This window comes from Maylandia zebra, linkage group LG8, assembly GCF_041146795.1.
Source record: "Maylandia zebra isolate NMK-2024a linkage group LG8, Mzebra_GT3a, whole genome shotgun sequence".
In the NCBI taxonomy this organism is placed as follows: domain Eukaryota; kingdom Metazoa; phylum Chordata; class Actinopteri; order Cichliformes; family Cichlidae; genus Maylandia; species Maylandia zebra.
The window spans coordinates 29,536,965-29,825,322 of NC_135174.1; the positions used below are offsets into that span (position 1 = coordinate 29,536,965).

General features: G+C 44.3%; 7 protein-coding genes and 2 long non-coding RNA genes across 30 annotated transcripts in view; 1 reads left to right on the forward strand and 8 right to left on the reverse strand.

The window, feature by feature from the left end:
- Positions 1 to 108,422: 108,422 nt before the first annotated feature.
- On the reverse strand, positions 108,423 to 108,936 carry LOC143419916 (uncharacterized). The gene is made up of 2 exons (XR_013099941.1): positions 108,665 to 108,936; positions 108,423 to 108,584 (listed from the first exon to the last, which is right to left on the reverse strand). It is a non-coding gene; the product is annotated as an uncharacterized LOC143419916 (long non-coding RNA).
- A 7,851-nt stretch (positions 108,937 to 116,787) lies between these two features.
- On the reverse strand, positions 116,788 to 162,695 carry LOC101469693 (serine-rich coiled-coil domain-containing protein 2). 6 transcript variants are annotated; one of them, XM_024798872.2, is made up of 16 exons: positions 161,929 to 162,386; positions 146,521 to 147,743; positions 146,265 to 146,432; positions 146,002 to 146,178; positions 145,849 to 145,922; positions 144,739 to 144,912; positions 139,938 to 140,028; positions 136,874 to 136,958; positions 135,346 to 135,450; positions 134,940 to 135,054; positions 134,765 to 134,848; positions 134,561 to 134,647; positions 133,826 to 133,948; positions 132,347 to 132,452; positions 131,006 to 131,045; positions 121,378 to 121,572 (listed from the first exon to the last, which is right to left on the reverse strand). In XM_024798872.2, the coding sequence occupies exons 2-16, from the start codon at positions 147,698 to 147,700 to the stop codon at positions 121,527 to 121,529; spliced, it is 2,655 nt and encodes an 884-aa protein (XP_024654640.2). In that variant the 5' UTR covers positions 147,701 to 147,743; positions 161,929 to 162,386; the 3' UTR covers positions 121,378 to 121,526. The 6 variants fall into 6 exon arrangements, with proteins under 6 accessions (XP_076743883.1, XP_024654628.2, XP_024654632.2 ...); XM_024798871.2 differs by lacking the exon at positions 131,006 to 131,045 and having other exon boundaries at positions 121,331 to 121,572; XM_076887769.1 differs by lacking the exon at positions 132,347 to 132,452 and having other exon boundaries at positions 121,451 to 121,572; positions 161,929 to 162,385.
- On the forward strand, positions 116,833 to 140,013 carry LOC105941241 (uncharacterized). Its single transcript, XR_001167865.2, has 3 exons — positions 116,833 to 116,971; positions 126,778 to 126,886; positions 139,905 to 140,013. It is a non-coding gene; the product is annotated as an uncharacterized LOC105941241 (long non-coding RNA).
- Positions 162,696 to 166,777: 4,082 nt separating the features above from the next.
- On the reverse strand, positions 166,778 to 168,157 carry LOC106674884 (uncharacterized). 3 transcript variants are annotated; one of them, XM_076887771.1, is made up of 5 exons: positions 168,012 to 168,157; positions 167,865 to 167,926; positions 167,270 to 167,607; positions 166,922 to 167,173; positions 166,778 to 166,844 (listed from the first exon to the last, which is right to left on the reverse strand). In XM_076887771.1, the coding sequence occupies exons 1-5, from the start codon at positions 168,032 to 168,034 to the stop codon at positions 166,827 to 166,829; spliced, it is 693 nt and encodes a 230-aa protein (XP_076743886.1). In that variant the 5' UTR covers positions 168,035 to 168,157; the 3' UTR covers positions 166,778 to 166,826. The 3 variants fall into 3 exon arrangements, with proteins under 3 accessions (XP_076743886.1, XP_076743885.1, XP_024655707.2); XM_076887770.1 differs by having other exon boundaries at positions 166,922 to 167,607; XM_024799939.2 differs by having other exon boundaries at positions 166,915 to 167,607; positions 168,012 to 168,156.
- Positions 168,158 to 170,336: 2,179 nt separating this feature from the next.
- Positions 170,337 to 171,700, reverse strand: LOC105941239 (uncharacterized). The gene is made up of 4 exons (XM_076887845.1): positions 171,544 to 171,700; positions 171,413 to 171,474; positions 170,493 to 171,323; positions 170,337 to 170,420 (listed from the first exon to the last, which is right to left on the reverse strand). The coding sequence occupies exons 1-3, from the start codon at positions 171,564 to 171,566 to the stop codon at positions 170,497 to 170,499; spliced, it is 912 nt and encodes a 303-aa protein (XP_076743960.1). The 5' UTR covers positions 171,567 to 171,700; the 3' UTR covers positions 170,337 to 170,420; positions 170,493 to 170,496.
- Positions 171,701 to 172,477: 777 nt separating this feature from the next.
- On the reverse strand, positions 172,478 to 193,502 carry si:ch1073-416j23.1 (rac GTPase-activating protein 1). Of its 3 annotated transcripts, none has more exons than XM_004565211.3 (17): positions 193,376 to 193,502; positions 185,361 to 185,473; positions 184,959 to 185,161; positions 182,926 to 183,065; positions 180,979 to 181,051; positions 180,848 to 180,901; positions 180,624 to 180,722; positions 179,901 to 180,039; positions 179,144 to 179,274; positions 177,409 to 177,582; positions 175,753 to 175,848; positions 175,353 to 175,551; positions 175,188 to 175,293; positions 174,750 to 174,882; positions 173,835 to 173,943; positions 173,555 to 173,651; positions 172,478 to 173,330 (listed from the first exon to the last, which is right to left on the reverse strand). In XM_004565211.3, exons 2-17 carry the CDS (start codon positions 185,449 to 185,451, stop codon positions 173,285 to 173,287), a joined length of 1,890 nt encoding a protein of 629 aa, XP_004565268.3. In that variant the 5' UTR covers positions 185,452 to 185,473; positions 193,376 to 193,502; the 3' UTR covers positions 172,478 to 173,284. The 3 variants fall into 3 exon arrangements, with proteins under 3 accessions (XP_004565268.3, XP_076743888.1, XP_076743887.1); XM_076887773.1 differs by lacking the exon at positions 193,376 to 193,502 and adding an exon at positions 193,023 to 193,144 and having other exon boundaries at positions 182,926 to 183,062; XM_076887772.1 differs by lacking the exon at positions 193,376 to 193,502 and adding an exon at positions 193,023 to 193,141.
- Positions 193,503 to 195,077: 1,575 nt separating this feature from the next.
- Positions 195,078 to 212,985, reverse strand: dpysl4 (dihydropyrimidinase like 4). Of its 2 annotated transcripts, none has more exons than XM_004565212.5 (15): positions 212,703 to 212,985; positions 208,447 to 208,535; positions 206,385 to 206,569; positions 206,145 to 206,309; positions 205,966 to 206,027; positions 205,806 to 205,886; positions 202,771 to 202,839; positions 202,558 to 202,678; positions 199,905 to 200,061; positions 199,391 to 199,532; positions 199,176 to 199,260; positions 198,502 to 198,587; positions 198,240 to 198,419; positions 197,955 to 198,120; positions 195,078 to 197,854 (listed from the first exon to the last, which is right to left on the reverse strand). In XM_004565212.5, the coding sequence occupies exons 1-15, from the start codon at positions 212,967 to 212,969 to the stop codon at positions 197,763 to 197,765; spliced, it is 1,947 nt and encodes a 648-aa protein (XP_004565269.1). In that variant the 5' UTR covers positions 212,970 to 212,985; the 3' UTR covers positions 195,078 to 197,762. The 2 variants fall into 2 exon arrangements, with proteins under 2 accessions (XP_004565269.1, XP_004565270.1); XM_004565213.5 differs by lacking the exon at positions 212,703 to 212,985 and adding an exon at positions 210,679 to 210,815.
- Positions 212,986 to 215,628: 2,643 nt separating this feature from the next.
- jakmip3 (Janus kinase and microtubule interacting protein 3) lies at positions 215,629 to 255,488 on the reverse strand. 8 transcript variants are annotated; one of them, XM_076887779.1, is made up of 24 exons: positions 254,823 to 254,891; positions 254,177 to 254,376; positions 252,775 to 253,017; positions 251,650 to 251,889; positions 249,401 to 249,595; positions 245,546 to 245,659; positions 236,621 to 236,776; positions 233,392 to 233,529; positions 232,587 to 232,622; positions 232,359 to 232,430; positions 229,742 to 229,846; positions 228,842 to 228,970; positions 228,671 to 228,754; positions 224,084 to 224,146; positions 223,842 to 223,940; positions 223,667 to 223,765; positions 220,730 to 220,783; positions 220,405 to 220,470; positions 218,498 to 218,566; positions 218,088 to 218,165; positions 217,484 to 217,714; positions 217,338 to 217,403; positions 217,191 to 217,250; positions 216,982 to 217,115 (listed from the first exon to the last, which is right to left on the reverse strand). In XM_076887779.1, exons 1-23 carry the CDS (start codon positions 254,842 to 254,844, stop codon positions 217,200 to 217,202), a joined length of 2,610 nt encoding a protein of 869 aa, XP_076743894.1. In that variant the 5' UTR covers positions 254,845 to 254,891; the 3' UTR covers positions 216,982 to 217,115; positions 217,191 to 217,199. The 8 variants fall into 8 exon arrangements, with proteins under 8 accessions (XP_076743892.1, XP_076743891.1, XP_076743890.1 ...); XM_076887778.1 differs by having other exon boundaries at positions 220,724 to 220,783; XM_076887777.1 differs by lacking the exons at positions 217,191 to 217,250; positions 254,823 to 254,891 and adding an exon at positions 255,186 to 255,488 and having other exon boundaries at positions 215,629 to 217,115; positions 220,724 to 220,783.
- Positions 255,489 to 268,049: 12,561 nt separating this feature from the next.
- The window catches only part of tcerg1l (transcription elongation regulator 1 like), an 89,614-nt gene continuing 69,305 nt past the window's right edge, over positions 268,050 to 288,358 (reverse strand). For all 5 annotated transcript variants that reach the window (XM_076887783.1, XM_076887784.1, XM_076887786.1 and 2 more), the window contains exons 10-16: positions 288,308 to 288,358; positions 282,995 to 283,146; positions 282,821 to 282,908; positions 282,299 to 282,401; positions 274,817 to 274,906; positions 274,607 to 274,725; positions 268,050 to 271,166 (exon numbers count right to left, since the gene is read on the reverse strand). The exon at positions 288,308 to 288,358 is cut by the window's right edge and continues 68 nt beyond it. In XM_076887783.1, coding sequence (XP_076743898.1) covers positions 271,010 to 271,166; positions 274,607 to 274,725; positions 274,817 to 274,906; positions 282,299 to 282,401; positions 282,821 to 282,908; positions 282,995 to 283,146; positions 288,308 to 288,358 — 760 coding nt within the window. In that variant the 3' untranslated portion in view covers positions 268,050 to 271,009. The remainder of the gene's footprint in view (positions 271,167 to 274,606; positions 274,726 to 274,816; positions 274,907 to 282,298; positions 282,402 to 282,820; positions 282,909 to 282,994; positions 283,147 to 288,307) is intronic.

The window sequence follows — 288,358 nt, forward strand, 5'->3', positions numbered from 1 at the left end:
AAATGTGTTTACTTACATTTTTCCTGTTTGTTAATAATAATAATTTATTAAAAAAATTGTTAAATTAGACAGAAGACAGAAGCGGCTACTTTCTTACTTAACCCACATATGTTCACACATGTGCTTTGTGCAGAGGTGTTTTTTTCTGTTCTCAAACTGATCTCCCTGTTGGAGCTCAGTCTGGGGGGAGTTGTTTTTTTTCTCCTTATCTTTCCTCGTGTTGTGCATTTTCCATTGTTATACCTCTCTGACCTGTCTTCCCCATGTGATGTTTGTGTAATGTATGTATGGTCAGAAGGGTAAGTCGGCGCTGGCAAAGGTCAGCAGCCTTAACCTCAACCTTCAGGATCAATAGTTTTATTGAATTGAATTGCTCCTCAAAATTAACAGAGCAGGGCCAAGTTTAAAAAATTAAAACACATTATTATAGCAGCTACCGTACAGCTCAATTCAGTACTTGTTCTCTTATTTGACAGTTTAGAACACATTCTCATGTAAAAGAATTATATGGTTTTGACAGTTTGGTTGGTTTGGTGACCATTATAAATTCTGATGTATAGACTTGCAGTTTAACTGCCACTGCACTTTACTTTGTAAAGTTTTTCTTTTAATTAAAAAACAACTACTTTGAGATTTATCCCATCGTCTTTTTTGCACTACTCAGAAGAGGCTGTCCTCCTGCTGACAAAAAAGTAACTATGTAACTTTTACTCTGAGTACATTTTAAATGAGCTACTTTTTACTTTTACTTGAGTAATTTTTTAGACAGGTAATTTTACTTGTACTTGAGTAAAATTTCAACAAAGTAATAGTACTTTTACTTGAGTAAAATATTTTAGTACTCTTTCCACCTCTGCATATTCATGACTCCCAGTATCACACTAACAGTTTTACCATCATAAAAACATAAACAGATAAACATAAATACTGTTAAACAAAATCTCTTAGACATCAACACATCAGTACTGACCTTGCATCAGCCGCCACATTAGGACGTAGCCGCTAGCTTGCTTAGCCGCTAGCTTGCTTAGCCGCTAGCTTGCTTAGCCGCTAGCTTGCTTAGCCGCTAGCTTGCTTAGCCGCTAGCTTGCTAACAATCAGCTGTCCAGCCTAATAACCTCATTCACACATTATATAACATTTAGCTTCTTTTTGTAACAAACACCATCGCAGCAGCTGAGCTGACACCTCGCTGCAGCGTAACAAGACGCAGAACATTCAATATGAACATGTGCTGCGAGCCAACTCACCAGGAGATCATTCGTAGTGCTACATGACCTCTCTCTCTAACAACACATTAAACATCAGCTTCAACTGCAAATGTTTCGTAAACTTATCGACAGCGACTCGTGTTAAATGTATCCAAGTTTCCAGCTCGCAGAGGGCACGAGAACAGCACGTGCCTCCTCAGATCCACGGAAATCCTGGAGCTGGACTAGCCGCACTGTGGTGCGTTCAATGACTGCCAAATGATCAGAAATCTCAAACTTTGGAAAATAACCTGGTTACATGTACACACGAGAACAGACGTGTTGGCACATTTACAGAAAACTACTCAGTTCCCAGCCGTCCTGCTGTCTTCTGTAGTATAAACCATAAATCGTGTAATTCCACCATAAAAGCTGTAACTTCTCTCAGACTTGGCAGTGCAGCCACACAGTCATGTTAAAAGTTCACAGAAATTGGCCCTCTGCAGCAGTGATGGTCATTATGGAGATAAAAAGCCGTCTATTGTCCTTGACCACACTGAGACTTATTATGGTCTCTATTCTTGGAGGAGAAAGTGCCACTTGCAGAGTGTGAGTGCCCGGATTCAATGGTGTCAGTCATTTGCAAGTGAAAAGGTGATATATCAAGGAGGATAATGGCCGGGCTTAAAGGAGAGGAGGGAGCAGCGAGACTGAGCATGATGAACCGTATAATTAGCCTCTCGCCCGTATGTGTGTGTGTCTGTGTGGGTCTGTGCAATTCCTTTACTTTTGCACTGTGTGAACAAGACCAACGTGGAATGAATGACACACACATTCTGCTGCCAACACAACGCTGAGAAATAACTGCAAACACAAAGTATCCAAAGAGCCTGTACACAGGAAACATGCAGCTCAGTATCACACACACAGACTTTGTGCATACAATAGGAAACAACGTGCTCCGCTCAGGAGAGAGGACACCGCCAGACTGAATGGTCTGTTGTGGTGAAGACAGCGCCACCATCAGCAGTCTGAACAATACATGCAAGCAGGGACTGAGCACCACGTGTTGACTCTACTGTCTGAACGTCACAGCAGAAATCATGTTTCCATCCTGTTGTTCAGTTTCAGTGAGCCTGTGTGAATTTTAGCTCTTAGCTGACAGGAGAGGCGCCCGGTGCAGTCTTCAGCTGCTGGAGCCCTTCTGTTCAAAACCTCATGCATCCCTCGTTTGTAAGAAGTTACTGTTGGCAGTCTGGCTATTCTCCTCTGACCTTTGGCATCACCGACAAGGCATTTTCTCCCCGCTGGATATTTTCTCTTTTCCGACCATTCTCAATAAATCTACACGGCAACAAACCAACAAACACGGGACATTCAGAGCTGCTTAAATGTCAGCAGATCTCAACCATGTCTGCCTAAAGGGACGAGGTCCACCTGTCCACAGAAAAGTCTGATCAAAACCAAGTGAAGCTGGCTGACTTATAATGTTGAAGCGTACGTAACAGCAGTGTGTGCAGGTCAGAGAGCCGTACCTGATCTGGGAAGTTCTTCGTTTGCACATTTCCAGGTTGTCTGCAAACTAAAACAGACACAAGAAGTGAATCATGTTGACATAAACTGAAGATTAAAATACATTTTGGGGGCGATTCCAATCATCAGCTCAAGTTCAGAGGCAGTAAAGTAAATCAGTTGCAGAACTAGTTCAAGACGTGACTCTGATCCTGGGACTGGTTCTGTATCAGTTAACGTCTCGTCTAAATCCACGCTGAATTTTATTTAAAGTGTCGTGTTTATAATTTAATGCAGCAAAAAACTAAGTATAACAAATTACAGTTTACATACACGGTAAATACGAGTTCTTTTATCAGTTAGCAAAAGAATAATAAAAGTCCCACACTCATCCATCACGAGTTGTTGCCCCCTGCTGGCCACTGAAAAGAATGCAGTTTAAAGCGCTTCTTCAGAGCCAGTTATATCTATTTTTGTGGCATCTACACTCCAGACACAGACTTTCAAAGTGACCACACTTCTGATTGGGTCCTTGAGCTCCAACATGGGAGTGAACAGAAGATACCATCATTTCACTGGAGCTTGTTTTGCTTGCACAGATGCGAGCGATTCTAAATCTGCCCTGGCTTCAATCCCTCCCTTTCACTTCGTATTTATCCTAATTATGGTTCTGATTTTGCACGAGAGGCTTTAACATCAAGCCGCTTGATGGTTTTTGATGACCCAACAATTAATCAAGGAGATAATGTGCAATCAGTCAGAATTAAAATAATCAGCAAGTTCCAGGCCTTTGTTTAGACACTAAAACACAAATATTCCCACCTCCAGATCATCCTCATTGCTATATATTTTATGTGCTTATGTATTTATGCCCTGCGTGTCCTCTGTTGTATTTTTAATGGGTGCCTGAGGTAGATACCGAACAATAAAGCGCAGTGAAATCCAGCGGGACACCTGGGTGTTTGTGGCCGTGTTTAACAGCTCTATAAAATGTCGATGAAAACACGAGCGACGCCTCGGAGCTCGTTTAATAGACGTGTGCGGGCCGGAGACATTTTCCTGGTGTGAGACAACACGCGAGTCACGCCAGACTTAAGTACAGACCCAGGATCTGCCCCTCGATAGATGCCCTCCCACCACCTGTGGCGCTACCCTTTCCTTTTGACACTTGACATTTGTATCGACGGCGAAGACTTTGGCATTCACCCCGGGAGCCGTCAGCCTGCGACGCCAGCCGACAGCCGCGGGCTTATCGTGACGCTGTGCCACTCACCACTGAGCCACTGACGACCTTGAGAAGTAATTTAGTGGATCAATATTTACCTGGAGGAGAAGAATGAGGCCCGGGGACGTGAGAGGGAGGAGACGGCCTGAGGAGAGGGTGCAGGAATGTGGCTCGACACACATTTACAGGGACGAGAGTGAAAAAGAGAGAGAGAGTGTGTGTGTGTGTGTGTGTGTGTGTGTGTGTGTGTGTGTGTGTGTGTGTGTGTGTGTGTGCGTGTGCGCGCAGGTGGACGGATAGCACAGGACATGGAGGTGGAGGAGGCTCAGAGTGCGGCGACAGGAGGGAAGAAAACTAAAGACTGAGATTAAGAGTCTCTTCGTCATGATGTTCCATTCTTGGTTAATTTAAGGTGAATAAAAATCAAAGTCAAGATTAATTTTATCAACTGAAATCAGATATTTTGTGACATCAATGCTTCTGTTTTTACACAAACCGAGCTTTCGTGACTTTTCCTCATAATTGAAAAACCTGCAAATCAGCTTTTTCGTATTTTCCCATCAAGCGTGCACATTACAGAAATCCCCGTCCTTTCACAACGTTTTACCAAAACAAGGCCAGATTAGCGCCGACCTCTTAATTAAAGTGGTCGTTTAATTAACGAGCTTGGCGTATCCTGCAGGGCAGCACGCAGAGACGGGGCTTTTTGGCGGCGACCCGGGGTCGACCGACTTACAAGAGATCCTTTGAATTAATCAGCGTGTTTTCCCCCAGCTGACTGGGTCCACGTCAGGAGGCCGCCCACAGGGACGCAGCATGAGGAGGGAGTGCTGCTGCTTCATGTTTCACCTCTTTTCTCTTAATAATAACATCCCAGTCCTTACAGTTTCTTCTTCTTCCATCTCCAGTATTTTCTCCATCCATTACCAATGATGCCATTACCTTCACTGGACCCATTAGAGAGCTCCTCCTCTTCCTCCTGTCAGGACTTTATGAAGGATGTTCTGCATCCTTTAACGGCGCTAACCTGATGAGATCTTCTTCCAGGGCGGTCAACTGTTTCTCTCAGTGTTGCATTTTCATAAGAGGGTTTCATCGGCGTCTGTTTGACCAGTTTAACAAAAGCGTGCACCGTCTGCAAAACTGCTGAGGTCAGGAGTGCACGACACAGTAAGATCTGCAGAAACCCAGCAGAACGTGGGCATCGTGCCGCCACCACTTCAGGGTAAACGGTCTCTGTCGTCCGTGTGGTGTAACGAGAGCGCGCTGTAACACGCCACCTGCGTTCACTGCTCCATGGTCCAGTGCTAATGCTAATCTGCCCTCTGTAGAGTTGCTATTAGATTTAATGCATCCATCTTTCCTGCTTCCATCATAACAGCTGTAATAACACACACACACACACTAACACGTCCCACTCACCGATGAGCGTTTGAAACGTCACCTGTCAGCAGTTTTTAAAGGTGACTTATTGGGGAAGCTTACAGGTGGATAATGGACTCCTGTGACTACATGTGGTTTCCAGGCTGGGCTGTGCGGACTGTGTTAAGATTACAGTCGCACACTGCAGGGCTGAAGCCTGATATGCTCACTGGAACTAGCAGAGCTGTTTAAAGTGCCGGCAGGACTGTGGACGTGGTGTGCTCGCCACTTTTCTTAATCCCCACCCATTCGAGAGAACACAGCGTGCACCTGGAAATGCACACGAACCAGAATGCAGCCGTCTAAGAAACTATAATTACATGAATATGTTTGCATATATATCTGATGGAGTTGCACTCATGGGTCATGTTGCTGACTCACAGATTTGGGTTTGCATTTCTGCTTTGAGCATAAAAACCTCAGCAGCTCAGACAGACATGTCAGAGAGGCCGACCGGCTGAAAGAAATGATTCAGCGTTGGGAATGTGTGCCATGTAATTTCTGTTTATGTCTAAAGCCTTAAGACTCGCCAGCGTGCTGCTCGTTCTGGATCTGCACCTGAAGCAAAGCACGTTCAACCTGAACGCCCAGAAAGGACGAGGAGACATGATCCAAACTGAGGAGACAGGAACCGTTTAGTCAGACTCCTCAGGAGGTGATCTGTATATCAGAGGAGGACGAGAGGAAGAGGTTCTATCTGATTAATCTGCTGCTCGGGGGCAACTGGATGAGAGCAGCAGCTGGATGAGTGAGGAGAGGAGGAAGCAAACCAGAGGAGGATATATAAAGTTACCTGAGTGAAAGCATCTCACATTCTCAGAGGGCACATTTTCTCCTCTTTGATGTGATTTACTGGATTGACTTCGAGTATGGAAGCGTTTGAAAGAGACAGACAGAGCAAATGAGAGCAGACACGTCGTGCTTTCTGTGGTTTCCTCTCATTTACACACAGTAATGATGTCAGGAGCCAGTGTTACGCATCCTGCACCTGTACAAATGTTGTGTTGCTCACAGGTTTGATGTGCTGGTCTCCCGTCAGCTCCCTCCAGAGATCAATTATTGGGCCACTTTTCCACAACCAAATGTTGTAGCTTTAAATATGTGTTGAATCAGGACAACTGTAGCGACTCCAACCAGAGGCCACAGTCATCTGAAATCCAGGGATCAATAAAACCATCTGAGCCACACCAACATGTAACCTGATGCCTGTTTTTTCCTTGTTTGGTGCTTTGATTTAGTTATTTGAGATTTTATTCTATTTATGTTTCCATGTAACCTGCGAAGAGACTCAAAGAAATAATAAGGACTTCTTCAGTTTCCTTTCAGAGTTTCTGATCAGATACGACTGATAAAGAAGCTTCGAACAGCAAATGTTTTCCTTTCAGTTGCAGGACAAACCCAGGCAGCAGTCAGAGGCTTCACTTTGATATCCTGGACGGTGTTTTCACCGCAGCTTCATCTGCCAGCTTTCAGTGTCGCGTCTTCCATTTTCCTCCTGACGCCGCTTCTCCTCCTCTTTCTGTCACATCGGCTCACCTCACAGCCAACCTGATAACTTCTCCCCTCCCTCAAAATCTCACTTCCTTTTCCTCTTTTTACTTTGAGCAGCACATCGACCCGACAGCGTTGCCTCCTCCTCCTCTCTCCTGCTCGTCGCGCCTCGTCCAGCTCCATCCATCATCCTCTTCCTCCTCTCGCTCGTCTGAGAGCGATGACCTTCTTGCAGTGAGTCATCTCCACCCTGACAGCTCCTCCATGTACCTCCTGCTTTCTGCTGCCTCTCTGTTGCCCCTGTTTACCTCAATTCCCTGTCACTCCTCATCCCACCTCAGCAGGCTAACCTAATACTGTCACCTCCTCGTCCTGCTCCATTTGTCTCTCATCGTTTCACTTTTTCTCTCCTCCTGCACACTCCTGCTACCTTCACTGTTTTTACTGCCACTATTTAGATGTTGGGACATTTCACCATTTCCTCTTTGCTCTCAAAATGCCCCATGAGGTGCATAATGCCTCATGGGAACACAATATAAACCTAACATGTGTCTGTGGGTGATGTTTCCCTTTGGTGTAAATTTTGTGACATATTTGTACAAATTAATATTTTTCAAACTGAATCATCCTTCTTTAAAAGACCTTTAATCCTGGTGTTTATTAGTACAACTAATTCAGAGACACAGCTTTACTGTAAATGCACGAGTTTGTGGCGTTGCTGTATTCACTCCAGGATTTATTTGCAAACACGAGGTCTAAACTCGACCCACAGCTGTGCCCGAACTGCTGCAGAGCCAGTTTGTGTTTCAGCACGTTCACCACCCAATCCTCATGCAGGGTTAACGCAGGAGTCCGAACAGAATCATGGTGGGAAGAATCTGAGGGCCAACCCGGTCTTTAAGGGCGATCGTGGCTCAAGAGTTGGGAGTTCGCCTTGTAATCGGAAGGTTGCCGGTTCGAGCCCCGGCTTGGACAGTCTCAGTTGTTGTGTCCTTGGGCAAGACACTTCACCCGTTGCCTACTGGTGGTGGTCAGAGGGCCCGGTGGCGCCAGTGTCCGGCAGCCTCGCCTCTGTCAGTGCGCCCCAGGGTGGCTGTGGCTACAATGTAGCTGCCATCACCAGTGTGTGAATGTGTGCGTGAATGGGTGGATGACTGGATATGTAAAGCGCTTTGGGGTCCTTAGGGACTAGTAAAGCGCTATATAAAAATACAGGCCATTTACCATTTAAGTGATGACCTATGAACCCTGCATCCGGGTCCAAACGACTGTTTGCTGTTGTGTTTTTAACATGTTTTAATGTTTCTTATTCTATTTAATCTGAACGAGCCCCTAAAAACAGTCCGTGATCCCTGTCGACCTGTTTTTGTTACCACTGTTCATTTTAAAGCTCAGTGTTTAAACCCTTACGATGTAACTGCAGCCCAGCAGCAGTATATGAATGACTAACCTCGTATTGTGGATGGATTATCTCAGTTGTTCTCCTGGCTGAAGTCTGGTCCGTTTACAGCATCCTGCTATGCGATTGCATTTGTCTCTAACCATCAGGAACCCTCACGTTAACTTTTATCGAGTGGAAAAAGTTAGCGTTCATCCTCCAGCGTCACTGTGCTAATGTTATGCTAACGTAGCTGGTTCGCTAGCGATCACGGAGCACATCATTATAAACCAGCTAGCCCAACTTCAGTAACCCTACAAACGTCACTGCTGTTTAGTTTCTGTCTTCATTTATGTTGGAAGTGATAGCAGAGCTGTACGCTTGAATTGTTTCAGGAATCTCTCAGTCACAACATGCTACATCATGTTTAAGTGGAAACTAGCGAGCTAACAGTTAACTTCAAACCCTGTTAAACTTTTCAGTTCTGTTGATGCCTGGATGTTAAACTTCATTCTTACACCTGGTGTGGCTGCTCTATCAGCAGGCTAATGGCATCAGACTTAAAGAGGTTGCCAAATTGATAGCTCTTGGTGATACTGGCCCATTAACTCTGCTAGCTTTCAGGCCTCAGCTCTTTGTTAGTGGGGAAACTACGGAACAGGCTCCAGATCAGGCATCGACAAACACACCACCAACAAAACACAACTTTCCTGGGTTTGAGAGTCTTTGACATGCGATTTTCACTCTGGCTCCTGAATGGTTAAGAACCAACCTGCACAGTCAGATCACCAAAACTGAGGAGGAAATGCTATGCTATGTGTGTGCAGCAGGGATCGTGTAGAAGATTATTTAAACTTAAGAAAAGCTCCAAAAGTCAGAGACGGGTTTAGAAGCCAATTCAGGACCTGGAGAACCAGACATGAGCCAAACAGTGGACGTCACAGCCCTCTATAACCCTTCAAACACTTGGTAACACGCCGTCATCAAAGTCTTAGAGTCTCAAACCAACAGGGTGCAGTTAAGCCAGGATGAAAAAGCAGAGAAACACTGCAGCTTGTGTGACAATCAGAGAAGCACAACCTCCTTCCTACCGAGCACTGACTTTCACCTTCTTGCTGCAGGCTAACGGGATAGTGGCACCTCCTCCCCCATCCTCACCCCTGCTCCCTCACAGTCACCCCTCTACTCTGACCTCCATGCTGCAAGCTAATTAGAGTTCATCCTGTTCCCATCTTCCATCTTCTTTCTGTTCCACTTTCTGCCCCTTCACCGCCGCCTCCTTTCTCCTCCAAGTGGCCCGACAAGAACTCCTCGCCACAGGCTAAAGTGGGTGCTGTCACCTGGTGTCCTTTTCCTTTGTGGCAGGCTGAGGAGTCACGGGGGCGCAACGTTTTAAAGGAAAAACACAGGAGTTTTATTTTCTCCATGGAAGTCAAACAGATATGACTTCTGCTGGACTAAGAAGTTTTTAAAGGTCCTCTATCTCAGCCGACACCACGAGATGACCCAGGGTTAGCTTGTCAATGCCAAAGCCGAGCGTACTCCTGTGGTAAAGGCTGAACACAGCTGGCAGCTTGTGCTGCTTGTTGTTCCTAAAGTCCAAGGAACTACGTGCAGACCTGATGAATCAACACCATGAAACTCGACTAAGGTTTGTAGCCGACCACGCAGACAGAGAAAAATCCTTAAAAGTCAGGCCTCTGCAAAGAAGATGACCATCTAATAAATTCTGGATAGAAGAAGGTTCAAAGATCCAGCGATGACAGAAGGCGTCTGATTAAAGTCCGCGTTGCTGAGGGTCAGTCAGAGAATATTACATCTGCAGTATGTATAACTTTGACCCTGTATGAATGCTTTTTACTCTGATGGATGGACGTTGTCCACAGTTCATGTCCATAACAAGTGTAACATCCACATAATATACTCAAATATTTTAAACTTTGAAAGTTTCTCTGCTGAAAAACTTTTAGAGCATGGAGCTCTTTGTTGAACCTGCTCACCTTTCAGCTGTGTTTGCCCCAAGAGGTGAAAACAAGCAGAGCTGCTGCAGAGAGGAAAAGAGGAGCTGAACCTCCCGTGTCTCCCGTTCACCTCTGTAATCTTTCCTTTCTCCTGAAACGACCTGCTGTGACCTCTCCCAGCTGTTCGCATCTCTCTGTGACCTCTCCTCGTGCCTCCACTCCTGAATCGACCGCTGCGATCAAAATAAACCTTCGACGCCCTCAGAACAAAGCGTGAAGCGCTATTTTGTGCCTCATGAACTCCTGAAATATGAGCTAAACACCAATCGCCTGCTCCTCTTTGCTACTTTTTTCTTCTGAGTTGTCTCTAACGACAACGCCACTTAAAGAAAATCTGCCTCCCTGCTTCTGTACAGTCAACATTAAAGTATGTGCATCATAATTACCCAAAATATCCAAAGACTACTAAATGTTTGAGGTGTGAAATAAACCGCAATGGAGCAAAAATAGGGGCGTGTGCGGTTGGAGGATGTGTGCGTGCGCGCGTGGGGGGGGAGCAACATTTTTCTTGTAAAACAAAGGGGGGCCCAGCAAAAAAAGTTTGGGAACCACTGGACTAAACAAAGAAACAGACTTAGTGAGGGAGGCCTGAGGGCCCGATGTCATCTATGCTCACTGCCCGGGACCGTGGAGCCTGACTGGCATTCGCCATAGAATACCAAAGTTAGCAGGTCCACGGCTGCTGCGCTGTTCAGCCTGATTGGTTTGGCGTTGGGTCAGTGATGGCGAGGCACAGAGCCGACAGCACCTGACTGCCATTAGGTGTTGGGTTGAAATCCTTGGACCTATTTCCAGGCCCTGAGGCAAAGGTATGCAGGTTCCCGGAGGATGAAGGATTTGATAACAGTGACCGGCCCCCACACTCGCCTGACCTCTGAAACATTTTGTTTCAGTCCATCCGACGCCACCCGGTTGGCTCTTAGACTGTCCAGGAGCTCAGCGACGGCCTGGTGCAGATCTGGAAGGAGATCCTGCAGGACGCCATCGGTCGTCTCATTAGGAGCGTGCCCCTAATGAGATCTCCAGGCATGGATACAAGCACGTGGGCCCCACATATACTACTGAGTACCCTTTTGAGTTGGCAAAATGGACTAACCTGAATCTGTGATCAGTTGTTGACTCATTTAAGCCAATCAGGAGCTCAGATTCTGAAGTGTTTTATTCAGCTGAGCCATGTTGTGGTTTGTTTTTGAAATCCTGGTACACTGCCGACTACAAACAATCTATTATTTTACCATCACAGCTGCATTTATTGCCCGTCGACCCTTCGTCATTTCCCTCACGCTCCCGTCTCCTCGACCTCGTCAGCAGCGACTCACCGCTCTGAGCCTCCAATGGTGCTAACCAGATAAATGCCGATGTCAGCAGTGATGAATGGGGAGCCTCGCCGCCTACCCAGCATGCAGTGCTGCAGCACTGGAACGCAGCTCCATTAATTATCATTCACAGCAGAGGCCTAAAGGCAGAGATCCGTCTCCACCCGTCGCGCTCCGATGCAGTTTTGGGAGAAGACGTCTCTCTCGCTCTTTCTCTTTGTGTGGATAATTTCTACATCTCTGGAAATGTGAACGAGCTGCTGAAGAGCCGAGTGGTAAACGGAGGACATTCATGAACGCCTTTTCAAGTCCTCTCAATGGCCACATTCAGCCGTCCACATACACAGCCGCACAGCACTTTATCTGTCACACACAAACACACAGATGGATAAATTAGTGGCAGTTTTTGGTTCAGTCTTTTGCCCAAGGACATGTGGACTCAACCGTCCATGCCCTCTGCCACAGAGGCCCTCAGCGAAGTCCACGAAGACACGAATGAGCAGAGAAATAATCATAAGCAAAGCAGGACAGAAAAGACAACCTTGAAGAACAACAAAATGACCCAAAGCAAGCACAAAACAGACAAAAGCACCACAAATATAAAATTAAACACACTAAAGGATCACAAGATAACTCCAAATGTGCAAAGGACGACGAAGTATTAAAGCGCCACACAACCCTCTATTTATGTAATAATACTCAGAATGATGATCCAGAGATGTGAAATCATCAAAATCACCATGAAAACACCACAAATGAAAATAAGAAAACATATTAAAGAAGCACAAAATTATCACAGAATCGTTTCAAATGTCCAAAAACATCCATAAAGACACAGAGCTCAACATTAACTATGCAAAAAGTACCACAACAACCCACAAAGTGATCTTTGGGAGATGGAAAATAATCACAAAGAGATATTAAATGAGGAAGGACACGGTGAATAAAAACAACCTCCGAGAACAAACAGTGATCAAGGAGACATAAAAAAAGCACAAAATCACAAAAACCTGGTGTAAGACGACAAAACGAAACAAAATCAGACACAAACGATCATCAGGACACGATGCTCAGCATCACGTCGCTCCTTCGTTCTCCTTCCACTGATGAGGAGGCTCGAAATGTCACACCAGCGGTGAAGATGGCGTCTAACACACATCCATCACGACGAGCTCCAAACGAGCTCGCAGGCACAGATGTTGTTTGGTCGACTCTGATACAAACTGCAATGAATGATCATTAGGCCACTCGTGTCGCCGTGTGCTCAGAGACGCCGAATCTCAGCGGGGAAGCCTCTCAGTGTCAAAACGCCCGGGAGGAGAATCTCCCTGCACATTTGCCCGCACCATTACCCGCACAATCACCTCCAAATTAAACACAGCACGGGCGGCGCCCTTTTCCCCTTCCTGCTATCCAGACTTCTCGTGACCTCCCCGCCGCTCTGACGCTGATTAAACTCCCATTCGCTCTCGTTAATTAGTTCACACCCTCTTTGAATCCAAACTCTGCAGCGTCGGGGTCGATCAGCGGGACTCCTCTAAGATCCACGGAAGCCAATAAACACCACGGGACGCTGGAGAGGAAGGACCGCGGTGGAGGAGCTGCCATAAATCAGAGCTACGGTCTCAAGTATGTGCAGGTATCCACGCACAACGGCAGCTGCTCCCACAAATCAGCAAACCAATCAGAGCGGGTTAGCAGCAGGCCCAAAGCAAACACGCCTCACAAAATGTTTGGCTTCATTAAGGACGCGCTATCAGAGCTCATCCTTTCCCCCGATCACGCTACTGTAATCACATTACATTTTTCAGTAATGCAGTCATGTAACGAGTCACCGGACCAAATTCACATCGCTGTCAAAATGACGTCCTCACTTCTGCTACAGAAGGTTTCCATGTCAAATGGACAGAAAGCTGCACTCAGCTGATTTCCCTTCATGCACCGCACAGCACAGAGCAAACTGCATCCAGCACAAACAGCTGCAGCACAACTGCTAACACAACTGCTGCTCTTTACAAGCATCAGCACAGACAGCGAGCTAACACAATGCTAACAAGGTCACAAAAGCAGCGATGGCAGCGTTCATGCTTCACACTAAAAGATGATCACATCGTTAGGATAAGAATCTGTGCTGGTGTGTGGGACTGTAGCTTCAGGATTATATTGTACTAACTGGTAACATGTCATGTTACAGATTAATGCAAAGTAATGTAATGTTTTCAGGCAGTAACATCCCCTATTACTTTTAAGAAAAGTAATGCAAGTGTAATATATTACTTTTTTAGTAACAATCCCAGCACAAACGGACCTGAGACTGTGGTCAAATATAATTAGAATATCAAAACACATGACTGTAAAGAGACGACCATCAAAAATGATGTAAAATGACCAAAGTACCAAAATCAACAACCTCAAGATAGAGACAAGAGAAGTCCACCTTAAAAAGTGATCCCAGACTGACTGCAGTAACCTCACAGTGGTGGGAGACCACAGCATGAGTAACATCATCGCCACCGTTACGTTAAAAATAGAGACTGGGCCACCGCTCGCCTTCAGTTAGCGTTCTCAAAGTGGCTCTGGTGCTTCAGGGCTGCCACAAACAATTATTTTTGCGATTAGTCGACTAATCAGATCATCATCCATTGGACGTAAAACGTACAGCTTATTGCTCCAGCAGCATCTGCTCTTATATAACTATAGCTGAAGTGTTTCAGGTATGTGCTAATTAAAAATAAAGACAAGATGATAGTTTATGAAATTTTAATGAAATTTGCAGATTGTTTCGGTGGAGTTGCTACCCTCCTTGCTATCTAAAATATAACAGGACACTGGAGTATATTCTCGACCATCTCACATTTGTTTAATCAGCTGTCTGCTTGACGTTTATTCAGCTGTGTAAAAACTATAACTTTGATCTCAGCCAAACCGATTTACTCAGGAACAAATAAAATACTGAAAAAAGCCAAACAATAACATTTGTAAGTTATCTAAGTGACTCATATATATTTAACCTGAGTAGTGAAAGACGGCGGTGGGTTTGAAAACGATCTGCCGGGAGTCCGGTGTTCTCACGGCGCTAGTGACCTTGCCCCCGGCTAGCTATCGAGCTAGTGGGTAACAGACGTCTCCGAAAACGTCGGAGCGCTTTTGAAAATATGCGGTGTGTTCACACCCTGGAGGACGGGGCTGTGGCCCCCCCACACTCCCTAGCAGATCGTTACATGGAGAAACCTTTGGAATACAAGCGCGCTAATCCACACAGGTATGCACACAGGTGTTCACTGCTCGTAGACCCAAATTACACCTTTCTTGGCTGCTACTTTGAAGCACATCTGTCCTGCGTGCTGCACAACAACATTGAATATTTAGTATTTACTGCTGTTTACACTTAGCTAGATTAATGCGATGGTGTTGTGTTTAGTATGTTGCTTTGTTTTGTTTTGTTTTTGTCTTTTTTTGCTTGTTTTTTATTCTTCTCTCAACAGGTGATCCAGGAGATTTTTATTTTTTTCTCCCCCCCTTTCTCACTGTCCCTCTCCCCTTCTGTTTTTCCTTTCCTTCCTCTTTCTTTCTCCCTTTCCTATCTCTCACTCATGTCTGTCCCGTCTGTAACATCTGAAAATAAAATATAATAAATAATAAAAACAAAGATCGACCAAATGGACCAATACGGCAATGCCACGATGATCCATTTGGCAAAGTAAATCCATTGGGTATCCTTGTTGGTCTTCAGACAACAATTCTGATGGCTAAAGAACCAAATGGGACAGGCAAACAAAAAAAAAAAAAAAAAGAAAAAAAAGAAAATATGCGGTGTGTTGATAAACTGAGCAGATATTTGAAGTTTACACAGCTACATAATAATAAGAGTAATATTAAAACTAACTAGCTGCCGCCATTGTTGGAAACTGAGCTGGGCTGCGCTATGAATTCTGGGACACAGCTTCTTCTTCTTCGGGGTTTTACTTGTACATGCAGTGCTGCCATCTTCTGTTTCAGTCCGTTATTACACTCTCAAATCCTGCTACTTATTCCTGCGTCTTTTGGGATCTTACAGAGCTTCTAATTACGCGTCGACTATTAAATTAGTCGTCGACGATTTTGATAGTCGACTAATCGTGGCAGCCCTATACAACAGCAATTACATGCAGCCTGTTGGAGACAATAGCTGATTAACTGTGATAACAGGTGAACAGGTGAGCACACTTGTTAGGCATAAGATAAAAAGCATGTGTTTGTATGAATGGGTGAATGAGGCAAGTTGTATGAAGCACCTTGAGTGCTCAGGGAGAGCAGAAAAACAAATAAGAACTGGCCCATTAATGGTTTTTTGCCCGTCTGATTGCAGTCGAGACAGCACCTGTTTGGAGACTGGTTGCCTCCCATCAGGCAAACCGTGCAATCAACCTGCATTCGAAAGTGGTCGCCCAAAGATGGAGGGTGTTGACCGACTGGAAGACTAGTTGGCTAGAAGCATCAAATGACCACAAGATTTAAAAGATTACTTTGAAAAACTGCCATAAAGCTCCATAAACAGACGCAAGGAGACAAAACAAGCCTGAAGAGGCAAAAACAACACAAAGAGACACAAAATAACTCAAAAAGAACCCGAGAGTCACAAAACACCAAAAACACAGGCTACAGAAGACAAAGGCAGCAGTGCTGTAGAAACACGGTGAGCGGTGCTCAGTGCATCATGGGAAATCCTCCAGCGCACAGCAGCATAGCTCAGGGATGTTCAGGGTCACCTGATCCAGCCTGAACTGTGAGACCAATCATATTTGTGTGCACGCCACTGATGCATGCAATCACATCTTTACTCTAAAATGATGAAAAGAGTCCTCCACAGTCACTGCAGGCTTTATGTATTTCCTGTCAGCTGTGGACTCGAGACTTTCTGCGTTTCTATTGATTTCTCCATTTTCCAGCAGCAGCGATGTGGCTGAAATGAAAACCTGCTGACACACAGGTCTCACAAGTCAGACGCTGTTGGAGAAAACCATAAATATTAGGACCCCTCGATGGTTCCTTCAAGTTTAGGAGTGCCTCTGTCACGCCCGATGCTCTCCGCCACCTCGTGAACTTAATGGCATTTTCTTAATGAAGTGGTGCTGTGATGCTGAGGGAGGTTTCTGTGTACCCACGAGTGCCCCTCTGCCAGCAGCGTCTTTATCGCTAATCTGCTGGAAACTGTGAGAGGTGGGTGAAAGCCGAGGAGGGCAATGAACAGATTTATGGCAACAGTTAAACACTTTGGCTCCAGTCGAGTTTGTCATTAGGTCACACATTAGCACACGCACTTTACAACGTGAACATCCATGCTGGGAAGATGGCTGGCATGAATCATCGCCACACAATTAATTACTGATGAATTCATTCCTTATTGCCAGTTTCAGGGTTGGTTATTGCAGAGACATTTGAGGAGTTGGTAGAAAACTGATGCTGGATGCTAAATCCAAATCCATGGATCGAAGTGCAGGAACCTTTGTGTTGACACATGGCTGCGTAACACAACACATGGCTGCGTAACACAACAGTTAACTGCTGCTATACATTTATGATTGTACAATTTAACAAACTTGCCAGGGTTTAGTTAATCACACCCACACCTTCCACAGACAAATCTCGATTCCCCACATTCCTGCATGACGTCTAGTTTCCTAAACCGAACTCGAACAAAGCTGAAGTCTTTGTTATTGATCCTGATCGTATTATATTCATGTCACTTCAGCTCAGCTTGGACAACTTAAACCTGACCCAAAGCAATCTGCTACAAACACAAACTCAATCCACAACTCAATATTAGCGCCTCAAAGACCGAGTCCAGTTGGGTCAATTGTCCCGTCAATGTTTTGCACAGATTGGAAATACTGCAAAGGTTAGGCCAACACTGAATAATTTACAGCAGCGTGTCTTGAGCCAGCACTCAAAGAAGTCTGGAGACGTATTCCTGAAGAAATTAAGGAACGCTGCATCAGTGAGCTCATGCTGCGTGGTAGAATTGGACCTTTGTGCCTTATATCATGTATTTGTATCTATGTTTCACATATTGCAATAAATGACTGCATTGGTTTCTTGTTTGGTGATCCAAGACTTTTGCACATTGCTGTAACTGAGCAGCTTACCTGTGCCCTCATTTCCTCTTGATTAGATTATTGGGATTCACTTCATACTGAATGATGGAGAGGTGTGTCGTCTGCAGCTGTAGCAGCTGAAATGATCCCTAAAAAGTTGCTTTTGAACTAAAGGGATGTGACATCATAAACGTGATGTATCCCACGGTTACGGTGTGATGCACACTAACGCTGAGGCGTACTTCGACCTGCTCAAATTCCTGATTTTAAGTCCAATGAATCAGAAGAAAGACAAAGACAGGACAACTCCTCCCTCCGGGTTTCCTCAGATCAGACAGCATTTCCGATCTCACCGGAGACTTTTTACGGATGAACCTGGACATAAAGGCGACCCCCCAGCGGGCAACGCTTTCCTCTGATCTCCAGATTAGGATGCAGGGCGTTGGCCCGTCTGTGCTCGTGTGTGATGAAAGGTCTTGTTCCAACACTCGGGCTGTCGCAGGAGAGCAGAGAAGGGCGAGCAACAAACAAGGAAACGGTGATCAATAACCTACAGGGAGAGGAAGCTCGGACAACACGCTCAGACGGAAAACATTAAACTTTCATGTTTGAGTCTCTCGGGCTTCAGTCTGGAGGTGAAATATCAACATCCGCACAAACGCCTCAGCGTCCCAAACTCCTCCAGACGTCTTCGCTTCTCAGACTCATTTTTTAAACTCGCGCCGCCGACACACGTGAGGCCTGTTCACTGCACAGGTGTGTCTGAGACAAAGCTGTAACGATGTGAGGACACTTGAAGATGCGAGCATGGAAAACTTCACTGCTAATTTTCACAGATCACTTCATTAATCAGGGATAAAAATAACGGCGAGCCGCAGCTCGCCGGAGCCTCGTCTACAAATAAAATATGAATTTCCTTTCTACAGTATAGAAGCACTTTACAGCCCGAACGTTCAGCTCACCACCGCTTAAATTATCAACCGCCTCCCTCGACAGTCGGGGACAGCGGCCTGATATTTTTAGCTGGTCAGGCCCGGTGAACAAACCAACAGGTTTTCATTCTTAATGACGAACCAGGACTCGCACAGTTTTAATGACACAATCTCTCAACGTGGATTTGAAAATGAAAATACAAATGAAAAGTAGGAAAAAACCTAAAAGCATTTGGACATGATGATTTTTGTAGCTCTGCGTCTGTCACACCACCACAGCGGATTTTAAATCAAACTATCAGGATGTCAGTGAAGTGCTGACTTCAGCAACTGTTGAGGATTTAAAGCCATTTTTAGAAGAGCCTGATTTTCAGACACCTAAACATAATCAGACAAACATGATTATAAATATTAAACTGCTTGGATGAAAATGCTTTGACAGCTCAAGGCTTGGACCCACTGTCACAGGACCGGCTGCTCAGCGCTGTCTGTCTTAAATTAAAGAAAGAACGTAAAGTGAGCACGCTGTGTGCAGGCAGTATGATCAGTGGTGTGAGTGCATGAGTGAAGAAATGGTGCATGTTGTGTTGTTTAGTGCAAGAAACCAAACTGAAGGTGTGTCTCACACAGCAGCTACTCTAATAGCTTTTGCAGAGCAGCAGCACGCTGGGCTCAGGCGTTCCCAGTGTTGCTGACTGGAAATGTGTCCATTCCCAACGTCTGCAGAAAGAACTACCACAGCAATGGGCTCCAGTGTGGGTGGAGTGGGTTGTCACACCGTGGACATCACCAAATGAGGTGTTTCTTCTGAGATGCACTGCTGGGTGTGTAGACACCTTCAGCTGCTTGTTGTGGGTCTCTCTCTGTTTACGTTTCATCTTCAATAACTGAAAATCTGCTTCGCTGGGTCGAGATCAGGTGACTGACCACTGAATTCAATTCAATTTGATTTATATAGCCCCAAATCACAACAACAGTCAATGTGTTTTTATTATAAGTTAAAACCCCAAAATAATACAAGGAAAAGCACAATAATACATATGACCCCCTATGAGCAGCACTTTGGTGACAGTGGGAAGGAAAAACTCCCTTTTAACAGGAAGAAACGACTGTTGGAGGTGAGGAAGAGAGGACAAAGACACGCTGTGGAAGAGCCAGAGATTAATAACAACTAATAATAACTAATAATTAAATGCCATGTGTACAAAAACATTGAAGAATATCCCATTTCTCTGGCTCTGAGCAGTTTTGCAGTACTGGTCTGAATGTGAGCAGACTGCAGTTCTGAACACAGTTTGTCCTGATGCGTGTATCAGCAGTCACATCATCAATAATCATCACTGAGAACTTACTGGGCATGTATGGCAGATACCATACCGCTGCCTCCACTTCAACCTGCTCAGATTCCTGATTTTAAATCCAATGAATTAGTGCAGAAAGACGGGACGGCTCCTCCCGCCGGGTGTCCTCAGGTCAGACAGCGTTTCTGGAAATTTTTTATGGATGAACCTGGACATAAAGGACATAAAGGAGATCAGAGGAGATGTGATGAGAGGAAAGATACATGGGCAAGTATAGCAGCCATACATGCCCACACCATAACACTGCGTCCACCATGTCAGACAGATGATGGGACATGTGTCTGTCCACATTTTGTGTCCACAACAGTAAAGCTTCTTTAGTTGTGTTAATACTTTTATACTTTTATTTAAACTTGTTGGACTAAAGCTGGAAGGCTGCACTGTAAAAGTTCACAAAATAAAAGCAGAGATTTCTGGTAATTACATTTTGTTGTTGTTGTTTTAACTTTATTTAAGCAGGAAGTGAAAACACTGAGATTAAGAATCTCGTTTAAAAGACTGCACTGGGCTGAGAGAGGCAGCATTAACCTAGCATGTTTTTTTAAACCCAGAGCAGCCAATCTGCCTTAATTAACTGATTAGGAGGGAAAATCAGTGGTGTTATTCAAAAAGTAAGAAAACTCTCAGTAAACAGTCCAATTTGAGCTCAGTTAAATGAACGTGTCACAATGATGAAGCATGCACGCTTTCTTAAGACCGTTATTCAGATTCTTGCAAATATCTTTTTTGTTATTTTTGACAGATAAATAGCAGAGACGTAATCAGGAGCACACCAACCAGCTCAGGCTAAACTTCCTCCAGAGCAGAACAGGGAGCACCTGAACAGGTGCAGTCATCGAGGAACACCACAGCCTCCACCTGGACAGATTTACCCGGGGGGGGGGGGGGGGACAGGAAAGGAAGGCCCAAGGCTCGATGCTTCTTTCAAAATAAATCTGAGTGCTGTATGAAATAAATACTACTCAATAAACAAAGATGAGAATTTGTCAGGAGGACCGCAGAGACCAGTTTAAACAGGGATCGGTCTCTGATGTGATCCCCGCTCTGATGATAAAACCTTCAGATTAAACTGAACTTTATCCTTAAAAACAGCTGTTTTCTTTGTGTCTGCAGAGAGTCCCACTCTCACTGAATCTGCACACTGTGGATGTTTTGTGCCGCTTCCCTCTTACATGCTTGTCGACAGGCACAGTTACACAGATCCAACGCGATCTTTGCTCTTCCTCCACGGCATTTGTTTTCTGTCGTCTTTCTGCTGTTTTGCTGGAAACAAAAGCATCGCTGGCTGTTTCTCCGCCTCCGTCTTATTTTTCTGACAGCGCTGTCCACAGTGGGAAGGCTTAACGGCCTCTGCAGCTCTCACAGTCTTCAGGACAAATGCCATCAAATACTTCTGGAGCGCCTGGTGGACGGCCGAGCAGCCGCTCACATAAATGTCCCGCGAGTGTGAAATGTTTTGACGCTTACAAACTTTTTTTGTACTCTTTTCGTATACAAAACCAACAAGGGCAGGAAAACAGCTGCTGCTCGGTGAGGAGACAGCAAACACAACCTGAGATCCTGCAGGCAGAAACCGACAACATACTGTATATTTAAGCATAACTGGAATCATTTTACACATTATGGACGGTTCAATGTTTATTACACTTAATGAACACATGTAATGCATTAGAATCTCATTCCCATCTGTCTCTTTATGGTTTTATAGCTTTCTAAAGTGAATGTTTTCAGCTTGGAACAATTACTCAGACAAAACAAAGCATGACTGTGGACTGCAGACATATCAGGGAGAGGTTAGAGTCCCGTCTCTTTGTTCGAGGACTCAGAGACACAAGAAACTGGGACTCACTGTTCAGTTGCTCGTGCACGTTCTCCTGAGCTTGGTGCAGTTTAGGAATAAATAAGCCAGACGTTGGCTTCAACACGATGTTTGCTGCTGAGGAGGGACTTTGCCGGCGTTGCCAGGTTTGGGTTTTCCCCTCCTCCTTGGACAGAGGACTCTCTCCAAAAGACATCAACACCTCATTCTGCACTAAGGACCTTGGAAAGAAAAGCGACTGGACTTTAAGTTTCTTGAGGACGTTTCAACCGAGATGCTTCTTCAGTTCTGACAGTTGTCTAACAGCTGTAACTGTATACACTGCACTTCCTTTAATTCTACTGCTGCTGATATTTTATTCTTTATTTTCTATTTTTAATTATTTGTACCTGCTTAGTGTTTTTTTCTTCCATTATTTGTATTTAAGCTGCACTGGTGTTGTGCTGCTGGAGTCATAATTTGAGGGGTTAATAAACTCTATTCTATTCTACTCCGTAAAGATCACTGTGCGTGAAACAGTGAGGATGAGCCGCAGTGTCAGGGTCGGACTGTCACTGTCCAATCAGAATCATGTCGTGTCTGCCTTTCTTATGCACAGCAGCAGTTTCTCATCATGTCTGTGTTCATTCACGTCTTCAGGACACAGCGGCTCATTCACAGTGGGATTATTCCTGAACATCACTTTGCTGACGCTTGCTGACCATAGTTTGAAGCTGTCTGAAGAATGGGGATGTGATGTTATGTTAGAGTGATGGACATCCTCACAAACAGCACGGTGAGGGGAACGGCTGCGGCACCAACAAGTTTTAGGTATTGGAAGATCCATCGTCTGGTTTCACACATATCAAATGGACTGACTGGCATGTTCATGAGTTTAATGCTGTGGGGAGCCGAGACGTCAGAAAGAGAGAGGATTCGTTAATGCTGGTGAGGATCTGGATCAAAGACGGCACGCTGGAGTCAGCGGATGGCTGCTCTCTCCATGTTCCCTTCTTGGTACGACAGAAACATTCGCTCAGGTTGTAATTTGTGCAGTTTTCCTGCTTCTCTTACTCGAGCAGTTAGAAAATCCAGGATGTTTGGATGATAAAGAGGCACTGCAGGTGTGATGTTTGCTTTGAGAGTGTTGATGGAGATGTTTAGAGAAGGTCAGAGGACAGAGAGTGTGGCAGGAGTCTCTGTGGACTATGATGTTTGCAGATGGACTGATCTGTAGTGAGAGCAGGGAGCGGGTGGAGGAGAGGTGGAGGTGTGTTCTGGAGAGAAGAGGGGTGATAGTCAGCGGAAGCAAAACAGAATCCAAGTGTGTGAATGAGAGGGAGGAAGGCATCACTGCAAGGAGCAGAGGTAGTGAAGGTGGATGAGTTTAAAGAATGCACAGGACGGGTGGTGTCGGGTGGTTTGTGACAGAAGGAGAGCACCAACTGAGACCTGGAACGGTTAGAAACTAGTAGCTCTGACGAGAAGAGGCCGAGCTGGAAATGTTTGCAGATATGAACGGGACAGAGATGATGGAGCTGCCAGGCCAACACGCTCTCACTCCCGAGGCGTCACAGGCGACATTCCCGGGCACCCAACATGTTCCTAAATGACGAGATCGGAACGTCTTTCACCGCGGGGCCGTAATTCTACTGTATTTCACCCGTAACCCGGCGTGTACCTTAAGAACGCCGAAGGTCGGCTTTCGCGTTCCTCAGGAACGTGAGGAATCGTCAGGATGTTACGCCTCGGGAGTGAGAACGGTCTGGCCAGGCAGGATGAAAAGAGGAAGTCGTCAGAGGACGCCGTGAAGGAGGACATGCAGAGGGTGGGTGTGACAGAGGAGGATGCTGGGAGGAGGTGGAGGCAGATAATCCTCTGTGGAGACCCCTAAAAGAAGAAGATGATGATGAAATGTCTTCACCCCTTCAACTTTGAGGATTGTTGAACTCTTCCTCTCAGTTTGTTTCTTTCATGCGAGTGAGGAACTCGTCCCATCTTTCTCTTTTTGTTACTTAAGCAAAGGATGTGAATTATTCTTCTGCTGGATTTCAGCAGCGTGACCTCACCGCGCCTCAAGCAAGCTCGATAAATCCTTCCACACCTGACCTGCTCCAGAGACAAAGAAGAGCGGCTGTAAAACAAACTCACCTCGCTGTGAACCGCCACTGAAAAATTAAAAATGAGATATCTCCAATTCCAATTTAATCTGGAGCCTGGGGGGAATAAATATTAATCACTTCACCTCCTCCAACATCACATTCACATCGCAGTCACTTCACAGACAGGATGGAGGACCGCGTTCAAAACACAAGCTAAAATTTGTATTGTCCCTTAATCAAAGCCTGGAGGCAGGAATCCTGCTGGCCGTCGAGGTATTGACTAAAAAACAACTTCTCCACCTTTGTGACAGAGAGGGAAGTCCTGGAAAAACTGACCCACAAATGAGAGCCTGAGGAGATTTAAAACAACACAGCCGGTATGCAATTATGCAAGAAGCAGCTCTTTTACCTTTGTTGCCAATTAACAGTTCCTATAAACCTCCTGGGTGGGGGGTGGGGGGGCTGTACAGCTACCGGCCATGTTTAAATTCATATTAGCCACATTAGCTAATGTGCATCCATTTTTCATGGGCGGGACCTCGGGCCGTTTCCCCTCGCTGAGGCTTCGACTGCTTTCCTTAAAGTGCAGAATAATGTTCCCTGTGTGCGCGTCGTCAATATTTCAGTTTGGGGGAGGCACAGAGCAGCACGCGGGTCATGTTGGTGACAGAGCTCATGACTGTGTTCAGACATTTCACCGGAGCTCTTCTGCAGAGCGCCGCGTAATCGCAGCAAGAGCCGAGCGAAGCCCTCGAACACACGTGGAACAAAAAAGTATGAAAAATGAATGAAAAGCTTTCGTCGGACAAACGCAGTCACGTGACGGTCATGTGACGTTCGCTGCGTGAAGTCTGACAGACCTCAGAGTCCAGCAGCATGAAAGTTAAAAACATTTATTTTATAGCATGGTCTTCAGATAAGGAGACCAGGCTCTGCTCATGGGAATACTGTGCACCCATTCAAAGCCTGAAAACTCCCACAAACTGCCAGGAATCAGGTAAGTCGAGGGCAGCAGATGAGCACCGTGACCTGGTGAGGGTCCTGGGTTCTAATCCATCACCATCTTTCTGTGTGGAGCACAGCTATGGCAGCTGGGATAGGCCCCAGCCCCCGCGACCCTGATGGTGGAAGAGGATGGATGGATGTACGGACGGACACATTTATAGAAGGTTAAACCTGTGATTGTTCACAGAGCCACTGAAAATGAGCATGTGACGAGAAAACCATCATGAGCTGTCCCTGAATGTTTGTGAGGACCAACAGCTTTTAGTCAGTGTTCAGCCCACACCATCACCAGGCGCCCGTGCTATTCAATTCAACTTTATTTACACAGCACCAAATCACAACAACAGTCAGTAGACCCTACAACAATACATACAGAGAAAAAAACCCTCCCTTTTAACAGGAAGAAACCTCCAGCAGAACCAGGCTCAGGGAGGGGCGGGGCCATCTGCTGTGATTGGTTGGGGTGAGAGAAGGAAGACAGGATAAAGACATGCTGTGGAAGACTAAACTCAACCTGCCATCACAGATGTTTAGCAGGTACATGATGGTTAATAACTTGACAAGTCGACCAGATTCATGTGAAAGGAGTCGAGTTTGCATCACGGAAAAGATTCAGTGAAAAACACAAAGAAATGTGTGTTTCTGCAGAGACGTCCGAGGGGTCTCGCAGGAGCAGCGATGCTATTTGGTTAACAGTGAATTCAGTGACCGTCAGAGCCAATGAGCGGCTCAGCTCCACTGTGGACGCCTGCCATGAAACTTTTGGATCTACATCCAGAAGATCTACATTTTTCTCAAACAGAAAAATAAAATCAGTGAAAGTGCTGAATAAGAATCAACTGTGGGTTCTGGGGGAGTCTGCACTTAGATTTGATTTTCTTCAAAACCTCCCCAGGCACTGCTACTGATTTTTCCTCCGTTTCTCTTCTGATTATGTTTAGAGAGTCAGATTGTGCAGAACTCACTGCACCATAAAAACATGCAGCACACAAGGTTCAGGGTAGAAAGCACACGCTCCGTCGATAAGCAGGGTTTTTAAGTCCTGTTTAAAATCGACACCATGAATAATCCATATCTGCAGCTGAGCTCTGACATTGCTGGTGGTTACTAACCTTGGCAGTTAAAGAAAAGATGCCCGAGCTGCAAGCATGTGGATGGAAGCTGCCTTCATGACAGAAGCTGCGTGGCAGCGATGCCTCCAGGAGCTGCGAGGAGAAGAAAAGTCCCGTCAACCTCACTTGACTTTCTATCAGGACTCAGAGTTTGTGATTAGGAGGTGACACGTGAGAAGACTTGAAACATTTTTGACCTTTGTGACAGCTTCTAACGCAGGACTCCTGGAGCTGAAATCAAAATACTTTCATGGCTTTTAAAAAGCTTTTCAAAATATTTAAGGACCTCGGCGCCACGCTGGGCTGTAGCACTCACGTCGTCAACAAACCTTTGACTCTACATTGATTTTGAGAAACTAAGCAGCCTCAGTTTAAGATGACTTTCACAGCTCACTGCATCAACACAGCAGAATTGATCTTAATGGAAAACGCTCCAAAGGACAGACTGACTCTGGTTAATCCATCAGTGAGTACGAAGGATTCATCCTGGTCAGACGCTGACTTCATCAGTGTAACTTTAGCAAATGTTTGGCCAACAAATACTCCAAACTCACTCAGTCAGTCTGATTTCATACAAACCCTGGAAACATGTGAACACCAGGAATAATTACACCTTCTTACCAGAACAGAGCAAAGCTCAGTCAACAGGATGCTGCAGGGTCTTCAAACTGAGCATCAGAAAGAAGAAGGTGACAGAAGTGAGAAACGGGAGTGTTTCTGAAACTGTTGATCTGCTGGGATTTTCCCGCACGGCCATCTGTCGGGTTTATGCAGCAGCTGGTCTACAGCAGCAGAGACCACGCTGGGGGCCACTCCTGTCAGCTGAGAACAGGAACCTGATGCTGCAGTTCACACAGGTTCACAACACTGGACAACAGAAGATGCAAAAATGTTTCCTGGTCCCATGTTTCTCAAGTTCTGCTGCAACGTTCAGACACTGGGGTCTAAGGAGCTCGGAAAGAAAGCGACAGGACGTCTTTAAGCTTCATTCGAGAAGCTTCTTCAGTCCTAAGACTAAACGGTGGAGAGTCGCACATTTGATTTGGTGCAAACAGCATAAAGTCATGGATCCATGCTGCCTGTGTCAGTGGTTCAGGTGCTGGTGTGTGGTATTATGGACTTAGATCATCGAGGCAGTACTGAAGTGTTTGACCTATTAAATCAATGCTGATTTCTACTCTGTGAGATGAGCAGAGAGGAGATTTACTGACTGTCCTGCAGGCCAAGCAGACAGAATTCATTGATTGCATTGATTGTCCTCACGCTCTGGGACACGAGCGTCGCCGGGATCCTGATCATTGATTACAGATGCTGATACGTAGCTGTGAGGTTTAAACAGCTGCTGGTGCTGATGATGGTTCCTGAAACACAGACGAACGCTCCTGCAGACAGCTTCTCTGTGGTGTTTGATTTCTAAGCCTCCGTATATCAGAAAGACAAAGAAAAACTGAAACTCACAACACTGGACAAACATGTCGGGTGGAGGTGCGCTCATCTTCTCTGCAACAGTTTGATGTCAAACTGATGGTGCACTTCCTGTCTGCTGCAAACGCGACCTGCTGCACAGAATGATGTCAGCCTTTAACCGGGAAGATGTTTCACACGACCTGCTGAACTTCATTCAAACCTCGAACTGAACAACTTTTCTTCTATCAGAGTAAAATAAATCGTACAACTCCGGACGAGAGATCAGACTTCACGCTAACATCGCTTTCATCACAGCATCTCCAAATTAACTGGTTCCTCCAACTTACATATCGTTAGCGTCATAGCATAAGTGCCTAAGTCAATGACTTAGGCACTTATGCTATGACGCTAACGATATGAAGACCTCTGTGTGTGTGTGTGTGTGGGGGGGGGGGGGGGGGGGGGGGGGGACTGGGACTGGAGCTCCTTCCTCTATCCAGGAAGTGGAATTCATCATGGTGAGGAGTGCTGACTGGGCATTAGGGCAGCCTGCGGGGGGTTTCCCCTCCTGCACCGACGAGCTGATGGAGCCCATTTGTCATGCAGGAGAGCCGCTCGCTCCGCCAAACGCTGAGCGGATGCTGGAAAGCTCTGACGAGGAAACTCAGGGGACTCTCCGTGGCATCAGCGGGAATTCAGAGTGGGATGAGGTGCGTTTTGGAGGGAGGAGTGGGAGTTTTTATTCTTCTAACCAACATCACCACATTTAAGTCACAAAAACTGCAAAAACGACTCCGCTGGCTCGGCGCGTGCCATTAAACACTTTGTATGAAGCTAGCATGATCAGTCAACACGTGGAAGCTTCTGGGTTTGATTTTGTAGTCTGTGGATGTCTGGGTCAGTCTGAGGACTGTTGGTTCTCAAACAACGAGAAACAGGAAAGAAATCAAATGAAAACAGAATTCTCAGGATCGTTTTCAAACTGCAGGAGCCACACGTAAGCCCACAGTCTGACAGCCAGCAGCACTAATGAGATGAGGTTATACTGTGAGCTCTTTAAGTCTAATTTAACAGGGTGTCAGTGAAGTGACGCTAATGTGGGCCATGTATCAGCTGAACAGGTAAAACTGCATAAACAGTTTTACCTGTTCAGCTCCTTTTAAAGAAACATTTAACAGGAGCAGTTGGATACTGAGCAAAGTGAGCAGCTGTCACTGAAATGAGATATTCAGTGTGCTGTTCATGGACGTCGTGTTAAAGCGGTTTATCTGGTGTTCATTTCTTACGCTGGAAAAACAAATGTAGTTACATCCACTGAGCCGAACGCTCCTTTTCTTTGAATCAGCAGCCACTCAGGCTCTGCAGAGCAGCCAGCATGTCTTCACTCTGTCAGCTATCACACATATTCTAATGTAGTGTTCCTCTCATGTTCAGTCTCCACAATTTAAAATACTTTTGCATGAACCGGGTCCATCCTCTGGGAGCTGTATCAGTGGAAACATCAGCTCGCCATTAATCAGCCTCTAATTAGACAGCCGGACCGACAGCCGAGAGGGGTCGGAGGTCGTGAGGTCCAGAGATGGGAAACACTATCTTTGATAATATTTAATCACTGGGAGCTGTCGCTGACGCCGATGTGTTCAGGCCCTTAATATCGTGGGAAATGACATGATTAAAATTCAGCTCAGCTTCTTGAATCTCCCACTTCATCTGGTTCAGACCTGGACGGCTGCTCCGTCTCGTGTCCGGGGATGTGGTGTAATAATTACACGGCCACTCCGGTTTACTCTGTGTAATTGCTTCCCACTGTTTTCCTCACATAAAGAGGCGGCGTGAACACAGCAGCATCATCTCGGGATGATGTCCAACCACGATGATGGCTTCTGTAACCACACAGGTCGCTTTGACTTTACGATTCTGGGAAGTTTGGATCTCTCCAAACGAGCATGTTCTGATTCAGACACGAAAAGGTCGTTTCAACCCTCAGCACTCGATCGAGGCATTTTCCACTAAAAACGAGCCGACTCTGTTTGCTGCTCGTTCTAGTTTCATATTTTCTGGGACTTCATCGAAGGAGCTCTGCCTGATTCACCTTTAAATAACAAAAATACTCATCTTATACTTTTTTCCCCACCAACTGGTTTCAACACAGGTTCCAGCCCTTCAAACATCACCATCTTGTGGTGGAGTATTATTGGTGGAACTGGGTCTCTCACATTAAGCGTATGTCCCTGTACTGGTTTGATTTTGCCAAAGTGAAATGTGCAGATTAACCTGAAAACTGCAATCGCCTGCCTGCAGGACAGAGGTGGAAACCTGCTAATAAAGACAGACAAAGATGAGCAGACAGCAGAGGTTTAAAGAGTTAACATGGCTCCAATCACAAATCTGCTGGTTTACACGATTACTGTATCGTGGACGGGCATCTTGATCACCTGCGCTCTTTCTTTCACTGTTCGGATGAGATGGAACCTGAGCGATCCCCGTAGGGAAATTAGGCTGTTGCAGTAGCAGGAGTAATGGGATTCAGCAGGGCACAACAACAAATAGAATACACGCTCACAAACAGGGCATTAAAAAAGCAATAAGAGGAAGAGACAGTGCATTTAAAAACAATTTGGCCTCTGGAAAAACTGGAAATGCAGCTGAAAAAAGCAGCTGCTGCCGGTGGCGTCTCAGAGATACTGGGCAGCTCAGAGGGGCGCTCTGCTGCGGCGGGAGTGACGCGGCGTGGTGAGGTCGCAGCGTTGGCTCAGCCACAAAATCGGTTTCTTTAGCATCGAGAAACTTTCAGTCACCCGCCCTGTACTTCACACAGAAACATAGAAACTAAAAGCTCAGCTCAGATTTATGAAAGGAAACACCTGAGGCGTCTATTCATATCCAATCACACGCCTGGTACTGTGACAGACTGTATATCAAAGATGGACACAGTGCCTGCCGATTTGGTGTGAAGGCCAGTTTGACAGACTGGGTCACTGCGTCACTAAAGCACAGCGTTGCTTTTTTCTGAGCTGTGGATGCACAAAGTACCTCAGCAGCTCCACCTACAGCTCCGTCTCACAGTGATGCTCCTTCCACCTGGACCAGAGGCTTAATAACTTAACTTACCTACATATCTAACCCTTTAAGACCGACCATAGAACCAAGTCCGCCAGAGCTTATATTATATGTTTACATGCTGTGGAGCCGTTTTTGGGAGCATTTCAAGTTGCTATACATCAATACAACCATTATAGCCTAAATTTTAATAATATGTCTGCATTAAGTGCATAGTAATTACATAAATTGCAAAAAAGAGCAATAAACTACAAAATAATTGAAAATTGTTTTTGTTTTTTTAACATATATTTCTAATTAGAGAAATTTAAGAGGCTTATCCCTCAAAACTGTAAATACAAAAAAGTTGCACAAAATAGTTTCCCACCACAGGAAATTTATTTTAAGCGTCTTCATAGTTTTATTTTTGAAATACACCAATTTTTATATACTGCAGGAAAAATGAAAATAAATATTATAGTGCAAATTTGCAAAAAAGCAGCATATGCATCAAAATAAACTATTTCCAGCAGTGCAATATGAGTCCTCAGCATCCCAGAAACGACACAAAGTCATAAAGTCAAAGATAACTTTTAAAAACACCAGTATAGGCTCATGAGGCCCTGATGGTAAAAAACTATATTTCCGCAAAATGACGTCACTTCCGGTTTCGGACAGGTCATGGCGGATATGCGATAGTTCACGCTGATGGACGTAGGAAGTGTTACGAACAGCTGATCGGATCGGCAAAGTGTGTTTCTGGAATATTATGTTTTTGTTGCTGCTTTTTATGCAGTTTTTGCAAAGCTATATGTGGAAGGAAACCGTGACCGAGGACAAGCTGATGGCATAAGATGTAAATACAACTCCTCCGGTTTCATATGCAAAAAAAATTATTGCGCTAGCTTACGTGGTTGCAGAGCTACCGGGATTTAAAAATAGTTACGCAAAACGGAGCGTGCCCACTCTGACCGGCTTTAAAGGGTTAATAAGATAACCAGACATCGCCTCATCCTAGATGAATAACTTGATTGGCTTGTGTCTCTCGGTTCAGCCGTTTGATTGGCTCTTTGGGCGCATGGGTGGGGCCAACCATCGTCTTAGCTGATCAGAATTCTGTCATTGATTTGATTTTGCTTTTTAGCATCCCAAAGCATGCTGGGATGGGAGTAAGAGCCACATCCAGGACATGACATACGAGAAACACGTCACGTTGCACGTACTATTTAATCAGTTTTTTGCATATTGGACTGATTGATAAATGAAGTCATCCTTTTAGTTTGGATAAATGTGCATAGTAATACCTCGAGGACAGGATCTTTGGCAATCAGTTTGATTCCAGTTCTTGGTGCTTTGATGTGCAACAGTGCAGATCCATCAAACCGTTGGATATGTTTGGTCATGCAGCCACAAATACAGAGGTTTTATCGTTCGCTCTTCAGGCGGCGAGGCTTAAACACCAGCGTGACACCATCCAAACAAACAAGACAAGCTTTAATGTTCAGCACCAGATCTCAAACCTCTGCCCCCTGCAGGCAGTTTGAAGGACCATCAAATAGGAAAAAAACAAAGCAGTAAAATCTTTTATAAGATTTAAGATCTAATGAATGCTCATCACAGAACAAGCCTTCCTCCCCGAGGATGCTCGTTCCGAAGCAAACAAACACATAAATCCAGAGTTTTACGAGCCGGAACAGAAAAGGTCATTTAACAAACAGTCCAAGAAACGATGACTGCTCCCAGCCAGCGCAGCTGTAGGTAAGACAGCACCATCATCTCTGACACTTCACCAACAGTCCTGAACTCATAATTGGACCGGAGCTAAACTGCTGTCTGGTGTTTGCATCGTGTGGGGCTCGTTCATCATCCGCTGCTCTGTTTGATGAAGTCGAGTAATGAGATATGAACAGAGGGAAGGAGAGGAGCGGCCGCAGAGGCCAGAATTACTTTCCCATTAATAAACATCATTTCCTAGTAGAGGATAAACAACGGATTAGCTTTGTTTGCTCTGTAGAGACGTTGATTATACCGCTGCTGATTAAAGTAAGCGGCCGGCTGCTGTATGTTAACAAAGAGCCGCGCGGAGGTGAAAGAAAGCCCAGAGGGATGTGGAACATGTTAAAGAGATAATTAAAGTGGAAGCACTTCCTTTTTCTTCCAACTTTATTTCCTGCTTTTATGCCTTCTGCATTCTTTCCACCCAGCGCAGCAGGCGTGTCCAGCAGAAGCTCTGAAGTGCAGGCTGGGTGGAGTAAATGCGACTAAAAAGGTTCCTGCATGGATGCTTCTACTCATTTAAACAGTAGAATCAAAGAAATAAAGAAGACTAACTTTGGAGGATAAAATTAGGAAAGGAGTCCAAACTGAGCTCAATGTAAAGGCGAGTTGGTGTGATCGTCGTGGTCACCTCACAGCAAAAACAGCACAAGAGACTCGAAGAAATCCTTCTCTGTCATATGAGGCAGCCCGTCACATTGTTCATCACCAGAGAGTTAAGATAAATCAGCATCTGCAACAGCTGCACCTTCAGTACACGTTTCCGTCATAGCCGACACCGTGGTAGCGACATTAGCACATTAGCAGAAGCAGCATGTCAAATAAACCATCTTTAAAATCAGTATTAAAGCAGCCTTTCGTGAAGTAATGATTCATATATCATATATTGGAGTAGCATGAATGGCCACATGGCCAAAGTAAAGATATGTTTTAGCTAGCAGTGTGTCGCTAACATCTGCAGCTCTGGTAACAGCAGCCATCTTTATTTTCAGGCTCACGTGTAGTTGCCCTTTGCTCCAACCATGTGGTTATTTAGCAGAACCAGTTAGAGGTGGGTGGCTGCGTTACTCTTTGAACTAACTGGTGCTGTATATGAACGTTTATGTATTTCTGCCAAACAGTATTTGAGCAGCAGCGTTGAAATGCCTTGCTGATTAGTCTGGCACATCCTAATTGCTGTCGCAGCCGAGAGGAAAAGCTGGAGGAGCGGGATTCACTAATGACTGAAGTTAATGTAAAAGAAAGCCTGTGCTGTGCCGTCTGCCTCCAGCCTTTGGTGGGATTAATATCATCAGTCAATTCAACAGTCAGATCATTGACAGCCTTAAATATACAACAAACATGGAGACGGGAGTCGAAGCTCTTCTCAGACTCAAGTAACACAGTGTAGCCTGGCCCGGAGCTGTTTACAGCTGCTGTCTTTAAGTTAGAGTGTTACAGTTATTTTAGATTTTATTAAAAATATGAATAAAAATGAAACAAACAAAAACTGTTGAGCAGTTTTTCCCCAAAAAGGTGCAAAAACACCACCGACTGTGGCCATTTATGATATTCAAAGTAAACAACAATAAGCTCATGAGTCAAACATGCAGTCTGTGCTTGTGTTTACAAATGGTGTTTCCATTCAACTCAATGGAGTTATATTTATAAAGCACCAAATCACAGCAGCAGTCACCTCTTTGCATCTACAATCATGCAGAGGAAACACTTTTCATTACTCATGAACTGCCGTCACCTTGAGGCCATGATGTCTGAGGAGTACCTGAAAGAGCAAAGCTGTGGCTCAGACCAGCTTCTCTATGGTGTCCGGGCTCCGCCTTAGAGATGAGGAGGACAATGCTGGACAGACTTTATATGTCATCTGGCCTGAAGCTGTCTCAGGATAAACCCAAAGAGAGGTTGTCTGGAGAGTAAGAATAGAGTAAGAATGGGTCCATCTTCAGCACCAACATTTTTCTTGTTTCAGAGAATAAATAGGACACGTGTGGATAAAGACCAACGACAGTGACTTGGTGTGACATTTCTGTCCTAAATTAAAGACACCTGGGTGAAAGTGGGGTTGAAATGAAGCCTGAGGTTGGGATGCATCCTTGTGTATAACCTCCAGCTGTGCTGTGTTAACGTGACTGAAATTGATTTAGCATGTCTGCGTAATCTTCACGCTGCTCCTCATTGATTGGTCAGATGTCTCCATCTCCTCTGTACCTTTAAGTCTCTGCAAAGTAACCGAGAGGGAAAATGCACAGCTTCATGATTTCAGTAACAATGTTTCACCAGAGGATTCTTCAGCAAACAAATCCCACCTGGGGGCACGTTCAGATATCATTAAGGTGTTATCACAAAGGAAGGCCTTCAGTCTAATAATCTCTCTGTTAACTCACGGCCTTATTTGACCAAAGGCTCAGCTTCCAGCCAGCAAACTCCCTGTCCTGATGTTTGAGGATGTGATTGTTGGCTGTCTGTGTCTTTGTGTTAGCCCTGCGACAGACTGCCTGTGTGTCAGTGAGACCTGTCTCTCAGCGTATGGCAGCTGGGATCTACAGCAACCCTGAACTGGATAACCTGAAGAAAATGAATGGATGATGGATGTTCAGAGGCTCCTCCTCACACCCATTTTGTTAGCTCCCCTTTTCTTTTCACATTTTTTAACATCTACAGGCTTCAAACGTTTTCTTCAATCTTCGTGCTTCTGCTCCGAGTTATTCCTGCAAGTTTTTGTCATCATTCAGCGAACGACTCAGTGAGGTCTGGCTCATCGCTGCTGTTCCAGTTGATGCCAAAGCTGCGGGGATGAGGCAGACCTCACTGGATCAAGATCTTCAACACCAACGTAAAACCAAACGTCATGCACTGATTGCCTCTCCACCTGCCTCACTGCATAGTTTGCTTAACTGTAAATGCTATTGTACTTTTTCTTTCTTACCTACTTTCCGTGCAGCTCAGTGCAAACACACCACATCAGTTAGAAAGTTCCCCAATCAGAGTTCCTGAAGTCTTTGGACAGGAGACCCTCCTGAGACAGAGCGGACAGATAAAGTTGGGTGAAAAGACCAGATCAGCATCCATCAGGGGCTAGAAGGCAATAAAATCTTTGAATATTAAAGATCCCGTTTCACACAAAAAAGTGTTTCCCTTTAGGATTTGCCTTTCATTATCCAGGCTAGTGTATGTCCTCAGACTGACGAGGAGAGACTCCACATTTCTCTGAATTACTGCATTTAGAGAGAAGTTGACTCAGATTATGATCAGCTGTTATCTTCACTGAAAAAGGATAAACGTGTTTCAGAAATGATTAAAAAGCACATGTTGTGTTTCCCAGAGCCTGGAGGTGCAAATTTACACATTCTGCCTGAACAACAGTCCAGAAACCAAATAGATGAAATTAAATTGGCTTGTCATATAAATAATGTGACCAATCAATTTGCAAACCAATTGTGAAGCAGTTCATTTTATATAGAGTCGCTGCACGAGGTGATCTATCATTTTTCACAGGTGAAAGCAAAGGAAGCGTCCCGTTTTTCCACCTGCATGTGCCCACAGTCGAAGGTCGCCACCCTCACAGTGACCAGACCTCTGTGGATTACACAAACACAGGCAGCTTTGGCTTCAGCTGCAAACACGTGCTGCCAAACGCTTCAGGAGTCGGCACATCGCTCTGTTTGCTAATGGTCCAGAAAGTTCCTGGACCTGCATGCGAGGAGCGACGTGCGCCAGGCAGGGTCCTAATCTGCTGAGGAACTCACCGCGATGCATTTTTATCTTCTTTTCCCTCCTCCTCAATCCCTCCATCCTTCATCTGAGCCCCAGCACAACGATGGCTCGCACCGTGCCAGCGCCTCATCATTAACTTCCACCAACACCGCGAGAGCAAAATGGATAGCCTCGCATCCTGCGTCGTCACTCTGGGAATGGGCGTTAATGGGCCGGCACAGGAGGAGACGGACTGTGTGTGTGTGTGTGTGTGTGTGTGTGTGTGTGTGTGTGTGTGTGTGAGGCACAGTAAGAGCATGTGTGTGTTTATGTATGTCTAATAATCTACTAACAAAATTACACGTTACATGTTTGTGGGAGACCTATGAGTAGCAGCTCAGGGATCGCTAAATGTAAGAGTTCAGGACGAGCGCAGGATGCCTGATTATAAAAACCTGAATCTGTGTGGAACAGCTGATGTCTCATGATGTAAACAAGAAGAACTCACATATTTTACATCAGATCCAGACCCATCTCATATTTCCACACTTTGGCGACAGTGGGAAGGAAAAACTCCCTTTTAACAGGAAGAAACCTGCAGAACCAGGCTCAGGGAGGGGCGGGGGTGAGTAAAGAAGAAACACCCAGTGCATCATGGGAATCCCCGGCAGCCTATTGCAGCATAACTAAGGGAGGATTCAGGGTCACCTGGTCCAGCCCTAACTATATGCTTTAGCAAAAAGGAAAGTTTGAAGCCTAATCTTAAAGTAGAGATAGTGTCTGTCTCCTGAATCCAAACTGGAAGCTGGTTCCACAGAAGAGGGGCCTGAAAACTGAAGGCTCTGCCTCCCATTCTACTTTTAAATACTCTAGGAACAACAAGTAGGCCTGCAGAGCGAGAGCGAAGTGCTCTAATAGGGTGATATGGTACTACAAGGTCATTAAGAGAAGATGGGGCCTGATTATTTAAGACCTTGTATGTGAGGAGCAGGATTTTGAATCCTGGATTAAACAGGAAGCCAATGAAGGGAAGCAGACTCCCCAAACAGCTGCACTAAGACTGATGTCAGCATTGGTAACATGGGAATCTGGAGCAGTTCATTAACAGTTATTATGAAGTCATATAATGGTGTAGTGATAAAATAATGTTTTAAAGAGGTCAAACAGTGACAGTGCCTGTGTTTGGAGATGAAACAGAAACAGCCCCCCCCCCCCACAACACGACAGCATCCTGCCTTATAAAGCTGAGCGTTATGGCCGAAAGGTCAAGGTACCAACCAGAGGTCACCTTGTGCATAGCAGGGGGACGCAGGTGTTATTTTACTGCCCAGGATGAGACAGTACTTCTGGTCCCCACAAAGTGATGAATGCTCATATCTGTGTGTGAGCTCACTGTCACCCATCTTTATCTGAGGGTGCATCCTTCATTACTCGCTCTCATCAGGCAGGTAAGGAGCCACGGCAAGAGTGTGTGTGTGCATAAGATTGATGAGAGCTCATCAGGCCTGGCAATCACTAAACTTTCTTTTCATTTCTCGCTGTCTTAGACTCCCTCCATCGATCATCACGCTGTCGTCCTTCCCGTTCTATTTTTACACCTGCAGATAATCAGACAGGTGAGGCGCTTCACATCCACGCTGTGAACTCCTGATTAACAAAGCAAAGAGATTCCTGCAGCACAAGCTCAAATCCAGACTTTAAAGAACCGTTTCAAACTATAAATACACAAAAAGACAACATAATCTTTCCATGTGAAACTCCAACATATTCAAAGAGACCAAACCTGTGACCAATCGAACCTGTGACCTCACATCCACAGGTTGGCGTTTCAGCGCAGCGTTACACGAGCTCTCAGGGTGCTTTTGTTGGTTCTCCATCAGCAGACAGGATGATGAAGCAGTTCGAGGCATCGCTTCGAGAGCGGCGCAGAGGGACGGAGCGCAGGGCGGTGGCCGAGTCGATTTATTCCACCTGTAGGACGCAAAGAAGCCATGGGCCATGTTTTATCAGAGTGAGGAGGAGGAGGAGGAGACTCTTGGGCGCAGAGAGGAAGAGCGGGGCTCACCGTTAAATTAGAGACTGGAGGGGAGACAGAGTGAGGACGGCTGGGCAGGTAATGAAGTGAGGAGGAGGAGGGGAGTGGAGAGGAGGGGATGTTTGCCCACTTGTTTCTTGTTAACCTCCAACAGCCCATAATTCAGGCCTCGGGGGGAGCCGGGGCTCTCTCATCGACAGGGACGACGCCGGCTCACATTAACTGGTTGGCTGCGGCAGCTGATTAGCTCGCCGCCTGCAGGCCGGCTGGAGGACGGGCGGCGAGTCAGGTTGTTGGGTATACTTGCTAATTAGCTGGCTTGGCGAGCGGCTGATACAGCTGGCAGCTGGGAGGGCTGAGCGATTAGACGGTTTGCTCTGTGGGCCTCGGGCTGAGTGACTGATGAGCCGAGTGACACGCTGGCAGTCGGACACTCGGCCTGGATGGATGTGATGTGGAGGGCGAGTGGCTGAGAGAAACCTTTTATATTTGATATTTTCAGCCTAAACTCTGCGTTCTGTGCGGCGACTCGAACCGATCGTTTCCTACACGACTCTCCAAGGATGGAAAAAAAGAAAATCTTTCAGCCTCAGCGGCGTTTCTCACCGAGACGCCGCCGAGCTCTGCGGCCAGCAGTCCTCAGACTCCCTCGGGACTCGGCAGCGCACCGTGTGAAGCTCGGCCCGGCCCTGGAATAGAAAGCACCGGGGAGCCACACTTTAACAGCATCCGCTGACCTGCTGCCACCTCCTCGCAGCCTGGATTATGGTGCTTATACACACACACATGCTTCAGAGTTACAGTGGAGTCGCAGAATACCTGTCATCAGCATGGTGTCAGATAAAAGGGTTAGACGCAGCTTTATTTGGCCTTCCCGGGGTTTTTATTACAGCTCAGTGAGGAAAGGATGTCTTAAAAATGACACAAATGGGAATGTTATACAACACCGTTCCCAACAAGCCTCCGATGTGAAACGCAGACACAGTCTGAATGATCTGCAAATCATTGAAACCCCAAATCTGATTGAAATTTCTATAAAAACATGAAATACTGAAGCCGAGAAATGAAAAAGAACAAAAACGAAACGGCTCATTTTGCATTGATGTGATGCCAGAAACGCATCTCGAGCTTGGACGGGTCAACAAAAGACTTCTGTCTGCAGGTAATAAAAAATACATCTGAAACAAGCTCAGCAGTGACGGTGCCGGGCACAAAAACAGCATCCCGGAAAGGCTCTCAGTCGCACCCACAGGGGGCTTTTCTTCCCAGTGTCGGATGCTTGATGTGTGAGCCGTCTGCTCTTGAATATCAAACCAGGAATAAACAACACAGCGGCTCGCTTTTCTCATATGTCACAAAACAGCTGACAGAAATATGAAACGTGTCTCTGGAAGCATTTGTGAAGAATCAGCCGCTTGTATTTACAGCGACGCGTTTCCACGTTTCCCCACAGACTGTTTATGCATAGGAGGAGTTTATGTAAGGATTAGGTTAATGGTCGAGTCGACATCACATTGAGGAATCTGTCGCACATCCTGTGAACTCGAACCCCAGACTCAGCACTCTGTGACAGAACATTCAAAAATTAAAGGTTGTTCGGTTCAAATTTCAACATCGGAGGTTATTGTCAGTCTTAGAAATATGGTATCTAACCAGATTCTTACTCTGGATGGCATTACCTTGGCCTCCAGTAACGCTGTGAGGAACCTTGGAGTCATGTTTGACCAGGACATGTCCTTCAACGCACATATTAAACAAATATGTAAGACTGCTTTCTTCCATTTGTGCAACATCTCTAAAGTTAGAAATATCCTGTCTCAGAGTGACGCTGAAAAACTAGTTCATGCATTTATTACTTCCAGGCTGGACGACTGTAATTCATTATTATCAGGATGTCCAAAAAACTCCCTGAAAAGCCTTCAGCTGATCCAAAATGCTGCAGCAAGAGTCCTAACAGGGACTAGAAAGAGGCGTGGCTTCCTTTCATTGGCTCCCTGTTAAGTCCAGAATTTAAAATCCTGCTCCTCACATCTGATTGTTGGTGTTTTCTTCCAATATAAATCACCTGGAGGTGACTGTTTCACCTCTGTCGTTGGCACTATAAAAATAGGATCTATTTTCCATTAAAACAGCTGCAAAGAGCTTTTCGGTCCAGCACTGTCAACATCTTTGCAGCCAATTTCACCTAGCAACAGCAAGCAACCTCCAGCAACCACTTGCCAACCAGTCAGGTGACAGACTCTGGTTGCTAACCGGTCTTGTGTGACTGCAGCAGCTGGGACTGTAAATCAAGCTGGGAAACACTTTACTGAGCTCAAATCCAAAATGAGCACACAGAAGCGATATGGCAGCCTCGCTTCTGTCAGTCTGCCCCAGGGCAGCTGTGGCTACAACTGTAGCTGCCTCCACCAGTGTGTGAATGTGAGAGTGACTGAATAGTGGCATTGTAAAGCGCTTTGGGTGCCTTGAAAAGCGCTATATAAATCCAATCCATTATTATTATTATTATTATTAAACTTCAGCCTGAGTCGCTTTGACATGTTAACAAACAGAATACTGATGCTGATAAGATGATGCAATAAGGATGAAGAGAAAAATACTCATCAGTGCTTTCACATTTTTTAAGATCAGGGACCCAAAAGGTGTTTGAGACGTGGAGAAGAGCACACTGCCTCTGTTTCCATTTGATGTACCAGGAGTGGAAATGTTAAAACAAGTGAAGTAAAAGCAGGAAACATGAAAGGAAAACTGAGGAAGAAGTCAGCCTGGTATAAATGAAAGGTTTTTTATGTTCAGCAGTCTGAGGGCTGGTGGCTCCAAATAGCCCAAAGTGTGAGTCGACAAACAACAGAGCCGCAGAGCTGTTTGTCAGGTGTCAGAGCAAAATAACCTGCAAACACAGGGGATTATGGGTAGAGGTGTTTATGTCTCACAGCCAGCAGCAGCTCCTCACGCTTGAAAAGCTGAGCAGGACAAAATATCACACACAACAATCCTCACAAAACTCTGGGAGTAAACAGCACCACACTGGGTCACGTGATCACTGACGGCGTGATGCTCACCGCCTCGGCCTCCTCTCGCTCAGCTCTGGTTCCGAGCTGTACTGTAAGCAGTTCGGTCTTTGAACTCTGTCTCGGTTTCCTCTTGAGAATCGCGAACATTTTTTACTCCAGCAGAGTGAAGAAATGCCCAGAGGTTCAAACACAGTGGAGTGTGTGCAGCTGTGCTACACACTGTTACTGTCAGACGAACATACTGCTGTTAGCTCACCTGTAAGAGCATCGCTCTTTTCCTCAAAGGGCTCCTGAAACTCTCGAGTTGTGTTTCAGTCTCAGACGGAGTAATCTAATCACAGCAAACGAGCGCGCTTTAAAGCACCAGAGAATCTGAAGATGCATTCAGGCACAGTCGGTGATGTCGGTGTCACTATTCAGCATCCGAAATGTGTCCGAACGAGCCGTGAACACACCTCACAGCTCATCCCAAACCCAACACGGTGCTGCTGAACCTGATGCAGCATCTTGAAAGCTGTCTGTGTTAGGCGCAGAGTTGATTTCACTGATCCATCGTATTCGTCGATGCACGAGGACAAAAACTATGATTAAAAGTACGGAGACTTTTATCGACGACGAAGAAAGATGAGATGAGATCCAATCAGATCCAGTGACGTGCAGCTGGGAAGCGATCTCCTTCTGCAGTAAGGCTAGACGCACACGTTTAACCTGCCCCCGGGAAACGGTACAGCCAGCTCGCCGTTTCTCGTGAAAACGCGAGGAAACAGAGCAGAGATATGGACACATTTCACACCTGCACCGTGTGGACGATGCAGGAGCGTGATTGGTTGAGAGGGAAATTGTAAGAAAACAAACATCATGGCAGACAAACGACTGCAATCAGTGGGTGGAGATTCTGAAAGAAACAAATCCTTGGACACCAAAATCACCACTTCCTGTTAAAACTTCCAGAATAAGATGACAGTAACAGGAAGTAGACCTGCATGTATGGGTCTGTCTGACAGTCGTTATTCAGCACTGATGACGGAGGCCTACCAGAGGCCGGCATTTCGGGCTGTTGCTAACATTACAAAATAAAATAGCAGCTCGTATGTTTGACTTACTGAAACCTGCATGTCCTCTCACGGCTCTGCGCTGGTCGATGGCGCCTGGGGGTGAAGCGATGTCACGGCACCGTGCACGTTTACATCATCGTGGCAAACACGACCCAGCGCTGTGCGATGAAAGCAGCTCAGCCACGGCTCATTGATGCTCACTGGTGATTTTTGAAATTGATGACATCACTGTATCTACTAAAAGACAAAAAAATGAGTGATGATGACGATTGACCTCAACCTCAAGGTCAGAGGTCAAGTTTTCTGAAAGTCTTTCGAGTGTGAGCTGTGACCATGTAAGAGACATGTGCTTCGTCCAAATAACGTCTGGGCTCTCGCATAGAGACAGCATGAGGAGCTCGATCCTGTGGGAGGGGCTTAGAGTAGAGCCACTGCCCCTCCACATTGAAAGGAGGCAGCTTCAACCTTTGATGCCTCCTGGAGTCCAACACGTCTTACTGGGAGGAGACTGGGACAGACTGGGAGCATGCTGGAGAAAGAGCGTCCCGTATCGAGGGTATCTCTACATAGAGATGCAATCCAGACCTGCAGAAGCAGCTGATGACGGATGGATAATGAACATAAACTGAAAAGAAAAAACTGAAATCAAAGTTCATCGATTGGAGCCTGAATACGGCTGAAAATCTCAGCACGAACCTGCCAGTGCAGCAAGTTTCCTCATCACCAAATCCTAGATGAAATCTGAAGCTTTAAATAAATTAATAAAAAAATTAGTTATTGTCAGATCAGCTGTTTACTGCATACAAACAAAGCCTGCTGAAACGTCTCAAGATTACGGGAAGAGCACTAATGATGCTTTGCTAATGCTCGCCATTCACCCCATCGGACGGTGCTGCGTGACACAACAGAGAAAGAGGAAGATGTGATGAGTGTGAGGAGAGCGCTAACGACACGGCAGACCACGACAGTGGATGAAGCTCTCGTTTCAGTCCCAAACATGTCAGTACGATGGGCTTCTTTGGGCTGTCATTTATTTTCCTCACAAAAGTCAAATCCCTCAGTGAGCTAGAAAAATGTAGCAGAAGGAAAAAATACCTTAGAATACAAGATTCACATTACAGGAGGCAGCATGACACACACACACACACACACACACACAGACACACACACACACACACACACACACACACACACACACACACACACACACACACACACACACACACGCACACACACACACACACACACACACCTGCCTGAAGAGTCAGACACATGAAGACGCTGCCATAATGATTTGAACTTCACACAGAAAGGCCACACAGCTGCTGTGTCACAGGTGAAGCATAATAACAGGATATTTTTAAAAACTGATGAGTGTGTGTTTTGTGCTTTAAGACTGGGAAAAAGTGGCACGAGTAGTTTTTCTGGGAGCAGGACGTGAACAGAGTATACCTCTGCTCCCTCGCTGTGACGCTTACCTGGACTGGCCATCGGGCATTTGCTCGTTGGGCCGATGGTGATTTTTAGTTTTTATGGGCAGATGATTTTTTTCTTCTTGTAATGGCAGAAACAATGAGAGGTGGTGGATTGGCCAGATGCTGGCAGATGTGTAAAAACAACTCAGGTCTTTGGTGGTGGCTGTGGCAGAGCTTCCACAGAGGCCAACAGGTGGAGGAGGGAAGGGGAGGCAGGAGGAGGAGAGACCCGAGGCGGCTGCTGGTCCAAGAATCAGGTGAACTGAACTCCAGGTAAGAAGTTATGAGCTGCAGTCTATCTGGGTCAGATATAAACCAAGTTTAGTTTATTTTTGTTGTGCTGACTTTTTACAGTCAGTTACAATAACTCGTACTGCTACTAGCTAGCATGACGGAGTTTCTATACAGCTGTTCGGTTGCTATGATGTTACTGATAGTGAACTTTATTTTATTCATAAGGTTAATTATTATAGTTTCCAACCGTCCCGTACAAACGGAGTCGTTCCGCATTCAGAGAAAATATTACGAGTTTCATTTGAGGAGAAAAGGAGCACAGTTTGTCCCAGACTTCAGCTAGAATGAAACAAAGACACAAAGCTGGATTTATTCTGTCTTTGCTGCACAGCTGCCTCTTCTTCTCTCATCCTCCCCCCTCTCTCTCCTGTTGCTACTTCAATCATGAAACTGATCAATGATCAGCTGATCGGCTTTTCTCTCTTGTTTATTTATCTCCCACTTTGCGCCAGAAAGAGGAAACCAGCGGATGTCGCGCTAAACAACAGCAGCACGTTTAAGCTTGATCAGCTGTTGTTAGAATGTATTTAATATTAATTTCTAGTATCAGCTGATGTTTGCTGGAGCCACAGCTGTAAAGCTGCTGGTCATGATGTCGGTTTGGATATGTGGTGAGAGGGAAACATGAAGATGAAACCAGGAGATGTCCTTACTGAATCATCAGAGCTGTGATGGAGAAACAGGTTTACCTTTTAGGTGACATGAATGAGTTGAAGTTATGAACTGTTTCTGAGAGACAAATAACACCAGGATCCTTTTCTAAGCAGCTGACAGCTGGTGACTGTGCAGGGGCGGGTCTAGCAAAGTGTTGCCAGGGGGGCATGTAGGGCATTAACAGGGAGAGGGGGGCACAAAGAAATACTTCTCTTTCTTATTCTCATTTCAAATATTTAGCTTTTATTAAATAATTATCTGAATCTTACAACCAAAGTTTTTATCTGATGTAAAATGTATAATAAATATTCATATACCAACAAGATGGCATGCATCACTGTCACCACAGCGTCTGTTTTCATTCAAAGGCTTTATGGCTTCTCCTTTAATACCTGGTTGGCCGGTTTCTAGTCAAAATGATTTCTTGTCCCAGTCCAGCCCTGAACTTAGGTAATATTTGCTCGCAGCAGGAATAAAAGCATACAGAATAAATGTGTTGTTCTTGCTTTGGACTTGTGAGTCTGCACACTGAGGCTCGAGTGATTTTTCAGGTACGTTGCTTTATCTTCCAGAGAGCTGATTGGTCGGTAGGTGGTCATTTCACGCCTGTTGATCTCTCATCTCGAACAAAAGCAGGTTGGGTCTGCAGCACGTTGCCATGGTGATGTACCTTGGTAACGAGTGAACCAATTTCTTACAAGCGAACACTTAACACGTGCTTAAAAGTTAAACTACAGCAGGAAAGCCCGAAGGCCTCTGGAGCACACTCGTGTCTGGTAAATGTCTGTTTCTGCTGCCGTGTTAACCTCTGCTTCAATCAGAAACCTCTCAGAGCCGTCTGCCCGCCTTCGCCTCTCCATCACTCAGGTCTCATCTTATCCTCTCATCCTGCCGGTCGATTTCGGCTTGTTAGCAGTCAGAGCTTTCGGACGCCACCGCCTCACCTCTCGAGTGGCTGCAAAGACCCGAGGGAAGGCATGAAGCTGAAATGAGGCCAGTCGGTGAAGTACCGAGATCTGAAAACCTGCAATGTTTTGTCTCGAGGCCGAACAGCGAGGAATTGTGTGTTTCTTCTTCCTTTCAGCTGCAAACACACAAATACTTCACACGGCCGGCGATGAGCGTGAATGGCTCTTTCCCCCCCAAATGGTGTCGAAACGAGGCGAGCAGCAGCTCGGTGTGGCGCTGCGGAGTATTAGAGGAGAGATGCAAAGAGCTAAAATCACAGCGCTATTGACAGAGAAAAGCTGCTCACCGCTTTGTTGCATTGTTCTGGGCTGAATCAATCTCAGCACCATTGATGTGAAGTTATATGAAAGGAGGCGAAATGGAGAACAACGCGTGAAAAGGGAGGAAACAAAGAGGAGAAAGAATGGGTTCGATGACAAGTGGAGTTGTGCTGCAGGGGAGAAAAACACTTTTCTTCTGCAGCTGTTTGCTGAAGCCAGAAGTTGAGCGATAAAAACAGCTCGGCGTGATTCGCCAGGAACGATGAGAAGCTTTGTTTCGCTGCTGCCGATGGAACTTCGGGGAGTTTGGTATTCGAGTTTGGTATCGATAAAACATCTGATGTGTCAGTGTGTTTGCACCTTCACTAACTCTGCAGAAAAAGCCTCAGCACTGCTTCATGCATCTGTTTCTGCCAGCAGCACAGGAGCAGCTGTCCAGCTGTGACCATGGTCACAGTCAGATTAGCACAACGCCAAAAATCTGGGTTTTTAAGGCTTAACTTAGTAACGCAGTGCACGCACTCAACAGGCCTAACACTGCGCCACTTTGTCTCTTTGTTAGTGTGAATGATGTGATGTCATGTGTAGCGCTGATGTTTTCAGCATTCTGTTTCTGATCGCTGCACGCACATGTCGGCGGGCGGAGGCAACCTGTCGCAGGCTGACTGCAGTCAGTCTCACTCAGGTTGGCAAATAATCACAGTTTATAAACTCAAATGTCCAACGTGCCGTTAATCTGAGGAACTCCGTGTGGATGACGACTCAAAGCTAAGTCCTGTGTTACCACAAACATCCACAACACAGTTGCACAGACTCCAACTCATTCACATTTCATTGGTGTGCTGATGCACTAAAGACGGCAGCTGACTGTGAGCATTTTTGTTGTGCCTCAGTCTGTTTCTCTACTCTGACTGTTGCATCGTTAAACTGTGGATCTGCCAGCAGCCAATCAGACTACATCATAAAAATATCCTCACTCTGTCATTTGCCAATGAAGGTGAAGCCAGTGAGCCTTATGTCAGGTTGTCAAACATGAGGCCCAGGGCCCAAGACTGGGCCAAGACTCCAATCCAGCCCACAGATATCTTTGGAAGATGTGAAGGAGGGCACAACGTTTTAGACTTTCAGATGTATTTTAAGTATTTTGTAGTATTTAAGCTTTCATAGAAAGATAAAGACCACCCCCATGGTCATTCATACTGCACCAAACTGATGCAGCTAATCAACATGCGATCTTTTTTTTGTTATCATGTGGAAAAACTGAGACACGCCACTGTGGGACATCTCAGGGATTACAGGTGAAGGTGATTGGTTGCTGCTATGACAACCCCACCACACATCAGGTACGCCCACCCTCCCGTTATTGTCGAGGGTTTCAGCCCTGCAGCCTGTGAGGCCCAAACTAATCCTCTGTGGGGTCTCAGGAGTAAAACCTTTGTTTTCATCTTTGCAAATAAATACAAACGTTAAAAGAGGCCCATGTGTTCTCTTCACATCAGCACCAAACTAAACAAAAACTGTTTTAGGGACACAATAAGATCAGAAGAAGACTTAAAATAATGAAACTGTAGCCACTTCCTGGCTCTGTTCATGTTGTGACGATGTGTTACAGATAAACGACTCTATTTGCTGTATGGCTAAAAGGAAGCAGTTTTCTGATTGGCTGTTAGGAGGGATTATGTGTGGGATGTAAAATGGTCCAAAAATGCTCCACTAACCATCCACAGGATGAAAACAAGGATGTCAGCACCAAGTTTTATCCTCAGACAAGCTGCCATCACCTGTTGTGAGCTTAACCAGGATAGATGTAGCCCACATTACTTTCTCTCCATGGTGGAAGTGAAACAGTAACAGCAGATTCGACACACACCTGCATCTACATCATATCTAGTAAAGTCCTGCACATCTGTATGACTGCAGCTGGCTGCCCCTCCCTGCACGGCTCCACCTTTTATTCACCGCTTTTTTATTTTAATGACAGAACGGCTGAAACAATCCTCAGTCAGCTGGTGTAGCTTCTGAGGACAACAACCAAATGTTTGCATGTATGCTGCAGATATGAGGATGAGGACTCTTTATTCCAGGTGAGAGTCATGCTCTTCAAAACAAGGTTCATTTCAAAAACCTGACAAAAGCAGAAATTTTCCTCCATTCACTGCATTTAGGCAAATGTGTTCCCTCTTTAGTTCCCACAAGGAGGGTTTATGAGCCGACACGTGGGAACTCGACAGCCTGATGTTCCCAGAGACTCGATATCCACACATCATCATTCATGTCCCTGCAAACTAAATATTAGTCGGGTCTTTCTTGGACTGAGGCTGAAAGTTTTAATCTGTTAAGTTGCTGTCGAGTCGGTGTATTTCTCTGAAATTCAGGCTCTTTGGAAAGTTTTCTAATTATAAATAAAGTTTTATGGTCAAGAAAAACTGTTGCTTTGTTGACGTGCGTGTACGTGCCGAGGTTGAGGACTTACAGGGGAAATGTAAGGAGAAAACAAAGGCTAAAGGGGTTAATAAAGACCCACGCTGATGGAGCATTCTGCCTCTGGATCACACCGTCTCCCTGCAGACGGGCGGTGGAGGAGGAGGCGGTGTTAGTATTCCAGCTCGGTTCTCCGGGTCCTCAGGGGTCAGCGAAGCCTCAACAACAACAACAACAAAATCACAACTGCACTGAGCCCGTCTCTCACCTTCACAGCGATTAATGTTCACATCACAGCAGGGGGAAGAAAATCCCCGCCGCCGCCTGTCGTCTCTGGACGCGTTCCTGTGCCTTCTCTTCTTAAACGGCGCTGAACACCCTGAGCTCTCCTCCTGTCTGAATCGCTGCGTTCTGAATTCAGATGGTTTCCCATCGCTGCCACAGGTTCAGACCAACAAGGCTTTAATATCTTCCTCCCCATCACGCTGAAGCGCCTCGTCTCGAGTCTCCTTCTGTCTGACAGTGTGAGTCTCAGCGCTGACCCCGGGGGGTCGGCATCACCTGTCAGCACTGATGCTGCAGAGCTTACAGGTGGGTTAAGAATCTGCATTCAGAGTGGAGGTGGACGTCCTTCTGTGAGAGCGACTCGTGGCCTTCTGATGAGAAGTCGAGAGCAGCGAGTAAAGTAAACACGAAGCATTTCAGTGGTGTGGGATTGTGTCGAGGTGTGCGTTTGTTCACACAGTTTATGTCAGCTCATCAAAAAAACTCAAATGTAGAGTCTATAACAGGGAAATATATCCATGTGCTTCATATCGACCAGGACAGCCGACGTCATGTCTCCGTCCAACAGAGCACCTTTGGGATGTGCAGCCAACCAATCAGCAGCTGCGTGATGTTGTCAGGTCATATGGACCAAACTAGGGCTGTTGGATATCACGATATATTTAGGATGACGATATGAAAACATGTATCGTTTCATTGTACGCTGTCGTTTGTTTCGTGGTATCGCAAAATAAACTGTTTACAGCAGCGGTCTCCAACCTTTTTTGCGCCACGGACGGTTTATGCCCGACAATATTTTCACGGACCGGCCTTTAAGGTGTCGCGGATAAATACAACAAAATAAAACTAGTACCGGTACCGAAAAAAAGAGGATTTATTCATAACACACGTGGAAAGACCCAGGAAAACCGAGTAAACGATAAAAACGATAACAAAATAACGCTGAAAACCGATAAAAACCCTGAAAACCAGACATTTCACACCTGAGCCTCAACTCTCGCGGCCCGGCACCAAACGACTCACGGACCGGTACCGGTCCGAGGCCCGGGGGTTGGGGACCGCTGGTTTACAGCAATATTTTTTCATCATTTTGACTGTTGTTGTAGCAACAACGACGGCAAAACCATCGTGTGGCTCCGCCGTCCGCTTGTTTATTTTCCACATAAACCTTTCACAATAAAGCTGAAGATCCTGTTGAGAGTTTTCAAAATAAACTGAATCACGTGAAATAGTCTGTAGAGTGTTTCCGGACGAGAAGATAAAAAGTGCCTCAGGTGCTCCAAATAAACCTTAGACACCAACGTTAGAACAGGTTTTTCCCCGCAGCACGACGTGTAATAAATACAAAGAAAATTGCGACTGTTTCAACTTATGTCTACAAATGTATAGCTTCATGCATCGCTCAAAACACTCGACGTCCAGCTGAAAAAACTTCACGCAACTCGAGCTGCCCGAGAGCCACAGAATTTACAGAAAATGTAACATTTGTGTGATAAATGTCGTTGTCGGGACGATCGGGATATGAGATTTTGGTCATGTCGCACAGCACCTCGTTGAATCTGTGCCACAAAGATACGCACCCACTGGTGACAGAAACACTAAACAAGCTGACACACACACACACACACACACACACACACACACACACACACACACACACACACACACACACACACAGCCAAAAACAAAAACAGAGGTCAGAAGAGTTTGAAGTTGCGTCTCAGGCTGGACGCGACTCAGATGGCTTTTTAATGCACTGCTGTCAATTAGAGGGAGTCAGAGAGGAACTATGGGCTCCTGGGGAGGGAGGGGGGAGGGAATGGATGATGCAATGCAGGGACAGTGGGGTGAGGAGGAGAGGAGGCAGAGGAAGGCATGAAGAAGAAAGTCAAAGAGAGAAACGAGTGAAACTGAGGCTGACTGAGTTATTTTCATGACACTGATGGACTCTGATCTACATCTGAGCTTTCAGACACATCTCATAGTCCCACCATGTTTTTACGGTGAAGTCGTGCAGAACATGGTGCCAGCACTCTGAATAACAGACCAAGGATTTCCAAGCTTTGCTGAACTGCTTTTATTATTTTATTTTTATTGGTTTAAGGAGATACCAGCTGCAGCGATGGCTGCTTTCTCTCGAATATATGGAAATGATGCTCCTGCCCTCGTGGTGCTCAAACTGCCTGAGAGGATTGGAGCACTTCGGACTTGACGTCATCGATGCCGATGACAGAAATCGGCCGAGTTCTGCAAACAGAAGCTCTCAGTCAGCGTCTGCTCCACTAAAACAACAGCCAGAGTCATTTCTTTGAACGACTCAGTTAATTGTGAAACATCAGGGAGCCTCCCACTTTGCAGAAAAGGAGCTCCGGCTTTAACGAGGCCGGCTGCTGCTGCTTTGTTCGTGACTCGGCGCCGTCTGAATCCCCAAACAGCAGCTGCAGCCACACACTCAGAGCAATTACAGACCCTGCCTGTGGAAACATTTCACTCTCAATTAGCAGAGCCAATTATGAGGTTTATTGGCATGCGGTCAGTGTTCCCACGAGGAGCTGCCTCCTGCCCTCCGACCCGATCGATGCGGTACGAAGGTTTCTCAGTCGCCATCGCAGAGAGCGCCGAAGAGGAAAAGCTTCTGTTGTTGTTATTTGGAGAAATTCTTGTCCCTTAAAATCTCAGAGCAGCTTCCTGCAGGGCCGTCTCCTTGTGATAACAAAACCCACAACTTTTAAGGACGGTGTTGGACTCCGTTTAAGATTCACAGAAACAGGAAACAGGTGAAGATTTAACCACACACAGCAGGTCAAAGGTCATGTTGTGAGGCTTTGATCGGGGAACGATTTCATGACACGCACGCCATTAAATAAACGACAGCATTAATAAATCGTAACTCTGGTTTGAGGATGGTGGAGGCTGCGCTGCTCCACCTGTAGACAGGTGCAAAACAGGTCAGGTGACAACATCCTGATCATCTTCAGCTTTGCATGATTCACAGTTCAAAATAATCCTCATCCATCTGAAACAAGCCATTTTAGCTCCTCCCCCTTTTAATGCCTCACTCTGATTGGCCTCTTCTGACACACAGAAGGTTTCAGCAGCAGCTGGCTGTAGTTTCTTTGCTCACGAGCTTTGTGGTCAGATGACCACGTCGATATCTTCTCTCTGTGACATCACACATGTCTGTGCTGCCCTGGAGATCTGCCGTACATGATGATGGGAGCCGCCGAGAAACCACTCGTGACTGCGACCAAATGAACCTCCAAAACTTCATGTTGCGACTTTTGAATTTGAATGTATTTATTTAAAAAGCACCTTTCAACCGAGCGACCGCAGGCAGTGAGGGTCGACCATAATCAGGATCTCATAAATCCAAACGATTTTCTCGCTGACGTGAACATTCATGAGCAGAGTCAGCGAGTAAACTCTGGCTATTAGTGACGAGCACACGCTTCATTCAAAAATATGTCTTTTAAATCTTCTCAGAATCCAGAATCTTAACGTAATAACGGCGCCCTAACCTGACGATATGATGGAGTAAATGTTGCTTGCTGCACCTTTAGCCCCGACTCGCCCCCCACCCTCCCTTCCTGCTGAGAGTCGGGCCGACACATTATCCTCCTCTCAGTCTCACACAACTTCTCAGTGTGATAGATGAACTCTGCCAGCTGAGGCCGGGAATAAAGAGCCGGCCTGAAAACCCAATTATCCCCCCACTCTGTGTGTGTGTGTGTGTGTGTGTGTGTGTGTGTGTGTGTGTGTGTGTGTGTGTGTGTGTGTGTGTGTGTGTCACAGCTTGTCAGATATAATTACCCGTACCGAGGACCATTGGCTGGATCACTCAGAACAAAGTTACATGATTATAAATCACACTAGTAATTTTCAGTCTATTTTAATAAGTGCTCTTTGTGACGGCCCCATTTCTCTCTCTCGTCCCTCCTTCATGTCTGACTCTTTTTCCCGTCTTCCCGTCTTTTAGCCTCTCCACCTCACAGCCCGCAGGAGGTCGCGGCCTGCTGCACCTCACACAAAACACCGACAGAACAAATAATCAGGTCGGTTGTCCAGCAGCTCCAATCCAAAGCTTCTGTATTTCACTTTGCAGTATAACTCAGACACTGCCGTTTAACAGGAAGTACAGGTCTCCACAAATGAAGAGTGGCGATGAAGGTGTAGTTCAGGTAGCAGGTACGCAGCGCGACTGTCACCTGTGCCGGAGCGCGGCTCTTCCATGTAAGAGAAAGCACTGAATTAAAGGCAGTTATGATGAACGTGAGGGTGGTGGTGAAGAGCTGGAGCAGCTTTTTCTCTCTTTGTTCGGAAACACATCTAAATATTTATTCCATTAAAAAGCAGACAGATTAAAATACGTGAAAGAGTCAATAGAGGGCTGCCGTGCGAGCTTCACGGTGAAGGCTGATTTGTGTGGAAATGATGGAGAGGAAAAGAAAAGAGGAGGTTGTAAAAGAGGGAAGAACGAGCAGGAGGGAAGCTGTGATGGAGCACAGGACGGCCACAGGAAGAGAGCAAAAGGGAAGGCAGAGAAGAGGCGGAGAGGATTTTCATTTACTTCACCAGGAATGTGATTAAGGTCACTGTGGTGATGCTTGCTGTAACCATGGCAACAGAGGATAGAGGCGCTGCGGTCCATTCTGAGAACCAACAATGAGATTTTCTCTGTGTGAACACGAACCCGACCTGTGAGTAAGAGTCTGTTCTTCCCGCTCGCTCATGTCCGCAGGTTTCCTGAACCTGAGCCAACCTTAAACACTTCTGTGTGGCCTCCGTCTTTAAGAACATCCCACGCGCAGGAGCGTTCTCTGCAGGAGTAAGAGCTCCCCAGAGGAGCTACTAACTAAACTCATCCCAGCACGAGGCTGAAGGCTGGACTTCAGCTCAGCATTCAATCATATCATCCCGGAGATCCTGGTCCAGAAACTGTCTCACCTGGGACTCTCCACCCCCATCTGCCTCTGGATCAAGGACTTCCTGACAAATAGACCACAGTCTGTCAGACTCGGCCCCCACCGGTCCAGCACCATCACACTCAGCACCGGGTCTCCACAAGGATGTGTTTTGAGTCCCCTCCTGTTTACGCTCTCCGACTGCTCCCCTACCCATCTCTCAAACACCATCATAAAGTTCGCGGATGACACCACAGTGGTTGGACTCATCTCAAGGGGGGATGAGTCGGACTACAGAGATGAGGTCAACAGACTGACTGAGTGGTGTTCAGTTAACAACCTCCAACTGAACACCACGAAAACTAAAGAACTTATCTTGGACTTCAGGAAGGGCAGAGCAGACCCGGCCCCACTTTACATTCACGGGAGCTGTGTGGAGAGGGTACACTCCATGAGGTTTCTGGGCGTGCAGATATCTGATGACCTCTCCTGGACTGCAAATACCACGGCGGTGGTTAAAAAGGCCCAGCAGCGTCTCCACTTTCTGAGAGTGCTCAGGAGGAACAACCTGGAGGAGAGGCTGCTGGTGACATTTTACAGAGCCACCATAGAGAGCATCCTAACGTACGGCACAACAACATGGTATGCAGGGTGCTCAGCTGCGGACAGGAAAGCACTGCAGAGGGTCATCAACACAGCCCAGAAGATCACTGGCTGCTCTCTGCCCAGCCTGGAGGTCACTGCAAACTCTCGGTACCTCAGCAGAGCTGGCAATATCATCAAGGACCACTCTCACCCCAGCAACCAACTGTTTGAACTATTACCGTCAGGCCGACGGTACAGGTCACATAAAACCAGGACAAACAGATTCAGGGATAGCTTCTTTCCCAGAGCTATCACCGTAGTAAATAAGCACAAAAACAATTGAACCTATTCCATACCGTCACTGTCATTATATTATGCTGCTATTCATACTGTCATTATATTAATGCTGCTATCCTGTATATATTGTACATACTATTGTTTGAGTACTTACGATTGTTTTTTTTTGTCCTTTTATATTTATATTTATTATTGAAACTTGCACCAAGGGAGTGGCACTCCAATGTCGTTGTACTCTGTACAATGACAATAAAGGCTATTCTATTCTATTCTAAAATTCAAATTCAAATTCAAATTTTATTTGTCACGTACACAGTCATACACAGTACGATATGTAGTGAAATGCTTGGACAACTGCTCGTGACCTAAAGAAAACAAAAAAGGAAAAGGCTATGAATAAGATAGGAAATAAATATGAAAAATTAAAAAGGGTCAATTTAACTAGGAAGGAATAAAATATAAATTAAGGTTAAAAATGAAATAACTGTACAACACAAATTAGAATGAAGGGTAAATTTAACTGGGAAGAATAAGATAAAATATATAAATTAAAGTTGAAAATAAAATAACTGTACAACAAAATACACAATATAGAACTATATAAGAATGTATGAAGAAATCTAAATATAAATAAATATATACACAATAACAGCAGCTGTACAAGTATTAACCGGAAATGAAGAATATAGTGACCAGTGTTGTGCAAAACCAAAGTCCAGAAAGTCCAGTGTGTGTGTAAGAACCATATGTGTGGGTCAGTACTGTGTGGTGGTGTGATTGAGAGACCGTATCGCCTGCGGGAAGAAGCTCCTCCTCAGTCTCTCTGTGTTGGTCTTCAGGGAGCGGAATCGCTTTCCTGACCTCAGCAGAGAGAACAGTCTGTTGTTGGGATGGCTGAGGTCCTTCACCATCTTCCTGGCCTTGGTCCGGCACCGCCTGCTGTAGATTGAGTGCAGGTCAGGGAGCTCGGAGCGGATGGTGCGCTCAGCTGACCGCACAACCCTCTGTAGAGCTCGTCTGTCCTGCATGGTGCTGTTCCCGAACCAGGTTAAGATGTTTCCCGCCAGGATGCTCTCTATGGTGCACGAGTAAAAGTTCCTGAGCACCTTGGAGGGCAGTTGGAAGTCTCTCAAGCGTCTGAGGTGGTAGAGACGCTGTCGGGCCTTTTTCACCACGGTGTTGATGTGACAGGACCATGACAGGTCTTGCGTGATGTGAACTCCGAGGTATTTGAAGCTGTCCACTCTCTCCACTGGGCACTCGTTGATGACGGGGGTCTGGTAGTTCCTCTCCTGCTTAGTGCTGAAGTCCACTATCAGCTCCTTTGTCTTACTGACGTTTAGAAGGAGGTTGTTCCTCTGGCACCAGTTCTCCAGATTCCTAATCTCCTTCAGGTAGGCCGTCTCGTTGTTATCAGAGATCAGGCCCACCACGACGGTGTCGTCAGCAAACTTGATGATGGTGGTGGAGCTGGTAGTGGCCACACAGTCATATGTGTACAAAGAGTACAGCAGGGGGCTCAGAACACACCCCTGGGGGGCTCCAGTGCTGAGAGTGGTGGAGGCTGAGACATGTCCGCCCATCCTTACTGCCTGTGGTCTGCCAGTTAGGAAGTTGGAGATCCACTGACACATAGATGAGCTGAGTCCCAGATGCTCCAGCTTGGTGGTGAGTGTGGAGGGAATTATGGTGTTAAATGCAGAGCTGTAGTCTATGAAGAGCATTTTAACATAATTCCCCCTTCTAGTGTCCAAGTGAGTGAGTGATGTGTGGAGGAGATGAGAGATGGCATCGTCTGTGGAACGATTTGGACGGTAAGCGAACTGTAGTGGGTCCAGTGTGTCTGGTAGTGAAGAAATGATGAAGTCTCTGACCAGGCGTTCAAAGCACTTCATCACTACTGAGGTGAGGGCTACAGGGCGATAGTCATTGAGAGAAGCAGGGTGGGGTTTCTTCGGGACAGGAACAATGATGGACTCTTTGAAGCATGTGGGGATCACCGACTGAGATAGAGAGATGTTGAATATCTCAGTGAACACAGGAGCTAGCTGGTATGCGCAGTCTCTGAGGATACGACCTGGGATGCCGTCTGGTCCTGCTGCTTTCCTGGTGTTCACTCTCTTGAAGGCTCTCCTTACTTCATGCTCGGAGATGACGAGCACGTTTCCGGTGCTGGCAGTATCTTCCTGTCTGCAGCCGTTAGCGCCGCTAACACTAGCATTGTTGGAGACCTTAGCTGCAGCCTCGAAGCGAGCATAGAAAGTGTTCAGCTCGTCTGCCAGAGTCACGGCCGCGTTCGTCATACCGGTTGTTGGTGCTTTATAGTCCGTTATTGTCCTTAGTCCCCGCCACAGGCTCCTAGAGTCACTCTGTTGGAGTTGTGACTCTAGTTTCCTCCCGTAGCGCTGCTTCGCCTCTTTCACCGCCCTCCGCACGTTATATGACGCGGCTTTGTACGGGTCCATGTCCCCCGTCATGAGTCCCGTGTTGTAGGCAGCGGTGCGGGATCTCAGAGCGTCGCGGATGGTTTTATCCATCCACGGCTTCTGGTTGGGAAACGTTGTGATAGTCTTTGTCTATTCTATTCTATTCTATTCTATTCTATTCTATTCTATTCTAAGGTAACTGCAACGTCTCAACTGGCTTCCAGGAGTCTGCTACACTTGGAACATGTGCAGTCGAGTCGAGTTCAGACCTACTCTAACTGAACTGAACTCTTAGGATCTGATTTATCACAGGATTAAAGTCTTCTAGTCTCTGCATTATGCACTGGACAGGTGCCCTCCTGAAGAAGTCACTGAAGCCACAAGAGGCTGTTTCAATGGTCATAAAAGTAGAACCGCGAGCTCAAGTAAGTGAGACACAATCGATCGCCATGATGACTTGAAACAAATCACCAGAACCAAACATGTAATTAACGCGTGCAACGGAGGGCGTGCATACAGATAGCTTGCACTCGAGCGGGACTCCGAGTCAGCGACGGGTCGTTTTCACGTCCACTACATCCCAGAGGGAAAGAGTGCTGCGAGAGAGCTATTCTGAAATCAACATGGAGGCAATTTCCAGCAGAGAATAACAACAAATGATTGCATGCCTCCTCTACTGACTGGCAGAGGAGGCATGCAATTTAGAGAGCTGGAAGGAAGGTGCCCAGAGAGAAAAGAGAGGAGCAGAAACAAGCTCCATGTTCAGACTTTGTGTTCACCTGAGAGCTGCGTGTTCTTTGTTCCCGGTGAGAAAATAAAGACAAAGGTGTGAGGGAAGCTGCGGAGCCCTGAAAACCACAGGACACCGTAGAGAGCGCAGCCCAGCAAAATCCCCTCTGGGCTGAAGCTGATGGTTTGAACACAGAGAGGAGGAAAGAGCTGCAGTCGAAGTAACGGGAACTTGAATCACGGACGTTTCTAACCAATAGCAGCGCACCAAGCTAGAACCATGACAAAGACTGATTTACATTTAATCCTGAACTTCAAATTAAAAGCTTCCCTCTGGAGTTTTCTCCTAAACGAGAAGCAGCAGGTGTACTGTTAAACCACCAAAGCACACAGGTGTTCCTTTAATTGACCTACAGGAGCTTTTATCATTGCATTCCCGCGGGCACTAATATGCACTTGGAGCTGTGACTGTCTTCCGGGAAGGCTTCCTACATGCTTTTGGAGTCTGTGGGAAATGTTGTTCATCCAGAGGAGCATTTGTGGTCAGACACTGATGCTTCTGGTTCATCTCAGAGATGTTTGATTCCACGACACCAAACCTATCCAACAACATGTTCATGGAGCTCGGCTTGTGCAGCGATCACACCAGAACCCCAAAGTGTTTCCACAGCACTGGATGAACAGGATAGTCCGAAGAGCCGCAGCTACAGATAACCAGCTGCGGTATTTACATGCATTCATATTTTTAGCTCATTGGTAAAAATTTAGCACAGAAAATGAATCTTCCACAGATTCTTGATGTCACCGAGAACACAGACCTGTGTGTCCAGTTTCAATTATACGTATTGTAACTTTTAAAAAGCAGGTGCTTCATATTCAAAATAGCTCAAGTTGATCAAAAGGAATGAGCTGAACTCAAATGGAAGAAAATGTTAGGTTGGAGTTAAAGTTAAGTTAACATTACAGTACAGCAGTGACTGGTCCAAAATAAACTAATACCATCAGCACTTGTAAATAACCAATTACGAGCCAGTGCGGGGACACCACCCGAGCCCGAGCTTCTGCCTCCTAATTATTTGATCTTAAAGTCAGCGCAGATAAAATGAATGAACACATGCATGATGAATGTGGATCAGCAGCTCTCGCTCTGACCACTACGCACCATCGACACGGTGGCCTCTTTAAAAAACAGCTTAAAACTCATCTGTTTAGACAGGCATTTGGGTAATGTTAATGCGTAATATGTTGTTTTATTGTATATTTATATTGTACTATTGCTTGTTTGATATGCTTTTATACTTCCTTTATGTTGCTATATTGTTTGTTTGACTTGTCTTCTTGTGAAGCACTTTGTAACAGCGTTTTTGTCTTAAAAAGTGCTATATAAATAAATTTTACTTACTTACTCAAGAAGAAAGCGGCTCCACCTTCTGGTGCTTTGTAGCAGTTCGTTATCTGCAGGGTTCATTTCTATGATTTCAAATTGGCCAGATTTAAAAAAAAAATCTAAATTAGCAAAAGAAAACGGCAAAAAAAGGCTGAAAATACCTTTTGATATAAATGTCTCGACAGCCGCTGATATATCCATCCAACCACCTCAGCACATTCCAGATTAACACGTCGCTCACACACGGCGTCACACCTTCAGTCAGTCTGAATACAGGCAGAAAACTCGCAGCGTCCGACTCTGAAGTCAGATACGGGCATCGGCACCGATAATAATATCAGATAATTGAATCGTTCGCTCCGTGACATCAAGTCTGCACACCCTGCAGCCTCGCCGGCGGAGCTGCTGGGAGCCGGAGCTTTACTGCAGGTTTCAATTTCCAGTTTCAACACTCCGGCCTGATGGTATCAGACGGGGAGGAGGGCCGAGTGATATCAAGGATATTTAATGTCATTTCAAAGAGCAGACAGAAAGGTCAGCATAAAACCTCGGCCAGGAAGTAGACTCACCCCCCCGACACTCTCTTCAATCTGCGACCGGTGAGGTGTGCAAAGGACAGAGCTCAACTCTTCGTGTGAACAACGCTATGACTAGAGAGTGTCTGAAAATCACCTTTGAACAATATCACGGCTCCCCGCTCGCAATGACGGACGGATTTCCACTCCATCTTCAAGTGAGGCTGTTCGTAACAACTTTAAACCCTTTTGATTTCCTGCGTGGTCGGACACGTCTCACAGACGAGTTCTGACGGGCCATAAACCGACTTATAGATTGATTTTTAAGGATTTCGGAGGGAGCTGACAGAGTGTATTGCTCTAGAGTTTTGGGGAAGTCTGCCTGAAAGAAAAACTGTTGAGGACAGTGCACATCAGCAGTTTTAATAAATGATCTGCAGGTTTAATCAATCACTGCGATTCTTAGAAGAATTACTGAGGAGACATTTAATTTTGAGAAATATGTCAGGCGTGTAAGAAAGTAACCCCTGAAAGAGTCGAGGCACAGAGAGTGAAAATGGGAAGCACTTAAAAAAAATTACAGCGCAGAGTGCTCTATCGATCCGGACAGTACCGGACCTGACAAAGGAAGAGGCCGCCAGCTCAAGAGTCGATTTCTTGGTCCAGTAACTACTATCGCTCCCACACGGATGCAATGCTGTAATAATCACAAAGAGGATACTTTGCAAGGAATCAATTCAATAAAGTGCAGCAGTGAAAACGACATTACCGGAGCCCCCGCAGTTAAAAACAATGCTGCCTGTTTGTGTAAATCTTTCTATAAGGAGCTGGATATGACTCTTGGTGGGAAAGATTTAGTGAATCTTTGCCGACGTCGGTTCTGCGTCAGCGATCGTCTGCTGCGCTGCAACACTCGCGGAGCAAGGAGCGTGTTGACCAATGAAAAAGTGTGTGACGGCTGCTTTCATCGGTTTGCCCCTACGTCCCGTCAGAGCACCTGGCACACCCTGAACAGTCACTCTGCTCCGTGTTCTCTTGACACACGTGTCAGCATAAATGCAGTCGGGCAGAAGTGCTAGGATTTGTTAATTTATTTATTTATTTCAAACATGTAAACAACATGCAGGTACATTTAGAAAATAACAGAGAGAAAAAAAAATATAGAAAAGTCAATACATTTCAATATCGCTACCGTACTGATTCATTTACAAGTTGAAAGGAAGTGGGAGGAAGTACATCTTATTTAATCCCACCCCTTTGCCATAAGTTAATGTTTAGTCAGCTTCCTTACTGATATAACCTGTAATAAAAACAGTGAACAGATTTCTGATATACTATAATATCACATCATGAAATTTTTTAAATAGTGACATTCACTTAATTTCAGTATTTTCTTTTTCTTTATAGTTTGAGAAGATCATATTTTTATAACTCTTTTTGAACTGTTTTATGTTTGGACGTTGCTTCAAACTGTTCCAGTTTCACTCCACGCACAGAAACAAAAGCTTTTTCTTGCAGTACAAAGTTACAAAAACCCCTTAAATAGCATCTTTATTTATAACGCACTTTACATCCAACAATGTTGACCAAAGTGCTACAAATATAAAACAGAGAGGAAACAGTTTAAAATATCTTAAAATTGAAAACAATATAATTAATAAGAAAACATATTAAGAGACATGAACAAGTCCTGCTGTGCTAAAAGCCAAGGTTAATAAATATGTTTTAAGACGTGATTTAAAAACAGATAAGGAAGCTGCCTCTCTAACATGTAAAGGCAACTCATTCCACAATTTTGGTGCTGCCACCGCAAACGCCCGATCCCCTCTGAGCTTCTGAATTATAACTTCCTTCTTTCAAAAAAACATACTCTGAATATTACCTTCAGTTCTTTATTTTTTGCTTTGAATAGAATCATTCACACATACTTCAGTGCCAACATTTGCTGTGAACTGCAACCAGAAATCAGGTCAAAGCATGAAGGAAAACTTGAATGGACTTGTGTTTATGTTGCGCTGTGATTTTGTCTGTGTTTCACTGTTTTCTGTCCAACTGCATTCAGCAACTCTGTGCTCAGTGCCTTGCCCAAGGATACTTTGGCATGCAGACTGCAGCAGACAGGAACAGAACCACCTTTTCAGGCTAGTTCCTGCTGGCAGCCGAGCTGCCGTACGGTGGACCATCGACACATTAGATAAGGAGACTAGCTTACGTCTTCACGTACGCTAGAGAAAAGTGTTCAAAGTTCTTTGCGGACAGCAAAGCTTTTGAGTTTTTCTTATCAACAAAGAAACAAGACTGGATGAGCTCACAGATGTGAGGCTCAAAAATTAAATGCTGGTTAAAAATCTGATCACCAATCTCCAAAAACAAGAACTTAAAGACATTCAGTTAGTAACAGTAATGAGTTATTCACTGAGGTAGGAGCGGCTGGTGTTCACAAGAATACAGTACAGTTGTGAATCAATTAATAAAACACGATGATAAGATATTTATTTTAAGTGTTTTCACAATAACTGAGACACAAAGGCCTGAAAGACCCCAGAACAACACTACAGTGGAGGATCTGTGTAGGTCAGGGCTGTCCAACTCCAGGCCTCGAGGGCCGGTGTCCTGCAGGTTTAGATCTCACCCCGGGTCAGCACACCTGAATTCAATGATTTCTAAGGAGCGTGGACAGAAAAAACGATTGGATTTTTCAAGTTTCTTGAAGAAACAACAAAATCAAACCAAGTCGAGAGCTCTCTCAGGGAGGAAGGTGCATCAGGCCACCAGATCAAAGAGACGACGATCTGAGGCGCCCCACATCATCTGTCAGACAGGCTGGAGGTGGCAGTGGAACTGGTCACTGGTGTTTTACAGATGATGGGACTCATAGAAGCAAAGTGAGACCAGTGGGTTATACTTTCCACAGTGCAAACAGATAATGACCCAACAGAGCAGCCGTTCAGTGATTAAACCAGACACCACAGACCCACAACCATGCACTGACGGAGGCTGTAGTAAAGGTCCACTGACTGCAGAGCCAGCTGTATATTTAAATTATGCTGGGTTGATATAGTACCTGGAGGGTGTTGTATGGAATAGGCTCTAAGTCCAGTTAATGCGTCACTTTAGTTGAAAGACGTTACATTTTTTACATTTTCTACACGCGTCGCAAAAATTTCACTTTAATAATATTTGTGTTTTTTTCACAAATCACAGCACAGAAGCAAAAATACAAAGTTTCAGCACTTTAAAATACTGACTGAGTGATATTACTATAATAAACTGGTTTTGGAGTCATTTTACTTTCAACTTGACTTTTTGCACACAGTTTGACGTTGAGGTAATCAGGCGGCGCTCGGCCCAGCTGCTTCATTTACAAACACGGACGGCGTCTGTGTGATTCTGCCTCTCCACCACGCTCCACTGAACACAGCTGGATGAGTTTTACTTTCTGAATTCCTGTGAAAAACTTTCATGAAATTGCAGTCTGAAAAGCCGGCGATGGAAAAACAACCCACAAAATTATCTTTGTTGTTTTCTTCTGTGGCGTGAAATCAAGGTGGAAGACGGCGCGAGTGGAGACGCGCACGAAGACGCGCACGAAGACGCACACCAAACTTATCTGAACCCCAATTTCAGAGACCAAGAGAGAAATAATTACCTTGAAGACATACACACCTTTTATTGGACTGTGCTGAAGGAGGTTATTGAAAGGAAGAAGTCCTGCTGTTCGAGAAAGAGCAGCGAATTCATCTTTCGCTTCCTCCTCTGAATTCCTGTCGGCACCTTTCCAAAGGTTACGGACACAATGTCATGCACTATTCATGGAGGATCGGACCATTGTGCGCCGGCCGGTGATGGAGGAAAGGTTGGAGTCAGTATAAAATGCGTGTTCTATGGGACCGTGACTAAGCACGCGCTCGCAGAAGAATAAGCTTTTGGCGGCGGCTGTTTGATGTCACAGCGAGATGTTCGCACCTCGGCCAACAAGCATGAATATTTCAAAGGAAGTTATGACTCCCACTCACATGCACAATACACACTTTTCCATTGACTCGTCTCTTCTCACATTACAGCTTATTTCACATTGTCCTTGTTGCTCTTTTCATCTTCCCCCCTCTTTCAATAGTCCCTCCTCCTCTTCTCATACTCTCTGAATCTCTGATTTCGTCCAAACACAGGGTGTCTACACGTATAAATGAGCTGCATTTCAAACTTTTATAGGCTTTTTCGATACAACTTAATCTGTTTGTCCTGTGAAAAATCACTTTTCCAAGGAACAAAAACAGGACAGCAATCTTTTTAGAAGAGACCCTGTGCACGAGAAAATGCTAACTTCCTGGTTTGGGACCGGATGTGGGGTTGTGCATTTCTGGTAGCTTTACTTTGCGGTCAATCGCTGCTGCGAAGATATCCTCCAAAACCATGTCCAAACCTCAAAAACAGAAAGATGGCGTTAAGTTACAAAGAGAAGGTGGGAACACTCACCGCTGTTGTGTCATAAAAAAATCTAATGATCAACTTTGACGTTTAAAGCATTTAGATCGATCAGTTGTTTACATCACTCAACACAAGCAGAACTGCATCACTGCAGCAGAAGACACATCGTCCACACTCAGAAGCATCTCTGTATAGTGACTGGTATCATGATCTAAACAGGCAAATGTTCAGCATTCAGACTACAGGTGAAGAACAGTCAAACCAGATGTTTCCCGTTATGTCGAGATCAGCTCGTCAAGTACACACCTACACAGCATGTTAACAAACCGTGAAAAAAGCCACACAAAAATGAATGATTGTAAGGGTTTCTATACATTAGTATGTACGAAGGGTATGTTGTGACTTAGCTTAAAAATGACAGCGGTCCCTCGCTATAACACGGTTCACCTTTCACCTCGCTGTTTCACAGATTTTTTAGTGCAAGTTTGCTGCTTATTTTTACGTCACATTGTGTCCTGCGTCCTGATCGCTGCAGACGATCTCCTCCGTCTCTCCTGTACAGCACAGAATCGCTGCATCGATGCTAGCAGTGTGACTCTGAAGTGCAGCGCTGTATGTCCACGATGTCCACCAAACGTTTTGCACCGTCAAAAATAAAATCGGCTCCTTGATTTCACCTCTCGCTGGTTATTTTTAGAACATAACACCCGCGATAAACGAGGGACAGCTGAGAAATATAACATCTGAATCCTTTTCTCTTTTGCTCTGAGGCGCGGGGGGAAAATATCGACAAGTCGATGAACATCATTTACAGATATATTGGGTAAATGCCCGAGACATCTATAGAAATGTAAATCGCCGCTTGATTCATTCATTTGCTTGTTTTGGACCGTAAACCAGGCGCGAATAGGATACCGGAAACAAAGCTCCCCACAGGAGTTTCCGCACCGGAAGTAGCATATGCTAACGTGCACATAGTCTATTATGGAAGTTTGGTGGTTACTGGTGATGCACTGATTTTTTCACATCTGGTGACCAACTGCAAATAGTTGTAACAGCTGTTCACCCACAGGTCAGCTTTGGGCCGCCAGTTCTGACTGCAAGGAAAACTTGTCTGCCAACAATCACTGTGAGACTCTCAGATGGATCTGTGGAGGTTTAAAACCAACTCGTGAATCATGTCTAAACAAAGACAGTTTGCCTGCATGTTTTAATCGATCTGAGTCGATTATCATCGATGAGCCTGGGATGTGGGGACTCAGCTGCTCGTGTCCTGTTGCTAAGCAGCGTTAGAACAGGCATCGTGCAGCAACTACGTCACCATCAGTGGAGCGATTTCAAATTCAGGTCTCTGAGGTTCTGTAGTACAAACTCCATGCTGTAGCAGAGTAGTTAAAGGTAATCTGATAATAAAAGACTTGCAGTTCTCTTTTTCACAGTTGATTCACAAACAGGTTGCAGACGGACTTATTCTAATTGCTGTCAAAGCTGAACTTTGACTTCCCAAAGTTGAAACAAGCATTTCAAAGGGAACGAGAGTCCAACGTATTTACACGTTGTTGTACTTTTTTCACTCCACAGTTTTCTCTACAATAAGAATAACAAAAAGGAAAAAAGTAATTCGGTTGAGTTTAACCATGTAACACTAACCTAGGCCATTTTGGACGAGACCTATAAAAGGATGTTTTTGGATAATACAAGTTACAATAATTGTCTTCCTTCTCTCACCCCAACCAATCACAGCAGATGGCCCCGCCCCTCCCTCAGCCTGGTTCTGCTGGAGGTTTCTTCCTGTTAAAAGGGAGTTTTTCCTTCCCACTGTCGCCAAAGTGCTTGTTCATAGGGGGTCATATGATTGTTGGGTTTTTCTCTGTATGTATTATTGTAGGGTCGACCTTACAATATAAAGCACCTTCAGGCAACTGTTGTGATTTGGCGCTGAATTGAATTTCTTTCTTCCCCGATTGCTAAAACTTTGTAGAAATTAAGTAAATATTATAAAAACGCAGAGCTAGAGTTTGGATTATAACAGAGGACAACTTAAACCTACGTTTGTTAGCACTTTGTTCCCGACAATCGTTTTTACACATCAATACTATTTAATAAGGCTAATGATTAGCCATTAGCATTATAGTGGCAACATTACCAGTGCAACCTAATTCAACCTGACTTCTGGTGAGGAAACAACAGTTTAAGTAGAGGAGTTACAAACTTATTCATCACCATTAGCAGGTTTGGGCTAAGTCGATTATTTCTGCTGTGAGGTTAACACAGTGACTCCGGTGTGGAGCCTCAAGTGGGCATCAGAGAAACTGCATGTGGGCTTTTTTAAGGAGCATAGATTACTGCTTGATATCCCACTGCTAAGCTTTTCACATGAACTTTTGTAACTATGCTGAAAAGTGATGGATGCAGACACAACACACATACACCGACATTCTTCCTTAAAAGATCAGTAACAGCAAAGAAGCCTCTGTGAGAACCGTCACTCCCCACATCTGTTTTCCATTTCTTTAAGTGACTCTTCAGCCTGGCAGAGGGTGAAAGCTCTCGTCCATCCTTTGTAAGCACAGGTTGCCTCTGACATGTGGGGACGGACATCTGAGGCTAATAATTCTGTATTTGGTGAAAGGAGTCCCCGCAGGGCTCCCACTCCCTCGGGGAAGTTACAGCTGGTGACAAAGCAGCAGCATCGACAGCTGAAAGTGCCTCTAATCTCCTTCTGCAGACATGAATGGCAGAATAGCGATAGCGCCCTGACCGGGCTGAGCTCTCAGGTGAAATAAAGAGACACAAAAGTCCCAGAGGAGAGGAAGATGTCCGGGAGCCTCAGAATAGAGAGACTAGAGGCCTGAACTCTGCTGCTGGGTAGGCTTTACCAGGATGAGAAGTGCTGAGATGATCCAACAACAAATATCTTCTAAAAGCAAACCAGAACTGAAACAATACGTTTCTATGTCTTCTTTGATCCTCTAGCTTTGCTGTCCTCTGGTAGACAGAGGGAGGGGTCAGTACGCTGAGCAGCCCTGCGCTGACTCTGATCGTCTGCTATCTGAAAGCTGCAGTGTGGCACATTTAAACAAGAGAAACAAAAATAAGCATTCAAAATGGACCACAGTCTGAAACACTGGCCACACAAACACTTCACGTGGATATGAGATGACCCCAACACAGTGGGAAGGAAACGCCCCCTTTAAACAGGAAGAAAACTCCCACAGAACCAGGCTCAGGGAGGGGCGACCAATCAGAAAGCTCCTCCTCCTCTGCACGTCCTGGACCACCTTCACTGCCTCTGCTCCTTCCATGTCCACCTGTCTCCCTCTCATTCTCACACGTATTCTTTCTGACTTTTGTTCTTCCTCTCTGGAGCACACCTCCACCTCTCCAGGCTCTCCTCCACCAGCTCCGTCATCTAACAGATCACAGTGTCGTCTGCAAACATCACGATCCACAGACACTGCTGCCTGACCTCATCTGTCAGCCTGTCCATCACCACTGCAAAGGAGGAGCTCAGATCACTGATGTAATCCCACCCCCACCTTCAGCCCCACCGTCTCAGCGTCCTCATACATGTGGTGCACCACCCTCACCTACTCCTCTGCCAGACTAACAGTTCCTCTCTCATCACGAGAGATCCTCAAAGACACACTGCTGCTCACTGATCATCACCTGTTCTTCATCAGTAAGTTGATGGGCGTAGTTATGAGTCACATACTGGACTGAATGGTTCTCACTTCATGCTGAAGAACCAAAGAAAGGCAGCAGTGAGGCGGCAGAGCTGCTGCTTCCTCGCTGTGTCGTCTCTCGCTCCCTTTGTTGGTTTAATGTTTGACACCCTGGGGTCACGTTGCTGTTATCTCTTGTTTATCGACTCTGCTCTTTTTGTAGAAGTTCAATAAACTGCTGCGACGAGCTGCTTTCCCCCAGAGCTTCTCCGAGTTTTAACTTTGTTAAAATAAGATCTAAGAAGTGGAATCCACGAGTGAGACAGATGTTGTCAGTGTGGCTCCAGATTTTCCACCTGACAAACTTGACCCATCAGCTTCATCTCTCTGTGGTTCTGCTGCAGAGGCCTACGAGTAAAAGATGTTAATGTGTTAAAAGAAGTTTGAAACTTCTCAAAGTGGCAGCGAGCTTTAATTATCATATATATTATATATGCTGTGATTGTGAAGTGACCCGAACAGTTTAAGATATCCAGCCTTAAAAAAAAAAGACGTATTTTGCTTGGATAATGAACCTTTCTCCCCAGTCAGCAGTTAATATAAATGTGCAAAGATATTTGAACACAGTGGGGATTTTAAATTATTTAAATGAAACTGCCGTTTGAGGGGGAAGTGGGTTTTCTCTCCGCTGCGATCTGATCAAGCAGTTTAAGCGATCTTAAGGAAAGAGCTCCTCTTCCTCCTCTCGCTCCGTCCCCGTGTGCTCTCCATCAAAGCAGAGAGTCTGCTCCAGAGGGATCAAAGCCACAGAGGGGAGCAAAATATCAACCATCATTATCACTAACGCCACTTCTTCCTCTTCTTTAATGCAATTCCAAATGTCAGGTCATTTTCACCTTCGTTGCTGCCCTCACGCCCTCTCATATCCACCTTTTCCTTCTCTCCTCGCTGATTTTATATTCTTTCCCCTCTACTTTCCTTTCCTCCATTTCCATCTTACTTCCTTAATTTGATCCATCCTCACTTCTTCTTGTTAATAATAATCTTTCCTCTTGGTTCCTCCCTCCCTCCTGATGAATGCAGATGACTGCCGGGCCTCCCAGGAGGCCTCTTTAGTTTCTCCTCTGCAGGAATAACAGAGCAGGAGGGATGGGCACGTTTCCTGTGAGCTGTTTTAACGATTAAAGCGTTCCATATGGCGTCCACCGGCTAACAGCTACCCGAGGAGCGCTACGTTAAAAACAACATGGAGGAGATCACCAATCAGAAAAAGCCCCGCCTCCTGGGCGTCAGGGTATCATGTGACTGACTGCAACAAGATCGTATTACTGGAAATGCATAACGACAATGAGCTAGTGTTTTTAAAAGCTCCTCCTCGAGCCTGTCGGAGGTCGAGTGCTTGCTCATAGGCGATTGTCTGCTTGGTGCGTTTTCTCTGTATTCCTGGTTTATGTCCCCATTTTTGGTGACCCACAGTCCCAACAATCCCACCACCAGGTTCTGTGACTGCAGCAGGTGGAGAGCCTCATGTGCTGATGGTGCAGAGTAGAAAGCTGACCAGCAGGTGGAGTCCAGAGGTGGAGATGAGGCTCAGCTGTAGGATGAGAGACTGTCTGGAGAGGCAGCTGATGATGAAAAAGAAGTTGCCAAATAAAATGTGTGCAGAGAGAAAAGTGTACATGGAATCACCTGATGCTTCCACATATAAAAACCTGTGGCTCCTGCTCAGTGCTCGGCCATGTGTGTCCAGCTGGGCCGAATCAGTGTCCTGTGAATGCAGCACAGAAACATATTCAAGTTTTCTGGTCTGAAAAGTGGAGATAAGGCTGCAAAAAGGTGAAATGTGTGTTTGAACGCGCAGCCCCGACAGGGACGTACAATCAGCTCACCTGCCCTGCATGCACAGTCGCCTCTGGCTCCAACAAAGCAGGTTTGAATATTTTGTGAGCACGCACCATATGCTGCTTTACAAGCGCAGGTACACAAATCAACACCGGGGGCAGCGCCGCGCCGCTTTACATGGAGCAGCTGGCTGTCATCGTTAAAGCGATGATGAAGAAAGGGCGTGAAGCTTTTTAATTAACATTTCCAGCACGGAGACAAAGGACAGGCTGCCGGTAACGTCAGCTGCTGAGGTTGCGCTGACGCTTCGTTGCAGGGAGCGTTTCCTGTCAGAAGGCAGCTGGCAGCAAAGGTTCACAATTATATCTTAAAGCGGCTTGAAGTGTCGACTCAGCGCTGTTATGACCAGCCGCGCTTCCTTCAGTAATTCTGAGTCGTCTTAAATTGCACGTACCTTCTGTCTGATAGCTTCTGTCATCAGTCTGAATTTCATTTTTATGGCAACGACCTGCAGAACAAGACTCATCCATCAGCTGGAGGATGCTGCTCCATGAATGAGATAATCACGCAGTTGTAGGATGTCACTGCTGTGTGTTTCACAATGATAAAAACACAGAGGCTGCTTTAACTCTGATGGATTGTCCCGCTCAGGCTGCCCAGAGCTTCTCCGAGCAGAAACGAAGCCAAGCTGCCAAACAAGGAGGGAACGGCGCGTCTGAGATTAGGTTTGGAAAATATTCAATCCTGCTCTTAATGACTGACAGCTGAGCAAACGCTGAACGCCCGCGTGAGCGTGCAGACGCCGCTGCTTTTTCACTCAGAGGATGAAGCGCCGTCCCGTCATTGAAGCAGAGAGCTATCGTTAGCACGCAGGGCCGCCGCCGGCTGTGAGGGGAACTTCAAATGTTCCTCGAGAAGCGCTCGCGTCTTCAGATTTCACTCAGCTGATGGATTTCAGCGCTAATCAGAGACCGGAGAACGGCATCATGGCTGCTTTGAGTCAGCGCCGTTTCAAACAGCATTCCTGATGAAAACATTAACTGCAGAATGTTCAATATACAGACGCTGCTTCCTTGACTTACATAAAGCGTTCGATAGCGCTTTAAAATAACAGAAACCACACAGCAGAACAGTGTCAATCACAGCAGGAGTCCCAGGACAACCGGAGAGCAGGAATGAAGAGGACGCATTCCTACTTTAGCCAACGATGCAAACAGAAACACGTGGCTGCATTTTGCACTTTTGAAAATCGTCCCTCCGGGCGTATGAATATTATTCACGCTGATAAACGTGATCTCACATCGAGCGCTTCACTGTAAATGAACAAGAGGAGCGAGCTGCAGCGTCAGCAGAGAGCGGGCGTGCGAGGCGCTGACGGGGTCATCGGCCTTCCTGTTACCTGCCGCCTGCAGGGGGCACATTGTGCCTTCTGCACAGCCAGGCAGGCGCCGAGTGCAGCTATATAAATAAACCTGCACCACTTAAGGCGTTCTACATCTGAAGTGGAGCAGAGATTACAATCAAAATCCATCAGGAAGCACAGGTGAGCCTGCAGGTGCGGAGAACAGGAATGCAAAAGGAACAGTAGAGGAAGAATAGTGCGTCTCCTGCAGAGAGAGTAAAGACGGTGTAATCACAGTCTGAGTGCACCGCACGGCAGGTTGAGCCTAAAAATAAGAGATTGAACTGAAGTGTTGCTGCGGTGGCCAATCGCTGCTCGCCACAATACCTGTTTTATGTTTTTCCATACACAGAGGGGAGCGACAGCTAAGTGACAGCACTCACACTGCAAAAGTTTTCCTTTTGTTGATCTGCGTTTAACACAAACCAGCAGCAGCCTCCATGAGGCGCCTGCTTCCACAAAGTCGTTCTTCTAACGTCTCTGGAGTGAAATCCTTTCAGGAAAACACAGACGGATAAAGACGCGTTTTATTGTCAGCGCTTCCACACAGCTCCTATTTTTGCATACCACATGGATATGCATAGCCACTGGTTAGTGTTTTCCTGCTGCCGTGTTGGTTTCAGGCACTCTGTCAGGCCATGGTCGGTCAGATCTTTGCCAAAAAGGCTCCAACAGCACAAACATGGTCCAGAGGTCAAGTTCAGGGACTCCAGTTAGCTGAGGTGAAGCTAGCAGAAAGCTAGCAGCTACAGCCGCCTGTGTCACCTTCCACCTGTCAGTCAAAGAGGCCACGCCCCTAAGACTGTTTCCTATCAGGCTGTAAACATGTTAATTTCAGCAGTGTAGTTGGACATTTTAACATTTTAGTCTATGTGGAGCGACTGACACTCAGCCAGGATCTCCTACAAGCTGCTGACGTGGAGCGTGGTCAACTGGATAATCAGCTGATTTATTAATTGATTAACCCTTTAAGACCGACCATAGAACCAAGCCCGCCAGAGCTTATATTATATGTTTACCTGCTGTGGAGCCATTTTTTGGAGCATTTCAAGTTGCTATACATCAATGCAACCATTACAGCCCAAATTTTAATAATATGTCTACATTAAGTGCAAAAAAGCAGCATATGCATCAAAATAAACTATTTCCAGCAGTGCAATATGAGTCCTAAGCATCCCAGAAATGACACAGGAAGTCATAAAGCCAAACATAACTTTTAAAAACACCAGTATAAGCTCATGAGGCCCTGATGGTAAAAACTACATTTCCGCAAAATGATGTCACTTCCGGTTTCAGGCAGGTCATGGCGGATATGCGATAGTTCATGCTGATGGACGTAGGAAGTGTTACAAACAGCTGATCAGATCGGCAAAGCTGTTTCTGGAATATTATGTTTTTGTTGCTGCAAGTGGTTTTATGCAGTTTTTGCAAAGCTTTATGTGGAAGGAAACCGTGACCGAGGACAAGCTGATGGCATCAGATGTAAGTACAACTCCTCCAGTTTCATATGCAAAAAAAATTATTGCGCTAGCTTATGTGGTTGCAGAGCTACCGGGATTTAAAAATAGTTACGCAAAACAGAGCGTGCCCGCTCTGACCGGCTTTAAAGGGTTAATTTAAATGACAGCTGCTCAGATGGAGTACGTAAAAAAAAAACAAGCTTCCTTCGTGAGGCACCTTATTTGTGGACTGATAGACAGTTAGCATGCAGTCTAATGTGTGATTAAGGCCACGCCCACTTCAAAGTTTTCTTCCATCCTAATGTCAAGAGCGTGCCAAAGCAAGTTGTGAGCCAACTTCCTGTGGGCCCTGTACGCAGATGAGTCCGTATAAATGAAACATTAATTCTGATATTGAACTGAACTCATCAAACTGTGATGATGAGTAGTTCCATAGAATTGGATTGGCGTCTTGGTTCACAGACAGTCACGGTGTGTGAGATGCTGGCCGCCTCGCGTCACTGATGGAAGCTACCAACGGTCTCTCTGACCCCACTAATGGCCTCATGTTAGGTTGTCAGAGCAGCGTTTCCAGAGGTTCCACGGTGGCTGCTCTCCGTGTAATCTCTGAAGAAGATCCGTGTTTTTAACATGTGACGAGGCCGTGGAGCGGATGGGATGGTCGGGATAGCAGATGGTGCTCGCTACATCTTTGTCTCCGCTCTCCTCTGTGGGGCTCTGATCAGTAAACACTTCTGCACACAGGTTGTACTCTCACCTGTGTGCAGAGAGTACAACCTGTGCAAAAGGAGATAATCCATGTTTCCTCCCAGCTTCGCTGGCGTTGGTGCAATGAGGTTTCACACGTTACCACAAAATGCTCGATGCGAGTCGTTAACTGCGCCTGTCAAAGTATTTTATGTGCCTGTGACATTTTACCAAAGAAAGCTGGTAATCTATAACACAGCTGGTCATCTTTTATACAACCTGAGCTCTGAGAGCGGCTTTTCTGCTGAAAACATGAAAGGGACTTTCATCTCTAAAACCAAGGCCCTATAATGCTGAAATATGAATCTGCTTCCGACTTTCAGTTTTATTGATTGTCCAGTTGTGAAAAATTCATCTTTGAGGTTATGTTAATGACTGTAAACTTCAGGGAGAGCGAATTAGCCTGAGGCTCGCAGCCTGCAGGTGACTCACTGACACCAATTTATCACCACAGACACAGCCGATTCATGTCTGTAGTGACCAGTGTGAATGAGCTGAAGAGGGAATCATTAAAGTACAGACAAAACAAAAACTTTGTAAGCAGTTTTAAGTTTTATGCTTTTGATTCTCGCCACAAACTGTATGAAAATGTAGATGGCGAGCCAACATGCATGTATTATAACAGCTGACCATCACCAACATTATCAATGACATTACTCCATCTGTGTCCAGAGCATGCTCGTTTTCTGCTGCACAGTGTCAGGATGCAGGTATCGAGTAAAGTCAAAGGAAAGAATCTGACACACAGTGGACAACAAACAGGTAATCAGCACATCTACAGATGTTTCTGCAACATCCTGAAATTCATTCATTCACCCCTGAATGACTTTAATGTGAGAGTCAAACATTAATCTAATGCAGGACCAATCCGAGTGAACCACACTGGTAGCTTTAACATTAAGGTGGAATGCACGAGAGAGAGAAAACTTCTCTTTATTGCTGCAAGTTGGAGCTAAACGACCTCCTGTAATCGGATACGCTTTGCATTCTGGGATGTGGCAGTGTACCATAGATAGTCACCCACAGGCAGGTTTGTGTGCACAAGTGACGACCAATGAGACGGACTAAAGTTTTGGCGCCACGCTCACACCTGTGAGTCGTGCACCTATGGTGATGATGGCCCTCACAGCCACGTCGAGCATGATGTTTGAAACAGCAGCGCTGAAAGCCTTCGGATGTCCCTCCAAACACATGAATAATACAGCCAACCACAAAATGACTGTTCAAGCTTCTCCATCTCTGAACCTCTTCAGAAGATCCAGACAGCAGTTGGTGTAAACCGCAGCCGTGGCCGTTACAATTAGGTTTGTGTCATCTATAAATCTGTAGCATCCAATAAAAAGGCAGAAGTACAAGAGGATTCCTGCAGTTGGTACAATTATCATCTTTACAGAACTAAAGGAAGGCCTGATGGTCCACACGACCTGCTTCATGTGCTTTGTTCTTGTCTCCTGGCTCTTTTGACTTCCCGATAAAAGTCCTTCATGAAAGCCCGACATGTCAGATCAGACGAAGGGAAGAGAGACGGTAATAAAGACCGACTGATGAAAGAAGGGAAGAGTGAGGAAATGTGATAAAATGTCTGGAGGACGTTACGAGCTCCCGGGCCTTTATCCCCGCCGAGCGCGAGGGCAATTTCACAGAAAATGGAAGAGGTGGGAAGCAGGTGAGAAGAGAGAGAGACGGGGCGCAGACACCTAAAGTGGAATAATTGACCCTCTCGTCAGAGCCAGAAATGAATAAAATTGGTACCTTAAAAAACTTTTCACCACTGAGAACAGAGAAGACAGTAATTAGCATCAAAGCTTCAAATCTGTAGAATCAGACAAAACGATAATATGGGTGCTCGGAGCGCTCGCTGTTTTCAGAAAAATATTGTGAGGGTTGTAATCATGCTTAACAGCAAGCCGTCTGCACTGATTTCAAAGTGCGCTCGCTGTCACCCAGTCAGACAACTCTGCAGGTACTTCATCAGAGTCACGGGGAGTCATCATTAACCCTTTAAGACCGACCATAGAACCAAGTCCGCCAGAGCTTATATTATATGTTTACCTGCTGTGGAGCCGTTTTTGGGAGCATTTCAAGTTGCTATACATCAATACAACCATTATAGCCCAGATTTTAATAATATGCATGCATTAAGTGCATAGTAATTACATAAATTGCAAAAAAGTGCAATAAACTACAAAAAAAATGAAAATCGTTTTTGTTTTTTTAACATATATTTCTAGTTAGAGAAATTTAAGAGGCTTATCCCTCAAAACTGTAAATACAAAAAAGTTGCACAAAATAGTTTCCTACCACAGGAAATTTATTTTGAGTGTCTTCATAGTTTTGTTTTTGAAATACACCAATTTTTATATACTGCAGGAAAAACGAAAATAAATATTATACTGCAAATTTGCAAAAAAGCAGCATATGCATCAAAATAAACTATTTCCAGCAGAGCAATATGAGTCCTAAGCATCCCAGAAACGACACAGAAAGTCAAAGTCAAAGATAACTTTTAAACAACAACAACAACAACAACAACAACAACAACAACAATCTTTATTTATAGAGCACATTTAAAAACCAACGTGTTTAAAAACACCAGTATAGGCTCATAAGGCCCTGATGGTAAAGAACTACATTTCCACGAAAATGATGTCACTTCCGGTTTCGGGCAGGTCATGGCGGACATACGATAGTTCGCTCTGACGTCTATTCCAACATAGGAAGTGTTACAAACAGCTGATCAGATCAGCAAAGTGTGTTTCTGGAATATTATGTCTCTGTTCCTGCAAGCGCTTTTTATGCAGTTTTTGCGAAGATTTATGTGGAAGGAAACCGTGACCGAGGACAAGCTGATGGCATAAGATGTAAGTACAACTCCTCCGGTTTCATATGCAAAAAAAATTATTGCGCTAGCTTAGTGGTTGCAGAGCTACCGGGATTTAAAAATAGTTACGCAAAACAGAGCGTGCCCACTCTGACCGGCTTTAAAGGGTTAACTTGATCTTGCCAAATATATCCAATATGCATATCCAAGAGACCAAAATGCACCACAAAGACACCCAGAATCCAAACACGCGCAAAGACAAATGTTTAATGAGGTCAAAGATCGGGGAAGGCAAAGGGAGCCGTCTACTAGACTTTTACATAGTCTGACATGCTTTTGAGGAGTCGCCCCCTGCTGATCGTGAGGAAGAACTGCAGTTGAAAGCACGTTCATGTTGACTTCACTTTGAGTTGTCTACATTTCCTTGAAGACGTTTCACAAGGTGAAACAGCTTTAACCCTTGGAGGTCGACAGGCACACAGGCGTGTCGAAATCACGTGACCAATTTAAGGTGACGCAGTAACAAGATGCAGCGACCCAGAGTCTCCGTTTCAACTTGAGTCGAAAGTGCAGACTGCAAACTATATACCAGTTTTTAAATCGTGTCGATAGGCCACGCAAAACAAGAGTTATGATACAAAACACGTGATGTTTTTTCCTGAATAAAACTGGTGTTTGTTTACAGCGGAAGGAAACGGTAAAAACGGCCTTTTCTAAGGACAGCGTTAGCAAGCACTCTCCACTTGCAAGTGAAAAAAAGAAAAAGCACCCCTTCTCTATTAGTGGAATAATGTAGCATGTCGACCAATCAAAACACGACATGGAAACGTGGCATTTGGTTGTTTGGGAAGAGGGCTTTTTGTTACGTGAGAGACTTTTAGCGTGTTTGGAGGTTAAATGGTTATATAAAAAACATCTGAGGCCTTGGCTGCATTTTTAGGTAAATAGTACCAAATAACTTTGTTGTTTGCAAAACTTGTGCATAATTTTTTTTTGAAATTTACAATTATATTTGCATTTCTAGTTATGAATTGATTCGTTAAACATTTTTGTGGTTTTTACAGTAAAAATTATAATTTTTTTCTTCTCCAATTTTAAGTTTTTCGTCTGAATTTAGATCAATTGTGCTAATACAGTATGTCAAAATGAAAAACTCCAATTTCAGATATTTGAGGTTGTGCTGATAAGAATGATACCAAACAAGGCAAAGTAATCAGTTTTTAAAGGTGAAATAGAGTCAAAATCAAAAACAGCCACTTACACCCTGGACCCCCGAGGGTTAAAGAACCTGTAAGAAGTCCAGACGCTTTTCTTTCCAAGCTCCTTAGACTACGATGACCTGGATGACTGAGAACCTTCAAACTCACGTTGAGTCGTTTCGATCCAGTCTGCAGCCTGAGCAAGTCTTCTGATGAAATCACAGTTTTGCTCGTCGCCGTCTGAGCCTTTGTGTTGCTGCTGAAAGCTGTTAGCTGTACACACAGTGTGTGTTTGGAACAAAGTTTACAGTGAACTTTACTTCTCCCTGCTTTCATTTCCCTGCTTTTAGAGCTTTCGGGCGGTTCAATGTGTTAAAGCAGCTCAGAGAGTTGATTCCTTCTGCCCGGTCTCGCGGCCATGCATTTTTAATGCCCCGCTCATTTAAATTCGACTTGTTCTGTTTTTAAGATGGCTTTATGTTAATCTTGTATTGTTTGTCTGAGAACCGATACATGCTACGAGCTTCTGGTCCGGCCTCGCCGTGCAGGGTTTGCGTCTCGAAGGAGCTGAATCGTCTGTGGCTGCGTAAACAGCAGCCACGGTTTATGGTGTGAATCTTCAAAGGATCGCTCAGCGGACACACACGATGCTTTTACATCGACTGTGTTGTATATCACGTCTGCTAATTATCTAGTTAATTAGCCCAGCAAAAGACAGATGAGAGAAAACTGTTAATCAGAAGGGCGAGGAGCCCTACCATCGCACGCCGTCTCTCCCTCCGCCGCCCGAAGGATCTGCAGACACACTTGTTAAGGTGTCGGTTCGTTACACCGGCTCTACAATGCGAAGGCTTTCAGCGTCAGAAACAACTCATCGTTTAGCGGCGAGACACAAAAACCGGAAACGTCACTGCAGCCGTTTACTTTTATTTATCGAGTTATGACTCAAACTAAATTCATCAACTGGCAAATGTTATCGGAGCGGCGAGTTCGTCATCCGGGGACTGTGCGTGCGCTCAGGAGTGGTCGCTGTGGGTAAGAGTGGGAAACAACCCGGCACACTTTAGTTTCTGCTCAACAGAATAAAAAACATTTGAGTTAAATGAATATTTAATGAGCTGAAAAGTTTGTTTCAATGCCAACAGTTTCTCAGTACGTCCACGCAGCGAGCGGCTGAAGCCTAAAAGTAGAACGCTCGATACGCAGAAGTGTGAGGATTTATTTTGAAGCTCTTCCATCCATGAAAGAACACGTCTGTTCATCTGTTCTGTCACATCGGTCCATAGTTGGTGCATACTCTCAAATCAATAAACCCAGACTCCAAAGCCGGCGTCCAAAATGTAAATAAAACAAATGCAAAGATTCGCAGCTTCCATAAACTCAGATTTTATTCCCAATACATCAAATACAAACAAATGTTTAAAGGCATGAAAATGAACTGTTTGAAGAAAAATATGAGTTCATTTTGAATTTGATGGCAGAAACATGTGACCCTGTGTTAGGATGCAGCTGTGCAGCCCTGGTCTGCCCGTCTACAGCGACCGTGGGGAGGAGCTTCCTGTAAACTGATGGAAATCCACAGCGAGGCCTTTGCTCTGTGGTGGGTGCGTGCAGCAGCTCCGTCACTGTACTGACACTCGCTGATTCCTTTACAAATCGCTCTGTTTGTTTTTCCTCCTTATTGCTCCGCGGTGATCCAACGGCATCGTTTTATTCTTGGATTTAAACGATGAAGATATAGATTCTGCTGATTTGTAATAAATCTGGTGGAAGAAGGACCAAGAGGACAGAAGTGGATGTATTTCTGTTCAATGATCATCTGTATTCAACAAAACTACTCAGCAGCAGCGAATGAAACTTTAGCAGGACGCTTCTTTAAAACATGCGATGGGGCTCTGGGACGAAGCTGAGCAGAAGTTCAGCCAACGAGCCGACTTCCTGTCTTTAGTATTCCTGCAGAGCGTCTCTCTCTTTGAAACGATATTTCTGAGTGTTGAGAACGGATGAGAACGCAGACAGACTCCAACAGCAGTTTGTTTTTGTACAAAACGCCGTTTCTACTCGAGACACCAGCAGAATCTAAAATCATCCCGATCCCGTTTTTACACGATAACATCACAAAAACAATAAAAGAAACAGAACTGGAGAGGTTTGGATGTTTCCCTGAGGATCGACTGGGGTAGATTTCAGCTGTTTGCACCTTCTCCGTCACGTTGTTGCCCCGACCCCCCCGAGCACAGCCGTCCCCGCTTCATTTCTGTTGGTGCTGTCATCGGTCGATCTTCACGTTTGAGGCTATTGCAGATATCAGATACAAGCTTCTTGTTCTTATTATTTTATCCTCTGTGGCGCACAGATGTAATTCTGTGGTTCTGCGTTTGAGTAAAACAGTATATCCTGTTCATGTATGTATGCAGGCTTATTTTCTCTTGCTCTCTGACTTTATATAAAATCCAATCTCCCTGCAGCTGGGAATAAAAGCTGAGCTGAACCGCTGAACGAAGGCGGCGTTTCTCTCTTACATGAAGCGGCCCTCCGGTTACAAGCTGAAAATCTATTCTTCTGCTCCGCTGCCATTTTATCGCCCGACCGCTGGAACTTTTTATTGCTCTTTTATATCATAGACTCACACGAGAAAAATAATACAATGCACAAAATAACCTCTCCGACCTCATCGCAGCCCGAGGAGTCGCCGCGCTGGTTCCAGTCCAATCTGTGCTTTTCTCCTCACAACAGTCGGGGAGACAAATTTACATCATCCTCCGTCCACAGAGACGTTTAGAGGGAAGCACAACAGCCTCCTACCCGAGTCCAGCACAAATACATATTCAATTTTTATGGATGATGATCAGAGATGGGCAGTAACGCGTTACTTGTAATGCGTTACTGTAATCTGATTACTTTTCAAGTAACAAGTAATGTAAGGGATTACTATTGCAAAAACGGTAATTAGATTACCGTTACTTTCCCGTAGGAACGCTGCGTTACTGCGTTACTAAAACCGTGATTTTTTTGCGAGAATGTCTCACGACAGTGACGTAAGCGAGTGCGACGTTAGTGACAACAGCTGTGTGCAGATCAACAATGGATCATATATCGAGTGCAGAGAGAGTATGAGCGTGCAGCGTCTAAAGCGTGGAAGTACTGACCTTACTTTGAGTTTGATTCCATAAAAAGTGACAAAAACATTAGTGTCCGCTGTGCGTGGGAAGAAAACTTCTTTTTACAGCGAAAAAACCCCTAAACTTCCAACAAGCACCGAGTAGCTACGACGTAATGGGAAACTCACAGAGAAACTCGCGGATTCTTCCACTGACCGCGGCACACCTGCACCAGGGTAAACCTCCGCCTGCCCCACTCCTGCTTTACAGGTGAAAATAGAGCAACAGGACCGCTGAGTCTTTGACTTTATTTATTTTCTGCTGTGTTTTACTTGCATCTATTTGAAAGACTGAGTGTAAACACAAAAATATTTTATTTTATGTGCTGGAATGTGCAGAAAATAGGTTTAAATGTTAAACTAATTTCTTCCAGTCAGAGAATGTTGCAGATAATTACATTTTTGCTTGATGCATAAAGTTAAAAGATTAAAACTAATAAAACAAGTTTAAAAAGAGACTTTTCCATCTGATTACATTTTGTATGATGGATTATGCAGAAAAAGTAGAATTGGGCTGAAAGATCTATCACTTTATCACCTCTTCAGGTTGTAAATAGTGTTTTTAAAGAGTAACTAAGTAACTAAGTAATTAATTACTTTTGAAAATAAGTAATCAGTAAAGTAACAGGATTACTTTTGGGGGGAAGTAATCGGTAATTAGTTACTGATTACTTTTTTCAAGTAACTTGACCAACACTGATGATGATGATGATGATGATGATGATGATGATTCAGTGAAAGCTGGTTCTTGTGTTTTTGTTGTGTTTTTTTAGCATTTTTAGGATTTTCAGGTTGGACGTCGTCCTTCGTCCTGCAGGCTGACTCACTGTTTCTGAAAGCATCGGAAAGCTTGAGGTGGTTTCTTCATACCTGATGAACTACTCTGATTGGAAGCTGCACATCCAGCTGCTCAGGATATTTTATATTGAACATTGCTCATCGTTACAGTGCATGTTTGCTCTGGAATCTCTGCAGAACAGCTTTTTTAAATGATTCTAAAGTTCCTTCAGTATTATTTTGGGTAAAATTCACTTCCTCTAATCTCTCAAAGACCTGAGGAGTGATTGAAGTCTAAATGTGAAGATAGCGAGCCCATAACCACACACACCTTCGTCATAGCTGTGAAACAGACATGTATTCTGTGTATTTTGTTGGAAGCAAACCAAAGTTTTACGGTCGTTTTGGCAGCACGGACGCGCACACAGATAATGCTGCATATTTGATGTTTCATGTTCCCCACTTGTTTTTCCCCCAATACTGTCGAATCCTTGTGCTTGATGCCAGTGAGCTGTGCAGATTATGTCTTTGATGACCATGATTGGCTTAAAATGTTTCCAGCAGGGACAAAAGTGGACAGTCTGGGCCAATATGGTGCTCTTATGTTGTCTGGCCAATGATGTGCGCAGAGAGAAAGCTGTCTAAAGAGAAGGCCTTCATCAGTGCATGCTAATGACTTCTGTGGCGAGGAGTCTTTGCGAGCGCTCGTGTTGCTGTGTGGGTCTGACAGCAGAGCTGGTGGTTTTTTGTGTTTTAAGTTTAAAGTAGCTTTTTGTCAGGTCCAGCTCTCTGTGCACTGCCAGCTTCTGGATCAGAGCTGTTTCAGTGGAAGAGTCAAAGCTTGGGATCCAAACAGCGGGCAGCAGGAGACAAACATCTGGCCAAACAGCTGCTGTGATGCCCGGCCATCCGTCACAAACACGCCAGACGTGCGGCGGTTTTCAGTCACAGTCGCAGAGTTTTCTGTTTTCCATCGGAATAAAATTTACTCCACAAAACAGTTCCATATTTCTAGGACACGATGGCAAAAAGTTTACAAAGCCATGAAAACAAAAGGAGGTAAACGCTCACAACCTTTACGTCTGAAATAACCACCGAGTTTATGACCTTAGAAATGAAACTGAAACTCAAAGGTGTTTATGGACCGCGCCGCTGAACTCATTAAAACAAATGCCAGAATTTCCATCCATCCTCATCCGCTTTATCCGAGGCCGGGTCGCGGGGGCAGCAGCCTAAGCAAAGAGGCCCAGACCTCCCTCTCCCCAGCCACCTCCTCCAGTTTATCCGGGGGAACACCGAGGCGTTCCCAGGCCAGCCGAGAGATATAATCTCTGATTTCCAACCCAAAATAATTATTTAAGTCATTTAGTCCAAATACCATGATATGAGAACCTATAACTGTAAGTAACACTACAGGTTTCAAGTATCAAAAGTAAAAGGACTTTACGTGTGCGGAAACACAAAGTTTGGTACTGTTTGTACCACAGAAACTGTGAGGCCCACACCATGACTAACACTCGTTACTCCTGAGGTATGCAGAAGAGCATCTCTGAAAGCACAGGTCGTCAAACCTCAGATGGTCCGCGGCAGCAGAAGACCACACCGGGTGTCACTTCTGTCAGGACAGGAAACCGAGGCTACGATTCACACGGGCTCAGAAACGCTGCCTGCTCTGATGAGTCTCCGTTTCTGCTGCAGCGTTGATGAATTTGGAGGAAACGTCCCGCCTTGTATGGACATGTCAGGCTAATGCTGGTGTGACCGTGTTGGGCCCTGAGCATCATTTAAACATCGCAGCCTCCCGGATTTGTGTTGTTGCTGACCATGTTCATACCTTTATGACCACAGTGCGCCATCTCTCTACACCAGATCACAAGGATCGTTTAAAAATGGTGACACCTGCTGTACTCAGATCTGCAGTAGCTGTGTAGCAGCATCATGTCCACATGGACCAGAACCTCCGAGTATTGTTTTGAACCTTTTCCACGAAGAAATAAGACAGTTCAGCCAAAATGCACTCCAAATGAAGCGGCTGGGGAGTGTAGCTAGTAGTTTGGTGCTTTGCAGGGTAAACCTTTCTTGTGTATCTGCTGAAACTGAGTCTTTACGGATGGGAATAAAATCCATCTCATAGCAGAATGTGACACCAGTGATAAAGTGAGTGTAAAACTCAAAAAGACAAACCAAAGCTGCGATGACTCATTTCTTCAGTGAGAGTTTGAAGGATTTGAAGCCAGTTATGATCCAAAGCCTTCTTTTAACGTGTTGCAGCTCATTAAAGAGGAGGTTCCTCCCACGCGGCGATGAAAACAACTCCTCTCATTCCTGTGTGGGCCACCAGAGAGCTGTTCACATCTGAGAGCCGAGGAGCGCTCGGGCTTCTGCCTCCTCACAATGCCACCAATGGGAGGAATATCAAAGAGGGGTGATACGGAGATAATTCTGACAGAAAATGTTGAACAATGTCACCGTTCCTCAAATACTTACTCACTGAGGCAGATATTCTCTAATGAACTCGGACTGCAGCCTCTTATGAAAAGAGTCAGAGTCAGAGAAACAGGAAAGTAGAGCCGGAAACTTCTCTTAAAGTCTCCCGGCGTCGCCGGTCAAACATTTCTCATTTTGGGATGCAGCTCGGCAGTAATTCCCGCCACTCGGGGGACTCGTAGTCATTGTTACACGATCGGCTCACAGTCTTGTTTATTTCTGTAGTTCAGGGTCGAACTTTTGATGAAGCAAATATGTATTTCTGTCCACCGCAGCAGCGGATAATTCCCACAATCCCAGGACTACTTTTAATATTTTACCAGCCAATTCAGTAAAGTTAGACTTCTGTGTGGAGTCTGGCTGCTTGCCACAGCTCCTGAACAGATTGTATGGGTGGAAAGCTTGTTCAGACATAATTTCATATTTGCTCATTCGAATAAACAAATCCTTCTACTTTTTCTAGTTTTTTTGCTGAAGCCAAACGAGATTACTTTCAAACAGTATTGTTGTTTGCCATGTAATTAGAATTCTCCACAATCCTCATAAGCAGTGACGTATTATTATTATTATTATTATTATTATTATTATTATTGTTCACCACATTATACAGCTAACATAAAAATTATTGTTCCATGGACAAATATACCAGCGCAATCAAAAGATTTGAGACTTTTATTTGTTCCAAGTGTCTTTTTAAATGTTGATTATCACTTGCAGTTGATCAACAGTCCAGCGTCTTACATTAGGGGTGATGAGGACGCTGTACCTGTTGTGGTGAAGTTCCCCAGAGGTGTTCAACTCCAGGCCTCGAGGGCCGGTGTCCTGCAGGTTGTAGATCTCACCCTGGGTCAGCACACCTGAATCACATGATGAGTTCATTACCAGGGCTCTGGAGAACTTCAAGACATTTTGAGGAGATCATTTTTAAATCAGCTGTGATGGACACATCTAAACCTGCAGGACACCGGCCCTCGAGGCCTGGAGTTGGACACCCCTGCTTTAGAGGGTCCAAGAACTCTTGAGAGCTTCAGAAGGAGCAGACTGTGGCCGGTGTTGGTGGGTGGCATGTCGTCTGCTGGTGTTGGTGGTTGGTCCACTACGTTTAATCAAGACCAAAGTCAATGCAGCGTCTACAGCACTCCACGCTTCCATCTGCTCACATGATTTATCCTGTGAGACCTGTCCGCCTTGCCTAACACCCGACCACGTTATTACAGCGACTGACTGACCAGCCAGCTCAAGAGACCCAAAACAGAGACAAGCTAAAAAGCTGATCGCCGCCACGCCGATGCAGGCGCCCACGCCACGACCGTAGCTGCATGTACCAAACTAGACAGAGAGCCATATTTATACAGTTTAAACAATAATAGTAGATCCACCATCAACCAGCCGCCAGAGAAGGAAACGGCTTCTCGTCCTCAGCCCTTCAGTGTCAGTGAAATCAACCCTAGGCTCAAGAAAGGATGGTTCACACTTTTCACAGCAGAAAGTCTTTTTCAGATTTTAACACCTTTTTATTCTTTTCTGTGCTTCATGTTTTTCCACATAGAGCTGTTTATGTATTATTTATGTTGTACCATTATTTTTTTCCAATATCCTGCAGCCCCAGAAGAAATGATTCATCACGTTGTTCGACGCAGCCCTGAAACTAGAGCTTAGTTTGCCTGTGAGAAGCCTCCACTGGGCACCTTTACTCTTTCCTTCCTTCCTTCCTCTCCGGTTGTTTCCTTCTTAGCCGTATTATTTCGTTTCCCCTCCCTCTCTCTGTCTGACCTCGCGAGTTCGACACCATTGAGTGCCACAAAATCGCCTTTGATCACCTTCATCCCAGTTTAAGCCTCTTCATTTTTGATCATCCAACCAAACGAGTCCCCTCTCTAATCACTGCAAATACCTCTCCAATAAAAGACTAAAGAAGCAGCCCTTTATAGAAGAAAGAAACCCATCTTCAAGGCCTTTGTCTTGTTGGGATCATCGGCTTGGATTACGGCTCGATGAGAGGAGGCAACTCCTGATCCACGGCCTGTGTTGTTAAGCCTGATTTAAAGCCGCCGCGCTTACTGGGATTAAATTCTGGGAAAATACACACATGCTCATGCATCTATTGTTTGGTAACGTTCACACACACTCGAGCAGAACAAGAGTGTGTGTGGCGTGCAGTAACATGCACATGTTTCTGACAGTGTGCGTGTGGCAGTTATTAGTGGGGATGAGTCACCTGAAAGCCTCACACTGATGAAGAGAAGACGGTCAAAAAGTCCAAAGCAAAACTCAGTGACCCAGTTCAGAAGTGGGACGGGAGAGACTCTGACCTGCTTCTCACATGAAAGGAAGACGCCGAGAAAACATCAGTGACCTGCGCGGTCGATATTTTGGTCCTCCTTTGATTCTCCACTTTGTTGCTCTGCACTCACCGGGGCCTTATTTCACGCTATTTCTAGATGAAATGAAGATAAACGCTGGTAGCTGCAGAAAGTTGTGAAGCATTTGAGAGTTTGCACAGCGGGGGTCCAGCAAAACAACACCGAGCCATCCAGGAAAGTTCAATTTGCTGCAACTTTTGTTGTTATCTTAAAGGAAAAAATCAAACAGGACGGCGAATAAGACTGTGGGGTGGAAATGAAATATGAGTTCATAAACTCAAACATATGAAAACCGCAGAGCTAAATTCGTCATGGTTTTTGTGTTCAGGACTTTTTGGACAGGTTGAACACTTTAGCAGCTACGTTGGGGAATGCAGACCCAACGAGAGATGCACTCGAACCTCTGAAAAACAATCTGCTTATGAAGAGTTTGAGTTCACAGGCGAACTATACTTAGGAATCTGTGCGACTGACCAATCTCATCTGAGGTGGTCATGTATTGATGTTGGTGTATCTCAGTTTCCTGCTTTATCAGGTTAGCTTTCCTGAAGCTCAAAATCCCGTTCAAGCGCAGCAGATGCGTGGGAAACAGACTCATTTCCATCTATCATTTTTAGATTGTGTGGTTTAACTGGTGTTGTATCTGACGCCGAGGCGTTAGACTGGTTTTACTCCAACTGATCCAAAGTGGGATAGAGTTTACAGAGTCTCCTGAAGTTTTTCAGACCACATCATTAACATGCTGAACGCTCACTCGTTCTGTCCACGGCGCATCCATAAACAGGACGTTATGAAACGCCGGTTTGGAAATGTTTTTTATCCAAAGTGCAGGAGAAAGACAAACACTCCAGGCGAGGGAATAATCTGCATGAAACAAAAACACAAAGAGGACAGAAAAAACAAGGAAAAAAGAAGAACTTCAAGCATTTCCCATGATGCCGTGTGAATATTTCAGTAGCGGCGTTTCTGCACGGCGGCCACGCTCGTGCTCGCAACACAACACTCGCACTGTGTAAGAAGTCGACCTCGGCTCTGCCCGGCCGCAGCATACCTGACTGGGACTGTTTAGCATTACAGAGCAGATGAGGCGAGCCGCTAAGAGCAATGAGTAACCATAGTAACAGCAGACAGCAGCAGAACTGGCGTTTCCTGAATAAATAACAGAAGCAGTGATATTTTCATACTGCGCGGTGAGCTGAAGAAAACCTGCTTTTGTATGTGTGGTCAAAAATGATTTAACAGGAGTGCAAAGATGTTTAACCTTTCTGTTTACCTTCTATATCTACATATCTCTGTACTTCTGTATCTATATCTCTCAAAGACCGAGATACATATCTCACACAGCTATATCTCAGTATCGGGAGATTAAACTGATAGTGAAAACAACAAGACGTCACATGTTTGATGCCAGAACGCTGCACATCATTTTAAGGTTTTCACTTTGTGCGATCTGCGATCACCACGCTGCTGTGAGTCTTTACAGTGTGAGCACAGCTGTAGCACTGATTAGCAGACCTCACAAATGTGCTTCTGGAAGATCGGTCAGAAATTCCCACAAACACTCCTAACCTGTGGAAAGACTTCCCAGAACAGCTGAAGCAAACGGTGGGCCGATGTCATATTAAACCCTTTTGGTTCAGAATGGGATGTTACCCTGTCAAAACCAACCAACCCACCCACAGCCTGGTTGGTGCAGGGTGGGGTCTCAGACCAAAGCTGTTCCGCTGTGTCGGTGTTTTTAAATCACAGCTGAATTTAGATGGTGTCTGTGTGTTTGTGTGTTTACGTGACCTGTGTGTCCATGTGAATAGTTGAGCAGGCGCCGCGTGTGCTTCTGCAAAAAAATAAAAAATGAAACTCGCTGCCAAACGTGAGCAAGAATTGATCTTTTTCCTCCAAGCAGCACTTTGGGAGAAAAAAGGCCACTTACAGCTCGGCTTCATGAATAATGTTCAGACGTCGTGAAAGGAGGAGGCCCGGCTCGTGGTGCTGCTGACCCTCCGCTGCTTCTTCATACCCGCATGATACGTAAACAACACGCTGAGGAGGGCTTCCATTTTTCATAAGCACGCCTCCCGTGTGTTAAAGGTCGAGGGTTGCGTTTCAGCGTGAGACACGGGGAACATTAACCCCCAAACATCTCAAACCGAACGTTGTTTTTGAGTGCGGTCCTCTCCACTGCAGACACAACCACCATCGCATCGCCGTGGCGTCGGGTAAACGGAGTGAACGTGGTTTACGTTTGTTCTTCACGGTTTTTTCTTGATACAAAAATGTCAAAGCTACATGGCTCAAAATTGTTAATAAAAAAAAGTTGCACAAAGTCCTTTCAAACTACATAAAATTCTTTTTTGAGATCAATCGTTTTTATAAACTGTAGCAAAAAAGAGAATGAATAAAATGCATATTGTGCACAACCGAATTGTAATTATTAGAAATGTGAAACCTGCTGTGGAACTGCCCTCACAGACTCTCCCATACACGGTACACATCATCATCTTCATCATCTGCCTCCACTCCACGTCTCGCTCAGCCCACGGCTTCACACTTTGCTTTGGTTTACATGTGAACAGGATGAAAGCTTTGGGCTGCTCAGCCTCCTAGAGAGAGAACTCGTCCTCATAAATCTGTACAGCCGGCACATTCTGTGGAATAAATCGCTCGCTCAGACTTCCTCCACCTGTCTCTGCCTCCTCCCTATCCTGTATAGAAAGTATATCGGCGAAGGCTTTGAAAATGTTTGACAAACTTCAGTCCTTTCTTATTGTCTGTGATATTTAAGTTATTGGGAAGTCTCCCAAAGTGCAGGCTCATTTCCTCCCTGCTGGCTCCGGCCGTCCTCTTCCTTTCTCCGCAGACAAAGCAAACAGCAGAAGCCTCTTCTGTTTGTGGATGAATCTCTCATTCACACCTCAAACACACTTCACATACTGCCTATTACATCCCTGCTTACGAGAAGCCTCCTGCTTTCATATGGAAAAAACCTCTGAGCTGTGAGGGATTCGAGTTTTTGGCATTTCTGCAGCTTTCAAAGACACGCAGTCCTAAAAGTTTCACATCAGTGATATCAGAAACCTGCAGCAGCTTTAAAATCGCTCCTATACACCAACCGCGCTCTGCCATGGACGGCCTGTCCTTAAATAAATCTTTCAGGAACCTTTTAAATTTCCTCTGTAGCCTGAAATGGTGAAGGAGTCACAGCAACGTGAAGCACACACGGTCAGACCTCGTCAATGCTTTGTGCCACCGTGATGCACCCAATACCAGGAAGTAACCGTAACAGAGTTTGTGAAAGCAGCAGTACGATGGCAAAAACCCCCTAAAAGACAAAGGCTCAGGTTAAATATTGTCCAGTGTTTAATTTGACCGGTTTTTGGAGTCGAGCTGCGAGTGCAGGAAGTTCAAGTATCTCAGGATCTCGCTCACAAGTGTGGAGAGAGTGGATCGGTACGCTTTGCCAGTCTGAACGGTGTCTGGGCTCACTGTGAGCATCAGAGTCAGCTGAGGTAGTTTTGGATGAATGAATGAACACAGACAACAACGGGGAGACCCCGAACCTCGTCTGTCCTCCATCAGGAGAAGCAGGTGTGTGACGTAGACCCGCAGCAGCATCCTTATCTGAGCCATCAGCCACCGTCATGGCAGCTGCTTTGTGTTCTAGCAGCGCAGTGTTGTTAGCCAGGTACACTTAACTCCATCAGCTGTATGAACAGTTTACACAGCAGGGATGTAAAGTCTGAGCGGTCAGCAGAGCGACTCGGAAATACAGCCAACCTCATAAAACCACAAAACATTTTAAAATCAAGATGACGGAGTCCTGAGTGTCACCACAGAACCAGCAAAGAGGGGAAAAGTCATTAGTTCATCTCCCGTCAATGAAGTCTAAACGCCCAGTTAATTAAACCAAACAGTTCATTACACACAGCAGTGTGTGTGTGTGTGTGTGTGTGTGTGTGTGTGTGTGTGTGTGTGTGTGTGTGTGTTTTTACAGGCCAGTATCTTGCGGACGGGGAAAATCAGACGAAGAAGGAAATATTTCTCGGAGCGTGGAAATGAAGCTCTCCAACTGTAAAATTAAATCTGCTGCACAGGAACATTGTTTGGAAAGGCTAACAAACAAAAACAAATGAGCTGCTGTTTGACATTCATTACTAACTAGCCAAGTGTGGGAGCTCGACACAGACGGGATTTCAGCTCCCATTTCAAGCCACTTGGTCTCCATCTTATCACCGTGATGGTTTTATTTCTGCTTCATGTGACAACAGGGAAACAAAGATTACAGGCAGGAAGACGACACGTACGAGTGTTTGAAGCCTGGAACTTCGAGAACAGACTCTTCATGTATTTCTTTCTTTAGCTTCTACATTTCTCACGGTTTGGTCCTACCAGTGTTTCAGCTGTGGAGTAAATGTGTGTGGATTTTTCTGGACCGAATGTTTCTTTAAGGAGATGACAGCAAGCAAGTGGGTCATGCTAACGGGCTGTGTGCAAGCAACCGTCAACCAAAACTGTGACAAGACAGTCCTGCACGGTCATGTGATCTCTTGTATGTGCAATGCAGTGAAAAGTCCTCATTTCTTTATGTCAGCCTGACTTTCTTCTTTCAGAGCTTTTCTCTAGACGTTGCTGTTATTGCACTCAAACATGGGATTTGTTCCTATTTCTTTAGCTTAGAGGCTACTATACTGTATCCCTGTGTGTCAGTGCCGATGGATAGACAAACTTGGTAATTAGTTACTTTGGACTAATGATGCCATTTCCTGCACAAAGCTATTCGTTTGTGACTCTCACTGCCGTCACTCCTAAAACTTCCCCCTCGTCCTGAACAACCAAATGTCATGTTGCCATTTTATTGGTCAACATGGTACATTTTTCCACCAATAGGAAAAGTGGTGTTTTTTCTTTTCTTTGGCTTCCTAGCGCCTAGACAGTAAACGTGACGAAAGTATTCATGACCAGTGTTGGTCAAGTTACTTGAAAAAGTAATCAGTAACTAATTACTGATTACCTCCCCAAAAAAGTAATCCTGTTACTTTACTGATTACTGATGTTTTCTAAAAGGGAACGGGGATACAATTTGAGGGGGGAATTAAATTTAAAACATCCTCGTATCCGTACAACCTTAAAAAGTTTCTGCATCTCTGTGTGTGGAGTGAAGCTGTGGAACAGACTAAGTAAAGATATGAAGCAAAGTCCGAGCATGGCGCAGTTTAAAAAGCGGTTTAAGGATATGGTTTTTACAGGGTACAGGGAAAGGTAGAGATTTGATAGGGTGTTCTTGTCTAATATTTTCATGTGTGTGCGGGTGCACGGGTATGTTGGTATGGGTATATATATATATATATATATATATATATATATATTTATATATTTATATATTTATATTTGTAGGTTGTGTATCCTTGAGGTGAAAATGTGTATATGTGCGTATGTGTATATACGTATGTATGGATAGACAGAAACATATATGTATATATTAAAAAAAAAAAAAAAATTACACATGACATATAATGTAATTGAAAGGAGGTATTTTTGTAGTCTATTGATACTATATAGTGGAAAAGGGGTGGGATTAAATAAGCTTATGCTTCTTCCTGCTCCTTTTTGAACATGAACTTTATTTGGAGTTGTGGTTGCTCGTTTTCCTTTTGTTTTGCTTTGTTCATTTGTCTCTTTTAATTCTATTTTGTTGTACTTTTTCAACATGTTCAAAATAAAGATTCAATCAATCAATCAATTACTTATTTTCACAAGTAATTAGTTACTTAGTTACTTTTTAAAAACACGATTTACAACCTGAGTAGCTGATAAAGCGATAGATCTTTCAGCCCAATTCTACTTTTTCTGCATAATCCATCATACAAAATGTAATCAAATGGAAAAGTCTCTTTTTAAAACTTGTTTTATTAGTTTTAATCTTTTAACTTTATGCATCAAGCAAAGATTTAATTATCTGCAACATTCTCTGACTTGAATAAATTAGTTTAACATTTAAACCTATTTTCTGCACATTCCAGCTCATAAAATAAAATATTTTGTGTGTTTACACTCAGTCTTTCAAATAGATGCAAGTAAAACACAGCAGAAAATAAATAAAGTCAAAGACTCAGCGGTCCTGTTGCTCTATATTCACCTGTAAAGCAGGAGTGGGGCAGGCGGAGGTTTACCCTGACAAAAAAAAAAAAAAAAAAAAAAAAAAAAAAAAAAGGGGGTTATGTTAAAACAATAACCAGAAACACACTCGATACCGTTTAATACCACAGAGGAAAAATACCAAAACATGAGACCGAATTGTCCTGTGATGGAAAATAAAGAATCTAAAATCTAATGCCAGGCAGCAACAGTGACCACGAGTATTTTAGTTTGTCTGCAACATAAAAACTACAAACCTACAACAAATATTTTCAGTTTTTCAGGTCAGATAGAGAAAAATAAAAACACTAACTGAACTTTAATGAAAGTGTTCCTTTGTTCAGTGTGCGCTGCACGAAACCTACCAGAACAGTAGTTTAGAGATTGCCTGCCAGACTGCTCGCCAACATCAGCCTCTTTGTAAAACAGTGTTTTGGCTTCACGTGTTCAAAACGCCAGAGGCTAAAAAGTGCACAGAATATTAAAACACCCACCATTCAGAATGCAGCGCGCTCCAGTCGATGCTCGACACAGCAGCATTCGACCACCCGGCCGGGCTAGCTGCCCTGAATGGGCTTTGCGAACAAGAGCATCAGCGTGCTCCTCGTTAAGTTGTGTTACAGATGAACCTCCATGTGCCAAACGCCCGCTCCGAGGCACAGGTGAGCTGAGGTGTTCTCATTTTTCTCCTCCATGTAAGAGGGTCGTACACCGTCACACTTTCTTGATCGTGCCTGCTGGATCCTCAGCTGTGGGTGTGGATGACAGCTGAACTTCATTTTTATGGCACAACTGTCTTTGAAGTTTTCAGGAAAGATGGCTGCATTCATCACCAGCTGAAGGACGTGAAGATTTTCTGCAGTCGTTTCTTTCAGCTGTGGTTTCAGGTTCCCGTCCTTGTCCTCAACTGATGAAGTTGAATCTTCCACATTAAGACAGAGTGGCGTGGACTCAGTACCTTTTATACAATCTCAACAACGGTAAGGTCTCAATCTTTTGGCCTGAGCTGCTTCTTCTTTCTGGCACCTCATTCACAGACAGTTTGTTGCTGTTCAAAAAGCCGGGTCGCAGTGTGTCGGCTCATCGTGCCGTTTGGCGACATTAGTGATTATCCGACTCCGTTTCTCTTGGTTGTGGTTTCAGTCATTACTCAGAAAAGCGGTTTGTTCTTTACTTTTACATCGGTGGCTGTTCCTGTTGCCAGGACTACAACACTGGTGTCTGCCTACGTCCTGGATCAAAGTCCTGGAAAAGCTGCAGTAGGTTTGAACCGGTCTCCTGCACCTCCACTGGATCCTAGTCGCACATCTCCTATAACATGCTGTCACTGATTCACTGAGGCCTTCAATGTTTTTGTGTAACGCAGCCTTGGATTCCTTGAAAGAAGCTGTGTAAATCTTCTTACTGTAATTATTTCAAGCTAGAAATGATAACAGCAACTTGCTCACTGTTGATGCCGAGAGCAGAAGAGAGGCACTCAAAGGTTTTCCATTCAGACACCAGCAATAAAAAAGCTTTGAAGTTAAGACTGTTAACACTTTTTCATACAGCAGAGTCTAAATGGATAAAGCCAACATGCTCCTTGTGCCATAGAGGAACGCAGCACTTTGTAAAATCCACACAACCAAGTACAAAAACATTTAACACTGAACCCGGTTAGAGAGCAGGAACACGTTTACTCTTTACTGTACGAGGCTCCTGACTCACTGATACTGAGAAGGCGCTGAAATTAAAGTTGCTCTGAGACCTGCTGTTGCGTCCATGGCCTTATCTCTCAGTTAACTGATGCTCAAAGGAAAAGACTGCAAGGCCACAACAAAGAGATGAGTCAGTGACGCATGATGAGAAACAATATTTAAACACTAATGTTCTTAAATGTCAGGTTCAAAGAGGACCCATTTTATACTGACACACACACACACACACACACACACACACACACACACACACACACACACAGTAGTATATGTAAATATACAAGTACTGTGTCTATGCTATTGTCTACTGCAGCATTCGGCTCTCAGCGTCCACACGATAACTCTGTTATTAAGAAATAAATCCCTGCTGATGAGACGTGAGAACAGTGCAGGGTTAAAGGAAACACAACTAGTGATGTTCGATTCGTGAACGAATTGTTCAATACTCGAGAATCACTTCACTGACTCGTGAATCATGATTCACAAGTCCAACTGACTCACTGACTCATCCCTGTTGCTGTTAGCAAACTAATTCCATTAGCAGCAATATATAGAATAGAATAGAATTCAACTTTATTGTCATTGCACATGCACAGGTACAGGGCAACGAAATGCAGTTTGCATCCATCCAGAAGTGCTTTAGTGATATAGATATATTACAATATATATTAGCAATAATATAGATATGTGAGTATTATTACAGAAATGGGTCTATTATGGTATGTTATAATGTACACGGTATGAAGTATGTTGTGAATATTCTATAACTATAAGTATGTACAGGCTGTAGTGAGTACAGGATATGTACAGGCTATGAACAGGATATAAATATGAAAAACTATACAGAATATGAAATAAATAACTTTACAGAATCTGGGATATACAGCTATACAGAAATGGGAACTATGCAAGTTGTAAACAGTTGTAGGATTAAAGATTATCGAATGTACAGAATGATTATTTACACAGAGCTATACAGTAGTGCAGTTAAGATAAGTGAGGGTGTAGATAGTTTCTACAGAGGCTATATAAAGTGCTAGTGGTTGTGAGTGATGGTTCAGTCCATGTTATTATTGTGTTTGAGGGTACAGTTGTCCATTGTGGGTGTGTGTATGTTCAGTCCATGAGTTTAACGTGGGTCAGATGTCAGGAGGCAGAGTTCAGGAGTCTGACAGCTGTGGGGAAGAAGCTGTTCCGGTACCTGGTGGTCTTAGTCCGGAGGCTCCTGTAGCGCCTCCCAGAGGGCAGGAGGGTGAAGAGTCCATGTGATGGGTGACTGGGGTCTTTGATGATTTTCCCAGCCCTTTTCAGACACCGCTTCCTGTAGATGTCTTTTATGGCAGGAAGTGGTGCTCCGGCGATGCGCTGGGCAGTTTTCACGACCCTCTGCAACGCCTTCCGGTCCGAGGCAGAGCAGTTCCCGTACCAGACTGTTATACAGTTGGTCAGGATGCTCTCGATGGTGCAACGATAGAAGTTCACCAGGATGTCTGAGGACAGGTGGTTCTTCCTCAGAGTCCTCAAGAAGAAGAGGCGCTGGTGAGCCTTCTTGACCAGCTTGGAGCAGTTGGTCGTCCAGGTGAGATCCTCGGAGATGTGGACTCCCAGGAACTTGAAGCTGCTCACACGCTCCACAGCCGTCCCCTTAATGTGGATGGGTGGATGTGGGTCAGCATTCCTCCTGTAGTCCACGATGAGCTCCTTGGTCTTCTCGGTGTTAAGCAGCAGGTTGTTTGTGTCGCACCACTCAGCCAGACGATCCACCTCCTCCCTGTAGGCGGCCTCATCGTTGTCACTGATGAGGCCAATCACCGTGGTGTCATCTGCAAACTTAATGATGGTGTTGGAACCATCAGCAGGTCTGCAGTCGTGGGTGAAGAGGGAGTAGAGGAAAGGGCTCATCACACAGCCTTGTGGTACACCGGTGTTCATTGTGATGGTAGATGAGCAGCGGTTATCCAGCCGGACATGTTGGGGGCGGTTGGTCAGGAAGTCCAGTAACCATTTGCAGATGAGGGAACTGATGCCCAGGTCTGTCAGTTTCCTGATGAGTTGTGAGGGGTGGATTGTATTGAATGCTGAACTGAAGTCTATAAACAGCATTCTGGCGTAGGTGTTGTTGTTGTCCAGGTGTGAGAGGACAGAGTGCAGTGCGATGGAGACTGCATCCTCTGTGCTCCTGTTCTTGCGGTATGCGAATTGGTGGGGGTCCAGGGTGGGGGGGAGACAGGATTTGAAGTGTGCTAGGACCAGCTGCTCTAAGCACTTAGTGATGATGGGGGTGAGTGCTACTGGGCGGTAGTCATATCTAGCTTATAATTAAAATTGTGGGGAAAAAAACAACAGCCAGTTTCTTAACAAAAACATTTCTGCTCTGAACTGGAAGAAAAAACCCAGAGTAGAAGCTCACATCAAGACAATAGCTCCTCGGTTCACAGTAGCAGCGCTCAGCTAACATGCTAACAACACTGTCGCTACCCGATCCGTACCGGAAACCCGATCCGTACCTCGCATGGGCAAATCTTATGTCACTTCCTCTCTTTGCCAACATTGCGACATTCAATATATTTGAATGACACGGTTAGCGCTCAGTTAGCTCCTAGCATTTCTGAGCAGCTCTGCCTCCTTTTCGACTACCGGGACATTTAAACAATGGATAATCCGTATCCGCAACAAATTAATGCTTCTCTCCTCAACAGAGAGCGTCCCCCGATTGAACAACAGCGCCGTAAAATAAGAAGAATGGCGCTTAATTACAGAGTTAATAATACAGACTTTATAATATGTCACGTGATGATTCAGCAGCCAGATGAAGTGTTTACTGACAACTGACAGTGACAGCGCACATCATCATCATTATTCCAACAATCCTCTCCTCACAGACAAGCATAAACACACTCGACTATCACTACATCAAATTTAACACACGTTTGTGATGACGCTAATTCAGTTTACAATAGGGTTCATTTGCTCAGTCAGCAGGTGGCGGTATCCTCGTACACTGGGGAGTAAACTGCCATTAAACGAACAGAAGAAGAAGAAAACATCTGCACATGTGCGGTACGGATCGGGTAGACCCGATTTGTACGGTCCGACTTTGCACATGCGCAGTAACGATCTGTCACTATCTTTTTATTTTTGTCTACATTATATTAAATGTTTCATTAGCGGAAACATTATAAGAGATACTTGTTATTCTTAACATCTTAACAGATACTCTGACCTGTAACTATCGTAAAACGCTTCGACCGGAAGTAGACACCTTTTGCGCATGCGGGGTACGGATCGGGTAGTGACAAGCACATTTGAGCTGCTCACCCCCTCCCTCCTGGCTCACAGCTTCTTCTTCTTCTGCTTGGTTGGCAACCAATGTTAAGGCACTGTACCGCCCCCTGGCTCACAGCTCAGTGCACATTTAGATGAGAAAATATATATTTGACACAATTAAGGAAAATACTAATAAAATAAAATACAAATAAATAAATGTTCCCTGTAGAATCTTTTTTGCTCTATAAAATAGTTGTTTTCTTTTACAATCACTCATCTTAGCAGTAGGATTTACATTAAAAGAGAAACAAATTAAGTTTGAGTGAAAATGTACATTTTTGCACTCTCTGGTCAAATGACTCAGTGACTCAAATGACTCAAGAAACCCGATTCACTTTGGTGAGTGACTCATTTAAACTCGATTCAGTAAAAAGAATCAAATTTACCATCACTAAACACAACGAGCTCTTGGGAAATCTTTAGACTCTCTCGGCAGCATCAGCTGTTGCAGAACTGAGTGCGAGCTGACGATGTTTCTTTGTCTGAGGCCAAGCATCTCGTTCCCCCTGCGTCGTGTCGTCAACTCTTTATGGTTTCTCTGACTTTGCTCCAGCTTTACGAGTCCTGAAATGGCCCGTCTCCGTAGTCAGGTGTCCTTTATGTGTCTTCGCACCCACAGCGCCTGTCCAGATTTATGGCAGATGTCTTGTTTGTCCGTGTAGCAGTCACAAGTTGGCTGATAAATGTCTGTATGTTCAAGTGCACTTCCTTTATGTCCCCGCCTCGCCTCTTTTGTAAGTTTATGTTCACATTTACGATGAAGACAGATGTTGCCTTCCCTCTGTTTGTGCAGTATTTAATGCACGTTTATCATTTTGCCTTTGGCAGACATTAATCCCACTGTGTCATAGGAAAGGCTGGACCAGAACACCAATTCATAGACGAGGTGTATTTTGTTCTTGACGTGGAAAGCAACAAAACTTTTGCTTACGATGTTTGAATAGTTCTCCCTCAAACAAAGGGCTTTCATTCGTCTTGAATTCCTTTGTCAGCAGTGTCCAAAATAATCCCAATATTTGCTTCTTGTTCGTCTCCTCAAACTCATCTTCTGACAGTGATCAGTGCTTCTTTTGTTTATATAAATCACAACAACAGTTGCTGCAAGGCGCTTTATAATGTAAGGTAAGGACCTACAATAACACCCGTCAATCATATGACCCCCTATGAGCAGCACTTTGCTGACAGTGGGAAGGAAAAACTCCCTTTTAACAGGAAGAAACCTCCAGCAGAACCAGGCTCAGGGAGGGGCGGGGCCATCTGCTGTGATTGGTTGGGGAGAGAGAAGGAAGACAGGATAAAGACATGCTGTGGAAGAGAGACAGAGATTAATAACTAACTAGTTAAAATGCAAAGACTAAAACTGATGAAATGCCACCAGCGCTACCCCCTCAGCATCTCAGTAGATGCACCTATGGTGTAAAATCTGAAAATCCCAGGTGACTGTCAGAAACGTTGACCTTAGGGTCTTTTGGGGACGACCTTGGGGAGTTTTTACCCCTCAAACTGGTCTCAAAGCGATAAAATTCTACTTAAAATGGTTTTCGACTGTAGGAACGTGTGAAAAATGATCTTTTCCAGCATTCATCACATCTTTAGAGCCACGAAGAATAAAGGATGGCATCGGCTTCCTCCTTCACAAACATGAGATGTTGGATTGTTTATATATTGGTTATTCCTCCAAGGTTACTCTGCGTATTTTTACTCTGAGTGAATTACAGGTTTTGAATGAGAAAGGTTACAAAGCAGTGGAAAACCGAATACAGTGAGCTGCTATCTGCAGGATTTTAGTCTGCGGGTCGTGAGGTCAAACAAACGGAGACGGTGCTGCAGAGCGTACGCAGGCCGAGCGTCACGTTCCAGGTGGCATCCGGGGTTTCTTGATTACAGAGAAGTGAAGTGAGTCACGCCGAAGGGTTTGTGTTATTCAGACATGACCTCAGCAGCAGACAAGTCAGACTGGGAAAGCTGAGGTACTTTTCATCCCCACCAAAGAAAGATTTACCTGTGCGAAAGGTCATCCTTTCATTCTCCGCGATTTCACATCCCCATGGTGCTGTGTGAGATTCCCTCCTGCCCGAGTAGATTTCTCATTTTTGATATTAGAGCTGTAACACCCAGGAGACCATTTTTAAAACCACAATGATGAAGGCTGTGTTAGTGAAGCAGTACAGACTGAAAATACTCATAACTCCAATAAAAGACCTCAGGAGGGTTGTAACTCCGAGCATCTGCACTAAACTTAAAAGCTTCTGAAAATGCCTCAAAGTACGACGAAAGGATGATAACTCGGGACGCACTCATCATTTCCTGTCGGTCACATTTCCTTTGCTTTTTCCACCAACTAATATTCTGACATAAAATCAGTTTCACTGCTAAAAAAAAAGCTGGTGCTATCAAAAGTAATCGCCTAAAGAAAGGAATCCATTATCACAACCGTATCTGTAATAATGAATAACCAGCTGATTTAACTCAGCTGCAGTGATCCTGCAAGAAGGTCAGCTAGTGTATCAATGGGAAACTGAGTGGAACGAAAAAAAGTGGGAGAACAACCAGGTTAGTGTGGAAAACTCAGCTGAATTGGACGGAGGCAGGTGTCACAGTGTGCCGTGACACCTGGACTAAAGTCTCTGTTTCTGATTAAAGCACATTTTTACAGTCTGGAGGACGAGTGTTTGAAATCCACTGTGAAGTTCCTCTCAATGCAAAGTAAAGAAAGCTTAATGGAGATTTCCTTTTCCAGCAGCACTGACCACCTGCCCGTCATGCCACAGCACTACCAAACGGTTTTCTGACCATCCCCTCTGTGCCGGCCAGCTCCGCTGACACGAACCTTTCAGAGAACCTGAGCTGTTGTCAGGAGGAAGACGAGAAACACCGGACCCCAAAATACAGACGAGCTGAATCCTTCTGCCAAAACCTGGTCCTCAGGAGCCTCAGCAGAGCAGATGATGATGCAGTAACGCATTTACCCAGAGTTTAAATCAAGAATAAACATTCTAATAGTTTCAGATGCTGCACGACTGATTTTGGTGACAAAGCTGTGATCATCAAACTGAAGCTGGTTTCATTTTGGTGAACATCGGTCACATCAAACGTGAAAAATCAGGAAAAACTTTAAATTGTATTTATTTACCTTCATTGTTAGCGCTCCAAGGTCAAAGTTCAGGAAACCATATCGACTAATACATCATACGAAGGGACATGAGGAGGTTGTTTCACATGTACTGATTATTCAAAATGTAAAAGCTTCACTTTTCTAATGACATCACAAAAACAGGACACACCTTTGCCGACACATCCTCTGCACCCCCGTGGCAGTGGACTAAATTTGACTAAATGTCTCATCTTAAAGATCATTTCTACCCCAGCATCAGTCTTTAAAGGCTGGCCGTCAGCATCTGTGATGCAGATGTCAAAACCTGATTTCAGTCCAGCTGTTCAGCCTGAGTGAAACACAAGCAGGTCAAACTGAATCATGTCTGTGAGATCCAAAAATAATCCCTCTGCTCATTTCTGCGACTGCCTGTTTCTGGGTCCCACTCAGGTTCTGTTGTGCTGTGTCACAGCAACATCTGCTCAGCCACTTGTTGGAATAACCAACGTGTTTGCAGGTTCGATAGCCCCCGGGGACCAATCAGCCTCGTCAGGCTGAACGTTTTACTGTGCGCCTCTCAGACGCTGAGCGGAAACGTGCAGAGGGTTGGTGTGACAGAGGAGGATGCTGGGATAGGACAAGATGGAGGCAGAGCCACTGTGGCGCCTCCTACAGGTGAGAGTAGGATAGAGCCGGGCCGAGTAGATACTGGTGGAAGAGCCTTAAGACACACACACACACACACACACACACACACACACACACACACACACACACACACACCCAGTTGTCCTGAGGCGGAGCTTTTTACATTAATCTCTTAATGAGAAAAATCACAGGGCTGTGTGTGTGTGTGTGTGTGTGTGTGTGTGTGTGTGTGTGTGTGTGTGTGTGTGTGTGTGTGTGTGTGGACTCCTAAATCCTATTATTTGCTGCGACTGATAAAGAGCAGCAGATTATCCCTTTAGTGTAAGAAGACGGCGCAGGCAGCGATTAGCTCAGCGATAGCGTGTCGCAGCGTGTGAGTCCTTAATTCAGCGATCAGAAGAAGACGCTCGTGCTAATGATGCTAATTGGAGCTTTATGTGTTCATGTTTACATTCTGACCCTGCAGCTGAAGCACGTGTCGGTCGAACGCAGCAGCTTTCAAAACCTCATCAAATCACATTTCAGCTAAAACAAAGAGTTTCATGAAATGATCTAAAGTCAGCGTTCAAACATCTGAACCAACAGAAGAGGCTGACTGGGAGACGGCTGGAGGGTTTCCATGGTGTCATGTTGGTACGGCTGCCGTCTCAGCAAAAGTTAACATCAGAAACATCACGACACAACAACGGCGATCAAGTTTGGCTCTCAAGCCTTGTTTTCTCCTTCAGGCACTGAGCGCGCTCACTAAAAAGGGGCACGTGGGTGCCACCTGCTCCAATCGGAGATGATGATGATGTTACAGGTGATGATGATGGTATACAGAAAACATCTGTAACACTAACACTGCTGCAAATAAGATGCAGAAACTCGATGATCTAACACGGAGCTGTGAAATAGGCACTGCTATGTCTGAGCGTGCTCTCTGTGCGGCTGTTTATGTGGTAGAGCCTTCAACCTGCAGTCACGTAAACATTAAAGGTTAAAGGTCACTGTCCCACAGGAGATGTGGAAATGTAGCAAATGAAGTTTGTCAGCAGATGAACTTCATCTGACTGAGCAGGTTTTCTTGTCCTGTGAGCTTCATGCATGTGAGCCACAGTTTAAATATGAAAGCATGAAACATGATCACAGCATCACACAGAAAACACGAGTCGGTGAAACTCTTCCAGCTGAGTTCAAACCAAACTCAACACAACCTGAGCTGTTTGGTGTTCCCGGCACCACCTGCACAGGCAGCAGGAGAACGTGTGGTTACACAACAACAACAACAACAACAACTACTGAATATTAACCTCAGTCACCTGAGTCTCAGCTGATCAGGCAACCAGATTTAAAGCTATGAGACTGTGTGTGGGGGGGAAAGAAAGAATATGCTGAGCTCACCGAGGCTGCAGAGCAGAGCGGGGTCTAAGAAGGTAGAGCTGCATGAGCAGAAATGAATTATTTATCTGATGACACATCATGGAAGTCAGGAATCCCACCGGTGTCAGGATGTGGGGGAGGACCCCAGAGTCTAAACGCTGGGGGAGGCTTCAGGCCAGAAGCTGATTGGACTGGAGTAGTGATGTCATTGTTGAGTTTGACAGCACGGGAAGGTGGAAGTGATTTAACGAATATCAGGCAGATGTTTGATTCCAGATCATCCTGATTGAACATTAAGTCATACTTCACATCCCACATGATGAGGATTCCTTTATGACCACATATCAGCCTCAGAGCTTTAACTCCCAGCACACCCGCCTGCCTTTCTTCATTTTTTAAAAATATGAATCAATGTTTCCCAGATGAGCTGCAGGAGGCGAGGGTGAGGTCAGGGCTTCCTGCTTAGACTGCTGCTGCTCTGTTAGAAAACTAATTTGTTTTTTTAAATGTGCACCTGTAGGTCAGGACTCCATCGTAAAACTGCAACCGTCTGCCAGCTGTCCTGTGGATCAGACACTGAAAATCAGGACGGATGTCACACGGCCTGGTAATGACGCTCGTGTCTGTGTGTGATCCACAGCAAAGCGCCCAAAACAAAGATGGTGGCAATAAAAATCAGCCGCGGCAGCTCTTAAATCAGTCACTCCGCTTTACCGCCACCTCGACTTTTATGGCTGCACTGATGGAAAGACAGGTGCCAGAGATTGGCTTCATGATTGGCTGCAGCTGCACCACACACACACACACACACACACACACACACACACACACACACACACACACACACACAAAAACAAAAAGCAGCTTCATACCTTTGTGATGTCCTCAGGTTGATGATCAAACTCTTCATCACAACATTTTCATCAGTTTGCCACATTTATTGTTAAAATTTGGTCCAACAAACAGCGAGTGTGGAGGTGTGTGTGCAGCAGAAGCCCTCCAACCCCACCACTCACTACTCTCACTATACACCCACAGAACTCTGTGTGTGTGTATGTGTGTGTTAGGGCTGGGTTTTGATGATCGATTCATCGATTAAAATCGATCCTGGCTTGGATAACGTGATATCGATTCATTAAAATCCTGAATCGATTTTTTAATATAAATTTATTTTGCCCGAAACGCCAGAATCTCAGGTTAAACCTCACAAAATTTCAACAACTACCAAACAGCTAAAACAGTAAATGAGAGCAGGAACACGGCTTCTGCACAAAGACGTGAACACAAAGCGCCGACGCATCAGAATCAGTGAGATGTGACTTTCTCACCGACGGCACGGACACGGTCGCTGATTCTGATGTGTCGGCGGGTCGAGCTTTGTGTTCACGCCCTTTTTGTGCTGATTCTAAAGCTGCAGGTTTGATCTCTCTCCAAACAATATTGACCGAACCAGCAGCAAAAGAAGATCCAAACTACGCTTCACACAAACATGAATTCACTCTGACTTTTGCTGTTTTGCTTCCACCAGGATAAAATCACACTTCATGCACAGCTCTCTCTCTCTCTCTCTCTCTGTTTTCTGCATTATTCGCTTGCTTGTTATGCACAAGTCCACTGTTGTTTACAGGCTGTCAGCCGCTGTTTTTTTCCTTTTACTTACTTCTGAAAAGAAAACCTAACTTCTGCCGTTCAATACTGAACAAATTTAAACGTTTTAAAATTATGCAAAATTGCAAAAGGCTCAGCTGTGTCTCTAATAAAACCTCTGTAACTTTGCTCTGCTTCACGTCAGCAGCATCAGGTAACGTTCATGTGTTCATTAATGGTTTTCTTTCGTTTTTGATCTACTGCAGAATATTTTTATAAAATCCAGGCCTGGAAAATCTCCTTCATGTTTTTCTGTTTTATCTTCAGTTACTTTGACACAAAGGCCTCGCTGTGATGCTCACACATTTAATAAAGTCTCGCAAGTGTCAGCTTCCTTTTTATAGATATAAAAATATATAAATGTAATGATGCATGATCTGAATTATAATATTTCTGACTGTCAAAATTTCCTAGATTCAAATCGAATTGAATCGAATCGTGGATCAAATCGATTCGGCACCTTGTGAATCAGAAACGAATCGATTCTAGAAATGAGTGACGATACCCAGCCCTAGTGTGTGTGTGTGTGTGTGTGTGTGTAAATGTCCACACAGTTAATAAGAAAGCAGACGGAGCAAACAGCCGAGACACTCCAAGCCATCGTCAGCTGAACGAGATGCTTTTAAAACATGAAGAACAGCAGCTTCTTACCTTTATGACATCATCACCTTCATCAGCACACTCTTCATCATGCTGGTCACAGCCAGGTTTATGAGACAGACCGTAGACACCATCAGAAGCTGTGAAGGAACTTTTACTTTCCTGTCTCCACAGAGCTCAGATTAATGTGGCACACCTGCACAGGTGTGCTGCTGCGTTCAAACAAACAGGAAGAATGGGAAACGAGAGTTTCCTGTTACTAAAGTCTCTGTTTTTAGGAGGAAAACTGTCCATGATGAAATCCTCCGGTGTTTTTATTCAGTCAGCTGATCAGAAAAACTAAATCTGTCATATAATAAATGTTTAAATATTTTACAGTGAACATGTTAAACTGAAGTCTCTGGTTCACATAAAATCAACCAGATCTGTTCAGACCTGAGCTCCTCACAGTCATGAATCACAGTAACTTTAATATATTTAATGAAGCAATGCAAAATTTGATCTGCTTTTAAAACTTTCCACGTCACAGGCAAAGCCCACAGGAGGTCACTTCAAGTCCCTGTAATCTCATAACTACAAATATCCACGTGACATGTTCAGCTCTGTTTAAGAACCACAGCTGTCACAGTCCAAACTCTGCTCTGTGTTCATCACTGCAGCATCAGGATCATGAGATGTATCAGTCAGACAACTGCAGCGGTTTAATGTCTGTGATGAAGAGCAGCAGGAACAAGCAGGGGCACTCTGATCTGCTCGATCACATCATTCCTGGGACAAAACCTCAAAACAAGGACATTGGGAGGTTGTTACATTTAAAAAGTCTGACTTGTAATTTGAACCACATAATTTCTTGTTTCCATGATGAACGTAATTTAATCTGCAGGAAATTCATCAACTTATTTCGTTCTTGTTGAGATGACCTGATATGATCTAGTTAGAGTGGTTACCTGGACTCACGAAATTCACAAGATCACAGGAGATTTCGACCCACAGGGAAATCACAGCAGTTATCAGGGGCAGACACCTGCACACATGTGTATGCTAGTGTTGACCTGTTAAGGGCTTGAAATCATAGCTTTCCTACTTTTGTTAAATCTGGATTGACAGTGCAGTGGTTCACACTGTTGCCTCACAGCAAGATGATCTTGGGTTCAAATCCACAATCCAGCTACTTTACAGTGGGTTCTCTCTGGTTTGCTCCCACGGTCACGCAGTTATTGTGGTTGGGCTAATCCAGTCTTTAAGTGATGACGCATGAACCCTGCATCTGGGTCCAAACTGCTCTGAGTTTAATAAGGCTTTTGTGTTTTTAACATGTTTTAATTTTCTGTATCTGGTTCTATTTAATCTGAACGAGCCCCTAAAAACAGTCCGTGATCACTGTCGACCTGTTTTTGTTACCACTGTTCATTTTAAAGCTCAGTGTTTAAACCCTTACGATGTAACTGCAGCCCAGCAGCAGTATATGAATGACTAACCTCGTATTGTGGATGGATTATCTCAGTTGTTCTCCTGACTGAAGTTTGGTCCGTTTACAGCATCCTGCCATGCGATTGCATTTGTCTCTAACCATCAGGAACCCTCACGTTAACTTTTATCGAGTGGAAAGAAGTTAGCGTTCATCCTCCAGCTTCACTGTTTATGCTAACATAGCTGTGTCGCTAGCAATCACGTAGCACATCATTATATACCAGCTAGCCCAACTTCAGTAACCCTGCAAACATCACTGCTGTTTAGTTTCTGTCTTCATTTATGTTGGAAGTGAGGAGGATGGATGCAGTGGAAGTCGCCATAAATCCATTAAACTTTGATGTCAACCAGACTCTAGACTTTGTTGAACATTATGTAATACGAAGATAATGTAGTTTTTAAGTGACCAAGTAGAATTAGAGTAAACGTGAATGAACAGTGTTGGAATAAAGTGACAGAATATGAAGGATTAAAATATTCGAAAAGCTCAAATGACTTTATCTAAACATGTTTCGGTCACATGTTATCAGCACAAACTTCACAGGGTTATTGAATATGAATATGTTGTGCTGATTACACTTTGATTTTGATTTGATTAAAAGTTGTTTAAGTTGCTGCCAAAGCAAAACATCTGCGTGAAACAACGTCCTCGACTGAATGTAGTAAATCCAACGTGTTCTTTTTTCAGTGCAGACGATCGATTCCTTCTGGAGCTTTTTGTTTACTTGCTTTGTAATTCCATCAATAATGGAAATGTCATTAATTAAACTGCAACAGAAATTAAAATGTCTGTTTTAATGAATGAAACCTCAAACGAATGTCTTCAGATTTCTTGTTTTCTCCAGCAGGACACAACAACGAGAAATTTATTGGCACATAAGGAAAAGAAAGTAGTAGACTCGTAATGATTAATCCAATAACGAGCCTTTGATTTGATATGTGGACAAAAAAGCATTAAACGTGGCGCACCGAGGCGCAGTTAAAGGCTCTCGCTGTGATGATGGAGCCGATTTCACCTGCTGATGAAAGGAAACGAGAGGAAACTCGAGTGTTGATGTTTTCCACACGTCTGCCGAGAGGATGATTGCTGGTTATTTCTCAGACGAAAAGCTGTTTTCAGTTTTATTCCAGTTCTGCAGATGTGTAATTAAGTTTGTCAATCGATGTTTCCCCCTCGCGCTCGGCAAAGACGCCGGAAGCTCTGCACACCTCCTGTGCGAGTGAGAGTCGGCTTCGGTTATCGTTTGGCCTTCGGCTAAGTTTAAGATTTAAAGCACGGGAATGAGCCACCCCGTCACAGATGGCCTTAGACTGAACAAACAGGAAGTCTGATTGGTTCTCTAGGAGGTTTTTTAAGCATAAAGCCAGAAAGTGCCGAGAACTGTGCCAAAAATCACACTGAACTCCAAACACTGGACTTCCTGTTGGTTTTGGGGTCCCGAGAGATTTTCTGTTCCTCCTGGGATGTTACCGGATCCTGAATTCCATAAATGGAGGAGAAATGTCGTACTGGGAATACTTCACGGTAGATTCAGTTCTGTTCAATAACCAGCACGGCGCCATAGAAACGATGTGCCGCAAACATGCAAAAGCTTCACTATTTAATATACCAGGAATGTGTTTACACACAGGGAGAAGCTGATTGGTTCAGGGACGAGAGACAGTATTGTCATGTGATGCGAGCGTTACCATAAAACCTGAGCGAGGCGCTCTGTGTTCAGGTAGTACACGCCACCGTGCATCCTGACTGACCCTGACGCTTAAGGACACGCTGGACCATCCTTCAGGAAAAGAGAGGAAATAATTCCATCCCATAATTCCCAGCGACGTTACCGCCATCCGTCTATTCATGAGAGCATCAACAGGACTGATCCCAGATCATGTACATGTTAATTGTGAACATGTAACCTGCTGATGTGTTTGGATAGTGGTGTTAAACCCACAGCTGACCTCTGAACGTCTCACAGCTGGAAGAACATCTGCTTCTTCTGTTTGTTGTAAGCTCCCCAGTTTATGTTTATTAATGGATGAAAGTGTTTAAGGTGGATTGAACATGCTCGCTGTCGTGTCGCAGTCCTTAAGATACTCGTGAACGTTTACTCCAGGTCGCCACAATCGCACTGATTACACACCATGGTGGTAATCTATGAACACCTGGAGCCAGATGTTTAATATCAAGGAAGCCATTTGTTTTATTAGGATGAAATCATAAATTAAAATTTAAAAACTGTAAAAATGCTGCTTGTATATAACAAGTTCACCTCCCTCTTTAATAGCAGTATGTGGGGTTTCCTTCAATTATTAAAACTTGAATTCGATCTTCTGTAAATCTTTAATGCCTCTAAAGTACTGACATATTGTTCACACACTGACCACTTTATTAGGAACACCTGTGTAATGTAATGCGGGCCATTACAGGGTCGAGGTTTTACTCCGACAGGTCATCTGAAGCGCCTGCTCCGTTCCTCCAGCCGCCATGTTTGCTCATGAAAACTGCACCTGCTCACTTCCTGTTCGTCTCTAATTCACCTACAGGGCACTCGCTGGGTAAAGCTCATATAAACCAGTCTGAACTGGACTCAAACAAAGAGACCCGCTGGGACATGCAGAACCAGCACGATCTCATCCACGGGGCCTCAGATGTCACTGGTTATCAGAGGCTGCCTCCATTACATCGACATCGACATCAACACACACACACACACACACACACACACACACACACACACACACACACACACACACACACACACAAAATAGGTGAACTCTATTTTAAGAGCTCAGAGACGCTGTTTCATGTCCTGTTTGAACCTTTGCCTCATTTTAAAGATCTTGGTTTATATTTGGAAATGATCAGAATTTAGTTTCAAATGTCACAAAACGGCTGGAGGCCGAGCACCAAAAATCAACGTGCAGGAAACCCAAAGCGGAGGCTGAGGAAGGGGTTTAACAAAGGTTTATTAACTAGCACAAAAATGACGTTTATGATAGTACTTGACTTAAAGCTTGACACATGGGGCGTGAGGGTCTTGGCCAGGGGAGAAGGATAAGCAAGGGGACAGCTCCAAGAAAGCAACGGCAGCTGTTGGTGATTAGGTACGTACTGGAAGAGAGGAGAGCAGTGTTAGAGCGGTAGCCAAGGAGTTCTGGAGAGGGTGGAAGCTATGAAAATATTCGTCTTACTGTGCAGGTGGGAGATGGAAGCGTTGAAGGAGAGGTGGTGCGGTCCAGGTGGTTTTGGTGGTGTGTGACAGCTGTCCTGAGCGGTGAAGGGCCCGAGGTGGTGTAAGGGCAGGAGGGCAGGCAGGTGAGGCAAGGAGATGATTCTGAAAGCAGGCGGGTTAACCAGATTTCCAAGACGAGAGGTTCAGTGTGATGGAATTTCCAGGAGTAACTAGAACACAAGATGCAAGCTAAGTAGAGCACTTGAGATTCATAGACATGAAGCATGAGGCCTGGTTACCAACATAGGGTAGTGGACGAACTGGCGAGGAAGCAGCATCAGCAACCAACCTGATTGCCTCAATCAGCTTCAGGTGAGGGAGGCTGTAGGCCCTGCCCATGGGTGGATACCAGGGAGGTCCAGACCTTCAGTGGAATTTTACAGCCACACACCCAGACCGTGGCTGTCTCCCAATTCAGGGTCTGCAGCCTTAAAGTACGCAGCCTCAACGATCCTCAAGGGCCGCGTATTCAAAGACCGCTAAGGCTGGAAGTGCGAGGCTTGTGAAATGGGACGGTCTAGCCTCCGTTGCGCTGCCCAGGTTGCCTAGCAACCATGATACTAACAGCTGGAAACGTGTCATACAGCTGTGTTTGACAGAAATGAAGGAGAAAATCTTTTGTTCATGTGTTTGTTTGTTTCTACATGAGCTTTGATCATTCTCTGTGAGATTAAGCTCAGCTATTGAACGGCGTATATTTTAAAGCAGTGGTTCTTAACCTTGTTGGAGGTACCGAACCCCACCACTTTCATATGCGCAGTCACTGAAAAATAAAATAGGATTTTTTTCAAATTCAAGACATAGATATGTTTTTACTGGTGCACAAAATGAGCCGTGCATGTCACGGTGGAGGCTCTGCCGAACCCCTGAGACCGACTCGCCGAACCCCAAGGGTTCGATCGAACCCAGGTTAAGAACCACTGTTTTAAAGTAAAGGCTTTAAAACCAAGTTAGTACAAACGTCACTAATGTCACATGACTTTGCCGACATGTGGCCAACAGGAATGTTTTCATGTTCTTCGTTATTAAACATTTGCACATAAATAAGTGACATAATATTCAGTACTTACTTAAAGTTCACTCTTCGGCCGCCCCTCATCCGCCGTTTTTTTTCGGCAAAATTATCCACACCCACCGCCGCGCTATGCATTCTGGGATATGTTGGGCCACGAAGTCTACACTGCCACAGCCTTAAAATTCAGGGAAATGAAGGACGCATTTGAGGGATGCATTTCGAGCAGCCTTTGAATTGGGACAGCCTTCGGCGCGCCGCTGTGACATAATCGGCCTTGAAATGCGGCCTTTAAGGCTGCAGACCCTGAACTGGGAAACAGCCCATGACACCAAACAGACTGAAAATGATGACTTGAGAGCAACAGACCAGTCTCAGTAAGGCCATAACCACACACACACACACACACACACACACACACACACACACACACACACACACACACACACACACACACACACACACACACCTCAGTTGATCCCCAACAGATGGAAGCTGGAAATCAAGCGGCGTTGCAGCTGATGTGACATTTCAGCTGACAGCGAAGAGGTGATGAGTGGCGGCGCCGTCGCCTTAGCGTGTGTGACGCTGAAGAAGAAAATCCTCCAGTGTCGTCCACGCCGCGTTGTTTCTTCTACAAACAGCAGCAGCAGCTGATGAAGGCTGTGCTGAAGACATGTTTGCAGATGTTTGGACAGCTGCCTACATTACAGGGTGGCTCCTGGTAATTTAATGCAAGCTCCTGGATGGATGCTTTGACAGTTATTAATGAGCAAAGCACCAGAAAGCCTCTGTCACGTGTTCGCTTCATGGCCATCGCCATCTTGGGTTTCTGGAACTAGAATTGACCATATTTAAATCTGTCGATTTCAAAGACATACGTCCCTTTTGCTCATCGGCAGACTGACTCCAACGTGTTGCCGATGTGTTTTCAGACGGCAGTTATTTGCAGATCTTTGCTAACCTGTCTGAGAGCGACTGCAGTCAGTCTGAGTCAGACCAGGATTTTGGAGACACGATGGACAGTGGTCTCCCGGAGGTTGTGGGTCCAACACCTTCATCTCTGGACCATCAGCTGGCCTCCACAGTTACTTGCAGTCAGACTCCTCCTCACAAGGAAGATGCTGTCCTGTGTTTACTGCAGTGTGACTGAGCCACATGGAGGTGACTCACTTCACTTCCATGATTCCAGATTTGATTCCCTTCAAGTCTCTGATAAAAACTTAAAACCACAGAGATTCATTTTCAGGATGTTTTTCACATCCTCATCATCACTTTCACGCGCCATCCTCCTGTGGTTCACACACACACACACACACACACACACACACACACACACACACACACACACACACACACACACACACACACACACACTCTTTAAGGTAAAATTCCAGCACATCTTGTAACAGCTTCTTTGTGATCAGCAGAGTTTACAGTGTCTAAGGAGAGCTGAGGCAAAATGAAAAATGAAGAAATTAATACATCTGATTAATATGACACCAAAAGTTTCAATGTAAATAATGATTATTTATAATATTATATGAAATTATATCATATAAATATATAATAATTAATTATAATTAGATATAAAATATTTATGTTTTAATTTCCTTCAGTATTTACTCCACTTTTCTGAAATGTACATTTTTCATTTTACTGAACACATCGAGAAATCATCACAAAGGCAAATAAATAACAAAGTGAAGACGATTAAAGGCTCTCTCTCCTTTACATGCATTTGACCTCTGAATCACTTCTTTCTTTCTTGGTCCTCCAAGGATCCGAGCTGTACACCCGACCGTCTCCTGCCCAGCTAGATGGTCCTGTCTCTACATGCTGGATGCGTGGCAGACTGTCCCGCGTGTATCGTGAGACAAGTTTATTAAAGTCTTTTGTCCAAACAGTGACAGGATTGGTCCAAATTTGATCAAGCTCCCACACAGTGACCACCTGATGGCTCAAAGTCGAGGTCAAGCTGGTCACTTTAGAGCCGAAGGAGCTCGGCTTTAAATCTCCTCGTGTCCAGTTTTTGGTAAACCTGAATAACTCGTCATCTTTCTGTGACTCTGAGTTATTAATGGTCAGATCAGCTGCTCTCAGCCTTCTGCATTATTTCCACTTCACGCTGCAGCGGCTCAAACTGGGCCCTCAGATTTCACCGTGCTTCGGTCTTTATCGATCAGCTTTCATCTCCTCGTCTTGGTCTTCCCGTACGGTCTGATCTGTTCGCCGGCAACACGGCGCAGCTCCCGATCACGGCTGTTTCACGCTGCTGGCGGGAAGGAGGTCACAACTCAGCGGAGTCGACTTTAAGGAGCAAAGAGCAGAAGGTAATCCTGCTGTCTGTAAATGTATTTTGATGAGATGCTGTCTGTGCATTTGCATGCAGTCGCTGACTGACTGCACAGTGTACTGACCTTGTAAATGTCAGCAGGAGAACGCTTTGTGCCTGAGCGGAGAAATGATGGTTTGGAGGGTTTGTCAGCACCATGGAGATGCAGAGAGGCCGGTTTGACTTCCTGAGCCTCTGTATGCAGATCCACAGCTGGCTAACAGCTTCGGTTGAGCCCATGAGCATCAAAAACAGGGCGGGGCCACACCGGGGTCCAAAGTACTTTTGTTACCTTACGACGAAGCAGCTGCTGGAAACTCTGAGAGGAACATCTGCAGAGAGATGGAGTCCCATCCAATGTTCCCTCTAATGTTTCACATGTCTGAGCGAACGCACAAACTCCCTGAGCGTCTCTTGGACCACTGTGAGCAACAGCAGACGTGTGCACTGTGGTCACGCCAGCATCGAATCCACCCAAGTTACATGTTTATTAAAGTAATCAAATTACAGCATTTATGTTAGACGACTTTTAATTAACTGCTTCAGCCCACTTACAATGAAAATTTAAAACAATCTTGTTGATGACCTGCAGCATGTTAACACTATTGGAAGGAAAAATAACTTCAACTCCAATTTTGAAAACACAACTTTCTATTTTTTTATTTTCTTTTATATAAAGCTGTGACTGTATTGTGAGTCTGTGGTCTGGGAGAGAGTCGGTAACTCTGTCTGCAAATACAGTAAATAATGACCAATGTTGGGCAGTTAATTATATAGTTACTTCTTCAAAAAAGTAACTGATTTATGCAAACAACAACATTTTTTGCAGCCGTTTACCTAAAAATGCAGCCAAGGCGTTTTTTAAACAAACACTTCAAACTATTTACAGAACAATCAGCTGTTCTGCATCACATCTGATGCCACACAAATTATTTGTGCCGCTCCAAAAATAATTTCTGTCCACTATGAGATGAAGGAGAACAACAGCCTGATACCTGCAGGCCTGACAGCAGCAGATGTATCACTGCTGTAACACCTGTAACACTCAGCAGGCGCCTCATTGTTCTGACACACAACAAAACTATACTTAATTTTAATTTCAGTTCAGGTTAGATTTTTTTGTTCGCCACGCAGATTTTCTGTGCGCAGAGATCGCGCCAGCACGCACGCAGCTTATAGGGGACATTGGTCCCACCCATCTCCAGGACATCACCTCGGTGTGCCCTGCAGTGACCTGTGAGGCTGAGGAGGGAAGATTTCGACTTCCGTTTAACCGTGAACAATGAAGTTGAAGGCGTCAGTCGCACACGCAGCATGACAGCAGACGGCCTCGAGGGTAACAGACAAAACCACGAGCTGCTTTCTCTCCTTGCATGAATATTTTTCCTGCTTAACTCCTGCTGCACGGAGCAGGAGACAGATGGAGCAAGGACTTCTGGGAAATGCTGTTTTTGCCATCGCTCCTGCGAGATAAAAAGATGAATGTCCTCCCATCAGCTCATCTCCTGAAACAGCAAATGCTGCGTTTCTAAATCCTGAGCGTCGTCAGCCAATTTCTCCGACAAATCGTTCTCTTAAACTTATCTGAGCTCATTACGAAGGTCCGAAGCCAGCGCTGACATCAGCATCGTCACCACAGTGTGTGTGTGTGTGTGTGTGTGTGTGTGTGTGTGTGTGTGTGTGTGTGTGTGTGTGTGTGTGGCTGTCCTGCAGAGTCGAGGTGAATAAATGTGTTTTTAATGAATCCACTTTAACTGTTATTGCACATCATGAGGTGAGTAAAGCTGCAGATAGCGCTCCACAGTGAGGATCACTTATTAATGAATAACTGGGAGTTTAATGAAATCTGCTCAGCGCTCATTGCTGCTTATTACAAACAAATGCTGCTGAGTCATTTCTGGGGTTTCCTGCGCCCGTCTACAGGGACGCCCCAGCTCTCCTCCAGCCAGCTGAGCCGAGCGAGGCCTTGAAAGTTAGTGAAAAGTTAAAACACGACGGAAAACATTGGAAATCATGAAGCAGCGAGCGGCCTCTGCTGTGTGAAAGATCTCAGGGCCAGTTTTAAAGCAGGAATCATCACGTTGCTCTTTTCCAGCAGCACCGGATCAACAAAATGACACTCGGTGGAGGTTCATAGACGAGTTGGAAGCAGACGTCTCAGCTCACGCTCCGGTGCCCGCCTCCTCAGGCTCAAGGAAGAGCTCCTGCCCCAACTGGAGGATTTTCAGAATCTTCTTCATGAGTCAGAGCAGCTGCAGATCAGCAGAGGGACTGAAGCAGCATCTTCAGTGATGTGGACCTGCTGTTGATGATGACGGAGTTAACCCTGGAAGTGAGGCTTCAAAACAGGAGCAGGTTTGGGACCCCCTCAGAGCCCCCCTGGTAGAGCAGACTGTCTCTGCTCCTCTCATTTGTTCTCTTTTCGGGGACATAATAACTGTTATTTGAAGATGATAGTGTGGAGAGCAAAGGGCCACGAGGTCAGAGTTCAACTCTGACCTCGTGGTATTTGGCCGCCGGCTCACGTCAGTTGTTCTCTGAACTTTTTCTTTCCTCTGCCTTTTCATCTGTGGGGGCGTGGCTAACTCCACCCTATTAGCATACTGAGACGGGTTTTAGTGAGTCATTAATGAGGTGGTTCATTAGTGAGGGCGACGGCAGAGTGAATCCCCCTCTCCTCTCTCTGAGATGCTTTTACTGCTTTGAGCCCTGAAGTGAAGAAGCCATTAGATGTGCAGCAGGTAACTTTACCATCATTTATTTTGAAGGACGACTGCAGAGGAGTCCTCCGCTTCACTGCTTTATGGATCTGAAATGCGGCGACTGCAGCGGGGAGGAGGAGCTCTGAGCTGGGAGTTATCGTCAGGTATGAATGGTTTAATGTGGGCGTGCACAAACACGTGTCGTGGTGTGGCAGGTGTAGGTGGAGTCAGCTGTCACACTCACTTATATTAATGTCACAAATGGGAACATTTTTCAGAATTCAGATTCTGAAAACCAGCCGAGGATGATGAGGGGCCGAAGGACGAGGACACACACTGAGGTCAGGATGAAGAGTGGGCTGTCAGGACGCTGAGTTACAGCTGAGAGGTGATGATGAGGAGGCTCAGGATGATTCTTCCTCTGAGATATTGTTTGTGGACACAGATGTCAGTTTGAATGTGAGGTTAGAAACTGGGCACAGGTTAATGTTTAATATGATTGGTTGGTGGAACCTTGTCTCCGCCCCTATGAAGGTTCATGAAGCTGCATTCTCCGAGGAAGAGTGGCGAGCTGAGCCGAGCTAAGCTGAGCTTCCTGCTGAGCGTCCATCAGGATTTGGCTGCTTTATTTCCCCTAAATCTTCAGCAGCTGGATGAAAAAGTCGAGTCTGCAGATTTCAAACTGGGAGGAATTAATCACTGTAGCCACACACACACACACACACACACACACACACACACACACACACACACACACACACACAGAGAGAGCATCATGTGTGTGTCTGTGTTTAACTTCACTGAAGCTCAATAACCACAGAAGAAGAATGAACCCCAGAGCTGCTGTTTGTCAAGCAGAAACACTTAAAGTCAACTTCTGACAACGATGATGATTTTTATTCTTTCTTACTCGTGTGTGTGTGTGTGTGTGTGTGTGTGTGTGTGTGTGTGTGTGTGTGTGTGTGTGTGTGTGTGTGTGTGTGTGAGCATAAAATAAAGTTTGGAGACAAAAGTACACAGTGTATTCTTGAAGGAAAAAAAATTAAGTGAACTCCTCCTGCTCATTTCCAGCTCTTGATTTTTACTTTTGGTCAGCTGTGCATAAGTTAATAACAACCCTTCTTTAGCCGACACCTTTAGTCCCTCCCCTTTTAAAGGGAAACAAAGCTTGGACGGTAGGTGGGTGGGGCTATTAGGACCACATGAAACACCTGAGCTCACATGTTTAATTTGAGCGCCCGCCAAAGGAACCGCAGATCCAAAACAGGAAACCGTCTGAGGAGCGCTTCCTTCAAGGATGAAGCACCAGCTGATTATTTGAGCTAATGATGAAATGCTCCAGTTTCCCACAGACAGAATCAGCCAGGAAGCCTACTGTACATGCAGGCTCCAGGTTGCCATGGCGACAGAACTCATCATTAGAAACAGAGTGGGCGTGTCCAGAGTCACACTTACCTTTTAAACACGTGAAGGGGGGACGGTTGGTGGATCCTCTGCCTTAAACACACCGTTATCTCTGACGCTAATGACACGAAGCTCCTCTGCAGTTTACTTTGTGCTGATGTTAAAGCCAGGAGGGGGCGTGAACCTCCGCTCTGTGACCCCGCCATGTAAGTTCACCAGCTCTAACACTTCCTGGCTGAGCTGCTGTGGTTTTCACACCTGTGGAATTGAAAACGACGGAATTCAAAGAGGCGTGGCCCAATTTCTCCGTCCGTTCTTACACCGATACTGACTCTCAAATGACTGATATAAACACATTTAAAAATCATTAAAGATGGTGTAATAATTGGGCGTGGCAGGTGGGGGCGTGGCCATTTTGAACAGCCAGTTTTCATATTTTCATGCTGTGAAGGATAAACGTCTAATTTACTTTGTCCCAGCACATCTGTGCCACATGTGGGCGGGGCAGAGGAGATCCTACCTGACATCTCTGCTTCACAGACTCCGCCCATGAACGACATCACCCTTTCCCGCTCTAATGTGGCTCGACTTTGGCACAGTTGGAGAAAGAAGGGAGGACACACCGAGAGCTGGGGACGATTAATTTTATTTCAGCAGCATCAGAGAAATGTCAGCCAATGACAGAAGAGGACCGTAAATATCAACCAATGAGCTGCAAAGAGCCTCGCTGACAGGAATACAGGCGCTACGTTTTCACTTGGTACGACCTGAACGCTGCATCAACGTTAATGAGACAAAAAATAAGTTCAGCAGGTGAGACGCTTGTTTTAAAGTGCTTTTTCCTCTCGGCGCTTCAACAACGTTACAGTCCGCACCACGTACACGCTTCATCACATAAATACGACAGTTATTGCACCAAAACCAGGAAACAAACAAAAGTTCAAGTTTTCAAAATAAAAGCAGAGAGGAAGTAGAAGACAGACACAGCGTGAGTACATTATTCAGAGTATTCCAGTGAATCGTTTAAATACAGTTTAAATACAGACGATTATGAAATATTAGAGTCATCTCAAAGTGAACGTGAAAACATTCCCAGCACTTTACTCATAAAGCCTTCAATAATTTAATTATTTCAAACAACAGCAGAGAGGTTTTCCACAGCAGGGCTGACTTCACGGATCGAGCGTAACGTTCATCCTGATAAAAACACTTTAAATGTGTTTCTCTGCTGATCATCAGTGTTTTCTACCTTGTGTGTTTTTGTCACTGTTAAGCTAGCTTTAAAGAAACTGCTGTACCCCCTTATTTCACAGTAAAAGCATTCAGGATTATTGGCTTTTATTGTGAAATTGTTTCTTATAATTGTTGTTGAGCTGTTAGTGAATCTCAGTACTTCCTGCACAGGTGTGTCACAATAAAACCAGTCTGAGAACTTAAAGTTACACTCAAATAATGATTCTTCACTCTTAATAAGCATAAGCAACAATTTTAAGTGCAGCTGAAATATGTAAAAGTCAAAGTTTCATTGATTTAAATAAGTAATTATTAAGGAAAATGTGCTTGGTGTAAACTGAACGTATAGCAGTCAAGTTAACATTTTAAACTGTACTTATGCAACTAAATTACATGGATGTAAATAAATGTATTCAAGTTATTTGTAAGGACTAAAAAATGTTTAGTGTACAGTCTCCCTACACAGAAGACTTTTATTTTGAAAGCACAGAAGAAAATGCAGAGTTTTCTTAAAAGCAGTCAAATAAGTGATGAAGCGGATGTGATCGAGTTTAATAATGATTTAAAAACTCTGTGAGACAAACACACTAACGCTCTGTGTAATGTACATGACCACGACTTCATGGTTCACACTCTGTGACCCGGGCAGAAGGTTTTTCTCTCCCCGGGTGGTTTTAGTCACTTTTAAACTTCGGCAGCTGATAAAACCTGATTGGATGTTTGAATAACGATGAGGGGCAAACTTTAAAATTAAACCTGAGACACGACGGTGTGAAGACGAGCAGCAGATGAAGACGCTGAGACACGACCTCCTCTGACTGCAGAGGACGCCTCAGAGACAAAGCTGGACTATTTTAAGCTCCTGGTTTTTGCCTCGAGTTTCCGTAACTGTCCTGCTCCGGGTTTTGTTTCAGATTTTAGAGGTTTTGGTTGCTCTGTGTCTTTAGTTCACTTCCTGTTTTACTTTGAAGGTTTTCTTTCGTGCTTTGCGCTGATTGGACATGCTTGTTTTCAGCTGCCCCGATTAGTCTCCATGATTACAGGAGGTATATCAAACAAACAGCTGTGATGGGCTGCTTGTTTCAGATTCAGCAGCTTTCAGCGAGTCTTCGCTCAGAGCTGCTCACTTCCATTATTTCAGCTTCTGGAGGGTTTAGACAAACAGGCGCAGACAGAGACACGAAGGCCGAGGCGGAGCCTTGAGGAGGCTGATTTTTTTCATTTTTTCTGGTCGTTTTTGGTGAAAAGGTGGAAAAGAAAACATCAAACCTTGTTTGAACCAGATGAAATAAACACAGTGCACTAATTTATTTTCCTCTTTCATTTCAAACGGACATTCCCTGTTTGCCTTCTGCTTTAATTTCCCCCCGTCGATGAGGGGCTCACCGAGGAACATCAATCACAGCGTTCCTGCAGACTCTGTGTGTTCCAGGACTTTGATGATGAACTTTAAGAGCAGCAGCAGCTGAAGCTCTGCTGCGAACGCGCCCTGCTGGGCTTCGTGTCGCTCGCATGAATTAAGGCGGCTCCGATTTCCCCACTGGGAGCGAACGACGAGATCTAAAGGAGACAAGCGACTCCACCTGAGCAGTGACGCAGCAGAAAGTTAAGAGCAGACGTCTTTGAAACCTGCTCATGTTAAAGTCGCTGCGGCTCAGAGCTGAACGAGGATTTAAAGCATTTAAATGCATTGATCAGTCAAATGTGAGCAAACCTGACGCCAGCACAGTCAGACTCTGCTGTTGGGGTAGATGCGAGCTGGAGCCGGGCGGTTTCCTCAGTCTGCCGTCGTTCTTCACACCGAGCCGCCTCGTGGTTTCAGTAATCGCCCCAAAACCGCTTCTACTTCGTTTCTCGGCACCGGACATGCAGGATTTAGCAGATTCCCGGATTGTCTGTAGAGACAGCGAGCGTCCTCTTCTTCGTGAAACGTGGAACTAAGCTGAGCTGGTCTTGCATATATTTTAAATGCAACAAAGTTTCCTCTTTTAGGGCTTGAACCTGCGACTTTGTTGCATATTTTATTGCATATACGGTTACTAATATCAAAGCGAGCAGCACTGACAGTTAATCGCTGACAGAAGGGAGACTATGTTTGATTTGTCAGGTATGAGGGAGACTCGTTGTCCTGTAGAAGAATGAACGTGAACGTGGTTCAGCAGGCGGATCCTGACTGCACGAGTGAGACGCAGTAATGTCCAAATGTTCAAAGGACGACTGACAGACGGGCTGAAATGTCAGTTTGCCTTCAAGGAAAAACACTTAAGCTACCAGCTGCTCCTCTGATCACCTGTAATCCGAAAATTATTTGAACTTTCTAGCCTTTTATTCATTTACTGAGTGTCTGAAATGACTCCAGCCTTCAGACAAGAAGGCCTCAGCATGCTTCACACCATACTGCCGAGCTCATCTCAGCCGTTTCCTAAAAAGCAAACCAATTGGAGCTCCTTCATCTCTTGGTGTGGCTCTTTAGTTCACACCAAAGGGGGAGGAGCTAAAACATCTCGTTCCAGTATCAGATTAGTAGGGATTATTTTGACCTGGGAGGAAACCTTCCTCCTCCTGCACGCTGTGATTTCTGCTTCCACAGCAGAGCTCAAAGCTCAGAGCAGATTCAGCAGATGTCTCTGCTGAGCGCCTGAACGCTTCCTCTGCAGAAACAGCAAAGCCTGGAGTCACGTCTGGAGCTCTGATTTTATTTTAGTTGGAGGGTTTTTGGGGGACAGTCACAGTAGACTGAAACAAACATCCCCAAACCATTAAAGTCAGAACAGAGCTGGAGCGCTTGCAGCATGCTGAGACTTTTGTGTCCATCCAGACTTCTGCTGGACTGATTTTCAAATCACTGCCAGATGGTAAAAAACCTCCAACTTCAGGACTCTTCAAGCACACAGATGTTCTTCCATCGGCTTTCATGGGAACAAAGACTGCCACACTTTCACAGCTGATGCAGGAGGAAGGAGGTGTTTACACCAACCAGCAGCTATTTGGACGAAGATTTCAGCCTCATATCGGAGTCTTGTCTGAAAACCAACAGGTTTCTAAACGAAACACAGTGAAGTGAACACCGAACTGAAAACACACGGACGGGCGACGAGATCAAGGTCCTGGAACTTTCTGACCTTCGAGATGATGAGAGTCTGTAAAGATGAAGGTTGGAGGAGGATGCAGTCTGCGGTGGTGATGGGGGTTAAGGTGGATGCACGTCATTCATGCCTCTCCACTGAGGAAGACTCACTGTGGTTGGACTTCAGGGAAGGATGGAGGAGTCGGAGGAAGTTCAGGAGCTGTACAATCGGTTCCTAACACACAGCGAGAGGGAGCGAGCCTCTGAGGGAAGAGGACCGATGTTTTATATGAAACCAACAGCAGAGGGCGAGATCAGAGGACGAGATCGGAGGCGTTTCCGTCTGGTTAACGGACGCTCTCGGTGCAGTTTTAGTGTTGATGCTAGAATAAACGAAGCGTGTTGGAAAGAAAAGAAAACCCCATTTAAAGATCCTTAAAGGTTGTGATGAAGAGCCAAAACCTCACATACCTCCGTTCCATCTTCAGATGAACCTGATGGCCCCTCCCACTCACTGCAGAAACCGTTTCTGTGCAAAGTACTCAGACTAAAACCTTTATTGTCAACAACTTCTTAAAATAAGGTTAAATAAATTAACTGTGTCCATTTCAGCCTCGGCTAAAGCTTCGATAATCTGCAGCTCTCGTTTTATTTTACAGGAAGTTCTGCGCTCGCGTCGCTGCGTGTTAGGAAGGAGTCGGACGCTTCAGTGGTTCTTTGGTTTGGGGAGGCGGGAGGAGGTGGAGGTGAAGGCCAGCGTTCTGAAATTCAGTCCAGAGGTGCTGTTGGTGTCGGGGTCACGTGCTGCCCTCGTCTTTGGGAAGAGGCGGAGCTTGGAGGGCTGCGGCGGCTGCAGGTACCTGCTGTGGGTTTTCTTCCTTTCCCCCGACTTCGTCTCCTCCACCTTCCTCTGCTTTTCCCCGTCATCCTCTCCTACGTGGGCTGCTGGATGGGTGGAACTGGGAGCTCGGGGGTTGCGGAGTCTGTCAGCAGGGGTTTCGGGATGTGCGGGGCAGATGTTAGTGGAAGGTGGAGCTTGAGTTCGCGGTGGCGTCGGGACTTGACCTGTCAGTGGCTCCTGGTCTTCCTGATTGGAGGAGTGAAGTATCTGTGGCTGAAGAACAAACACGAGTCAGGATTCACTTAAATATCTCAAACACACAAATGTAGAGTTTCACTGAATCAGATCTTCAACATTATTCTGCTTCACGGCGAGAGCCGGGGCTCAGAGATGTTTGCAGCCGTCTGTCGGTGAGATTACACCAAAGTCACTGAGCGGATTTCATTAACTGTGCTTGGTGGAGAGGTGGAGCGTAGGTGGAGGAAGAACTGAGAACATTTTGGATCACTTTATTTAAAACCGTGAAGCGCAGCATTGACTGTGACTTCAGATGTGACGTCTTTTATGTGTTTTTGCTTTTGCTTTCTCGGGAAAGTAGAGGAAACGCATAAACCAGGGAGGACGTTCCCTCAGCTCACATCAGGATACTTTATGCTCCACCTCGATTTCATGTTCTTGTTCCTTCCTGTTGGGTTTAAGGTCCACGTAAAGTTTTTGGACTAAGTATCACATTTTCCAAGACTTTATCCTGATATGTTCATTTATGATGACTAATATGTCTAATAGGGCTGCCACAAACGATTATTTTGATAGTCGACTACTCACAGATTATTTTTGCGATTAGTCGACTAATCAGATCATCATCCATTAGACGTAAAACTACAGCTTATTGCACCAGCAGCATCTGGTCTTATATAACTATCATGAGCTTACAGCTTTAAGTGTTTAAGGTGCTAACTAAAAATAAAGACAAGATGATAGTTTATTAAATTTTAATGAAATGTGCAGATTGTTTCGGTGAAGTTTAATAAACTCAGCCGATTTACTCAGGAACAAATAAAACACTGAAAAAAGCCAAACAATAACATTTTAAGTTATCTAAGTGACTCATATATCATGTTTAACCTGAGTAGCGAAAGACGGCGGTGGGTTTGAAAACGATTTGCCGGGAGTCCGGTGTTCTCACGGCTCTAGTGAGCCTAGCCCCCGGCTAGCTATCGAGCTAGTGGGTAACAGACATCTCCGAAAACGTCGGAGCGCTTTTGAAAATATGCGGTGTCCTGATAAACTGAGCCGATATTTGAGGTTTACACAGCTACATTCTTACCTGAAAATATGTTAAACGTTTATTTTGTGACCCAGAAAGAATAATAAGAGTAATATTAAAACTAACTAGCTGCCGCCATTGTTGGAAACTGAGCTGGGCCGCGCTATGAATTCTGGGACACAGCTTCTTCTTCTTCGGGGTTTAACGGCAGCTGGCATCCTTGTACATGCTGTGCTGCCATCTTCTGTTTCAGTCCGTTATTACACTCTTAAATCCTGCTACTTATTCCTGCGTCTTTTGGGATCTTACAAAGCTTCAAACGACGCGTCGACTATTAAATCAGTCGTCGACGATTTTGATAGTCGACTAATCGTGACAGCCCTAATGTCTAATGTGTAATAATACAAAAAAATACAGTTATCTGAACACCTCAACGCTCAGTGTTACTAAGCAGTGGCATAAATTTTATCCTCAGACGGCGAGCGTCAGGCCTGCACAGACGTCTGTGCAACGACTTGTGCAGAATTCACATTACAGCGCACCAACTACACAAGCTCACTTCAAGCAGAGATCCAAGAAGTCAGGTTTATTTTTATAGCAACAAATCACAACGAGTCGCCTCAAGGTGCTTTAAAGTCTACGGCGAAGACTCTACAACAGGCGTGGGGAACTCCAGGCCTCGAGGGCCGGTGTCCTGCAGGTTTTAGATCTCACTGAATCACATGATTAGTTCATTACCAGGCTTCTGGAGAACTTCAGGTCATGTTGAGGAGGTCATTTAGCCATTTAAATCAGCTGTGCTGGATCAAGGACACCGACCCTCGAGGCCTGGAGTTCCCCACCCCTGCTCTACAACCCGACTCCATAACTTGCCGCGCTGCAGCATCAGTCATTCTCCTGATTTGAAACAGAGAAGAACCTGCGTGGAGATCACGTTATCCAAGCCTGGATAACTTCACTGCTGCGTGCACCACCTGCTTAACAATGAAGCAGCGTCTTTGTTGTATAATTGATGGCATGTTGGAGGTGAGAGCACAAAAGCAGTGAGGGTGTTGGAGAACGAGCAGAACAAAAGCAGGAGCTGCTCTGCAGACGAGGTCATCGCGCTCGCCGTGTGTGGCCGTCTGCTTTGATCTGTGCGCTTCAAAGAGAAACAGAAGCACATTGTACTTAAAAAGTTGTGGACTTTCACGCTCCAGCTCAAAGACGAAGGAAACGCTGATGAAACGATCAACACAAACAGTTTCTCGCATCGGGAGGCGGGGTTCAGCGGGAAGGCGACGTTTGAAAAACACGTTACTGTGCGTTTTAGCTCGCCGTCTCATCTGCGCATGAAAGACGAGCGCAGCTTCCAGGTCCGAGGAGCGCACGCTGCAGGCCTCTTTGAAACAACTTAAAAATGGCTGTTTTGATTTGTCCTCAAAGAATTCTCATTTCTGTCCACAGTCGTCTGGAGTTTGTGCTGAATTCAAATCCTCGTGTAACGCATCTGATCTGCACAGAGCTACGAGAGCGCCTTCGATAACTGAGCGGTGGAGGCGTGCAGAAAGCAGACGCCATATTTATGTGAGAGAACTTAAGCAGGTGGGAAAAGCAGCAGCAGCAGCAGCACAGAGACGGATAAAACAGCAGATTAGTTATGACTTCACACAAGTTTGCCAGGATCAATAAGCTGAGATTGTAGCACATGATGGATCTCACTGCTGTTTCTTCACCTTCCCTCTGATAAATCAGATTAACAGCGTGCAGATGTGAGCTGGCTGCAGGATTAAAGTGTGCAGAGCAGCACTGAGCTTCACTTCCTCACTCAGGTACAGGTGATGTCAGCTTTCTCTCCACTGAACATAAGTATCTCACTCACTTTGCAAAAGTCTCAACGTTTCAGACGTCTGAGAGCAGACGCACCTCATTTACAGATTCATGGTCATATCTTTACCTGCTGGCATTCAACACCCCGATCCTGGCTCCTCATTTTACCCTGTTACATGTTACAACTGAGTTGTCATTACTTATGAAGCTCATCTGGATCTACAGATGTTAGCTCGGTGTGGCGCTGGTAGATCCTTCATCTAAAGCTGACTGTCTGGGTCACAGGGACAGCAGTCTCAGCAGAGATGCTCAGTCTCTCTTCCCCATTCACCACCTGCAGCTCTTCTGGGGGAGACACTGCGGTATTCCCGAGCCAGCCCAGAAACATAACCTCCAGCATTTCCTTTTTCTCCTTCCAATCAGAAATGCCCGATAGACCTCACCTAGGAAGCATTCAGGAGGCATCCTGCTCAGACCTTCTCTTAAATAACAGTCCTGCCCAGAGACCCTAGAGAGGAGGCACATTTCTGCTGCTTCTGCCTTTTCCTTCCCACCAGCGCCAAACAAGTTCCTGAGATACTCAAACTCCTCCTGGGGCAGGATTTTGGAGTGTACCCTCTACCCATTTCTGGCTAAGAACTGTGAGCTCAGACGTGGAGGTGGTAACTGCAATTACAGCTGGAAGCTACAGACCGATGAAGCCAGAAGGACCACATCATCCAGCAAAAGCAGAGAGGCGATCCTGAGACCAGCGAACCAGAAACTGGCTGCTGTTGGGCTGATCGTTTCAAATCGTTGCCATTTAAATGTCTGAGTCCAAACACCCCCAGAACCCAAACACCCACTGTGGCCAGATTGGTCGTAACAAAAACCCCTCAAAAACCACCCCGGTCTCAAAGTCCACAAAACACATGCAGACTCCTGTGGACCCTCAAATATCTTTCAGAGGGTCTAGAGCTGATCCAGCAGCACCACCAGGATGAAAACAACTTATTTTCCCACAAATCCAAGGTTCCCACCAACGTGGAGCTTCCCAGGGAGGCTGAGGAGTGGGATACCATCAAAGCCTGGAAACGCTCTCTGACCTGCTTGGTTAAAAGCCGCCACCACAGTTTACCAATCCAGCACATGAACCACGACAGCCCCACAGCATCCTTCACGAACTCACCCCCCCCTCCAATCAGTCTGAGCTACACATCATTGCTTGATGAGTTTTAGAAATTTCCAGGGCTCTAAAACTCATCATAAAGCCATATTCGGACACAATTTTAAATTAAATTTTAAAGTAATTAAATTTTAATTAAAGACAACAAACTTTCGACTGAACGAACAAACGAATAATTATTAAATACCAAGAGTATTCATGCTTTGGATCCCAGTGTGTGAATTCATGATATCTGTGCTTTGTTTGTGGCTCTTAGCTCCCACTGGTGACTGCTAAAGATAAAAAACACTTAAAGGAGAACAGAAAAGGTTCAGTAACTTCCAAAAATCAGTGGCGCATAAAACAAAAATGGCAGACGTCTTAGAAATCATAACTTGGTCTCTGATTCCTGACAGCTCAGCTGAGTAATCCAACGCACTCTCGTAGCTCTGTGCAGATCAGATATTGTGTTGCTTGAGGGTTTGAATGCTGATTGGTCCACACTTCTTGACGTATTTGGGCAGTTTTTAATAATTTTGCTGACAGGAAGCAAAAGTGAAACCTTTTGTTTGTGTTGTTAAACTCCAGCCGGGTCCAGCAGGGGGCCACACTGAGTGCCTATGCTGAATGTAAAGAAAACGTTTTTACTGCTCTCAACAGAACAGAAACACCTGCTGGTAAACACTGACATCTGGTGGTGGGCAGTGGTACTGCAGCCTCTCTGGGACGTTCAGGTGTATTCACCTCATGAATAATGCAAGGCAGGATGGGTGGATTAAAGGCAGCGAGAGAAGGAAGAAAGATATGAGGAAAAAGGACAGAAAGACTGAAGAGGAGGAGGACAGAGGAGGGAGGTGGAGGGCGTCCTCCACCACACGCAGCTCTCCTCCAGGAGCATTCACCTTGGGAGGGAAACACTCCACTGCCCCACTGTTTTTATTCTACTTCTCTGACGCCGACTCACAGGACGTCCCCACGGTGTTACCACGCACACACACACACACACGCACGCGCACACGCACACGCACGTTCCTGGCATATAAAGTGCTGATCCACCCAAACTGCGTCCACATCCACCCACATTCGTCTTAGCTGTCGTCTTATTGGCCCCCAGAGGCTCGTTAGATGAATAATCCATCATAACATCACTGCGAAGCTCGAATATTAAAATCAGAACAATAATGAGTGAATATTCGGTGGTAGCAGCTTTGCTCCGTACGGTTTTATACTCGATAACTATGGTTTTTATGTGTTTCAGCGATCACACGGCGTCCTCACCAAGGAGGAGGAGCTCTTCCTGCTGTTTCATTGTCTCAGTCTCCGCCCCCACCTGTGCTGTCTGCTGAGGACGAACCTTTGATGAGCAGGTTTGTTGACAGCAGCACTCGTTCATTCTTTTTTATTTTCTTTGATCCGATCGTCGCCGTTAGCAGCAGCGCTCCAGAAATCCACGTCGAATATGAAACGGCAGCCCGGCGCCGAAGCCTCCTAACGTCCAGCAGGTCACCGTCGACCCTCGAAGGTTAGCACTAACACAGGCGGGGTCAGCTGACCTCACCGCACTGTCTTCATACTGATCGTGGATCAAATCTAAACTAAAGGATGGAAAAAATCAAAGGATGGAAACGGCCACATGTGTCCCTCTGGGCTGTTCAACAGTTCACCCAAATCAATGAAGCTTTTTATAGATTTAGAGGCTGAAAAATTCCACTCTGAAAACTACATCCTCACACTAAAGGAGGTGAGCAGAGAACGAAGGGAGCGGAGACGTTATTTAGATAAAACACTACATGTGATCTTCAGTCAGAGCGTCAGTGTGATGTGTGGAGGTGGCGTCCGTCTCTGCTCATGTGTGGGACGGATTTTAATCAAGCTGGAAGTTCAATACATGAGGACACTCACAAAGACTAAAAACATCAGGTCACTGAGGTTTGAAGCTGATCAGAGAGCGACGCCCCTCTAACACACCAAACTCCCAGAATGTAGCGCACCTCATCTAATCCAAAATTTAAGAGTCATTTACAAAGATAATTTTAGCTCGGCGCCGCCTCCTGATGGGCCTCTGGACTCCGCGCACTCGCTCCACTGTGAAGGAGAAGGTGTGACCTGTCCTGCAGGCAGCAGTGAATCATGGGTAAAAGCGTGCAGACAGTCACTTAGAGACGTTACACACGAATACTGATCGACTGTTTTATCATCACTGGATGCGAGCCACGTTACTTCATCCCGTCGATTCCTTTTATAATCAATCTTAAATCTCAGCTCGTCTCATTTATTAAGAGCTCGGTCCGTCTCCTGTTTCTGTCTCCTTCTTCTCTGCCTGAACAAATAAAATTCATTAAAACCAAAACTGATATCAAAAAGTTGCTTTCACTTAAGCTTATTTCCATTTTGGATTTTTAATGAATTCCCTGTTTCTTCTGTGAAATTAAGAAAGCGTTCACACGAACTGACAGAGGCAGAGGAACCAAAACTGAAGAACTGAGTTTATCTGAGAGGTGAGCCGGAGCGTGAGGGACGAGTGCAGGAGCACCTCAGGGATTTGTTCATGACTAGGGCTGGGCCATATCATACATCATATACACACACGCGCATATATGCATATATATATATATATATATATATATATATATATACACACACATATATATGCATGAACAGTTTTTCGATACAAAAAAATGTTCATGCCTTTTTAATTTGTCATTTATTAAAATTTTAAATATATATTTTAACTCAAACGTACAGTTTTTAAATTTAATGTTGCTGAAACAACAAAAATAATAAATCTATCTGATAGAGGAATCCCTCATCTTTGGAAAAGAGAGTTTATTACAGAGAAATGTCTCTTTCCAAAATAAAAGCTCTACTATAGCTTCTTCTGGGCTATATTCTCAGCAGCATATTAAACATATCAGGTCCCCATAAGGAGAATCCTGTGCTAACAGCTGTCTAAATGACTCGGGTAAAGTTTGTAGCATGCTGCTTGTTGTTTTTGTCTGCTTCCACTTGTCTTTGCACGAGGATGCTGTCGGAGTAAATGTGCAGTCATATTCGTTGTGTTCCCACTAGTGCTGTCAGCGTTAATCTGAAATGACGTTAACGCCACAACACGGCAAATCTCCGTTAACGAGCTACCGCGGATCGCCGCGTGCGTGGGGCTGGACGGCGTTTAAAAGTTTAAAAGTGGCTGAACTCTGCTGCAGGCTCTGGATCAGCTGAGCGTGGGACGAGAGGCAGCGGGCGAACCACGGATCACATGGTTACAAATGACTGAACTTTCAAAATAAAGGTCAGGGTGACTGTGTACTACTAGACAAGAAAATAAAACGTAAATAAAACATCATCACAAATGTGTTGATCAAATTAAAGAAGCAGCAGCTAAATTACTCTTTAAAATGCATGAAAACTTCTGATTTTATAACTTTGTTCTTTGGAAGGAGACGATTCTCTTCACTCTGTCAGGACCCACACACCTGTGTTCCTGAGCCCACACAGCCTCCATCACATGCTGGTGTTGGTCAGACCTCCGAACACTCCTGATCCACCAGTTTATAAGTATCACTGACTCTACATTAGTGTGCATTATAATCACTCTCAAATATCCTTATAGCTCTGAGCTGTTAGATTTGCCCTCTTGGCCTTCAATGGCACTTTTTACTGGGATACATAAAGACGCATCAAAGTCACTTTGCACACTGTCACAAGGAAATGACTTGATCTCCTTCGCGAGACACGTTGCACAGATTACAGACCGACGAGTCATTTACAGCCAGTTACTCTGGCGTCGGAGCGAAGCCTCCCTCTCACGTTGCGCTGATGCTAAAACCAGAACCGTCCCTCCGAGCTCGCCCTCAACTCGACTGAGCATCACGAGCTTTTCTGGAGGCCTGAAATCAAACAGCTGATGTGCTCATGGAGGAGCGAGGTAGGTAAGGCGAGACCGCCGAAGAGCTTGTGACTTCAGCGGCCAGCTGCTGGATCATCTGCACGGCCCGAAGGCTCGCCGCGCTTTAGGCCGCGCGGCCACGTGCTTCCCTCACAGTAACAACATTATTCAGCATCAAGTCTCACCTCTAAACTGAGAACATGTTTGCTGTCACTGATGTGAAGAAAGAGATGCTGCAGAAAGCTGACTCACAGCTTCCCATCAAACACTCACAGCTGGTAAAGAACGATGAACTCGGGCACAGCTGGACGTCACCGTCACTGTGGCCAGAGAGCAAAGCGCCTCAGTGAGGCACCATCGTGTATCCGTTCACTTCATCTGTATAGTACTGCATTTATGAGACACTCTTATTTTATCCACAGAATAAAGGTTTATGAATAATTCAGGTAGAAGACTCTGTGCACAGCGCCGCTGTGAGGCAGACTTTCCAACGCTCTCATCATCATCAATGTAAATATAATACTACCGTTCACGGTATCACCGGTATGTCGGGCAACGAGAAGAAAATGAAATATTGCGACAGAATATGGATAAAAGACGCATGCTTTGTTTTCATACGCACATGGCGGCGACGCAGAATGAGGAGGGCGAGAGCGGATCGTTGAATGAAACGAACCAGAACTGGTTTGTAAAAACGCTGCAGCTTCACTGGTGTGGAACTGGTTTAGCTTTCGTCCGTCAGATACACAACAAAGCACTATTTCTGGTAGCGCATGCTAGCGGGCCGTCGTTATTCTCGTCACAGTGATGGAATTGATCCACACATGGAAACACATCGACGTCCAACGAGCTGGGAAAGAAACACGACTGGACTTCATCTCTAAGACCAAATGCTGGAGAGTCCCAGGAATTTAAACTCTAGTGGGAGTGTCCGTTGACCCACTGTTGATCATGTGACTCATCACATGAGCCACGGTGTGTAGGGTGTGGGTTTCAGGTGAACCCACTGTGAGACCTTGCCCCACCCTGTCAACCCAGGATGTGCGTGGGCGTTAAGGCGTCTGGGAAGGATCTCAGACTGGATCACAGGTGGCAAACAGCTGGTGTCATAAGCCCCGCCCTCTGTTCAAAGATGGCTGTTCACAGGGACACAGATGTCTTCTTTCACTCCTTTTTCAAACCATCTGTCTTCTCTGTCCAACATGTGAACATTGGTGTCCTCAAAGAGTGACCTTTGACCTTTAGATGCAGGTGTACAGCTGAGTCTTGTCCTGTCGAGGCGGGTCTTCTGCGTTGCGCGTTTATGAAGTGCTGTTTGGTTTCTCCAGTGTAGGTCTGAGCACAGCTACGGTACTAAGTTTGTGTTTGAGAGTTTATCAACGAATGAGCTTCACTGACGCCTGTTACATTATTACACGATAATACCAAACAGTTTTACGTGTGTTGTACTGCGATACCGTCAAAACAAGCATCACCTCCCTGCTAAAGACACGCATCAAACACATCTGAGTACAAACAGAACAGCTCGCTTTATGTGACGGAAGAAGAGAAGAAGAAGGAGGAGGATGAAGTGAGGAAGATTAAAAAGTTGCTACCGTACCACGCTGTGTCACTGAAGTAAAGCACTAGATTTTCCACTCCTGGACGAAGGCGCAGAGGAGAAAAAACAGAGAAGAGGAGCAGAGTTAGGAGAGAAATGACAAACAGTCAGTGACAGATTTCTGAGGAGATACACGGAGCGGCTGAAGGTGACAAACGAGGAAGAACAAACTCATCAGGAAGGAGTGAAAAAAACCAGAGCGAGGCTGAGGGAGGCAGGAGGTAAACACGATGCTGGGGTGAAGTCGGCGGATTAAACTCCTGCCTGAACTCGGTCTGCTCCGCTCTGAAGTGGCTCCACTGACGTTCATCCTCATGAATAACTTAAACCAGAAACTTCTAATTTGAGCGTCTGGATTCAGTGGTGTCTTATCTCAGCTCAGACTAATTCTCAGAATCATATTCGAGTCATTTTGTGCCACCGAGTCTCCACGCGTCCATTAAAACTTCCTGCCTCGACCTCTGACCTTTCACCTCTTTGGTTAACTCTGAACGCTGGAGCTTTAAACAGCTTTGGAGGTTAGCGTGTGCAGATCTGCATCCTCCTTTCATTCGGCAGTGCTGCAGCTGTAAGAGCTGAAAAATCCTGGATCCCTGAACGCCTCACAGCACAAACCGTCTACTGACTAAATTTGATTCGTTCTGCAGTTAAAAGTGAAATAAACTGAAGAGAAACGTAAAATCAAACCCGCTGGCTTCAACTTTGAAATCTCAGACTTTAAACTGAGAATAGAGACAGTCTGAGCTTTTCTGTCACCACTGCAGATTTTGTCTGGCTAAAGTTTTTACAGGTTGTCACGCACGCTGGGGGGGCGGCGTTCCTTGGCTTTTCCTGCTCTCCGACCTCTCGGCTCGTTCCTGTGCAGGGTCCTAATGACGGCCATATTTCAGACGACAACTCCTGACTCGGACAACTAACTCACCAATCGCTCGTTCTGTGGTATTCAGTCACAACTCTGAAACCTTTCACTTGCTTCCTCTGCACGCTGTCGTTCTGTGCAATGCATTTATATTCAGTTCAATTCAGTTTTATTTACACAGCACTAAATCACAACAACAGTCGCCTCAAGGCGCTTTATACTGTAAGGTCGACCCTACAATCATACATACAGAGTAGCCAACAATCATATGAGCCCCTTTGAGCAGCACTTCAGCGTGACTGAGCTCACTCTGCAGACTCTTTTCACGTCGTTGAAACATAAACACACTTTTCTACAGATGTGTTTGAAGCGTCGACAGAAAAATGGACCAAAACACAAAAACATCTCAGTCCGAGGAGCGAGAGAAGGGGATGATGATGGGGAGGAAGAGGAGCAGCAGGTTAGGGTGAGGTGTGACTCACGTTTTCTCGCGAGGTGGGAGGGGATGCTGGGCCTGGGCCTCCCCCTGTAAGGCCTGGAGCGCTGATACTGCCAGGGCGGAGAGAGGAAAGGAACAGGAGGAAAAGCCTGAGGAGACGGAGAGGAGACGGAGAGAGCAGGGACGGAAGCTGATTTACAACATTAAGACAAGAAGACGGAGAGAGACAGACAAAAGCAGGACTGGAAGGACAACAGTTCATCACGTGTCTGCATACCACAGAGCAGAAAGACAGAGGAGAGAGAGGAGGGGCCTCCATAACAAACGTTTTACAGGAAGCGGGATCTCTGAAGATGACCAATCAGAGCCAAGAAACACAAAACCTTCACCTGCACCAGGAGAAGGTTTTTTAATGCCTTCAACCTTTTCCTGTCTGAGCCCGGCTCACACGAGCAGAGACGCCCAGAGCTGTGACAGCTGGATGTGACCGAACAGCTGCTTGTTTCTGTCTTTGTTTAGACCTATCAGCTCTCAGACAGACACAGGCTGTGTGTGTGTGTCTGTCTGTCTGTCTGTCTGTCTGTGTGTCTGTGTGTGTGTCTGTCTGTGTGTGTCTGTGTGTGTGTGTCTGTGTGTGTCTGTGTGTGTGTCTGTGTGTGTGTGTCTGTGTGTGTCTGTGTGTGTGTCTGTCTGTCTGTCTGTGTGTGTCTGTGTCTGTGTGTGTGTGTGTGTGTCTCTGTGTGTGTCTGTGTGTGGCTGTGTCTGTCTGTGTCTGTGTGTGTCTGTGTGTGTGTGTCTGTGTGTGGCTGTGTCTGTCTGTGTGTGTCTGTCTGTGTGTGTGTCTGTGTGTGTGTGTCTGTCTGTGTGTGTGTGTCTGTGTGTGTGTCTGTGTCTGTCTGTGTCTGTCTGTGTGTGTGTCTGTCTGTGTCTGTCTGTGTGTGTGTGTGTGTGTCTGTCTGTGTGTGTGTCTGTCTGTGTGTGTCTGTGTCTGTGTGTCTGTGTCTGTGTGTGTCTGTGTGTGTGTCTGTGTGTCTGTGTGTGTGTCTGTCTGTGTCTGTGTCTGTGTGTCTGTGTCTGTGTGTGTCTGTGTGTGTGTCTGTGTGTCTGTGTGTGTGTCTGTCTGTGTCTGTGTCTGTGTGTGTGTGTCTGTGTGTGTCTGTCTGTGTGTCTGTGTGTGTGTGTGTCTGTGTCTGTGTGTCTGTGTCTGTGTGTCTGTGTGTGTGTGTCTGTGTGTCTGTGTGTGTCTGTCTGTGTGTGTCTGTCTGTGTGTGTCTGTGTGTGTGTGTGTGTGTGTGTGTCTGTGTGTCTGTGTCTGTGTGTGTCTGTGTCTGTGTGTCTGTGTGTGTGTGTGTCTGTGTCTGTGTGTGTCTGTGTCTGTGTGTGTCTGTGTCTGTGTGTCTGTGTGTGTGTGTGTCTGTGTGTCTGTGTGTGTGTGTGTGTGTGTCTGTGTGTCTGTGTGTGTGTGTCTGTGTGTCTGTGTGTCTGTGTGTGTGTGTCTGTGTGTGTCTGTGTGCACGCTCACCGTGCGCTCTCTCCACAGCGTCCAGCCCGTGCTCTCTCTCTCCGTCACACTCGTCTGCGTTTGTTGATCCGTCTTTGCCGTCATCTCATGGCAGCGACACCTGGTGGTCACCATGGGAACAGTCTACACACACACACACACACACACACACACACACACACACACACACACACACACCCCTTATGAATACTTGGACATCTTCGATCGTCCCACATCAGTCACACTGATCAACACAGATTCATCGATCATGTCAAAGTTTGATGATTTCATAACAAGAAACATTCAGTTAATCGCTCAAACCTGACGAACAGAAACATCAGAGCTTAGAAAGACTTAAACCTAAAAGCTTTTGTTTGATACATTATGACTAATAAACTGAAACAAAGTCTCCAGCTGCTCTTTAATGCTGAGCACTCAGTGGTGTGACAGCCGTGTACGGTCATGGATGTTTATTAAGATGCTTTAGTACCGTTGCAGTCAGAGCCTCTCGCATCAAATATATTTTTAATTTTCATTAATTTGCCCAAACAGACGACATTTAATGTCATTTTAACTTAATTAAAGCATGTTTTATTATCATAATATTAATTATTATTATTATTGTTTTTAAAAGGATAAATGAAATAAAAGTGAATAAAATGTAAACCCTTTGGTCGGGACAGTTCTCAGCCGCTAACCACTGATGGAAATAACGAGTTTGGATTGGCTCAGGCAGGAAGAGGGCGGGACACCCACCAGCTGCTGGGTGAGCTGTGCGATGGTTCGGTCACGGCTCCGCAGCTCCTCTCTGAGCTGCTGCACCTCCTGCAGGAGAGCCTGGATCTGCATGCACGCGCACACACACACACACACACACACACAGGTGGCGGCTGAGCAGAGGCATTCTGGGAAATGCAGGAAAACATAAGAGACGATAGAAGAAGCCTGAAAGGCGCCGACCTGTGAGTCGGAGCTACACGAAGAGTCGTTGGCCTCAGGACTCAGAGTGTCTGTGGTCAGAGTGTCGTCATCGCCGTCGTCCTCCTGATCACAAACGCAGCAACAACAACAACAAACAGTAAACAAGTCGATGTTACAGATGAAAGCTGGACCAGTACACCAGCCCACAGCTCACCTGCAGCAGTAACCTCTGCAGGTACTCCAGCTGACACCTGACAGCCGAGCAGTCTTCAGCCAGCTCCTCCACATCCAGACCCAGACTGGGAGTACCAGGAGACGGGGAGGTGGAGCTAAGGGGAGGGGGGAGGTCAGAGGTCACAGCCCACAAATATCAGAGCCTATGCTGAACTCTGAACGCACCTCAGAAGTTTACACATGCAAAAAACACTTTTTCACACATTTCATTTTAGGCAGAGGATACACGAGAGAGCCAATCACGTTTCAGGGCTAGCTCAGGCCCCGCCTCAGGACATGCTACATGAGGCCAGGTTCATCATCAGATAACTAAGAAAACATGCTGCTGAAGCTACAGACGGGAACTTTGAGGTTTGAGGACAGAAACTGAGGATGTGCTGAATCACCTCGTAGGAGGACAGAGGTCCAGGACGAGCTCGCCGTCCCTGTTTGAGTCCGTCCTCTTATTCCCAGGATCCTCGGTGAGCTTGTAGCTCTGAAAATTGCTGAGGCTAGAGGAGAAAGACAAATGATGCACGAGGTTTAGTGATGATCGTCAGAACACGACAGCAGACACAGTTTGTCCCATCATGGCTGTATGAACAGTGTAGAGCAGGGGTCTCAAACTCGCGGCCATTTGCGGCCCACGTCACCTCTACTTGCAGCCCGCATATAGATGTGAAGAAATACTTTTTAAAAACTATTCCACGAAAAATGATTTAATACGACAGCAGAGTGTTACAGGCATGGCCCTTTAAGACTGTAGCCTCATGGGTGGTGTAGTCCGTGCTGCAGGGAGAACATGTGGGACCGCCCCTCCCGCTGCGTGTGTGAGCGTGAGGGAGAAAAAGGAACATTGAAAAGTACGAGCTGTCACCGAGCAGAAACGGGAGCTGGAAGCATGTAAATATAATAATAACATGCAGCCAAACAGAGAGCCTGACGAGCCCAGCTGTAAGTAAGCTGTTAAGACTCGACTCTACACTGTGTTCGTGTTTTCCTCCGAAACAAAGTTCTGCTGGAGCAGCCTTTCAACGCCTCTCTCTGTCTCTCGCTAGCAAAGCTGACCCAGACAGTAAAGCTAGTTCCCGGCTACGAGCCCGACACGAACCCAAAGTATTAGCCAGAGTTTCCTTACCGCGACCTGGCCGAGGTAACGAGAGTGCAAACATGCTGAGGGCTGTGTTAGTTCAGCGACAGATTTATTTGGAAAGAAAACTATTTTCACTTGCAGTCAAAAACTCATGTGTACGCTTATACCTGCATTTTTATTTTGTTAAATACAAACATAATTGTAGCAAAAGTGCTGCCACGTGTCTGACCAGAAAGAGAATTAAATAAAAAACCAAACACTACATTTTAGGAAATATTAATGGTGTTTTTTTGTACTACTTGGACACTAAAGTGGCCTCCAATGAGATGACGGTGCCAGAAGTGGCCGGCGGCCTGGTGTAGAGCATCTCTCTGCAGCACACTTTAGCTTGCTCCAGGTGTGCACCGAGCAGGCCGAGCTTCTCAGTTTTCTAATGAGACGATTTATTAGACACACAAACGGCTGTAAGCGATAATCCATTTGTTCAATCTGTGACATTTTCCACAGTCAACATCGATCTCGACCTCTAAATGACCCGCTCTGACCCCGAGCCCTCAGCGTGGACAGTCCTTTTCTCTCACCAACAATAACAACATAATCAGGCTGATGCTAATAATCTCAGTACTTCTATGGGTTAAATCTTTTGTGCCCCAGGGCATCATTTCCATTTAAAACAACTATTAAATCCACTAAAAGTTGTGTTTAAATGACGAGAAATTAAAAGAAAAGACTAAAATAATCAGAATTTACAAATATCAAAAACAATGAGGTACACAGACACAAAAAAAAACCTTACATAAAATCAAATAAATTGAGCTGATAGACAAACGAGCTCCACTCACCCTTCATTGTCGTTGTGGACGTCCTGCGTCCCCCAGCAGAGCTGCCTCTTCCTCCACTGAGCCATGTGGGACAGCCCGTCTCCGTCTGCAGCCGAAAAATCAAACAAGAGTCAACACTGACCGGAGACGCGGCGCTGTGGTCACCGCTGAAGCTTTTGAGCCCTGCACAGATCCTGCTGCTCGCACTGACGCGACGTGCAGATCACCATGACAACCAGTAAGGATTTAACTCCAAACAGAGGATGATTGTTTTTGTAGGACATCCTGAAAGCTTGCATCACTCTGGTTCCCTTTACAATACTTTTTAAATGACGCCAGCACTAAGCCCCGCCCCCAGCATGATGATCCCAAGTGTCCAGCAGCTGTTAGCAAACTGGTCTCTGAGAAAACCTTCAGTCAGTTAAACTGGTGAACCCTAACCCCCTAACCCTAAGTCTAAACTACACATCTGAGTTCACTTTGCAGTCTCAGCTGATTTTGTTGTCTCAGCTGTTAGCATCTTTTGGCTAAGCTGTATTTTGGCTAAACCACAGCCCCACAGGCCGAGGGGGAGGTGTGACAGCAATTTTTCACACCAGCCTATTAATCAACCTAAGACCCAAACAGACTTTTAATTCATTTGAAAGCCTGATGCTTAGCCTCGTCCACCCCAGCTGTGAAACTCAGAAACCAGTCTTACTTGTTATCATCTATCGTCCACCTGGGCCTTACACAGAGTTTCTGTCTGATTTCTCAGACTTTATATCTGATTTAGTTCTGAGCTCAGATAAAATAATTATTGTGGGTGATTTTAACATCCATGTAGATGCTAAAAATGACAGCCTCAACATGGCATTTAATCTGTTATTAGACTCGATTGGTTTCTCTCAAACTGTAAAAGAACCCACCCACCACTTTAATCACACTCTAGACCTTGTTTTAACATATGGCATAGAAACTGAACATTTAACAGTGTTTCCTGAAAACCCTCTCCTGTCTGATCATTTCCTGATAACATTTACATTTACAATAATTGATTACACAGCGGTGGAGAGTAGACTTTATCACAGTAGATGTCTTTCTGAAAGCGCTGTAACTAAGTTTAAGAATATAATCCACCCACTGTTATCATCTCCAATGCCCTGTACCAACATAGAGTAGAGCAGCTATTATTATTAGCTATACTAATGCTTCGATCTTAAATAGGATCAACCTATCTCTAATAGTCAGCTATGTTAAACCTTTACTCAAAAAGCATCTCTAGACCCAGCAGTCTTAGCTAATTATAGGCCAATCTCCAACCTTCCTTTCATATCAAACATCCTTGAAAGAGTAGTTGTCAAACAGCTAACAGATCATCTGCAGAGGTTTATTTGAAGAGTTTCAGTCAGGTTTCAGAGCTCATCACAGCACAGAAACAGCTTTAGTGAAGGTTACAAATGATCTTCTTATGGCCTCTGACAGTGGACTCATCTCTGTGCTTGTCCTGCTAGACCTCAGTGCAGCGTTCGATACTGTCGACCATAATATCCTATTAGAGCGATTAGAACATGCTGTAGGTATTACAGGTACTGCACTGCAGTGGTTTGTATCATATCTATCTAACAGACTCCAGTTTGTGCATGTAAATGGCGAGTCCTCTTCACACACTGAGGTTAATTATGGAGTTCCACAGGGTTCAGTGCTAGGACCAATTCTGTTTACATTATACATGCTTCCCTTAGGCAGCATCATTAGAAGACATAGCATACATTTACACTGCTATGCTGATGACACCCAGCTCTATCTGTCCATGAAGCCAGATAACACACACCAATGAGTTAAACTGCAGGAATGTCTTAAAGACATAAAGAGCTGGATGGCCGCTAACTTTCTGCTTCTTAATTCAGATCAAACTGAGGTTATTGTACTCGGCCCTGAAAAGCTTAGAAATATGGTATCTAACCAGATTCTTACTCTGGATGGCATTACCTTGGCCTCCAGTAACGCTGTGAGGAACCTTGGAGTCATGTTTGACCAGGACATGTCCTTCAACGCACATATTAAACAAATATGTAAGACTGCTTTCTTCCATTTGTGCAACATCTCTAAAGTTAGAAATATCCTGTCTCAGAGTGACGCTGAAAAACTAGTTCATGCATTTATTACTTCCAGGCTGGACGACTGTAATTCATTATTATCAGGATGTCCTAAAAACTCCCTGAAAAGCCTTCAGCTGATCCAAAATGCTGCAGCAAGAGTCCTGACAGGGACTAGAAAGAGAGAGCAGATTTCTCCTGTTTTGGCTTCCTGTTAAATCCAGAATTCAAAATCCTGCTCCTCACATACAAGGTCTTAAATAATCAGGCCCCATCTTATCTTAATGACCTTGTAGTACCATATCACCCTATTAGAGCACTTCGCTCTCGCTCTGCAGGCCTACTTGTTGTTCCTAGAGTATTTAAAAGTAGAATGGGAGGCAGAGCCTTCAGTTTTCAGGCCCCTCTTCTGTGGAACCAGCTTCCAGTTTGGATTCAGGAGACAGACACTATCTCTACTTTCAAGATCAGGCTTCAAACTTTCCTCTTTGCTAAAGCATATAGTTAGGGCTGGACCAGGTGACCCTGAATCCTCCCTTAGTTATGCTGCAATAGACGTAGGCTGCTGGGGGATTCCCATGATGCACTGGGTGTTTCTTCTTCACTCACTATGTATTAACAGACCTCTCTGCATTGAATCATATCTGTTATTAATCTCTGTCTCTCTTCCACAGCATGTCTTTATCCTGTCTTCCTTCTCTCACCCCAACCAATCACAGCAGATGGCCCCGCCCCTCCCTGAGCCTGGTTCTGCTGGAGGTTTCTTCCTGTTAAAAGGGAGTTTTTCCTTCCCACTGTCACCAAAGTGCTGATCATAGGGGGTCATATGATTGTTGGGTTTTTCTCTGGATGCATTATTGTAGCGTCTACCTTACAATACAAAGCACCTTGAGGTGACCTTTGATGTGATTTAACGCTGTATGAATAAAATTTAACTTTACGTCCTTACTGGGATCCATCATTTCACTTTACAGGTATCAGTGATATCTGCACATGTTCAGACGTACCGCTGTGCAGAGAGCCATCCTCTGGGAAGTCTGCGTCCAGCATGAGATCATCATCAGCCAGATCGCAAGAGTCCAGGTTGTTCAGGATGTCCTGAAAGACAGCGTACGACAGAGACACGCGGTCTTTAATAAGCCGACTCCAAGAAAACACACCGGGCTAAATTCAATGAGCAGAAAATGTTTCAGGAACTTCTAACGTCAGCGTGCAGACAGCGAACGAGAGCATCCAGAGCTGGAAATACAAATGCTCCTTTCCACGGAGCACCACACAGGAAAGATGAGAGTACGTATCCACTCAGTGAAGTGTTGTTTAGGTCCAAACCTATCCCGACTGAACAGTTACAGCTTCCTGTCCTTTATTTTGGAAAAGAAACATTAAAAGGAGATAAAGACAGAACAACGAGACGTCTCCGTTTTCTTATCTTGTAAATAAAGAAAACACGTTTTTGGAAATCTGGACCCTGCTTCCCTGATTTCCTTTCCTCAAACCTAAACTCAGCAGATTTTGCTGTTAGTGTGAACATCAGCTGATAAAATCGGATACAAGCACGACCCACTGAGCGAGCGGCTTTCATATCATTGGGTCACCTGTTACTGCAGCTGGTTAACGACAACAACACGACCACTCACAAATCCACGCAGCTCCAAAACTAAAGAGTTTCATGCAGCTTTAAAATGTATTTAATAAAAACTTTTATTAGCAGAGCCATGAGGAAGAAACGGTGCATCACTTTAAAACAAAGAAACGTTCTCTGTCTGACTGCTGTCAGAGCTCTGAGGATAAATATCTATAACTAATCAATCATATCTATCAGTTAAACCTGAACAGTAGGTTTTACCTTGTATTGTGTAACATGTCACAGGACATCTGCAGGCTACAGGTTAAGGATCAGCTTTGAGCTCCGTTCATTTACAGAAGGACACATGCTGACCGTGTTTTTAAAGTTATTCTGAAAAAATAAACGAGCGTCATCAGAAAACAGCAGCAGATGATCCTTCTATCATCCAGGACAGCGGTCGGAAAACTTGATAGTATCTCGATATTTGTGTGTTAGAGGAAAAAGAACATTTATTGAATAATTCTCTATTTGATTCTAGTTTTGCACAAGGTGATCAGACAAAGTGCCGTGCTGCACAGACCGCCGACCTCGAAGAAACACAAAGACCAAAGAAAAAAAATCAACAACAATTTAACGAAGCAGCTGACAAAAGGCACAGACCGTCCCCTCGTCGTCAGCAGGTCTTTTGTGCTTGCTGATCAGCTCTGAGTTCTTCTGTCTGTGCAAGAGTTCGGAGGCTGCTTCATGCAGAAGCATCTGCCTGCATGTGCTCAGCCACAGCCACACACACACACACACACACACACACACACACACACACACACACACACACACACACACACACACACACACACACACACACACACACACACACACACACACACACACACACACACCCACCCACCCTGGTGGCTGAGAGCAGTCATCCACATCAACGCACCGCCTCCTAATCTCCTCCTGCTCCCTCATCTCTTTGCTCCTCTTTGTCATCTTCACCTCTTCCTCTCCTACTTCCATCCTGTCACTTCACCTCCCTCCTCTTGCCCTTCTTCCCTTCTTTTCTCTTCCTTTTCCTTCTCTCTCATTCTTCTGCCCACATCATTCACAAAAACACGTATCAACAAGAAACTAAATCACTGATTTAGACTTCAGGGTATTTCATAGAGCTGTGAGCACAGAAGCTAAAGTAACGTCATTAAACGCTACTTTAGCGCTAACCGAGTCCATGACAGGAGAACACAACACAACATTATAGTATGTACTGATTTTATAATCAATAAATCATGAGAAGGTTCAACCTAAAGATGTAATAACGAGCACTGCCCTCTACAGGAGGAAACAGGAAGAGCATGAAGAAGATGCCCTCTGACATCACAGTGACATCAAAAGGCCGACGTCAGCATGTTGTAATAAAAACATAAAACTGAAACACGTTGCTGAGCTCTCGGCTTGCTCTCGTTTCCGTATTAATCCAGCCTAAACAGGAAGCAACTTCTTATCTGCCAATTCTGTTTATGGCTTTTATTGTGGAATAAAAAGTGGTTAAAAATGTTAACATGGTCTTTGGTCAGTGGTTGTTGATCAATGGTCATGAGAATTTGCATAATTAAGATGAAGGAACTGCCCTCCCAGCCCATTGTTGCTTCACTGGGCTGGTTTCAGTCATCATGCAAATGTCCTGTTTATAAGATTGAAGCCTGCAGTCAGCTGAGACTGAAGACGTCACCTGGATGATGATGAAACGTTTCCCCCACAAAACGCTACATACTTTTTAAAAATGGAGAAAATAAAATTTAGACTCAGAGGAAATGTTAATAAGTTCTCACAGATGTGGCAGCCTTTTATCACTTACTTTAACTCGTTGAAAACACTTACAATAGACTAAACTTTTGTACCACAGGGTTCCCTTCTGTTATGGTTTTGGGAGGGAGTTCATTATTTTTTTTTTTTGTTTGTTCTTTTTGTTGTTTTTGTTTTGTTTTTCTTCCTTTTTTTTGTTTTTGTTTTTGTTTTTTTGTTTTTTCTGTTTTATTGTTATTATCCGAATTTCGATGGCCTAATTTGTTTTGATATATGTCTTTATATCGGTTGATACTTGCTGTATTGGGCCTGATATGTTAAATTACATGTGCAAAACTTTATAAATAAAGAGGGGAGAATTTCACCATAAAAGCTTAAATGCACAGAGCAGTTGCCACGTGACTAATTGATTAAACATTTGCATTAATGAACAGTCAAAAAAAAAAAAAAATGCTACATCCGGATGAACAGAATCAACTTTTGGAGAGTTAAAAATTTTTAGTTTTGTTTCATAACATTTCTTAAACTCTCCTCGTGCCACGCCCCCCTGTGATCATCGTTACTCCTCCTCTTTTTCTGTCCTCGCTCTGATGAAAACACAGAAACCTCGTCGTTGTCCTGACCCGTCTGTTAAAACAAATAGAGCAAAGCTTTCCCCTGAGGCAACACTGACCCCTGGTGGTCGGGTCAAACATTTCTAATGATAATTTCAGTTTCACATCTACCAACAAACAGAAGACAATCAGGTTAAAGCTTAAAGACGAGAAAGGCTTGAGCCATCAGTCCAGAGCTCGTTAATGTCCTCACATCATTAAGACCCTCAGCTCACTGCGATCAATCACTCGTTGGGCCCACAGCTCATTAACGCAGAGGGCACATTGAGACGGGAGCTCATTAACAGCCTCTCAGCATCATTCAGGATGGAGATTAACTTTACTCAACAGGACAGAGCGTACATGAAGCCACGGCTCGAAGCAGTTTAACACATCTGAATCCCTTTGACTGTTAGCCTTCAGCTTTGTGTAACACCACCCAGATGCTCACTTCATGTCTGATAAGAAGACAGAAACATTAGTCGTTTATGGCAGCTGTAGCTCCCAGTAAACACTGATGCTAACGAAGTGCGATTTATTAACCTGCAACAAGCAGAATGGCCGGGTGGCGTTTAAGCCGCACAGATACAGGATGTTTAAACTGACTTCCTGTTTCCTGTGCCAGTTTATTTATTTATTTATTTCAGCTGGTTGTTGTGTTTTCATCAGGGAGGTTGCAGAGTGCCCTCTGGTGGATAAATTATGCAACATCCGCACTGATAACATGGTCGAACGGTGTTTTTATCCACGTTATAAGGTTTCATTTATTGGCTGTTATACAAGCTGACACCGACACATACATCTGTAACCATTACGGTCCATAATACCGATAAACCAGTCGGACTTTAGCAGAGATGCTCTTAAAACTGGAAAACCGTGAGAAGAATGGGAGCTTCCAGCTTCTCTCATCATCTCATGAACATCAGTGTCTGTAAAGTTTCAGTGGACACTGGAAGCTGGAGACAAACTTTACTGAATAAATGTCTGATATTGTTCAAAAATAGAAAGGATGCATGAGGAAGGTCAAGAGAGAGAGATGCTGAACACTGAACGTGTCACTGCGGAGTAAAAAAATAAACTCCTGACCACAAATACAGAAACCGCAGCTGGATTTAAGGGAGTATAAACAGTGAGGGAACCTTTAACATCCCTTCAACTGTAGAAGAAGAATCAGAAGAAGAAGAAGAAGAAAGGTGGAGTGAGGACGAGACTAAAGAGGAGTACAAAGAATAAAAGGAACAACAACAACATGATGTAAATATATATAATATAAATATATATAATCTTCTATAATTTCTAAAGAGAAATTATAGAAGAGAAATGAAGAAAGGGCAGAACAAGAAGAAGAACAGGACATCTGATCGGCCGTGAGTGTAACTCACAGAGTGGACACAAGAGGGAGCCAGAGGACTTCCTGCAGACTTAGATGAGCTGAAACGTGACACCAGCGTTCATCGTGAGATTAAAATGTCTGATTTTCAGTTTGATAAATGAAACTGTGGGTTAAACATGAACTCTGACTAAACTTTGGACATTTCAAATCAATGAAATCAAAACACAAGATCAGTCTGAGTGAAGCTGTTTTTTGAGCTCCCCCTGAGAGGCCTCGAGCTCAGACTTTAAAAACTTTGTGCTAATCTGACACGTGACTCCATCACGATGAAGCGTCTCCATTGTGCCGTCTCTGTGGAAGCAAACCTCAGCGGAGCAGCACAGCAGACGCCTCCTGAATGTTAAACGCTCCTCTTTGTCATTTCTCTGCTGCGCTGCCACGAAATCATCCAAACTACAAACCAGCCTGGAGGAAGGTTGGGGGCAAATGTGTGTGAGCTGCAGGTTTGTCCTTACGATGCTGTTGAGGTCGGAGTCGAAGCTCCCGATGTGGTGGGTGGTGTTGCTGCTGGTGTGAATGGACGCGGTTGTGGCGACGCCCCCCAGGGGCTCCAGACCCTCCTCGTCCCACATGTAGGTGCCCCCGGACCCGCAGCTGTCGGAGGGGGACAGGTCCAGGGACGAGCCGCCCTGCAGAGGGGACGGACATGTTTGATTCAGACCACGTGGAGTTTTTCAGCTTTTATTAAACGTTCATGACTGCAGATGAGAGCAGGACAGACGTCCTCCTCTGTCTTTCCCAACAGCGTCCTGCCTCGCCCGGCTTTCAGGGACAGAAACCACGTCTACACCCTGCCTGTTAACTGTCCACGTGTGGGGCTGCTTTCACCTGCTGCAGCTGAGCTGTGAGTCAGGTCAAAGTATGACTCAAAGATTATGTCATGTTTCTGGAAATGGGTTTAAGGTTTGACAAATGGAGGAAACTGTGACAATTCAAGAGGCTAAATATCTGAAGTGGGTCTATGAGGTGAGGCTGAAGGCAGGGTGAGGCCAAGCAGCATCCTCCTGTGCTGATATCAAAGCCTGCAGTTCCTCTAATGTCCACTAGAGGCTGACTCAGTGTTAAAGCTCTACAGCAGAAAGAAACATGCTGACGGCCTCATACAGAAACTCTTCATATCAACTGTTTTCACAACTCACCTTTTTAAACTGTTTTAAGGCTTAAAGTCTGCATTATTAGGGGGTGTGGCCTCTTTGACTGACAGGTGAATGGTGACACAGGCGGCTGTAGCTGCTAGCTGTCTGCTAGCTTCACCTCAGCTAACTGGAGTCCCTGAACTGGACCTCCGGACTGTGTTTGTGCTGTTAGACTCTATTTTTTCATACAAATGAAGCAGCCTACTGGCTTTTATTGATTTCTCTAATTAAAAAACAAAATCTGGCAAATGTAACAGGAAGTGTTGGCCCAAAACTACAAGGAATATGGCCGCTAGCACAGGCTAAGCCACAGCATTAGCCGATAGGTTGGCAGACTGTGGTTTTATAAAGAGAGCTGCTGCTGTGGGCACTGATAGCTCCTTCTGATTGGTGGATAGAAAGTTCTTTGTATGGGTTTAATGGCGCTACCTGCTCGTGGTAGTCCGGCTGACTGGACCGTCTCCGGCGGGAGAGTCGGGTCAGCTGATGGTCTCCTCGTTCACCTGAACACAAGCAGGATTTTTTTTTTAAGCAGTCGTCTCGACACTTTTTCTCCTCCCTCCTGCTCCTCATAAAACTCACCTGTGAGTCTCACGCTGCTCCAGTCGATACCATCATCCAGAAAACACAGCCTGGTCGCCTTGGTGACACAATTAGCGACCACCTTGTCGTCATCAAACCTGGCGCACGATTGGTCGAGCCCGGAGTCGTCTTCCTCGTTTTTGGAGGAGAGCAGCAGGATGCCGACGCCTCCGTTTCCTGCAAACAGCAGACAAGCGTCGCCGTGAAGTCGGATATTATTCTAATTTACTGACATCTATATAAAATAAGAAATCTGATCTCACCGAGGTTGTCAAAGTCGTCCATGTACTCCTGACTGGTGTCGTTTCTATCCAGAGAGGAGGTGGAAGACAGGGACATGTCCTCCAGCGTCTCCCCTAAAATCGACACCTCTGCCTGGGATGCAGGCTCTGCCGGCAGCTCCTCTGCGTCCGGAGCCTCTGGAGTGTTTTCTGGAGGAGGACGAGCAGCTGTTAGAGAGAAACTACAAACAGACAAAAATAAAAAGCTGTGGGTAAAATAAAGAGTTAAAAGCTGAACCTGGGCTGTTTTCTGTCGTCGAAGGCGTCTCTACAGAGTCCTTCCGTCTGCTCAGTCCTTGGTCGTCTACACACTGATTGGCCGTCGTCGCTCGCAGTGGGCGGGACTGCTTGATGAGTGTTGGGCGTGACATCTTGTAGCTGATGCCACTGGGCCTGGAGGTGGGGCTCAGGCTGGGTAGGAGAGGTTTCTTTAAGGCAGATGGAGGCAGGAGGGAGGGGACCCCCGACCTCGCTGAAGCAGCAGAACCAACACTGGCTCCGCCTCTACCTGCCTGGCTGCTAACAGGTGGTTTCAGCAGGCTGCCTTTAGGTGGAGCCCTGCTGGTGGAGGGGGACTGAGGGAGGGACGAGGAGGAGGCGGAGGAAGGAGTGAGGGTGGGGGAGGGCTGCCGTCGGACCTGGGTGAGGCTCCGTGAGCGAAAGCGATCGTCTTCAGTGAGCCGGACGGAGACAGCGGAGCCGAGGCTGTCGCTGGAGTACGAGCGGTTGGCTGGAGTCTTCTTCTGGAACGGGGAACCAGCTCGAGATCCAGGACCAGAACCGCCGGCACGAGAGAGGAAACTCTGAGGCCGTCTCAGAGAGCTGCTGGGTCCGGGCCGCGGTTTGGGCCCCGAAACGCCGTTCAGGGCGTGTTTGGCGCCGTTGGTCGGCCCTGATGGACTCAGTTTGTTGGATCTGATTTTGGAAGCAGGAGGCGTGCTGGGGCTGGACTGTGGAGACGGCGATGATGATGATGGCACAGGCAGGCCAAAGCCACGCCCCTTTTCCACAGAGGCTGCTTTTTTGGCGTCACGCTGGGAGTAAAACTGCTGGACGCTGCTGCGATTCCACCCGCCCTTCCCCCGGCTCCACGCCCTCTCCCCATCACCGCCGCCGTCCACCATCAATCCATTTTCTCTCCTCAATTTCACAGAAATCGAACTCGGCACTCGGATAAATCCATTCTGTTTAGCCGAGGACGGGGGCGCCGTTAGGGCGCCGTTGCCCCCTGATGGTCCAGGGTGGTGGTAGAACCCGTTGGTGAGGCGGGTGCCGGCGCTGGCAGCAGCAGCAGCGCTGGTGCTGACAGCGGCGGTGGCGGCGGGAGCCGTCTGAGATCTGGGCCGAGAACCAAACTTGGGCAACCTAGAGACCATGGTGGGCATGGCGGGAGGGTCGACGAGATGAGGGGCTGACATCAAACCCCGCCCACTTCACCATGGAGACACAGAGTCAGAGGATCTGGACAGAAGACAGGAAAAGATGATGTTAAAGGTCACGACCTCAGAAAGGTCAACTGTTCTGAAAACTATTCTTCTAAAACTCTCAGTGATGAAATTTGATTAAATTAAAAAATGTTTTAAATTGTTTTCCAAAGAAAAACAAAAAAGACAAATTTCAGCAGCAAAGTTTGGACATGTGGAGTCAAACGAGTCCTGCGAGGTTCCCTCGGTTAGCTTCACGTGCACTTTGCAGCTTAGTCTGTGTGACACTTGTGTTTCAGTGCAGACCGACAGGCTGCAGGTGGAGCTTTGTTATCACGCAAAGCAAGAACCAGTTCAGAGAACGCTTCCATGTAGAGCTACGAAGGACCTTTACTGGAAAACCTTTCAAACGCCCGTTTGCTGCGGTTTCTCTGAAGCACAACAAAGCAGCTCTCAGCGCAGCGTCTGCAGGCGCTCCTCACTGAGCAGAGCTGCAGGATCAGGACAAAGCTGCAGCAGCCTGGGACACTTTGGTGAGATATAAAAAAAGCCTGGCAGCCCACAGTGGGTGATCACATGATCCCTCTGATGGTAAAGGAAAGCCCGCCTCCATGAGGTCACCATATTCAGTTTCCCATTAAGAGCAAACTTTTCTCCTGGTTTAAAGAAAGTTTCTGAGGAAGAATCACTACAGAAGGTTCAGGGATTGAACTTTACAGGCTCGAGTGACACTGTGGAGCTGTGCTGTGGAACTTTATTCATAAAGCACATTTAATAACAACAAAATGTTGGCCAAAGTGCTGTACAAAGATTTAAAAAAGTAAAAGATTACACAGTAAGAAATAAGATCAATAACAAATACGTGGATGATGACTGGGTGGATAGATGGGTAACTCTCACGCGGTGCTGTGGCACAGCAGAGCTTTCAGACACCCTGATTACAGACTGCAGGTTTGAACGGCAACGTTACAGGAAGAAGCCTCCGAGCCTCGATGTGGGTTCAGTCCTGATGGAGGTGAGATGGACGCATGTTTATTCCAAACGTGTATTTTTAGCCTTCCCGCCCCCCCTCCTGGCCCCCGCTGAGCCCACAGATATGTTGGTATTCATAACACCAACCGTTCCCTCTGACTCTCCAGAAACAGTCGCTGAAAGTGGTCGTCTGAGTTTCTGCTGGTCGCTCTGCTCCACAGCAGCTACGTGATAGGCTGCTTTTATAGCATTAGCATTGTTAGCTTGACATGACACCATCTGTGATGCGCGTGCAGAAACACAGAGCTGCACGTGTGTCGTGCACTGACAGCGTGAAGATAAACCAGCGTCCAAAACTTGTTTTTTGCAAACAATTCAGTTTCTGAAATCTGCAGAGCTCAGTTTGTGATCCTTATTTTTTAATATGTTTCCACCTGCGAGGCTCGCTGTATTATAAATAAAAGCTATTGTGTGTTTTTTTCAAACAAAGTGAAAAATGGATTTAACTGTAGATACGTGTTAGTGCTGCAGGACTGTTTAAATGAACAACTCCTTGTTGTGTTTTCATTCATGTTTTGAGGCCATAACAAACTGTTATTACTGTCGGTCACCTGCAGTACCTTCTCGGCCCATCAGGGGTCCCCGGCCTACACTTTGGGATTAGTCCTTGACGTGGGTAGAACAATAAACCAGCTAAGTTTAAGAGTTTGCTGAAGTTTGCTTGCTAACAAACATGTTGGCAGGTTTTAAATCCCAGTCAGCATCCACAGCTGAGCCCAGACTGAACCTGCTGAACAAAGACAACAGTTTCATTCATTTTGGTGATGATGCATGCTGCAAATTTCCAGAAGTTTCTCAGCACCAATGACGTCAGCTACCCCGATGAAATATAATGAAGGTGTGAAGCCGACAGGCCCCGCCCTCCTGCAGAGAGCCGAGCTGCGGCGTCTGCACAGAAACTAAATTACAGCCCTGAGGGAGCGGAAAAATCCGGAGAGGAGCAGCTCTGACTCCTGCCAGTGATTAACAGCTGAAACATGTGGCAGCTGATCGCTCTGCAGCTTCAGCGCCGCCGGCTCATGTGTGTGTGTGTGCGTGTGTGTGTGCGTGTGTTTGGGCTGGCGTGGAGATAATGCTTAAATGCACTCCGCCCCTAATAAAAACAGTCTGCTGTTCCTGCACACAGACACACATTAATGGTATGCCACACCCATCACACACACACACACACACACACAGGTAAGACTGCATGCAAATCCAGAGGCCGGGAAGCTGCAGGGACACAAACCTGCGACCTGCTGCTGCATTAAGTCTTGCAGCAGCAGGTCGCAGGTTTGTGTATCTGGTTGCAGAAGTTCATAAAACCACAGCGACAAGAGTTCAGTACACATAACTCAAATGTGTCAACACACACACACGAGTGCATGTGAGTAATTCCCACAGACACAGACGTGACCACAGGGTGTAGCCTCACTGGTTCCTGCATCTTAATTAAGTTTAGGAGACTCTCGTTTCAACTGGAAAGGAATGCAGAGCAAACACGGAGTCAGCACTCAGAGCTCAGGAACGTCACGGTTTTAAATGCTGCAAACACAGACAGCAGCTGCTGTTGCAGAGCTCAAATAATCAAACAAATCATTTATATAGATGAAAAAGTTTAAAAGTGGCTGAACTCTGCTGCAGGCTCTGGATCAGCTGAGCGTGGGACGAGAGGCAGCAGGCAGGCGAACCACGGATCACATGGTTACAAATGACTGAACTTTCAAAATAAAGGTCAGGGTGACTGTGTACTACTAGACAAGAAAATAAAACGTAAATAAAACATCATCACAAATGTGTTGATCAAATTAAAGAAGCAGCAGCAGCTAAATTACTCTTTAAAATGCATGAAAACTTCTGATTTTATAACTTTGTTCTTTGGAAGGAGACGATTCTCTTCACTCTGTCAGGACCCACACACCTGTGTTCCTGAGCCCACACAGCCTCCATCACATGCTGGTGTTGGTCAGACCTCCGAACACTCCTGATCCACCAGTTTATAAGTATCACTGACTCTACATTAGTGTGCATTATAATCACTCTCAAATATCCTTATAGCTCTGAGCTGTTAGATTTGCCCTCTTGGCCTTCAATGGCACTTTTTACTGGGATACATAAAGACGCATCAAAGTCACTTTGCACACTGTCACAAGGAAATGACTTGATCTCCTTCGCGAGACACGTTGCACAGATTACAGACCGACGAGTCATTTACAGCCAGTTACTCTGGCGTCGGAGCGAAGCCTCCCTCTCACGTTGCGCTGATGCTAAAACCAGAACCGTCCCTCCGAGCTCGCCCTCAACTCGACTGAGCATCACGAGCTTTTCTGGAGGCCTGAAATCAAACAGCTGATGTGCTTATGGAGGAGCGAGGTAGGTAAGGCGAGACCGCCGAAGAGCTTGTGACTTCAGCGGCCAGCTGCTGGATCATCTGCACGGCCCGAAGGCTCGCCGCGCTTTAGGCCGCGCGGCCACGTGCTTCCCTCACAGTAACAACATTATTCAGCATCAAGTCTCACCTCTAAACTGAGAACATGTTTGCTGTCACTGATGTGAAGAAAGAGATGCTGCAGAAAGCTGACTCACAGCTTCCCATCAAACACTCACAGCTGGTAAAGAACGATGAACTCGGGCACAGCTGGACGTCACCGTCACTGTGGCCAGAGAGCAAAGCGCCTCAGTGAGGCACCATCGTGTATCCGTTCACTTCACCTGTATAGTACTGCATTTATGAGACACTCTTATTTTATCCACAGAATAAAGGTTTATGAATAATTCAGGTAGAAGACTCTGTGCACAGCGCCGCTGTGAGGCAGACTTTCCAACGCTCTCATCATCATCAATGTAAATATAATACTAAATCCACTTTTTCCAGCAGCAGGTTCGCTTTACTGCTTCTGCTTTGAGGATGAATTTCTGTGGGGGAAGTTTAAGTGTGTCATGGTCACGAGTGATGGAAAGGTGGCACATGAGGTCGCCTGGTGGATCAGTGTGGTGTCCACCCACCAGGAGCTCCTCTAAGGGTGCCCTCGCTGCTGTTTGCTGGTTGAGTGCTGCGCTAACGTTAGCATGGGGGTGTAAACAATGGTAACCATGGCTTCCGTTAGCTTGCGAGGTAGTTGAGTTGTGCTCACAAAGGCAAAGCTTGGACTATTACTGTGGAGCTAAAAAAGGTAACCAGGGCAGCGCTGATGTTTTCATCATCTGATGGTAAATAAGTGTGAAAAGGTTAACGTCCAGATTAAGGTCACATGATTCATGTGCTGCTTCAGCTGCAGGCTGGTGAGATTAGGGATGAAGACCGATTAACTGTTCAGGTGGGAGTTTTTCTACACTTGTGTCACATTGACTGACACGTAGCCACGTCCTCAAAAACTCCAGTCATGATGATGTCACAAAGCCTGCAGCAGTACTGTCCTCCTGTGTGCGTGTGTACGTTTGTATTACCAATGTTGTGGGGACATAAAACTGTCAGTCACTTTGTGGGGACTCGACTTCTCTTTGGTGGACAAAGGACAAATCCACGACTTGAAGCATTGAATGTAAGCTGGTGTAAAGTCCTCTGAAGTGCTGCGAGCAGGACTGAGTGCAGCTGTACTGCAGCAGAAGCACTGCTGCGATACCAAGGACACACAGGAGGAATGAAGACTGATGAACGAGGTCAGGGCAGAATCATAATGAGATCCTCTCTCCTCGCTCTCGTCTGTGTCTGCAAACTGTGTCTCTCTCTCTTCATCCTGTGTTATTTATCAGCATCTCTCCATCACTGGGCCTCTTGTTAATTTGGATTCTCTTCAAGTTGAAACTGAGCTGAGCAACAATCCCGACCCACAGAATGTTTGACAGTGTTGTGCTGGCACTGATGCTCCGAACACTTCATGGTTCCTGTACAAACATTCATATTAAACATGCCAGAGTTTCAAACAGTGAGCTGTTTATGCTCAGACTGCACACTACTCAAAACACACAACTGTGCACTGCTTGTTCTATTGTTGACTCCGTGTGACCTCAGAGAGGGGATCACTCACAAGCTCCGCCCACCTGATGTTCATATCTCAAGTTTACAAAGAAAAGTCTGTCAGAAGAAAGTTGGATAACAGGGAAGTGCGGTTTTCAGACACAACTGAGTGCAGCAAGGTCCAGCATGAGAGGAAAAAGGCTTATTTCCAACTGTGAATCATGCAAAGCTACCTTCATAGGGTTCAGGAACAAAAACGTGGGGCTGGAAATGAAACACGGGCCCTTTATCACAGTGTTTCACAGTGGTTCCTGAACCTCTGATTTATGACTGATGATTCTCTCAACCATTAGTTCCCATTCAGCAATAACCTTTGTGTCCGAACGGATCAAAACGAGTGCTTATCAATCAAAAACACAGCTGTAGTAGTTTTACATCGTGGTCACTGTCCACAGTCCAGGACACATGTTAGATAACTGAACACACAAGATAAAGACACCGTGCAGCCTATCTGAAGTGGTACATGCTGAACAAACACGGTCTGCATGTGAGCCGTGACGAGGAAAGTCCAGTCGGTTCCCTCACCTCCTCTCGTGCACTGCACCAACGACCTGCCGCGTCAGCGCTCGCTGGTGTTCCCCGACCTCTCTGCGTGGGTCTTTAAAGCCTCACACATAATCCAGTTTGGTGTCAGGCTGCTGGATGACTTACAGGAGAGATTTAAGCCGGATGAACAAGTGTGTTTAAGATAAGAGAAGCAAACACACGGAGGATAAGTCAGCTCAGAGTGTGAGCGGTGTGGATAAGGCCTCGGCTGTTTGGCTGTGAGCCACAGAGTCCATTTGAATTAATGAATGAAAATCCAGGTGTAAAGTCAACTCGCTGTTTGTTCGTTTGGATAAGAAACGAGTGAACTCTGATTACAGCAGCAAACCTCACAAGAGCAAAGATAAAAACCATTCTCAGCACCAAAAACTACAGACGCCCGTATCCTTCAAATTCCCACACGTAGTGTTAGCAGAGCACAAGTGGACTAATGCACAGTTAAAAGTGGGCTTCGAGAAATACAGCACTCCCTCTGAGGCTGGATTACAGGCAGCTCCACGTTTGCTCCATTGTTCCAGTTTACGTAACTTAATTCACTGCAAACCAGTCGGAACTTTGCACCATTTCAGCTGCAGCTTCCTGTGGGCTCCGTACCAAACGTGCAGCTTTTCCCCCCAAAGACGACGTTTGAGTGCTGAGGTGTCTGCCATCATCGGTGAATCTGAGCTGCTCGTGTTGGAGCTGAAGCCAGTGAATCATGGACCGGCAGTTACCTTCATTCATTTATATAGAAAACAGACTTTGCATGAAAGGAAGTTTTAAAAGTGTCAGTGATGCAAAGCTGTTTCTGGAGGCCCAGGATACGAACACAGAGCTGGAAATGATCTGAGCAGCTCTCCATTAAACTCCGAGTCTGGATCTGAAATCTGCAGAGAAGCCCGAGTGCTGCTTACGTGTCCTGACCTTGACGGCTTTCTTATCGACAGAGCGTATCCATGAAGGATACCGGGGTGATCTGAGCCCGAGACTGACTGTACTGTGCTTATGAGTCACTTTCACTAATGCAGTTCACAGAAGATGAGCCAGAAAACAGAGCTGCTGGGAATCAGCATCCAGCGTTTATCTTCTGAAGCTCCAACAATCAGTGAAACGATCAGAAAAGATATCTGCAGCTACAAACAGGTGCTGAGCGCCTCTGTGAATCCAGACGGATGTGATTAATGGACAGCCGAGACAAACATACTAGAACATACTCAGCTCTGTAACTGAATGGAAAACCGTCAGAGAACGAGAGCACGCACGCTGAGGGCGTAGCTACACTGCGAGGTCTCGTGTCTGAGATGGTTTTAATTCCATATCTGCACAAACTTTGGATGTTACAGAAAAATTATAACTGTGAAGTGAAAATCTAGATGAAACAGCATCTTTTGTTTCCCTTCACCAGCCGCCGCCTCCTCCTTTGACTCCCCCCTGCTCTTACTCCCCCTCCTCTTCCTCTACTGTACGTCCATGCAGCCATGCTCTGAGCTATCGATGTCTTCATGCTCCAGTTCTCCGCTCACTCAGCTGAGAGGAATCGAGGGCTGGCGGCGAGACGGCCAGGAAAGGTCAAACACGTCCATCTTTAACCTCCTAAGACCCGAACTCTTCCACAGCAGCATTTTTAATTTCTCTTTGATATTTAGGCTGATTGGGACCCGATGAATATAAAAACAAATTTGATTTTTTTTTTCCACCTGATTTTTGTTTCTAAGAGAAAAGGAGCCACATACGAGGATATGCGTTTAAAATTTTGATAGAACAGTAGCAGCATAATGTCCTCGTAAGTGGATGTCAGGCCCTTGTAGAGCAAAATTGAGTATTTTGGTCTAAATAACCCAAAATGTGACGTCCACATATGTGGACGCAGGTCCTACAACGATTAATCTGAAATCAGTTCAGCCAGGATGCACGCAGCTACTTTACTTATCACTGTGGACCGCTGTCCTGAGCAGGGGGTCCGCTGCAAACAGTCAGTATTGGCATCATCAAATAATCTGGAGATTATAAAGGAATATATTCATTTATGGTTTATCGAAATCCCCAAACCCACCAAAAAGCACCCATGCATGCCACAAACCAAAGAATACTTCATGTATAATGAAGCAGGGCCAAAACTCATCACTGTTTTATACAAATTCAGACATTGGCCAATAACTTCTTAAAGATGAGTTCTGAGTCAGACGTCCGAGAGTCCGGACTCTGCCCGTCTGGGTTTATTTCACAGGAACGACGACCTCGTCGTCTCCTGACAGACGGCGCTCTCTCTCAGATTCTCAGGTGAACGTTTCCGCTCCACGGGGTCAGATTTCATTCACACTCGGAGTGAGAAAGGCCAAAAGCTGCTGGAGCAGAGCTCACAGATGGACCCGCGACACAACAGATGGTGTGGATGCAGCTTGCTGCGTGCACGAAACGTGACACCACAAATCTTTGACAGCAAGTACAAAAAGTCACAAAAAGTAAGACGATCCATTAAAAGGAGAGAATTTTAATGAATCTGCAGCTCCTGCAGCAGGATCATCTTCCATAATCAGTCAATTGTTACTCTCAGCCTGACCAACAAGCACAACAAAAGAAGGTATCGCAGGGTATTTTTCTATTTTACATTGATTACAAGGCTAAACTGAACACATCACATCACCACCAGCAGCCGGTGGACAAAATATAAAACAGCGGAGTTCCTCAGGGTTCGAGTTTAGGTCCTCTTATTTTTCACGTCATATGGAATCTAAAGACTATAATTAGAGAAATGCTACTTTTACTACACATAACTTGAGTTTCAAAAAACAAAAAGTAAGGTTTACATTTGAATTTTCATTTTATTTTGCAAAGGGTAATAATCTGTACAGTGCAGAACATTATTTAAAGTTTTCCTGTGTTTTGCATGTAACTGTTAGTTACACGGGAAACAAAGCTTCACTTCACTGGCCTGCCTGCATAAACGAATGTGTCAATAAAACCTTCTCTGTAAGATGCTAAAAAACAACACCTCATTCACACGTTACGTTCAGTGCCTGAGTCTGTTATGTAATATTTGACCTATTAAATTGCTTCAAATAACAACAGGAGAGACTGCATGTGAACGCTCTGCCTCTGAGCCTTCTTAAAGATAAAGAGAACTGTGTGCTGCTGTGGAGGGTTTAAAGGCCAGATGTGATGTAACTGCACTCACGAGGACACGCTTGCTGCTGTTGTTACACCAGAAACACTCACAGGTTTATCTGAACTCTGCTGCTGGGGTTCCCCACGTCTGTCCAGGTGAGGAAAAAACAGCAGGACATATCTGAGCTCCTCGAGCTTTCAGGAGTCCCACCAGCTGGTGATGAACTACTTCATGTGCATCAACAAAAACTGTAGTTCTTCTAATGTCCACTTGTGGCTCGCTAATAAACACATTTACAGCCTGATATGAATGTAGCTAGCTCTAAAGCTAGTTCTTTATTAAATCTCACTTATTATGCAGGTAGATGGCGGCACAAGTGACTTTAGCTGCTAGCGGTCTGCTAGCCTTTCCTTCTAATGCAATTAGCTGATTAATAATATGGCTGCTGTGAACTCAGAGCGTCCAAGAAGTCCGAGCTCCAGTGTTTTATTATTTGGATGTTGCTGAGCACTAATTAGCAGGTAACTGTGTCTGCGTTACGCTTGCACAGTCTGTAGACGCAGCTTGCTAACCAGGCTAACTAGCATTAGCAAGAAAACAGGGACTCCGCCCTCTTGTCCAAATATGGTCACTTCTGGCTCCAAAAGAACAACAAGAGAAAACATCCGTCCTTTATTTACAGTGGACAGCTGTAAATTTACCAACTGTGCCAAATGAAACTGACCCCAAACAGCAAAGCCTTATGGGTAATGAGGACAGGACTGCTGAGAAGCAGGCAGCGCAGATAAACATGGCAGCCTGATAATCACGTCTGCACGGTTAGAACAATAACAATGCTCCTGAGCTGTAGCTCAGACTCTTTATTTCCACGTCCGTGCGTGCAGATCACCCGAGGACAGATGTTATTGGCTCAGGGCAGACTAACATTACCTCCTCCTCTGCCCTGCCTCCATCACTGAGCACAAAAAAGCTGCACTAATCTTCCAGACATATAAAACCCTGTTTAAGTGACCTACACATCTCAAGCTCATGTGAATTAAACAGACATGACATTTAAACATGAGCCAGACTGTCAATTTGTCGTAAGAAAGCGGCTCTCTAATGAAGCCTGAAGTCAGAGTGAGTCATCGTTTCTCCGTCAGTCCAGGTCACGGTGTGGTTTCTGACTCCTCCTCAGTCAGGATGGCTCCCCATCAAAACAACAGAGCCACATTTAGCCGAGCCGTTTTATTATTCATGGCTGCCGCTCGGATGCAGGCCGTGAGAGTCATCATTCGATCCGCACAGACTCAGCAGCAGGTTTCTTGCAGGCCTGATGTCCACGCTGTTAGCCCAGATACTCGGGCAGTAAAGAAAGAGGCGGGCTCGCACGCATTACTGCGCTCCACGCAGGAAAGATACGAATTTAATAAAACTCTGACCTCATTTACTTTATTATTTTAAAGGCTGTAACATTCAAATCTGTGTGATGGACAAAAAGCCTGACGTGCAGCTTTGCTGGCTGTTGTTTTGTGAATTATTATTATTATTATTATTATTATTATATTTAGCTCATTTTTGATGACAGCTTATTGCTTTGTTTCTATTCATATGCTGCTACCAACTATGCAGCTGTTGGAAAATATTGGAGTTATATGAGGAGTTTAGTCATTTATTGTGTATTTATTTTCCTACATTCACCTAAACCAGTTTAACAACAAATTAACATTATGCACAAAATTTACATTTATTCAAAAATACGAAAAACTGATCAAAACAGCAAAAACTATTTTAAATAATTAGCATTTTAATATGCACATGAATGGAGGCAGGTTGCAGAAGAGCTTCTCTGAACACACAGCACATGAAACAGGGCTGCAGCAGCTGCAGACCCCACTGGGTGGGACCCACTCAGCTGAGAACAGGAAGCTGAGGCTGCGGTTCACAGGCTCAGCACGTTTAACACCAGACGTGGAAACATGGCAACATTCAGATGGTAGGATCAGAACGTGGCGTGAACGTGAGTTCCTGGATCATCCTGCCTTGTGTCAACTATTAACTGCCTGAGGTTCTACCACCTCCACGCAGGCAAACACACAGCAGGAGAGCCCCGCCCGGGTGGCTGTTAGACCAACAAACACACCCTCGTCCAACACAGACACACACGGAGGATGTGTAAACTTTTCCCACAGTTTTCAGTCTGAAGTCACACTGATGACGGTGTCGTGGGATTTCAGGTCTGACTGGTCTCCAGCGGGCGGTGACGGCAGCGAGGATCCAGGAGGAGATTCTCGTCATTTTCATAAACAAATGTGTTTGTGCTGGTCGTTGTTTAAAGCATCGACAGCTTTCTGTGCTCGTCTCTTCAGCTCTTTCAAAAGACTGAAAGAGATATAAAAATCTAATGATAAATATTTCAGTATTTTCTCCCCCAAACAGGAAGAGCCCGTCAGAGTCTCCCTCTGAGAAACAACACGTTTCATCTATCTGAAGAAAGCGACTCGTTACTAACTCAACAGGTCCTCTGTGAGCCTGACATGGATCTGTGGAGGGAAACTGATGCTATTTTACTTATTATTACATTCATATTATATAATGAATAATATTTTATTGTACTTTATCATTTATTCTGTTTTCTTTTATTTAGCGTGTGATCATCTGATTTTGTCATTTAATTTTATTACATTTCTTTTAAAACTTTATTTTTTAATCTTTGAATTTTTCTTTTTTGTTTTTATTATGTTTTGTTTTATTTTTAGTCGTATTAAAAATAAATAAATATTTATGTTTTGATTGGTTTCTGCTGTTCTCTGACTCGATCTGCGTTTATCGCCTCTGTGTCAATAAAGTTTGATCAGAGAATGTTTCAGTATTTATTAGGAAATATTTACTTCATATTTTTCGGCCACGTTTGATTTAAAAAGTAATTTTTATTTCCCATTAATTTAATTTTAGATTCGTTTTTCATGCTTTTTAATAATATTTTTAAGTCAATTTCCACTTTATTTCCAGACATATATTCTTTTTACTGCTCGTTTTTCAGAGATTGTATTTTCTTCTGTTTTTGGGTTCATTTCTTCTAAGCAGTTAAAAAATGAATTCAATAAATAAAGATTTCTGGCTTCTTGGAGTCAGTCTCACTGATTTTCTTTAAACTTTAAAAGGAATGAATTTTCTACATGAACCCTTCTCATGTCCTGATGTAATTTGTTTCTGCATCAATAACTACACTTACATCACTACATCAGCCTTTGTTTACATGTTCCGTTTCCTCCACGCTCGTCCTCGCCGAGCTCGGCTCACATGATCTGATCAGTGAGGAAGCAGCAGGCAGACACCACCCAGCTAGAGATCCACAGATTCACCAAACATTTCCTGCTGCTGACCTCCATCAGCACAGACGGAGAGGGCATCAGATATCGCTCCAACAAGCTCACAGCGGAGGACGAGGATTGCACAGAGAGACACCGCCATCCGCTGTTAGCATTAGCTTGGCACCAACGCACGACCAGAGCTGCGATTTGAGCTCCGACATGCAGAAGAAAGTTTCCACCAGTGAAACAAAAAGCTCAGATTTCATTTACAAAGATGACACAGGATGATGAGGACTGAGATAAAATCAGAGGTCAGATGTAACGCTGACCTTTGGGGGGAATTACTTGGAGTTAAATGCTCATTTTCTTTCATTGATACACAACACGTTACAAAATGCTGCCTCAGCAAGCACGATTTTAATCTTTGGGTCGACACCAAGGTGACCTCCACCCAAACCCCAGCAGAGCGGCTCGGCCTCCAACACGCACACACAAACTTGTTTTCATCTAACACGGGGACTCCACTATCTTGATTTGCCAGCCCACAGAGGACACTAACTGTGCCATCTGTGCTGAAGGCCTGATGGAAAACATTAGCCTGAGGAAACGACTTTGAAACAGCAAAGTTAAACCTGCTCAGGCTGCAGGTAGGACTACACCTTCCACTTCAATTATTCATCCAACAGTCTGGAAACAATTAATGTTTGATCAGCTGGATCCAAACTCCTCCCTCTGCAGCTCCTTTGTCTTCCTCGGGGGTGAGAGCGGGCTACAGACACAAAAGGCCGGGACCTGTCTATGAAACTAGCTTCTGTTTCATTGGTATGTGAACAAAAACCTGAACAGGAGGCACAAAACTAATGAAAGCACCAGCAGGGCTTCTGTTTTCTGTGCTGTGACTCATCCCCTCTCCGTTATCCGTCGGGCTCTTCGTCTCAGAGGGAGAGGGCGAGGAGGAGAAAGGCAGGAATGAAGTCCAGCCGGGTGGACACAGAGAGACAGATGGGCGGACAGACTGGACTCCTGCCATCGGTCTCGGTGTCAGCAGGTTCCCTCAGAGAGCTGCTGAAGCTGGCAGCGAGAGCGCCACAGAGCAGCAGGGGACTCGCCTCTGCAGCTGCTTTCACCTGACTCTGCCGACCAGCCCACATCAGCTCACTTCACAGTACACGCGCTGCCTTTCCTCCATGACTGCAGACTCCGGGGCTCGTGCTCCAGTTTAAGACTCAGGTTAAATGCCCGGATGATGCATTAGACTCTCCGCCGTCCATCACACTCACTGCTGAGGCCTGCTGTACTTTCTCTTCATGCTGACGGGGAAAATCAAACTCCATGTTTCCTCTCCGTGTGCTTTAGCACCGAGCAGTCAATAAATCATCACCATCACACACGTCTGGATCCACTGAATGAAACTTACTCAGAAAGGGGAAGCTGAACCTGTCCATGTTATTAACTTAGTGCTTGCAGCTCGTTAGGAGGCAGAACTTGAGCTTAAAGTAAATAAACAAATGTGTGATTTATAAATGAATTCAACTTGATATTTCATTCCTACAATAAACTGGAATCGAGCCCAAGTTTGGTGACTTCACCTCAGCGGTCTGTTCTGTGCCTGAATCTGATTGGCTGTTATGACTCCCACATCAGCTGCTGATTGGCTCTTTGTAGGCAAGCGTTTACCCAACTGATCAATAAAAGAAATCAGCTGAGCATTGATTAACTGAATAATCAATTAGTCCAATAAAGTCCTCAGTAATGATTCACAGAGACGGTTTGCTGCAGTAAAAACATCTGATGTTTTATAAACAGCACACTAATCAATCAGCTGATCTGAGTAATACAGAGAGCAGTTATGTTATTACCAGGTTAGTTTAACCAGTAATGATAACTGCTGTGTGACGTCAGGCTCTTAGAAACAACACCAAACTAAAGTTTCACCGTCCTGTGAGACTTTCTGAGCTGTGTGAGTGATTGCTTCACCGGAAAGAGACCGACTGATCGATTAATTGTTCGATCAGTTCATTAAAATAAACTGTCTCAAGTCTCGTTATCTTTAGGACAAAATGATCAAAAACAACCCGTAACCTTTTCTGACGTCAGATAAGTTACACACCTGACCAGCTGACAGAAAATCTAAGTAATTAATCGATTGTGAAACAGATCTTCTGTCTGACCCTCAGGTCTCTCTCTCACACACACTCACACACACACACACAGCCAGGACGTGGTGTGTGTGTGTGCGTCCTCTCAGCAGATGTTTCCTCACACTCACCTGCGAACCACTCGGAGCATCTGACGCCGAAATGCGGAAATATGCAGCTCGGCTGGATGAAGACAGCCGAGCTGCAATGGGGCTGTGAGCCGGGATGTACCGGGCTATGAGCCGGGCTGTGCCGAGGTAATATCCGACCGCTGGCGGTGTGCTGGAGGCCGGGCGGCGGTAAGAGTCCCAGTAAACGGCGCTGAGCTGTGGGGCCTGTGGATGCTCCTCCCGGGCTCGGCGGGTCTCGCGCTGCCGACGATCACCTCCGCGCGCCCTGACGGAGAGGAGACGCTAACGTGAACGCCTTTTGTCCGCGTGCAGTCTGTTTGTGCCGCACATGCTCAGAGCTCGAGCCGCTGCTGCTGAATCATCCACACACGCGCGTGCACGCGGACAGCGCTTGCGCGAGGCACAGCTGACTCTGACGTCACGCGGACGCTGTAAACAAAACCCTTTCGTGGCCGGTGTTCCAGATCTACTGGCGTTTAGATCTACTGGCGTTTAGATCTACTGGCGTTTAGATCTACTGGCGTTTAGATCTACTGGCGTTGGTGGAACAGATGTGTGGCAGTTTCAGTATATAACGTTTCAGGAGCTGCTACCGACAAACCAGCAAAAAACCGCCAAATGTGTCACCTGTGACACTTGTGAGGTTGTCTCAAACACACTCCGTCCGTCGTGATGCTGTTGAACAACAAAATGTTTAAAAATGTCGCGAGTTCACCTGGTGATATCCTCACGCGCGACGCGATCGCGAAAACAGCAAACAATTAACACCACGCCGATGTTGTTCACAGGACAGCAAGAGTAAAGCGAGCAGTTTGCTTTGTGCACTAACATGGACTCGAGTCAACCAGCGCCCCCTCTGGCCAAGTGCCACAGCCTACAGCCAGATCAGCCTGACACACATCTGCACAACACGTTTGTACCTTTCAATTGTGTCCGTTTGTGCGTCGTGCAAATAAGCCTTTGAAATGATTGAAATGATATCATGTTTTTTTTTTTTTTTTTTATTGGCCTACATTTGTACAAAATTCCAAATTATATACACAAAGTCATAGAAATCACCACTCCAATTGGTCATCATGATTTTGATATTCTCTTTTTCCATGACAATGAAACACGCCTTGGACAAATATGACACATCAATATTTCATTAGTGTTGTCACATCACATCCTGTAAGCAGAGTCTGCCTGTGTCCTTTATATATCTATCTCTATACAGTCTGTATAAGTGTGGTTAATCTAATAAACATGTGTAAGGAGATGGCAGTTACTGTGAATGTACAGCAGGTGATCAGTAATAAACAGTCAGACAATGACTCTGACGATCTCATTCAGTCTTGCAGATTGAATGCACCTTCTGTGGAAAGTGGTACCACACAGTGTGTGTGGACTTCCCCTGTGCAGAAGGCGACTACAAATGTTGTGGGTGCTAAATAAACAGAAAAAATGATCCCTGTTGTCTTTGCTTACTGATGTTTTTAGTGTTGACAATCCACATTGCTGGGATTGCATCTTTCAACATGTTGGTGAGTAGATGTACCAGGGGTTAGTGCAGCCACTCAGCCTCTACTCACTGTGATCATAGCAGCAGGTGCAGATGTGTCAGTAGGCTGTGGTACTTGGCCACAGGTGGCAGCAGTGGACTGACCTCCACTGGAGACTGCTCCAGCTGTGTGATAGTGGATCTGCTACGAAATTGAAGCTCATAAGCAAGTTTTGGAAATGAACCCTTGTATTATGTTGAAAAACAAAAAAGTGACATTGATTTTGTTGCGGTCATTTTGACCCGTACTGTGTAAATCCACTCAGAATTATCAAAAACCTGCACTAAAACAATAGAAACTTTAGAAACAGGAACCTTCCCAACTAAGATTTAAAACAAACAATTTCTACGTCTCCTCCAGGGTCAACAACAGATGACAAACCAAGCGACACACCTGAGTCACTGACTTTCTTAAATCCACTCACTCTGTTTATTTTTAGAGATGCCTGTTACCCACCAGCTGACCGGGCGGTCACTCGGGTTAAACATAATAGAAAAGGCTGAACTGACAATGCTGTGACAGTGATGTACACTGTTGTTGGTATATATCAGGGGTCCGGAGCCGTGGCTCCTTAGTCCTTATACTGCGGCTCCGCGTGGTTTGGGAAAATAAATTAGAAGTAGGGGAGACCGGGGACAGTTGTAACATTTTTGACATTTCTGTCTGTAAATTGAAGCTCTTTTAAGGTAGTGGATTCAAAATGTAATGCAAAGTATTTACATGTCTCTGCTATTAAATAGTTACTGACAGACACCGAGCAGCCAATCCCAGCACACCAGGGTCCAGCATGGCGCTGAAAGTGTGGCGCTCCATCTCTCAGAAACATGTACAACAGGAAAAGCTGAAAATCAAAAATCATATTAACCACAAACTTTTCAGGTTATTAGCAGCAAACACAGAAATCTGTTTGTGCCATTATGGAAATGTTTCACTCTTTTATAAAACTGCAGCTCTTTCTACCCGATGAACATCAGTCAGCCCAGACTGAAATGTTACATGTGTGAGGCAGACACGTAATAAACACAAGCAGAGAAACCATGTTGCACAGTCACATGATCATGATTATTGCAGCCTGTGTAATGCTCAACTACTGCATCAACAACTTGATTTTCAGCCCAGTGCATGCCCACAAATCTCACTTATTCCCTGCAGTAATCAGCCATGTACAGGCTGTGAAGTTGGAATTTGCTCCAATCAGAAACTTCTGGAAATAAAGCATATGATGCATAGTGGGTGGGTCCAGCACTGGCAGAAATCAGAGAGAAATATCTTAATAGTAATATGTACAATTAACAAGCACCCTGAATTGGATTATTGAAGTAGTAAAACTTCTTCCAGGCGATGAAGTGCCAGAAATCCAAACTCCATTTCAATATGCAACAGATCTTTGAGATGTTTGTGTTGCCTTCAGATTGCTCTAAACAGTTGTTAGTCTGCACTCAGTCAGTGAAAACTGCTCCACTGTTCCCAATATCAATATGGAGTCTCCATCAGGTTCAGGACTATGTGAAACCTCTTGAGTGTTTATAGCAGCAGCATCAAGGCAACTGAGCAAATCACAAATTTATCCAAGTTTGTGCTCATAAATCAGCAGGATGACACGATGAAACGCTGTCGTCTGCATATAACTTTATATCTGTAATATATTTTAATCTAAGAAGTATAACCAGAATCTGTTATCCAAGCTGAGGTTTTAAGTACAGTCATCTTCCACTTCCCTCACCTATGGTGTGCCACAAGGTTCTGTATTGAGGCCCTTATTATATACATAATGCTGATTCAACGTTTCAGTTATGGACGTTCTTCTGTCACATTACATTCAGAGCTCTGTGCACTCAAACACACATCACTATGCTTATGTTTAACATAATGAAGATGTGACTACGACACCTCATTGGTCAGCTTAGTGCCTTCTTTGATAACATTGTTAAATAAACAGAAAAAGTGCTCAGTATTGCACCAGCTTCCCCTGTTTGAAGCTTGTGTTCCACATGTAGAAATGTTGCAGCAGCCACAGCAGCAGCAGAGGTGAAAGGTTGCACAGAGAAACAGACAACCACACTTAAGAGCTCTTTGTGACACACACTCTTTCATCTCCAGGAGAAAGCGGCCAGGATTGTGCTCATGCCTCCTTTCATTCGCTCTCTTAGAATAAAATAGAGTAGATTTGATTCATTTCTTCTGCCTTCATGATATAACAGAGATAATGTAAAATCAGTAATTTCTTAGTAAAAAGGATACTGTACTCAAATATACAGATTAGTGTCTAATTACATCTTCCATTAACCTGACCCATATAATTAATCTAGAATAAATATCAGTGGGTTGGCAGTTTGTGGAAGCCACTATATCTGAATACAGTGGAGGGAAAGGACATCTGCCTTGCAACTAATGGTGTTTTACGTATGTGGTGCTAGAGAGCGGAGATGCAATGTGCAAACCAAAGGAGAAAGAAGTCACGGGTGTTTGCGCAAGGTACATTTAGATTCACTTCTGCACCGTCATACCCTACATTTTAGCCCCTTCACACAAACACAAGGAAAGAGAACGCCACTGGCACCTTATTAAAATGTTGTCTTCATTTAAGTCAGAGCTCTAACACAAAAACACGCTCCCAGGTCAGACACGTGACCCTCTCATCTCTGGAAAGCTGACAAGAGCTAAATAACAGCAGCCAGTTCTACGCTAACATTAGGCTCCAATGCCCTAACAGTCGCTTTCCCGCTGATAAATCGTTCAGCTGCGTCTGAAAGCTGAGGTAAACAGCGGACTGACTGCCTTCTACAGTTGAAATTTAAGGTTGTCTCTGACAGATGAAAATAAGTTATCCTAGCCACTGTAGCCAGGCTTACGCAAATAAGTTTCTGGAGGTAATTCAGTAGAATTCTGCAAGCTGCTGACATCTGTTAAACTTTGACACACTGTAGCTTTAATTGTCAGTCCATGGTTTGACTTTGGGATCTGGGGTCTTGGTTGAGTATTTTCAGTACATTTGAGTTATTCTCACCATTTTAAGTCTTGAGTTGTAGTTGCTATAGTGTTGCCTTTCACTTCATTATGCTTTTCATCATCATTCATCCAATGTGACAGAATCACGTGACCTGCAAGACAACCTTTGTGTCCATGCATATCAGCCAGTTTAAAGAAAGTTGTTACCCATCACCTCTGACCGTGATGGTGTCAGGTTCAGCCAGTTAAGGCAGAGTCTGGCTATGCTGAATGTGTAAACGTCAAAGTGTCTGACATTGTCCACAAAAACCTAAAGCTGACCTAATGACTGGTTGCCCAGTAAAAGACTGGAGAACAGATTGTTGTTATAGTGCATTTAATGACCACATGATGCATGGAGGCCCAGGCTCAGCTCATCAAGTTGACCTGCAAGAACAAAAAGTCACTACACATGTTTCTCCAAATTTAAGCAAGTTGGTTCGTAACTGTGCCTTACCTCAAACCTTTATCCTTTGAGAATCAACCACTGGGACACTTTCTGGATCGTGTGGCAGCACAGGGCTTAGAGGAAAGGGGCTGTAGACATCGTCAGTGTATTTGGAGTAAGAAAAGGCTTCTCTTCCTCGCTGGTAACCATTGCCGTTCTGGATGATGTAGGATGAAGGCAATGCAGGTGGAGCCATAAACATGCCAAGTGGCACTTGAGAGGTATACCAGGCATTAAAGTCAGGATAGGTCTGAGAGGGCATCCAGTCCTGTGGGTCAAAGGAGGAAGGAGCTCCCCCTGTAGGAGCATTTACCCATGGAAAGCCAGCAAAAAATGAGGATCCAGTAAAGCCACCAATACCAACCCTTCCAGAGCCGGAGCCGCCAGCAGATCCAACCCCTCCAGAGCTACCAGCACCGACGCCTGCAGTAACAGAACTGCCAACGTCAACCCCACTAGTACCAGAGCTGCCAACACCAAGCCCTGTAGTAACTGAGGTGTCACGACCAACCCCAGTTGTGCCAACACTTAAAGCACCAGCTCTGCCAGCACCAGAGGCCCAGTCACCAGTATCAACTCTTACAGATCCAGTGCTACCATCCCCACGCAATCCAGTTCCAGGGAACCATCTGACAGCACCAACCCCTCCAGTACCAGGTACCCAGCCAAGGTGGCCCAATCTTCCAGTGCCACCAGACTGACCTGAAAGCAGAAATAAGTTTTTACTGAAACTGAGCTTGTCAAGTTGCAATGAAGCTCTTGCAAATTTTGCTCTGAGTAGCACTGAAAGAAAACCCTTCTATTACTTGGTTTAGCAGACCAAGCTTTTCAGTCAAGTATAAAATTACAGTTTCCTGAGAAAAAAAAAAAAAAAAAAAAGGGGGGGGGGGGGGGGTAGTTCAGTTCTGCTACAGCTATATTTCCAAGACTAACTCTTGAGATTAGACAGGAAGACTTACCTTTAACTAAAACAGGCAGGCAAGCACCTCGGCCAAAAAGGAGGAAGCAAATCCAGGAAACCCTGTTAAAGATATAACATGTTTTATATATATTAAAAAAAAAAAAAAACTTAAATTATAAAAGAGACATCAAACAGCACAACTAACCTCAGCATAAAGACAAGCACCATGATTAAGGGTCCGCTACAGCAGGCTGGTATCAACACACTGCCAGCTGCTTACAGATCAACTCAGTATCCATTAACTAGCTGACAGCAAATGCATGGCTTATATTGGTGCTCAACATGCTGGCAGCTCTTGTTAAATTCATTCACTTCACCTGGTGCCCATCACTCCCCAGTCAATGATGCATTCTTTTGAGCCTGGAATCTGAACAATACCGAACCCCGCACAGGAAAGTTTGACTGCAATAGAGAAGAAAAAACAACAGAACATGTTTTGATGCATTGTCAGAAATATGATGCAGAGAGAAGAATTGATATGCTTGGTGATATGAAAGTGAAACTGGGCTTGGTTGATTTGTTTCATAAGAACTCGAGAAGGGAAAGTTATCAGACCATATTTGGTTTTTATGGCAGACTCATTTGTTTGGGAGGTTTTTAATTTTTAATTTTTTTGTAAAAATTTATTTATTTATTTTGTTAACATTTTGGTTCACATTCCAAACCAGTTGGTGGCAGTATTGCACCGTTTTGCTGTTTGCCAACCACCAATAAATAATTTAAAGAAGAAGAAGCCTGAGCTCCTACTTGTAATACTACAGGGTGGGCCATTTATATGGATACAGCGTAATAACAGGGGAATGGTTGGTGATATTAAAGTCCTGTTTGTGGCACATTAGTATATGTGAGGGGGCAAACTCCTCAAGGTGGGTGGTGACCATGGTGGCCATTTAGAAATTGGCCATCTTGGATACAACTTTTGTTTTTGCAATAGGGAGAGGGTCATGTGACACATCACACTTATTGATAATGTCACAAGAAAAACAATGATGTGCTTGGTTTCAACGTAACTTTATTCTTTCATGAGTTATTTACAAGTTTCTCTTTGTTCACAGCCATTGACATGTCGAAGAGGTTAACACGTGAGGAACGGATCGAAATTGTGTTGATATCTGGTGAACGCAGTAACCGGGTCACTGCAGCAGATTTCAATGCAAGACACCCTACGAGACCACCCATCTCCATGCTATGCTATATTTTTCCTGCAACAGGGAGATGATTGTGGTTTTTAGTGAACTTTGCTCAGTGGGGAAAATCGCTAGGATTTAGGACATGGATTCAGCTTAACACTTGTAATACGCACTAATACATCTAAAACTTCTGTCCAAAATTTTGGGATTTCTAGACATTCATATAGGCAATGCATCAGTGTACCTTTATCCCCACATTTAACACACATGTCCGGAACGTTAGGGTCAAATTTGTTTAATAATCTTGGGGTGATATATGTCCTAATTTTCCATTTATACTGGATTAGTTTAAATTGGGTGTTTATAGATTGTGTTTGGGCTTTCAAGTAGGCTTTTTGATATTCCGCTGTGGTTATTCTACACTTTAAGTCTTGACACCATTTAAATCTTTTTTTTTTTTTTTTTTCTGAGGACGTTTGAGGGCTGTCCCTGAGGTTGTTATAAAGACGGGATGTTATACCCTTCTTCAGCTGATGGTTTATTGCTGTGTCCTTTAATGAGTTTAGAGTGGGCAGTGTTAGGGATTTTTGAAATGAAGCTTCTGATCTGTAGAAATTTGAAGAAATGTTTGGTTGGAATGCCAAATTTCCATGTCAAGTCATTAAAGCACATTAAGGTGTCCTTGTCAAATAGGTCTGCAACTTTGCACAAACCTCTGGCAGCCCACATTTTAAAACCAGAATCTTTCCAACCAGGGTCAAAGGCCTTACTGCCCCAAATAGGTGAGAATTAGGATAGTGCTCGTGTTTCATTTTTAACCTTAAGTGCATCAAACCAGACAAATGACATTTTTAACAAACTGATTCAATGTATCTTTCAGATCACACACACACACACACACACACACACACACACACACTTTGTAGAGTTCAAGACTGGAATTGCCAAGGGTACACAAGATCAGAGACTGCATTTGTTCAAATGTATAAAAATGAATGAGATTCCCCATACCAGATCGGTAAAAGCCTGGGTTAACGATCAGTTCTATTTTTAATACCACCAAATCACAGCTGCCCCAAAGTGCTTAATATTGAAAGTTGAAAACCCTACAACTTCAAGTCAATGCAAGAGTCAGATGATCAAGCACTTTCCAGCAGAATTTTGATGCCTACTTTCAACACTGTATAATAAAGGAGCAAGAAAATCCATGGGATACCTTTTCTTTGCAACTAGAGCCAGAAGCACTGTTGGAGCACACCAAGCAGCTCAGGCTGTAGCCTTTGGGATCAGTTACTTGATAGAAGTGAAACAAATAATTTAAACATCGAATTACAATCAAATGCACAGAACACTCAGCTTTATTAAAGTCTTTATTCCATATCCAAAAGGCTTCTTGAAAGCAGATACATGCTCTTTAGTTTCACCTGCAAGATTAAGCAGAAATAAGTCAATTAAAAAGGACCTTCAGTCATTAATGCGTCACTGCATGTAGTTACCTCATTAGACTTTTATCCCTTGAAATCCACTCGCACGTCTTGGGTACTGTGGCAGTACAGGACTCAGAGGATGGTGGCCCAAGATATTATTAGAATATTTGGAGTGAGAAAGTACTTCTCTTCCTCGCTGGTAGCCAGTTCCAGTCTGGACAAGATGGGACGAAGGCAATGAAGGTACCTGAGGGAGCAGCGCAACCATACCTAGTGGCACCTCATAAGTAGACCAGGCATTGAAGTCAGGGAAGGGACGTGGTGGCATCCAGTTCCATGGGTGGTTAAGGAAAGAAGAACTTAATACAGGATAATTTTGATAAGGAACACCACCAAGGAATGAATAACCATTAGACCACGTTGGGCGAACCTCTCCAATGGGGCCAACAGGAGCAAAGGACCAGCCTCCTGGAGAGCTTCTAGGGCCAACCCATCCTCCACTCGAGCTCCCAAGGCCGAAGGACCAGCCTCCTGGGCCAACTGCTACCCCAGTGGAGCTCCCAGGAATAAAAGACCAACTTCCTGCAGAGTTGCCAGGGCCAACCCCTCCGGCAGTGGAGCCAGCAGATCCAGGATCAACTCCACCTCCATTGGAGCTGCCAGAGCCAAAGGACCAGCCTCCTGCAGAGCTAACTTCCCCTCCAGCAGAACCATTGTGTTCAGGGCCAGAATCGAGTTCTCCTCCAGTAGAACCATTAGGTCCAGAGCCAGAACCAGCCTCTTCTCCAGTAGAACCACTAGATCCAGGGCCAGAACCAGCCTCTCCGCCAGTAGAGCCATCATGTCCAGGGTTAGTGCCAGCACTTCTAGCACTGGCAGTTACAGCTGGACTAGTTTGCCCTGAATTAAAAGATTTCAACTAAATGTAAGCTTGTAAAACCAAGTTAATTTAAGCTTCTAGGCATTCTGAAGTTGAAGGAATAGCTTACCTTTCATTGTTTGAGGGAAACAAGATCCACTGCTGAAAAGCAGGAAACAAATGCAGGAAACCCTGTGAAAAAACAAACAAGTCTCTGTAGATAAACTACTAAATCAGACAGCATTAAATTTCACTACTCACTTCAAAACAAGCTTGAGCCCCATGTCTAACTCAAAAAGCAGCACGACTCATCTACAGCAAGTTGGGATGAAAAACATGAGGGTGCTGCAGGTTTGTGCTTTAACTGGTGTGTGGTTGCTGTTCGCTTTATATTGGTGCAGTTGCAATTACAGTGATTAACCACACCTGGTAAAACCTGCATTTAGCTTGCAACTTGGAAGTGTTTTACCTATCTACTGAACAGTTGGGAGCAAATGAGTGTAACCCTCCAAGGGGAACAGGTTGTCAACCTAATCTTATATTGTTTATATACTGCCTGCTTTTTATTTTCTTTTTTTCAAACAGTCAATATTTTCAGGTTAGTATTGTGGAACTTTGACTTAAAAATGAAATATTGGGATAAATTGAAAATCTAAGATAACATAAAAGCTATTTTTAAAAAACATTTCTGACTTATACTTTTGTTTTTTCCCAGTACAGGAAACAAGCCTCCATAGATATGACCCATGATTCTGAACGTACAATTCTTATGTTTTAATGAACACTTAAACTTAATTTAGATTATGTTTCAAAAACCAACATTTTAAGTCCTTCCAGGCATTTCAGATGGCTGTGGAGTTGCAAGACTTGCTTTTTGAACATTTTGTTCAGAGGGTTACACCAACAAAGATGAAGTGACAGTCCAAACACTGGACTGTTGAATTAAAACATGAGCACAGAGGTTAATTATGTAAAAAAATGAATGATCAATATAGCACTGAGTTTGCATTGAAAATATACCTCATATCGGTATATCTAAATCCTACAGCTATGCTAATGTTGTGCTAAAAATTCATAGGACATTTACGGTTGCACATCTGAAGCCTTACAGCATCAACAAAACCAGCTAATGTTAGCTCAGCTCAAACTTGAGTGTTGTGGTTGCAGATAGCGGGTTGGCAAGGTTCGTCAGCCAGCGAGATAGTTATGGGTTATTCAGGAAATTCATGTTCACCAAATCAGAAAAAAATGGTGAACAAAACTAACTCGACTTTCTTCTTACTGTTCCATACACAGTTGTAAGAAACCTGATGTAGGAACATATGATGGGTTTACTCATGCCAGCAATGTTTTTGTGTTACTTGGGGAGCGGCTTAGACACAGGAATGCATTTTCAGCTCACTAGCAGTAGAAGTTTGGCACCCAGTTATCCTGCTGCATTTATTTACAGGCCATAATACCCATTATTCAGTGAACATTATTGTATTTAGAAGACTTGGTTCACTGTCCGTAGAGTTAGCGGCACACTGCAACATCTAAAACCAAGATGATTGACAGTCAATGCAATTTTTCTTATGTTTAATGTTTGAAGACATCAGTTCTTGCACAGCTGAGGGTCAGCATCACCTGCAGAAACAAAGAAAAAAATATATATACACAAGTAACGCGTTACTGCCCATCTCTGTTCAGAACAGACCCTTTGTTTACTGGGTCATTATCAACGAACTTCATGTGAAACCCAGAGACTAGGAAGGAAAGGAGAAAAAGGTGTCCAGGAAGTAAAAAACCAAAAGGGCTGATCTCGACAGGAAGGAGATCAACGGTTTCAAATGAAATGAAAGTCACAGCAAAGAATAGGACATCACGTTTTATTCCAACTTGTAATTTTTTAAAGTGCCTCGATAACAAACTTCATGTGGTTAGCATGAAATCTATAAAAATGATCATCAGGCCAAGGTCCAGCATTAGTGTGTGCTCAAACAGGTTAGAGGTTCAACATCTGTCAGCTGGGCGACGTGAAGAATTTCCTCGCTGGCTCTGGTCGACCTCTGAGGACAAAACAAACAAACCATGACATGAGAGAACTGAAACAACAACGCTAATATCTTTAACTTGCATTAAAGGGCTGCACTTATACTGGGAAAACTAAAACCCAGAAATTCTCCCAGTCTTAGAACTAAAGTTAATTTTACTAATACGCATCAGCCCCATGATCTTCCTCAGTATTTGCTCAAGAGTTTGTGGATGTTGCGTTAACGCGGCGTGGTCTTACGCATTGGCCCGGTTCCTGACTCGCCCTCTCACAGATCTTCCTGCTGTAGCTTGGTAACTGTTTAACTCTGGAGATGTCAGCGGCTGGAAGAAACGACCTGAGAGGAAAATATTTATATATATTAAAAAACAAAAACAAGGTTCAGTGCTTCCTTCTTTGTATTAAGAGGTCCAGTTACACTGTGAAAGAAAACAAAGGAGGCTGAGGCAGTCGGACGATTCACAGCGATGGTTAAACAGGCCTCGGGTTTCCCGAAAAATTTAAAAAGGTGCACACTCACCTTGCCCTTCACTCTGGCCCATCTTACTGGTGGAGGAAGAGGGGGGGATTTGGCCAATGAGGATACGCCTCCAGTAATCTTCAGGGAGGGACAACAGGCGGCAGACAACCTGCAGTGAGAGCAACGAGAGCACTCAAAATGAACTCTGAAGATGCAGAGGATAGAGAAATTAATACTATAAAGACATTTGAAAGCAGTGTTACCTAGAAACACTTTTCACATTGCATGTGTGATCCACACAGAAATGTGGTCACAATTGTGAGTTAAGTGTCGTGATATATGGAGATTATTATGCATGTTTTATTTTGCTGGTTTATTGGTGTAATTTAAATCCACAATGTCATGTAAGTTCCCTGTTGCCAGGAGAGTGTATAACACTGTGGACAGTAGGGGGCAGCAGCGTGCTTTGGGAACTGAGTTTTCCATTCTGGCAAGACTGACCAGGCAGCGTGTCGCCTGTGTTCACTTTCTCTCCTGTTTTACAGGATCGTAATCTGGCTACGCGCCCATCATAGTGGGGCCTGAACACATGCACAAACTGTGATACGAAAGCTTAAATCAAGGCAGAATGGACGACATCACTGCTGGACCGAACGGATCACAGGTGGATGCAGAGCTGGGTCAGAGCACGTAGTGAAGGTGTTCAGGAGTGGGCAGGTCACTAACTGTGCAGACTGTAAAGTCCGGAGCAGAGCCGCCGACTGAGACTGTGTCAGGCCTGAAGAGCCGGGGGGGGCAACAGGGTTAGGGTTACTGAAACATTTTCTGACTATATAGCAGCTACGAGGTCAGATATCAAATGCTAGCAGTGACCGGTTCAGTCTGTACTTTATCGTGACTGAAACCAACCATTATCCAAAATTCAACTCGATTATCCCCCCCCGCCTTCCGGTCTGGATAATTAGAGAGGCTAACCTTCAGCTGAGTGTTGGTGTCTCTCAAGATGGTGCTGGGTGATGGCTCAGGCATCCCGTGACCCACAATGGTTGGGCCAAACACCCGGGACAAGTTATTCTGGTCCATCTGGCACTGAGGACTCCTCATCACCCTCAAACATTAAGAGCAGTTTAAATAAAATAAAAAAAAAAAAAAAGAGAAATACACACACACACACACACACACACACACACACACACACACACACACACACACACACACACACACACACTTTACTTTGGTGATTTATTTATATTACATTAGGTCACAACAGCTGCCTTGAGGTGACCACCTTCTGAAAAAGGACCCAGAAAGCACCAAAGCTCAGAAAGAAAAAGCCTTAAAATCCCAAAGTGCTCATCTGCAGCTCTTCATGTGTACTCGAATTCTGTGTGGAGACTTCGTGGAAGGACTTACTTGTGTAAATGAATCATGAGGAAGGCAAGGGTGTCCCTGTTGGCCTTTGGCAGCTCTGCTATGGCCTGATACATGGTAGCTGAGCAGTTGTCTTCATCAGTCAGCTCTGAAAAGACGTGACATTAGGCGCTGTCTCAGCTCTGGAATTTAAAGGTCTGAACATACCTGAAGCCTCCATAAAGGTCCTGTGCAGTCTGAAGGTGATCATAGGTTCATTCAGCTTCCTCAGGAAGTCTTTCAGCAGTCCGCAGACCACATGGACATCTTGGACTTTACTGAGCATCAGAGCAGATTTCCCCTGAAGGAAGCAGTCTCTGAGCTCCTTTACCAGACGCTCACCTCCAGGAACTCTGTACAGGCCTCTCTGCAGACACAGGTTAGACATACAGGAAGTGCATGCTGGGGACAGGACTCCAGGAAGTTTTCTTTATCCACATCCTTGCATGCACAGCCCTCTACTACAGGAGGATCAAACCCTCATGTATTCCCAGAGTATCAGAACAAACAGCTGTCTTTATTATTGATACATCCATAAACCCAAATGATCAAAACCGTAACGGCTCACCTCCTGCAGGCCCCTCCTCTCGATTTCGGCCACGCAGTCCACAATCAGCTGAGGCACTCTGGGATGAGTCTGAGGAGCAAAGTCCTCCAACGAGTCCTGAACAAGGTTACTTTATTTATACCCATAGCTAAATTTGCTTTACGGAAAAAAAAGATAGCATTTGGCATCCCTTCAAAAACACACATACCTAATAAAAACCTGACTATAGTACTTTAAACATTTCAAATCGAAAAACAGTTCTTATTTAATTCAGTGACAGCAACACGGACAAAGCTGTTTTTATAACGCTTTGTCCTGCATCTTGGAAATGAAAACCTCCGTCCTGAGGAAAGAAGCTGAAATTCACCCCGTAGAGGATGGGAACCATTTTTAAGGCTTGATCCTCTGTACCTGCTTAGAGTACAGGGAGACTGTGGCTCACCTATCAGACGACTGGACCGTCTCACTGATTCAGCGAGTTTTTCTCTGTGACAGAGGTCTGACTGAACCGTGCCATCAAACAAAAGGATAAAACTGACTGAGAATGTTTTATCATTCATGAAAATATCAAAGTTAACATTTTTCAGTCAGTGTCAAATGAGCACGTTTCCTGAGGCAATAAAGGAGCTGGTGACCCTTTTTACAAACTGATTCGCAATTTTGTTCAGTTTTTCATTGATTATGGTCCCAAGATTTTTATATGATTGAACTTGACTTGCTGACCTTTAATTAAAGTGACTCCGTGCCCATTCTTTTGTTTCTTAAAATCAATAACTTCATCTTTAGTTTTAAATATGTTCATTGGAGATAAGACTCCTCCCACCACTGAACAAAGCCATCAATGACTGGACCGTAGCCAGTTTCACCCTCTTTCAGTAAGCGGACAATAACAGAGTCACCTGCATGTTTAATGATGACACGTGTTTGTATAGAGAGTGAATAATAAGGGCGATAAGACGCACCCTTGGGGAGAACCTGTGGAGGAGAACACTGGGTCAGACTGAACCCCCATTCATTCTAAGTCTTTGTGACCCATTTGTTAAAATATCTACAATCCAGCCCAACGGGTTTTTCCTGATTTCAAACTGATCTAAAAGTCTTGGGGCTGTACAAGCGCAGGCTTTCAATTACACAGCTGTTGTCCAGCTGTTTCACCTCTGTTCCTCACCCCCAACCTGTCGCAGTAGATCGCCTCCCCTCCCTGAGCCCGGTTCTGATGGAAGTTTTTCCTTCCCACTGTCCCCAAGTGTTTGCTCACAAGGCGTCGTCCGATTGTTTTCTGTATCATTGTACGATATAAGGAGTCTTGAGGCAACTGTTGTGATTTTGCGCCGTGTAAATAAAACTGAATTGTATTTCACCTGAGCAGTTAAAGAGCCATCCCTGAAAATAAAATAGCTGTTCAATTTCAAGATGGGATCTACTGGCCTTTCAGAGTTGTGCATTTAATTATCAATTTATGACGAAGGTTTAAACAGTCCTGCACCAGGAACCTTTTTTTCTAGAAATGTCCAAACATACAACAGTAATCGAGTGACGAGCAAAACAGACGGAAACTAAACCAGCTCACTAAAGTCGCCCTGTCGTCCATGAACACAACCAACTGAAATGACTGCCGCAGGTTTATTGTGATGCATATTATGATGTCACAGTGAAGCCCCTCCCTCCAGCTCACACCTTAGCTGCCGTTTGAGTTGTACTTCCTGCCGTGGCATTGAAGGCTGTGCAGCCATCAGCGAACTTCTGTCGGCACTCCGGATGAGCAACCACGCGACAGTTCCTGCACTTCACCACCATCTTACCAAAGCGGATCCTCTTCCCACACGGCGTGCAGGTCTCCGGCCGGATCACCTGGAGGGAAATGACACGTTACTCCATCAGAGGTGATGTCGGAGCAGCTTGAATGTAAACATCAAGGAGGTTGCACCCCATGATGGGAATATCGGCATTACCCTATTGTTGCAATGCTGTTACCAACATGAAAATGCAGCGTGGGCACGAGTGCTGCTGATTGGCTGAGAAAGAGTACAGTAGCCATGGTAAACCAGCCAACTTAAACTTAGGTGTGGGGCGATCGTGGCTCAAGAGTTGGAGTTTGCCTTGTAATCGGAAGGTTGCCGGTTGGAGCCCCGGCTTGGACAGTCTCGGTCGTTGTGTCCTTGGGCAAGACACTTCACCTACCGCCTTGCTGGTGTTGGCCAGAGGGGCCGATGGCGCGATATGGCAGCCTCGCTTCTGTCAGTCTGCCCCAGGGCAGCTGTGGCTACACCTGTAGCTGCCTCCACCAGTGTGTGAATGGGTGGATGACTGGGTGTGTAAAGCGCATTGGGGGACTAGTAAAAGCGCTATACAAATACAGGCCATTTACCATTCACGTACAAACAGATATGGACAGTGAGCACATAAACAACAATTCAAAGGAAGCATTTAAGTGGAAGTACAGACATCACTTTTCTGTCTAAATAAAAAGGCAAGAAACTGTAAGAATGTGTAAGCAATTTGAATCTCATGATACATCACATGCTTCAACAAAACTAGTTGCCAAGAATGAGGGCGATGGTGATGCTAGCAGGCGCAGCCCAAACCCCGATGAGGCTAACACGAGCGCGGAGAATAACAAGGTGACACCATCCAAGCTTGATTTCTCTCCTCCACAAACATCTGTGACACGGACGGAATTAAAACAGCCTGAGCGGCAGGTATGTCATCAAGAATATGCTGCTTTATCTACAGTGGATGGTTGGATGGATGTGGCCAATAAGAATGCTTTATATTTGAATATAAGCAGAGGACATTAAAACAGGAAACTCTAATACGACTCTACCGTGAGAACAGCACTCATGTGACTTGAGATGGATTGTCAAAGACAGCCATGGATGTTACATTTTGATTCCTTAGTTTTGTTATACAGTGAACCTATTTGTTTCAGTATTACACTGAAATCACTTTAGTGTGGAACACTTGTTCAGCCACGACGATCTGACGTTGTGACAGTTTGGCTTATTTAATTTGCTCAAAAAGCATAAAAGTTTTATTGTACACTTATTACATAGCCAGGTGCAGCCTGCTGACGTGGAATAAATATAAAAAAGGTTGTTTTTTTATCGTTCTATTATTACAACATGTGGAAATAATTCCACAACAGTTACATGATATCCAGTCTGTGTCTATAATATCGTCACAGTGACATTTGAACAGTTTAGATTGTGTTTCCTGTTACTTCCTTCTGGTAAGTTCATTTATTTCAATGTATTCAGTTTTATAATAAACTACTGAACATACTAAAATGTATATAGTCAAGTATAGTAAACATTTTTTCAAAGTAATGCAAATGTTACTTTTATATTACCATAACCAAGTTACTAACTCAGTTACTTCCACAAAAAAGTAAATGGCCCAACGCTCGTCGTACCGTCTTTGACACAAAGGTGTGTTTGGAGGCTTTCTGGTCTCTGCCAATGTTCCCGACTTTCTCCTCGACCAGAGCTTCACCCTCAGGACCGGGGACCGAGTCATTGCAGGGAAACCACACCGAGGTCTGGCCTGAAGGACAGAGTGCAAAACACGGGTTTTCTCACCTGTTCTGACAGCAACAGATTAAAAGAAACAAACAAACAAACAAAAAAAGAGGCTAAAAGAGAAACTCAGAACTCCTCTGACTGATTCTCTGATCGGTCGTCTAAAGCATGATGTCCAAAGCAGTCCAACTGTAGTGAACCTGGTAGATCCTCATTCTTTAAAAGCAGAGGTCTTGTCATTAATCCGTCACTGGTCTGGACACATTTGGACATGAAGCTGAAATGAATTAAATATCTATCCATCCAGCATACAGGCAGCCCCTCAAACGAGCCCCCCAGTAAGTAAAATTACTAAAGTTTGGAGTGAAGAGTATGATTTGGTGCTTCAGGACTGCTTTGGTGCTACAAACTGGGTTGTGTTTAAGACTGCACAGACACCTTAATATTGCATGCTCTGTATATATTATGACTGAATGCTGAAACTACTTGCACTTTCAATTCTGTTTACACCCACATATAAGCTACAAGATCTACAAAGCACTGTTTTACTTATTATTACCTTCTTTTAGTTGTGTGAATCGAATCTGCAAAGTAAGAATTCGCTCTGCGAACGTGACAATAAACATCTTATATCTTGAATGTAGAGCTGACCTCCTGCTGAGACGCTACACTCCTGGGTGATAGTCTGGGGAGAGTTTTCGGAGGTTTCCTGAGTGATTCCCAGCACCATGTGGACCTGGCCTCCAGTGTCATTAGAAATGATGGAGGCCTTCACAACGGTCTCCACCTCCTGAGTAAGTTCAAAGAATCAGAGCCACAGGAGAGCCTTTAGAAACATGTTGTTTTATGGCGGTTCCTCTGCAGAGGCTATCAGGACGACTTTCATAGTTTGAGTCAGTGGAGGCATCAGAAACGTTCAGGTACAGCAGGAACAAACAGAACTTTAAGCAGTTAATTCTTTGGTTCATTAATGACTTTGTTGTGGTAGATTTATAATAAACATGGCAAATCACCAGCCACTTCATTAGGTACAACTGTTCAACTGATTGGTTAATCAGATACTTGCATTAACAATCACACAGCAGTGAATCATTCAGAACAGAAAGTGAGTTAAGTGAGTCTGAACTTAAATTGTTGTTGGTCTGCATTTCAGAAACTGCTGATTTGCTGGGATTTTTCCACCAACCATCTCCGAGTTTACAGAGACAGAAGACCCACCTGTCCCGGCAGCTAGCCAATTGTAATTTCTAATGATATCACTGCCATGTTCCTCCCAGCTCTTTGTTAATCTGCCCCATAAAGAATTAAGACAAGGCCCAGCCGAGTACTAACAAGGCGAGGTCAAGTGAGAACATAACATCTCAGTCGGTTCACCTTCTCCACAGTTTTCCTCTCCAGAAGCTCTGCTGACAAGTTCCTGCCTCTGCTTCGTTTCCTGACCGTAGCACCAACAGGCAGACCCATCGAGGAACGCTGTGGAGAACAGCATATCATCAGAAAGCCAGGGGAGCAGAGGCTGCACCCTGCACCACCGGCGAAATGTTTCCACGCAAAATCTGATGGATGAACAAATAAGTAAATATAGGACAACGTGTTACCCTCCTCTCTCTCGCTCGAGACCTCAGCGGTTGGATCACAGTTGTGTCCAAATCCTGAAACACCATGACAAAGAACGTTAAAGTGTTCTTACACTGCAGGCATGGTGCACGTGTCGGGTTAATGTTCGTACCACATCGTCGTCGGTGCGATCGTAGCTGATGTCAGAGTGAGACAGGAAGGACGACTCATCGATCACAGGCAACCTGACAAAAGAGTTTTATCATCTTTAGTGAAAAGTCTTCACTCCGTTTCAAACAGACTTTACAGAGGAGGACTCTGCTTCTTTAACCTGCATTCTCTCTAATGCCCAGCAGGTGGCAGCTCTGACCTTATTACTGGTCCCTGAGCTCAGTAAACTCTTTCCTGCTTTAAGGTCTGATTGAGATTAGAGATGGCACGATACCACTTTTTTATGTCTGATATCTGATATAGTGTTTTTTAATCAATAAAACTGTTTTTTAAATATCTTGCTGCATTTTGTATAAGTTCATACTCAAGTTTAAAAACACAGTACAAACACTGAAGCTATCCTGTTATACCTGTGTGTGAAAAACACACTGCACCCAAAATATTTCATAGTTCAGCAAAACTGATCAATCTAATAAACCTGCTCCAGCCTCCCTACTCTGGTATTTTAAAGAGTACTTAGCAGAAATATTAAACAACCTAACTAACAGGGCTGCAAACTCCCAGCAAAAAAAACAAACAAAAAAACAAAACAAAACAAAAAAAAACATAGTGAACCCCCCCACCCTCCACCTCATGATGCTTAATCGATGTAATCAACTTTAATTTGATGCAGTGTGAAAAAAAATGCACAGAAATAAATTATTTTTCAAGAATAATTAAATAGATTCAACATCTTTCTTCTACAGAACTGCAGACTGCACAGATGGTTCCCAAAGGAAAAAGTACTACAGCTTACTAGGGTATATTAGACTTAACAGTTACTATATACAGTGATGGACTTCTATACATTTTACATCAGATTAAGACTTTGGGTGTAAGATTCAGATAATTATTTATTAAAAGCTCGACATTTTAAATGAGAATAAGAAAGAAAAGTATGTCTTTGTGCCCCCTTTTCCCTGTTCATGCCCTATCGGCCCCCCTGGCTAAACTTTAGTAGATCCGCCCCTGCACAGTTACCAGCGTCAGCTACGTAGAAAAAGATCCTCGAGTAGAAAGTAATATTAAATAAATTCTAACAACAGCTGATCAAGCTTAAACGTGCTGCTGTTGTTTATCCGCTGGTTTCCTCTTTCTGCTGCAAAAACAAACAAGAGAGACGATCAGTTTCAAAGTAGCAGCAGGGGGGGGGGGGGGGGGGGGGGGGAGAGGGAGAGAGGGAGAGAGAGAGAGAGAGAGAGAGAGAGAGAGAGAGAGAGAGAGAGAGAGAGAGAGAGGCAGTCGCTCCATATATCGGTGTTTAAACTTAACGCTGGAATGCTTTACAAACACTCAGAGATGGACTTGCACACTTGCTTTACTTCTCTCTGGGATCACTTCCTCGGAGATGAAATGCTGGTTTGAGGCTACAAACACACACAGCTGCTCTATCACGTGACCACACTGCTGCGACGAGCTACGGTTATGAGCAGAGTTACCCGTGTGGGACGTTTTGATATTTAATGGATCGATTACATTTTTTATTTCTCTCCGCTATCCGATCCAGTGATTTAGGTCAGTATCAGACCGACATAATATCGGCTCGGTCCATCTCTACTTGAGATTGTTGATATCATGGTCCTGTTAAAGTCAGAGAGGAGCAGGAGGCAGATTATGGGCGGGGCTACCTGTGATTGCCGTGTGAGCGTACAGGTGCCCTCAGGTGTACCCACAGCATGTTTAATCTAGTTTCAAAAAGGGGTTTTGTTGTTTGTTGTTTATGTTTTTTCTTTTAAGTGGGCTTCATGAATCGGGGGGTGATGTCACAGTAGCTGCTTCCATCTTCTTTATACAGTCTTGATGTTTTATCATTAGATTCATTTCAACAACGATTTAACTTGTAAACCTGGAAAACACTTTCACCAGTGTCGGACTCGTCAGCAAGGACCGTGATTGGCCGCCACCTCACCGTCTGGTGCTCCTCTGCAGTGTCATGTTCCCCCCTTTGTGCTCAAACGTGGCCAAGAGAGACTTCTGCTCATCGTTCAGACAGGCGCTGGATTTCGTGTCGTGGACGAGGATGTCGCACATTAGCTGCATCTGCCTCTGCTGGAAGCACAGGACAGAAGTCTGTGAGCTCCCCCCACAGGCTGAACAGCTCATTATAAACAGACCTGATGAGGGAGAGAGTGATGAAGGCCTACAAACGAAATAAACCATGGTGCACTCATTTTACTGTGTTTCAGTCTGAAAACAGCGAGGCAGTGTAGATCAACGAGAGGCTGACGGAGGATAAATATGCTTTGATTCAGGGGCCATTTGAGTCCATTTTTGGGGGTGCTGAATCAGAGCCATGTTTCTTTTTGGCTGAAAAACATTACACCAGGTAACCTGCAGTGCTGAAACGTGTTTTCCGACGATGTTTGCTGCCCTACAATCCGTCCTGCTCTGTAGTAAAATCAGCGACATTTCACCGTCCTGTTGCTAACATTGAAATGTATACAGCCTGTTTAAAATCTAAAACATAAAATTGTCCGTAGCTGCTGTTGTTACCACTGTCCTGTTTGAAATGGATACCAACTAACTAACTGGATGCCCATTAACCTTATCACTCCTGTTGTGTGTGTGTGTGTGTGTGTGTGTGTGTGTGTGTGTGTGTGTGTGTGTGTACGTACAGAGAGACAGCCAGGTTCATAATGGATATGAGGAAGTTTTTTCCAAAAAAGGAGCCACATTCAGGTAAATGTGTAAAATCAAATGATCCATCAATAAAGGATAATGTTGGATCAGTGTTTTAGTATTTATATCTTTTATTAGATGATATAGATATCTCTATATAATATTTTGTAATAATTTATTCTGTTTTGGGAGGGTTTTTTTTCCCATCTGTTTTATATTAAACACACATTAAAAGTGAATCTCTGTCCAAAAAATGCACTCAGTTTACTTTTTACTCACTGTGAGCATCATTCATTATTCTCCCCAGTAATTAAGGTTAGGATATGTATTTTTTGTTTTTATTCCAATCTTTTTATTCCAATAAGCTTGATCAGATTCTATGGTTTTGTTACAGACTTTTCAGAAAAAGTTCTCTTTTCTTTCACAAATGTGGGATTAAATTGTGTTTAAATGTACAAGACAGTGATGTCATGTTTTGTGACGAGGACCCAGGCACCAAGAGGCTTGATGGATTTAAGAATAAAGAAATTTGCAGACTTGCACAGAGATGGTAACATTATGATGACTGATAACAGAGACGAAGACAGCAGACGACGAGGACAGGGAGGAACAGGGGTTTAAATGCACCAAGGAGACAGTCAGAGGGAATTTGGGACAACTGGAGGCATTTAGGGATGCAGGGACTGACAGAGACGGGGAAGACGTCTCATCGTGATGAGTAAAGTTTATCTTGCCTGGGTGGGCAGCTCTCCTGATGCTCAGCACCCCCAAAGCTCTGATCCTAGAATCACCCCTGCTCTGATTCAAGAAACACCTCTGCTGAAAGAAATCACTGCAAAGAGCTCTGAGGATTCAAACTCAGGTTACTGTGACACATGGGCTTTTTATTTTTAATATCCCCATTTAATTAAGATTCAGGCATAATCTAATGCACTTACACGGGATTCAAACTTTCATGGCATTTCACGTGTATCTTCTGGATTTAGCAGAGAGAAGTGGCTCTGTGTGTAAACTACTGAGAAAAAGCAACCGGGGTTAAGGTCATTGCTGCTCTGAGTTTTAGTAAAATGCAGCATTATGCGGCAGAAGACAAGATTGTGTGTCGGCTGACTGCGCTGTGTGTTTTTCTGTCAGTGCCAAAGAAGCTCTTGGTGTTCTCAGAGCGCATTAACATGGTTTAACTGCTCAGACAGTGAACTAGCTCCAAAACAACAACTGATCCAACAGCTGCAGAAACGTCCCCGTGTTACATGAAACACGAATCAGAAACATGTAAACCTGCCAGCCGTGATTTCCACCTCTAACCTTGAGGTCTTGCCTCACCAGGTATTGGTAGTCGGCCTCCACCTTGTAGCGTTTCTTCATCTCAACGTCCAGCTGATTGCGGGCGTGTTTCAGCTTCACTTCCAGAGCGGCTTTGGCCACGTCCGACTTCACCAGCAGCTCTTTGTACTTCTTCAGCTCCAGCTCGGCGTGCAGCCACTTCTTTCTGACCTCCTCGAAGTTTTTCACCAGCTCGATTGTCTCTGAGAGAGCAGACCGATTAAAAGTGTGTAACTACCAAACCCGTCTTACCTGTCGAATTTTAGTTTGGCATTTTATATAAAAACAGGTCAGAGGTCAGCAGAGAGCGCCCACATGCAGATTTATCCACGAATGAGGTGAGTTTAGGGGTTATGTCATGTGATCTACTGACAGCTGATTGGTGTCGAGTGTTGTTCTCACCCTGCTCAGTGCGCATGCTGTTTTCCTCCATAGTGATCCTCTGGAGACACAGAGCCAGCAGCTCCTCCACAATGACCCGAGACTCCGCCATCAACGACCGGATGTGCCTCCACCTGTCAGAGAGGGCGGTAGCTGTAACGCAGCAGTAAGAGAGCCCAGAGCTCCCAGAGAAGGGGAGGTCACAGCAAAGTCTTGAACCCTTGCTTATTTTACAGCAAGTCCCACTGACACCTTTCCCAGAAACCCAAGCACAAGAAAACAACATGAAAAGCAGCAAACACTGATGATGGACACGATGGATGGAATCAAACCTCAGATCACCTCCCACACTGACGCTTTGAACTCCATACTTCTTTATGATGAAGCAGTGGGCCTGAGCTCGCTCAGTGTCACTGATTACCTCTGCTTCAGTATACCACTCCAAAACAAAACATGGGTTGGTGTCGCTGAAGCAGCACGTTGTTGTGTTGATTTTACAGGTGTGTTGTTGACTTTTGCCATCAACCGCTGGTGTATAACAACAACAACAACACATCATCAGTGCTGAACACAGTCAGTGAATCTGACTGAAGCATCTTACCAGAAATCTGATGCGTTGTATTATTTCTGTCAGCTAAAAGAATTTCATGAAATGCGATTAATTTAAAAAAGAAAAAGATATTCTTTACCCATTTATCGATTTTACTCTATTTTTGTAACCAGGTAGCATGAGCCATCCCATCTAAGAAGCAGTGACGTGTCCAGCAGGGTGGCCTTGGGGGGGGGGCACAGGCCACCTCCCCAACCACACTGGCTACCCCAGGTGCCACCCTGAAGCTAAAACGATTAAAATCTATGAAATATCAAATGTATGATTATGTTTTCATAGTGAAGCTCAGATATCCGAGTGTAAGTGAATGCAGCATTGGCTTCTGCACTATGAGCATCATGTTAGCAAAGGTAGGAGGAGCCAAGCACGAAAGACTGCACCGCAGAAAACTATTTTTCGGCAAAACATAGGTTAACATAGCTGGACTGGCCATCGGGCATACCGGGCATTTGCCCGGTGGGCTGATGACTTATTTTCTTTGTAACGGCATGAACAATGAGAGGTGGTGGATTGGCCAGATGCTGGCAGATGTGTAAAAATAACTCAGTTGTTTGGTGGTGGCCAGTGCTGGTCAAGTTACTTGAAAAAGTAATCAGTAACTAATTACTGATTACCTCCCCCAAAAAGTAATCCCCTTACTTTACTGATTACTTATTTTCAAAAGTAATTAATTACTTAGTTACTTTTTAAAAACAGGATTTACAACCTGAGTAGCTGATAAAGTGATAGATCTTTCAGCCCAATTCTACTTTTTCTGCATAATCATCATACAAAATGTAATCAAATGGAAAAATCTCTTTTTAAAACTTGTTTTATTAGTTTTAATCTTTTAACTTTATGCATCAAGCAAAGATTTAATTATCTGCAACATTCTCTGACTGGAAGGAATTAGTTTAACATTTAAACCTATTTTCTGCACATTCCAGCACATAAAATAAAATATTTTGTGTGTTTACACTCAGTCTTTCAAATATATGCAAGTAAAACACAGCAGAAAATAAATAAAGTCAAAGACTCAGCGGCCCTGTTGCTCTATTTTCACCTGTAAAGCAGGAGTGGGGTAGGCGGAGGTTTACCCTGGTGCAGGTGTGCCGCGGTCAGTGGAAGAATCCGCGAGTTTCTCTGTGAGTTTCCCATTACGTCGTAGCTACTCGGTGCTTGTTTAGGGGTTTTTTCGCTGTAAAAAGAAGTTTTCTTCCCACGCACAGCGGACACTAATGTTTTTGTCACTTTTTATGGAATCAAACTCAAAGTAAGGTCAGTACTTCCACGCTTTAAACGCTGCACGCTCACACTCTCTCTGCACTCGATATGTGATCCATTGTTGATCTGCACACAGCTGTTGTCACCAACGTCGCACTCGCTTACGTCACTGTCGTGAGACATTCTCGCAAAAAATCACGGTTTTAGTAACGCAGTGTTCCTACGGGAAGTAACGGTAATCTAATTACCGATTTTGCAATAGTAATCCCTTACTTTACTCGTTACTTGAAAAAAGTAATCAGATTACAGTAATGCATTACAAGTAACACGTTACTGTCCATCTCTGGTGGTGGCTATGGCGAAGCTTCCACAGAGGCAACAGGTGGATGAGGGAAGGGGAGGCAGGAGGAGGAGGGACCCGAGGCGGCCCCCGGTCCGAGTATCAGGTGAACTGAACTTCAGGTAAGAGGTGCTAGCTAGCATGACGGAGTTTCTATACAGCTGGGTGGGTGCTATGATGTTACTGATAGTGAACTTTATTTTATTCACGAGGTTAGTTAGTAGAGTTTCCAACGGCTCCTTAAAAAATGGGATGGTCCCTCATTCAGAGGAAATATTACACGTTTCGTGTTGAGCTGAGAAGAGACGCAGTTTGTCCCGGACTTCAGCTACAATGGAAAAAAGGCACAAAGCTGGATTTATTCTGTCGTTACGCTGCACAGCTGCCTCTTCTTCTCTCATTCTCTCCCCCCTCCCTCTCCTCTTTCTACTTCAATCATGAACCTGATCAGTGATCAGCTGATCAGCTTTTCTCTCTTGTTTGTTTATCTCCCACTTTGCCAGAAAGAGGAAACCAGCAGATGTCGCGCTAAACAACAGCAGCACGTTTAAGCTTGATCAGCTGTTGTTAGAATTTATTTAATATTAATTTCTAGTATCAGCTGTAAAGCTGCTGGTCATGATGTCGGTTTGGATATGTGGTGAGAGGGAAACATGAAGATGAAACCAGGAGATGTCCTTACTGGATCATCAGAGCTGTGATGGAGAAACAGGTTTACCTTTTAGGTGACATGAATGAGTTGAAGTTATGAACTGTTTCTGAGAGACAAATAACACCAGGATCCTTTTCTAAGTAGCTGACAGCTGGTAACTGTCATAACTGCTGCTAGGCTTGGGCTGGCCCGCAGCTCGTCGGCAGAAGTCGTTTTTGTGAACTCCATTGTACACGAAGCGATCTTCACGGGTGGGGGGGCAAAACGATCTGGTCGATATGCAAGATAACTTTAAGACATTTGTCCAATTAATCATGGATGGAACTAACAAACGTTGGACAGCATTCTAAGGGATGCACAGGATGTTAAATCCAGCCTGCAATTCATGGATGGGGTTGTGACCGAGCTGCAAACTTGCAATGGCAAGGCTGGGATAAAAGCAAACTAAAAGAGTTTGAATCGGCGGTCAGCAGCATACGCGAGGAACATTTAGAAAATCAATCGAGAAGGAACAACATTGTGGTGGATGGATTAATAGATGAAAAAGCAGAAACGTGGGAAGGATCAGAGGAGAAAGTCCGACACATGCTGAAGAACAAGCTGGGCCTGGATAGTGACAGCATTCAAACTGAACGCGCTCACAGAGTCCGTCCCTACAAGGAAAATGGACGAGCCGGGCCGATTGTGGTCAGACTACAAAGATTTAAAGATAAACAATTTTCTCATCTGCCAAAAAACTGAAAGGTACCAATCTTTACATCAACGAGGATTTTTCAGAGTCCATCAGGAAGAAGAGGAAAGAACTGTTACCACAGCTGAGAGCGGCCAGAGACAGGTGATATTGCCGTCCTGAAATATGACAAATTAATTGTTAAACCGAGGCCACAGAACGCCGGAATTAATATTTAGACTTCAGCAATGTTGCCATTTGTAGCTGTTGAGATCGATCGGTCTGCAAATGTCCGACCTTATACTTATTCCCGGATTCTCCGGTAAAGGTTTTTCAGTGGCTCATGTCAATATTTGTAGCCTTAAATATAAGATTCAGGAAATTCAGTCACTGTTGTCAACAAATACAATAAGTGTGCTGGCTATTTCTGAGACACATGTAGATGCTGCCTTTGAGAATAATGAATTTGAAATAAACGGTTATAAGTTGTATAGGAAGGACAGAAACAGCCCGATACATTAATGATAGCAAAGCAAACTACGTATGGACTTAATGTTTGACGACCTGGGAACTGTGTGGGTTCAGTTACACCCGCTTTATGGCAGGCCTGTATCAGCAGGTTGCTGCTACAGACCGCCGAGTAGCAATATGTTGTATGTAGAACGAATCTGTGAAATGCTGGAAAGAGTAACTGAGGAAAACAAAGACAAGATCTTATTAGGAGACTTTATCAGTTGGTCAGCTCCTTCTTGTCCTTTAGGGAAAAAGTTCATCAGCGTCGGCTTGTTGCCTGTCTCAGATCGTCAACATTCCCACCCAGGTCACGGTCAACACCGTCATAGGTCATCATGTATTGATCATATGTATACAAATGTTCCTGAGCATTGCTCTAATATCGTTTGTTCCAGTTGGTTATAGTGACCATAATATTGTAGGTTTGACCACGAAAACGAAACCACTGAAAACTGCACAAAAGATTATTTTTCACAGATCATACAAAAATTTCAATGCAGACAACGTAAAGGAAATTCACTGGACTGACACCTGCCTCGAGAGTGTCCCTGAAATGGCATTATCTATGTTTATTGAAAACTTTTGCTACCTGGCTGACAAACATGCCCCCGTATGGAGATGTACTGTTAAGAAGAACTTGGCTAGATAATGAATTTAAGGCTGCAACGTCAGAAAGAGATAAAGCAAAAGCACATAAGTCTGTCAGTCCACAAGAGTGGGCAAGATATCGCGAGTTAAGAAATCAAGTAACTAAATTGAATATGTGCAAGAAGAAAGAATATTATCAACTGAAGCTCAAGGAGGCCGATAAGGACGGAAAGCAGGTGTGGGAAGTTTTAACTATAACGGGTAGAGATCTTGCTCCGGTGGTGTCTCACATCTACACGGGTGGAACGTTTATAAGTGAAGCTAAGGCCAATAATGTTTTTAATTACTACAGCAATAAAATAACACATTTAAAATCTAATATGAGCCGAGGCGATCCCACCTTATCACTTATACAGGATGTTATCGTGAATAATAAGCAAAGCCAATTTAAGTTTGAGGCAGTGAGTGTTGAGATGGTAGAGCGCTTATTGATATCACTTCCTGACGATACATCCTCTGATAACACAGACAGCAAACTGCTCAAAGTTGCAGCCAAGTTTGTGTCCCTATGTCACATATGTAATAGATGTTTGGCATGCAGCTCATTTCCATTGCAGTGGAAAGAATCGAAAATAATTCCCATCCCTAAAAACAAGAACGACGTTTTTAATGGTGTCAATAGCAGATCTATTACTGGTCTAAGTAAAATTATGGAGAGGATCGTCTATGATCAAATCCAACATTACCTAACAGAAAATCAGTTACTCGCTCAACATGCCTACAAACCTGGTTATTCCACCAGCTCAGCTCTCAGTCACATAACAGATAACTGGTATAAATATCTAGATAATGGGAATTTGGCCGGGGTGGTATTTTTGGATTTTAGTGCTGCATTTGATAAATCATGATCTTTTGATAGATAAACTACAATGTTATGGGTTTTCACCAGCTGCTTTGTGCTGGATGGAAAGTTTTCTGTCTGAAAGAAGGCAACAGGTTTATTATAACGGTTATTTCTCGGAGGGCTGTGAAATGAACTGTGCTCTACCCCAAGGCAGCTGCCTCGGTCCACTTCTCTATTCAGTCTCCACGAATGATCTGCCGTACGTCCTGGATAAATCTCATCTTGTAATGTATGCTGATGACTCCACCATGTTTTATTCAGCCAGTAGCTACTCTGAATTGACCAGCGTGTTACAACTAGATTTGCTGAACATATTTGACTGGATAAGTAAAAACAACGTGATTTTAAACATGTCTAAATCCAAATCCATGTTAATAGGAAGTAGAGGACGCTTAGTCAACAGCCCACAGCTAAACCTTTCCATAGCTGGATCGGTATTAGAACAGGTCACCCAGACTAAATTACTTGGTGTTACCATAAACCACCACCTTTCATGGTCTCAGCACATCAACTCTGTTATAAGGAAAATGGGACAGGGCATAGCTATAGCTAGGAAATGCTCCCTTTATATCACTTCTTCAATTATGAAAGATGTCATTAATGCACTAGTGTTATCTCATCTAGAGTACTGCTCAATCATTTGGTCAGCAGCTAATAAGACAGATCTGAACTACAGTTAGTCCAAAATAGGGCGGCCGGATTAGTGTTAAGGTGTTCACATTATACAAGTATTGATAAAATGCGCGGTAAACTTTCTTGGCTTTCTGTACAAGCTAAATTATACTATGGCTTACTTGTATTTTTAAAGAAAGCAATACTGGTAAACACACCACTTTTTTTTTTTATGCTCAGCTGCAGCATCCAGATGAAATACATAATCATGCTACACAATTCTCAACTAACCACAATTTAGTAACTCCTCGAGTTAAAAGTAACCCTTTGAAAAACTCTGTTATATTTAAAGCATCTTTTCAGTGGAATAAGTCGCCTTATGCAATTAGAGAATTGGCTTCTATTCATAATTTTAAAAATCACCTAAAAGCCTATTTAGGCAGTTTTTAATTTATTTGTAAATGTTGTAAGAGGGTAATGTCACTTGTAATGGAAATTGTGTATTTTGTTTGAGTGTTTTTTATAATTTTTGATATTTACATGCTTATATTTTCAGAATTGTAAAACCTTATTGTGGATGGAAGAGCCACATTATGTAGACATTTTGCATCCAACTCATTGTGTAACATTTTATTCGGTGGTATTTGATGGTTTGGGCCCCAGGCCAAAGACTAGAAAATATGCTGAAGCAAATCTTCCCTTTGGCTTCACCTGCACAAGTGCCGAGGTAGGTCTCCCTGCAGGGTTGGTTTTCGCTGGGCTCTTCAAATCACAGACAAACAGGATCCCATATTCTTGATTTTTAGTTCACAAACACTTGTTGTAATGACTAACTGCTCCTGACATGTTGGAGATATTAGCTCTTTATACAGTAAAGTTACAGCGGGATACAAATAACATCAGGCTGATCCTGCCACGATTTGTTCCCCCGGTTCAAATCACAGACTAACAGGATCCCACAGCTGTTTATGTTTTTGAACCCATTCTGCACAGAGAGGCGTTTTTTAAAAATGTATTGACAGCAATGTTGAACATTATTACACAGGAAAAAACAACTACACATAAAATAATGACACCGTGACGCCTCTGCCTTTGTAAATGGAGGGACAGTAACTGCGTGTAAACCTGCAGACAGTCAGATTAACAGTATTTCGTCTCTTTCTGCCATTCTGCAATTCATCTCATGTAAACAATAACGTGGCCACAGCGTGACGTGGAAAAAGGCACATACCTTTGATGTTGTGTGACCAACTCTGTATTCCTCATCCACACGTAAACGCAAAAAAGGAGTTTTAAAAAAATCTCCGTTCTCGGTGATTCGCCGTTTACGTGGACGAAACAGCTGCGTGTTCAAAAACACCCGTGTAGGTGCGGACGCAGCGTAAAAGAGTTAGTAGTTTATTTTATTACTGCCTGTAATTTATTGCAGTTTACTTGTATTTGCTTAATTTTTTAGTAAGTGTGAAATAAACCGCAATGGAGTTTGAAAACAAAGTGTGTGTGTGTGTGTGTGTGTGTGTGTGTGTGTGTGGCGTGGTTGGAGGATGTGTTTGACACTTTAAGAGCCGATGCCATCAGAGCACACACTTACTGTGCAGTAACACGGAATTGCTGATTCCAGTCTTCTTCCACTCGAGATTTGCACATTTCGTTTTAACCCTAATTATGTATTTTTGTGACAGGTGACGTCACCTTCCTGTCAGACACGTGAAAACAACCTGAGGACGGCCAGGACATTAAAGCAGCAGGTTAAATAACGTTTATAAATAACGTATGGCAGCCTCGCTTCTGTCAGTCTGCCCCAGGGCAGCTGTGGCTACACCTGTAGCTGCCTCCACCAGTGTGTGAATGTGAGAGTGAATGAATAGTGGTGTTGTAAAGCGCTATATGAATCCAATCCATTATTATTTTCGATGTGCACAGCGCAGAAACAGAGACACTGACCTGAGTGACGCAGAGTTTCACGTCCAGGACACGTGCACAGGCTTCAGTCACATCGTGGCCACAGACGTCACAGCAGCTGTTTCTTATCACTGATCAATAACCCCGCCCTCACCTGTCTAGCTCTGCAAGGCAGGTTTATGCAGGAACGATCGGGGACGTGACCTCACCGCAAGTCCCCCCCCCCAACGCTCAGCGAAAGACGGCACGAAAATAAAATGGATAAAACACAACAACAACAAAAAAACAGAATACATGTTAGATTTGCTTAAAGAAAATCTGAACATATTTAAACGATGCCTTCTCTGTGCAGTTAATGAATGGTGAAATAAAAACGTCATTCAGGCTTTTACAAGTCAGCAAGTGCAAAAAATACTTGAACTTACAAAACCTCTTAAAACCTCTATAAGAACTTAAAAACCTCTGGAATTAAATAATGATATAGAAATAATGTAAGAAAAGTTACCAGTAACAAAATATTTTCCTCTCCTTTGAAGTTTTACTGAACAAACAAAAGTCTGAAATATGCCACAGTACAGGATTTCATCAACAGCTTCTAAGAGCTGTGTTGGAGTCTGGAAATGCTTTTTTTTAGAAACCCCCAGAAGTTGATTCTGTTCATCTGGACGTAGCGTTTTGTGGGAGAAACGTTTCATCATCATCCAGGCGACGTCTTCAGTCTCAGCTGACTGCAGGCTGTATAAACAGTACATTTGCATAATGACTAAAACCAGCCCACTGAAGGAACCATGGGCTGGGCCAGCCTCATCTCAGTCAATGATTGTGCAAAGCTCTATCCTTGTCTTTGAGCTTAGGATTCCTGACAAGGCGGAGTGTCTCCGCAGTTGTTCTGGGACTTTTAGACTCACTAGTTTTCTCTCCAGTGCCGTTGAACTCTTTGCTTCCTACCTTCCTGCCAGGCTTCTTCTGTGTGGCTGTTTTTGAATTCCTCGATCACTCACTCCAGTTCTTCACGGTCGACAACACTGCAATAACTTTTTACATGCATCTTTGTGAGCATCAACAGTTCTTTCTCTGTAGTCTGATGAACTGATTTCTTTAGTTCTTGGCATGATGCTGAAGTTTTTAAACTGAGTGTAAATCGGGTGTTAACTCTATTTTGATTTTACAGCTTTGAGTATTACAAAGGTAAAGCCCATCGATGGCTTGTGCCTGACACTGATTATTTTTTCCTGAAATAATGCTCTGCTGAAAAAGCACCTTCAACAAATTTCATAGTGCGGCTAATAATTTTGTCCTCCCCTGTGCTATAGTTATTTACCCCAGTGAGAGGCGAAAGAGCTTGTAGTGCAAAACCCCAGGCTTTACCGTTACCTGGATGAGACCAAATCCTGCTTCTTCTCAGTCCGATCTTCTTTTTATTTCCCTTTTCCTTGTGTAGTCAAAATGACTAAAGTATCTAAATCAACTTAAGCTGTCGTTTAAAAGAAGTAGGACATAAAAGAGTCTCCAGTTTTAGGAGAATGAATCTGATCTTAAACCTCGCACTCTGCGACACACTCGATACATCCCCCCACAAGCTGAACCATGGAAGGTGTCAGGAACGGACCTGGATCCAAAACCAGAAGAAGGCCGAGTGCCGTTTGGATTTCTACTTAAAATAGAAACTTGCTCGCCGAAGCGCTCTTACTTCAGTCTGAATGATGAAGATTCCATCACATTCAGGAAACACACATCTCTATGGTCAGTTTTTCTCTTCCTCCTTTATTCATGCAGCTCTCATCACATCTGGAACAAATTTTTTCATTCACCAACAAAACAACAACAACAATGTTGACCTGTGTGCACCAGGACTTCATGCCCTCTATGCTGGCTCCGGTGCACCTGTAAGGACGGAAAGATGTTCGACTGCTACAGAAACACACTGCACGACACAGATACCATTTTTGAGCCTGGCTTCATACTAGACTGACCAGCTGCTGTGCAGATGAAAAACAACATCTTATTACTATAGCAACAGCCTGCCACAAACATGGTTGCCATGGGCTGCGTGGACACTTGTGAGCTAACTGATGCTAACACTTCCAGGATACAAAAAGTGTAAAAAATACAAAATGAACTTTGTACAAGTCTAACACACTGTTAAAAATCTGAGGTCATCAGAGGACAAAGGTCAGAGGTCATGGTGGATACTTACAGCAGGATCTGATCATGGACGTAACCCTAACTGATGGCTCAGCATTCGCCCCGGTGTTTCACTCCAAGAAGGAGAAAAATGGCCGTTATGTAAAGTCCAATGAAAGAGTCAGAAATCCTACTGAGAATGTGCAGATCAGATCAAGCTGTAGTGTAATGATATTATGTGGCTGTGCTAGCCTCCTTTGGGAGGTGGGCTTTGTAGGGATTGCTACTTGCAGGCTATCTGGATTTCTTAGCACCATTCACAGCCAGAGAAGAGAACATCTGCGTGAATCTGAAGGAGTTTAATTCTGATTCGGAGATTTTCAGAACGTCATTAAATGAATGAATTAGAAGGGCACTCGGACAGGCACGAGTCCTGTCTAACAAACAGGAAGCAGAAGCATTTGACACAACCAGCTGTCGCAGACAACAGCTGAAAGCAACCAGAGGAGCTTCCACCTGGAACAGAAACCTGACCTGAAGGAATACTGGTGCGACTGCGACAGTTCTCTCACGATGAAGTGGCATGACCATGTCCTGCTAATCAAAGAGCACTACAGAAAGCACAAATGTTCGGTTATAATTCTGCTACTACGACTGAAACTACAACTACTGCATTTATCAGAGCTGACAGAACAGATGGAGTGACAAATAATGACATGAAGATGAGAATACCAAAAACATTCAGTACCATGTTTCTAGGGTGTAGTACTAGTTACACTAACACTGTAGGGGTTGCTGTTGGGCTTCTACTGCAGAATGAGTCAGTAGGCTAAAGTATTATAGGGTCATAGTTCTAGGTAAAGTACTATTATAGAATAAAGTATTTGCTGTATGGTGTAAAACAGTCGTTATGTAGTTTTAGGGCAGAGTACTAACAGCTCTAATGCTGATGTGGTACTTAGTGGTAACTGTGGGGTTTGTACCGGGTTAAATACTAGCTGAAGTACTAATGGCATATAATTTATAACCCTTCCTTTATGTCAGGTAGCTTTAGTACTTGTAGAGGTACCACTCTGTCTGATGTAATACTTGTTTAGTAGGGGTGCAACGATACTCGTATCGGTATTGAACCGTTCGATACAGAGCTTTCGGTTCGGTACGCACAGGTATCGAACAATACAACATTTTTAATTTATTTTATCAACTTTTCTTCTGACGATGCTGTCTGTGTTGAGCGCTCAGTGGATCTGCGCTCGACAGTGCAGCCTAGGCGGAGTAGTCGGCAAACTGAACCTCCCCCACCCTCATTCAGATCTGGCCTTTGGAACTATTTTGGTTTTCATGTGACGTATGACCCTGAAGGTAAGCGCGTCATGGACAAAAGTAAAACAGTATGTTGGATGTGCCACGCAATGCTCAATTACATGGGTGGGAGCTAGTGTGTCAGCGCAGTTAGCTCGTTAACGTGTTGGCCGTGTTGTGGCGTTAAGGTCATTTCAGATTAACGCTGACAGCACTAGTGGGAACACAACGAATATGACTGCACATTTACTCCGACATCATCCTCGTGCAAAGACAAGTGGAAGCAGACAAAAACAACAAGCATGCTACAAACTTTACCCGAGTCATTTAGACAGCCGTTAGCACAGGATTCTCCTTATGGGGACCTGATATGTTTAATATGCTGCTGAGAATATAGCCCAGAAGAAGCGTATAGTAGAGCTTTTATTTTGGAAAGAGCCATTTCTCTGTAATACACACTCTTTTCCAAAGATGAGTGATTTCTCCATCAGATAGATTTATTATTTTTGTTGTTTCAGCAACATTAAATTTAAAAACTGTACTTTTGAGTTAAATATATATTTATAATTTTAATAAATGACAAATTAAAAAAGCATGAACATTTTTTTTTGTATCGAAAAAATATTGAACCGTGAATTTTGTGTATCGTTGCACCCCTATTGTTTAGTAACTTGCAGTCTTAGTTGTACTTGATGCTTTTATATGCTGGAGTACTGCTATCTTAGAAACGTGAAGTAGTTCAGTGTAAGCAGGGCTTACTGGTATTTATCGAGTTGCATTGCCATTTTCTACTAGCTGAAATACTACAGCTTTATAAAAGTACAATTAGACGACTCAGGAGCTTTCAATTTAGGATTTAGTAGTTTAAGATTTTAAGACTAGCTGTAGGGTTGTTTGGAGGGTTGCATTTGAGTTCATGATGAAATATTACTATTATGAAGCGCTAGTAGTCATTGTAAGGACTGTTGGACAGTCTCACAGCGACTGCTTCATTCTTCCAGTTTTAGGATAATGACGTAATGTTGGATCGTCCACCAGGAGGTGCCACAATCCTCTGAGCAGAGCGCCGTGGTATGTGGTCATCAATCTGAGTTCCTGGACAGAAAAACAAGAAGATGATCATTTCAGTGTCACTGTTATCGTGTTTTTTATTGCTAACCTTACACTGGTCAGATTATTGACCAGAAAACAGCACCTGCGAGGGTGAATCCCGACTGGTGGAGATTTCGGGGGCCAGTCAGGGTTTTTGGACATGGGGGCCCCCTGGTGGTCGGGGTGGGTGGGACTGATTTAGTCATGCTGATGACATCATGGACTGGACCATCGTAGTTTCCACGGGGGACACCGCGAGTTTCGGCCATCTGAAACGGGAAGAAATAAACCTCCAGATTACTGGATCATTTAGCCTACTGGACAGGTGGAGGCTGTTACCATGCATCTGTCACTAACTACCTCTCAGCGGCCGCTAACTGCCGGTTACCTTGCTACGGGCTTTGATTCTCTTGTACACGATATCAGGAAAAGCCTTCCTGGGAATGAAGCGTCCTGAACCTTCGGTCACGTTGAGTTTTCCGTCCTCCAGAAGAACTCGTCCGCCGCTGATCACCACCGATGCCACTCCCCGAAACTCCAAACCCTCAAAGATGTTGACCTCTAGGTTCTGCACACAGGAAATTGATCATGATGAGAAGTTTTGAAGAGGTTTGACCCTAGATGTAAATGATTTATAGCGGTGTTATTACCAGGTTGTGAGTGTTTGCAGAAACGATTCGTGTCTCCTTCGGATTCCAGATGACAATATCAGCATCAGATCCAACAGCGATCCGACCTGAGTGTACAGAAGCATCAATCCTTAAAAACAGCTAATGTTTGGGGAAGAAAGGGCTGCAAGACTTTGTAAGATTGTTCTTCAGGATGGCCGGAGTGTTTTGTGATGTAAAGCCGGTATGTCCTTGGACTGATCCAAAGAATCTCTCTTCTCTGTGAGTGTAAAGAAGTTTTAACCATGCCAATCTCTGAGATATCGAATTATTAAAAAGAGCAATTTTAGCAATGTATCTCAATTTTTCTGGATGAAAAAGAAATGCTGCTGTAGTAAATGAAAGAAATTTGTCAGCACATCTCTTTGGGCTGTAAGACATGCTTGTGTAAAATCTGGTAACTTGTTGTCCATTGTCACTGAATTGTTTATTTATTACGTAATTACTTTGACCTAGTATGATTCATTAGCAGCAAAAGTTGTATATATATTTATTCACATTTTTCAGTGCCATCCAATGAGGTGGCTTGGAGTCTTCACCTGGCCTATCCTATATTTGACACCCCTGAAATTTGTCCTCTTGTCCCAGAAACCTGTCTCCAGTATTTATCTGGTGTATTTATCCTTTACAACATTTACCTGTGACTGACGTCATACCTTTTCGTGGATACATGCTGAAGAGCTTTGCAGCATTGGTGCTGGTTACTGCAACAAACTCATTCTCATCCATCATTCCAGTGGCCTGAGAAACACAGTGGAAACAGCATGAATGCTGGGACTCACAGTAAAAGCAGAGAGATGGAGATCAGGAGGAGGAGAATCAGTACATTCACACTGATGATACCATGAGACTGAGGGTCAAGTTTTCTTACCACTGCTCTGTCCCAGACCACAGACATCCTCTCCTCTATGCCATTAGTTCCCTCTGGAATCGAAGTGAAGTTGTCTTTACCAACAGCTTTCTGAGCGGTGGAAAAGCTGGCCTGAGCGCTGGAGGTTACTTGGAGGTCTCCACTGAAAAACACACAGCAAGCACTTGTAAGGGTCACCTGTGACATCTCAATGGTTCAGGTGAGGGGTAGTAAATGGCCTGTATTTGTATAGCGCTTTACACAACCAGTCATCCACCCATCCACACACACATCCACGCACACATTCACACACTGGTGATGGCAGCTACATTGTAGCCACAGCCACCCTGGGGCGCACTGACAGAGGCGAGGCTGCCGGACACTGGCGCCACCGGGCCCTCTGACCACCACCAGTAGTGAAGTGTCTTGCCCAAGGACACAACGACCTGTCCAAGCCGGGGCTCGAACCGGCAACCTTCCGATTACAAGGCGAACTCCCAACTGTTGAGCCACGATCGCCCCATGAAATGCTTACCATGCTAACAGGGAGGTCAAGTACTGCGGAGTCGAAGGATCAGGGTTAAGGGGCGGGCTTGTGACGAAGGCAGCAGCTATGGCCCAGTCTTTCGACCAATAATGGGAGCCGTCGGTAGCCAGGCCAGCTGTGATTGGTTCCCCATACACCACCATGCCTGAGGACAAAGAAGTTCAACTTTAGGGCACCAAGTTGCTTTTAAAGTATCAGTACCTGAGGCTGGGGGTGTTGTTTATGGTAACAAGTTACCCCAGAGCTGTGTGCAGTCTGTCAAAGTAAACTGGCTTAGGTGACCCCTTTCTCTGTATGACTTGAACATGGTGGTTAGTTCACCAAATGAAAAGCTCAGACAGCTCGACATCCAGTCCAGAAAAATGTAAATGTTGTGTTTCAGGACAGCTGGAAATCCAGAGGCTCCTGATCCAAGCCACAGGTGCGGCCAGCGACAACTCTAGAAACTGGCACCAAACTACTGACAGTCCAGAACAGTCACTCAGACCTCTCTCAGAGTCCAGGATTCCTGCGTGAACAGGAGCAGAGGGTAAGTGGCTGGTTTGGCAAACGAAGGAGACAAATGACCAGATATGGAGGAAGCCCAGCGTCACAAACATTCAGAGACTGCCTTCTTCCAGCATAAATAGGAACCGGCTAACAACAAAATCTCTGCTAGGTGTATTAATCAGATTCTGACCTGAGAATGTCAGAATCTAAGAACAACCATACCTTCTGACCTGGGTGATAGGTAGCAACAGTGGTACGCCAAAGGCTGTCAGGAAACTTGTTTTGTTCTTTTGTCCATAACAGGGCTGCTCGAGTGGCCCTCCAGATCCTGCGGCAATGACGGACATGAAGTTGAACAGAAGGAAATCTCACCTTCAAAAGTTGGAAACAGACGTAGCCCAGAGACACTTCGAAAGATGACAAACCCGTAGCAGAAGATGCCAGCGAATTGTGAGCAAATTCGATCCAAGAAATTGGTTGGCTCCAAGTTGCCTTATTGGAGGATGCAAGACATTGAAGAGCAGCCTCCGGCTCCTGACGTGCCCTCTCCACCTGCCCTTTAGTCTGTGGATGGAAACCAGAAGACAAGCTCACCTGCTCGTCTCTCCAGACTCGAGGTGTAAATTGTGGGCCACGATATGACACAATGTGTTGAAATATACCGTGAAATCGGAAAACATGGTGGACCATGGGGTTGAGCAGCTTCTAGCGCAGACTGGAGTTTGGAGAGGGCGAAAATATGTACAGCCTTTGAAAAATAGTCTATGATGGTGAGAAGGACTGTTTTACCCTCCGAGGGAGGCAGACCAATGATGAAGTCCACTGGGATGTGAGACCAAGGTTGTTCCGAGGTTGTAAGAGGGTGCTGGAGGCTGGCTGGAGGTGAACTGACAGATTTGTTTTGAGCACACAGAAGACATGCAGAAAAATGCTACCAGGCTTCTTTGATCAAGGACGGCCACCAGAAGGAGCATTGAAGAAGAGTGATAGCCCGGTTCTTACTGGGATGGCAGGCCAACTTAGAGGAATGGAGCCAGTGGATGACTCATTAATGGATGTTGGATGGAACATACAGCCGGTTGGGTGGACCGCCACCTGGATAAAATTCATCCCTTTTGGCAATTCAGATCAGTGACTTCATCTTGGAGGTGAGTGAAACTCAGAGAGAAACTCGGGCTTTGCATTCCGAGAACCTGGTCGATGAGTAATTGTGAAATTAAAGCCTGGGAAGAAGGCCCCCCTGGATTGAAATCTAGTTATCATCTCAGTAGACAAAGGAGAAACAGTTCAGGAAGTCACGGACCATGTGAAACACAGATGGTGCACAGATTAATCCAAAAGGCATTACGAGGTATTCAAAATGTCCTAAATCTTTACTAAATGCAGTCTTCCACTCATCCTCTTCTTTGGATGCAAGGTGTTTCGCAGTTTAAAGAACACCGTTGTGCTCTGTGGGAATTCAACATTCAAACTTGATGTTTTTTAAGTTTTGTTTTTTCTCTTGTTATTTTAGTTATATTTGCATGTTTGAAATAAAATAAAAAAATAAAATCTATCTAAAAGGGAGATACAGCAGTGGGGGGAGTGGATATTTGTTTTGGATGGTGATATTATTTAGACCTTGGTAACTGAAGGACAAAGAGACTTGTCCTTTTCTCTACAGAAAAGAACCCTGCACCTACAGGAGAAGTGGAAGTGCAAATGTGCCAGCTGTGAAACCCTTGGTAATATATTTTTCCATTTTCAGGTTTGGTGAGACTGTAACTATGACTTGTAGGTAGCGAAGCTATGGGAAGAAGGTCTATTGCACATTAGGCCAGATCTTTACGAAAAAACTGAACAACAGATCTGGGGCTTCACTGGGGCTCTGCCTCCCGTTCTACTTTTAAATACTCTAGGAACAACAAGTAGGCCTGCAGTGTGAGAGCAAAGTGCTCTGATAGGGTGATATGGTACTACAAGGTCATTAAGATAAGATGGGGCCTGATTATTTAAGACCTTGTAGAGATGGGTGAGCCGGGAAACAGAAGGACCACCAGCTGAGCTCAGCATTCACCCTCTGACTCTGAAGGCTCAGGACCCCAAATAAGGGTCTGAATGAAACCTGTTAAATCTGGATTAAAGGCCAAAAGGACGAAGCTGACGCCCTCACCTTTCTTCCTGGCTTTGGCGATGACATCAGCAGCAGATTTGCTCATTACCTTGGTAATGTACAGCGGGCAGTTGGACTGTTTGGCAATGGTGATGGCCCGATACACTGCCTCAGTCTCTACCTGAAGCACACACAAAAACACACATCAGAAATATGCAACATGCCAACACATCAGCCACAATCTGCACAGGAGTGTGTCTCAGGTGTGCGTACCTCTTCTGAGTGCGATATAACATGTCCTTCAGGTCCAGTAATGCCAAGACAGAGAAGCTTCTTCTGCTCCTGAAACAAACCAGTATATACCAGTTAAAACATATTTACACCAGTTAAAGCCTCGGGTAACCAAACAGTGAAACTGAGCATGAACCTTATTCTCCAGGAACAGGTAAAATGACAAAATCAAAGGGTGTGAGTCTGTTTGTTGTGCTAAAATCTCTCTCTGCCATGTCATTAGAGGATGTCACATTCTGGCAGGAGGCAGCAGTGTACCTACAAGCTATTTGTGAACCACACGCAAACCATAGTAGTGGTTCGCTGCAGGGTGTCAGACCAGAGACACCCCAGCTTTAAAGGCTCATTATGGTAATGGAAGCTGTGAATGTTGGAGGAACTGTGGCTATGACACAGCTCACCACTACCATCCAGTGGCTTGCAAAAGGATTGGCCCCCTTGAACTTTCCCACATTTTGTCACATTACAGCCACAAACATGAATCAATGTTATTGGAATTCCAGGTGAAAGACCAACACAAAGTGGTGCACACGTGAGAAGTGGAACGAGAATCATACACGACTCCAAACATTTGTTACAAATAAATAACTGCAAAGTGGGGTGTGCGTAATTATTCAGCCCCCTTTGGTCTGAGTGCAGTCAGTTGCCCATAGACGTTGCCTGATGAGTGCTAATGACTAAATAGAGTGCACCTGTGTGTAATCTAATGTCAGTACAAATACAGCTGCTCTGTGACGGCCTCAGAGGTTTGACCCATACTCCGGAGCAGTAGGAGGCGGTAATGCTCCTTTTTGTTGGTTGCCAACCGCCGTTAAACACGAAGAAGAAGAAGAAGAAGAAGAAGAAGAAGAAGACGAAGACGGCGGCGGCGGCGGCGGCCTCAGAGGCCGTCTAAAGGAATATTGGGAGCAACAACACCATGAAGTCCAAAGAACACAGCAGACAGGTCAGGGATGAAGTTATTGAGAAATTTAAAGCAGGCTTAGGCTACACAAAGATTTCCCAAGCCTTGAACATCCCACGGAGCACTGTTCAAGCCATCACTCAGAAATGGAAGGAGTATGGCACAACTGTAAACCTGCCAAGACAAGGCCGTCCACCTAAACTCACAGGCCGAACAAGGAGCTGATCAGAAATGCAGCCAAGAGGCCCATGGTGACTCTGGACGAGCTGCAGAGATCTACAGCTCAGGTGGGGAATCTGTCCATAGGACAACTATTAGTCGTGCACTGCACAAAGTTGGCCTTTATGGAAGAGTGGCAAGAAGAAAGCCATTGTTAACAGAAAACCATAAGAAGTCCAGTTTGCAGTTTGCCACAAGCCATGTGGGGGACACAGCAAACATGTGGAAGAAGCTGCTCTGGTCAGATGAGACCAACATGCAAAACACTATGTGTGGTGGAAAACTAACACTGCACATCACTCTGAACACACCATCCCCACTGTCAGATATGGTGGTGGCAGCATCATGCTCTGGGGGGGCTTCTCTTCAGCAGGGACAGGGAAGCTGGTCAGAGTTGATGGGAAGATGGATGGAGCCAAATACAGGGCAATCTTGGAAGAAAACCTCTTGAAGTCTGCAAAAGACTTGAGACTGGGGCGGAGGTTCAGCTTCCAGCAGGACAACGACCCTAAACATAAAGCCAGGAAACAATGGGATGGTTTACAACCAAACATATCCATGTGTTAGACTGGCCCAGTCAAAGTCCAGATCTAAATCCAATCCAGAATCTGTGGCAAGATCTGAAAACTGCTGTTCACAAACGCTGCCCATCTAATCTGACTGAGCTGGAGCTGTTCTGCAAAGAAGAATGGGCAAAGATTTCAGTCTGTAGATGTGCAAAGCTGGTAGAGACAGACCCTAAAAGACTGGCAGCTGGAGCTGCAGCAAAAGCTGGTTCTACAAAGTGTTGACTCAGGGGCTGAATAATTACGCACACCCCACTTTCAGTTATTTATTTGTAAAACATGTTTGGAGTCATGTATGATTTTCGTTCCACTTCTCACGTGTGCACCACTTTGTGTTGGTCTTTCACCTGGAATTCCAATAACATTGATTCATGTTTGTGGCTGTAATGTGACAAAATGTGGGAAAGTTCAAGGGGGCCGAATACTTTTGCAAGCCACTGTATTTTGGGATTGTAAGAATAACTACTGGAGAGATGTCCATAAAGTGATGCAAAACATCTTTAGTACATATTTAGCCTTTGATTTCAAATCCATATTTTTAGGACACATAGCCTCAGACATAAAGTGTATAGATAAATACTAACTATGTGAACTGCTAGCTGCAAGTAAAAAGGCACCGACCAAAAGATGGCTAACATAGGATCCACCAACATTAAACAGCTGGATTGATGTAACTTTTGAGATGTATAAGATGGAAAAGATAACTTTTTTAGTGAATTTTGAGTATGAGAAATTTGTAAAACACTGGGGAGAATGGCTCCGCTATGTGATGATATTCATCATTGAAGGAATGGTTGTTTAAATTTTTGTTTGTTATAATAACATGTACTAATGCTATGTCACCGTCTGCTACTGAGTGTGTTGGCTTTGCAATTGCTCTCTCTCTGGATAGTTACAAACTGTATCTGTCTTTAGATATGTTTGTTTGTGTGCTTTCTTTTCTTTCTCTTTTTTCGTACCTGCTTGAAGAAAAAGTACTTGAAGTGATGGCGGTCACCCAGACTACTGTACATATATGAGTCTTAGAACAAAGGAAGCCATCAAATAATGTACATTTTATTTCATGCATAACTTCAATAAACACTAAAAAAAACAACCTTTTTTTGCTTCTGACTACAACACTTAATTCAGTTCAATTTTGTTTTATTTACATATCGCCAAATCACATCAACAGTCACCTCAAGACACAAACAGTTGTCTCCAGCTTCTGTTTGCATTATGCTCATCCTTAGTTTGGACTCATTTAACTGATTCAAGCCAACTGTGAAACACCAACTTTCAGTTTTCTGCTCTTTATTAAATGAACAGTCAGAGTTTTGCTCAGTTACCTCATCAATGATGTCACCATTCTCAGCATGGACCTGCGCGATGGCTCCGAGATCACGGAGGACACTGAAGGCCTCATAGAGCTGAAACCATGACAACGGTAAAATGAAAGCAAAACTAACAAAAAGAAACGATTAATGAGAAGTTACTCTGTCTGCACACCTGCGAGTCGGAGCTCTGGTACTTATCTTTGTAGGCCATGAAGAAGAGGAAGGAGTTCACACCTGAAACACAGAGTACTGCAGTTTATACTCAGCCAGACTACAGTTCACCCTCTGTGTCTTGCGATATCTGACTATAATTGATAATGAGCTTATTGATTATTGCTTGGCAATCTTGACCTTTGTCCTTGACAAGTGTCTCCAGCTCCTCGTACAGCCCTTCGTGCCAGCGGGTGATGTCCACATGGAGGGAGAAGTCGCAGCACGCCCTCTGCTCTGCCGCATCTTTCCACTGGTCAAATGCCGTTAGTAAACTAGTCCCCGGCTCCACCAGCACGTGGTCCACTGCCAACACAACCAGCTTACCGTTAGCACATCACACTGAGGCCAGATGGTATTGATCGAGTATTGGTTACTGACTAATGGTGGTGGTTCCTCCGGACAGGGCGGCTCTAGTTCCCTGGTAGAAGTCATCTGCCGGGTTCAGGCCTTTCTGCGGTGAGTACAGGTTTGTGTTGGCGTCGATTCCTCCAGGGATCACCAGCTGACCATATGCGTCCACCGTTTTCACGCCGGGCGGGACAATCAGGTTCTCGCCGATCTGTCTGATCAGGACACAACAGGAAGTCCGAGGTGTCATTGGTGTAATTATCGATTAGAATGTTCACTCGACATCTGACTATAGGAGTAACCTGATGAAATATACTTTGCTGTGTTGTACCAGTGCTCGATGAAGACCACTAGTATACTTCCAGCAGGGGTGGGGAACGCCAGGCCTCGAGGGCCGGTGTCCTGCGGGGTTTAGATGTGTCCTTGATCCAACACAGCTGATTTAAATGGCTACATGACCTCGCCAGCATGTGTTGAAGTTCTCCAGAGGCCTGGTAATGAACTCATCATTTGATTCAGGTGTGTTGACCCAGGGTGAGATCTAAAATCAAGGCCTGGAGTTGGACACCCCTGACTTACAGTAAACCGGGCTTTTGGATTTTCTCGTTTTCACTTCTGGTAAGATGAGCAAGCAAAAGGTTAAAAACAATGAAGCAGATCTAAGAACACCCTGGGAGAAGACGACTGGAGCTCGGGATGGCCAAAGAAGAGAAACCAGCACCTCATCTCTGACTTTTTTAAAGATGAGGAAGCAGATGAAGGACTGCTCTGTCAGAGACTGAGCTGTGATTGTCTACAGCTCAAGATGATGCTGATTCTCTGAAGTAAAGAGAGTTTAGGAATAAAACTTTGGAAGATAAACTTTTGCTTGAAGACGTCATGAAGAACACCCTAAAGCTTGTAAATTGACTTTTCTACTCTTTCTGAGCACTTTAAGCCTTTTTTCTATGTAACATTTACACACATTCATACTCCAGTGGATGCATCAGAAAGCAGATGGGGGTTGATATCTTGCCTAAAGCATGCAGGCTGGAGCAGATGGGTATCAAACCACCAACCTTCCAATTAGTAGGTGACCTGCTCCACCACCTGAGCTACAGCCGCCTCAAGTGGCAGAGGCTGAAGGACCAGATGTGCTGGTCTTTGGATAAAAATGGACAAAAGAGCTGCTCAGTGTGGAGAGAGCACCACGACGGGATGGGGAGATGCTTAGGCCACACTGGGAAGGTTGATTATGAAGATTCTCAAACACAGGGACAAAGTGAAGGCGATTCACACCGACCACAAGTAAAAACCTGACACCCAACCAGTGAGATTTTAAAAGTAAATTAAATGAAATAAAGATTATGTGTGAAGAACTCAGTGCGGTCCAAACAGCTGGAAACCAGTTTTCAGATGCAGCCTTTAGACTGAAGGTCAGTATGATCCAAATTCTGCTGCCTATCACAGACATACGTGAGCAATGACTCGGATGAGAACATCTGGTTTGACACAAAGATCCAACCGTTTCAGGAAGAGCTCAGAGAGACGCAGAGGAAATGATTTGTTAAGAAACTCCACTGAAGCTGCCTCTCCTGCTCTGAATCCAGGGTGTCAGCATTAGTACAAACGTGAACAAATATCGATGAACTTTCAAGATCACAGTGAAATTTGGTCTTCTCAATGACCAAATGCCCCCCACTAAAAAAACCCAACTAATTACAGAAAATACACTGCAAATGCTCCATCAGAGGAACCAATAACCCCAACATATACCTGAAACATTGACCTTTTTGAGTCAAAGAAAACTTGGTTTTAAACATGAAGGGCTATGTTGTTCTTCAGATGAGGAAAACGTTTTTTCTTCAGTGAATTTGCGTGTTTCGTTTGCCATGTGTGGAACACGAGGACATGTTTGTTCCTCTTTAAATCAGAATGATTTGCTCGTTTGTGTTGTTGTGTTTGCACATCTCTGTTGCTTGTGGGGCTCGCACACAAGAATTTCACTCGCATGTGCTGTGCCAGTGTGCCTGCACATGTGATGTGACAATAAAAAGTGATTTGATTTGATTTGATTTGATTACATCAGTGAGAAAAAAGAGAATATATTTACTTGATTGTCCCATCCTCAATATAGATATCAGCGTAGAACGACTGGTCGTCATTGACAATCTTTCCTCCTTTGATGATCAGACGGTCGCCCTGGAAACAGAGAGGATGGTGCATAGATCATAGGAAAGAAGCTTCTGACTGCAGATTCAGACGGGGTCGACGGGAGAGGTGTGGCCACCAAGCAAGTTGAGAACGCTTTCTTTGAGTTAGCTGGATCAGAGTTAGCAGCTCCCACCACATTATCATCTTTCTGGTAATTCTGACTCTCTGCTTTAGAATTTAAGCCTGCTCATGTTTAAAGAGGCATTTCACAGGTCACGTGACTCTTCTTCCTCACAAAATGATCCTCGTTCCGCTTGTCCTTATTATGTTGGGGATGGGGCTATCTCAGCTACCGTTGGTCAGGAGGCAGGGTCACAGTTTTTATTTGATTCCTGATGTTTTAGTTGTTTCCTGCCTTCCTTGCGTCCCCTTGTAGCTTCTGATCTAGTCTTTATCTCTGTGTTTGGCATCTATGTTCTTTCCTGTTTTATTTTGATAGAGTCTCGTGTCTTGTATTTATTTTTACTTTGCATGTTACAGGTGTTTCCCCTCATTAGCACTCGGTGTGTCTGTGTGCATGAATAACATGCCTTTGCCCTCAGTCACCTCCTGAGTGCCCTATGCTGGGCCGTGAATATTTATAATATTCATAACATATAAAAATGTATATTATATGATGTCATATTACACATATACAGTTATTATCCATGTGAGACGGGTAAAAACGAGTCTCCGGTTCTGAAGATGAAGCCGGTGTTTCTCTAGATTAAAACGGAGGCTGTGCTCTGTATTTACCCGTTGTCATGGCAAATCCTGGACGATGACCTCAGAGTGGACTGAACTCTGATCACTAATCTCAGCCGATTATCTGCAGTCACAGTTTTACAGATGTGCATCGCCTCTGATGAGGTCCCTGATTGGAGGAGTAACTCAAAGAAAGCCTGGATTTCTTGAACTTGAACATCTGTTTGGTGCAATCCAATCTCGTGATACAACACAGATGGAGGCTGCCACCCCAACGTCACCCACTAGACCAGGGGTCGGCAACCTTTCTGATGATGAGTGCATCTAAAATTTCCTCAGAAGTCAACGTGCCACATGATTGCATTAGCATTAAATTTAATAACGCTCTATATGAACAGTTAAACACTATATAGAACAACTTTATAGAATCATATTTGTTCGCAGATGTTGGCAGCTGTCAGCGAACAGTTATCGCTGTCTACATGTTTTTAATGTATGCTAGCATCATTCAGAGCCAATCAGCTTTTAGCTGATGGTGACTGCACACCTGACCTTACAAAGGGAGATAAAGCATGTGTGAGTGCTGTAAACACTGCGGTCAGACTGTAAACGAGCTGCTGTGTGAATAAAGTTTATATGAAGCAGGAAGTAAAGGAGGTAAACTGGTGAGCACGGGTTTTATCAAATATCGAGTGTTTGAACATTAAGGCCAGCTGTAGTTTCCTCCTGTGGCCTGCAGCCTTACTCGGGTTTATCGCACTGAAGAAAGAATAAGAACAAAGAACAAATATACGCTACGTGGCTCAAAGTGGTGAAACCGCAGTCCTGCAGTTTCACTATACCAATAAATACATTTACAGAAATAAAGTCGCCAGTATGGAGAAATATGAAAACACAGCAGATTAGTGTTTTAAACTAAAACACTTCAGACGCTCCAGCCGTCTGAGCTCTGAAAGATCTGATTGGTTAGTGCTGGTGAGTTCATACCTGCTGATCTCTGCTCTGGAGCAGGTTGGGTCTACAGCATCAGTTACCATGGTGATATACCCTGAATTACCTGGATAGACCAAATGCTGCCCCTCCCACTGCCACAGGTGAGCAGGACGGATGAACTGTTTTTAAAAACACGCGTAAAACGTGGATCCTGTCACCTGACAGGTGAACTGAAACAAATCGAACCGTGCTGTGCCAGGACTGGAACTGGCTCAGGTTTTAACCCGTGCATTTTTATCGACCTCCCCTGAAGGCAGCGTGAAAAAAACCTGTCAGCATCCGTGACCTCTGCAAACCGAGCCAAGCCGAGCCAGGCCGAGGTAGACGTGTCTAATCAGCCCCGCCCCGCCCGGCCCGGCTCGCTTCCCAGCCTCGGTATGCTTCTGACTGACCGGCGGAGCCGCAGCATCACCGGTTGGTTTGCCCCGGCTCGGCCCGGCTCGGGTGGACCTACCGCGTGTCTCGCGCTGCTCTTCTTGGCCTGGAACGACATCCCGATCGATCTGTGATCAGCTGATTGATCCGCTCACACACGCACACAGACACAGCAGCTATTGTTGCGCCCGTCGACACTGACGTCACGTTTCCGACAACACAGCCTGACACAGCTTCCGGTGGGAGCTTCAAAGTAAATCTCCCGAACGTGTCTTCTTAGAGTAATCAGAGTAAGAGTACGAGTATTGGAGGCACATTAAGAAAATATATATTTTATTGATCATTTTTTGAATAAAGTCGAAGTTTCGAGATGAGAGTGGAAATGTGGAGTTAAACGGCTGCTGTAACACACTGAGGCGCTCATAAACAGCGCGGACATCAGGGAAGCTGCATCCGTCGCAGGAGTGGATCTGAACAAGTGAAATCGTTGGTCAGATGCCAGGTTCTTGCAGCCTCGGCAGTCAGTTTGCGTTGAAACAACGGTCATCTCCTCAGAATGATGTCTGGTTCCAGTTCAGACTAACAGCAACGAGTCAAAATGATCAAATGCTTTAAAGTGTTTATAATGTTTTAAGTGCTTTAAACTGATTTCTCTCCGAGTCCACCTCGAGTCTATGAACTGAGCAGATGCTGCTGTGTTTTTATTAAATTAGGAGATCCGGTGACTAAACAAAGAGCAGCTTCAGCTCAGCTTGAACTTTTTCATCAACATCAACTTTCAGATATTTAAACTCCTCAGGTTTTAGAGCAAATTAACAGCCTTTTATTCTGAAAGGAGATTAGACCTCTCGTGGCTTCTGATTGGCTCTTAGTGTCAACTAGTGGTCACAGATTTATTGAGTGATGTCAGTTGGATATTTTTTATTTGGATATAATTACACACAGTACAGAACAATAACACTCATGCTGCATGGCTGCACTGTCATTTAATCCTTTTAGTAGAACTGTACGCATACTTTTGTTTATTAGTCTGTCTATTTTTATTTTATTGTTATTTTATTCTGTAGAATGAATCACGAGTGAAAGCATGTAATAATGCACGTGTGCTAGTCTGCTCCAATTTCTCTGTAAGTACAACGACAGTAAAGGAATCTTTATCTGCTGAGGCCTGAAGGATCTGTTTATCCTCACCTTCATCTGTAGTTTGACTCTTAGTCCACACACACACACACACACACACACACACACACACACACACACACACACACACACACACAGAAACGTTTCGTCACTCATCCAAGTCAACTTTTGGAGATGTGTGTCTGATTGATATGCTGCTGATATCAGACTGATATTTCCTTACATGTAACAAGTAACTCCTCTCAAATACCTAAATATACCACACCTGAGTGTACCTGCTGCTGAGCCTTGTTTCAGGTTCTCAGTTCTTTTAGTTTTTAGTCAGTACTGTAGGGAGCGGCACGAGGATTCCCATCCCTGATATTTAGTTCGGTATCGTACTAAAATATAGCATTACCCAGGGAGGTGTTACTGTAGTACGCTCAGTAATCACAGTACAGTGAATGAAGTCTTGAATTATTTATGAGATGAGCGGATAGAAGAAACAAATCTACAATCAGCCTCTAACTTCTGAGAGCAATTAATCGTTGTGATTTACTGCACGAGGGATGAGAACGTGATGTAACAGACCTGTCTGCTGTGACCGTGGGGAGGATATGAATTGCTGAATAATTATTTTAAAGTGAAACTGAATCGTGAACTGTGTCTGTGACATTTCATTAGAAACCGAAGTGGAAGGAAGAAAAACTGGAAATGAAGTGAAGTCTCCACAGCCTGGGGTCACACTAACCGTATGCCCATGAACTTTGTAATACGATACAAAGTTGTTCCAAGCCGTCTTATCAATGATGTGTCACATGACTATACTTATCTGTAACAAATGACTGAAGCAAAATAAACACTCACCATCTGATGGTCAGTAACTCTGAGTTGTGTGAAGGTTGAAAGGTGAGATCAGCAGGATATGAGCATTACAAGGATAAACAGAACTCACATTTTCAATTCACTAGAAATAATACAAACCTCTCTCTTGCCACAATTTTCCCGAGTGTGTCCAGATGTGTGTCCTCTTCTGGCGGCGTGGCCTCCATCTCGGCTGTGGGTGCAAGTGGCTTGGCATCGCTGCGGCCGCAGACCCAACGACTCAAAGTTCAGTGTCTTGTTCTCGAACGCTCCCTCGACATTGCAGAACATCCCGCCATACTTCATCCGAGGTCGAGGAGAGTCTGAGCCGAGCCGCGAAAGGAGAGAAGAGCAGTCGTCCTCCGGGGAGCACCTCCTCTCAGACATCCTGGAGAGATGTGACCTGATCAGAAACAAGCAAGAGAAGAAAAGGAGGAGGAGGCGGGGAGGATGAAGATCTCAGACGATAAACGAACCGACAGGATGTGGAGGAGGAAGAAGTGAAGAAAGGAGGTCATGGGCCCAAAGTAAGATTAAGAGGGAGGAGGAGGAGAACACAAACCTTCAACCAATCAGATTCACAGGTCTGTCCTTTGTCTCCTTTTCTCTCTCAGGAGTTCATCTTTATTGCTCAGCATACCCTCACACCTCCTCACTCACTGATATCTCTGACTTTATCAGCTTAGAATCAGACGAAGGTCGTGACCAACACACACACACACACACACACACACACACACACACACACACACACACACACACACACACACACACACACACACACACACACACACACACACACACACACACACACACACACGTCAGTGCTCATTACTGCTGATGCTCTGAAGTTGCTGCAGTTTGAACTTGATTTCTTTGCCTGTCAGATTTAGTCCATCTAATCACGCGCACACACACACACACACACACACACACACACACACACACACACACACACACACACACACACACACACACACACAGCCAGTGAACTGTAACAAAGTCTGTAGTTCATGCCCATGAAGCTTTCCTCTTTGAAAATGAAGTCAGAGTATCTGCAGGGCGACCGCAGTCAGAAAGTAAACAAAGGTTGTAACAACAAACATCAGGTTATTGGATGATCCAAACACAGTAAAGAAAAGGCATTCTATTCTATTCTACTCTAGTTTTTACTTCCCACTGTCACCATTGATGCTTATATAGGTGCTCTGACTAATTTTGTGTCGTCTTTACCTTATTAAAGTATATTTAGTTGACTGTTGTTGTGAATTACTGGTCTTTGAATGATGCTGAACTGATTTGGATTGGATTATTCTGGTGAAAATGCACTTGGACTCAATAATCCAACATAAGCAACAAAACACAGACTGCTCCTTGTTCGGTTTCCATTTTTAATCGCCAACTCTTCAGATGTTCAGTGTTTAGACTCACAGCAGGGATAGAAAAATATCATCTGGAATAATAAAAGTACAACAGCAGGATGCAACTTTTAAAACAACAGATTCTGATACTGCTTCATTTGAACACTGAGGATAACTCAGAGAAATGGTAAATGGTCAAAATGACAAAGTGCAGAATTTGAAGTCAAATACGGTTGCTGGCAGAAACCCAAAAGAAACAAAAGCTTTAAAAATATTAATGTAATGTAGGTATTAACCAAAATACAAAGTCTTTAGCTTTTTTATAATTAAACTTTTTATTTAACAATATCCGGTAACTTCAGTGTAAAGTGAAAAGGTGCATCATTTCATGTAATACTAATTAATCATATATATTGTGATATAGTTTAGTTTTAGTTCTGTGACATTATTTAGATATGGATTTAGGAACAGAAACATATTGGGAGTCATTTCCAGGACCTAAATCCAAGATATCTAGCACCTCAAGGTCAGAGACCACTGCTGTGCTTCTCTCCATCAAATTAAACACAGTCTGAACCTGGTTTCTCTGGACCTCATGAACCTGGTTTGCCTGCACCTTATGAACCTGGCTTGTTTGGACCCGGTGAGACTGGTTAATCTAGACCTCCTGAACCTAGTTTGTCTGGACCCGGTGAACCTGGTCTATCTGGACCTCATGAACCTAGTTTGTCTGGACCCGGTGAACCTGGTTTATCTGGACCTCCTGAACCTGGTCTATCTGGAACTCCTGAACCCGGTTTGCCTGGACCTCATGAACCTGGTTTGTGGGGACCTGGTTAACCTGGTTTATCTGGACCTCCTGAACCTGGTTTATCTGGACCTCATCAACCTAGTTTGTCTGGACCCGGTGAACCTGGTCTATCTGGACCTCATGAACCTGGTTTGAACCTGCCAACACGGACGATGCTGCAGTTCTACACTGCAATCATCGAGTCCATCCTCACCTCCTCCATCACCGTGTGGTACGCTGGAGCCACTATCAGGGACAAACAGAGACTGCAGCGTGTTGTGCGCTCTGCTGAGAAGGTGATTGGCTGAAGACTCCCATCTCTGCAGGACCTGTACACCTCCAGGACACTGGGGCGTGCAGCTCGGATCTCAGCTGACCCTTCTCACCCTGGACACAGTCTGTTTGACCTGCTCCCCTCAGGCAGGAGGCTCCGGTCCATTCTCACCAGAACCTCTCGCCATAAGAACAGTTTCTTCCCCTCTGCTGTTGGACACATGAACAATAACCATATGACTGTTCCCACCACTAACACATGACCCTACGCTGTGTTCACTGCATCATTCCATGTTTGCACTGATCACCACCTGCACTCATGTATATATCATGTATATATCTATCTACTTAGCACTTTTAATTCTTATTCTCATTTTTATTTTCATGTCTATTTAAGCTTAATTTATAACAGTATTTATAACAATATGTCTGTGAAGGTTCTCAGTCATCCAGGTCATCGTAGTCAAAGGAGCTTGCAAAGAAAAGCGTCTGGACTTCTTTAAGTTGCTTGAAGACGTTTCACCTCTCATCCGAGAAGCTTCTCGGATGAGAGGTGAAACGTCTTCAAGCAACTTAAAGCAACTTAAAGAAGTCCAGACGCTTTTCTTTGCAAGCTCCTTTGAGTATTTATAACAGTATTTACAACAGCATGTTTGCACTGAAGCACCGCAACAATTTCCTAATGTTGTAAACCTGCTCAACATTTGGCAATAAAACCCTTTCTGATTCTGATTGCCTGGACCTGGTGAACCTGGTTTATCTGGACCTCATGAACCTGGTTTGCCTGGACCTGGTGAACCTGGTTTGTCTGGACCTCATGAACCTGGTTTGCCTGGACCCAGTAAACCTGGTCTATCTTGACCTCCTGATCCTGATTTATCTGGGCCTCATGAACCTGATTTGTGTGGACCTGGTTAACCTGGTTTATCTGGACCTCATGAATAATGAATGAATGAATGAATACATTTTATTTAAGAAAGCGCCTTTCAAAACACTCAAGGACACTGTACACAAGCAATAACAACAACAAACATAACAATTTACAAAATAATAATGATAAAACGTTGAGCAAATAGATCAAATAAATTAAAGTAGCAGGATGGAAAGATTTATGTGGAATAGGCTAATGTGAATAGGTGAGTTTTGAGTCTGGACTTATATAGAGGGATGGAAGTGATGTTCCAAAGTCGGGGGCAGAGCAACAGAAAGCCCTGCGCCCCACGGTGGCTAGTCGGGGGGAAGGGATGGAAGAGAAAGAGAGGAGGAGGATCTGAGATACGGAGAAGGAATGGTGATTTGAACCAGGTCAGAGAGGTATGAAGGTGAGAGATGATGGGTAGCCTTGAATGTGTACAAAAGTATCTTGAAATCGATGCAGTATTTAACCGGACGCCAGTGAACCTGGTTTATGTGGACCTGGTTAACCGGGTCTATCTGGACCTGCTGAACCTGGTTTATCTGGACCACTTCACTTCACTCTTATCTCCTAACAGACCTCCTGACATTGTGGAGGTCCTTCTTCTGTTGCAGACGAACCAGGTGTGACCTTAGCTCTGTGAATAAAGTGGGAGGAGCTAAATTCACTGTCTGCTCTTCAGGTGGAACAGCCAATCAGAACAAAGAATTATTGAACTAAACTTCTGTCAGGTTGGTTTCTGATGTTTTTATGTCTAGTTCTTATAGAGATTTTGCTCTTCAGCCTAACTCTGCTGAGCTCAGGTTCAGCTCTGTCACAGGTTACTGAACCAACCCCATCTGACAACTTCAAAATCAGCGACCTAAGCTAATCATATAGGGTGTCACCTAGTTTAGCTAGTAAGAGTCCAACACCAGTTTGGGCCAGACTCTTTTACTTAGCTGAACATCAGCAAGCTGAAACGAAGCCATCAGTCATTGTGAGACAGCACAGTGGCATTCTAGGAACGTGTAACAGGATAGTTTGAGAGCCAGCTGACAGCTGGGCTCTGCTCTGATTGGCTGGCAACAGAGAACCCATAGACCCTCGGTTGGTGAGCTGCTGGTTCCAGGAATCCTTTCAGGTCCTCCTGGTCTGATCCAGACTGAGCTGACCTGGCCACTCAGCTGCTGGACTGTGGTGGTCTGCACACACTAAAGCAGAGCAAACATTTTACTACACAGAGATCCAACAGGTAAACTCTGCACACCTGGGAAAGTGTGACCAACCTGCTGCTGTTAGGACCATAGGATGAAGGCCAAAGAGAAGAAGAGAAACAGGAAAAGGAACTGAAAGAAGAAGAAAGCAGTGCAGAATCTGTCGATGTCAGAGGAAGCAGTTTTTTACATACATGTTTCTGTTCGATTTGTCTTTACCTTCTCTTCCAGCTCTTTAATCTGTCGTTTCTGTGCTTCTATAAATTCCTCCAGCTCCTTGTTCCTCTGACAAACACAACATCATTGATTACAGACTACAAAGGAGAAATCATAATAGTGTACCTGTGCTCATTTCAGTGGTTTACCTGTTGGGTGAGCTGCAGTAGTTCCATCCGCTCTCGAAGGATTTGGGCATCTCTCTCTCTGAGCTCACACATCACAGTTCGTTTCCACTGGTCCATGGCTCTCCTCAGCTCCTCTCGCTCTCCCTCTGTCAGACTCTCAGACAGTCGACCCTCCATCTTTAATCCCTCTATCCTGGATTCCTCTTCCTGCTGCAGAGCCTCAAACAACATGGCCTCCAGCTCCAGGATCCTCTGGATCAAAGAAACATTTTTGCGCTGTCATTGTTGTTGCTCAATCATCCAGCTAAGGAAATCCCAAAATGTTGATCCTGTTCATTTGGATGTTTTCAGTGGGAGAAACGTTTTGTCACTCATCCAGGTGCAGGTTTCCCCAACTTTATAAACAGGACATTTGCACAATGACTGAAACGAGCACCACTGAACAAACAACGGGCCGTGAAGTCATTTCCTTGATCATTAATATGCAGATTGTCATGGCCATAGATTGACAACCATTGATCACAGCCCACTGATCAACGGGCCAATGATATCAGAACAGGCTCAAAGACTTGCTCTCAGTTATTTGGTTGACCTCTCCACAGTACAGGTTCAGCTATTCACTGACCTTATGGGCCTGATCCATCGACTGCTTCCTGTAGTCCAGCTCTTCATCCAAGTAACCTTTCTGCTTACTGAACAGCTCCTAGAAAACAACAGCATCTTCACTGGCACCACATTTATTTACCCCAGACAACAACTTCCCAACATGGATACTGCTGCTTTACAAACCGCTAAGGCCTTTTAATGTTTTCTGTACAAACAGACTCCGACATATGAAAGAGTTGAAACTAAAAGCTTCCTGTCCAGCTCGCGATCACCACGCTCTTCTTACTGGACCGACTCACCACAGAGCACTTATTTTAGCCTCATAATTCAGATGGATCTAGTGTCATTGACCAGACCACAGATCAGATCACATGATTTCAGCAAGTAGAAAAAAGTCCCAACAGAGACCAGATACACTTTGTCTTTCACCTTCTCACTCTCGATGTCCAACATTTTCTGCTGCAGGGCCGATTTTGTCACTTCAATGGACTCCAGCCACTGAAAGGGGGTAAAGAGAGACAGGTGAGCAGACAGGTAGACAGAGACAGGCTGGTCGTAAAGCAGATATTGATTGTGCACTGTCTGTCCTCCTCATCAATCCAAGTTCATCTTTAAATTTCTGTGTATGTTCAGCTTTATTCACAGAGTTCACACAGATTTGTGTGAACTGTTTCTCACCTGAACTTGTTCATCCCAAACAAACAGTTTAGGAGCCTCAGGTGACACATATGAACAAACGACGAGGACCGGGCTGTGTCACGGGATACTAGAGTATACTGAGTACTACTTTTCAAAGCTTTTATTGACCCACAGATGCTGGAGAATCTGGTAACCTCATCAACACTCAGCATCTTTAAATCTCACCTAAAGACTTGTTTTTAAATGTTTCTGACACTTTTCTGTATCTTCCTGCAGTAGGGCTGCCACAAACGATTATTTTGATAGTCGACTACTCACCGATTATTTTTGCGATTAGTCGACTAATCAGATCATCATCCATTGGATGTAAAACGTACAGCTTATTGCACCAGCAGCATCTGCTCTTATATAACTATCATTAGCTTACAGCTTTAAGTGTGTAAGGTGCTAACTAAAAATAAAGACAAGATGATAGTTTATTATATTATTTATTATATTATAATTTTAATGAAATTTGCAGATTGTTTCGGTGAAGTTTAATAAACTCCTTGCTATCTAAAATATAACAGGACACCGGAGTAAATTCTGCAGCATCTCACACTTCTGATAATCAGCTGTCTGCTTGACGTTTATTCAGCTGTGTAAAAACTATAACTTTAATTTCAGCCAAACCGATTTACTCAGGAACAAATAAAACACTAAAAAAAGCCAAACAATAACATTTTAAGTTATCTAAGTGACTCATATATATTTAACCTGAGTAGTGAAAGACGGCGGTGGGTTTGAAAACGATTTGTCGGGAGTCCGGTGTTCTCACGGCTCTAGTGACCTAGCCCCCGGCTAGCTATCGAGCTAGTGGGTAACAGACATCTCCGAAAACGTCGGAGCGCTTTTGAAAATATGCGGTGTCTTGATAAACTGAGCAGATATTTGAGGTTTACACAGCTACATTCTCGGCTGAAAATATGTTAAACGTTTATTTTGTGACCCAGAAAGAATAATAAGAGTAAAGTTAAAGCTAACTAGCTGCCACCATTGTTGACAACTGAGCTGGGCTGCGCTATGAATTCTGGGACACAGCTTCTTCTTCTTCGGGGTTTAACGGCAGCTGGCATCCTTGTACATGCAGTGCTGCCATCTTCTGTTTCAGTCCGTTATTACACTCTTAAATCCTGCTACTTATTCCTGCGTCTTTTGGGATCTTACAAAGCTTCAAACGACGCGTCGACTATTAAATCAGTCGTGACTAGTCGACTAATCATGGCAGCCCTATCCTGCAGACATGCAAAGTACCTGTTGTTTGAATTTATTCTAGTCCATTAACAAACACATGATGGTAAGAGCCAACTTAGCTGGTGTTCATGTTTCTTGAATCACATGGTATTTTTGCATGTGCACACATTTCATATTGTTACCTCGCAGAGACAGAGCAAACAACTTTGTGAAACAATAGTGACGAGCTGTCTGACTGTTCACGTGATACCTGCCGAGATCAACAGCAACTTTACGAGATCGGACTGATCTTATGTAAACTTTGATGAGCCGTCAGTTATTCCACGTCCTCAATCTCACTATGCGAACCTGCTTTTTCCCTGTGCCAATAACTCTGAGAGGTGCAAAGAATAAGAAACTTTATCTGCATCCTGTCAGAGAGCAGAAACCTCAGCTCTCTGAGAACTGACAGGTGGGACGCTCACCTTTTCTGCTAGAGTGAGTACCGTCCGGGCATGTATTACCACCACCTGCTCTTCATTGGACAGATTCTACAGAAAAACAACATGTCAGCAATATATAAACAACACGCTCAACATGGAAAGTATTGTTGTCCCGACACAAACTCAGATTTATTCACTGATCATCAGAAAGGACTCACTAATGAAACAGGGAACGTGTCACCACGGTTACTAAACAGCATGTTTACAAAATGCACACATTCAACACACGTGAAGCCACAAGCGGATTACATGGATCACATGTTTCAGTGACACAGACATGTACAAAATAAATTCAACATACACTTACGGCGTTATCTCCCAGAATGTCCAGCTTCTTCATCAGCTCACTCATCACAATGTCCTGATCGGCAAATCACAAAAACAACCATTACACAGTGAAAAAATAAACACACACAAGTAGACGGCAAGACACAAAAGCAAAACAACTCAGTCACAATTAAAAGCTAGAGAGTAAGGATGTGTCTTCAGATGGAGAGACCCTAATTTGAAGAAGCAAACTGTTTACACACACAGCAAAGGCCCCTCCTGTGTTTCAGTCAGAAGCAGCCTTCAGTTTATAGCATGAGATAAAGATCAGAGAGGTACGGCGAAGCTTATCCACTTAGAGACTTAAAAACAAGCAATAACATCTTAAAATCAATTCTATAACGTGCTGGAAGCCAGAACGCAAACAAGCCTAGACGGGGAAATACGGTCGCGTTTACGCCTGCCTGTCAGGAGCACACGTAAACACGCGAGAGCTGAAGATGAGAGAGCTGCTGCCAGGTCTGGATCAATTACTCGCATTAGCTACTCACTCGAAGCCTTTAACAGCAGTTTCTCAATATGAAGAAACATCAAATAACATTCCCAGAATTTTGCAAAGGCAGTTCTGCTTTTCCCAGAGGGTCAAGGTCACCCTTAAGAGAAGAACGAGGGTCAGAAGGTCCACATAGGACAATCTCAGCTTTTTGATTGTTCACATTCAAAACATTTAATGCCAGCCATGATTTAATATCATGAAGACAGTCACGCAAAACTTTCAAAGTCTGTAGAATTCTTTTTAAGAGGAAAGTAGATTTGTGAATCATCAGCAAAACAGTGAAAAGAGAATCCATATTTTCTGAAAACAGAGCCTAATGGGAGCATGTGAAAGGAGAAAATGCTGGGCCAAGGGTGGATCCTTGAGGGACTCCACATGGATGGATGGATGAACCTGACAGAAAACATTCTGCTGCTTAAATAGAATCTAAACCAATCAAGGGCAGGTGCCTTAATACCCACAGCAGTCTGGACACTACAACACCATGACCCACTTTATCAAATGCAGTGCTCAGGTCTAAAAGCACTTAAATGGCATTAATAAAAGATCATTAAAAACTTTTAAAGGCATAGTTTCAGTGCTGTGTAGCGCTTTGAGCCTGGCGCTGGACGCAGACAATTTTCTCCAGGACTTTGGACACGAAAGGGAGCTCAGAGAACTCTGGCAACATGAATTATAGTTTGAAGGCCAAGAGAAACAGAATAGAACAATCCTTTAATTATCCCACAAGGGGAAATTTGGTGATGCCCACCTGATTTATTTTTCCAAGTGGATCATTATTCATCCACTTGATTGATCTTTATTAATTATTTATTCTTTTAAGTTATTACAATTGGAACAGACAGGACCCGTGGATAGAAAAGGGAAAGACAAAGACAAGCAACCTTCCAAAAAAGGAGAGGGAAAGAAAAGCAGAGGGGAAGCGCGACAGAGAGAAAAGATCAGCTGGATCACCTGCTGGCAGAAAGAGAACAACACAGGAGGGAGACCACAGCAACAACCTAGATAAGCAGAACTAACAGTAAATAATAAAAACTGAGCGGAGCAGCACACAACGACAACGCATGGAGGCAGCAGCCAAGGAAGAAGTGTGTTTCTGTGAACACAGGTGTGGACAAACAGGTACTCAGGTGTGAACACCTGTGTGTGCAAGCGCACTTGTATTCATAAGGTTCCTCCATGTAAGTGCAGCTGGATAGTGTAGTGGTAAGACTACACATCCCACTTTGGAGTGGGAGGTGCAAGTTCGATTCCCACCCAGTATCCACTAAGGGTCCAAAGGACCAAAGGGACCAAAGCCATGGACCAAAGGGCTATTACTGACAAAGCTTGTTTGTTTGTAATAGTAGGTGTTGCGAGCCATGAAGCAGGCATGGAGATGATCCCAGAAATCCAGAGGCCCCCCAGAGCACCGGAGGAGCAGCTGCGTACATCACCATTGTGGCGAGATCGCCACAGCAGCCGCCAACCGAAGAGGGGACTGAGCCCCCCACCCCTGGAAGGGGCCTGACCGAGCATCGGGCGCCGGATTGATCCAGTACACGGCATGGTGTTAATAATCAGACAGTAGGTCCAATGGTGTCAAAGACTTATTATGTCGAGGCTTCAGACGGGACACTACTTCAGTGCACCAAGAAACAGGTTAAAGGTGTGTTCAGGGGTATTCAGCACAAACAGCATCGACATGTTGAGGATGATTTTTAGTTATCTTGCATCACAGGGATGTTTGTTCTAAACTCCAACCTGAGCTTTTCTTAATCCAGATCTGCTGCTGCGACTCTACCGGCCTCTGATGTGAATGCGACGACTTGTGTTTGGAGGCGGTTTGACCCTTGAATCTGTGACAGACTAATTTCTACGTCTGTGACTGAACACTGACCAAACTTCAGCGCCTAAGGGTTCACAGATGCAGCGTGAACCCTAGAAATAAAAAGCTGTGAATGGTTGTCTGTCTCTGTATTAACCCAGTGACAAACCTGTGACCTGTCCAGGTGTACCCCGCCCATCGCCCTATGACAGCGAGGATGTGCTGCAGTCCCCCCACAACACTGAATTGGATAAAGAAAACGGATGGCTATAATAGATTTATCTCACTGCTGCTTGATGATCACAAATTCAATAATCTTCTGCAGCGCTGCTGTCATCGTTTTTGCAGCACTTTATTTTCTTTTACATTTTTATAGCTCTGTCAGCATTCCTCTAATAACTCCTCTCACTGGAGCAAAAGGAGCTCAGCTGATCCATTTGTAAAGAGAATGAAATGACAAATCAAACGCACCTTTCAGGCCCAGTTTAACAGTGAAAGTGTAGCTTAGTTCAGCCAGCTAACACAGCGAAAGCCTGGATATGCTGAATATGCTGGCAGTGCACCCCTCAGAGATATTTACAGGTGCACTCAGGTGTACTGACGGATGTACTCACAGTGACTCCCTCTGCCTCACAGTAAACCTGTAGAGGACTGAGGCCTTCAGGGAAATGGAGCTGTTGGAAATTGATGGCGGGTGAGCGCCGCTCCCTCTCCTGAACAGCAAACAGAAATCACAGGTAAACGTCTGGAAGTTTGAGATGCTGTTACTGGCATCTGCAACGTTTTCACCTCTAACTCCAGGATCCTGAACTCCAGCAGCTCGTTCTGGTCTTTGGCATCCTGGATGTCGTTTTTCAGTCGCAGCTCTTCACCTTCCATCTGCCTGACCTGCAAACCATCCGTTGTTACGTGTGACATTAAGTCTATTCTCAGCCAAATACCAAATATACCAAATGCAAGTTGTTCTTTTTGATTCAGAAGAATTTGTGTGTATATTTACTGAGACGTCACGATTGACAAATGCGATTCACCTTCGCCACCAGTTCCTGATTCCTCCGATACAACGCCTGCTTCTCCTCCACCCACTTCAGGTCCTGAGACACAGACAGAGCGACCGCACTGTCAATGTTGTGATCGTGTGATCTGTTTTCAGACCTGTTCTCTGTTCTCATCACACGTGTTCGGCTGTGTTCCACAGAGAACCACTGGTTTTGCTGTTATATGTTCAGATATATATTGAAAACTATCTATTCAGGATTGCATACCTCTCATCATGACTCTTAGTCTATTTATACCTTGTTTAGCTTTTATACTTGTATGTTTATTTTTTTTTTAATTTTTGTTTACCTTGTTACTAGGGGTGCAACGATACTCGTATCGATATTGAACCGTTCGATACAGAGCTTTCGGTTCGGTACGCACAGGTATCGAACAATACAACATTTGTAATTTATTTTATCAACTTTCCTTCTGACGATGCTGTCTGTGTTGAGCGCTCAGTGGATCTGCGCTCGACAGTGCAGCCTAGGCGGAGTAGTCGAACGCAGATTCATTGAGCGCAGCGCAAGCTAGCAAGACAGAAGCTAAGCTCGTTGCAACATGGCAAACTGACCCTCCCCCACCCTCATTCAGATCTGGGCTTTGGAACTATTTTGGTTTTCATGTGACGTATGACCCTGAAGGTAAGCGCGTCATGGACTAAAGTAAAACAGTATGTTGCATGTGCCATGCAATGCTCAATTACATGGGTGGGAGCTAGTGCGTTAGCGCAGTTAGCTCGTTAACGTGTTGGCCGTCCAGCCCCACACACGGGGCGATCCGCGGTAGCTCGTTAACGGAGATTTGCCGTGTTGTGGCGTTAACGTCATTTCAGATTAACGCTGACAGCACTAGTGGGAACACAACGAATATGACTGCACATTTACTCCGACATCATCCTGGTGCAAAGACAAGTGGAAGCAGACAAAAACAACAAGCACGCATGCTACTAACTTTACCCGAGTCATTTACAGCCGTTAGCACAGGATTCTCCTTATGGGGACCTGATATGTTTAATATGCTGCTGAGAATATAGCCCAGAAGAAGCGTATAGTAGAGCTTTTATTTTGGAAAGAGACATTTCTCTGTAATAAACTCTCTTTTCCAAAGATGAGGGATTTCTCCAGCAGATAGATTTATTTTATTACTTTGTTGTTTCAGCAACATTAAATTTAAAAACTGTACGTTTGAGTTAAAATATATATTTATAATTTTAATAAATGACAAATTAAAAAGGCATGAACATTTTTTGTATCAAACCGAACTGAACCGTGAATTTTGTGTATCGTAGCACCCCTACTTGTTACAGAACACTACACTCCAAGCTGCGCATGTGCACAATTGCAACTGCTGGCACGGTCTCTGCACACAGAAAATCTGCGTTGCGCACAAAAAAAATAATCTAACCTGAATTGAAATTAAAATTAAAACTTCAACAATTCTGTTTTGCAATGTTAGTCAGTGACTGGCTGCTCCCGTATGGGAACGATGCCACCTTATCCCACAGTCCAGCCAATGATGCGATTCACATTCGTATATACGCAGCTAATCAACGTGGTTGACAGGCTATGACAGCGTCCTTATGTGCCGACGCCGGTGTGCTGACACTAATTGGCTGCTGCCGGTCCAAACAATTTGATTTTTGATTTGACTGATAGTTGTTGAATAACAAATGTTGTGAAGCTATATAATATGTATATAGCAGTTGAAATGTTTTAGTTAAATCCTTATTGGTTAAATATATGGTTTGTTTATTTATTTATAAATTGTGTACACAGGAACAAGAATGTATTTAGCTTAACTGGCTGACATTTTTGTGTTATTCTTGTGATTTCTTATTGGCCTTGTTTATTTAATGCAGGCCAGGTGAACCTTTTTGGGTATGGAAAAGGATGGTGAGCCAATGAACGGCTAGGAGCAGGACTCATTCTGCATTCAAGCTTCCACTGGACTGGTAGGAAGCTATCAAAGATGACGCTCTTTCCCCATTTTCCGAATACACTGATTTCCACAATCATACACACCATTTCCCCCGTTTATGGACAATAGCGCTTGGACATCTCTCATGAACATTCAGATAAAACTCATTGACTTCAGTGTGGATCAGTGTTTTTGATGTTAACATGTGTTATTTATGGGGAACTTTTTTTTTTCTTGTTATTTTTCTTTGCTTTCGATTAAATACATGGTACCTGCAAAAGCATTTTGTGTTGTGTGTATTTATTAATTACTGCCCATCAGCTCCAGTAGCATTCCTAAATCTTCTGATTAATAATAACCTAATATTTCACTCAATACCTAGCCTGTATTAATTCATTAGCGCTTCATCAGTGTTACACATACTACCCTTTAGGCCTAAGCCCCGGGTGTATAAAGTGTTTGGCTCTGCCTCTGGAGTCAACAGTGTCCATGACACACAACGTAACGTTCGATAATGTGTCATGCGCAAAAGCATCAGCTCTAAGAGCCGTGCTTACAGAGTGCTTTGCAGTGAATCAGAAGAGTCGACTCCCATGAACAAGAGCCGGCTCCTCCTTTCGCTGCTCAGCTCTCACACAGTTGCTCAGCTATGCTCCAATCCCTCCATATTGTGGCCAATCACATGCGAGGTTATAGGATAACATCATTATGTGAAAAACAGAGAGGATGAGAGACACGACAGTCAAGTGGAGCGTGCGTCCGTCCTCTCAGTAAGTGCTAACAAATATAACTGTGTGGATTCCTACAGCATCCACACTATTGAGTTCCTGTTTCTCTTTATTTCGCTCTTTATGGGCGATTGTGGTTCAAGAGTTGGGAGTTCACCTTGTAATTGGAAGGTTGCCGGTTCGAGCCCCGGCTTGGACAGTCTCGGTCGTTGGGTCCTTGGGCAAGACACTTCACCCGTTGCCTACTGGTGGTGGTCAGAGGGCCCGGTGGCGCCAGTGTCCGGCAGCCTCGCCTCTGTCAGTGCGACAGGGTGGCTGTGGCTACAATGTAGCTGCCATCACCAGTGTGTGAATGGGTGGATGACTGGATATGTAAAGCGCTTTGGGGTCCTTAGGGACTAGTAAAGCGCTATATAAATACAGGCCATTTACCATTTATTCTTTATTCCACTATATTCTAGTTACTTCTGTACGTTTTCTGGCACTTAACTAGTCCCACAGTTTTTATCTGATTTTCACCATTCAAACTTTTAAAAATTCTGCTATTTCTGCTCTTTCCTGCTATGACTTTTGGTGCTCATATACTTTTTGAGATATTACATTTTTATGCAATTTTTTTGTCCCATTGAAACGAATGGACCAAATTATCAGTGTGGTCATTGATTTTGCTTGCCAGGGTGAACTGTGTTTTAGCTCAGTGAGATGAGTAGCCGTTCTCAGAGCGGGAGGCCCGGGTTCGAATCCCGCCTATAGCAACATTTTTTTCAGGTAACAGTTAAACTTATCAACACAAATTTCAGCTTCTTCACCCCTTTTCAGCAGAATTATTAGTTTTTTCATTCCTTTTCGGGAAAAATTCCAGATTCTTCAGCAGAAACTTCCGCAGCACAACATTCCGTTTCTTTTCAGTTTCTTCACCTACTTTCAGGACATAGTTTTACTTCTTCAGCTGTTTTTAGCAGATTCCCCTACACGGCATTCATGCAGCATTTTCGCAGGAAATGCAACTTTTTCTAGGTTAAAATATTTCTGCCAAGTATTATTTTTCCTCTTCGTTATTGCAGTTCTGCTAAGTAATTACATTTTTGCTAAGTTCCTATGCTTTTGCAAAGTTATTACCATTGGTGCAACTTTTCAGCTATTTTCAGCAGACAGCTTCAGCGTTACAGCATCCACACAGCATTTTCGCAGGAAATGCAAATTTTTCTAGTTCTATAAAGTTGTTCTATATAGCGTGTAACTGTTCATATAGAGCGTTATTAAATTTATTGCTAATGCACATTGACTTCTGAGGAAATTTTAGATGGCACTCATCAGAAAGGCTGCTGGCCCCTGGTCTAACAGATCTTCAGGATGAACATGGATCTGGTCAAGCATTCAAAGATTTCCTCTCACCTTTATCCATATTTATGAGAGATAAAGAAAAAGAAAAGTCAGGGCGTGCTCTCCTGAACTACCTCTCCAACCGTTTGCACCAGCAGAAATGGCAGCTGATGGAGCTGTAATGTTGTGTAACTCTGGGCATGTGCAGTAGAGGTTCAACCTACAGGAAAAACAGTGCTTTGGACACACCAAATTGTTGGATGTGGAGGTTTTACACCCACCAAGCACCAACATGAAGGTTTTGCCTCTTTCTCCAGACGTTAAGGTCAGAGCTTGAGGAGGAGATACGACCTGCCTGTCACTGTGAGTGGAGACTGTATCACAGCTGTGCCTCCTGCTGGCTCTCTATGGAGTACAACTGTAGTTTACTCTACCTCTGTATGGCTCTGATTGGTTCTTTGATTAGCTTGAAGACACACCCCTTTATTGCAGGATTCTAGCCTAGAACCAATCAGAATGCAGATAATATTCTCATTCACCTGCCTCCTCTTGGTTTTATCCTTCTGTAATTTTTCTGCGTTTTAGAAACTCAACAGTTTTGCATGTTACCAGTCCTTGCTGCTTCAGCGCTGATTCCAGATCTGAAACTCTGCTCTGGTATCGACTGATCTCACTCAGCAGCTGCTCTCTGGTCTGAAACACAAAGAATACAACCGTCAACCTGTTAGTGCCTTGCTTCATTGCAGCTAATGCAGCCCTCTGTGCCCCCACCGGGGTCACCTTGATCTCCTTCTCTGCATCGTAGTTTCCGCCACTCGTCTCCGCTAACAGAGCATACGCTCGCTGCAGCGCTTGGTACTCCTGAGTCAGCTGACGGTAACGAAGCTCCGCCTCCTCATGCACGCATAACTAAAACACACAAAACCCCAACTTCAGACCAGCGAGTCAGAGCAGTAACTGAAACAGTCTCAAGCTCTCATTGTTGCTGTCATCATGAAACGTAATACAGATAGCACAACCAATCATGCACAACTACACACATATCAGCCAATCAGACACTTGCAAGTCGCTGCTGGACGTATAAAAAACATGGCTAATATCGTGCCACTTCCGATTTAAAAGCTATTTCAGAAATAAACTCAGCTCTGTTTTTAATTTAATGACTCTATTAGGACTGATGCAGTTAACTGTTTATAGATCAGGGGTGTCCAACTCCAGTCCTCGAGAGTTTTTAGACGCATCCTTGGTCCGACACACCTGAATCAAATTTATGGCTTGTTCCTAGGCCTTTGCAAAACTTGATGGGATGCTGAAGAGGTAATCCAACCATCTGATTCAGCTGTGTTGGAGTAGGGATGCATCTAAAAGCTGCAGAACTGTAGCTCTCGAGGATTGGAGTTGGACACCCCTGTTATAGACACTGGCAGCTTAAGCAGGTTACAACTTAAAGTACCTGAAGGATGTTTTGTTGTTACTATATGAATTATTATTTAAAATCTAGCAAAGGTGGATCTTTGAAGGTTTTGTCTTTCTGTCGGCTCTCCATCAAAGGCTGAGCGCTGTCTGTTCCAAGAGTCAGAAACTACCAGCTGTTTCCTTTTACATCCCACTGGACTTAAGGACACGTTTGGATGTCCTCACCTTTGGAAACAGTGGGTGTGTGTATGTGTGTGTGCGTACCTCGTCTGGTTCAGTATCTGGAGTTCTGTCAGTGTGAAAGGACAAAGACGAGCCATCAGAATCCACAGACGCCTCTTCATCATAGCCATAAAACGTCTCAATGACCTGCAGGCAACACACAGAGACACAACGTAGTTCTGAAAACCCACCACAAAGTGCCATAACACCATCAAGACATCCTCCATTTTTCTACATCACGCCCAGTTCAGGATGCTTTACAGATCATCAGAGATCTGATTTCTGGTCCAGAAGAGCTGACCAGAGTTGGTCCAACCAGCTCTCAGTATGTTTACATGAAATCATCGAAATCTGATGACTGGGCTGTAACCTGATTGGTCAAAGCTAATTTAATTTGGAGCTGTGACAGGAGAAGACTCTGAATTAGTAAACGACGTTTAGTTTGTGACCTTTTAATATTTCAATCATTATTCAGAAAACACTGAATGTCTGTCACCATGGTGACTTAATTTAAGGAGCTTGTAAAAACACAAGCGACTGGACTCGTTTAAGTTTCTTGAAGATGTTTCAAGTTTCATCCAAGACGCTTCTTCAGCTGTAAAACCAAATAGTGGCGTGTCCCTTATTTGATCATTACCCTCATCACAGGAGCCAAAGTGTGAAAAAAGGTGTAGTTGCTATTAGCAGAGGTTTAGCGAGAGCATTTAGAGAGCATCCTCACACAGAACATGACATCGTGGTTCGGGAACAGCTGTGTGAAGGACCAAAAAGCTCTCCAGAGAGTGATCCGTACAGCAGAACGCTGCTGCAGGATTGCTCTCCCCCCGCTTCAGGACACCTACACCAGGAGATGCCGGACTAGAGCAGCGCAGATACTGAAGGACCCGTCCCATCCTGGCAACAAACTGTTCCAACTTCTGCAATCTGGTAGAAGGTTCCGCATCTTCCGGGCAAGGACAGAGAGACTCAAGAGGAGCTTCTATCCCCAAGCCATCCGGGCCCTAAACACACACACCCGCCCTCTCACATCATCTATAATTGACTGAGTCAGGACTCTTCCAGACACTAAACCAAGGCACAATGTACATTTCAATTCCTTTAATTTTAAATATGTTTATATTGTCTATCCTGTAAAATAGTCAGATGTCTATTCATATTAATGTACAGAATTCACCTGCTTGCTGCTACTACTGCACATTCACCCAGTGTATATACTACATATATATATATATATATATATATATATATATATATATATATATATATATATATATATATATATATATATATAATGTTCTTCCTCTACACCCCCCCCCCCCCCAATTTTTGCACATGTCGAGGAGCGTGTCAGGCTACATTTCACTGTGTTATACTTGTATAACTATGCATGTGACAAATAAAGAACCTTGAACCTTGAACCTTAGCTGAACCATCGTGAGTCATGTGACCTACTGAGATCAACTCACCCATGTGAGTGGGCGTTAAGGTCTCTGTGAAGGATCTCAGAACTGGATTATAGATGGCAGACAGTTGGTGTGGTAAGCCCCGCCCTCTGTTCAAAGATAGCCGTTCACAGTGGACACAGATGCTTCTTTTACTCCTCTTTCAAACCTGTCCTCTCTGTCCAACATGTGAACATTTGCATCCTTAAAGCAGTGACCTTTGTCCTTTAGTACAGCCGAGCCTTGTCCCGTGGAGGTGGCTCTTCTATGTTGTGCGTTTATAAAGTGGATGTTTGGTGTCTCCAGTGTAGAGGTCTGAGCACTCCTCCCTACACTGTACAGCTACGCTACATTGTTGAGGTTGTGTGTGGGATGAACCAGTTTGTGTCTGAGTGTGTGGCTGGGTACACTGGGATGTCGTGCTTGGAGAAGACTCTCCTGAGTTTCTCTGATAAACCTGCCACATGAGGGATGACAGTTGTTCTGTTTGTCCTTCTGATCCTCTCTAGTTGGTGTCTGACCGTCTTTGCTGTGCATCTTAGTTGATTTGATGAAAACCCAGCTGGGATAACCACATGTTTATGAGCTTTCTTTACATGTGTGTTCCTTTGTTTCCCCTTCTGGCTTAGAGGGGATGTTTTTCCAGGGTTGCAGGATCCCGATTTCCCCAAGTTTGTGTTCCAGAGGGTGGTGGAAGTCAAGTGGGGAGTAGGTACTGGTCTGTGTTTGTGGGTTTCCAGCAAATGTAAACGTTGAGGTTTCCATCCTCCTCAATGTGCCATAAATAGCCCCTACATGTCGTTTCTATTGACGACAACATTAAGCAGACATTTAAAAAAAAGTTGTCACCTGGTTTTACAGTGGACCCTCTCAGTGGACCAAAACTGGAGGTCCAAAAATGACTTATAAAAGACGTCGCTCCAACTTCACTTTACGTAATGGGATGCACATTCAGTCTGAGCTGCTGGAGCTTTGCAGCAGGGCTTCATTTGCTGCTTTCAGGAACAAGCTGCACACAAAACACTGAAAGCGTTCTGCACATGAAAGAAATGCTGAGGGTCACCTGCTTCTGATCAGGTAAGCTGGTCAGCCTCGGTTTTCATGGAGATTCAATAGGTAAACAGCTCGCTAAAGAATTAACCTGGCTTCGTCATACACTTCTCTGCACATCTCTTACACACAAACAAAGAAATATCGGGGTACAGGCCTGGCCTCACCCTGCAGGCTCTGAAGGTCCGTTTCCTCCTCCCTGATTCCTGACGCCGGTACCTCAGTAACATGTCTCTCTCCTACAGACAGACAGACAGCAGCATGTTTCACTATTAATAGAAAGACCTTACTCTCAGGGTTATCACTGATTCTATGCATGTTTGATACAAAGCTCACAATCCATCACACAGGACACACCAACAACTGTATTAACACTGGTATGATTCAATACTTACAATCACATTCTTCACATAACCAGCTGTCTCCAGAGCCTGTAAACACAAACTAAGTCTTATTACAGTGAAGTACTGAACTGTAGTACAAGTATAAATGTGTGAGTGTGTGTAGTACTAGTAGGAGCAGTAACAGTATTACTTGTCGTCTGTATGGACACAGTTGCTCACTTAATGGGTTTTTTCACATTGTGGTTCCTCACTGAAGGCATCAAAACTATGAATGAACACATATGGGCTTATGTGTGTCCATCCATCCATCCCCCTCTTCCACTTATTCAATTCAGGGTCGTGGGGGGGAGGGGGGGCTGGAGTCTATCACAGCTGTCTTAGGGCAGGAGACAGGGTAGACCCTGGATTGTTTAAAGATCAGGCTTCAAACTTTCCTTTTTGCTAAAGCATATAGTTAGGGCTGGACCAGGTGACCCTGAATCCTCCCTTAGGCTGCTGGGAGACTCCCATGATGCATTGAGTGTTTCTTCTTCACTCACTATGTTTTTATACAACTCTCTGCATTTAATTACTAGTTATTATTAATCTTTGGCTTCTTCCTGTTGACAGCAGACGGCCCCGCCCCTCCCTGAGCCTGGTTCTGCTGGAGGTTTCTTCCTGTTAAAAGTGAGTGTTTTCTGCCCACTCTCGCCAAAGTGCTTGCTCATAGGCAGTCATATGATTGTTGAGATTTACTCTGGTTTATTTGTATTATTGTAGGGTATTTCTTTTACAACATAAAGCGCCTTGAGGCAACTGATGTGATTTGGCGCTATACAAACTGAACTGAATTGAACTGAATCAGTAGTATGGGTACCTTGGACAGGTCATCAATGATGTGTTGCTGCTCCAGGACTTGTAACCGCAGAAACTCCATCTCTCTCTCGTCCTGACTGTAACCATGGTAACTGGTGGAGTGGCTGCGGTCCAGATCATTTAATGAACTTGGCCTCCTCTGTGGACCACAAAAGCATGGCTGTTACCATAGCAATGGTATGCTAAAGTATTCGATTGCTGTTTGATGGTTTTTCATGCTCACTGTCACCAAGTGCTCGGCCATGATGGGTTGTCTTTTCTTTCATATAGAAATATAACTAAAATGAATAGATGTGGAAGAAATGCTCAGCAGCTGATGCAGCACTGTTTCACTGTGTTTGAATAAAGTATACTATAACTAGGGCTGTTCGATGTAACGATATAAAAACGTCTATGGTTTCATATTACGCTATCGTTTGTTTTGTGGTAAAATAAACAGTTTTCAGCAATATTTTTTCATGGTTTTGATGGTCACGGTAGAATTTCCCAAAGCTCTATTTTTCTCTTATATTTAATATAACCACACTACAGTGGACAAGTGACTGTTTTTATGCGTTGTCATTACCAACAACGATGGTAAAACCATCGTGTGGCTTGTTTATTTTCCACATAAACCTTTCACAATAAAGCTGAAGATCCTGTTGAGATTTTTCAAAATAAACTGCAAAGTATTTCGGACAAGAGTGTTTACGGACGATAAGCTAAGAAAGAGCCCATAAAGAAAATTGCGTCCGTTTCAACTTATGTAACACTCGACTCCAGGTAAACGACGCCCAGCTGAAAACACTTCACGCAAGTTGAGTGGACCAAATTTCACAGAATTTACAGAAAATGTTAAATTTTTGTCTTACATAGGGATATGTGATTTTGGTCATATCGCACAGCCCTAACTATAACAATTTCTGCTTTAGTGTAATTTCCATTACAGTAAGTAAGTAAAAGTAAGTAAAATGTATTTTCACAGATAAAAATCACAAAGTGCTAAATAAAATAATATAAAACAATGAGAAAATGAATTAAAAGCTTGTATAGAAATGCCTTCAGCTGCTTTTCAAAAGAGTCAATTGAGTCTAAACACCGTAAAGCCAACAGAAGAGAGTTCCACAGCCTCGGCGCCTGTTTTGAACCCAGTACATGGGGCCAACAGTAACTTCTGACCTGAAGACCTAAGTGCTCGGGATGGAGCATGAGGTTTCAACAGGTCAGATGGACTGGGGAGCTTCACCATGCAGAGCTCTAAAAGTTACGACTAAAATTTTAAAATGAACCCTAAAATTTACTGGCAACCTGTGAAGAGAAGCCAGAACTGGAGTAATGTGTGACCTCTTGTCAGTGCCAGTTAAAAGTCTCGCCGCAGCATTCTGTACAGTTTGAAGGCGATCCCGAGCAGATTTGTTGGAAGCACAAAGACCGTTACAATAATCCAAACGAGAAGAAATAAAAGCATGAATCATCTCAGGTTCTGTCTTTGACACCAGTAGTCTGAGTTGACAAATGTTTCTTCGATGATAAAAACAGTTCTGGACTAGTTGTTTGGAAAGATTCACACTGTACTGTCAAATATGATGCCCAAGTTTCTGAGACTCGATTGAACAGGAGGGAGTAAAAAACTGATATGCTGCTTAATTTCTGAGATTATATGGTCAGGACCAAAAATCAAAGTTGTGATTAAATTGTCATTTGATCATTGTTGGATTTCTGACAGACAATTATTTAAACAAGGCAATTCATAAAACTCAGAAGCTTAACAGTATAACTGAATGTCATCAGCATGGAGATGATAATTTGGCCTAGAGGGAGGATATACAGCAAAAAGAGAATCGGACCTAAAACAGATCCTTGAGGTGCCCCAGAAGGCAGAGCTGATGTTTCAGACAACACATGATTCATACAGACAGTAAAGATCTCTCAGATAGATGCGACATAAACCATTTTAAACAACACCAGTAATCCTGAACAAGTCCTTTAGCCTATTTATCAGGATGCTGTGATCAACAGCATCAAAAGCTGAGGAGAGAACCAGTATAACCAGTACGAGCACTCCCCAGAGTCTGCTGCCATCAACATGTCACCACACACTGTAAGTAAAGTGGTTTGAGTCGAGTGCAATTTGTGGAAACCAGACTTGGAAAATGTCCAGAACATTGTTCTTCTCCAAAAAGTTGTTCAGTTGTTCTGCAACTCTTTTTTCCAAGATCTTTGACACAGATGATCATTTTGATATTTTCAGTGTGATACTGAGAGGATGATGGAGAGATAATAGACCTGATGGCAGCGACTTTATTTACAAAATAGTTCAAAAATTCATTACAATCAGATTTAGTATAGACTGGTACATGAGGGATATCAAACAACACTTTGGGATGGTTCTTTTTTTAAATTCAGTTCTAGCATTTTTTAATCATGTCATTAAGTGAGGAAATTGATTCCTTGAGATGTATCCCATGAACCTCGAGCTTGGAAGCCTTCCATAAACGTTCTAACTTGCGACAATATTTCCTAAAATTCAGAATATTTTCATTTATCCAGGGACAGAAATTTGAAGAATGGACGACACTTTGTTTCAGAGGCGTCCCTGTATATGAGATAGATTTACATTAATTGTTAAAACGTACGTATATATCTGTGTATATGTTTGTGTATATAGGTAGGTATGTATGTGTGTATGCGTATGTACTCCTTTGTATGTATAACTTGTACATATCTTTTTTGTGTAAATGCCTGTGTTACTGTGTAGCCTGTGTTACGCTATTGTGTGTTACACACACTCCCTCAGTAGGTACCCTTAAACTTATGTCTATCTTATCTTCCTCTCCTATCCAAAAACTGAATGTAAATCTACATCCTGCCAACGGAGAGATGCCAAACTGTGTTTCATTGTTCTTGTAACAGTGACAATACAGATCTATTCTATTCTACAAGACACCAAGAGTCCTGCCAGGGTCAAGCGTGGCCGAGAGCCTTCCAGCAGCATCCTGGTTTATAATCGGGATCATTCAATCTTTTGGATCATTGGTGTAAGAGGTGAAAGATCCAAATAAAATGACAAATTAAACTTCAGTCTTGTAATTGGGTTGTCAATGAAGTACCTAAACCCTGAAGTGTGAGTGAATCCTGACACCTGCTGGTAAAAAGCAGTAACTGCGTGTGGAAGCTGGACATCACATCAATTCCAACACCATCACCAGTTTGACTGATACAGAATAGGGTGTGTTAGAGTCAGAGGTTACCATAGTTACCATCTCCAGATTCTCCTGGGTGACGAAGCGAAGCTTGTTATCGAGTCGACGCAGCGCTAGAGCCAGCTCTTCGTTTTTGCGGCTCAGACGCTTGTTCTTGTCCAGAAGAGGAAGAAACTGACTCTCGGCCTCTCTCAGGCGCTTCAACTGCAGAACACACGAAAAATAAAAACATACAGGCAGGAAGAGGACAAGGATTTTATCAAGTAATTCATTAGCCCCAGGTAAGATAACATTAGGGTGACAGTGCCCTACAGTGTTTGTAGTTCTTATGATTGGAGTCCATTAAGCTTACGGTCTCATTTCAAGCTCCATATTTTGTTTCCTGGGCTGGAGAGGCACTGCATGAGTTGCGGTTCATTAGCTGCATAAGGTGGAATGTAACAATTAATTTACTCAACATTACCCTCTACAGGTGTAGCTGCCTTATTAGTTAGGATCAGCCTGGGTTAGAGTTAGGACAATAAAGGGAAGGAGGAGCTAACACGAGACCCAGCGTGAATCTCACCGGGCGTGCTACTGATTGAGAACATTTCAGTCACTAGCTTTCTCTGCCAACTTACTCCTATACAGCTTGAAAACTGTGTTTCAACCAACTTAAGCACTCTGGAGGACCACAAAGAAGACCGGGACAGTAGAAGCAGTATACCTGCAAGTGTTTCAGGTCCATTGTTAAGGGGAAACAAGACACTGACTCCATCCAGCAGCAAAGGAAACATGTTTGGAACGGGCTTCTCCTCAGACTAGCAACATGATGGAGATTTTGGTGTCCATAGATTAAAAAAAAACCATCGAGCTTTGACATATACCTGCCCCCACTGGAAATCTTGCATAAAGACTTTCGGGTGCTGCGTAAGTCCGTGGAGTTCAGCCAGCCGCAGGTGAACACACTCACTGCTGTGGCCGGGGAGAGTCGGGGTAATCCCTCAGCGACGGTATGACCCAGATCTCAGACGAAAATTAAAAAAAATCAAGGAAACTGTCGTCGAGCTCCAGGCCTGCAGCATGCTAGGCCTGGAGGCATCCTAGAGAAGGCAGCAAAGGACCTGCAAACTACAGTGAGACATTACATCTAGATCCACCTCAAACTCCACATGGTAAAACATCAGCTTCCATTATGTCCATCATCTGGGACGTAAGCAAGCTGATGGACGCAGACCCAGACCAACTGTGTCCAAATTGGAAAACTTTAAACAGAAAGAGCTGGTGTAGAGCCATGGCTGGGAGCTGACAGCAACAAACTTCGGTTTCTCAAAGAGCTCCTGGAGCAATGCAAAGTCCTGTTCCTGATCTGAAAGAAATTCATCCACGGAGGCTCCCGAGCTGTCACTGTGGTCTATAAACTGTGCATCAGTGGCAGCTTTATCGTGACTAGACCATCTGTAGCTATACTAAGGCCTCTTTCTCATTCTTTTCCATATCCTTTTCCCCTGTTTAATAGACATGTCTACACAGAACAATTCATGCTGGTTTAATGACCACAGCCTGTTTTCTCGTGTTGTTTTTTCTTAAATTCCCCTCTATTTGTTTGTTGTTGTTGATATAACGTCACTTGCGAATGGTTCATTGGTGGCTGCACATCTCAGTTTTCACACCATTTCTCTCTGCACTCATTGTATTTGCTCTGCCTCCAATGCTGTGATTTACTTCACAATCACACAGCACAGGTACATACACAAGCAGACAGACACACACACAGCGATTTAGCGAACATTCAACACCCCACCAGTTACTTTAAACATGAACGCTCTGAGGTTTGTCACATACAATGTTAATTAGTTTGCTTCACTTGGGTTTTGACAGCCTCGGTGAGATGGGCGCGCATGGAGTCGTAGATCAAAAGAGACGGAGATTTGTGGAAAAAGCCACCCGGTCTCTTGACATAAACTCAGCCACTCGCTCATCTTCTCCTCGTCCATCCAGCCCTTTGAGTTAGCCTTCACGATGACGCCGCCCGGAAACTTTTCTTTTGGCAAAGTCTTCCTCTTGAAAATGACCATGGGTGGTAGTTTCTGGCCATTAGCTTGGCAGCCCAGAACTACAGTGGAGGATGACTTCTCGTTCTCTGTGGTGCGTATAGATACCGTACTGGTCCCTGTTTTCTTGACAGTACGGTTCACGGGGATGTCAAAGGTAAGGAGGACCTCGTCCATGCTAGTGATGTGTTCTGGCCGGATCTTCTTTTCAGTGATCTTATTTTGGCAGTAGGTGCGGAAAATGGCCAACTTTTCTTTGTAATCGTTTGGCAGTTGCTGTGAGACAGTAGTTCTTGTGCGGATTGAGAGATTATGCCTTTTCATAAAACGGAAGCACCAAGAAGGTCGCCCTCGAAAGTTGTTAATCTGCACGTCACGTGCTGCTGTAGCCTTGAGTCGAATAGAGACTGTAGAGACACTTCTGCCTGCTGTTCTCTGTTCAATAACCCACTGTTCAATTTTGTCCTCTAACTGCGGCCATCGCGCCGTGTTCCCTCGGAAACTCCTTTTGGTTGTCTTTACTTGTTTTAGGTCATCTTCTTGCTTCCTCCACTTGCGCACCATCGACTCATTAATGCCGAATTGTCTGGCAGCTGCTCTATTTCCATTTTCTTTTGCTTAACTAATTGCTCGAAGTTTAAAATCCGCTTCGTAAGCGTGTCTCTTCGCGGGTGCCATTTTGGAGTCGTTATACACACACAACACGGTAATGTTGTGTTGAAGCACAGTACGTATTACTCCGCGAGGCTCCTGGCAACAGTAACCGTAATGCTCCAAAAAGTGGCACTAAAAATCTTTTTTTGACAGATTTTTGAGCACAGTGTGCCACATAAAACCGGTTCGAGGTCAGTAAGCACAAACCAAAATTCATACATAAGGCGCACCAGATTATAAGGCGCACTGTCGATTTTTGTGAAGATTTAAGGATTTTACGTGCACCTTATAGTGCGGTAAATACGGTAAAACAAAGACATGTAGCCATATTAATTAGCAGAAAAATAAACTTGACCATTAGCAACAGTATTACAGATCCAGAAGGTGGATTTATAATACTTAATTTATGTTTTCAAAATATGAATCACTAAATCTTGATAGGCCCTCCTTTTTATTACATCTTCACTTCACTTTCAGATCACTCTGACATCACTCCTATAATAGGAGGAGACGTCAACCTGGTATTTAATCCACAAATTGATATGCTCAGTACAGCTGTGAGTCAAAGGAACTGGAAGTCTACCGACATTCTCAAACAACACATGAGTGATTTTGGTCTTTGCGATGTTTGGTGTTCATATCAGTGGACATCAGAGTGGGAAAGATAATAATGACCTTCCAGGAATATAACGGTGTTTTTTTGAAAATCAGGAAAGACAAAATAATACACAAATAAAATAGAACCGAAAATGTAATCATTAGAAGCTCCCTATCAACATACAATTAACAACCTGAGAAAATTAAAACTATAGTTAAATGAAATAATTAATAATAATAAAACACAATTTCTGACACAAATGCTGCGTTTGAAGAACTTTAAACATGGCAATAAATCTGGAAAATTCCTTACCAACCAGTTAAAGATAAATTAAGAAAAAACATCTATAAGGATTCAACGGAGAACAGTACTGCACAACAAATAATTAGGAAACGTATATTCACCCCAGATTAATCCATGCTGACATTGAAGAATTTCTTAACAATATAAATCCACTGAAACTAAACGGCTAACAAATGACAGCTCTGGATTCACCTCTCCAGTGTCTGAATTTCACAAAGCCCTACAGCAGGGGTGCCCAATCCCGGTCCTCGAGAGCTACCGTCCTGCAGCTTTTAGATGCATCCTTGTTCCCACACACCCGAATCAAATGAATGGCTTGTTATCAGGCCTTTGCCAAACATGATGGCATGCTGAAGAGGTAATCACACCATTTGATTCAGCTGTGTTGGAGTAGGGATGCATCTAAAAGCTGCAGGACGGTAGCTCTCGAGGACCGGGATTGGGCACCCCTGCCCTACAGCATCTCCCAAACAATAAAGCCCCAGGTCGAGACGCTTTTCCAGCAAAGTTTCATCAACATTGGCACCCACTTTTTTCAGAATGGTAAACCAAATTCAGAATGAACTCTGCCATTGTCAGTGTACTTCTTAAACCAGCCAACATAAGGACCCTACATAAGGAAACCATTTGACCAGGTAAACTGGAAATTCATACACCTCTCCAAGCACATCAGCTAGGACAAACAACCTTACTCCCCAGCTTCAATCTACAGAGGGGCACCAGACTGGGCTGTCTGCTTCCCCCGTTGCTTTTGTCATTTTCATCAAACCACCAGCAGTAGCAATCAGACACAATGTAGATATTAGAGAAATTCAAACTGGAAATACAGACCATACAGTAAGCTTATTTGCTGATGTTTACTTTTGCGTGGTAACTCACAAACCTCTTTTCTGAGGACAGACACTCTTAATATTATACTACTCCATCAGCTGAAGCAAATCAGCAGTTCTGCCTTTGAATTGTAATTTTCAGAACTGCTCCACCACTCCAGTACGGTCAGGTGACATTAATTAAATCTGGGACTCTCCACCATCTACCCTAGAACTGAAGATGAGAGGTGAAATGTCTTCAAGCAACTTGAAGAAGTACAGATGCTTTTCTTTCCAAGCTCCTTACAATCACCTGGATCAACTCTGTTCAGGTCACCTCCTCCGGTCCTAGCTGTCTACTAAAATAGAAAGCGCACGATTAAACAATCAGTCCCAACTGCTCTGCCAGCCCTCATGGAACTGCCTCCGAGCCCGCTGCACAGCCTCTCCTTTCCAGCAGAGCCGCAGGCCAGAACTCGCCACGTAGCCATGACCATCTGTGCCTCCAGCCTATAGAGCACCTTTCACTTAAATGGCTGGAGAGCCAGATACCACTGGGTGATCGAGACATTGAGATCCTTCATGCGGTGAAGCTATTGCAACAGTTTTTGGTCTGAATGAACATCCCAAGAGATAATAACGAAGGCAGTCGACCACCCACCAAATTGCCAGACATTCCTTCTCCACTGTGCTGTATATGGCCTCTGTCTCAGGGCAGTCGACCCCCCTTACCTGCTGGGGCAAAACAGCCCCGAGCCCAGTTTGAGGCATCCATCTGCAGAATGAAAGAAAGGGAAAAGTCAGGGGTGTGGAGCAGAGGTTCCCCACAAAAAGCCTCTTTGACCAGGTCAAATGCTGCCTGGCACTGACCCATCCTCTGGTGCACGTTCTCAAGTGAGATCAGCCAAAGTGTTGGTCAGCTTCATGAAGCCAGACACAAACAGCCAGCCCCAAAAACCACTTCACGTCTTTTTTGGTCATGAGACGCAGGCAGGATGTTATAGCTGTATTATAGCTGTTTTACTTAGACTCTGGAGACAAGGATCTATCCCCTGGATATATCCAGTACCTAACCAGTCTAGGAGCTCATCGACCCAGGGCATAAGCATCAAACTGTGATACCTCATTTACCTTGTGATAATCCACACAGGAACTACAAGAACTATGGGGTTACACCAGGAACTGTGGGATTCTTCTGTTACCCCTATCTCCAGCATAGCAGCCAATACAGTGTGAGCTATTTGCCTTTTATGTTCGGGGAATCTATAGGGAAGTGCATGCACAGTCACTCAGGGTGCTTTTCAAAACAGCGCTCTGTGAGAGTGGTATGACGGGGCAGCAGGGAGAACACATCTGGAAAAAGCTTTTGTAATGCAGCAACTCATACAATACAAAACTCTCCATAGAACAAACTATACAGGACAAAGGATGTTCCACAAAGGTCTTGCAGACTCTAGCATATGCAAACAATGCAGAGGTAACTCTACTGAGAACTATATACACACTACCGTATATGGTCTTGTACACCTGTTCAGAGGTTGTGGCAGAGACCAGGGCCGTGCAGAGGTTTAAAGGGGCGGGTGCTCAAGCCCCTCTAGCCCCCCCCTCTGCACGTGCCTGGCAGAGACCTATCCACATGGTTTAGTTGACATATCCCAACCTCAGCCAAGCTGTGCATCTTAGCTGATGTAAGTGAATTAGATATGGAAACAAATACATCGCATAGTCCTCACTGTGTGAAGGGGGCCCGGGAGCCAGTATGTGAACGTGGACCGAAGCGCAGATCAAACATGGAGACAGCAGATAGATTTCTCACAGGCTTTATTACAAACACGAAAATAAACTTGAAACATGAGGAAGGGAAATGTAGTGTGTTCGGATGTGGAGTAACTGCAAATAAAGGAGAACATAGTTAGAAGGTGAACCAGAGGTAGATGAAGATTGGTTTGAGTTGCTTGCTTGGCAGGTGGAGCACGTGGGGCTCTGAGGGGGAAGGAGATGCTCCGGGTAGCATTGAGGGAGGCGAGTAACTGAGTTTGTTTCTGACCTTAATTCCTTGTGTTCCAGAGAGTTCCAGGCTTCTTCTCTTTGTGTGCATGGTCCAGGGCCCTGGTGCTGGGGTTGCCCATTTTCTGGTTGGGACCGTGCTTGTGTGGGGGTGCACTGCATCCCCTTGGCTGCTTCACCTGGTGGGGTGGGTAGGCCCACACTGAGATGTCCGGTCTGTGCCTTGGGGGCTTTTGAGAACCTGCAGGCTTATGTGCTGAGAACTACATGCTTTTTCCTTCCCCGCTTCTTCTGACAGCACAACACTAACACACGTAATATCACGAGGGGGAATATATGCCTCACAGGCCTCAATCGGTAGGACTTTGCTCACTGTGCTGCACAGCCATTAATTACACTGTAGTCATTACAGTTCAGGACACATAACCATACACATAGGACGTCTGGGGACATATGTGATACCCAGAGGTTGGTGGGTGGGCTGCTGAGGCGGTAGGGCTGCTCAATTAATCGAATTTTAATCTCGATTACGATCTGGGCTTTCAACGATCATTAAAAATGACTGACCCGATTATTAGCCCCTCCCTCGTGCTTTACTCTTGCGCTGCTCCGTGTGGCAAATCGAGCGCACCTCTCTGCATTTCCAACACGCATCACAACAATTAAGAGGACCCGAGGGAAGCTCGGAAAGCTAAGCAGAAGTTATTTGGAGAGGAGAGTGACTGCTGTTGGTTGAAAAGAGGTAAAAAAGACTTCAGTGGTGTGGAACATTATGGGTTCGCGGGGTCAGACGTGGATCAAGTAGACGTAGTCTGTAAACTTTGCTACGGTGTCGTAGCTGCACCACAGAGCAACACTGCAAAGTTGACTAAACATAGATGTTGACATTTTTCATTGATTTCTTATATTGCAAACATTTGCACTGTTATCAGTATTTGCACACTATTTTATATTATTTTTTAAAGTCATTATTCAATACATTGTCATTGTTAACCCTTTAAAGCCGGTCAGAGCAGCACGCTCCATTTTGCGTAACTATTTTTAAATCCCTGTAGAACCTGAACCGCGTAAGCTAGCGCAATAATTTTTTTGCATATGAAACCAGAGGAGTTGTACTTACATCTGATGCCATCAGCTTGTCCTCGGTCACGGTTTCCTTCCACATAAAGCTTTGCAAAAACTGCATAAAAAGCGCTTGCAGGAACAAAAACACAATATTCCAGAAACAGGCTTTGCCGATCCGATCAGCTGTTCGTAACACTTCCCACATTGAAAAGGAGGTCAGCGCGAACTATCGCATGTCCGCCATTTCCTGCCCGAAACCGGAAGTGACGTCATTTTCGCAGAAAATGTAGTTTTTTACTTGTAGGCCTTAAAAGCCTATACTGGTGTTTTTACAAGTCATGTTTGACTCTATACTTTTCTGAATAGTTTCTGGGATGCTTGGAACTCAAATTGCACTGCTGGAAATAGTTTATTTTGATGCACCTGCTGTTTTCTTTGCAAATTTGCATCATAGGATTGTTTTTCGTTTTTCCTGCAGTATATAAAAATTGCTGTATCTCCAAAATAAAACTATCAAGACACTCAAAATAAATTTCCTGTTGTTGTAAACTATTTTTTGCAACTTTTTTGTATTTAAAGTTTTGAGGGACAAACCTCTTAAATTTCTCCAAGTAGAAATATATGCAAAAAAAACAAAAACGATTTTCAATTTTTTTGTAGTTTTTTGCACTTTTTTGCAATTAATGTAGTTACTATGGACTTAATGCATACATATTATTAAAATATGGGCTATAACAGTTGTATTGATGTATAGCAACTTGAAATGCTCCCACAAATGGCACTACAACATGTAAAAAAATAATATAAGCTCTGGCGGACTTGGTTCTATGGTAGGTCTTAAAGGGTTAAATAAATATCGTCAAATAATCGAGATCTTAATTTCAGTGCAAATAATCATGATGATCATTTTTGCCATAATCGAGCAGCCCTATGAGGCGGCGATGAGCACTGTTGACCATCTGCTCATGTCTCCTCAAATCTAATCGCAGTCTAATTTCCACACTCACCCAACAGGCCACCACTGCACTGACATAAAAAGAAACATACTGCTCATACAAACGCTCACAATCTTCTCCCACATATGACAAAATTGTATGTTTGAGAATCTTGCCTTGTTGTGTCTTTCAGGTGCTTTGTGTTTTGTTACAGATGCAGCAGTTGGAGACCCTGTTTGCATCAACCTAGACTCTCCACCTTCACCAAACTGGCCTCCAACCTCCTGTCTGCTTCAGCACAACACCCACTCTGATAATAATGTAAAAAAAATATGTATATAAACAAAAAAAAGATTAACAATAGGAGCCTACAGAGAGGCCATAGTTCTCCTCTTGGTAAAAGAAATGTGTTTGGCACAACAAAGCATTCAGGCCATGATTCTGTTTGCTAAAACTACCACACATGACAGGTAAAGAGATAAATAAAGAAATGAGCAATGGGTCCAATATAAGGTTTTGTGTGTGTGTGTGTGTGTGTGTGTGTGTGTGTGTGTGTGTGTGTGCTTTACCAATTCGTTGCGTTCTTCTGACAGTAGAGCATTTCTATCCTCTAACTTCCTGACGACGGCACTGAGCTCAGCTATCTTCAGCTGAAACCTCCGAGTGTCACGATCCTCCTGAGACTGAGCACAAGAACGACAGCCCAGGTCAAAGGTCAGCCACCAACCAAATTTTCATACAATAGGAATTTCTTCAACACTGAATTACTAAAAATATAATTTGAAACAAACTGAAAATCAAACAGAACAAACTGAAATCTTAAGAGAATTCAGTAACAGTACAAATGGTGTTAAAAGGTGAACCTCTAAGGAACTTTGGCACAAAGTCAACAAACCTTTACAGAGGACTTTTACTTATAGACATCCCATTTTAGTGTTCTATCACTCTCTGATAACTAGTCAGTAAAATTTTAAAAGGTCCATGAGAAAGTTGAGTGCATCTTTCTGCTAGAGTGTTAAAGGTCTGGTTAGCTCCAAGTTTGTTTTAAAAGCCTAAGTTTTCTGTCTCTCTCTGTCTACCTTAGCCCTTTGAGCCTGGTCTGTAGAAGAAGACTGCACATGTAGTTTGTGTAGACACCACATTTCTTGAGGTGAAACAGCAAAAAGTTTGGCTGAAGTCAACCTGTTATTGGCCTTAATTTCCGGTCTCAAATTAGCCTGGATGGTAACTCAGGACTTTACCATGCTGTACACTTCAAGACTGTTAGGATGGCTAGGAAGGCCCTGAAACACTCTGCTGGGCAACTGGGGTATTATTTATAAGAAAGATGCCTCTGGTGGTATACTTTGAGAGAAGTACAGCGTGACTCAGTCTAACTATTAGGGGGTATTATACTGTGTTATTTAAAACATGTTGGATATTAGCAGTCACAGAGCAGTCATTAGGTCAAGTACCATCTCAACAATGATTATGAAACTGACTCCCAGCCCACTGTTCGTCAGTGGTGCTAGTTTCAGTCATTGTGCAAACGTACTGTTTATAAGGTTGGAAATTTGCAGTCAGACTGAAGAAGTCACCTGGATGTAGGGCTGCTCAATTAATCGAATTTTAATCTCGATTACGATCTGGGCTTTCAACGATCATTAAAAATGACTGAGCCGATTATTAGCCCCTCCCTCGCGCTTTACTCTCGCGCTGCTCCGTGTGGCAAATCGAGCGCACCTCTCTGCATTTCCAACACGTGTCACCACGATTAAGAGCAGCGGTCTCCAACCTTTTTTGCGCCATGGACAGTTTATGCCCGACAATATTTTCATGGACCGGCCTTTAAGGTGTCGCGGATAAATACAACAAAATAAAACTAGTACCGGTACCGAAAAAAATAAGATTTATTATATTTATATATTATATTATATAATAAATATATTTATATTTATATATATTTATTCATAACACACGTGAAAAGACCCAGGAAAACCGAGTAAACGATAAAAACGATAACAAAATAACGCTGAAAACCGATAAAAACCCTGAAAACCAGACATTTCAAGCCTGAGCCTCAACTCTCGCGGCCCGGTACCAAACGACTCACGGACCGGTACCGGTCCGAGGCCCGGGGGTTGGGGATCGCTGACTAAGAGGACCCGAGGGAAGCTCGGAAAGCTCAGCAGAAGTTATTTGGAGAGGAGAGTGACTGCTGTTGGTTGAAAAGAGAGGAAAAAAACTTCAGTGGTGTGGAAACATTATGGGTTCAGTCAGACGTGGATCAAGTAGACACAGTGTGTAAACTTTCCTCGGTGTCGTAGCTGCACCACAGAGCAACACTGCAAAGTTCACTAAACACAGATGTTTACATTTTTCATTGATTTGTTATACTGCAAACATTTGCACTGTTATCAGTATTTGCACTATTTTAGATTATTTTGTGACAATCTTTAAAGTCATTATTCAACACATTGTTATTGTTAAATAAATATCATCACATAATCGAGATTCAGTGAAAATAATCGTGATTATCATTTTTGCCATAATCGAGCAGCTCTACCTGGATGAGTGACAAAAAGGTTCTCCCACTGAAAACGTCCAGATAAACAGAATCAACCTTTTGGGGTTTACTTACCTGGATGATAGAGCATGCATCAAGATACCAACTCAACAGTTTGGAAAGGGTTAGTGTTAACACATTCAAACACAGTTTATATGAACTATATTTGAAGAGTTTCAGTCAGGTTTCAGAGCTCATCACAGTAAACAGCTTTAGTGAAGGTTACAAATGATCTGTCCAGTAGACCTCAGTGCAGTTACAGCGATTAGACGATGCACTGCTGTGGTTTCTTTAATCATATCTAAATAACAGACTCCAATTTCTTCTTTACACACTTAGGTTAATTATAAAGTTCCACAAGGTTCTGCACTAGGGCAAATATCAGTATCAGGGCAGTGTCATTCAAAGGCTTGCCATACATTTTTACTGCTATGAGGATAATACCAAACTTTATCTACCCATCAGGGAATGTCTTAAAGACATAAAGACCTAGATGGCCGCTAACTTTCTGCTTCTTAATTCAGATCAAACTGAGGTTATTGTACTCGGCCCTGAAAAGCTTAGAAATATGGTATCTAAGCAGATTCTTACTCTGGATGGCATTACCTTGGCCTCCAGTAACACTGTGAGGAACCTTGGAGTCATTTTGACCAGGACATGTCCTTCAATGCACATATTAAACAAATATGTAAGACTGCTTTCTTCCATTTGTGCAACATCTCTAAAGTTAGAAATATCCTGTCTCAGAGTGACGCTGAAAAACTAGTTCATGCATTTATTACTTCCAGGCTGGACGACTGTAATTCATTATTATCAGGAAGTCCTAAAAACTCCGTGAAAAGCCTTCAGCTGATCCAAAATGCTGCAGCAAGAGTCCTGACAGGGACTAGAAAGAGAGCAGATTCCTGCTGTTTTGGCTTCCTGTTAAATCCAGAATTCAAAATCCTGCTCCTCACATACAAGGTCTTAAATAATCAGGCCCCATCTGATCTTAATGACCTTGTAGTACCATATCACCCTATTAGAGCACTTCGCTCTCGCTCTGCAGGCCTACTTGTTGTTCCTAGAGTATTTAAAAGTAGAATGGGAGGCAGAGCCTTCAGTTTTCAGGCCCCTCTTCTGTACACACTCACTCTACTTTTAAAATTAGGCTTCAGTTTTGTGACATTTTAAAAATCTGTCTCAACACAAGACCACAGCACTGTCTTGGTATTGGTACTTGCTGTGGTCCCTGATGCTGTTTGTCCTTCCCAGTATTAGTCACCTGAACACATACACCTGTGCAGGTTTTTGGATGGCTCAGTGAATGTTGAGTATATTGATAGTTGATGAAGAAGGAGCCTGATGTGGGATGTTAAAAAATACACAGAGCCCCTGAGAGCTGACATTGGGGAATGTTTGCTGGATTATTTTAGCTAAACTGCTGCCTTCCTTCTGGTCTATGTGAACAGTGAAGGGAAACACTGCAGACACCACAGTAGAGAGATGCTGTGCCAGTTTAACTCTCTGTGAACAGCTGATCTCTAGCAGCATCCAGCTGCTCTGTAGGTATTATCCTGTCTTTGACTGCTGCGGTTTGGTCTGTGGTGCTGTGAATATTCGGTGAATACAGCAGGCTTGTATCACTAAAGTCACAATCATAAATCGCAGCCATGACGACAGGCTCAGTCCCAGTGGTTGCTGAATCTGCTTTGTTTCTGCACTGGTGCAGGCTTGTGCCTGGCACACAGCTGAGGGTGACACAGTATATAAGTCATGAATCAGTAGCACAACACAAACAGGAACTCCCACTGTAATGCTCTGGGGCTTTTGTGACATGAAGCAAATGAGATGGCTTTTTCACATGCAGTTTAAACAAGCAGGAAGAGGCGGAGCTTACAATGTGAGGAGCGTTGTTGGGGTTAGGGTTAAGAGTGGGGTGGTTTAGCCCCGCCCTCTGTGCATCTCTCAGGGCTGCAATTTGCTGTTCAGCAGCCTGAGTCTGCAGCTGGAGGCGGTGGGCGTGTCCAGCCTGCAGACCGAGGGCTTTGTCCAAAACACTGACAGCTCTGTCCTTCAGCTTTATCTCATCCATCTGCGCACAGACAGGTGAGAGACAGACATTGAGACAGGTTAGAGGAGACGGGGTTAGTCAGCTACGTCCTTCGGTTTTCTCTCTCTTCAGTCAGGTGAGACACAGACAGGTGAGACGGACAGGTGAGCGACAGACAGCGAGACAGATTAGAGGACGCAAGGTTAGTCAGCTGTCTTTGTTTTATCAGAGACAGGTGAGGGGTGAGAACTGAGGCTTGGGTTATTTCAAACACACAAGTGAGAGTCAGGTCCAGAAACGACTTTCTAGTCTTTGTAATGTAAAATGAAGCAGGTGATTTTTGTACCTGAATGACTCGTGTATAGCACACTGAGTATCTGAGCTTCGGGTTTGTCCAGAGAAATCTGCAGGTGCACACGCTCATAAACAAGCTAGAGTCAGAAAGTTTTGTGACTCTGCCCATGATAAATTATTTTGGCTGATGTCTCAGGTAACCTTTGCAGGATGTTAGTGCAGCTGCTTTGGTGCTGGATCTAGTTTGCATCTGTGATTTTACTGTGAACTTCCAACCCCATCATATGTAAGCGAGCAGTACGTTTACTTACTCACTAACCTAAAAGGTGAGATTAGTGTAACCTGGTAACCACCCACACAAAGTCTTGCGGTGCGAATTTGTCCGTTCTACCTTAAAGGAAGTATGTGAGGGAGGGTTCGGGACCGAGGACAGTGGTCAAAATGAAATCTTGAAAAGTTTTCGTTCCATGGCCTGAGGCATGAACCTTGTACGTGATACCGTATCTTACTAATGTGTACGTGATAAAATCACAGATTTTTTAACTTTGAGAGAAATAAGTTGGGCCAGCAGCTTAGGTTGATGTCTTAGGTCATCGTTGTCCCCGGCGGAGTTTCAGTGAGCCGGTGTTCAGCCTCTGTACTGCACCAGTCTGTGTTTGTGTCGTACCACTCCGTGTTACTCATGTATTCACTTTCATAATAATGCATTTATTCATCAGAGTCCACCAGAGGAACGCTCCAGTTTTAGTGGCTCATTCATCTGCCAGTTTCACATTTTTCATCTTATTCAGAGACAAGTTGCACGATGTCTATGGTTTAATATTTTTAACTGACTGCACAACGACAGCTGCTTGCTCAATGCTTTGGTCAGGTTTAAACTCTGCATCCAAACAGAAAACGACCCTTCACGCTCGTTTTCTATTTAAAAAAACGCCGCTGGATTGATGATTCCCATGTTTCCAGAGTCACAGCAGTTGGGAATTTCATCTTAACCGGGACTTCATTTTTGCCAGAACGCATTTTTGAGTTTTTAATAAGCATAAATCTGCAGGAAGTCTAATTCTACATTTAAATTCTGTTTTTATTTTTTCATCAGAACATTACACAACTCCACCAAACCTGCAGTGGAAGAATAAACAACTAAAATTGTCTCTAAACATTAATATAGTGAGACACTCAATTCTAATCCATCAAATTCTACTGTGTGTTAACGACAGAGCTGTGATCTGATAAATCTGTTTACTTACAGTCGCCATTTTTAGTCTCCTGTCTTCAAATGAGCTGAACTTCATTATTTTAGTAGACCTTCTCCAATTATACTGAACAAAGTGTTTCGAGCACACACGTGCTCACATGCTTTGGAGGTCACATTTTACGCCAACTCCCGCACTGACTGCCCAGGGTCGTCATGTCCACGGAAGATGCAACCCAGGCCGCCCCCGAGCAACATGGCGGAGGACTTTCATCGATCATCTACCCACCTTAGATGTTGCACGGGATGAGGCCGAAGCAGCTGCAGCTGGCCGATTATGCTCATACAGCACACAAGTGCTGTGTGCAGCAGCTGTGTTTCTTTCATTCTGTCTTCTGTGTTTAACCTCTTTATATTTTCTAGGTTTACCTTTAGTTGTAATGCTAATAGTAAAGCTGTCCATGTTTGTGATATGTCAGACGCTTCAGTATCCAAACCACCGACCTTCTGATTAGCAGATGAGCCGCTCGGCCACCTCAACACACAGCGCCTGGTTATGTGTAGCTATCATGAATGTGTAAACAGTCATGTGTGCGTCACAGGCTCCTACCAGGCGGCGAATCTCTCTCTCACAGTCTCTCTTGGTCCTGTTAAGCTCCTCTTGGTGTTGATGATGAGCTGATCGCAGCTCGGCCGCTCTGGCCTGGCAGGCCTGCTGAGCCGATGTCAGCGCCTCCTCAGCATTCCTCTTTGCTCCTCTCAGCTCAAGAATCTCGTGTTGGAAGCGACAACGCTCCGCCTCCCAGCTCCTTCTCGCCTCCTCCACTTCCCCCAGCAGGGCGCTCCTCACCTGAATAGCATGAGAACAAAGAGCCAATGGTGTCCTCTGGCGGTAAAGAACGAATACAGCCCAGATGCAGGTATTACAGCTACTGTGCTGCAGGGGTCCTCTTCACACACTGAGGTTAATTATGGAGTTCCACAGGGTTCAGTGCTAGGACCAATTCTGTTTACATTATACATGCTTCCCTTAGGCAGCATCATTAGAAGACATAGCATACATTTACACTGCTATGCAGATGACACCCAGCTCTATCTGTCCATGAAGCCAGATAACACACACCAATGAGTTAAACTGCAGGAATGTCTTAAAGACATAAAGACCTGGATGGCCGCTAACTTTCTGCTTCTTAATTCAGATCAAACTGAGGTTATTGTACTCGGCCCTGAAAAGCCTAGAAATATGGTATCTAACCGGGAATACATTATGAGGGGTTGTATGTTAAACAGCTAAAGCTTTATTTTCCAACAGCTACTATGCCTAAAATGAGAAGTGTTTGAAATTAAACATAACAGACTACATTTTTTCTACAGTGAAATTGCAGAGGCAGCAGCAGTAAATGATATTTATTACTGGGATGTGCAGAAGCTGAGAACAGCTGATCTGCTGGCCTGCTTCATGGCCTGCTTGTGTCACATGCTTGAGTTAAATTCACTCTTTGCCAACCTCTTATGTCATTTGTGCAGTGTGATGCACCCAGGTGCAACTCGTTAACCAAGCTAGCTAGCATTAGCTGATAACTTAGCACTCATCCAAATATATTTGTCTCAAGAGACAAACATCACTGTGGCCAAGTTCATATAATATGTGTGTACAGTGGAGGAGGAGCTTAATGCAGTGAACACAATATGGACAGATGGATGGTGTCGGACAGGTGTGCTTTAGGTGGTTCACCTTGTCTGTGGATCCATCCCTTAAGGTGAGCACCAGTCCATTAAGACGTTGGATTTCACCATCTTTGATCTTTATGACCCTCATGAGCTCCATCTCATGTTGCCGTAGTAACGTCTCCCGGGTGAGTGAAAGCTCCTTCTGCTTCTCCTCGTGGAGTTTGGTCCTCAGCTCAGTCACAGCAACCGCCGCCCGGTGATGCTCTGCCTTCAGCTCCTGACTTTTCTCCCTCTCCAGTCGGCTCACCTACAGTACTCAGTATTATCATTACATTACTCTGAGTACTGTGAAATTTTTGCAGTAATCTTTGTGGTACTCTGAGTTTTTTCTTGATGCATACTCAATCATCCAGGTAAGAAAATCCCAAAGTTTGATTCTGTTCATCTGGATGTTTTGAGTGGGCGAGACGTTTCATCATCATCCAGGTGACGTCTTCAGTCTCAGCTGACTGCAGGTTTACATCCTTATAAACAGGACATTTGTATAATGACTGAAACCAGCCCACTGAATAAACAATGGGCTGTGAGGTTAGTTTCCCCCCACAGAGTAACAGAGTGTGCGCTGTTAAGTGCCAGGATTTATACATCGGGGAAACCAAACAACCTCTGGCTAAGAGGACGGCACAACACAGAAGAGCCACCTCATCAGGCCAGGACTCTGCAGTCTGTTTACACCTACAGGCCAGTGGACACTCTTTCAATGATGAGGATGTAACATCCTGGACAGGGAGGAACGCTGGTTTGAGGGCGGAGTCAGGGGAAAGACCATCTCTGAATGGAGGAGGGGGCCTAAGGGTCCATCTGTCACCATGGGGGCGATCGTGGCTCAAGAGTTGGGAGTTCGCCTTGTAATTGGAAGGTTGCCGGTTCGAGCCCCGGCTCGGACAGTCTCGGTCGTTGTGTCCTTGGGCAAGACGCTTCACCCGTTGCCTACTGGTGGTGGTCAGAGGGCCCGGTGGCGCCAGTATCCGGCAGCCTCGCCTCTGTCAGTGCGCCCCAGGGTGGCTGTGGCTACAATGTAGCTGCCATCACCAGTGTGTGAATGGATGTGTAAAGCGCTTTGAGGTCCTTAGGGACTAGTAAAGCGCTATATAAATACAGGCCATTTACCATTTTACAATGCTGTGATTGCAGCCATTCTCCAACTCTCTGTGAAAGGTACTCATGGACACTGATCAGTGGTCATGTCACTTTGCATACTAATGATCATAAACTGAACTCACAGCCCATTGTTCATTCAGTGGGCTACTTTCAGTTATTGTGCAATGAACTGTCTATAAGTTTGGGGAAACCTGCAGTCAGCAGAGACTGAAGACGTCACTTGATGATGAAACATTTCTCCCACTGAAAACGTCCAAATAAACAGGATCAACTTTTTGGGATACTCTGGGTTTTGTAGTCCTTACCTTGTTCTTTTCCTGTTGTAGTTCGATCTGGATCTCTGTCAGTTTTGCTCTGAGCTCCTCATTGGCTGCTTGAAGAGTTGCCATGGTGTCCAGTCGCTCCCCCTTACCCCGCCCTCCTGCTCCTCGCTTTGACATCACCACCTGCAGGCTCCGCCCCCCACTCAAGTGTTTGTCAATCTGAGGTTTGACTACATCTGCACCTGTGCTCGCACACACAACCAAGAACACACAGTCAGTATAAGTAGAAGCACGTCACACTACTACACTACTGGTGACCATGCTGAGATCTCTCCAGGCAGCTCTCTGGGTAGTTATTTTGAAACACTGCATTAACTCCTAGTTGCCAGCAGTGATGATCCCAACCCAAACTACTGAAGAATATCCCAAAAAATGGACCACACGTCTGCCAAGAGAATGTCTGAGAATGTCCACAACATGAGGGCAGTCATTAATCTGCTGCGGCATGGTTTAGATTGCACACAGCTTCACGTCCACACTGACAGGGATTCTCTTCTGAGGCGTTCTAACGTTTGGTGGCCATGGGCTGCAGTTACACCAAGAGTGTAGAGCAATCAATCAAACACAAAAACCTCATCCAGCGCAGGAAACCAAAACCAGAATCATGGTTGATAAATCTGATGAAAACCTCTGTAAGTGTCTGACGTCATTCCAAAATAAAGAAGCTTTTCCCTGGAAGTTAAACTTCTAGCGAGCAGGTTCCAGATCTTCACCGGCAAAGGAGAACTAGACTTCAGTGTGGTAGCGCAGCTGCATACTGCTGTACCAAGCAGTACACAGAGGTAGGAGCACTCTGCAACTGTGGCTGCACAGCTACACACCTTCTTACTCACCTGGCACTGATCACATGTTCGATGTCTGACAGGTGACTTCTCTGACAGAACAAATACATGACTGTTTCCATGGCAACAGCAGCAGCACATAGCAGTTGTCATCAACATATTAACACACACACACACACACCTAAGGGTCTAACTGATAAATCACTCACCGTCCAATTGAAAGCCCTGGACACTGCATTGCTTTGCGTGTGTGTGTGTGTGTGTGTCAGTAGATTAGCCTTCTCTCCACAGCATGCTAACAGCAGCTAGTTCACACAAAGTGTGTGTGCTGCCAGCTTCAGCCTGCCTTTACCTGTCTGCCTGTGTGTGTGTGTGTGTCTGTCTGTCTCTCTGCCTGTGTGAGTGTCTGTCTCTCTGCGTGTGTTAGCAGTTAGCTCCTGCCAGAGTGTGTTTGTGTGTCTGAGCTGTTAGCATCTCTGCAGCCTCTGCTGGTGTCACCTCCTCCTCTTCCTCCTCCCAGCATCCCTCACTCTGGAAGCTGAGTCCTCTGAGTTATGTCTCCCTCTGCTGGTCACTCACCTCCACCACACCTCACTGCTTCTTGCTGCTCCTCATCTCCACATGGCTGATGAAAGGCTGGCTTTTGTCTTCATGATAAAAAATGATCATGAAACAGGAACAACGTGAAAACTGTGATTTGACACACACAGGTGATGAGCAAACTGGACACAGGTTTGCAGAATAAAGATCAGAACAGGAAGTGGCAGAAAATGAATAAAGACGACAGCTGGTTCATAAAGATGACTTGTTCATATTTACTATTGAAGTGTTAATTACTGAAAAATATGATAGGAGTGGGCTCTAACCATAGCTAACCATAGCTCGACTGGCCATCAGGCAATCACCCTGATGGTGATTTTTCCTTTTTATGGGCCGATAGTTTTTTTTTTTGTCGTTGGGAACGGTATAAACAATGAAAAGTGGTGGATTGCCCAGATGCTGGCAGATGTGTAAAAATAACTCAGTTTCTTGGTGGTGCACAGCAAAATCTCCAGTGTTAATCTAACACTGGAGATTTTGCTGTGTGGCTATAGCAGAGCTTCCACGAGACAGCAGGTGGATGAGGGAACAATCCCAGATAGAAAATATCCATTGAAACAATGTTAAATCAATATCAGGCAATTCTATTGAATCAATCTGATATTGATGTAACGTCACGTTTGCACCCTCTGTTAATGTTGAAACATCAGAATTTGATATTGAATCAATGTTGAACGCTGACATTGTTTTAACGTCAAACTGTCAAACACTGTTAATGTTGAAACAATGTTAGAGTCTGATACTGAATCACTGAACTCTGATGTTGATTTTCTATCACTTTGCACCCTTAGTTACTATTGAAACAATAAAATCATGATTAAAACTCAGTACTTAAAAAACTGTACTTAATAGGCATTTCTATCAATACTAAACTGCTGCAAATTACCAGCAATACTTAAACCTGCAAAAAAGACAATTGTGTATGATCTACAAACAGGAAACCCATTATATGCAAAAAAAAAAAGACATCTCTGTATCAATAACAAAGTAATTTATTATATTTTTTAAAAAGTTGTGTTACATGTATTGGTTACAAGTCACTTTTTTTTTTTAAAGTTTACTCGGGGTTCGGGCTGAATATCGACCATTCTGCACCACCCATCTGATCTGGAGCGTAGTGGAGACATTTCTGCTCTGTTTGGGCGAAGGCAAACTCAGAAACAGCGTTTACCCCCACGTGCTGAGTCGGGCCATCTAGGCCACAAACAAACAGAAAGAAGGAAAAAAGGCCAAATTAGAGCTTAAATATGAATAACCTCTTGTCAGTTGTCTTCAGCAGGGAGAAAGCATCTGAACTACTAGGCTGATTAAGATGAAAGTCACAAGGCAGAAATCAGTAAACTGCTGCCTGACTTTGATTCCCAAAGAGCCCATTAGCTGAAAAGCTCAAAGCCCAATTTTCTAGAGGCAAAAAACTATTTGCAGTGAAATGCATTTCTATTCCTGCTTGTTAGATCTTCCAATGACAGCCTGCTGTTGTATATTCAAGCAGAACATACAGGACAAGGCCATTTTTAAGCAGTCTAAGGAGCTTGGAAGGAAAAGCGTCTGGACTTCTTTAAGTTGCTTGACGACATTTTTAAGCAGTTTAACTGAATTTGACAATTTCTAAAGTTCAGGGTTACAAAAGTCACATAACCTTTAAGAACTGACCATTGCTTCATTTGCCTCCAGTCATTGCAGAGTTGTTCATCTCATCCATGTTGTGCAAAGGCTAATCCAGAGGCAATACCCCAGCATCAACAGGTTCAGTGCTGCAGGATTAACGGGGGCTCTGAACTCCTCGCCGGGGTCCCTGACTTCTCTGATCAGCTCTGTCACCATGATTATAAGCTTTTGGAAGGCTGCATCTGTTGAAAAGAACAATAACACAACAAATACTGGCTTGTGATAAACTGGATAAGCATTGTGATGACAAAAAAATATATAACTATCCATAATTTTTCACATTTTGCATTTAGGTTTGAGTAGTTCAATCTGTTAAAACTGTTTACAATTTAGCCTTTTAACATACATGAAATCCTATGCAAAATGTCAAAGTACAACATTTTAGAACTTGCCTCAGAAATCTAAACAAGCAAAATATGATGACATTCAGCAGCATAAATTAGTGTTTTGAAGTTAAGATTACAATGAAATTGTGATGCAGCTCGTTGTTTCAAAGCATACCGTCGTTAGAGAAGGAACTGAACGCAGACTATTTGCTGGGGAGGTCGCATAGCTGCCCGGGGCATCATGTTGGGGGCAGACTACAGAGCGGCCGAGGCTGTTTAGAAAAATGTTTAAAAAATTAACACACAACTCGTCTACAAAGGTTCCTGTTCTCACACACACACACACACACATATATATATACACACACTAAACATTACATTATTACCTGGCACTTTCCTGAGGAAGCTTTATTTTGGAGGTTGCTCATCATCAGAGTCTGTAACTGTATAAGGGATTTGGTCTAAAAAACAAAACATTAGTATTGCACTGCATTGTGGGTTTTTTTTTGCTTATTTTGCCCTAAGTTGTTCGTTTTTAAAATGGTTAAAACTAACAATTGTAAGAAATGAGTATCTTACTTGTTTATGGATGGATGGTACTTGTTCTAAAAAGAAGCACAATGTTAATAAAAAGAGGAAAAACATGATATTCAAGATAAGCTCCAGGTAGGAAACATTCATTATTAAAGTCACGGAAACGTAAAGCCAGGTGGGCATGTCACGTGATCATTCGGTCTCAGGCGACTCTTTCACGTGTTTATAAATGGAAGCGGGTGCGGTCAAAGCTTCAAATGTAACACACTCGTGCACATTTGTAGAGACAACTTTACATTTCTGGATCATATTGCACACATTTGTAAGTCTCGTCTGAATGCTGGACACTCGGAGACCTGTGTCTCTCAGTGGGAGACCAGAGATCACATTAACATGTGTATCCCTGTATTGACAAACATGCCATATTGGCCCAGTTTATTTTTCTTATCACTGTTGTGAGGAGACCATAAATAGCATTTGCATTTTCTGTTGTACGGTTCATTTGCTGTTATGTTCATGTTAAAGTGTCTATTTTTGTTTCCAAATAGCTGAGAACTATTCGCTGATAGCTGCCAACATCTGCGAACAAATGTAATTCCAAGTTGTTCTTTGTAGTGTGTAACTGTTAATAGAGTGTTATTAAATTCATATGGCACATTGACTTCTGAGGAAATTTTAGATGCACTCGTCATCAGAAAGGTTGCCGACCCCTGCACTAGAGAGATTAATAGAAGAGAAAGAATGAATCTGTTCAAGCTGCTTAACTTCACCCCAAATTGAAAACCCCTAGGTTTCCAAGTGCTGGGTTTGAGTCCTGCCTTACCTGCCACACAGCTGAACCTTGGCGAAACCAGAACTCTCAGTGAGCCAGGCCAGGGGGGAGCTTGAAGCATTTGGTTGGCAAAAAAGGGCGATCAGCATGTAAGTATTAACACTGTAATGCCTGTTTATATTTGATTTCATCTGGTGCCTGTAGAATGGTAGATCAGGGCTGCGATTCCCATTTTTGAAAAGGTGGGCCGGAGGGTGTGCTTCAATTACTGGGGCATGGCTCTGCTCAGTCTCCTGGGAAAAGTTTATTCCAGACTGCAGGGAAAGAAGATCCAGCCAACTGCTGAAAACTGGATGTGGTAGTAGAAATGCAGGTTCTGACCTGGCTGTGGAACAGTGGTCCAGATGAGCTTGCAAAGAAAAGCGTCTGGACTTGTTGCTTGAAGACGTTTCACCTCTCATCCGAGAAGCTTCTTCAGTTCTAAGGTCAAATGGTGGAGAGTCCCAGATTTAAACCTAGTGGGAGTGACCCCCCACAGAGGGACAAAAGGACCCCCTGATGATCCTCTAATCGCCTGAGCCAAGGTGGGAAACTGGGTGTGGGTCCCAATCAGCCAGAGTTTCGGCTGATTTCATTGTGAAACCTGGCCCCACCTTATCATGCGAATTCCTGAGGTCAGATGGCCCAGGATGTGAGTGGGCGTTAAGGCGCCTGGGGAGGGATCTCAAAACTGGATTATAGATGGCAGAGAGTTGGTGTCGTAAACCCCGCCTCTGTTCAAAGATGGTACACCTATGTAGCCGGTGTATCAGAGAAACTCAGGAGAGTTTTCTCCAAGCATGACATCCCGGTGTATTTCAGACCCAGCAACACGCTCAGACAAAAACTGGTTCACCCGAAAGACAAAACGCCAAAACACAAACTTAACAATGTGGTGTTTGCTGTACAGTGCAGCGAGGAATGCCCAGACCTCTACATTGGAGAGACCAAACAGCCACTTCACAAGCGCATGGCACAACACAGAAGAGCCACCTCCACAGGACAAGACTCAGCAGTCCATCTGCATCTTAAGGATAAAGGTCACTCTTTCGAGGATGCCAATGTTCACATTTTGGACAGAGAGGACAGATGGTTTGAAAGAGGAGTGAAAGAAGCCATCTATGTCCACTGTGAGCGACCATCTTTGAACAGAGGCAGGGTTTACGACACCAACTCTCTGCCATCTATAATCCAGTTTTGAGATCCCTCCCAGACGCCTTAACGCCCACTCACATCCTGGGCCATCTGACCTCAGGAATTCGCATGATAAGGTGGGGCCAGGTTTCACAATGAACACACCTGAAACTCTGGCTGATTGTGACCCACACCCAGTTTCCCACCTTGGCTCAGGTGATTAGAGGATCATCAGGGGTCCTTTTGTCCCTCTGTGGGGGGTCACTCCCACTAGGTTTATATCTGGGACTCTCCACCATTTGACCTTAGAACTGAAGAAGCTTCTTGGATGAGAGGTGAAACGTCTTCAAGCAACTTAAAGAAGTCCAGACGCTTTTCTTTGCAAGCTCCTTTGACTACGATGACCTGGATGACTGAGAACCTACACAGACATAGTGGTCCAGATCTTCACCCTTCCAGGGTGGATGGAAGGATGATGAGACTTCGCCCATTCAGCCTACATTTGATTTGTAGACTTGGAGAGTGTGTATTGACTGGGCTGAGGTTGGAACCTCCAAGACTGATACCATGATTATTGGCTGGAAAACAGTCAAAAGCTTCCTATGGGTTGGGGTAGAGAGGTTGGCTCAAGTGAAGGAGAAGCCTTAAACCTTTTGGAGTTGGACCAGCACATTGGTGCAGAGTAATGAAGGCATTGTACCGGACTGCAGTGATGAAGACAGAGGTGAGCCAGAAGGCAAAGCTGTCATGGCTACTGGACGGACTCAAGCGCAGACAGAGTTCTTTGCACACAAACAAAGACGGTTTATTTACAATATGGAACACCTCAGTGCTATACATGTACAGTGAGTGAGGGGGGGGGGGGGGGGAAGAAAGAAAACAAAACCTGTAGCCAGCAGTGTTGGTCAAGTTACTTGAAAAAAGTAATCAGTAACTAATTACCGATTACTTCCCCCAAAAAGTAATCCCCTTACTTTACTGATTACTCATTTTCAAAAGTAATTAGTTACTTAGTTACTTAGTTACTTTTTAAAAACACGATTTACAACCTGAGTAGCTGATAAAGTGATAGATCTTTCAGCCCAATTCTACTTTTTCTGCATAATCCATCATACAAAATGTAATCAAATGGAAAAGTCTCTTTTTAAAACTTGTTTTATTAGTTTTAATCTTTTAACTTTATGCATCAAGCAAATATTAAATTATATGCAACATTCACTGACTGGAAGAAATTAGTTTAACATTTAAACCTATTTTCTGCACATTCCAGCACATAAAATAAAATATTTTTTGTGTTTACACTCAGTCTTTCAAATAGATGCAAGTAAAACACAGCAGAAAATAAATAAAGTCAAAGACTCAGCGGTCCTGTTGCTCTATTTTCACCTGTAAAGCAGGAGTGGGGTAGGCGGAGGTTTACCCTGGTGCAGGTGTGCCGCGGTCAGTGGAAGAATCCGTGAGTTTCTCTGTGAGTTTCCCATTACGTCGTAGCTACTCGGTGCTTGTTGGAAGTTTAGGGTTTTTTTCGCTGTAAAAAGAAGTTTTCTTCTCACGCACAGCGGACACTAATGTTTTTGTCACTTTTTATGGAATCAAACTCAAAGTAAGGTCAGTGCTTCCACGCTTTAAACGCTGCACGCTCATACTCTCTCTGCACTCGATATATGATCCACTGTTGATCTGCACACAGCTGTTGTCACGAACGTCGCACTCGCTTACGTCACTGTCATGAGACATTCTCGCAAAAAATCACGGTTTTAGTAACGCAGTAACGCAGCGTTCCTACGGGAAAGTAACAGTAATCTAATTACCGTTTGCAATAGTAATCCCTTACTTTACTCGTTACCTGAAAAAGTAATCAGATTACAGTAATCGTTACAAGTAACACGTTACTGCCCATCTCTGGTAGCCAGTGTGAGCCAGCCAGAGAGACCATGGCAAAAGCTTCCAGTTTATCAGTTAATCTACATCATAACCCTTACCTGTGGTCATCAAATCTGGGTAATTACCAAGAGAGCACGGTTGTGAATAAAAGCAGCTAAATTGAGCTTATTCTGCAGGGTGGCTGGGATCAGCCTTAGAGTAGAGCCACTACTTCTGCAAGGTAGGTGGATGTAGTAGCAAGTTAGGTGCCTCCAGAGCACCTCCATGTGGATGTGTTCCAGGAAAAAACCCCGGGGTAGACGAGAACCCACCAGAGAGATTCCATCTCTCATCTGACCTGTGAGAGCCCCAGTATCCCTCAGGAGAGCTGGGATGTGTTGGGGAGAAGCACGGTATTCCAGCTACCACCATGACCTAATTTCATTTAAGCCAAAGATAATGGATGGATTATTAAAATCATTAAAGTTGCTGCACTTAATTATAGATTTGTGGGACCGCTGTAAATACCTTTTTCCTCTAATGGTTAAAATTTTATTTGTAGAAAAATTCATATAGTCATTACTAGTTCAGGTTATTGCAGTGTGTGGCTCAACAGGGGGCATGGGGCTGTTTCTTTTTTATGAAGATCAATGACAGCTAGTATTCAATTCAATTCAATTCAATTCAATTTCTTTATTGTCCCACAAGGGGAAATTAGTTTACCCTGGTAGTATGCTGTCCTAGGTTAGTGAGGGCTTATTCTTCTTATCTTAATGACCTTGTAGTACCATATCACCCTATTAGAGCACTTCGCTCTCGCTCTGCAGGCCTACTTGTTGTTCCTAGAGTATTTAAAAGTAGAATGGGAGGCAGAGCCTTCAGTTTTCAGGCCCCTCTTCTGTGGAACCAGCTTCCAGTTTGGATTCAGGAGACAGACACTATCTCTACTTTCAAGATTAGGCTTCAAACTTTCCTTTTTGCTAAAGCATATAGTTAGGGCTGGACCAGGTGACCCTGAATCCTCCCTTAGTTATGCTGCAATAGACGTAGGCTGCCGGGGATTCCCATGATGCACTGGGTGTTTCTTCTTCACTCACTATGTGTTAACAGACCTCTCTGCACTGAATCATATCTGTTATTAATCTCTGTCTCTCTTCCACAGCATGTCTTTATCCTGTCTTCCTTCTCTCACCCCAACCAATCACAGCAGATGGCCCCGCCCCTCCCTGAGCCTGGTTCTGCTGGAGGTTTCTTCCTGTTAAAAGGGAGTTTTTCCTTCCCGCTGTCACCAAAGTGCTGCTCATAGGGGGTCATATGATTGTTGGGTTTTCTCTGTATGTATTATTGTAGGGTCTGCCTTACAATATAAAGCACCTTGAGGTGACTGTTGTTGTGATTTGGCGCTATATAAATAAAATTGAACTGAAATGAGTCCCACCCCCTTTTCCTCTAAATTCTTGTTATGGTCAGTACTAAATAGGCAGAAACCACCTGCTGACAAAGACAAATATCTGAAATCTCAGGGGGGATTTCTTTTATTACCTCTGGGGTTTATGGGCTCTGAAGGGTTAATAAAAATATCAATGTTTGATATAATTGGATTTTTACCAGAAAAACAAAAAGTTGAATAAATGAGCTGTTTTAATGTTCTGCTGCTGCCACATCAAAAAAGCAACAGGTGTCAGTGCTGCACCAAAGTTCAGCAGCGATGTGGCCTTAAATCTGTGGAAGACTTTTTTATCGGGTTTTTCTGGTGATTCTTTACATTCAGGCGTTATGTCCTTTATTAAAGGTAATATAGATGATGCCTCAAAATAACTAGGACTTTGGTTTAATGCAGTAATAGTGTAGTAAGAGTGGGCATTAACCAGGAGTTATCTAATTTAGGAGCTACACTATCTTTAAAATAGCTCAGCACATAGACAATGTCACCTGTCTCACCTGGACACAACAAGCGGAAAGTACACCTTTGCGGTCAAACTGGTTTGACAGGTGTGAGGTGGAGGAGAAGGAAAAGAAAGGCCAGCTGGACTCAGGTCAGTGACTGTATATCAGCCCGCAGCGTCTCAGACTCAGACCTGTTCTTTGTGTCAGTACTGAGGCTGGCATGGGTGGAGTCGCCACTCAGAAATCATGTTTGTGATGACCATGTTCTCACCTCCAGGGCTTCAGCTGTGCCACAGCCGTGAGATGTGATGATAGTTGGGCCACATCATGTGTGAACAAGGCAGGACAAAAATGTCAAGGCTGGGCTTTGTTTCCTGATTTCTTTGACCTGCTCAATACTACATCTGGGTGACCACATGTGGATGTTCTCACATACACATACACTGCCGCACTGTGTGTGTGTCTACCAGCCCATAATTGTTTCCTCTGCCATGATCTCAGGTTGCCATAGTAACAGACAAAGAGCAGCTGGATGATAGTGATTACTTAGAGAAGGAGACGGCTGTCTCGACCCGCTGGTGTGTTTTTGCCATCCATTTTCTTTACAGCTTAACCAATTTAGGGTACGTTTAGCTGTCACAGGAAGAGAGGTGGGGTCACCTCCACAGGTGATCTGAGGGTTAGCACAAAGAGAGGAACAATCATTTACATCTATGGCCAATATGGAAACACAAATTAATCTATCAGGCATGTGTCTGGACTGTGGAGGAAAGCTGAAGAACCAAGGGAGAACATAGACAGGAACTCCTCCACATCTCTGTGGAGGTTCTTATTCATGGTAGTCTAAGGAGCTTGAAAAGAAGATGACTGGACTTCAAGTTTTTGAAACATGACATCCCAGTGCACTTCCAACCCAGCAACACTGTGAAACAAAAACTGGTTCATCCCGAGCACAAACTCTCAAAGAACTCTCTAGCACCTAGCCACTGGTACAGATATATGGAAGAAACCTGGAACAAAATTAAAACCCAAGAAGAAGACACCTTCATGGTTCACATCAGCTCAGTGGATAGAAACATAAAGTTCACCAGGAAGACACAAAGATAACAGTTTGCTGTTTTTGGACTGTAGTGTGCACACTGGGGAGAATGGAAATGTTAACAGCAAAGTTTACCTGAAGCCCACACACACGGACCAGTACCTCCTCTTTGACTCCCACCACCCGGGCAATTGTAGCTTTCACCTTGTAATTGGAAGGTTGCCGGTTCGAGCCCCAGCTTGGAAGGTCTCGGTCGTTGTGTCCTTGGGCAAGACACTTCACCCGCTGCCTACTGGTGGTGGTCAGAGGGCCCGGTGGTGCCAGTGTCCGGCAGCCTCGCCTCTGTCAGTGCGCCCCAGGGTGGCTGTGGCTACAATGTAGCTGCCATCACCAGTGTGTGAATGTGTGGATGACTGGATGTGTAAAGCGCTATATAAATACAGGCCATTTACCATTTACCAAAGCTCATAAACATGTGGTTATCCCAGCTGGGCTTTCATCAAATCAACTAAGATGCACAGGAAAGACGGTCAGACACCAACTAGAGAGGATCAGAAGGACAAACAGAACAACTGTCATCCCTCATGTGGCAGGTTTATCAGAGAAACTCAGGAGAGTCTTCTCCAAGCACGACATCCCAGTGTACCCAGCCACACACTCAGACACAAACTGGTTCATCCCACACACAACCTCAACAATGTAGCGTAGCTGTACAGTGTAGGGAGGAGTGCTCAGACCTCTACACTGGAGACACCAAACATCCACTTTATAAACGCACAACATAGAAGAGCCACCTCCACGGGACAAGGCTCGGCTGTACTAAAGGACAAAGGTCACTGCTTTAAGGATGCAAATGTTCACATGTTGGACAGAGAGGACAGGTTTGAAAGAGGAGTAAAAGAAGCATCTGTGTCCACTGTGAACGGCTATCTTATATACCAACATACCAACTGTCTGCCAGTTGCTCAAAACACCACAGACACATATTTCTATGTACTATGACTCTGCTCACCAGCTCAGCACTTTTGGCTTGAAAGCTTTCCTCCATCTTTGGCTGCAGAATCCAGTCATCACACCATTTGTGCTTTCTGACATAACCTCAATTAGTCTTCCAGCCAAGCAGGCGAAACCCACTCTCACAGTTCTTGCGATTGACAGAAATAATTGATTACACAGCGGTGGAGAGTAGACGTTATCACAGTAGATGTCTTTCTGAAAGCGCTGTAACTAAGTTTAAGAATATAATCCACCCACTGTTATCATCTTCAATGCCCTGTACCAACACAGAGCAGAGCAGCTATCTGAACGCTACCCCAACAGAGGTCGATTATCTTGTTAATAATTTCACCTCCTCACTACGTACGACTCTGGATACTGTAGCTCCTGTGAAAACTAAGGTCTCTAATCAGAAGTACCTGACTCCGTGGTATAATTCTCAAACACGTAGCCTAAAGCAGATGACTCGTAACCTGGAGAGGAAATGGCGTGTCACAAATTTAGAGGATCATCATTTAGCCTGGAGAAATAGTTTGTTACTTTATAAGAAAGCCCTCCGTAAAGCCAGAACATCTTACTATTCATCACTGATTGAAGAAAATAAGAACAACCCCAGGTTTCTCTTCAGCTCTGTAGCCAGGCTGACAAACAGTCAGAGCTCTGTTGAGCCAACCATCCCTTTAACGTTAACTAGTAATGACTTCATGAACTTCTTCACAAATAAAATTCTTATCATTAGAGAAAAAATTACCAGTAATCATCCCACAGATGTAATATTATCTACAGCTACTCTTAGTACCATTGATGTTAAGTTAGACTCTTTTTCTCCAATTGATCTTTCTGAGTTAACTTCAATAATTACTTCCTCCAAACCATCAACGTGTCTTTTAGACCCCATTCCTACAAAACTGCTCAAAGAAGTCCTGCCATTAATTAATGCTTCGATCTTAAATATGATCAACCTATCTCTAATAATCAGCTATGTACCACAGGCCTTCAAGCTGGCTGTAGTTAAACCTTTACTCAAAAAGCATCTCTAGACCCAGCAGTCTTAGCTAATTATAGGCCAATCTCCAACCTTCCTTTCATATCAAACATCCTTGAAAGAGTAGTTGTCAAACAGCTAACAGATCATCTGCAGAGGTTTATTTGAAGAGTTTCAGTCAGGTTTCAGAGCTCATCACAGCACAGAAACAGCTTTAGTGAAGGTTACAAATGATCTTCTTATGGCCTCTGACAGTGGACTCATCTCTGTGCTTGTCCTGCTAGACCTCAGTGCAGCGTTCGATACTGTCGACCATAATATCCTATTAGAGCGATTAGAACATGCTGTAGGTATTACAGGTACTGCACTGCAGTGGTTTGTATCATATCTATCTAACAGACTCCAGTTTGTGCATGTAAATGGAGAGTCCTCTTCACACACTGAGGTTAATTATGGAGTTCCACAGGGTTCAGTGCTAGGACCAATTCTGTTTACATTATACATGCTTCCCTTAGGCAGCATCATTAGAAGACATAGCATACATTTACACTGCTATGCAGATGACACCCAGCTCTATCTGTCCATGAAGCCAGATAACACACACCAATGAGTTAAACTGCAGGAATGTCTTAAAGATATAAAGACCTGGATGGCTGCTAACTTTCTGCTTCTTAATTCAGATCAAACTGAGGTTATTGTACTCGGCCCTGAAAATCTGGTTTCCAGGTCTCATCATGGTGCACTTTGCTGGCCTATTGGGGATATGGATATTATGAAGATCACGGACATTTCTTCTCAAATGTGCACATTCAGGCAGGAACACATGCACACACAAAGTAAGAAAAATGTGTTTGTGAAAGCAACTTAAAAAATAAAGAAAAATATACATTTCTTTTTATAAAACAATCACATGTATGTGTTTTTTTCTTACATTTGCTTTGTGCTGCTGTTTATGGTTTAAAAAAATTCCATATGTTCAGATTTTTGGGGGGCTTTCATTGATATACATCATCCAAATAATGTCATGTCAGATTTTGGAGGAAGGAACAGCTGGCATACCCTAGAAACAGGAAGTGAATATTTGTCAAATTTAGCTCATGTTCAACGACCTTCAGCTCAAGTTAAACTGAAGACTTTAACCCCACAGTTTAGTGCGGGTCTGGGCCGAGATTTCACCTGAAACAGAAATGCAATATCATCTTAAAGAACACAGCAGTTTAGTTTTGACAGTTTAATTTAAAACACGGCAGGACCAACAGCCAATGAAACATTAGAACACACAGATCATTTCAACACAGACATCCAATGAGAAGACAAAAAAACAAAACACCCAATCAGGACATCGTGACACAAAGCCTGCTCAACAACAGCGCACCGTGCCCATTGGTGAGGGCAGGGATTACACCAAATGGGTTTTGTTTGTTTGTTTGTTGACCACAAACAGTAGCACACTTTATAAATGAAGCTGGGTCAGGTGAAACTGTTCAGAAGGGACAGGTGAGTCAGGTGCACATGTGGTGGTTGAGGGACTGTCTCTCTGCTGGCCAAGTCCTCGGGGCAAACAGTGTGAGCAGGTGCTTCCTGTTCCTGTTCCCGGGGTCTCTGCTCTCAGATGCTTGTTGAAGTTTGTTGCTGCTAAGACGGTGACATCAGATCACCACGAGGGATTCACACAGACATTTTTGTAATTCAGCATTTTTACAGACAGAAAATTACATACAGTTTATAGTGCTGTGACAATAAGTATCAAGTAACGACAAGAACCCTGAAAAAATGTAAAAATGTATACAAAGGTTAGTAAGAAAGAACTGATTTTGCCAGAAATAAAGATGTTAGAGGAATGCAGAATGTTTTTTTTAAAATCTTACAGTGTAAATTTATTAATAACAATTTTATTAATCATGCCACCTTAAAAAACCCCATTGATCATTGTTGTGTTTCTTCTACTGTGTGAGTAGAGAGTCTGGAAGACTTCAAGTCAGTGGCAAAAAGTCCCAAAACGCAGTTTAACATCATGTGATCAATTGAGAAGGGTTGTCACTTCCTTTTTATGACATTTTGAGCCCTTGATAATTTCAATCTCGGTTAGTAATCAGGCGGTATTTTGAGAAACTGAAGGAGCTACACCAACATCCCCTACAACTCCCAGAGTACATCGAATGGCCAATCAAACTGCCAAGTCTCCTAGTTTGCCATTTTCTACAGCAGATGAGAATTTCTGGAAAACTTGTAAAAGTCAGATTTCTTAATGGGGTCTATAGGTTTGTTTCCAGGAATCAAACACAAACTGAAGTTAAAGGATCACACTGTAAACACACACTGAACAGAAAACACACTATTAAAAACAAGTGCAAAAGCTGAGAGCCACCAAGGTCAGATCTTCATAGACGTAGACTCCATAAACATTAATTCTACAGACCAAGAATCCAAAGACCAGCACACTGCACAGCAGGACTCCATGGGCCTGGACGTGACAGACCTCTAAGGTTCCTTGTGGTACCTGACACCAAGTCCTCAGGGTTGCTGAGTCTGTTTCCTGGAAGCACTCCACTTAAGCTGGGCAAACACTGTGCAATTTTTTCATTCGTGTTATTCAGCTCCTGCTCAAACTGCACGGTTGACTTGCAGGGGTGAGAAGTTCATAGGTCACGATGCAGGTCTCACACTATACCGCCCGATGCTCTGATGCGACCTGAGTGCTCACACTGTGCGTCCATAACATGAAGCTTATAACAGAAAATCTGTCTCTCGTTCTCCCTCTCTGTCTTTCACTCACACAGACACACCACCACCATCAACTTTGCTAAATTGCTAATGAAAAACATGATCAGGCAGCTGTGATTTAGCAGCATGTAAATCCAACTATTTTCACGGTTGTTGTGGTCGTGATAATTTTGTGAGGCCACATCGAAAAGGCTCGGATGAGCTTTCCAAAGTTCTACAAGTTGTGCCTCCATCGCTTGTGTCCAGATCACACGCTGCACTGCCGTGCTGCTTCTTTTCACTTTCATTTCTGTGTTTGCGCGTGCGCAGCGTGAGAGGCTGCGGTGACGCCCTCTCGACGGCCGACGGCGTGAGAGGCTGCGGTGACGCCCTCTCGACGGCCGACGGCGTGAGAGGCTGCGGTGACGCCCTCTCGACGGCCGACGGGATTTCAAACAGGTTTGATTTTCTTACGACCGAGCGATTGATGATCGGGAGCTGGTCGTGAGGTGTTAATCGCTTCTCGTTACCCCACGTATACTACACGATGCACGCCACACGATGAAGGCGAAACTCGGGCTGATGACCAAAACGAGCCAAAAAAAATCGCACAGTGTATGCCCAGCATTATCAGCACCTGACTAAACTCGCTGATATTTGCAAGCTTGATGTTATCATATCTTTCCCACCTTTTTCCCTTTGCATATGAAAGGTCAGAGGATTGTGGCTCTCTATTCTCTTTGTTTTTGCATTCATGCTTACCTTTACAGAGGAGGGAGAGCCTCTAAAGAGCTCGTGTATTCATTCCTTTTTGGGGTTTTTTGTTTGTTTCTCAGATTACACAAATGAAGTTTGGCTTTTCTGAGTTCGTCTGTAGATTAGTTCAGTATTTGTCTTTACACAGTTATCTGCCCTCAGAGTGCCCTTCTGGTTTAAAATGTGTTTACTCACTAATCTCTTTGTTTATGGTCTTTTTTCTACTTGTTATTGTTTTTAATCTGTTATTATGGTCCATTTTTAAGTCTAGGAAGCTGAGGTGTTGATAAAGTTTGAATGAATAGTCTTTACAGGACAAAGAAACAGTCAGACACATGAACATTTGTTTTTGTGCTCTGGTTTTCGTTTCTGTCAGTTATGAATGAGACTATGAATTAGATCCAGTCCAGCAGATCCAGATGACGAAGTGCAGTTCACCCTAGAAAATGGTCTAATGTTGGTTCAGGTTCATACTCACCTGACAATTTACAAAGTCTAGAACCATGAGAATCTACTGAGAATGATGGTTCTGGTCCCATTCAGGTTTGTCCAACAAAACCACAGACAGTTTGATAGTCCCAGTTCAAAACATGAGTCTAAATCCAGGAATCGGGAGGCATGAGTGCAGTGAGACAGGAGTTCCCGGGAGGTTTTCTGAAGATTTGGAAGGACCTAAAAGGGTTCTATAAATGTTGTAGATGGTTCTGTAAGGTTCTTTCTCAGACATGTTCTCATCTCATCTTCCTCAGTCTGGTTCTGTTCTCTTTCTCTCGTTTCTTTAAGGCTGTGATGTAATGGCTAAAGAGTACTTCCTGTTCCTTCTTCCTGGTGAGAGTGCTGAATCGCTGGTCATCCCGATAACGAACACAAAATTCCTTAAAAGTTGTTCTGGAGAAGAAAAACAAAACAGGAATATTCATATTTTGATATGAGAGCTGGAAACAGTAATTCTGATGGCAGCCCTTTTTTGGCTCATTAAACTACATGAAAAAATATTTTATTTTAACTGCAAATAAGAGAACCTCAATAAGGAACGAGGAACCAAAAGCATTAAACTGAGCTGAATGGTAAATGGCCTGTATTTATATAGCGCTTTACTAGTCCTTAAGGACCCCAAAGCGCTTTACACAACCAGTCATCCACACATTCACACACTGGTGATGGCAGCTACATTGTAGCCACAGCCACCCTGGGGCGCACTGACAGAGGCGAGGTTGCCGGACACTGGCGCCACCGGGCCCTCTGACCACCACCAGTAGGCAACGGGTGAAGTGTCTTACCCAAGGACACAACGACCGAGACTGTCCGAGCCGGGGCTCGAACCGGCAACCTTCCGATTACAAGACGAACTCCCAACTCTTGAGCCACGATCGCACAATGTATAAATTGCTTAATAAATTTTAGATGCTTTACGTTATGGCGAGAGTAAAACTTTAAAACATGAAACTTGAAGGATTCTGGGGGAAAGTGACTCTTATGGTGAATACGTCTCACAGGGTTTATGATCATTATGTCCTTCATGTGCCCAGAGATTATTTATACATTTCAGTATAGCTATGTTAAAACATTCAACTGATGTGACGTGTATGGCTTGTAGATAGTTGTGTCAGAACCACAGTGTGCTCAGTGATTACCTCAGGCAGCAGAAACCTGAGAAAGAAGAGGAGCAAGAACAAGAGCATCATGAAAGTACAGGCCCCTGCATGACGAAAAAAGAAGTAGCTCAAACCCAGAAACTGTTATGGTCCTGGGTCATTTGACCCAGCATTTTGTTTATTATTATGATCTTATGTTCTAGTTTATTCTGATTACGTATCCAGGTTAAGACGTTCTAGTTCTTTGGTTTTAGTTTCCGTTCTCGGTCGGTATCGTGTCTCTGAGTTTTGTCAGTGTATATTTCCTGTCTTACATTGAAGCCCTGTGTCTCTTGTCTGGTAGATATTTGGAGGGTTGTTCACACTATGGAAAGAAAATACACCTTTTATTCTCATTCACATAAAAGATATTCTCTCCTCCTCCTCTCAGTCCTGCAGGAAATGCATCGGAGGCGTCGCCCAGAGGGGATCCATTGAAATGCGGGGTGAAGAATGTGAGAGGGGTCGTTGATGATTTTGGCTGCCTGTCTAAGAGCCTGTTGACTGAAAACCTGCCAGAGTTCTGACAGGTAGGCCAATGATTTTAGAGCACACTGATGCGGTGTGCTGCAGTCTGTTCCTGTATGAAGGCTGAGGGAGGGGAACCAGCAGCTGATGGAGGTCATGATGCTTTCCAGGAAGGCGTAGTAAAAAGTCATCATGATGGTTGTGCTGACTCCAAAGGAGGTATAGCTGTTGGTGGCACCTCCTGAGAATCTCTCTGTGTTGGCAGAGAATTTCAGGAGGTTGTCAAAGATGGTTCCCAGGTATTTGTGCTCCTCAACTACCTCCACTGGCTTCCCGTGGATGGTGGTGGTGACTGAAGCAGCCAGATCCCTCTGCCTACTGGAGAAGGTCACCACCATCTCTTTGGTTTTGCTCACATTCAGTTCAAGTTGGAGCTGTCACACCACTCTACAAACTCCTGCAGAGTGGACCCGTGGTGTTGTGAGGGGCCTGACAGCAGTGACAGGAGAACTGAGTCGTCAGCATATTTAACCAGGTGACAGTTGGGCTGTGTGGATCTGCAGTCATCGGTGTAGAGGATGAAGAGAAGGGGGGAGAGCACACAGCCCTGGGGGGAGCCAGTGGAGGTGGAACGGAGACCGGAGAGAGTTGTTGACCCGAACATTCTGAGTCCTGTTGGTCAAAAAGTCCAATATCCACAGGATTAGCTGCTCATCAGGTGGAAAGTTTAGTGGGCAGGATACGAGGCTGCAGAGTGTTGAACGCTGATGAGAAATCAGCAAACAGAAGTCTGGGGGAGGAGTCAGGAGCTCCAGATGTTTGTGGATGGAGTCCAAGATGAAGATTTTTGCGTCATCTACACCTCTGCATGGATGGTAAGCAAACTGGAGTGAGTCCATCAGGGGTCAGTTGCTCTTACGATGTGGTGTTTTATGATCTTCTCCGTCGAGCGGAAAAGTCGGAGACTGGGCTGCAGCTGCATCTGCAGCTGGATGAGGGAGTCCCTGGTGTAGGTGAGCCTTGGGGTCATGTTGAAGTGTTGGAAACAAGTCCGAAAAAATCACAAAAATGAGGAAAAGGAAAATAATACAAATATACCGAGTAGACGGCGAAATACAACAACAAAAAGAGCAGCGACCCGGAACTGGATCTCGGAGATTTGTCAGTTTAAGTATATCCTTCATGAAATTTATAACAAAAAAGGAGAATATGCCCCCTCATCTTAAAACTAATTTTTATGAGAATGGTGAGAAGACAGGCAGGCTATTAGCAAGACAACTTAAGCAAATGAACAATCAGAATGTTATTACAGCAATGAAAACGATGCTAAATTAGTTACATCCTCTTCGGAGATCAACATGATTTTTAAAATATTTGATCAAGTATGGATTTGCTAAATGCATTCTTTGATAAAAGGAAAATAAATAAAAATTTCACAAGAGGGTAGGGACAAATTGGAAACTCCTAACTGAGGTAGATGTAAGGAAGGTATCCATGCAATGAAAGCTGGAAAGTCACCGGGAATAGATGGCTTCCCGGCAGAGTTTTATCACAGATTTATAGACTTGCTATGTCCACTTTTAACTGAAGTATTACATGAAGCGTTTGAATATGGACGGCTCCCTGCAAGTTTTAATCAGGCAGTGATCTCACTAATCCCAAAAGGCGACAAGGATTTAGTAACAAGGCTTGTACTACCACAAATTATCCATCAAGTAGGGTTTATCAAGAATAGATCTGCTTCCGATAATATGACATTACTACACCTGCTGTGGCTGAATAGAAATAACAAATCCTGTATTGGCTATATCTTTAGATGCACAGAAGGCTTTTGATAGGGCGGAGTGGAGTTTTCTGTTTACGGAAAAATTTGGAAAAGGTGACAACTTTTGCAGATAATTTTTATTTGTTGTTGTTTTTGTTTGTTTGCTTCTTGCTTTTGGTTCTTGTATTTGTTGTTATAAAATGCAAAATCTGATAAATACTTGAATTGTACAAACAATAAAACAGTTCTGTTTCCGGAGCTGAATTAGCCTAGTTCTCTAATTCTTGGTGCTAATGAATCATTCTCCAATGAATTTTATTCTGGTAGAAATACCTCATCTGCATCTCCAGTTTGTCCCAGCGACTGGTCGACAAACAGCTGCCAGTCGAGGTGAGGTCATATTTTACAGGAACATAGCTGAATAATTAAGAGTGCTTCTCTGAATAATGAATGAGGAATACCTGCTGGTGATCTTTGCTTCCTCCAGCAGCTGTTTGAACTCTTCTCTGGCTTTCTGCAATTTACTCTTCTTCTCTTTGTACTCATCCTTCATCCTGCTCTTCACAAACTGATCAAACACCTGGACGCATACAGGTAACACTGATGTCATCGTGACATCATGACATTGCATGAAAATGTTAGAAATGAAAGTAATCTTTAATTTGCCAAACCTGTTTCCTCTGATCTGAATTCAGCAGCAGGTATCGAGGGTCAAATACCATCTTATGAAGCTCCTTCTCCCAGGTGGAGAATGCAGACACCTGAGGAGAGCCACAGGTCAATATTTAAATTTAATGGTTCAATCTGTATTTATCCTGGCAGGGTGACTCTTAATAAATCTAATTTATATGGAGGTGCATTACACATATTGACTAAGATCAATAATGCTATCTATACAGTTTTTTTAATCTTCAAACCAACATGAGGTGAAAAAGAAACAATTTTAAACACAAATACAAAAAAGACACAGATACACGTAAAACATAATTTTAAGTCGGAGAATTGTGGCTGTGATGAAGCTCAATTCTGTCTTTCAGTGAATGAAGATCGATCATTGTTCTTCAGATAGTGGGGGTCTGATCCACCAAATCCAGCAGGATAGGAGTAATGATGGATCCAAAAGTGCAGAATCAAAACAAAGATTTATTACCACATGACAAAAACAAAAAACTGGCTGAACTGGGAATACAGAAACTAAACTGGCAGGCAGATGGATGGAACACACAGCGTGGGATGATGGTACAAACAGAAAAGTAGAGTGTATAAACAGAACCTAAGGATTACCTATACTGGGAGAACTGACAAAACAGACCTAAAGCCTGTTGATACGGAGGGAGAAACTCAGGGAGATGACACAGAGGGAGCAATCAGTGAATGGGAGACAGAAGGGAAACACAGCTGGGCAAATCAGGGCAAAGCAGGGGAAGCAAAACCTGATACAATCAGTGCTGGGCAAGTTACTTTGAAGAAGTAATTAATTATAGTTACTAGTTAATTCTTCAGAAAAGTAACTGACTTAGTAACTGAGTTACAAGATCCTAAAAGTAATTAATTACTTCAAAAGTAACTATTGCGTTACCTTAAAAAAAAAAGTTTAACCAGGGTATAATTGTCCATTTTTTAGATTGTCCCGCTACATTTCACCTACAAAAACTATTTACTTTGCCTTGTTTGGTATCATCCTTTTCAGCACAGCCTCACGTGTCTGAATTTACAGTCATGTTTTCATTTTGACAAACTGTATTAACACAATTGATCTAAAATCAGACAAAAAACATAAAATCCGAGTAGAAAAAGTTACATTTTTTACTGTAACAACCACAAACATGTTTATTGAATCATATTTCATAACTTGAAATGCAAATATAAATTGTCAATTTTAAAATCATATGCACAAGTTTTGCAAACAACAAAGTTATTTGCAGCCATTTACCTTTTACCCTTTTTTAATAACCATTTCACTAGCTGGGACCACATCCTCGGTAACGATGGGCGATGAGGGATGAGGAAGTGAAAACTGGTGCTGCGGCGACGGCTCTCGGGCCGGGCAGAACCCCCAAGAAATCATCCCCTACAGGAGTGAAGACTGGGCATTACGGAGGTCTTGGAGATTGTTGCGAATGTATAACTGGTAGGCTTGTGATGACCATCGACCCAGGAGCTTGATTAGGTGGTCAGAGATTCCTTTGCGGGAGGCAGAAGTTGCGGCGCCGATGAGAAAGGAATGGCCAGAGAAGAGATTTGGAGGAATCCCAGAAGACGAGAGCACTTGGCGAAAGTGTGAGAGGAACGATGACCTGGTCGGGGCGTGGCCAGATTCGGTGATGAACAGTGGATCTGAAGGTAAGGCGTGCTGAGATTTTCTGAGGTGGAGGTAATGGGTTACTGATTCAAAGGGACTTAAAGGTGAGTTTATTTTGAAATAGTATATAGGCGTGGGGCTGCCGGATTGATTGGTTTTGCTTCGTTTGAGGAAGAAAATGAGGCAGTCTTCGAAGACTGGGTGGATGTCGCTCAAGCACGGGTGAAGAGTCGAATGGGATTTCGAAGATGAGGAGGTGAATTCGGAACAGCGTAAGAAGCCGAAGAAGGCGAGCAGGAGTGTGCGTGCCAGGAAGTAGTCGCTACTTCAGCCGGAGGGTAGAGATGCAGCGATGTAGAAGATCTGAAGTTAGGGGTAAGTGGTGTAGGGTCGTGGCAGGTGACTGGCGCTGGAGACCTTTGATGAGTAATGATATCTGGGACGACATAATGGTTGGGCATGGCGAACCTGTGAGCAGCTTGGCAAAGAAATTGATGCCGCTGAGGTACGTGTTCATGGTGGGAATCTTATTCTTTTTTTTCTTTTTTTTATTTCCAAATTTGTTTTATTGATTTCAACAATGACATACAAAGTTAGCAACAGCAAAGTCAATCTTGATTTCAGAACAGTTGTATGTCCATTATACCCTCCAACCCCCCTAACCCGAATTCTCCCCCTACCAGGTCCACACTAGACATGACGCCGCAGAGAACCAGTCTCTGCCCACACACACACACACACAAAAACCCCCCCAAAAAACCAAAAACCCATCTCAAGACCCATATACGTAACAAGCATAACCCCCAAAAAACAACAACCCCCCCGCAAAAAACAAACAAAAACAAACAAAACAAAAACAGAGAAAACAAAAGCAGAGAAGGGACCAAACAAAACAAAAGGAAAAACAAGTAGATAAGGTATAAATAAGATTTAAAAAATAAATAAAAAAGATATAAAAAATAATTTAAAAAAGAAATTAAAAAAAAAAAAAACTTTATAATGTAGCTTCGCTCAGTTCACTTCAGACTCAGTGATGGTGTCCACCAGCAAGAGAAATGATTTCCAGATTTGGTTAAATTCCTTAATAGAACCTTTTAGAGAGAATCCAAGTTTTTCCAACTTTAAGTTAAAGAGTACATCTCTCACCCAATGATCATGAGTTGGGGGGTGGGGAAACTTCCACTTCAACAGAATAAGCCTCCGAGCTAGTAAAGTGGTAAAGGCTAGGGCCTGTTTGAGGGGGCCAGATGAGTTCAAGTCGGGAGGAATGCCAAAAATTGCGGAGAGTCTAAAATTCTAGTGTCTAAAATTGGGCAGACCAAGACCACCGTCAGCTTTAGAGGACCGAAGAATAGACTTGCGAATTCTAGCTTGTTTCCCTCCCCATATGAAATGTGACAGAATCTTTTCTAACTTGTCAAAAAATGCCTTGGTAAGAAAAATTGGGACATGTTGAAAAAGATACAAGAATTTTGGGAGGACACTCATCTTTATCAGGTTAACTCTCCCTGCCACTGACAATGGTAGAGAAGTCCAACAGTCACAATCTTTCCCAACATTTTCTAGTAGGGATAGGAAGTTCTCCCTCATCATTTTAGGTATAGAAGAGGAAATAAAAAAACCCCAAATATCTAAATCCGGTTTCTGTCCACTTAAAAGGCACTATTGAGTGGGGAAGGGCTCTGGCCAGGGAATTGAGGGGTTGCAACTCGCTTTTTTGATAATTGAGCTTATATCCTGACAGTGTACCATATTGGTCCAGTATGTCAAAAAGCACCGGGAATGAGTTTAGAGGGTCAGAAATGTACAGGAGCAAGTCGTCTGCATAAAGAGAGAGTTTGTGGGTAACACCGGACCTTGCAATGCCTTTAAATCTATCCTCTGAACACAGCCATATTGCAAGAGGCTCGATAGCAATGGCGAATAGGAGGGGTGAGAGAGGGCACCCTTGCCTAGTGCCCCTCTCAAGTGAAAAAGGCAAAGACAAGTTGTTGTTAGTACGAATACAGATGGATGGCGAGGAATATAGTAGCTTAACCCAGAGAATAAAGTCAGCCCCTAAGCCAAACCTAGCCATCACCTCATAGAGGAAGCTCCACTCGACGCGGTCGAAAGCTTTCTCCGCGTCAAGAGATACCACAACCTCTGGAATTGAGTTGCACGATGTGTGGATAATATTCAAGAGGCGTCTTGAATTGTCATATGAGTGCCTGCCGGCCATAAATCCCGTCTGATCAGAGGCGATAATTTGTGGCAGAACACGTTGTAGCCTAAGTGTGAGGATTTTAGATAGTATTTTAAAATCAATATTTAAAAGAGAAATTGGTCTGTAACTGCTGCACAACAGAGGATCCTTGTCCTTTTTCAAGATTAAACAAATAGTAGCTTCAGACAAAGTCTTGGGTAACTGACATTTTGAAAAGGCTTCATTATACATTTCTTTCAACAATGGTGCCATAAGATCAGAATTAGCTTTATAGTATTCTGCAGAGTAACCGTCAGGGCCCGGCAATTTACCTGTCTTTAAGGATTTAATGGCTTCTTGTACCTCTACTACAGTAATAGGTCCCCCTAATCCCTTCATCAGATCTCTATTCTTGTAAAATGTATATTTTGGAGAGTTTCTTCTGATAGAGGGGGAGAGCTTGAAGTGTACAGATTGGATTAGAAACGAACAAATATTTCATTAATTCCCTCTGGGTCCGATATTATGTCACCAGCAGCAGACTTGACCTTTGGGATTAGCTTGGAGGTTGCTTTGGCACGGGCTTGATAGGCCAGAAGTTTCCCTGCCTTGTCGCCGGATTCAAAAAAGCGTTGCTTTGTCTTAATTAATTGAACCATAGCTGTTGCGGTGGTGGTTAAATTGAGCCTGGCTTGAACTTTCACACGTTCTGTATAGAGGTTAGGATCTGGGTTCGATGCATATCTGCCATCTAGATCTTTGATCTTATTCAATACACTGGACGTGTAAGATAACTCTTTCTTCTTTAAATTTGACACAAAGACTTTCGACGTTTCCCATAATACCTCTTGACACTTCAGTAGAGTCATTCAACTCAAGGAAAAGTGAGAACTGTGACCTCAAAAAATTTGTGTAGTCATCCCTTATCAACAGGCTAGAGTTAAATCTCCAATGTTTAATGGGTCGAGACGGGGTCGCTAATACCACATCAAAAGAAACTGGTGGCGATAGCATGATACTGACAATGGCTAATTTTACAGAGAAACCTAATATCGACAAGGAAAAAGTCTATACGTGTATATGTATGGTGGGGATGAGAGAAAAAGGAAAATGCCTTAGTAGTAGGATTCGCATGTCGCCATGGATCCACAATCCACAGCTGAGTTTTGAAAAATTCTGGGGTTTTAGCAGATTTATTCAGGGAACAGGCCTTAGTTGACGATCTATCCAGCAGAGCGTCCTGAACCAAGTTAAACTCACCTCCAATAATAAGATGATAGTTTTCCAAATTTGGAAGTGAAGAGAAAAGTTTAGCTATAAAAGAGTCGTCGTCCCAGTTCGGCCCGTACACGCTAGCCAGTATCACAAGTGAGCCCTGCGAGTTTCCTGACACAAATGTGAAACGGCCATCTGGATCAACAATAACTTTATGTTGCTCAAACAGAATATTATTACGAATAAGAATAGTTGTCCCTCTAGCCTTGGCGTTAAATTTGGAATGATATATATTGCCGATCCAGTTTCTCTTGAGTTGCCTCACTTCTTTGTTGCAGAGATGCGTCTCTTGAAGAAAAAACACATCTCCTTTAAGCTGCTGTAAATGTGCCAGAACTTTGTTAATTTTGGTTGCATTCCCCACACCTCTCACATTCCAGGAGACAATTCTAAGACCATTGATTGTGCTCGACATATATGTCGGCAAGGTCTCACTATGAAAATATAGTGAGACCTTGCCGCCTCACTACATTTTCAATATTCTGCTAGATAAAATTGAGGAACTAGGATGTACTGTATCTTACTATACTTTTGTACTACTTTTGTGTCTTACTATACAAAAACGGACAGAAGAAAAGCACAAAAAAGGCAGGCTGAGGTATTGTTGTCCTCCATTTGTACATGGCAGGAATCAAACTGTAGGAGAGGCAATAATAATGAAAGAATGTGTGCTTATATAAAGTAAAACAGTATATACATATATGTGTACGTAGCAGACTAGCATGCCAACAGTGGCATTAGAACAAAATATAAACAGGGGTATTGTAAAGGAAAATGAAAGAAAAACACTATACATATGAACAGTATCAACAGGAACAAAAAAGTATAAAATCTACAAATATACAATTGGGTGTAAAAAAGAAAAAAGTACATATGTAAATAAATACAGTTTGGGTCATTGCACATAGAATTTAGTATTGCACAGTGGTGGTTTACAGACGGACATGGGAAAAATCAGAGGGTGGGACTGATGGTTATGGCCTTTGGGAAGAAACTGTTCTTCAGTCTGTGGGTCTTTGTGCTGATGCACCTGTAGCTCTTCCCTGAGAGAAGCAGGCTGAACAGGTCAAAGCCAGGGTGGGACTGTCCTTGATGGTGTTTGTTGTTCTGTTGAGGCAGTGGGAGGAATGAATGTCCATCAGGGAAGGGAGATACAATACAATAATACATTCTCTGTATGTATTATTGTAGGGTCTACCTTACAATATAAAGTGCCTTGCAGCGACTGTTGTTGTGATTTGGCACTATATAAATAAAATTGAATTGAATTAGAGGGCAGCTGATGATCTTCTGTCCTGCCTTGACTACACTCTGAAGTCTCACTGTCTGCCTTAGTGCAGCTGCTGTTGGGCCTTCTTGATGACCGCTGAGATGTTGTCTGTCCAGGAGATGTCAGCAGAGATGAGGACACCAAGGAACCGGAAGTATGTCTGTGAAGGTTCTCAGTCATCCAGGTCATCGTAGTCAAAGGCGCTTGCAAAGAAAAGCGTCTGGACTTCTTTAAGTTGCTTGAAGACGTTTCACCTCTCATCCGAGAAGCTTCTTCAGTTCTAAGGTCAAATGGTGGAGAGTCCCAGATATAAACCTAGTGGGAGTTTCCCCCCACAGAGGGACAAAAGGACCCCCTGATGATCCTCTAATCGTCTGAGCCAAGGTGTGAAACTGGGTGTGGGTCCCAATCAGCCAGAGTTTCGGGTGAGTTCATTGTGAAACCTGGCCCCACCTTATCATGCGAAGTCCTGAGGTCAGATGGTCCAGGATGTGAGTGGGCGTTAAGGCGTCTGGGAAGGATCTCAAAACTGGATTATAGATGGCAGAGAGTTGGTGTCGTAAACCCCCGCCTCTGTTCAAAGATGGTGTGAAGCAGTCTTTGTGGTGGGCCTGGCACTGCGTCTGAGGGGAGTGTAGGCTGGGGGAGAGCAGGAGGGAGAGGTGGTCGGCTGGCCAAGGTGGGGGAGGGGTATGGCTCCATATTCACGCTTGATGTTGGAGTAAACATGGTCTGGAGTTTTCTCTCCCCTGGTGGGAAATTCGACATGCTGATAGAACTTTGGGAGCACAGTCTTTATGTTAGCCTCATTAAAGTCACCTGCAATTATGTGGGCCCGCTGATAGAGAGCGCTGTGTTTACATTGGTATCAGGTGGAATGTACACAGACGTGATGATCACTACTGTTAGCTCTCTCTGTAGAGGTTCGGGGAGCAGTGACTGTTTATAATTGTCCCGTTGATGCACCAGCTTTCATGCACGTAGATACACTTCTTTTACCTGTAAAATGTTGCTGTATCCTGAGAGTTTTCACAGTATTTCCAGTGAAACATTTGTACTTCAGGTGTAATTGTACTTCAGTGAGTGCTTGTGTACAGCATGTGTGTTGAGTTTAATGTTACCCCTCTCTCCAGCATCATTTCCTTGAAGTGAGCGATCCGGAGTTCCAGTGGGAGGAGCTGAACCCCTCCTGGATGGGGAACGAGAGACATCGACTCCTCTGTTCTAAAAATAAAGAACCAATGATGGTAAAAATGGTAAATGGCCTGTATTTATATAGCGCTTTACTAGTCCCTAAGGACCCCAAAGCGCTTTGCACTACATTCAGTCATTCACACACTGGTGATGGCAGCTACATTGTAGCCACAGCCACCCTGGGGCGCACTGACAGAGGCGAGGCTGCCGGACACTGGCGCCACCGGGCCCTCTGACCACCACCAGTAAGCAACGGGTGAAGTGTCTTGCCCAAGGACACAACGGCCAAGATTGTCTGACCCAGGGCTCGAACCGGCAACCTTCCGATTACAAGACAAACGTCCATCTCTTGAGCCACAGGTTGGTGATGACATCAGCAAAGCAACATCTTTACTTTTACTAACAAAATAAACAAAAACACTTTCACCTCCTGCATCGTTTAGACTCACCTGTTCCTCTTGGTGCTGTGTTTAAGGTCATTATCTTCATCTTCATCATTCCTATGGAGACCAGTTGATTGACAGCTAGAGCTGATTTCTGTCAGGAAGATGTAAAATCCATAGTTAAAGAGTGAAGTGAGACAGTTGAGACACAGGTGAAGGATAGAGAGGTGAGGGTCAGACCTGAAGGTGAGGTCTTCTTTCTCTTATGGGGCGGGTCCTCGATGATGCGGCTGATGTCTCGATCAATCAGCTCTCCTGGTCTCTCCCACACAGAGAGATGGATTGTGGGATTGAAGAAGAACACTCTGTCATCCCCAGTCCAGACCACACACCTGAAGACACACATGCACACATGGGTGAATCACGAAACGAGGGTCATACTATGAGCCTCACTGCCCTCTAGATAAGGGCCAATCTTCAGAAGTGAATCATCTACCCTGAGCACCATCTTGAGTCTCCTCCCATGAAGACTTTGATAGGGTGGAGGGCTGAAACATCTCTGATTATTGATCCTTACTGACAAGCTAATTATGTGCGGCTTCAGTCTCACAGAGAAGAATACAAACAAAAGATCGAAAAAATAAAAGAATGTCTGTATAACACATAGGGCTGCCACGATTAGTCGACTAGTCACGATTACGTCGACTATCAAAATCGTTGACGACTGATTTAATAGTCGACGCGTCGTTTGAAGCTTTGTAAGATCGCAAAAGACGCAGGAATAAGTAGCAGGATTTAAGAGTGTAATAACGGACTGAAACAGAAGATGGCAGCACTGCATGTACAAGGATGCCAGCTGCCGTTAAACCCCGAAGAAGAAGAAGCAGCTGTGTCCCAGAATTCATAGCGCGGCCCAGCTTAGTTTCCAACAATGGCGGCAGCTAGTTAGTTTTAATGTTACTCTTATTATTCTTTCTGGGTCACAAAATAAACGTTTAACATATTTTCATGGAGAATGTAGCTGTGTAAACCTCAAATATCGGCTCAGTTTATCAGGACACCACATATTTTCAAAAGCGCTCCGACGTTTTCGGAGACGTCTGTTACCCACTAGCTCGATAGCTAGCCGGGGGCTAGGCTAACTAGAGCCGTGAGAACACCGGACTCCCGGCAAATCGTTTTCAAACCCACCGCCGTCTTTCGCGACTCAGGTTAAATATATATGAGTCACTTAGATAACTTAAAATGTTGTTGTTTGGCTTTTTTTTTTTTTTTTTTTTGTATTTTATTTGTTCCTGAGTAAATCTGTTTGGCTGAGATTAAAGTTATAGTTTTTACACAGCTGAATAAACGTCAAGCAGACAGCTGATTATCAGAAGTGTGAGATGCTGGAGAATATACTCCGGTGTCCTGTTATATTTTAGATAGCAAGGAGTTTATTCAACTTTACCGAAACAATCTGCAAATTTCATTAAAATTGAATAAACTATCATCTTGTCTTTATTTTTAGTTAGCACCTTAAAAGCTTAAAGCTGTAAGCTAATGATAGTTATAGAAGAGCAGATGCTGCTGGTGCAATAAGCTGTAGTTTTACGTCCAGTGATGGTTGCTGCATTTTATTTTTGAAGGACTTTTTGTTTATTTTGGATGATGATGATGATCTGATTAGTCGACTAATCGCATAAATAATCGGTGACTAGTCGACTATCAAAATAATCGTTTGTGGCAGCCCTAATAACACATATTTTGTGCACTTAACAGCTCCTTTCAAACATGCCTCGGCGTGTACATGCACATCGATATATATGAAAGTAACCACATCACTGATAGATGGGTAGATACACACATATACTTACTATAGTATAAATAGGTTTGCTTATTAAATATGGTATAACGATTATGGGGTATGTATTGTATGGAAGTACTCTGGGTACATGTATATGAATGTAAATGTATGTGTAGAGGCTAAGCCTACGCTTGAAGTCTCTGAGGTGTTCGTTGGCGGGGGTGACGCGATGCCACTGTTATGAATGAAACCTGTTACAGTCCAACAACTCCAGCCGTACTTCTCCATTTAACAGCTTTATTCCACTTCCATCAGTTGCATTTGTTGTTAACAGTTCTCTTCATATTTAAAAAGAACAGATCCTAATAGTCATGCAAAGTCATGAATAAAAGCCTTGTTGTATTTCGGCGGTCGGTAGAGTTTTAGAAGAATCGGCCATATCCAATAATTGAACTCCAAAGGCAGGGGAGGTAGGGGAGGGGAGCTGCCGAATTTTATGTTTATTTTCAAAAACCAAGGTTAAGCTACCACCTCTGCCCGTAAGCCTAGGTGAGCTGAAGAAGGCACAGTCTGGAGGGAGAACCTCCGAGAAGGCGAACGACTCACCAGGGCGAAATCAAGTCTCCGTCAGGAACAAAACGTCCAGCCCCGAGGTGAGGAAAAAGCCATTTAAAACAAAAGTCTTATTCACCAGCGACCTTACATTTAGTAGAGCCATCTGTTTCATGGGCGCCATGTCTCTACTCGTAGTGCGTCGCAAACGGCTTAGGTTGCTGTGATCCACGCCACCTCTGGAAGACGTTATCCAGGTCCTGGGAAGACTGGGTAGACTTACTGCCCGACAAAGCAGAGCCACCAACAGCTAAGCGATCTGACAAGAGCGATGAGCATAATACCAAGAGAATGAGGAGTGCAATGCAAAAGTCAAAAAAGAGGGTTCGAAAGGAGAGGCAAGGACGACAAAAACTTGAAACTGGTATTCAATACCAGTGTTGGGTAAGTTACTTTAAAATAGTAACTTAGTTACATTACTAGTTACTTCTTCTCTCAAAAGTAACTCCGTTACTTCAAGTTACTCGTTACTTTCAAAGTAACTAGTTACTAGGGAAAGTAACTTTGGTTTTGCTCAGAATTCTCTTGTTAATGTGTTGCTTCCATAACTTTGCAGTCTTCTAGCTTGCTTACTTGCCACAGTGCACTGTGCCACCTACCAACAGAAAGGAAAAGATAATGTGCACATTTCCACGAGAGAAATCCCACGCCTGGACCGTCATTGACTGCTGCCATGATTCTAGCCTACGTCACAGCGTCATGTGCGCCTTTTACATCCAACACAAAAACTGCAGTCGTGGTGCTTTCGATTGTACTCAGAACTCGGAAATTCTGCCTTATGAATAGGAAGATGTGGGTAACAGCAGACTGCAGCTGAGCTGCATACAGGGCTGGACTGGGACAGAAAATTGGCCCGGGCATTTTGACTAGAGACCGGCCGCCATTATAGGAAAAATCATAAAGCCTTTGAATGAAAATAAACACTGTTGTGACAGTGATGTTCACTGTTCTGATGGTATATATGCATCAATCTATCAATCGTTTGTTGTAAGATTCAGATAATTATTTTTTTAAAAGCTAGACATTTTAAATGAGAATAAGAAAGAAAAGTATTTCTTTGTGCCCCCCTTTCCCTGTTAATGCCCTACATGCCCCCCTGGCAACACTTTGCTAGACCCGCCCCTGCACAGTTACCAGCTGTCAGCTACTTAGAAAAGGATCCTGGTGTTATTTGTCTCTCAGAAACAGTTCATAACTTCAACTCATCCATGTGACCTAAAAGGTAAACCTGTTTCTCCATCACCTGTTCAGCTCTGATGATCCAGTAAGGACATCTCCTGGTTTCATCTTCATGTTTCCCTCTCACCAGATAACCAAACCATATCATGACCAGCAGCTTTACAGCTGTGGCTCCAGCAAACATCAGCTGATACTAGAAATTAATATGAAATAAATTCTAACAACAGCTGATCAAGCTTAAACGTGCTGCTGTTGTTTAGCGCGACATCCGCTGGTTTCTTCTTTCTTGCGCAAAGTGGGAGATAAACAAACGAGAGAAAAGCCGATCAGCTGATCATTGATCAGTTTCATGATTGAAGTAGAAAGAGGAGAGAGAGGGGGAGAGAGAAGAAGAGGCAGCTGTGCAGCAAAGACAGAATAACTCCAGCTTTGTGTCTTTTTCATTGTAGCTGAATTACGGGACAAACTGTTCCTTTTCACCTCAATAAGAAACGCGTAATATTTTCTCTGAATACCAGACGGGACGGCTGGCAACTCTAATAACTTATGAACAAAATAAAGTTCAACATCAGTAACATCATAGCACCACCCAGCTGTATAGAAACTCCGTCATGCTAGCTAGCACGCAGTAGGAAAAAGTCAGCACAACGAAAATAAACTCCACCTACACTTGGTTCATATCTGACCCAGAGAGACTGCAGGTCATAACTTCTTACCTGAAGTTCAGTTCACACTTGGACCGGCGGCCGCCTCGGGTCTCTTTTCCTTCTGCGTCCCTTTTCCCTCCTCCACCTGCTGCCTCCACCACTTGCTAATGTTACTGAATCTGTGGAAGCTCCGCGATGCCACCACACGAAGTAACGAATAACGAGCCTATCTAAATCCCAGTAACGACTAACGCGTTCCTGATTTTGGCATAATAACTAGTTACCGTGCTCGTTACCACAATAATAACGTAGTTACTGTAACGCGTTACTTAATAACGCGTTAGTCCCAACACTGCTCAATACCTACTGCACATTCCACTTTGTATTATCTCTGTCCTGTCTTTGTTTATCGCACAGTTAATATTATATAGTTACCATTATAGTATTGTATAGAATTGTATAGTTAGTAATTAGTACCTTTTTATCCCTTAATTTTACCGAAATTTAGCATGTTATTTATTTCTAATTCCTAGTTTTATATCTCTTGGAGATATATCCTTTATATATTTATAAATACACCATGGGGGGCTTAGGGTGAAACAGCATTTTGGTACACTGTACACTGTGTATACTACTATATTGACAATAAAGCTCTTGAATCTTGAATCTTGTGTTCAATTTCCCCATCAGGCCTGGGCTCTTTCTGTGTGGAGTTTGCATGTTCTCCCCATGTTTGTGTGGGTTCCCTCCGGGTACACCGGCTTCAATGTTGAAAATGGACAGGACAGGGACATAAATCAGGACAGGGGAGAGGCATATGACAGTGTCCAGTAAGTTCAGGTTCACGACTCCAGGAGCTTAAATGGTTCAACTAAATCCAGGAGCTGAGTGGCTGTGGAAGATAATGGTAAAGATGGATGACTGCTCTGTCATTCTCTAATAAAACAAGACAAATATTCTGTGATTAAATGATTCAACTTTTGTATTCATACAGTAACACAAACATGACCTGAAAAACAGAAAAGTGAAGTTATAGTTGCTACAGACTGAGGGGCATGATTTTTCTCAGACCCACAGATGACAGTCTGTACAATCAGCATCCTCAGCGCCGTTGTATTTTTTGTTTGCAGTCTTACCTTTAAAACACAAAACAACCAGACGACTGCATCGGTTCATGGTTGCCTTGGTAACACCAGAGAGGAGTCACAGTACAAACAGTGGAAACGTCCAGATCAGCCACTGATGAATTTTTAATGAATTTAGGCTAAAACATGTCTGAAAAATCAATAATCATCAATAACAACAATAATGTTACAGAACAATGGTTACCATGGGGACCCAGGCACAGGAGTTGAGGCGACAGGGCGCTTGTCTTTCCTT

Excerpts from the sequence above, each read along its gene's own strand:
- LOC101469693 (XM_076887768.1), bottom strand. The coding sequence starts at position 147,700 with ATGTCAGCCCCTCATCTCGTCGACCCTCCCGCCATGCCCACCATGGTC. Across the intron at positions 146,433-146,520 it reads GACGACAGAAAACAGCCCAG|AAAACACTCCAGAGGCTCCG; the intron begins GTTCAGCTTTTA and ends GTCCTCCTCCAG. Across the intron at positions 134,849-134,939 it reads TGCAGAGGTTACTGCTGCAG|GAGGACGACGGCGATGACGA; the intron begins GTGAGCTGTGGG and ends GTTTGTGATCAG.
- LOC106674884 (XM_076887770.1), bottom strand. The coding sequence starts at position 168,034 with ATGGTGCTTGTCTTTATGCTGAG. Across the intron at positions 167,927-168,011 it reads GTGCTTGTCTTTATGCTGAG|GGTTTCCTGGATTTGCTTCC; the intron begins GTTAGTTGTGCT and ends TATCTTTAACAG. Across the intron at positions 167,608-167,864 it reads CCTGCCTGTTTTAGTTAAAG|GTCAGTCTGGTGGCACTGGA; the intron begins GTAAGTCTTCCT and ends TTCTGCTTTCAG.
- LOC105941239 (XM_076887845.1), bottom strand. The coding sequence starts at position 171,566 with ATGGGGCTCAAGCTTGTTTTGAA. Across the intron at positions 171,475-171,543 it reads GGGCTCAAGCTTGTTTTGAA|GGTTTCCTGCATTTGTTTCC; the intron begins GTGAGTAGTGAA and ends GTTTTTTCACAG. Across the intron at positions 171,324-171,412 it reads TTTCCCTCAAACAATGAAAG|GGCAAACTAGTCCAGCTGTA; the intron begins GTAAGCTATTCC and ends CTTTTAATTCAG.
- si:ch1073-416j23.1 (XM_076887772.1), bottom strand. The coding sequence starts at position 193,078 with ATGTGCAAATCTCGAGTGGAAGAAGACTGGAATCAGCAATTCCGTGTT. Across the intron at positions 180,902-180,978 it reads ATCGCACCGACGACGATGTG|GATTTGGACACAACTGTGAT; the intron begins GTACGAACATTA and ends ATGGTGTTTCAG. Across the intron at positions 180,723-180,847 it reads CTCGAGCGAGAGAGAGGAGG|CGTTCCTCGATGGGTCTGCC; the intron begins GTAACACGTTGT and ends TGTTCTCCACAG.
- dpysl4 (XM_004565212.5), bottom strand. The coding sequence starts at position 212,969 with ATGTCTGAGAGGAGGTGCTCCCCGGAGGACGACTGCTCTTCTCTCCTT. Across the intron at positions 206,310-206,384 it reads CGGAGGAACCACCACCATTA|TGGACCACGTGCTGGTGGAG; the intron begins GTCAGTAACCAA and ends TTGTGTTGGCAG. Across the intron at positions 198,420-198,501 it reads CTGCAAACACTCACAACCTG|AACCTAGAGGTCAACATCTT; the intron begins GTAATAACACCG and ends TCCTGTGTGCAG.
- jakmip3 (XM_076887774.1), bottom strand. The coding sequence starts at position 254,844 with ATGACGTCAGACACTTACAGAG. Across the intron at positions 218,567-220,404 it reads TACTCACTCTAGCAGAAAAG|TGGCTGGAGTCCATTGAAGT; the intron begins GTGAGCGTCCCA and ends ACCCCCTTTCAG. Across the intron at positions 217,116-217,337 it reads TTAAAGAGCTGGAAGAGAAG|TGTGTGCAGACCACCACAGT; the intron begins GTAAAGACAAAT and ends GCTCTGCTTTAG.